General features: G+C 40.9%; 3 protein-coding genes, 3 long non-coding RNA genes, 3 other non-coding genes and 1 pseudogene across 20 annotated transcripts; 6 read left to right on the forward strand and 4 right to left on the reverse strand.

The window, feature by feature from the left end:
* The first annotated feature begins 14,993 nt into the window (after nt 1-14,993).
* Nucleotides 14,994-15,591, forward strand: Rpl13-ps12 (ribosomal protein L13, pseudogene 12; annotated as a pseudogene).
* A 22,911-nt stretch (nt 15,592-38,502) lies between these two features.
* Dnajc5b (DnaJ heat shock protein family (Hsp40) member C5 beta) lies at nt 38,503-131,540 on the forward strand. Of its 4 annotated transcripts, none has more exons than XM_087630569.1 (6): nt 38,512-38,599; nt 60,644-60,861; nt 74,297-74,423; nt 106,872-107,085; nt 110,399-110,570; nt 131,224-131,539. In XM_087630569.1, the coding sequence occupies exons 3-6, from the start codon at nt 74,305-74,307 to the stop codon at nt 131,316-131,318; spliced, it is 600 nt and encodes a 199-aa protein (XP_087486695.1). In that variant the 5' UTR covers nt 38,512-38,599; nt 60,644-60,861; nt 74,297-74,304; the 3' UTR covers nt 131,319-131,539.
* Nucleotides 131,541-144,885: 13,345 nt separating this feature from the next.
* LOC147996189 (uncharacterized) lies at nt 144,886-147,599 on the forward strand. Its single transcript, XR_015671403.1, has 2 exons — nt 144,886-144,968; nt 147,334-147,599. It is a non-coding gene; the product is annotated as an uncharacterized LOC147996189 (long non-coding RNA).
* Nucleotides 147,600-149,106: 1,507 nt separating this feature from the next.
* RGD1562890 lies at nt 149,107-152,788 on the reverse strand. The gene is given in 2 exon segments (NR_037704.1): nt 149,107-149,198; nt 152,365-152,788. It is a non-coding gene; the product is annotated as an RGD1562890 (long non-coding RNA).
* On the reverse strand, nt 152,560-152,632 carry Trnar-acg1 (transfer RNA arginine (anticodon ACG) 1). The gene has a single exon. It is a non-coding gene; the product is annotated as a tRNA-Arg (tRNA).
* A 182-nt stretch (nt 152,789-152,970) lies between the features above and the next one.
* On the forward strand, nt 152,971-153,064 carry Trnay-gua8 (transfer RNA tyrosine (anticodon GUA) 8). Its single transcript has 2 exons — nt 152,971-153,007; nt 153,029-153,064. It is a non-coding gene; the product is annotated as a tRNA-Tyr (tRNA).
* Nucleotides 153,065-153,386: 322 nt separating this feature from the next.
* On the forward strand, nt 153,387-153,476 carry Trnay-gua2 (transfer RNA tyrosine (anticodon GUA) 2). Its single transcript is given in 2 exon segments — nt 153,387-153,423; nt 153,441-153,476. It is a non-coding gene; the product is annotated as a tRNA-Tyr (tRNA).
* A 12,009-nt stretch (nt 153,477-165,485) lies between these two features.
* Trim55 (tripartite motif-containing 55) lies at nt 165,486-214,258 on the forward strand. Of its 3 annotated transcripts, XM_087628466.1 has the most exons (11): nt 165,486-165,804; nt 166,277-166,449; nt 173,753-173,918; nt 176,040-176,135; nt 193,601-193,834; nt 194,091-194,113; nt 194,213-194,337; nt 195,534-195,775; nt 197,008-197,295; nt 198,484-198,571; nt 213,239-214,258. In XM_087628466.1, exons 1-11 carry the CDS (start codon nt 165,637-165,639, stop codon nt 213,247-213,249), a joined length of 1,614 nt encoding a protein of 537 aa, XP_087484592.1. In that variant the 5' UTR covers nt 165,486-165,636; the 3' UTR covers nt 213,250-214,258.
* Nucleotides 175,321-199,763, reverse strand: LOC120100781 (uncharacterized). 7 transcript variants are annotated; one of them, XR_015671417.1, is made up of 7 exons: nt 199,723-199,763; nt 197,604-197,658; nt 197,144-197,349; nt 196,362-196,494; nt 177,594-177,741; nt 176,292-176,366; nt 175,321-176,119 (listed from the first exon to the last, which is right to left on the reverse strand). It is a non-coding gene; the product is annotated as an uncharacterized LOC120100781 (long non-coding RNA). The 7 variants fall into 7 exon arrangements; XR_015671404.1 differs by lacking the exon at nt 199,723-199,763 and adding an exon at nt 197,883-198,142 and having other exon boundaries at nt 176,292-176,448; XR_015671406.1 differs by lacking the exon at nt 199,723-199,763 and adding an exon at nt 197,883-198,142 and having other exon boundaries at nt 175,321-176,127; nt 176,292-176,448.
* Nucleotides 214,259-215,139: 881 nt separating the features above from the next.
* Crh (corticotropin releasing hormone) lies at nt 215,140-217,026 on the reverse strand. The gene is made up of 2 exons (NM_031019.2): nt 216,867-217,026; nt 215,140-216,175 (listed from the first exon to the last, which is right to left on the reverse strand). The coding sequence occupies exon 2, from the start codon at nt 216,159-216,161 to the stop codon at nt 215,598-215,600; it is 564 nt and encodes a 187-aa protein (NP_112281.1). The 5' UTR covers nt 216,162-216,175; nt 216,867-217,026; the 3' UTR covers nt 215,140-215,597.
* Between the last annotated feature and the right edge of the window lie 71,332 nt (nt 217,027-288,358).

Below are 288,358 nucleotides of genomic sequence, written 5' to 3' on the forward strand. Positions count from 1 at the left end.
TGGGTTAGCTCACTCAGGATGATATTTTCCAGTTCCAACCATTTGCCTACAAATTTCATAAAGTCATTGTTTTTGATAGCTGAGTAATATTCCATGTGTAGATGTACCACATTTTCTGTATCCATTCCTCTGTTGAAGGGCATCTGGGTTCTTTCCAGCTTCTGGCTATTATAAATAAGGCTGCGATTAACATAGTGGAGCACGTGTCTTTTTTATATCTTGGGGCATCTTTTGGGTATATGCCGAAGAGAGGTATAGCTGGATCCTCAGGCAGTTCAATGTCCAATTTTCTGAGGAACCTCCAGACTGATTTCCAGAATGGTTGTACCAGTCTGCAACCCCACCAACAATGGAGGAGTGTTCCTCTTTCTCCGCATCCTCGCCAGCATTTGCTGTCTCCTGAGTTTTTGGTCTTAGCCATTCTCACTGGCGTGAGGTGAAATCTCAGGGTTGTTTTGATTTGCATTTCCCTTATGACTAAAGATGTTGAACATTTCTTTAGGTGTTTCTCAGCCATTCGGCATTCCTCAGCTGTGAATTCTTTGTTTAGCTCTGAACCCCATTTTTTAATAGGGTTATTTGTCTCCCTGCGGTCTAACTTCTTGAGTTCTTTGTATATTTTGGATATAAGGCGTCTATCTGTTGTAGGATTGGTAAAGATCTTTTCCCAATCTGTTGGTTGCCGTTTTGTCCTAACCACGGTGTCCTTTGCCTTACAGAAGCTTTGCAGTTTTATGAGATCCCATTTGTCGATTCTTGATCTTAGAGCATAAGCCATTGGTGTTTTGTTCAGGAAATTTTTTCCAGTGCCCATGTGTTCCAGATGCTTCCCTAGTTTTTCTTCTATTAGTTTGAGTGTGTCTGGTTTGATGTGGAGGTCCTTGATCCACTTGGATTTAAGCTTTGTACAGGGTGATAAGCATGGATCGATCTGCATTTTTCTACATGTTGACCTCCAGTTGAACCAGCACCATTTGCTGAAAATGCTATCTTTTTTCCATTGGATGGTTTTGGCTCCTTTGTCAAAAATCAAGTGACCTTAGGTGTGTGGGTTCATTTCTGGGTCTTCAATTCTATTCCATTGGTCTATCTGTCTGTCTCTGTACCAATACCATGCAGTTTTTATCACTATTGCTCTGTAATACTGCTTGAGTTCAGGGATAGTGATTCCCCCTGAAGTCTTTTTATTGTTGAGGATAGTTTTAGCTATCCTGGGTTTTTTGTTATTCCAGATGAATTTGCAAATTGTTCTGTCTAACTCTTTGAAGAATTGGATTGGTATTTTGATGGGGATTGCATTGAATCTGTAGATCGCTTTTGGTAAAATGGCCATTTTTACTATATTAATCCTGCCAATCCATGAGCATGGGAGATCTTTCCATCTTCTGAGGTCTTCTTCAATTTCTTTCTTCAGTGTCTTGAAGTTCTTATTGTACAGATCTTTTACTTGCTTGGTTAAAGTCACACCGAGGTACTTTATATTATTTGGGTCTATTATGAAGAGTGTCATTTCCCTAATTTCTTTCTCGGCTTGTTTCTCTTTTGTGTAGAGGAAGGCTACTGATTTATTTGAGTAATTTTATACCCAACCACTTTGCTGAAGTTGTTTATCAGCTTTAGTAGTTCTCTGGTGGAACTTTTGGGATCACTTAAATATACTATCATATCATCTGCAAATAGTGATACTTTGACTTCTTCTTTTCCGATCTGTATCCCCTTGACCTCCTTTTGTTGTCTGATTGCTCTGGCTAGAACTTCAAGAACTATATTGAATAAGTAGGGAGAGAGTGGGCAGCCTTGTCTAGTCCCTGATTTTAGTGGGATTGCTTCAAGTTTCTCTCCATTTAGTTTAATGTTAGCAACTGGTTTGCTGTATATGGCTTTTACTATGTTTAGGTATGGGCCTTGAATTCCTATTCTTTCCAGGACTTTTATCATGAAGGAGTGTTGAATTTTGTCAAATGCTTTCTCAGCATCTAATGAAATGATCATGTGGTTCTGTTCTTTCAGTTTGTTTATATAATGGATCACGTTGATGGTTTTCTGTATATTAAACCATCCCTGCATGCCTGGGATGAAGCCTACTTGATCATGGTGGATGATTGTTTTGATATGCTCTTGGATTCAGTTTGCCAGAATTTTATTGAGTATTTTTGCGTCGATATTCATAAGGGAAATTGGTCTGAAGTTCTCTTTCTTTGTTGGGTCTTTGTGTGGTTTAGGTATAAGAGTAATTGTGGCTTCATAGAAGGAATTCGGGAGTGATCCATCTGTTTCAATTTTGTGGAATAGTTTGGATAATATTGGTATGAGGTCTTCTATGAAGGTTTGATAGAATTCTGCACTAAACCCGTCTGGACCTGGGCTCTTTTTGGTTGGGAGACCTTTAATGACTGCTTCTATTTCCTTAGGAGTTATGGGGTTGTTTAACTGGTTTATCTGTTCCTGATTTAACTTCGGTACCTGGTATCTGTCTAGGAAATTGTCCATTTCCTGCAGATTTTCAAGTTTTGTTGAATATAGGCTTTTATAGTAAGATCTGATGATTTTTTGAATTTCTTCTGAATCTGTAGTTATGTCTCCCTTTTCATTTCTGATTTTGTTAATTTGGACGCACTCTCTGTGTCCTCTCGTTAGTCTGGCTAAGGGTTTATCTATCTTGTTGATTTTCTCAAAGAACCAACTTTTGGTTCTGTTGATTCTTTCTATGGTCCTTTTTGTTTCTACTTGGTTGATTTCAGCTCTGAGTTTGATTATTTCCTGCCTTCTACTCCTCCTGGGTGTATTTGCTTCTTTTTGTTCTCGAGCTTTTAGGTGTGCTGTCAAGCTGCTGACATATGCTCTTTCCTGTTTCTTTCTGCAGACACTCAGCGCTATGAGTTTTCCTCTTAGCACAGCTCTCATTGTGTCCCATAAGTTTGGGTATGTTGTACCTTCATTTTCATTAAATTCTAAAAAGTTTTTAATTTCTTTCTTTATTTCTTCCTTGACCAGGTTATCATTGAGTAGAGCATTGTTCAATTTCCACGTATATGTGGGCATTCTTCCCTTATTGTTATTGAAGACCAGTTTTAGGCCGTGGCGGTCCGATAGCACGCATGGGATTATTTCTTTCTGTATCTGTGGAGGCCCATTTTTTGACCAATTATATGGTCAATTTTGGAGAAAGTACCATGAGGAGCTGAGAAGAAGGTATATCCTTTTGCTTTAGGGTAGAATGTTCTATAAATATCTGTTAAGTCAATTTGGCTCATGACTTCTCTTAGTCTATCTACGTGTCTGTTTAATTTCTGTTTCCATGATCTGTCCATTGATGAGAGTGGGGTGTTGAAATCTCCTACTATTATTGTGTGAGGTGCAATGTGTGTTTTGAGCTTTAGTAAGGTTTCTTTTACGTATGTAGGTGCCCTTGTATTTGGGGCATAGATATTTAGGATTGAGAGTTCATCTTGGTGGAGTTTTCCTTTGATGAATATGAAGTGTCCTTCCTTATCTTTTTTGATGACTTTTATTTGAAAATTGATTTTATCTGATATTAGAATGGCTACTCCAGCTTGCTTCTTCTGACCATTTGCTTGGAAAGTTGTTTTCCAGCCTTTCACTCTGAGGTAGTGTCTGTCTTTGTCTCTGAGGTGTGTTTCCTGTAGGCAGCAGAATGCAGGGTCCTCGTTGCGTATCCAGTTTGTTAATCTATGTCTTTTTATTGGGGAGTTGAGGCTATTGATGTTGAGAGATATTAAGGAATAGTGATTATTGCTTCCTGTTATATTCATATTTGGATGTGAGGTTATGTTTGTGTGCTTTTCTTCTCATTGTTTTGTTGCCAAGACGATTAGTTTCTTGCTTCTTCTAGGGTATAGCTTGCCTCCTTATATTGGGCTTTACCATTTACTATCCTTTGTAGTGCTGGATTTGTAGAAAGATATTGTGTAAATTTGGTTTTGTCATGGAATATCTTGGTTTCTCCATCTATGTTAATTGAGAGTTTTGCAGGATACAGTAACCTGGGCTGGCATTTGTGTTCTCTTAGGGTCTGTATGACGTCAGTCCAGGATCTTCTGGCCTTCATAGTTTCTGGCGAAAAGTCTGGTGTGATTCTGATAGGTCTGCCTTTATATGTTACTTGACCTTTTTCCCTTACTGCTTTTAATATTCTTTCTTCATTTTGTGCGTTTGGTGTTTTGACTATTATGTGATGGGAGGTGTTTCTTTTTGGTCCAATCTATTTGGAGTTCTGTAGGCTTCTTGTATGCCTATGGGTATCTCTTTTTTTAGGTTAGGGAAGTTTTCTTCTAGGATTTTGTTGAAGATATTTACTGGTCCTTTGAGCTGGGAGTCTTCACTCTCTTCTATACCTATTATCCTTAGGTTTGATCTTCTCATTGAGTCCTGGATTTCCTGTATGTTTTGGACCAGTAGCTTTTTCTGCTTTACATTATCTTTGACAATTGAGTCAATGATTTCTATGGAATCTTCTGCTCCTGAGATTCTCTCTTCCATCTCTTGTATTCTGTTGGTGAAGCTTGTATCTACAGCTCCTTGTCTCTTCTTTTGGTTTTCTATATCCAGGGTTGTTTCCATGTGTTCTTTCTTGATTGCTTCTATTTCCATTTTTAATTCCTTCAACTGTTTGATTGTGTTTTCCTGGAATTCTATCAGGGATTTTTGTGACTCCTCTCTATGGGCTTCTACTTGTTTCTTTATGATTTCCTGTAATCTTTCAGGGATTTTTGCGATTCCTCTCTGTAAGCTTCTACTTGTTCTCTAAGGGAGTTCTTCACGTCTTTCTTGAAGTCCTCCAGCATCATGATCAAATATGATTTTGAAACTAGATCTTGCTTTTCTGGTGTGTTTGGATATTCCATGTTTGTTTTGATGGGAGAATTGGGCTCCGATGGTGCCATGTAGTCTTGGTTTCTGTTGCTTGGGTTCCTGCGCTTGCCTCTCGCCATCAGATTATCTCTAGTGTTACTTTGTTCTGCTATTTCTGACAGTGGCTAGACTGTCCTATAAGCCTGTGTGACAGGAGTGCTGTAGACCTGTTTTCCTCTCTTTCAGTCAGTTATGGGGACAGAGTGTTCTGCTTTCGGGCGTGTAGTTTTTCCTCTCTACAGGTCTTCAGCTGTTCCTGTGGGTCTGTGTCTTGAGTTCACCAGGCAGGTCACTTGCAGCATAAAAGTTGGTCTTACCTGTGGTCCCAAGGCTCAAGTTTGCTCGAGGGGTCCTGCCCATGAGCTCTCTGCGGCGGCAGCAACCAGGAAGATCAAGTTTGGGGGCCTTTAAGACAGTCACTAGTTTTAGAGATTGGAGGTTTTCCAGGAGACATCCCAGTGTGGAGCCTGGAAATATAGTCAAAGACAAGGCACTCTGGGCAAGTAGAAGCTAGCGATTTGCCCGTTCCTGTGTTCTGAGGACAAATGTGGTAGCTAGAAAACTGCCAGGCCATCATGTGGTGAACTAGGGGGCTGAGCACAGGCCAGTACCTGAGTGGCAACAAGGAGAATAGATTATCCAGGCCTGGGATTTTTCAGTAGTGAAAAAGGAACCACCTCAGGAAAGAGAGAAAAACCTTACCTAAGGGAAAACATCCTAGAATGAAGAGTGAGTGCAAAGGCCAGTCATAAAGATCGCGGATAACTCAGTCAGAGTGGCTAGCCCTCCCTTGGGACCAGGGGCCCTCTATGACATCTAGGGCAGAAAGCTTAGCACATTGCATGTGTTTGGATGGGTAGGTCTAGTGAGTGATCTACAGTCTGGAAAGTCCATGTGGGAATGTGTTTGTAAATCTCAGTCAAGGGAAATGTGAACTGATAAGTTTGTAAATCCAGGTCTTGTGGCATCAATGTTGCATTTTTTTAAAAGATCACTTGATGTGTTCTGTAGAATGCATTCTGGTGGGGTGGGAGGGGTGCCTCAGTGGGCCCATGATGAGGCATCACTCCCCCCACTGAGGTACCAGCCATATGACCGGTATAGAATAGAACAGTTTATTTAGGGCTTGGGGAGGGGAGTTGAGAAGGGAGTAGAGGCAGGGAAGACAGACAGACAGACAGACAGACAGACAGACAGACACACATACACACACACACAGAGACAGAGACAGAGAGACAGAGACAGAGACAGAGAGACAGAGAGAGACAGAGAGAGTTGTCTAACATGCATAAGGCATAAGGCACTGGGTTCCATCCCCAGCATTGAGGAAACTAAAGAATAGTATACATGTTCAAAAGTGAAAGGAAATCAACAACACAATAATCAATAGCCGGTTTCCATGACTTACGGAAATGCACAGCTAGCTTCAGGTGAATTGTGAGGCAAAACACTGCATCCAACATCACTCTTTGGCATCACATGATTTTCTTCAGAATTAACTCTTTTGCCTACCTCTGCTCCAGAAGGACCTTTGGCATTGAAAACTAATCCATTAACCACATTGGGTAGATATGGAAGCTTTGAAGTTTGCTCTACTTTTTGCTGATGTTAGCATATAGGGTTTGCCAAATAAATGTTGAAGGAAAGAAGTTGAATAATGTGGAAAAACTTCAAAGATGAGCATAATTACCACACTGGGGATTGAACCATTGAAATGCATCCTATGTCCTTGAGATGTGCTTGAGGAGATGTTCTAAAATTGTCATCATTAAGAGAGAGATTATGCTAAAAAATTTATGAAAAACAGTTTCAACATAAACTTCTAAAATACTTGAAGAGCTGTGAGTAGCCATGAGACAATGAGGCTGCTGTAACAAACAGATATAGACTTAGGGCTACTGACATGGCTCAGCAGCTATAGAGTCGTGCCACGAAGCCTGATGACTTGAATTTGATCCCTGGAACTCACATGGCAAGACAACTGACTCCTGCAAGTTTTCCTTTGATTTCCACATATGTGTCCTGGCATGCCCTCCCTTCACATAAATAATAAATGTTTTTCAAAAAAGAGCTTATTGGTTTCTTTCCACATCTGATGGTAAGGCTCTAGGACTGAAGGAAACATGTCCATATCATATTGACTGTGGAGACGTCAAGCTGGTTCCTAACTAAACCATCACCTCTACTGGTGATCATCAACACAGAAGGAAGGCGATCTAGATTTTTGGTTTTCATCTCATATAGGTTTGTTCGAGCACTTTTTATCTCATTGGTCTTTCGTTTGTATACTAGTCACCAATTTTGTATTTTTATTGTTTTTGTGTCTTTCTTGTGAACTTTTGTCAATTTTTTAAATTAAAAATTTATTTTATAAAATTTTCCTGTTTGTTTTCTAAAGAGAGAGTAAAAGAGAAAAAGGTTAGGATTGGATGGGTGGAAAGGTGGGGGAGGATCTGGGAGAGAGTGGGGAAGGGAAACTGTGATTAGAATATATTGTAAAGATTTTCTATTTAAAAAAAGTAGGAGCTTAAAAATTATACATGAGCATAGTAACAAAAGACCGGCTTCAACTCCTGCTTCTTCACTGAGTAAGTACATAACTTGGACCAAATTATGTTTCTTAATTTAAATTTGGACTCCTAACTACCTCCTTAATTTAGTATCCATTCATTCAATAATATCAAATGTTTCTTTACTGAGTGTTCATTAGAAAACCAGACACCCTGTTGGGTGCTATATTCCCCCTCAAGGATTTCATTGTATTGGCACAAAGCTTATTGATTAAAAAAATGTAATAATGTAAAAATAATGCAACGCACAGTAAAACTACCTTGATACTAGTAAGATTAATAAGATGTCACCATACCTGAAATCATTTCTATTTATTCGATTTGGGAAGAGACATTTTACTCTTACTCCATATGAAATTTGCTTAAACTTAAAAGATATTTCAGCCAAAACTTGAAACTTGTCTTTTAATAAGACAGAAAGGGGGGGGGCACATGACGAATAAGTTGGCATTCAGTCTATCAAGGAAGGCTTTGAGGAAAAGAAATTAAACACCATCTAATGCTTAACAGGTGAGTAGAATGGAGACAATCTCAAAGCTCCAAACCCAGAAAGTGTTGGGAATTGAAGGGAAATGCAAATCAGAACAACCCTGAGATTTTACCTCAACCAGTCAGAATGTCTAAGATCAAAAACTCTGGTGACAGCAGATGCTAGCGAGGAGGTGGAGAAAGGAGAACACTCCTCCATTGTTGGTGGGAGTGCAGACTGGTACAACCATTCTGGAAATCAGTCTGGAGGTTCCTCAGAAAATTGGACATTGAACTACCTGTGGATCCAGCTATAACTCTCTTGGGCATATACTCAAAAGATGCCCCAAAATATAACAAAGACATATGCTCCACTATGTTCATAGCAGCCTTATTTATAATAGCCAGAAGCTGGAAAGAACCCAGATGCCCTTCAACAGAGGAATGGATACAGAATATGTGGTACATCTACACAATGGAATACTACTCAGCTATCAAAAACAATGACTTTATGAAATTCATAGGCAAATGGATGGAACTGGAAAATATCATCCTGAGTGAGCTAACCCAATCACAGAAAAACACAGATGGTATGCATTCACTGATAAGTGGATATTAGCCCAAATGCTTGAATTACCCTAAATGCACAAAACACATGAAACTCAAGAAGGACAACCAAAATACGAATGCTTCATTCCTTCTTTAAAAGGGGAGGGAACAAGAATACCCTTGGCAGGGAATAGGGAGGCAAAGTTTAGAACAGAGACTGAAAGAACGCCCATTCAGAGCCTGCCCCACATGTGGCCCATACATATACAGCCACCAAACTAGATAAGAAGGATGAAGCAAAGAAGTGCAGGCTGACAGGAACTGGATGTAGATCTCTCCTGAGAAACACACCCAGAGAACAGCAGATACATAGGCGAATGCCAGCAGCAAACCACTGAACTGAGAACGGGACCCCTGTTGAAGGATTCAGAAAAAGGAGTGAAAGAGCTTGAAGGTACTTGAGACCCCACATGAACAACAATGCCAACCAACCAGAGCTTCCAGGGACTAAGCCACTACCCAAAGACTATACATGGACTGACCCTGGGCTCCAACCTCATAGGTAGCAATGAATAGCCTAGTAAGAGCACCAGTGGAAGGGGGAGCCCTTGGTCCTGCCAAGACTGAACCCCCAGTGAGCATGGTTGTTGGGGGAGGGTGGTAATGGGGGGAGGATGGGGAGGGGAAGCCCATATAGAAGGGGAGGTGGAGGGGCTAGGGGGATGTTGGCCTGGAAATCGGGAAAGGTATTAACAATTGAAATGTAAATAAGAAATACTCAAGTTAATAAAGATGGAGGAAAAAACAAACAAACAAACAAACAAAGCCCAAAAAACAAAAACAAAAACAAAAACAAGAAAGAAAGAAAGGAAGAAAGAAAGAGAGAGAGAGAGAGAGAGAAAGAAAGAAAGAGAGAAAGAAAGAAAGAAAGAAAGAAAGAAAGAAAGAGAATGAGGACTGAAAGAGCTGAAGGGGCTTGAGACCCCATAAGAACAAAAATGCCAACCAACCAGAGCTTCCAGGGACTAAATCAGGGGAAGCCCTTGATCCTGCCCTTGGGCTGGTCCCCCAGTGTACGGGATTGTTGGCGGTGCAGTAACGGGGGGATGGATGGGGAGGGGAGCACCCATATAGAAGGAGAGGGGGAGGGGTTGGGAGCTGATGGACTGGAAACCGGGAAAGGGAATAACATTTGAAATGTAAATAAGAAATACCCAATTTAATAAAAATGGAAGAAAAAAGAAGAAAGAAAGAGAATGAGGAGGTTGTGGTGTCTTATAGTTTAGAAAACATTTTAAAAGGAGATAGCATCAGACATCTCATACCAGCAAAGCCTATGGAAGAAGTTTTCATTGGTCCTGACGGTCTTTGGTGGATCCAGTGGGGCACACGTTTGACCAATGTGTTTACAAGTACAGATGAGAGACTGCAGGCTCAGGAGCCCACCTGTGAGAAAACATGTGCAGAGAGGAGTGGGGCCAGACAGCAGCAAGGGGTTTTCCCCTTCTTTTCTCCCTCCCTCCTTCCTTACTGACAGACAAGAGTAAAACACCTTTAAAGGATGTGAAGTGGATCTAGGGGTGAAGATTCCCTCTGTGGAGAGGCCACAGATGAAGGCTTGGCCTGAAGTAAGAACAAATTCCTGTTCTGAGAATTTAATGAATGAAACAAAGAGAGTGATGGAGACAGGAAGCTTTGGTGGGAAAGTAGAACAAATAGCCCAGGAAAATGAGGGGACTTCTGTCTGAAAACCTCTAAGTTCTCTGGGAAGGGTTTGGTTTGGAGGGACATAGAAAAATGTTTGGAATAATTACGGTAGAGAATGGGAGGGGCAATATAAATGTTCCATAGGGATCATACAGATGGGGATATTTGAAACTCGGAGTATCTTTGAAATTCAGCCATATTGGCTGTTGTATGCTATCATTAGGTGAACTTGGGATCAGCAGGCAGAAGCAAGTGAGGTATTCAGTAATAACAATCTACCCATTAGGAGGCAAAGATCTGTAGCATGGCAATGTGCAGATATGACTTTCCAGTGTGAAATGCTTTCATAGGGCAGTTAATGTCATTTGGTTATTGGACCCAAGGTGGGAATGGTTTTCATTCTGAGAAGCTGTTAGGTGTAATCGACTTCCTAACCTATTCAAGTCCATAGACACATAAAAACTCTCAACAGACCCACGACCCTCGGTGTTCTAAAAAGTCGTAGATTAGTAATTTCTGGACATATTCTCATGGGCTATCCAACAGCAGAAACATTGTTCTACACTTGCTATACAAGGGCAGCAACAGTTTCTCTCTCTCTCTCTCCCTCCCCCTTCTTTCTTTCTCATTCTTTCTTTCTTTCTCTCTCCCTCCCCCTTCTCTCTCTCTCTCTCTCTCTCTCTCTCTCTCTCTCTCTCTCTCTCTCTCCCTCAGAAAAGAGACACAGCAGAAGCACAAGGACAGGATAAGAGCTAAATGAACTGATTTGTCCTCTCACCAGGCTAATCAAACTTCTAGCCATGGAGGTGAGAGAGTGGGGGTGGGGGCAAGGCAGGAAAGGGATGTGTAATACAACATAAAGGCTGTCCAATCGTATGTGGAGAAAGTACCAATGTGCTACTCCTTGCAGTTGTAATGGTTGTGGAATGTTTCAGAGGTCAGCCCAGAGGTGAGCCCAGATGCTTGAGGCAATCCCACAGATCCTATGTGTCTTTGTGAGTGTGAGGTAGACCCAAAAGGAAGGGAGGTTCCTAGTATGGACCAACAGCTCACCCTTTCTCATTTGCATTCAAATATCAGCATGGTATCTTACATGCAGGGCTCACAGCAGCATAAGAACATGACAAAGTTTTACATATAGAGATCATACTATGTAGCTCACGTGTGTTGCAGAAACAAACATTCCAGTCTGGATATCCAGCTCTGTCACTTACCAGCCTGAGGCTTGGAGAACTAGTTTAGAGTAGTGTTATTTTGAATGCTGTCTTCGGTATTGTAAACGTTTTTTGTAGATGCTATTCTAGATTTAAAAAAAAAAACTGGGTAAAAAGCAGGCCTGAAGTTTGGCTAAAGAAGAAATTCCAACCAGTGTCCAGGGACTAAGCCACTACCTAAAGACTATACATGGACTGACCCTGGACTCTGACCTCATAGGTAGCAATGAATATCCTAGTAAGAGCACCAGTGTAAGGGGAAGCCCTGGGTCCTGCTTAGACTGAACCCCCAGTGAGCATGGTTGTTGGGGGAGGGCGGCAATGGGGGGAGGATGGGGAGGGGAACACCCATAAAGAAGGGGAGGGGGAGGGGTTAGGGGGATGTTGGCCCGGAAACCGGGAAAGGGAATAACATTCGAAATGTAAATAAGAAATACTCAAGTTAATAACCCCCCCCAAAGAAATTCCATGTGTGATCAACACATGAGCCCCAAATCCTCATGTGTCATTCCTGATAACCTTGGTTGTAGGGCTCAGACTTTCTTAGCCAAGCTTTATATCACATAAACCTACTGACTAAAAACAACAGCACACACACACACACACACACACACACACACACACACACACACACACACGTAAAATAGTATCATATGCTGCTTCTCAGGTGGAGGTTGAATTGAATTCCGTGCTGTGCACTGTGGAGACTAAATGAAATAACACAGGAATCAGCCCACTCAGTGCTGAAAGGTCAGGAAAGCATCTTAACCCCCAGTGTTTCTTCTTATGAGGACTTAGCAAACACCGGGTTGAACTGTTGCCTAGTTGGCTTCTAAACTCAACCCTTTACCCATCAGAGGCTTGGTTAATAGCTGAAGTTCCCAGCCTGAGGTCCCAACTCTTATCACTAATTCAGTGTCACCTAGAATAAACTTCGACACAAGTTTACGGCTAGCTAAACAAGGGGGCTGTGCACAAAGGGCTTTTGCATATACTTCCAACTCTGATTCTAGGTTAGTTTTGATATAATTTATCAGATTTTTATTAGGTCTTTTCTACTTCCTCCAGCCAGCAGACAAGCTCTATTCCATTACTTCTACGAGCAGGGCTGCTCTTACTAAATGGCCCTCTAATTACTGGGTGGTTTATGGCCTGAGAATGCAAACTAAGCTTAATATTAACCTGGGCAAAGCAACTGTGCCAATTTAGTCAGTGGTTATAAAGCTCCTGTCTGCCCCAGATAATGGGCCAGGGAGCATCTAAAGAAACATTAACTGAAGTCCCTTCCCTCAGGAAGCATAAGGAGACATACAAAAATCTGACACTGCTGTGATGGAATATGTAATTAACTTCAAGTGCAACAAGAGTTGGGACCAAGGAAACAGTAAGACCTTTCTGAACTGGAATAACCGGAAAGGCTAATACAAGAGTCAGGAGTTCAGATACAGAGGATGCTTGTTTAAGAGGTAAGAGACATTCAACACTCTGCTCCCAGGGTGCATCATGTATTCTGAGAGCCAAGGGTGAGATCTGAGGAGCTCTTTACATTGATTATTGTCTTTGCTGATGCACATGCCTGGGACCTGGTGATTCTAGGCAATCTCTCTTCCTTTCCCGGAAGTTCTCACTGTTACTGCTTTGTGCAAGAAGGAGCACACACCGTGAGTTACTGCATTTACACACACATGCCTCCATTTACATACGCGTGCCTGCAGATGATGACAGTGCATTTGGGGCTATGTTAGATTACATTTCACGATGTCGGAGTCCTCTATTTCTCTCCTCTAGAGAGTGTGTAAAGTGTCTCCTTCTACGGGAAAACAGATGAAAGCATCTATACTCCCACACATATGAGCTATATATTGCAGATTTCCTTATTTGAAGCTTTCAATGACACCAAAACTGTAGCAATGATGATTCTTCTACTTTTGAATTTCGTTTTATTTAAATATTAGACCACTCCAACCTCTTGCCCAAACTCTGAAAAATGTTGTCAAAGTGCCACTGGCAGGATTTCTCATTCAAAACCATTGATAGAGCGACTGCCAAAACTTGCTGGAGCTGAACAAAAAGCCAGCGGGTATGGGTAGAGGAAAAGCTATGCTTGGGTGATAAGCAAATACCAGAAGGATTAACTTCTCAAAATCAACTTTGAGATCAGATAGAGGCACTTTGACTTTTAAGAGACAATATTCATTTTATCAGTTTAGCAAACACCTCTTAGCAACGTTGATAGTCATCTTTTAATGAGCAGAGAATTTTTTTTTGTTTTTTTGGGTTTTTTTTTTGCCTTATTGGAAGTTAAATGTAAATCATTCTCTCATCTTACTTTAGCTTGTTGCCTCTTCCATAGTATTTTGCTAAATTGGTCTAAAAATACTTGGTGATGTGTACAAACAAGCCAGAAATACTTAACTGTGGTACAATGAAAGCAAATAGGCAGAGTTTACAAAATAATTCAGAACTCTGAAAGAGGCAGTATTCGAGGTATAAATATAGATCTCTACAAACAAGAAGCTAATAATCATAAGTCATCACTCATAAGAATCACAGTGAAGAATGGACAAGGGGAAAGTGTCTTCCAGATTCAGAAAACCTTGTTAGCTAATTGCAAAAATAATTCTGCCCGCAGAGTTCCAGTGTGATGATTACTAACATCTGAATTCTGTCAAACGTGTACTAGCATGTATTGAGCACTAACTCTATGTAATGAATATTTCTCAAACACATTGCAATTCTAGATGAGCTTCTTATGTTGTGCTCAGTTTCAATATGAGAAAAATGAAGGACATAGCCAGCATTTGACAAGTCCAGCCACTTGGTCTCCAGGGTGAGTGGCATTAGTAATTACATGAAAGCATCAATACCAACTATGCTGGTTTGAATGTGAAATGGTCACTACAGATCCATCTGTGTGAGCTCTTGGTGCCCAGTTTGTGCTGGTTTGGAATGGTATGGAGGTGAAACCTCTGCAGAAAGTGGGTCACTGGGAATGGGCCTTGCGACTTTGTAACCTAGTTCTACTTCTCTTCTGGTCTCAGCTTCTTGAGTATAGACAGAATGTGCCCAGCACATGATGGTCCTGCTATGCTTTCCATGCTATAATGGACTGTATCCCATCAAATATGACACAAGGGACTGGATAGATGACCCAGTAGTTAAGAACACTGGCTTCTCTTCCAGAAGACCTAGATTCAATTTCTACTACCTAGTTGACAGCTACAAAATATGAACTAAAATAAACCCTTCTTATGCATAAATTGATTTTTGGCAAATATTTTGCTACAGAATCAAGAAAATCACCAGTACACCAATACATTATGCATACATTTGGCTGCAATTTTATTACGGGGCCAATTCCTCTCTCTACTTGTTCATAGACCTAATTTACTATTCATTCTTAAACAAAATTTGGAGCTTATTAAGAAAAAATTTAACATTTAAGCAAGGGTATAAAGGTATGTGGAGACAGTAGTACATGAGCAGTAGTACATGCCCTACAGTTGGCAGGAGTGTTTCAAGAGAGTCACCATAAGGCTCACTTTCTTGCTCTTGACTTTTATGAGATATTCTAGAAACCTTAAGATAGTCGTTCAGAGTAAAGGAGGCAGTCATGGCGCCCAGCAGGAATGGCACGATCCTGACACTTGACAAGGACTGGCAGCAGCGAGCAGACACTTGGTTCAACCAGCCAGCACGCGAGATCCTTAGACTCTAGGCCCAGCAGGCGAAAGTGCGCCGCATCGCCCCTCGCCCCGCGTCCGGTCCCATCAGGCCCATCGTGAGGTACCCTACAGTTAGATACCACACCAAGGTCCGGGCTGGCAGGGGCTTCAGCCTGGAGGAACTCAGGGTGGCTGGTATCCACAAGAAAATGGCACGCACCATCGGCATCTCTGTGGACCCAAGGAGGCGAAACAAATCCACTGAGTCACTGCAGGCCAACATGCAGCGCCTGAACGAGTACCGCTCCAAGCTCATACTTTTCCCCAGGAAGCCTTCTGCTCCGAAGAAGGGAGACAGTTCTGCTGAAGAACTTAAATTGGCCACGCAGCTAACAGGACCTGTGATGCCCATCCGGAATGTGTACAAAAAGGAAAAGGCCAGAGCCATTACAGAAGAGGATGGCCCGAGCCAATGCCCGGCTCTTCGGCATCCGAGCAAAGAGGGCGAAAGAAGCTGCAGAGCAAGACGTTGAGAAGAAAAAGTAATGTGCGGCTGGAGAGTTGTAATAAATTTTCCATAAAGCAAAAAAAAAAAAGGTAATCACTCAGATATTCTTGCATTAGTTTGATATTAATTTTTATTACTTGGAGAAAAGCCAAGGAATTTATTAAAATGGTTTATGCAACTTCATTACAGAAGAGGACTCTAATTTGTTCATGAGTAAAGATCATTTGCAGGAAGAAGCAGAGCTGTATTTTATTGTTTATTACTATTTCAAAAACATCAGGGCAGAATTCCTATTGAAGTTACAACACAATTCTTCACAGAAACCGGAAGGACAATTTTAAACTTCATATGGAAACACAGACAGGCAGACAGACAGACAGACAGACAGACACAGACACACGCGCGCACACACACACACACACCAAACAAAACAAAACCCCCGGATAGCTAAAATAATCCTGAATAATAAAATAACTGCCAGAAGTATCAGTACCCCCAGTTTGAAAATGTACTACAGAGCTATAGTAATAAAAACAGCATAGTATTGTCATAAAAATGGGCATATTGATCAATGAAACTAAGTTGAAGACCCAGACACAAGCCTTTGCACCTACAGAAATCTGATTTTTTATGACAAAGAAATATAAACTGAAAAAGGGCAGCATCTTCAACAAATAGCGCTGGCAAAACTGGATGTCTACACATAGAGGAATGCAAATAGATCCACGTTTCTGACCTGAACAAAACTCAATTCCAAATGAATCAAAGACCTCAACTTAAAACCAGATACACTGGACTTAATAAAAGAGAAAGTAAGAAATAATCTTTAGCTCATTGGCATGGGAAAGGACTTTCTGAACAGAGCACCAAAACACAGACACCAAGAATAGTAATTGATAAATGGAATCTCATGAAACCGAAACGCTTCTGTAAGACAAAGGATACTGTCAAAAGGACAAAATGGCAGCCTACAGAATGGGAAAAGATCTTTATCAATTATATATCCATTAGAGAGTTAACATCTAAAATATAAAAAGAACCAAAGCAACCCAGTTATCAAGAGAACAAATAACCCAGTTTTAAAATGATGCAGAGATCTAAACATAGAATTCTTAGAAGATGAAATACAAATGGTCAAGAAACACTTAATGAAATGTTTTATTTTCTCAACTTTCAGGGAAGCACAAATCAAAATTACTTTGATGTTTATTTTACACCAGTTAGAATGGCCAAGAACAATAAAGCAAATGACAGCTTGTGCTGGTGAATACATAGAATAAGGGGAATACTCATCCATGGCTGGTATGTGTGCAAACGTGTAAAACCCCTATGAAAATTAGTGTGGCAGTTCCTCCAGAAGCTGGGAATAGATACACCTCAAGACCCAGCTATACCACTCTTAGGAATATATCCACAGGACTCTATGTCTTACTATAGAGACACTTGCTTATCCATGTTCATTGCTTCTCTATTCATAATATTCAGAAATTGAAAAGGCCCAGATGTACATCAGCAGGTTTTTAAAAATAAAATACACAGGTAAATGAATGGAACTAGAAAAAATTCATTCAAGTGAAGCAACCCAGACCCCAAAAGTTAAATATAATATGTATTTGCTTATATGTGGATGTTAGCTTTTAAACTTTCAATAGAGATGCTAAAGTCTGAATAACCACAGAGGTCAGGTATAGAGTAAGAGACAGGGAAGAAGAGGAAGATCTCCCAAGAAAAGGTAAAAGGAATATATAGTTATAGAGGGAGAGGGGATTGAAATGGAGAGGGGAAGGAATAAGAAGGATAAAAGAGGGGATATAGGAGGGAAAATTAAAATCAATGGCAATTTGAGGGGTCATATGGAAACCTACTACAGTAGAAGCTTTTAAAAATATATACATATATGAAAGAAACCTAAATGGAGTTACCAAATAATGGAAGAGACAAAGCTCCAGCTAGATATCTCTCACCATCAAATGAAATTTGCAGTATCAGGAATAGGTTACACCTAATTGAATTATTGACCAAAGGGACTTCATGCAAGCCTCCAAACAACTCAGGCTGTTTGCCAAAGCTATTGGTTGCTCTCCACAATCTGCCAGTAAGACTCTATTACTGAAGACACCATCTCATTAAACACAGGGGAATGAGCTGGTGCTTACCTAGAATCTTCACCCCTACTGACTAGTATTCATGGTTCTGGAAGGTACTGTGTATGCTACCAGGCAATAAAAGTAAACACCAACCCACCTATAAACCTAGCAGTCATATAAAGGTGACCCGCATGCATGATATATGCTGCTGCAATAGTAGCACAGATGTTTTTGAAGTAACTACACGATATTTAATTGCATTCAAGGCCCACTCCATGACATGAAACCCTGGACGGACACGGCTCAGATGGCCAGAAACCTGAGACTACATAAGACCATGAGCTTAGGGGAAAACAATACTATCATTCTGCTAAAGGAATTTAGCAATTAAGTAACTCCTAATGGCATTCTACTGTACCCATAGAGCAGTATCTTACTCAGTCATTATCAGAGAAATTTCCACTGAGTAATTGGAAAATAATACAGAGACTTACAACTGAACACTATACAGAGAGCAAAAGATCTTGTAACACCTAGTCCAAAATGGTATGTCTTCATTAATTCCTCCCCTCAGGATTAAGTAGACTACGCAGAGAGGAGGCAGAGAGACTATAAAACTAGAGGGATTGGAAGATAACAAGGAAACAGTGTTTTTCTCAATACAACAGGACTAACACACATATGAACTCAGAGTCTGTGACAGTGTGCACAGGGCCTGAACAGGTTTGTTTACTGTTCTAGAGGTGATGGGACTGAGAGAGCAGAACTCAAAATGAGGTAGACTATGGGGTCATGCAAAAGCCAACTTTATTCAGAGCATTATACAATTCATACTCTGAGGATGGGAGGAAAAACCCTTGGCCCCAGTGTAGGGGAATGTCAGGGTGGAGAGGAGGGGAGGAGTGGGTGAGTGGGTTGGGAAACACCCTCATAGAAGCAGGGAAAGGGGGGGGAGGATAGAGGGTTTATGGACAGGAAATTGGGAAAGAGGATAACATTTGAAATGTAAATAAAAAAATCCAATAAAAAATCATAAAAAAAGACTCACATGAGTGAAGCATATAATCACATAGACAAGTCCCAAATGGCAAAATCATATTTTTCTATTGAGGCATTTAAACAAATAATAATAGCCAGTTGTAATGAATAATTTAAAATGAACTCATCCCTATCCACTACACCTGGGAGGAGCACTCTGAGTACAATTCTATGTTCTGAAGAAATGGAGGTCATAAGACTCTTGTTTTCTTGTTTACTCACAAGCACTCTGAATTCTCATATGACTTCGTTTTTGGGTGATGTTCTAAAATAGGTTCAAGCCAGGTCGGGGCTTGTAGCATGTAGTTTTTAAAAACAATCCAAGCTACATCTGGCTGTACGCAGACATCAGTGGTCTCTGTCTGTTCCTAGCCCAATACATAGCCTGAGCCCGAGACTGCGTGTTTCTCCTAGCTAACGTCTCTCTCATAAATGCCAGCTCTGCCTCTCCAGAGCTCTGAGATCACTATCCTGGTCCCTGCAGTCAGCTGCAGGCATGCTCTTCCCAGCCAGCACTCTGCTGTGGTTACCTCACCCCTGGAGCTCCATCCTTTGCCCAGTCTTCCCATTCCAAAGCCTGGACGAATTCTGCCCCAGCTATGTTCTTTCCCTCTGGCCCACCTGAGTCACTGCAAACAGAAAACAACAATCTTAGTTTAAAATCAACACATGACACACCACTGGACACAGAATCTATCATCCTAAACTTATCAATTACTCTATATTGGGAACTTTCTGGTGGTTGAAGCTGCCACCAGGTCTAACAGATCCCAGTCTATAGTCTTGCTTCCTCACTCCCTGCCTCACCATAAAAAGAGCCTTTTCTTCCTCCCGTATCCCCTTTCCTCTCTTGGACCAGTAAGGCCCATCTCCTCCTTTTCACCCAGCAATTAGCTTCCTGTTGTCTTTACTAGTCAATCAATTAATTACGGGAAAATTCTTCTACACCTCAACTTTTTGGTTCAAGAAAAAAGCAAAACAAAAACAAACAAACAAAAAACCTCTTCTCACAGATATAATTGAGAAAAACATAAGTAAATTGCATAGTATAAGGTACAAATGATATCTAGTCCATCAATCTGTCAATTTAGATAAACCACTCTACCATCTAACTTTGAAAGGCTTATAATTCTACACCTATTATGTCCTGGTTTAGCTTGTATACTATGTGAAAACCATCTTCATATATGCATATATACATACATATATACATGTGTACACATATATGTACACATGTACATATATACATATATACATGTATACATCATATATACATATATAAATATACACACATATACACATATAGATATATACACACATATATACATATATACATACATATACATATATACATATACATCATATATACACATACACATATACACATATACGTATATACATATATACATATATACATCATATATACATATATACACTTATACACTTATACATATATACATATATACATATATACATATACATATATAGATAAATGTATATATGTATGCTAAATAGCCTGGGTTGGCTAAGAGACTATGGTTAGTCTTCAATCCTATCAGAATTCTGAGAGTGACATAAAATTTACTTGAAAATATAAGAAGCACTAACATACTAAAACTGAAACAAATTGCAGAGATAGCTGCTTACGTACACAATCCCATTTTTCAACACATTGGAATATCAGTCTGTGGCCATTTGGCCTAGGATCTTCTGACACACCTTTGCAATGCAGAATTATGAAGGACTGAGTACCCTGTCTTGGCAGAGATTATCAGTAGACTATTCTGCATAGTGTCTCCTTTTTTCTGGACAGTATTTTGTCTGTAGATGAATAGGCAATTTCTGCTTAGTGGCTACCTTGTACCAATGTACAACCTTGCCTGGAGGTAAAGCTGTTCAGTTTCTTCTTTGAATCCAAGAATGGGGTGCTGTCAGGAGCAGATATGTCTCAGCAACAAATGATTAAATGACATTAAATGTCATATTCTGTATATTTCTGACATTTTTGAAAACTACCTATCTATGCAAAGTAATCTGGACTGTTGCCTTTTAACTACTGTCAGCTATATCTTGAAGGAACCCTTACAATTAACTCTGAGCCATGAGTTTTTTTAATCTGGCCCTTAACTTGTATGCTTAATCACCTAAAAATAGTTTGTAATGGCATTTATAGAATTGTTGGGATGGCAACAATTGTTACTGTTCTCTGATATCTAAGTTATGACTGGATCTGTCTGAAAGGTTGAATGAGGCAAGACAACCTGGAATCCATGATATTGGGAATTTGTTTTTCTCTAAACTACAAGCTACAGATGACATCCAACATGGTAGGTAAGACTCGACTAGTAATTTAAGATTCTTGGCTTAACAGTGGGAGACTTAATTTATCAGAGAGCAGAAAGGAGTCACGTGATTCCAGCATGTACAGTTCTAAATGAAGAAAACAGTCTGAGTTACCCTGCTGTGAATAGAAACAGTATAAGTAAAAGCTACCTGCTTCCTGTAAGCAGGTATTAAGAGAAGTTTGGTTTAATTGTGCTTAAACTTAGAAGAGGATACAGACTTTGCCTGAGTCACATGGGGAATCTTACTGTGGTTTGGAATTAGTGCAGGAAAAGGGCCTAGACTTGCTGGGAACCCCTTCAGTACAGGGACAGGCCAAACTAGCAGAAAAATCTATAGCCTCCAAGAAAGATAATAGAAATATGCTATAAAGATAAAAGACTCAAGTAAAGTTTTATAGGTTACTTATGTTCTCTATAACATGGGTTCCATGAATTTGGGTTAAAAATCTCGGTTTGACAAATTACAAAGCCTGAGTAACAGGTTCATACTGTGTTTAATTTTCTTTACTTGTTTTGAATTGTTTAATTATCTCGATGGGTGGATTTTGAGTTGTGTGGTTATTTTATTATTCCTCTGGGAGAGAGGTCAAGCTAAAAGTATCCCTAGTTACTGGCTAAAGAACATACTAATTTGAGAGAAAGGCTTTGTTTGCATTTTTTAAAAAGGTGATTAGACTCTGGACACCTTCCAGAGTAAAATGGATCAGATATGACAGAGGGAGACCCCCTGAAGAACTAGATTCAAGAAAATCAAACAAAAAGGTAAAGATTGTTTGTGACATCCTTCACATCTCCAGAACAAAGACTTATGATTGGTTATTATTAAAATTGACTCATAAAAAAGATTGTCTTTCATGTCCTCAAACGAGGAGCAAAATTTCATTCTGAACTAGTTTGTACACACTACACAGACTAAAATAATTTATACAGATATCTTAAGGGTACTGAAGTTCTGTTTGTGAGATTTATATATTGCAGAGGTACATCTTTGATGAGACTCATCTTCAGACATGTTGAACTGGCCTGTTTGAATTCTGATGTCATGGATTTTCAGATGGATCTAGTTAGAACTTAGCCATCAGAGACTAATAAAATAGTTGGCATGGCCCTTTTTTTTATTGGGTATTTTATGTATTTCCATTTCAAATGTTATCCCCATTCCTGGTTTCCTTCTGTATCCTCCCATCCCATCCCCTCGCCCCATGCTTCTATGAGGGTGCTCCCCCTCCAAACCACCCTCTCACACCTCACCTCCCTGGCATTCCCCTACACTGGGGAATCAAGCCTTCATAGTACCAAGGGTCTCTCCTCCTATTGATACCAGATGTGAATTGTTTATTGGGTATTCTAAGCTTTTGGTCTAATATCCAATGGTACATACCATATGTGTTCTTTTGTGACCTCACTCAGGATGATATTTTCTAGTTAGATTCATTTGCCTATGAATTTCATGAAGTTATTGTTTTTAATAGCTGAGTAGGACTCCATTGTGTAAATGTACCACATTTTCTTTATCCATTCCTCTGTTGAGGGGCATTTTGGTTCTTTCCAGCTTCTGGGTATTATAAATAAGGCTGCTATGAACATATTGGAGCATGTATCTTTGTTATATGTTGGAGCATCATTTGGGTATATGCCCAAGAGAGGTATAGCTGGGTCCACAAGTAGTACTATCCCCAATTTTCTGAGGAACCTCCAGACTGATTTCCACAGTAGTAGTACCAGCTTGCAATTCCACCAACAATGGTAGAGTGTTCTCTTTCTCCACATTGTCGCCAGCATCTGCTGTCACTTGAGTTTTTGATCTTAGACATTCTAACTGGTGTGAGGTGGAATCTCAGGCTTTGATTTGCATTTCCCTTATGACTAAGGATGTTGAACATTTTAGGTGCTTTTCAGCCATTCAATATTCCTCAGTTGAGAATTCTTTGTTTAGCTCTGTACCCCATTTTTAATAGGGTTATTTCATTCTCTGGAGTCTAACTTTTTGAGTTCTTTGTACATATTGGATATTAGCTCTTGTTGTAGTTAAGGTTTTATTGCTGTGAACAGACACCATGATCAGTGTAAGTTTTATAAAGGACAACATTTAATTGGGGCTGGCTTGCAGATTCAGAGGTTTAATCCATTATCATCAAGGTGGGAGAATGGCAGTATCTAGGCAGGCATGATGCAGGAGGAGCTGAGTTCTACACCTTCACCCAAAGGAAGCCAGGAACAGATTAAGTATCCTCAGACAGCTAGGAAGAGGGTCTCCAAGCCCACCTCCACAGTGACACACTTCCTCTAACAAGGCCATACCTTCTAATCATGGGCCAAGTATATACAAACCATCACAGCCCTCTATCAGATGTAGGATTGGTAAAGATCTTGTCCTAATCTGTTGTTTGCTATATTGACTGATTGACAGTGTCCTTTGCCTTACAGAAGCTTTGCAATTTTGTGAGGTCCCATTAATCAATTCTTGATCTTAAAGCATAAGCCATTGGTGAGGAAATTGTTCCTGCCCATGTGTTCAAGGTTCTTCTGCACTTTCTCTTCTATCAGTTTCAGTGTATTTGTTTTTATGTGGAGATCCTTGATCCACTTGGACTTGAGCTTTGTATAAGGAGATAAGAATGGATTGATTTCCATTCTTCTACATGCTGATCGCTAGTTGAACCAGCACTATTTGTTGAAAAAAAAAAAGCTGTCTTTTATCCACTGGATGGTTTTAGCTCCTTTGTCAAAGATCAAATGACCATAGGTGTTTGGGTTCATTTCTGGGTCTTCATTTCTATTCCCTAGATCTACCTGCCTGTCTCTGTATCAATACCATGCACTTGTTGTTTTTTTTAAATCATTATTGCCCTGTAATACAAATTGAGTTCAGGGATGGTGATTCCCACAGCAACATGGCCTTCTTATGGCCTAACCAAGTTCTCCATTTTCCCTTCCATTCCTTCTTCTTCAAAGATATTTCAACACCCATATTGAGCAGGAAGAAGGTATAAATCATTATCCTGGTTCCCAAGGATTGGGAGTCTAGAGGTATTTATTCTAGGCTGTATTTCTAGGGAATTTAGAAATGGTCAAAATTTCAACAGGGGGAATAACTAGAATTTATTGTGTAGCCATAATCTCATTTGGAAGAAATCTTTATAATTGCTACTAAGTTGAAGTTATAATTTCTTACATTGGCACAACATTTACTTTTGACATATATTTAAGGTTTTCATTGGTATGAATTTCTTCTATTGATACAAAAATTTAAGTATACAAAGCTTAGACCCATCCTCTAACTGCCATTACAAACTGATTTTAGATGATTAAGCATTTGAGTTAAGGGCCAGACAGCAAATTCATGGCTCTGAGTTAGTTGTAAGGATGCTTTCAAGATATTTCATTTAGAAATAGCTGAGAGTTACTTTGTCTAGATAGATAGTTTTCAAGAACATCAGAAATCCATAGAATGTGACATTTAATGTTATTTAATCATTTGTTGTTGAGACATATCTGCTCCTGACAGCACCCTATTCTTGGATTCAAAGAAGAAACTGAGCATCTTTATCTCCAGGCAAGGTTGTACATTGTAACAAGGTAACCACTGAGCAGAAATTGCCTATTCATATACAGACAAAAATACTGTCCAGAAAAAGGACACACCATGAGAAATAGTCGACTGATAATTTCTGGCAAGACAGGGTAATCAGTCCTTTATAATTCTGCATTGCAAAGGTGTGTCAGATGATCCTAGGCCAAATGGCCACAGGCTGATATGCCAACATGTTGAGAAACAAGGTACTGTGTAGGTAGGCAGCTATTCTTGTGATTTCTTTCAGTTTCAGAAGCCATGTTAGTGCTTCATACATTTTCTGGTAAATTTTATGTCGCTCTCAGAATTCTGGCAGGATTGAAGTCTAACCATGGTCTCTTAGCTAACCCAAGCTATTTAACATTGAGAAAGATGATATTGACTAGAAAGGATGGTTTTCAGATGGTATACAATCTAAAACCAGGACATAACAGTTGTAGCCTTATAAGTCCTTTTAAGTTAGATAGATAGTAGAATGCTTTATTTATTTGACAAAAATGATGAACTTGCTCTTAGGTGTATTTTTTACTTTATAAATTACAGGATGGTAATAATTATGCTCAATTTATATTTGAGAGAAAAGAGCCTTTCAGATGAGCAAAAAGGGGGAAATATTGTGGATTCCTGTTTGTATGTTTTGCTCCCTCAAGTGTGCCTGTACTTAGGTGTGATCAGGTGAAATCCTTAATTGGTCAGATAAGCCTCTGTTTGGGCAGTGTAAGGAGGGGGCAGAACTGAAAGTTTTAGAGAGGGGAAAGAGAAAGGAGACATATGGAACCCGAAGGAGAGAATGATGAACCAGAACCACATGGTCCTAGGAGCCATAAGTAACTGGGGATTTCATATATGGATGGTTGAGAAATGTAGGATATATTTGTCCAATCTAGGTATACAGTTCATATTCATATCAATTGAGCTTTATGCTCTTTCTGTAGGCATGTTGGGGTTGAATATTAACTGTTATAAATCTGGTTGGGTATGACACGTCTCTGGAGTTATCATATTTTATGAGGCTAAGGAGATCAGAGAGAGTGGCAGCCAATTTCTGCAAACTAGTCACAGGAGGCAGATGGCTTGGGAAGTGCGAGCTCCTCAGCTGGTAACCAGGGCAGAATGCTGCTTGGGGCTCTCCATGAGGGTGAGTTGAGTGCTGTTGCCAGTGCCTAACCACTTATAGTGGGAAATTAAAAAAACAAAACAAAACAAAACTACATGCTACAGGGTCCCAGCACACAGAGAAAAGTAGACGTGAACTAATCCTAACCCACAAGCTATTTTTAACTGACAGCTTCTTGCAAAGGAAAACTTAGTTTTCTCCAATAGAGTCTCACTGGGTATACAAACCACATTTATGGACAGGGCCCATTCTAGCAGGAGTGAAATCATTGGTTTTTATTTTATTTTGTCTCATATTCTTTGAGTACTATTTATTTGACTGTCTTTTGACTGCACATTAAGGTTTTGGATTTAGTGGGTTGGTGGTGGTGGTGGTGGTGATGGTGTGTGTATTTCTTGTGTTTTTCTGGATTATTTATTTATTTCCTGTTTTTTAAAGAGAAAGAAAAAATGATATGAGTTTGGATTGATGGTAAGGTAGTGAGAATCTGGAGGATGTGCTCTGTTGATTTAGAGTACTTGGAGCAAATGTTCAGATATAGTGTAGCTGAGCCAAACTATAAATCTACGCTTGGTTTTTGAGGAGCCTCCATTCCAGTTTTTGTAGTGATTGGACTAGTTGATACTTCTAATAGGTATGAGGGTTTCTTTCTGTTCATATAATTCCCAGCATTCATTGTTATGTTTTCTCAATGAGTGCCATTCTGACATGTATGATCTTCATTCTCAATTTAATTTTAAGTTGCATTTTTTGATGACTTGTTGGTGATTGGTTTTAATGCTTTGAATTAATCCAGCCCCCAAAATAGGGAATCTGCATGTCCAAATGTTGAAGGTTCTTGTCCCCAATTGATTTTTGATTGATTAATAAAAAGCCAATGGCCAAGGGCTGGGCAGGGAGACTAAGGCAGGACTTTTAGATTTGTGTGGGTTAGGAACTGGGAGAAAGGAAGGAGAGAGAATTGCCATGACTCAGGGAAGAAGGATGGGACGTAAGAGCTACAGGAAAGAAAGCCAACCGGCCATGTAAGAATTCGGATAAATGGCTACTGGCCACTTCCACAATTGGGTCTGAGGTAGCAGGGGAATGTTTAGGAGTCTCAGGAGTACCAGAGGGGAAGATTTAGGAGTGCCCAACCTTTGAGCTAGTCACGACATGTCAAATATTAACTGACACACGTGAATGTGTGTGTGTGTGTGTGTGTGTGTGTGTGTGTGTGTGTTTCAGTTTGTTTCATTCTTGAAGCTGTTCCAAATAGCTCTTGGATGGGTGACTAGGAACACGATGCACCAGGAGCCAAAGCAGTGTAGCTAAACTTACTACTACAACTTGTGAAATTTTTAAATGTTTATTGATTTCTTCTTTTGAGAATTCTTTTTATTTCATTACCTCATTTATTTTTTTTTTCTTTTCTTTTTTTCGGAGCTGGAGACTGAACCCAGGGCCTTACACTTGCTAGGCAAGCGCTCTACCACTGAGCTAAATCCCCAACCCACATTACCTCATTTATTGATGTGGCTATGTTATAGTTTGTATATTCTCAGCACAGGGAGGGGCACTATTTGGAGGTGTGGCTTTGTTGGAGTAGGTGTGTCACTGTGGGTGTGGGCTATCAGACCCACTTCCTAGGTGCCTGGAAGTTAGTTTTCTACTAGCAGTCTTCAGATGAAGAGGTAGAATTCTTAGCTTTTCCTGTACCATGCCGGCCTGGATATTGCCATGTCCCCACCTTGATGATAATGGACTGAATCTCTGTACTCGTAAACCAGATCCAATTAAATGTTGTCCTTATTAAGAGTTGCCTTGATCATGGTGTTTGTTCACAGCAGGAAAACCCTCACTAAGACAGGCTACTCGGTTTCTTAATTTTTTAGTTCTTTGAATATTGTAGAAATCAATCCTTGTTTAGATGTACATTTAGCAAAGAACCTCTCTCATGTTGTTGGTTGTCTCTTCACTTGATTAACTGCTTCCTTCGCTGTTCAGGTTTTAATTGTATGAGGTCCCAGTTTTCAATCGTTGGCAATAATCTCCAGAGTAACTGAATTTCTATTTAGAAAGTGCTTTGCTTATTTCTTAAATCATTCCCCCCACTTTTCCCTCCAAAAGTTTCATATCTTATATTAAGGTCTCTGATACACTTCAAATTGAATTTTTATGCAGGATGAGAGGTAGAGATGTAGTTTCATTTGTCTATTATACATGTAGGTATCTAGTTCCCAAACACCATTTGCTGAAGAGGCTATCTTTTCTCCAGTGTATTTTTGCCATCTTTGTTAAAGAATCAGACCACGTTACATTTATTCTATTCTATCAATTTGCGTGTCTTTTTATGATAGTACCATATTGGTTTTGTTACTATGGCTCTGTAGTACAAGTTGCAATCAGATATGGTGATATACACCACAGGCACAATACTGAGAGGAAACTCTCAGTATTGCTTTGACTATCAGGGATATTTGATTTCTATATAAATTAAGATTTTTTTCTATATCTGTGAAGAATGGCAATGGGCTTTTGATGGGGATTGAATTAACAACCTGTAGATTTTTTTAATTAGCAAGATTGTTCTCACAATATTAGCTCTTCCAACTCTTGAACATTAAGAGGATTTTCCATCCTCTGATGTCTCCCTTTAATTTCTTTTTTCAGAATTTTAAAATTTTTATTGTAGATGTCTTTCATTTTTGTGATCAGCTTTATTCCAGTACTTTAAAATTCAATTGAGAAGATGTGACTTGTGTGGCTTATTTCTGGGCACCATCAATGATGACTATATTCAGTTCCTCATATGCAATGTGTGAAACATCAATGACATCTGTGTTCAACTCATTATATACCATGCATAAAACAGAAGACTGAAGAGCAATGTCTTCTACCTCCTATTGATACAGCTACACAGTCTTAAAAATGCTATCTCATAAGGTCAGCTCCTCCTATCCCAGGAAAAATTATACATAGATTTCTTTTTTTTAGTTTCTTGGACTCTAAAAACTAGAATCTGACCTCAAATTTCTTGAATTTGTTCATTAAAAAAACTATTCTACTAGTTTGTGGTACCTTTTTTAAAACTCAAAATTCTGGTTCAGCAAAGATAAAAGGATAAATGGGTACAGGAGTCAAGTTCCATCATTTGTGGAGTGGATACTATGCATAGAGTGGTTCCTTCATCTCTATTAGTGATTCCCTATTTGGAGAGCTGGAGGTGATGCATGGAAGTCAGCAATGACTGTAAGAAGAGGCTTTGCATATCTTTGCTCTACTGGACTTGACATCCTGGCCTTTAGTGATTCCCTTTTCCTGCCATTAAGGAGAACTAGCATTTGGTTACCTTGCAAGTGAGAGATCTGGTTCCAAGGTGAGAGTGTCATGGGACAGTTCTCATCCTATACCATGCTGCAAAGCCTCATGACTGCCGCTTATGAGTAGGATGTAAATGTTTTATTAATGAAGATTATCGACAATTTGTTTCATACAATTGCCACAGCAAGAGATGATAAGACAGCTAAGAAATGGTTTCAAAGAACTGAAATTGAAGGGACAGGCATGGGACAAAGTCAAGGGTCTTCTGGATAATGATTTGCTTTATCTACAAGTGAAATTAGAGTACTTCAAATGACACTCCCATGACTACAGTCTGACATCCTTTATGCTATATTTGATATCTAGTTTTAACATTTAGTGGCAGTATTAGAACATAGGCAGTAATTATAGTCTAGACAAGGCCCAGTAATGAAGAAACTCCTTGGGAATAGACTGTGATATATAAAGCAGAGGGTTAGAATGTTTAATGTTCTAGAGACATATATTTATGAAGAATGCACATTTTAATGACACACTCATAACTGTGTCTTTCTGATAAAAACTTGAAAGCAATGACTAAAGTTGACATCCGAGACAAAGACTAATCTCTATCCTTACAGAACAAGATTGAAAAGTTACTTGTTCCTCTTTGCAGCAATAAGACTGAGCCTGTTTACACAACTAGATAGAGGTAAATCTGCTTTTATAGCAAAATTGTTTGAATTTGCCAGCAATGGCTTAACCAAGCTTCATGTTTAATACAAGCTTTATATTTAATTTCATGCATATATATGATACAATAAAATATTAAGATAACAAAATGATTCAGACTTATCCATGGAGTTAGTTTAAATGGGACTTAATCTGTATTCAGTGACTGAAAACCACTTTAAACAGGTTTAACTTGTTTGAGACATTTTTGTAAAAAGATATTTATTTCTCATTTTTCTAGCATTTACTGGGGGCAATCCTGCCACAGTTCTACTTTACAAAACTATCAGGAAGGAACACTTAATTTGACATTCATGTGAAATATAATTACCTACTTTTCTTCCTGTACAACATGTACCTCAGAGACAGGATGACAGGCTAAGAAGTACATGATATACCACCTGTCATTAATAGCAAGCACATGCTTTTGAAAGCATTTCACAATAACATTTACTCAAAAATATCACTTTTGATTCTTCAACTATTTTATAACACCTCAGAAAGGGTTGCCTATTTTATAGCAAAGGTGTGACAGAAATTAATTGGGTAAATGAATTCAAAATTCAAGTAAGTAGTCTACATTTAGCATGTACAAAGCCTCATTTCTTCCCATGATTCCCAAAGTTGTCCCTCTGACAGTGTCATGCTTATTCTCATGAAGAAGATTTAAATGAAAGATTCTTTATCATGTCCTAAAAAACGTCTCTAATCCTTCAAGACTCATCACAAGACTGAATGAAAGTTTTCTTGAGTATCCCATATGTGATTCTTTCCTCCTTTCCATTCAGTTAATTTCATTAACCTAATAAAGCAAATAGTTCTAAAACTCACACTGAATAATCAATGAGAATTTCTTGATGTGCTCGAAGTCATGCTAATGGTACAGTCAGCATCTCTTTTCTTCTCAGCAGAACACCTGCAGAGTCAATATAATTTCCACAATCCACAAAGAAACCAAGCATGGATTTGAATGATAGTTTTAAATCCAAAAATGATAGCGTTAGCCACACAGCTTCAATATTTGGTTTACTTTTGCAAAGAGTGTAGAATTTGGCTCCCTACATACTTGGCATGTTCCTTGGGGTAAGTATCATTATGTATATATGTCCATACTCCTTGTAAGTAGTCAACCAGATAACTATTTTCTGTGATCCAGAGAAGAACTTTTTCTACAGCTAAGAGTGTTTTAAACTGAAACTTTGTCAAAATGATGCCTTGGTGTATATGGTAGTGTTTCTTTCTTTTCCTAAAGAGTGTTATTAATCTTCAGATGTTTTTGAGAGAATCCCATGTTAGAATCAAGTCCTTACAGAGGCAAACAAGTGCAATTCAATCTAAATTGCTTTGAGAAGAGTCGACTCTAAAGGTAGAGTCCTTAATGTTTCTCCACTTCTCAGCTGAGGAGAAATTCAGAGGTGAACACTGAGAGGGAAGATCAGACAAGAAGTCCTGAGGTCCAGAGTGGCCAGGGAGTCTCTGGTCCAGAGCTGTTGGATAGTTGTGATCTGAACCCTGAGGTGGGAGCACAGTCAGAAGGAGCACCAGGCTGGCTCTGGTAGCTTGTCTTTTAGTGGTAGCTTGAAAGAAGTCCTAGAAGACTGGTAGAAATATCATGGAGTAAGTGACTGTAGTGCTCCTCTGCCCTCCTTGACTTGCTTGGAGTGTTGTAGTTCAAAAGGAACCATAGTAAACAGTTCTTTTCATGAGGAAAGCTTATCCAAGGAAACAGGCTGTGAGAGGGGTTTGAATAAGGGAAGGTTTTCATATGTTTTTATAAAAACAACAACAACAACAAAATCCTGAATGCTTGTTTTGTTTGTTTTCTCCTGAGAAAAGAGATAATAGAGGCTGTGGTTGAAATTGGTCAAAAGGGTAACTGAAAGAGTGATATCTCTGAAGTACCAGCCATGAAGGAGGGTGCATCTTGAGGAGGGATGCCTTTTCTACTGGGCTAAAGGAAAGAGGTGCCTGTCCATGTGGGGAATTCAAAATAGTGTGCAATGGGGCAGAGAGAGTATGCTGGGTGGCTTTTAAGTTCTCTGCTAGGAATGAGGATGGAGTAGGTGGGATAGATTAGGGGAGCAGCTGCATGAGACTGCAGGAGACAGTGGAGAGTTGCCTTGTGTGGAAGGCAGAGCTGAAACAGGAGATTATCCTCGTCTGCTTATGCACCTCTGCATGATTCCCAAAGCAGAGTAATTTATAAGTAATGGAGATATTTTTCAGATCTCTGGAGGCTTGGGAGTCTCAGATTAAGATGCCAGCAAGTCTGGTGACTGGTCTGAGAGCTACTTACTGCTTCTGTGTCACTCTGTCCTCCAGTGAGGTCAGAATCATCACATGGCAGAGCAGCAGAAGAGAAAAGGAACCAAAGGCAGTTCCCTGCAGCCACTATGAAGGATGTAATTACTTTTCCAAAGGTGCTTGTCAATGGCTTTACAGTGGGGATTCTGGTTTCACACATGAATTTTTGGGGAGCCCTCAGACCACAGCAGAGATCACTTGTAATTGGAGTGGTCTATGCAGTGTCCTGAGTTTCTTATATAGTAGTAACTCTTTGGAATTATCAGGAAAAAGGAGAAGAGTCCTCTCATGGGATAACAAGTAGGGGGTTTGGAGAAGATGGATTTGGTGGAAGAGTTAGGCCCATGAGAATTCCAGTTTGGGGGAATGTAGAAGTTCACAGCATATGTCTCTTGTTTTGTTTAAGGCATTTCCAAAAGACCACCACAATCTTGTGGGCAATAGAGTGAAATATAAATCTCTCTCCATTCCTAAAGTGTCTGAGTTCTCTATTTCATATATTGCCTTCTGTTTTGTAGAGGCTGACCAGGCCCTGTATAGTCATCTTACAGAATATAGAAGTCATTTATTCCCTACTGATGACCTAGCAAAAATATCTTGGTAATAACTTGAACATTGTATTTCTGCGACCACTTAGAATTGTAACCTTTCAAATCAATACTTTGATTGCTTTCAAAATGTTTTATTGCAGCATGGCTGTATACATAATATTATTTTTAATAATATCATTACACTGTTAAAAATGAATTCTAGGGTATACACCCGCCACCCCAACTGATCTGCCTGGGACAGCCAGCAGAAACAGGAGCCTAGCATAGCAGCTCCATGGCGTAGAGGCTCTCACCAGCAGCTGACTGAGACAGATGCAGATACCCAAAGACAAACATTGGACAGACATGAGGGACTCCTCATATGGAAGAGTTCAGTGAATTATTGAAGGCCTTCGAGGATATGGCAACCCCACAGGAGGACCAACAGTGTCAACTAACCTGGTGAGTTAGCTTCCAGAGATCCAGAGACTGAGCCACCAACTGAAGAGCATACAAGGGCTGGTCCGAGGTCCCTGGCACGTATGTAACAAGATGGCTGCCATGTCTGGGCTCACTGGAGAGGATACACCTAATCCTGAAGAGACTTGATGCACCAAGGTGAGGGATACAGGGGCTGGGGGTTGGGGCCTGCCCTCTCAGAGGCGAAGGGGAAGGGGAATGGGAGGAGGAACTCTACAAGGAGGATCGGGAAGGGGGGCAACATTTGGGATATAATTAAGTAATTAATTAAATTCTAGGAATGAAGAGATGGATCAGTGGGCTAAAACACTTGTTGGGCAGGTATCAAGAATCTCTAGCACCAGTGTTCAAAACAACAATAACAAAAAGAGACCCAGGCATGACTGGGTATAGATAGAACCCCAGCCCTGCGGGCCAGGGACAGGTAGATTCTGAGAGTTCACTGATTAGCCAGCCTAGTGGAAATAGTGCACTTCAGGTTCATTGTGAGGCCCTGTCTCAAGGGAATAGTAGCCTCTGGCCTCCATATGCAAGTGTACCTTCAACCAACCCCAACCTGCAACATACATACACACTGAGTTCGGAGTATGCGACGGTACACTTTTGTTGAGGAAATAGTATGATTTCTGTGAGTATATGAGGCAGGTCTCACACACTGACCAATATCTGTTTGGCCTGGCTTACAATGCTCTTCTCAGGATGTTGAATTTTCATAAAGTGATTTAAAAGAGACTTAGTTTTAGCATCCCCAATGCTTGATTAAAATCTCGGCCACACAGTTTGTTCATAGCCACAACCTTTTTCATAGGCTGAGCCCTGGCAACTGTTGCTATGCTGTTCAGTGGAACATTGAAGTAAAATTAATGCAAGCACCTAGAAATTCATACATCAATTGTGTACATTTATTAAGTTTTTAAGGGATCATGCCAGGACAAGCCTAAAGTATGGAAGTAAAAGTATTTACCAGACTAATATTGATATGAAAGTTATACTAAAGAGAACACACCATTGGCAGAAACACTGGAAAAATTTTCAGAGAATCTCCTGTCTGGGAGGGAATGGGGTCCTTTTCCTGCAGTTCAGAACAGTTTCCTGACCTTGTCTCCTAATTCTACTTATGTGGGTAAGAGGTGGGCTGTTCACTATCTTGTTAGGTAATAAAGTTGTAACACTCTTGTCCTTCAAAATGGCCTACAAATGATTGTCCATTCAATGATTTTGAATGGCCATTTGGTAAGGCAGCAGGACTTAGGACATAATATAAAGCATTGTGTCACTTGTTTAGGTTTCAAGCAGTTAGAGTCTGATAGCTAGAATGTGAGGACTTTGCTTCTTAATTTATTTTTACCATTTATTTGTTTGTTTCTTTCTTTATTTGTTTCTACATAATATCATAAACAGTACAAAATAAATGACAAATATTGTGTTTAACTTTAGAAAATCCTGAGTGGATAGACATAGACTCAAGCATTTTATCAGGAAAATAAAACATAATTTGCAAGAAAAAATATGAGTGTGCTGGAGATATAGCCCAGCATATCAGAATCTATGTAAAAATAAAGTTAATTAAAGAAAAATTGTTTTGTTTTTAGTCTCTAGTAAGTAAAGACTTAGTTTCCCACACTATATCTCATGGGCCTTCGAAAAGGCCCTTAGGATATTTAGTAGCTTGGGCCAAGCATAATACTGGTGTACAAAGTGTGGAGTCTTCCACCAAACAGCATTTTTCTTAAAAGTTGTCCCAGCTTGGGCAAGGATCTTCTGAGTCCTCAACTTTAGCTGAGGATCTGTTGGTATTTGATGGTTACTGGGGAAGGGAGGATTACTTTTCTTTGGACACATTGATGCTGGTAGGCCGTCAAAACCACAGTAGATGGTCCCACATCCATTCCCACATGGCCAGCACTAACTAGACACAGGGGCTTATTCATCATCATCATCATCACCACCACCACCACCACCACCACCACCACCACTACCACCACCACCACCACCACCATCATCATCATCATACTGGATGTCAAGTCCAGAGAGGTAAGGTTGGTGGGACTCATGGAGAGTTAGCGGCAGATTGTGGCCTGAACCAGAACAAAATATGTTATATACACATGTAAAAATTTCAAGGGATTAATAAAAATATTATTTAAAAATAGATGTCCCAGATCTGGGGAGATGGCTCAGATGTTAAGAGCAGAGAACTTACTGCCTATGTAGAGAACTGAGTTCAATTCCCAGCACCACATCAGTGAGTCAGTAAGCAGAACTCCAGGGGCACCGTGTACACACTTATTCTGTGTGTGAGAATCTCTGATATCTCTCAGTATATTCAAATTTTATATTTTCAAAAATTTTAATTGACACAATCAGTATACATAAACTGTTTAAAGACAAAGACTTAGGAGAAAAAAAACCTGTGGATATTTTGATCTTGGACTTCTGATCTGCTGAAGTGTGAGGAGATAAATCTCTTGTTGCTTAAGAACACAAACAAAGAAACAAAACCAAAACAACAACAGAAAACAAAACAAAAAAAATCCTATCACAAAGTGTTCCCTCTAAAACTAGAAACATCGATGACCTGTTTTAAGTGTTTCAGCCCTCTTGAAGTTTTGCTCAAATTCTTGGGAACCTCTGGCTAGTTCTTTAGCATTAATGTGATCATAATCCCCTGGAGAGCTTGCCACTTATACAGTTACCCTTCGCATCTGCAAGGGATTGGTTCCAATATTCCCAAATTCTTAGTGTCTCTAGTTCTTTACGTTCACGCAATGCCACACACACACACACACACACACACACACACACACACATGGTAGGTGGGTGTCATCTTGGTGGTCTGTAGACCAAAATGAGAAATCTTTGCTTGAATTAGCATTTAAGTGTTGGCAAAATTGATATTTTCCCCACAAAATCCACCTTCAATATGAGCAAAGCCCTTCGCTGTTGTACCTCATTTACCATAAAAGAGAGTCAGCTGACAGGGGGTGTAAGTGCTTCAGCTTCCCTCTCCCAGGGACTGAGGGCTACACATGCTCCAGGTGAGGCTATTACCAACTCTGAGACAATATTTGAGTTGCATTACAGAGACACGTGCTAAAGAGAAACAGCAAGGTCCACTCTCCCTAGACTATAATTTGCTGGGTGCTCAGTCAAGATGGGACACAGTTGAGGATCATGTTTTACCTAGAGGTAACAGCTGGCTCGAATTCCTTTGGGAAAAGTGGCCTTGATCTTTTTACACATTGCTATGAGTACACCTATCTAAGTAAGGTGATTATTAAAACAAGTTTTGGCAGATTATTGATTTAGTGCTAGGTGTATAGAAACATATCTAGCTACAATATGAGATTAGACACATACTTCACTACTGCAAGAAACCTTTTATAGATGAGTGATGAAAAGCTGTTTTGTGTTTTCATACAGAAAGGTCAATTTTTGTTTCAGATGAAAGGTAGTAATTGGGATTTGATTAAGTCAGTTGTATATTTTCAGTATGATGTCAGAACAAAACTAAGGCATTAACACCAACCATCCCCTTGATGTCGTCATCAGACATGATCTTTGACCTGTTATACTTCAACCTGTTACATACAGTACTGTTAATCATTGTTTTCTTACTGAAATATATGAGTTAATTTAAAGGAAAATATCAAGTAAATACTGTTCCTGGGAAGATTCCAAAGATGGCAAACAAATGGCCAACAATGGAGTCCACGGTCCAGGAAACTTTATTCAAAAACAACATTCATGAGTTTAACATACTAATTTGTTTTTACTACTTTTCTACTGTTGAGCTTCTAATGTTTCTCCTGTTATAAACAATGTTACAAAGAACTCTTACATTTAAATATTGTTCATTCCTTTGATTCCTAAGGAAATTCACAGATGTGAAATTGAGTGGATCAGATTAAAGTTTGAAATGAAGTGTCCACCAACCATTTCGTTCAGTTTTTTATGCAGGCATTTAGGAAGTTAGTAAAATAGCAGTTATAACCCATGGGGATGATTTCTTCTTTATTACTTAAAGAGTCACTTAATGCAGTTGCCTTTAAATATTTTCTGGGACCAAATGGCAATTCTGACCCAGGGCAAGCTCTATGTTGCAGAAAATGCTTGGCTGGAAGATCTGGTTTACAATTAATGGTAACCTTTCCACTTAATTAGCTTCGTGATCTTGTGTAAGTCATAACCACTTTAAGCTATAATTTTCTCATCCATAAAATAGTACTAAACATACTATACCTCACCGAGATATGACTAAATCAAATGATATATGTGAAAATGGCTTGTAAATGTTGAAGCATGATATAAAATGCTATTTGTTGGTATTACAATGTGTGATATGTATTCCCTCAACCCCGGGATACTCTGAAAGATACAAGTCACCTCATGCAGTGAAGATAATCCCTTTACATCATGGGGAAATGTCTACAAAAAAGACATGAGGACATGAAGTACAATCTGTTTCTTTGCTGATATTCCTTTTGCAGTGACTATTAGAAAGTGATGTGTCATTGCAGTAAATATGATTAGTAGCTTTGACTTTACTACTCATCACCAAATCTGTGAAAACATCAATTACTCAGAAATCACATTACTTGCTATTCTAGAATTGGTTTGGTAGGCCAGGATTTCTGAGCCCAGGTTAGGACAAGCTTTTCCTGGCATCTATAGGTTGTTAGAAAAACCAGTGGTTTCTACTGAGAATGCTCAGTTGCTGCATGCTCTTTATTTTTATTTGGATGGCTTCTTGTCATGAATGGGTGCAGGTAGTCTCTTGAGCTACCTGGCAGAACCCCCTGTTGTTGATGAACAGGATAGCAGGGTATAAATACAATGTGTCCAGAAAGGTTGGAGCTCAACATGGAGTGCCTCTGGACTCTAGTTAGCTCAGACACTTTACCATCCAGGGTCTCAATGTCATTATGTGTAAAGCAGGTGAGGATAGCCTTTGTCTTAGAGTTTACTGCTGTGAATGGACACCATGATCAAGGCAACTCTTATAAAGAATATTTAATTGAGGATGGCTTACAGGTTCTGAGGTTCAGTCCATTATCATCAAAGTGGGAACCGTGGCAGTGTCCAAGCAGGCATGGTTAGAGAGGAGCTGGAGGAACTGAGAGTTCTACATCTTGTTCACAAAGGCAAACAGGAGAAGACTAGCATCCTCTGGCGGGTAAGAGGAAGCTCCCTCAAAGCCCATCCCCATAGTTACACACTTCCTTCAACAAGGCCACACCTTCTAATAGTGTCACTCCCCGAGCCAAGCATACTTAAACATCCACAGTCTTCAATGTTTCTTCCCTCAGATTTCCAAAGATTCTGAGTGCTAAAGTGAATGAAAATTGAGAGACTGTCAGTGATGTGGCCATGTGGGAAGGTCTCAGCTAGGTAGTGGGGATGGGGGAATTCTACTCTATGACATCACAATACCCAGCATTGACTGGAGCTTAGCATCTGAGAAAGAAAAGTAACAGAAGTTCAGTTATTGACAGAGCAGAGGAAGAACACTACTGGAAGGACCCAGAAGGATCAGCCAGCCATGCCTTCAGTTCAGGTACAAGGTACATGACTTTTGCTAAGCTAATCACAGAACTTGCTAGAGTCTAAAGGAAACAAGACACCCACAGGCACCTACCATTTTTAAGGGGTGGCAGGAATCCAGAGGAGCTCCCAGCAGAAGTAGAGCTGGGTACATGCAGGAGGCCATGAAGCCACAACACACAGGCAGTTATAAAGTTCTCAGATACCCACTGGCCTCTCCTCAATTACTGGGAAAATGCAGAAACACTGGTATCTCCAGTGGTCAGTTCATGGTTATTTTCTAAAGTTATTTACTCATTTTATGATATTGTTCTGCATATGAGTTTTGGCTTTTAATGACTTCTCCCAAAATGACAGAGAAAAGTAAATATTTTAAATATTTAAGTGAAAGAATAATTTTAATAGAGATGGTTTTAAAAATACAACAAAAATTATTATAAGGAGGATAAAGGTGTATTATGGGTTAACAATAGAGATTAACTCCAAAGTATGGCTTTGAAATTCCAAGACTTCAGAGGCAAAAGGCCACCCCTAGGGACAATGGAAGAGAGAGGCCTTGTGGTTGAGAAGTCAAGTTCTACAGCTCAGCTGAAGCCATCTACATCTACCCCTACTCTACCCATGTCCAGTGCAATAGTTGGATGTGTGAACCGTTGTTTTCTTTTCTTTGCTTTGGGGTTTTGGCTTCCAAAGTATTTGTTTCTTCCTGGAGGCCTAGAGAGACTCCAAGTGACAGCAAATAGCTGTTCTGTTTAGCAGCAGGACGGAGCTTAGGGTTGGTGCCAGGCCCTGACTCATCTCTGTTTGGACTTCCTTGGGTCTTAACACACAGCAGCTCCACAATCAGAGCCCAGGACTGCTCAATCAGGCTTTTCTGAACACGGTGTGCAAGAGCCATGTTAGGACACTGTGGAAGGAGCAGCCTGGGGCTCTGATTCAGATCAGTCACCTCCAAGGCACACCAGGCACCATAGACAAGAAAAGGAGACCAAACCCACTCGGGCTGCAGTTGTAACACTCCTTAGCTTCCAACAATTATGCATATATATCATAGCAGTAAGACCGGAGCCCTGATGTTCTATGAAAGCAGCAGTAACCCACATCATGCAAGACACTGAGGGATCCAGAGAAAAGAAATGCTTGCCCGTTAACTATACAGCACACATTCAACTTCCACCTGGAAAGTTACTGTTTTTCACAATTGAATTATGGTCCAATTTCTTAAGACTCGAAAAATTAAACGTTCGTGGGTCAGTTTTTAGACTTCCTTCATTGTATAGACATGGAAAAGCCAGGCTAGGCTCTCCCTAAGCTAATAAACACAAAGCATCATCTCCTAATTCATCTGTATTTACATTTATTGACTAATATTTTATGAACTTCGTCCCATGGCACAGGATTTTAGAGTTGTAGGGAGACCATTTAGGAAACCATCCCAGGTCCTCATCTCCTGAGGAGAGCAGTGCAGGGAGGTGTGTTGGCTTGGTTGTCAGCCAGGTGGCTGCTCCAGTACACTCTGTCCTTGACTCATGTTGAATTAGTTTATATTTGAACTAACTCTTTGCATTTCCGAGTTAAGATATTCTAAACATGAGAATATCTCATTTCCCCCACCGGTTATTGGTAACCGCAGTCTGTCTCTAGAGGTAACATTGTTCATCCTTCAGCTTCTGCACTGCCTCCAGACTAACAGATGTGTGGTCAAGACCCCAAACCCATCCAAAAGTTCGAGATAATGATGAAAAAACCCACAGGGAAGTTAGTAAGTTGCCTTGCCTTGAAAATTGATTAGATACAGCCCATTACAAAGAAAACAAACAAAAAATGGGCTAGGGAAATGGCTCTGTCTTAACATGTTTACCCGAAGACATGAGGGCCAGAGTTCTGACCCTCAGCACTCATGGGAAAAACTGGGTATGTTGGTACATACATGCCTGTAAGCACAGATGTGGAGACCGGAGGATCTGTGCTGTTTACTAGCTAGCTAGCCTTCTTTAACCAGTAGTCTTGAGGTTTCTTAAGAGATGCTACACCAATAACGATACTATTACTACTACTACTACTACTACTACTACTACTACTACTACTACTAGTGATGATGATGATGACGACGATGATGATGGTGTACGAGAGAGAGAGAGTCAGATTTGACTTCTGGCCTCCACATGTTCATGCATACAGAATTACATACATGCACAAACATATACACAGGTACATGCTGCATGTACATACAGTATTAAGCATTTACCCAAGCCTTTTACTTTGTAATAAATATAGTCTTCGTGTGGGTTTGCCTTTTACAGTGTAGGCAGTTCATGTTTGTTTATGAATGTGTATGTGTATACGCATTGTATAGTGACTGACACAACTTGACACCTAAGTGGTGAGTAACCTACCCTTATTATCCAATATATTTGCTAAGTGAGTATTCTGGAACTTTTCCTATGACTTCAGATTCCGTTGGAAATTATATTGGTAGTTTAGGTGCTTCTTCATCCTTGCCAGGGTTTTTCTGTAGCACTGTGTATGTCTTACATCTCCAATCAGATTGTAAGTTTATTCCTGGGTACTCTGTGGACACAGGTATGCCAAGTTTATGACCAAATTCCTTGTCAATGTCTATCCAAGGATCTAAATTCTAAAAGAAGTTGAGTGACACCAATAATCGTCTAAGAGAAATAAATCCTAATTGTCATGGTTGTCAGCTTACTCCCTCATTGGAAATGGGTGGTGAATGCCTTTGCTGCTGCTGGTAAATGCAGAGGTTCTTCTATATTATAGATTCATATCGGTTTAAAGCCAACTGAAACATCCAACTCCTAAAAGACTCTTCCATATAGTCCTGGCTTTCCATGCAGAATTGTCTGTGGTAAAGAGAATTATGAACATTCCTTAGAAAAGCCAGTCTACTGTGACATAGGCTTTGAACAGAGCTGTGACCTGTCTATCTTTCCGCTTCCATATTACTTTCAAAAGCTGTGTAATGTAGTGAGTAATTTGTATACACCATGGCAGGAGGGAGCTGATTGCAGAGGAAGAAAGGGAATTTAGATTTAGCTTCTGCATCGTGGTTTTGAAGTCCCAGCTCTCTCCAGTAAGCTGAAATGCAGGTATGCCTAGTAATCTTTTGGAATATTTCCCTTAAAATTACTGCAAAACTTGCAGCTTAACAAGTGATACTTAGCATCCTCAGGAGGAGATAAAGAAAGAAGGAAAACTCTCCAAGATCATGAGATGTTGGATGGAGAATCTTGCTGCCAACACCTGGGTACCTTGGCATCTGACACACATAGCTTCCTGACACAGGCATGGCACACCCCTTCAACCCAACCCAGCCCCCATCATACTGCTCCTCTATGGATTGTGCAACAAGGCCTTTGTAACCTGAGGCCTGTGAAGTCTGGAAAGGAATGTGACCCAGAGTCAATGGGTGTGGGTGCCACCAAGGGCACAAGGAGTTCTCCTGCTGTTTACCCTCTGCCTCCTGAGGACCTCAGGAGGGAAAAGGTATGCTCCAAAAGAAGCCTTCAGCCGAGCTCTGAGGCACCTGTGGTAGTGCCCCCCACTCCCCTCTGTTCTTGTCCTTGCCACTTCTGGAGGCATGCCTCTCTCTCATTGCTCCCTAGTAAACCTGACCCAACCTCCTTAGTGCACACTCTTCCTAGTCTCAGTTGTGCTTCTGTTACAAGCTATGTGTTGGAGTTCTCATGTGGCCCACAGAGGGAGAAGGATGTTCCCAGGGGAGAGTTTATATGAATTAGTGGCATCAATGATAGAGTACCAGAAGCTAACGTCTCGATGGCCAGGGCACACAAGACAAACCGTATGTCTGTCCCCCATCCCCAGATAGCTTTTTCCATCTTGACAGCACATCTGGCCACCACAGGGATGCTGCCCTTCCTCTTCTGCCTGAGGAACGGCATTACAAGCTGAGCCATGAATATCCTTTCTTTAAGTTGCCCAAATATCCCAATGGACACGCTAACAGAGCTGTGACCAAAAGGAAGCCATCTACCCCAAATCTTGTCATTTGTGTTATTTTTTATAAATGACAAGTTCTGCATTTTGTGAGCCAGTATTGTTCACAAGCTAAGGACAATCCCCAAAAATGAACTTTTAATTGGTTGACTAATTTTTGCAGAACTGAGAGTTGAACTCAAGGCCTCAAACATACAAGGCAAGATCACGAAGCTGTACCTCACATCAAGCATTCTCCTTTTGAAGAAGGAAAAGCCATCATTTTTAAGAGGCTTCTTGTTATATTGGGTTATGTGTTAGGATCTGATATGGTTTCACATTCCTAACTAGTACAGCATCTCCCACTTTAACACATCCTTTCAGGGTGACTATTTTTACCCTAAAGAATTCAAATTGGTTTCAATCCAAGTCATATTTTTGAACTTGTATGTGCCTGGAACTGTATTAAGCACAGGGGCAATGAGAAAAGGAAATACTGAGTAAGTTGGACCTTTTCAAAGTTCAAGGATTTAGTTAGTATGATATGTACACCTGCAAAGAGTTCAAAGGCAAAGAAGAAACTCTAACTATGTGAAAAATGTGCCTCCTTCAGACTTCAAAGGGCCATGGGGCTCAGCAAAGAAGTGAAGTGGTCTGGAGTGTTTAGGGAGCATTGGGCCATGGGAGGAACCTTGAGGAAGAGAAACAGTAAGATTGACCCATATTTGGGGAAGAAAAACATTTTCTAATGAAAACGTTGACCCTGGCAAGACTGGTCTCACTGTCAGTCGTTCTCTTTGCTTCCACAACTCCAAAAGCACAGGAAACAATTTGCTTCCCTTGACTGGGACACAGAAAACAGGAGTTGTAGAAACACAGACACACAGAAGGATGGGAAAGGTATGAGAAGGTATCTGTAAGGTGCCACACACTCTAGCTATGGCTAAGTCTGAACTAAACCTTGTACGCTGGCTGCCTTTCGAGCAAATACCCTAAAGTCTGCATAATCCAGATCTAAATCATTGCTTTCCACCAACTTGCACCCCTTGCAGATTCCTAACTCAACCGGAGACCATATTGGAAGTTCTAGTGGGTATCTGGAGTATTCTTAGATACCCAGGTCTACTGGTCTCTCTGCCTTTGTCCATCTCACCCGTAAACTTACCATTTTATGTCTTCAAATTGATCATTGATCATTTTGATCATTTCTAGTCATCTCTACCTGCTGGTCATCTTTTTCTAAGTCAGCTCATCTCCTTACTGCAGTTCTCTGCAACCCATTGGGTACCTTTTCCAAAACAGAGATGGTTACTCCTCTGTTTAAAAATAGATGCTTGCAAAACAAAGACTCCATTTGCTTGGTCTTCAAGGCCCTTTATGCTTCTAGCTTTGTTCAGACATCCATTCCCTCACTTCTTTTCTGCATCCCTCAAACCCAGATGGATCTGTCTGCTTTCAACTTGTATATCAGCACTCATCTCTGTGGGCCTCACACAATTTTTTTTTTTGTAGCATTTCTGAGGCTGAATTCCTAAGCCATATCCTCTACCAAGGCTTTGACATTCTTTTTGTAGACAACTCTCTGAAGGCTGAGCCGAGTAGTTTGGAAGACACAGGGTACAGAGAGAAGAATGTTTTAGACAGGGAATGACATGTGCATAGGGATAAGCATGCATTTAGGAAACTAAACAAAGTCTGAATGCACAGGAAGGAGTTGGCAAGAGGTTACCATGAAGAAAAAGGCAGGAGCCAAGTCTGAGTGCTGGGCAGTGCTAAGGGCTGGTGTTTGCTTAAGTTTAATGGGAAGGTTTGAAGGGTTATGAGCAGAATGAGGACAGAGTGATGTCTATGTTTTGAAAGAATGGTGTTGACAGCACAGAAAAGATAAGAATGGAGAAAAGACTGGAAAGGGCTCCAGTTAAGAGTCCAGAAGGGTGGGGTTGGGGATTTAGCTCAGTGGTAGAGCGCTTGCTAGGCCCTGGGTTCGGTCCTCAGCTCCCGGGGGAGGGGTGGGCGGGGAAGAAGTGTAGTGGAAGAGTCTGGATAGTGACAGTGGGATGGCATTGGGTGTACAGACCATCAGAACAAATGATCAGGCCTGGCTGAGTGATCAAGTATGGACCCAAATGAAGATCAGACCAACAAGTGGCCAAAATGTGGTAATGTAAAGGCCTGGTATCTCTTCCTCTAATACCTGCTATGGAGACTGGCCTTTACATTATGTTACAGAAATCAACAAGAATTTATTTATTTATTTATTTATTTATTTATTTATTTATTTATTTATTTATTTATTTATTTATTTGCTTAGGCATACCTACACTTTTGTGAAAAAACATTTTTTTAAATTATTGGTTATTTTTTATTTACATTTCAAATTTATTCCCTTTCCTAGTTTCCTGGCTATAAGCCCCCTATCCCAACCCCCTCCTCTTCTATAAGGGTGTTCCCCCTCCCCAACAACCCCCCTTCCTGCCTCCCCGTGAAAAAACACTTCTTTCTGAGACACAACCTTGCTGTGTAGCAAAGGTTGACCTCTAAATCATAGCCATCCTCCTGTCTCAGGTTTCCTAGTACTAGAATTTGAGGTCTGTGCCATCACACTGTGCTACACAACTTCAATTTTTAAAGAAGCGGGGGGGGGGTGGCAACTGGAGAAACTGGTCATGGCTGTTGAGGTGGGATGCTAACTGCTGACAATGCGCAGGGTTTAAAGAGGTAGACCCATCATAGCTGTCCTGGCACATAAAAAAAAATTATGTGATTTTGTTGAAAAGTATACGTGCACATATTTTTTAATGCAATATTACTCTAATGAAAATCAAATCAGCCCCTTCCTACCCATGTCCCAATCCACCTCTGTGGAACTTCCCATTTTATATATGCTCCAGAAATGTCTACACATACACAAACATGCCTGAGCATGTAGTTACACTAGTGTTCTCCATTTGCTATTCTTATGTATATATAGAAATCAGTTTTCTTTTCATGTGAGACAATAATATACACTCTTCTGTGATTGGGTTTTAAGAAATTAATTCCTCCATATGTTCATTTTTATTGAAGTACAATCATGTAAAATAAAAGCATTTATTTTAGATGTTTTCTGATGCATGCCTTAATTTTTGTATTTTGGTAGCTGCTCTCCTAATTGAGACATAAAACATTTCTATAACCCCAGTAAATTTATTCTGTGCATTCTTCTATTTGATTATCTTGGCTTTTAATGATCAATTATGATTTTACTGGTCTAGGTTAGTTTTCCCCACCCAAGGTGTGTGTGTGTGTGTGTGTGTGTGTGTGTGTGTGTGTGTGTGTGTGTCTCCATATAGGTGGAATAAAATGTTTTCTTTCCATCACACATGGCGTTTTTGCAATCTTTGTTGCTGCTGGTTTCTTGTTCAAGGAAAGCATACTTTGTGTAGAAACAATTAGGCACCGTTATGCTATGTGATTCTTTGTGTGTAGCTTCTCTTTCTACAGTATAAAGACGAAAAACAGAAGAATTAAAATTAAAACTTGAGCAAACTGGAGATGCCAAAATGGAATAGCAGTGATACGTAGTAAGATAATTGACAGCATGGGACTGAAGAAATGGCTCAATGGTTATGAGCACTTGCTGCTATTTCAGAAGACCCAGGTTCAGCTACTAGCATGCATGTGCTGGTTCACAACCATCCTTAACTGAGGTTCCAGGGAATCCAATGACCTATTCTGATCTCAGTGAGGACACACACACACACACACACACACACACACACACACACACACACGGTGCATATACATGCAGGAATACACATATACACATTAAAATATATCAGTGGGCATACTCATATGGAAGGAGGAAAGACGGCAGGGCCTCAAGCCTAGAGAAACAGCTACAGGTAATGGGAAAATGTTGATAGTGGGAAAGATAGTCTTCCCCACGGAAGAGCCTCCAATGGTTATCCAATACCAGTGGTAAGCCCTGAGTTATACTATCAGGTAATGCTATATGAACTGAGCAGGCTATATGGATGCATTTGTGTGTGTGTGTGTGTGTGTGTGTGTGTGTGTGTGTGTGTGTGTGTGTGTGTGTATGTAAAAGAAATAGAAGCCATGAATTAACGAGAAAGCAAGGAGAGGTACATGGGAAGGCTTGAAGGAAGGAAAAAGATGGGGGAAAGTTATGTAATTATAATTTCAAAAAAAATCGAAAATAAGATAAACATGTTTAAAAAGATATTGACATCAATAAAAAAGGGATTATTTTGTGAGCAACAATGTGGTATATTCTGAATTGGAGTGAGGGCTCCAGGCCATCTATACTAACTATAGCTATAGGCTCCATGCACTAGTTCTGTAAATGGCATTTGCACATTTCCCAAGGACTGGGTGATGCCTCCACAATCACTGCTGTGACCATGCTCCTTATTTTTCTCAGTTTGTTTGCAGGGATGCTGTGCTCTGTGGTCCTTGACAAGCACAGTACCATAGGATATGTGTCCATCTTTGAAGTTCTTCCTTTGTGAAGGTTGGGTATGGTTCTCCATGAATATGACCTTCAGACCTTCCAGTTGTTCTGAGGGAGTCCAGCTCTTGACCTTGAGGATGCTTCTGGTACTTGCCTTTAGTAAGGCTCTTGAAGTCTGGCACCTTCTGGTCTGGACATGTTTCTATGTTTAGGCCCAATGATCTGTTTTGTTTTTTTTTAAACCATGAATATGTGTCTCTTGTACTTATTTTTAAATTAGCTAATATAGATCTGCTTTATGCTTAATGTCTACAATGGACATATCTACATTTATTCTGCAGATCCCTTATTTATGAACATGTAAGTAAATATGGTTTTTATAAGTCCTTAATCTTGTATAGCTCTCAGCTGCTGAAGGGACCACAGCTTCAAACCACTCACTGGTCTTGCTGTTACTAGTAGTCTCTTTCCACCATTTTCACATTGTCAATCACAAGAAGGGGTCCCTCTGCGCTCACGTGAGCTCAAAGCTCTTCTTGAATCACCTATCACTATAATATCAACTTGTCTTATTAGATCCACGAACTTCTTACAAGAAATCTAGGTTTTTCTCCAAATATGTGATAACCTCCAAAAATTCCTGTATGTATCCAGTTACATCAAGGGCTTAATTATAAGCTAAAAACTGTCACAGCTCACTCACCCTGCCCCCACCCCCACCCCTGCAATCAGGCATTCAGTGACTAGTTCTTTGTAAGTCAGAATCAAATTCCAGAAAAACAAAGATTTTACTTCCTTTTCAGAGATAAAAAATTTAACAATGCTGATGAAGATCTAAGATACTTTGATTTTTAGAAGCTCCATTTGATACAGAGTCTAAACATCTATCAGCCTCCAGGACACCTTGAATCTGATACACCTTGGTGGATAAATGACTATTTGAATTGAATTATTTTTAACAGCCTTGATGTTTTTTCCTGTGAAGTATTGATACTTGGCTTTGTTGTCTTTCATAATAAGCTGTTAATGGACTGCTTTCTTTCTCCTCCAACTCATATTTCAGTCGAAAGTCTTCATTGGGAAATGAATCTTTGGCTGTCCCAGTAATCTGATAGTCTTTGTAGACTTCTTAATGCTCCTTGCAGGGGTCTGTGTCCTGGGAGCTAAAGTCCACACTAGGAAATCAGTGATGTTCTTTAACCTCATTGACAGTGAATTGTCCATTTCCTTCATCATCCTTTCTTGTCAGAGTCATGCCTGGACAGACAGGAAGAGATACCAGCTGGAGTCCCAAGTCCTACATTTCCTTCTATTCCTTCCTTACAAAGTATTTAATGCACCCTCTATCCTCAAGATACAGAGCATCTCCTACTGATGTCAAGGATGCAGTTGCCTCTCCTTCCACTGCTACCACTTGTTGGCTCATGCTGTTCTGTGGATGAACCCTGCAGATGGGGAGGTAGGGACTGTCTGCACGTCCTCCCTCCTCCCTGTTTCCCACCCTCCTCCCCTTCTATGCCTCTGGGATTTTGTGACTGCCTTCTGGGGCCCATGCTTGTGAGCCCCTCACTATCTGTACACTGTGGCAAGAGGCAGCCAGAGTAGTTTCTTGACTCTAGTACAACCAGGTTTGCTTTTCAGTGATTTCTTTAGAGCAAATGGACTTTAAAAGCCATAGCAAAATAATACAATTTCTTAAAATTCAGAGCACAATACAAAGAGGAGGAAATGAACAATAGAAATCTAAAATGTCTTACTCAGAGAGTCAGTCTCCCTTCCTCAACCCTTGCTCTACATTTTGGGTTTAGAAGACCAGAGTGACCCACTGAATAGCACATTACAGTCATTTTTCTGCTTCTTAAAAAACAAAACAATTTCAAATAGCTTTACAAGCAAATGTTACTTTCTTTTACTACTGTTAACTTTTTAAGAAAATACTGTTTAGTATGTACAATATTTGGTTTTCTCAGAGAAACTGAACCAATAGGATATATTTTTAAAATAAGGCATTGATTTTTATGATTTGGAAGCTGACAAATCCTAGGATCCAGAGTGAGAAGTCCTGAGACCTGGGGAAAGCAGGAAAACAGAGGTCTCTGCAGTGAGCTGTCTTTGAGGAGATCAGGGGGATATGAGCTCTAATCTTATGGAGGGTAAGTGTTTGTTCTCTTCAGGTCTCTAACAGAAGATGAGTGGCAGCTACTATTTTGGGAGTCTCCTGATTGAAATACTAACTTTATCCTGAATACATTCACACAAAAAGAGTAATATGTTGGAACAAATATCTAGGTACCAATCTCCATCTGATAAACACTGTTTGTCTGCACCACATTTGTATATTTTAGAAATGCAGAAAGAGGTCCAGAGAGTTGAGTTAAGTTTATCTAAGCAGCTTAGCTCGTTAAAGGGAGAGCTGGGATCCCAACCGGCTTACATGCCTTAGCTGGGTGTGGGCAGTTTCCCAAGTGTCTTGGAGCTCCTCCCTCCCTAAGAAGAAAGCGCACTGAAGGCCTTAGCTATTGCTCAAAGCTCAGGGAAAGCAGTGTCCTGTCTTCATGTGTGAACACGCCGGACTCGTGAGGCATGCAGCTGCCAGAGGGCCCCACTCGGCTTTGCTTTGAAAGGGCTCCACGGAACATTAGCAGTCACTGTTTACTGAAAGCCACACCCTTGTGCTTTGCTCAGATGTCCACTCTTCAGGGTTTACCACAGCTCTGTGCTCCTCTATTACTCGCTCGGCTGTAGAGGGGTAACACGCCAGGCCTGCCACAGGATGGAATGGGTAAAGAATCTGAGATATCTCTTCAAAACTGTCCCCATGGGCCAGTCCAATCCTGTTCCATTCCTTCCCTCCATTTTTTTTATAAACAGCTTAAAATGTTCATGCATCAATCATGCTGTAGGTACATGCTGCCTGCTGACTCACCCAATTTGGGATGGGCCTTCCTGTATGGAGATGGTGCCTGCTCATGGCCTGACCTTGTGCTGTGGTTCCCCACTGTTCACCCCCTCCTACTCTGCACTTTAAGAAAACACCGTTTAGAAGCAATCTTAACTATAAGTGCCTACATCGATCTTTTATACAGACTCCTCGGTCCTGGTTCCTTACAGCCCTCTCTGGTTGTTCCTGGAGGTTCATTCATCATGATAATATAATTAATCCCCACAGTGCTGTTGAGTTGATTTTGACAACAGCAAGCACCTGATTTTTTTTTTTTAAAAGAGGGAAACACTGAGAGTGAAGAGAGTGAAGCCACACCTCCTGGGCCAGATCTTCTAGTGTAGCCTATAGGTATCAGCTCTGATGGCATGGAGTGAGGGAATCCTCCTGGCCCCATCTAGTGTGGACAGATCACAGAGCAGGTCACCTCTGGGGCAGCATTTGTGGGAAGGCTTGTGTTGAAGGTCAGCATCATGCACAGCAATGTAGGCACTGTGCAAAGAAAGATGTATTAGAAGAAAAATGGGGCTAGGGATAGGGGACCCACAGTTTATTGAATGAAGCAGTGCTCCATGGTCTTTATGCTTCAATGAAAGGCCCAAGAAAATGCTGAGGGTCCTATCAGGTGGCATTGTGTGGGGTGACTCAGTTAGGTCCTCTCTTCTCAAAAGAAGTGGCCTTAGCTACTTCTGTAAATATCATGTATTTACAGAAAACCAGCTAATGGTTTAAGTACATGGCACTTAGGTTTAAGTGTATGGCATGTGAGTTCTCCGCGGCACTGTTACAACCTGTACTCATGCGCCTTGGTCCTGTGGAGTTTCCCTTTTAGGAGAACTTGGTCTGACTTTCCACAGGGTACCTGTTCCAAAGCTGTGACCTATGCTATTGAGAGTGGACAGTCTCGGGCAAGGTTTCTGAAAATGGCAAACTAATGGGCATACAAGGGAGTAATCCTTAGTACTAACAATATTCCAATGAGAAGATGATAAGCATCTTGCTTTCAAGGCTGTTCCACTTTTTCTTTTAGGCTGGAATAAATGAACTGAAGGTGCTTTGCCAACAGTGGAGGCTCTGTAGAGAAGTAGCACTCTCTAGAGGTGGATAAAACTTCAGGCAGTAGCTGCTCTGTGGTGACCAAGGTCTCCCTAGAGCCCGTGGACAGAGAGCCTACTTCATACATGATGGGGATTCTCAGAGTTAGAGGCATGTTCCTACCCGGCATCTGCTAACAACTGTGATTTCTGTATGTATGAAAGTGTTGTGGGCCTGGTTTGTTGGCGCGTAAGACTTTCTTTCAGTTATTGCATGGCTCATTTATATCCATGAGAAAGTGCTTTGTTGATGGCAGAACACCATTTCCCCTTAAGATAAGAGCGGTGTCTTTTGCTAGAAGCAAGGTAGAGATAAGGAGGAGACTGGGGCTGGCTGGTGCAAGCCTTCATTGGATCAATGGGAACGTGTGAGCTCTTCCTAGGAAAGAGCCCAATGGTTCTTGTGGGTAACACTATACTTCAATGGGAGACACACGGCTAAATGGCTAAGGGTGAGGAGCTTTGAAGAGTTAGGGGTATAAATGAAGGCATAGCTAGCTAGACTTGGTCTGAGAGTCTTCGCTGAACAGGAAGATGGTTGGAGAAAGAGGCACAGCTGACAGATTTGGGGAGCCCAGACGTGTCAGTGAGTCATAAATGCAATGGCATGTTCAGAAGGGAGTTGGCTGGCAAGACAAGTCACGGTGAGTGTGTGCGAGGCTGGAGCTTGCTGATGAGACTGAAGACATTAAGGACCATTGTAGGATAAGGGACTGTAGGTGGATGAAAGTGATGACTGGGAGGGACATGAGGTCAGGAAGGCCCCCAGCCTGATGCATGAATGGGATGGAGAGAGTGAGATCTATGCCAAGGTTACACGAGGAGATGAAGAATCAGACAGGCTGTACCAGGATGAGAGCCTGTAGGTAGCAGGAATACCAAGGGTCAGGGCAATGTATCTGGAAGAGCTAGAGAGGAAGGGTAGGGATGCCCAGAAACACACACAAGATTTAAAATCTGATATGAATTACATATAACTTAGTCAGTACACATAGAATCACCATTGTGGCTTCAGGATACTGGAAACAACGGTGATATGGCGTGAGAAATATTTTGAAGTTGAAAATGACTGTTTACAGTTACTCTTTTTGAACACTAGAGGGCAGCACAGACATATGGAATAGCATGTCAGTTTTGTGTTAGGACTGAACTGTGTATTTGAATATCCTTGTTGAGTTTTTAAGAAAGTTACAGAAAAGCCCTTTTAAATGGCATGCATGGGGCCTCAGGAGCCTGGAGCAGAGAGACAGCTAGATAAATACTTGGTACTCACCTCCTATAACCTGTATTAGTCATGATCACTAGACAGCTAGATAAGTACTTGGTACGAACCTTCCTATATCTGTCTTAGGGTTACTACTGCTGTAATAAAACACCATGGCCAAAGAAACTTGGGAAGAGAGGGTTTATTCGGTTTACACTTCCACGGTTTGCCACCGAAGGAAGTTAGGGCAGGAACTCAGAACAGGATCCTGGAGGCAAACAACGATGCAGAAGCCATGGAGGGGTGCTGCTTACTGTCTTGCTTCCCGTGATTTGCTCAGCCTGCTTTCATATAGAATCCAGGACCACCAGCCTAGGAATGGCACTGCCGACCATGGGCTGGGCCCGTTCATCCCTATCACTTACTAACTAAGAAAATGCTTTACAGCTGGCTCTCATGGAGGTGTTTCCTCAATTTCAGACGACTCTGTGTATGACATGGAACTAGCCATTATACTTGTCAATTCCTAGTCTAGAAAACTTTGTAACATTTCCATAAGAGTCCGGAAGAAGGAGAAGTAGGACTGTAAGTGGGTAGCACGTGGTTTGATGGTGATGAGGGTCAGTGGGCTTGTTCTCCAGGAGATGGAGAGCTATAAGGAGAACTTGTGGAAGGGAGGCAGAGCGGGTGGTAGGAAGAGATACCACCAGCATAGGAACCCATCTGATCCTGCATGTCTGGAACCCAGGGTGTGGGTGTCAGTGTTGAAGAATCTGTAAAATACTGCCTACCCTGTTCTGAAAGGGGCCTTTCTACTCCTGTCACTGGGAGAGGCTGCTCAGCTGTGGGCGTACAGTTCTAGGCACCTTCAGCTGACATTTAGTAAGGCTAAAATCCACAGGCCAGGACTGGAAGATTACAGCCACAGGCTGCTTGCAATTCATTGAGTTCCGACTACTCATTCCATGAGCTGTTGCAGCAAAGATCCACTGGGGGCACTAGAGGTTTACACAGTCCCTTGTGTACTAGCATAGTGGACCAGGAGATAGAGAGCCACTAAGCCTCCCTGGCAGTGACCGTAGACACGGGGGACTCAGATGTATACCCAAAGAAGGGACACACTTTGTCACTTAGAGCTCTCTTGTCTTCTTTAAATTTAACAAGAATATATAAATGCAATTTGCAATTTGGTAGCTGAGTACTCAGATGCCAGCCTCAGCTTTTCATCTTTGATGATGGATGTTTTACTTTGGGAAAAATCACATGACCAGCTAACCAGATCTCTTTGTTAAGTGGACAGGGAATCCTAAAATGTACGTGGCTTGTGAAAAAAAGCACTTAGGGAATTGCCAAGTGTGGCATACATCTTTAGCGTCTCCTTCTCTTTTCAGGACACGTCTGTTATCTAGAAAAAGCTGCATCAGAAAGGGGACTAAGATGAGCTTCAGGGTCATCCTCTGAAGCCATCACCACACATACTCTATCTCTCTTTCTATGCGCTCTTTCTTTTTAGGCTGCCTAACTACATTCAGACAAGAATTTGCAGAACAATGTTTATAACTGATGTCCTATTGAAAGGGACTTTTGCTCTGGGCAGGGAGTCCTTTCCTTGTTTTGTTTTGTTTTGTTTTATTTTAAGTTGACTAACACAGAGTCACTTGAGCTTTTCTGAACAGGAGACAAGGGCTGCCTGTGGAGTCACTGGCCAAGGCTCTGTTTACAGGTACTTTGTCAAAGAAGGACATCTATTGGACTCAAACCTCCTTGGTTTATTATAGCAATTTCGTATCATACATAAGCAACATGGTGTATAAATTTTACACATGTGAAATACATATTGCATTTCCCAGCAGGTGATAAGACTGTCAATATTTTCTCAGTCATATAGTTCTCAGATTAGAGTTTTACTTAAGTAAATGGATACTATCCTTGACACTAGACTGTGAGGTGGGCCTCATTAGTAGTTCCATATTTAAAACAATTACTTCTAGCCTTCTTAAGTTTACCTCATTCATTACCCACCACAGTCATGGGTTGATAAGAAAGGAACCAGCAAGCCCCAATTCCCCCTCCAATTATAAGCTCTTGAAGCAAAGGTCTTTAATGAGTTAGAACTATGTCTCAGAGCTAGCCAGGCTGTTTTGAAAGGCAAGGTCCACTGTCTCCTACCTGGAGTCCTTGGGTAATTTTCTTAATTGATCCCATCTTAGTCTTCTTTTATCAAACTATAATATGGAATGGCTCAATGGATACTTTCTTTTAGGAGTCTCATGTATGGAACTGGGCTCCAGTCTGAGGCAGTCAAGATTCATAGTCCAGGGGCAAAGTTTGGACCAGCAGATGGAAAAATACTAGGATGGAAATGTTAGGAATGGAAAGGATGATGGTGAAGTAGACCTTACTGTTCTTACTAAAAGTAGCTCAGGGTACCAAGTGCAAGGAATGGGGATATTGAGAAATATTAGACATTGAAATGGGAGAATCTCTTGTAAGCTTATGGCTGGCAAGATGGCTCAGTAGGAGGTAAAGACACACCTTGAGTCTAGCCATCAAACACACACACACACACACACACACACACACACACACACACACACACACGGTGAAAAAAAGAGAACCTATTCCCCCAAATTGTCCTCTGACCTTCAAATTCACACCATGCACATAACTGTTCTGCCACAAAGTAAACAAATAAATGTAATAATAAGAAAAAAAACCCTGAGTTCTCATGACTCATTCTGCAACTGTGTGCAGGCCAGACACAGGGACCCACTAGGCTTGAGCTCTAAAGGGAAAAACCTAACTGAAGGTCAAAGAGAGTCTTGTCAGTATGATCATGAAGGCAATAACGCCAATTTACCGAGTTTTAAAACCAAGGAACTCTTGTTTTACTACTTTACATGGTTTTAGGACTTAAATGACATAGTTTCATTAGAGTCAGCTATACCAAGCCCCAGCACTGACGTCACTGATGTCACCATGTCTTATCGCCACCACCAGCCTCATAGCTGTGTCTTTGACTCACCAAGCTTTGGGTAAGGCGGCTCACATGACCACAGGAAGCAGCTTCCATTTGTATAAATCACTCAATTTAGTCACAAGTTAGAGGCTTGAGATAAAATCTTTCAGGATTGTATGTCTAAACCCTTAAAGCACCTCCAGTGCACTAGGGTTTGATTTAGGGAGGGAGGAAAATGATAACCTCCCTTCCTCCTGATGCTCCGCCTCCCTCTCTTGTTCCTCCTCCCCTTGCTCCTCTTCCTTCTCCTATTTTCGCCACTTCTTTTGAGGCAGGATCTCTCTACATAGCAGCCTTGGTTGTCCCTGGAATTTAGACCAGGCTGGTCCTTAGACTAATAAGAGGTCCTCCTGCCTCTGCTTCCTGAGTGCTGGGATTCAAGCGTGTGCCACCACACCTGACATTATTGTTACTTTTGAAAAACTTTTACACAAAATATTCTGATCATAGTTCCCTCTCCCAGCTCCTCCTAGCTCCTCCAACTTCCTCACCCACCCAACCCCATGCCCTTCTCTCTCTCTTTTTCTTTAGAAAACAAACTGGAATAAAAAATAAGAAACACAAGAGGCAACACACACACACACACACACACACACACACACACACACACACACACACAAAATACCACGCCACACACCTTCTTAATTAGCCTAAAGTATCCCCAGAAAGCAATAGGCTATAAAAGTCTGTACTCTGTATATTGGTATAACAGTTATGGGAAGTATTACAGAGCCCATGTGCTATTCTGTGTTTTGCAGAGGAGTCATGGAAGGAGAGCAGCTTATGTAAATCCAAGAAAATGGGCATACTACTTTTTAGTTACGGAGCTTGAGCTGAATTCTGTGAAACCGAGTTTGACTTTGTTTTTAATCACATGGATGTCCTTATCTTCAGCAAATGTTTCCTTAGGAAACTGGAGCTGTGGAACATTCTTCCAGAGGGCAGGCACCCAGCTGGCAAGTGTTTTCCACATTACTTAGCTGAAGAGCTCTCTGCTTCTGCTCTCTGATGTGGGGTCAGCAGCAGCTCTCAACTGGGCAGCTCCCTAGAACCACTTGGAGCTCTTTAGCCCAACCACACTGCAGGCTCTTGCTTTGGGTTAGTTCGTGTGACCCTAGGCCGGAGCACGCATAGGATCATTGCCAGCCATTCTTGAGCATTTTGACCTACTTTTTTGCCTTTAGCCTCCTAAGGTTCTATACTTCCTATATTTGTATGTTTGCCCAAATTAAAATCTCATCCCCCTTGTAACTTTAAAATTATATAAAAATATTATTCAACATCTCCAGGTGGGAGACAATGAGCCTTTGGGAGACTTTGAAACCAGGCTGGTGAGCTTTGTAAATAACTTTACCATGAAAAAACGTTTTAAAAACTTATAAACTCATAAAATTTATGAAAAAATAACTAAGCATACCAGGAACTAGCCTGTCTTCTCTCCTGTGGCACACAGTGTTTGATTCTGTAGAGTCATTCTGCAGTTATGGTTGAGAAACTGTCACAGTGGTGGCTGACACCATCTTCATTTCACAGAATCAAAGAAATGACCTGTATTTTCCTTTCCAAATTCACTTAACATCATAGAGTCTGACCAGATTGTTGATCCCCATGAAACTGCCAAGTTATGACATGTGGCTGGATTTATAGCCCAATGATAAAGAATTTACCTGGCATGTTTGAGATACTGGATTCCATCCCCTGTATCATAGACAAAACCGAATGAAACCCAAAATCCAAATCAACAAAACAGCAACAGAAAGAGAGAAAACAATGGTGGCCTGAGTTCTACCAATGGTGGTGGTTTTGAATATGATGGTGGTGATGATTGTAATGATAATAATAATGATAACAGTGACAATGATGAAGAGGATGGTGATGACAATGATATAGAAACAGTTGTTGTTTGTGGGACTTGTCATCTCTGTGACAAAATACCTGACAAAAGAACTTAGAGGGAAGGATTTATTCCGGCTCATGGTCTTCGGGGTGGGGAGGTTTCCATTCATGCTTTTCTGACTCCACGTACTTTGGCAGAGCACTGTGGAAGTAATAATATGTGGAGGAGGAGGCTGTTCATCTCACAGAGAGGGAAAGGGCCTGGGGATTATGCATGACCTTCCAAGCCACATCTCCAGTGATCTGCTTCTTCTAGCTTGGTCACCTCTCAAAATATCAGAACCACCTGGAGATGAAGGGTTCAACATATGGGACTGTGAGGGACATTTCATATTCACACTACAGTAGTGATGTTTAGAGGTAATAGAAATTGTAACAGGAACAGCAACATTGCCTTTATTCATGCTGCTAGGAAGCCTTTGTATGAAGATGTTTACTAAAGCGGTGTGTCACTGCACCATGTTTACCATGAGTGCCATTTGAGCCTTGTGGGATATGACATTTGAATGAAATTCATATGACATATGAATTTGTGTGAATTGTTTTAGTTGCATATTGAAGGGCTTTGTTTGATGGATGATATGGCAGATTCTGTGCTAATATATTAGTTATTTCTTCAAATAATCCTAACCACATGTTTAAGAATGATGTAATAATTGTTCTGAAGAGCCTCTAAGAGAAGGGTGAAGACTCAATGGTACAAAGGAGAAAGATCAGTGTATTAGTTCATTTTGTATTACAGTGACCAAAATACCTAGCAGAGGCAACTTGGGAAAAGGTTCATTCTGGTTCATGGTCTCAGTCCATCAACGGGGAGGGCAGGACAGCAACATAGAGTATAGCAGCAAGAAAGTATGACAGTGTGGGATGATGTCACAGGTGAGGCAGGTACAAGATAGAAGGAGGCCTGTCATTGGATGAAAATGAAGGATGGGTGGGAGAAAAGTTTGAAGGAAGAGGAGGAGACTGGAACAAAGAGAAAAGAAGAGACGGGAGGGAGAGAGAAGGAGAGAAGCCATGACAGGACAATGGAGGCTGACATAAAGATCTCGTTCTGTGTATTTACAGGTTGTTACTAATGTTCTCAAGGGATGGATGGTACCGGGTTTTGTACGTTTAAGTGGGCAATTATATCTTATCAATTGGGTCAAAGATTATTGTGTTGTGTGTTCTTTTATGTGACAGTTTGAGTGTAGGAAAGTGTGTGGCAGCAAGAGACACTGGGCCGCCACGAAGTTGGGATGTGTTTCCTCCAAGATATCTAGCAGATATCTTGGGACACGGCGGTGCTGTACTTAGCGGGGTAAAAGACCACAGTACTTTTTTTATTTTTTATATTTTTACAACAACATAACAGAGCCTGTTCACAGCATGGCAGAACAGGTTCAGGGTAGGAACCAGGGATTGAATGTAGAGAGAATCTCTTATGCACTGTGTGGAAGCATCACCTGCCAATAAAAAGTTGATTGCCCAATAGCTGGAGTAGGAAATAGAAGGTGGAACACTCAGCATTGAGAGAGATAGGAATTCTGGGAAAGAGTCAAGAGTGGGAGGGGTCACCATCAGGACTCAGAGGAGACGGATGTATGAGACTGAGGTGAGGTTACCAGCCATGTGGCACACATAGACTAAAATAAATGGGTTATATAAGTTATGAGCTAAGTCTCAGATTGGTTATTTCTGGTGACAGGGGTGTGAGTGGGAAACCCCGAGCCTACATCTGGGTATAATTTTCAGACTTTTGTCTGAAGTGGCCTACTTCCACCATTTACCCCTACCTCCTGAAGTTTCCAGATTCTCCCAACGACATCAAGAGCTGGGGAACAAGTATTCAAAACATATCAAACCATGACTCATCTCACATCCCTCCCATCAGCATGGCTCTCATTTCGATCATCGTCTCGAGAAAGGTCCCTTTACTTGCACCTTGGCTTCTTCAGGGTGAACCACTCACATCACAGAGTCTAGCCTTTTTAGATCAGTTGCTTCTGAGCCGTCCATCAGTTCTCCTTTTACTAATACCATCTGAAACTCTTTCCTTCCAGAAAGTCACATATGCTCTGGATAGATCCTTTGGCCATGTGTATTCAGAAACCCTCTCTGTATAGGTATGTGATAGACAGCATCTTATGTATACCAGTATACACCAGGTGCCCCTTTTACTCCCCCAGGGTAAGCACCCAGGGCCTTTCTGCGTTCTTACCCACCTGTTTGACACATACCAGCAGCAGCAGCTCCATGTGGTCCCTTTCTGATCTGCTTGGTTGTTCTGTTTGCTGTGTTAGATGAACTTGGAGCATCTGCCAACAATCTCACTTTTGTTTTACCCCGAATGGCTTTTGACTTCTGTCTCTTCTGTAACTGACACCCACAACCCCAAACACTGTACTCTTTTTCTCCTTCTTCTTTTAAACTAGCACTTTTCTGCACTCAGTCCTATGACCAGTATGAAAGAACAGGTCTATAAGAACCTGTGGTTTCTATTTTGTTCTATTATTTTTTGTTGTTGTTCTTTTTTAAAAAAAAATGCTTTTTTCCAAGAGTTTTACAATACATTTTTAAAGCTAATGAGTTATGCAACACTAACATATTAGTGACTTAAGAAGAATAAGTGTGAAAAATACTAAATTTTACTGAAATGTTTGTTACTAAGTTGAATTTGGAACACATGCTGTAATTCTTTTTTAAAGATATCCATACCTTGTTAACACAACAACTATTTTCATTTCTTTGAAAGGGCTGAAGTGATGCTGGAGTTTGAATATTTAGCTCTAACGTCGCTTTAGGGTTGTGCCGGCACTCCTATTTTTCCGTGTGACAGTTGCTTTCTAAACTCTGACTGGAAATGTGGATGAAGATTTTCATTCTTTGGTAGCTAAAATACAAACGCCCTCTAGAGGCGGAAGGTGTTCTTACCCACCTTCTGTAGTGAGCTTACAGAATGGCTTTGGGTTTCCTTGGGCTAGGGAGGCGACTCCATCTTTAAGCCTCAGGAGCCAATCGGGAACAGCATAGGCTACCTGAGACTGTCATCAGTATGCTGACTTTTTTATTTTATTTTGTTTTGTTTTGTTTTTGTTTTTGTTTTTGTTTTTCATGTAACTTTTTTGTGTGAGCGTTTGGAACTGCTTAGACTAGAGAATAAACGATTGTTAAGTGGGCGAATTGGGTGCCTGTTGACAAAAGGTTTATGTGACGCTATGGAGAGTTGTATCAATACAGTAAACCATTAAAATGCCCCTTTATCATTTCCCAGTAATTTTAACTCAACCTTAGACCAAAAAGACAATGAACTCTGAGAGCAGTCACTCAGCAGATAAGGCGAGCGGAGAAATCCTGCTAGAAGCACAGGGTTATTCTACAGTCGAGTCCGCTGAGCCAAGCACCAGCTAATGAAGAGTGGATACTGCGTAGTTTCGGTGTCATGATGCTCTGTAATAGCAGACTGTATGGTCATGTATGTTTTATTCGGCCTTTGTTGTGTTTTCCAAAGGGATAACCAATTGACTGATAAAGTAACAAATGAAAAGTAACCCGACTCCACTGACCTGTGCAACCCAGCAGGAAGGATGGAAAAGAGGGGCCTTTAGCCTTGCCACAGTAGGACGGGTATGGAGTAGAGCTCTGTTCCTCGCTGCCTCCGTCTTCTGTCTCTCTGCACATCAGTTTCCAGGTTTGGTGAAAACAGCAGAATTGGAGTCATAGGAACAGGTACTGTGGGATACTGGAAATGTGGCAGAATTGCTACATCTTCAGGTTGCTGTCTATAAATACGAATGCGTTTAAGAAGCATTTATGTCCAAATAGCAAATCGATGGTTATGCTAGGGACAGTGGTTATTTTTCAAACATGGTGTATTATTTAGTTTGTGGGAGTTTTGCTCCACCAAATTGAATTCCAACGAAGAAATAGAAGTCACAACAAATGACAGGACCTGCTCGTTTCCCCCGTGAAAACCACTGTAGGGTGTTCTCTGTGTTGTACCAGCTAATCTCCCAGCCCACACTAACTCCTTCTAGTTATGAAAGAACCCTGCTGTGAAGGCATAAAGGCATAGTTTGATTGTTTTTTTTTATTTTTCATAATTCACGTACTAGTGATAGTTGAAGCTTCTGCTTTAAGAAGAAAAATCTTATTTTGATGTGGAAGAATACTCTTAGATTCCCGGAATTAGAGCATTTAGAATATTAGTTTCATTGTGATGCATTGCCCATTTCCAGTATAGTTGAACCTTCTTTCATTTCTAACTATGGTCCAGAAGCAGGTGAGCAGCATGCAGTTTGCTGACAGTAGTCACTGCGTTAAGATGACATGATGCTAGTAGAATTATAATGTAGCCAGAAAGTAATTTTCAGTTCAGAAGGTTAAGTATTATGTAGTGCATGACCAAATAAATGTCAACTACATGACTTCGCAAGGCAACATTTCCCCGCATTGGATGGCTTAGAGATGAAGGATTATGAGTAAACTGTAAGGATGTGAATTTTGCATAGGAATATTATAATTATAATTTAGAAGTATTGAAAAATACTTTATGAAGATTAAATTTACATGCAGGATTAAATACTGTTATGGGCCCATTATTTACTTAAGGCCGTTTAGGAAGAGGTCTTAGAGGCAGTCTTGGTCACTGCTCTCTAGTTTGTATTTCTTCATTTTCTACAAGGGTTTCTCTGTATTACTGTGAGACAGAATGACACCTGAATAAATAATATATGATCGGTCTGGATTTGAGCCCAGCAAGAGATGTCGTGCCTGCTTATGCATGGAGAGTTTGCAGTTTGCCTGCACCTCTCAGAGCATTGGCCAACTAACAACCACATTGGCCAAGTTTTCATTATGCTCAATAGAGTGCAAATGCCTCAGGGCATTTTTAAGTACCTTAATTGAGAGACATTATATGCCTAAAGAGAAATATTTAGGACATTTGGCAAAGAAGGCATAAAATGCAGCAAACTCCACACATTCCATTGTGAATACAGATCAACTGATACGATCAGGCAATAGCTCACTGTTGGATTTAACTTAGCAAGAATAAAGTATAACACAAATTTCTACAGAAAATGGTGATTTGAGAAACCTCATAAACTGAAGGATCACCATGCCTACCTGGATATAGGTTTCCATGTAGGAAACTGAACAGTGAAACCTGTCTTTGTTTTTCTACTGGGAAGAGGAATTGTGGGAAAGCACGGGCTGGGGACAGGCAAATATCCCAGGATGATGTTTCCAGGACGTCTCTGTAAGACTTAGGAATAGCCCAATCTCTCTGTTTCGCACCAGGGACAATTTGGGAGGCAGCAAGCAGCCTTAGGAGAAAATGATATTACAGTAGTGTCTGAAGATATTGCCAGGATGGCTTGTCTGCCTTACCCTTAGTGGAAATTATACTGAAACAGTGTGCAAGCACTTTCCATCTCTTAGAACCTTAGTAAACGTGTGTAAAATGTGTGAATGCTAATGGCTAGGACGCTTTGCTCACAGATGTAGATGCTGGTATGCCTGGTAAAGTGATACTGGTTACACTCACCTCCCGTCACAGACTGGCCAGCAGAGGGAAGCATTGAGAACCAGGAGCTTTGGGATGGAAGGTGAAGACCGCGCTTTCATAACCGGCAGGGGCAAGTTTAGCAAAGACCAAAAGGTCTCCGGGATGGGAGAGAGATGTCTTCCAGGGTCCTGAGAGCAACCATTGAACTATTTGGAAATGCCTCAGGGAGTTTTGACATACAGAGAATCTTCTTTCCTACTTACTAGGCTTGCAAACGGACTGAGACAGAAGTTCCTAAAATTTTATGTGACTCATGAGTTTCTACTTTTTAATATCTCTTATCTTCCTTTGTGAACTCCCTCTTAGTCCAAAAACAGGCTCACTGTATTTGCTGAGCAGTGAACCTATCATGCTGGCCCTTAGTTCCTACTGTCTCCTCCTGGAGCCTCTCACCCTGGGCACAGCTGCTGGACACTCATGTCCCCGGTCAGGTACACAGTGTAAGGCTGCAATGGGCCGATGTCCTCACATTCAGAGTTCTTATGAGGAATGAATTAAATACTGGCTATGGAAGTCTTTTATGAATTGGGAAGCACCTTACCCAGCACAGCACACAAAAGAACACTGGATTTAGAACCAGGTTGATCCAAAGTCAACAATCACTAGTTTAGTTCCACTGGACTCAATTTTATTCACTCAAAAAAAGAAAAAAAAAACCCTGGGACAATGACATGGAGATTCACACTTGTGACCACTTGGGAGCTAACAACTCATTCTAGGCTTTGTAAACTGATATACAATATACAAATTATTGACTTACTATGATTAAAGCAGTAAAAGACTGCCACATCCTCATCACTGTGAGTTTAACCCTCAAATTTGGATAGTGTCCAGAGAGCAGATATTGCTGAAGGTCATACTTTCTGTAATTCCATTTTCCATGGTGATGCATGAACTCTCGGTGTTTATTATTTTAAAGAGGGAGATAGTTATCCTGTGAATCAGGTAACTTACATTGGCATAACCAATCTATGCCCTCCTTATGGGAAGACTTCAGAGAATGTCAATTTCTCACTGGGATGCTAATGTGTTTACTGTGGATTCTGTTCCTCCAAGAAGACCCACACCAGAATCAGAAGGTGTGTAAGTAGCAAGAAGGGAGAGGAGCCAAATGTTTCAGAGCCTCAGACCATCCTGTGGCCAATGAGACTGGGATTCCTTGGCTCTTTCTCAGACCATCCTGTGGCCAATGAGACCGGGATTTCTTGGATCTTCCACTTGGTAATATGTGGATGGTACAGCAAGCCTTCACCTCTGTATCTGCCTTTCTGTACATGTCCTTGTCTGTTGTGGTTTGAATGAGAAATGTCCCCACATTAACCATTAGTCACATTAACACTTGGTCCCCAGCTGGCAGTGCTGTTAGGGAAGGTTGTGGCACCTTGAGGGTTTGTAGACTGGTCCTGCTTCCTGTTCACTTTCTACTTTCTGTGTATGACCATAGTGAAACCAATCAGTTTCCTGCTCCTGCCAACTTTCCCTGCCTGTTGCCTTCCTTGCCACAAGAGACTGTATCCCTAAAAACTGTAAGACAAAACAAATCCTTTCTCCATTAGGTTGCTTTTGTCTGGGTATTTTAAAGCAATAAAACGTAAAACTAAAACAACAACTTATTACTCTTACAAACAATGCAAAGGGAACCGGTTCCGTCAGTTTTATTATTCAGTTATCTGTGGGTTTCCATCTGGTCTTAAAAGCCCAGGAGACATCTATCTATTTAAGATAACTTAAGTACAAGGCAGTTCTTCCCACATCCATCAAGCCTTGACCTCCCAGTTTGAATTCCTGAAGTCTCCCTCTTGGACATTCTTCAGTGCTGATACCACAGGATCAAGTGACATGACACGAGCAGAGACGTCCTGACACACAGACGATAGTCTGCAAATGCGGATTCCCTGTTCTCTGTCCCCTTCATGCCACACACTTCAACAGCCTTATTGGTGTTGTGTAACTTCTCTGCCAATCCCCTACCTCTGCTTGCCCTGGAGAAAAACTCCAGTCTATGTCTGCTGGAGGCTTCTTCCAGTAAGGCGGTTTCTAGGTTCAGGACCTTTGTCCTCTTTCAATCTTTAACAAGCATCTGGGGACACCTCTCTTTGATTTCTAGCTTCTCTCTGTATAGGAGCTCAGAAATACTTCCTCAGGTTAGGTAGGGGATTAGTGACCATTGTTTGTTCTAGACTCCATCCTCTCTGGGCTAGGTCCCATTTGGAAGTAGCCCTTCCCTTATATTTTAGCCTTCAAACCCAGAAGTCCCCTTCAACAGATAATCAGGAGTGTCTTTAGGTGGGGAGATGGTTCAGCAGTTAAAGCACTTGTGCACAAGCATGAGGCCTGAGGTGGATCTGCAGAAGCCATCTAATCCGGGTGGGCATGGCCGCCAGCCTGTAAATCCAGCACTCAGAAGGTGGATGGAGATGGCTGTCCTGAGCAAGGTGCTTATGGAGACTAGCTATGTGGATGAGCTCTGAGTTTCACTGAAACCTCCCTCAATCAACAGGACAGAGAGTGATCGAAGACTCTTAAGTTCGTCTAAGTCGTATAGAAAGAGGGCAGATTGTCAGAGCTCAGGCTTCACCTTCACTGTGATGGTGTCCTGAAAATTTCTACCAATGCTTTTCTTGGGTCATCAAGTCACTCTTCATAAAGGGCCTGTGTTTTGGTTGTACTGCTCAGGCCCAGACAGCACATCTCCCAGGCAGAATCACTTCTCTAGAATCTTCCTGGTACTTCTCTAATCCAAAATTCCGGTTTTATTATTGGCTTTTTCCCTTCATGTTTGAAATTTGCCAGCAACGTCTGTAGACACTTTGCTCACGTTTCAGGCTTGAATAACTAATTGAGTTGTCTTTTATGGGTACTACCATAAACTATTTAGCAGATTACTGTCAGCAACCTTTAATCCTTTCCCCGTGCCTCCTTTGGATCAGTGACAGAAGTACCCAAGCAGGAAGCACTCACAACTGGTGAAGGAGACAGTACTCAGAAATAAGCAACTCTAAGCCTTGATAAGTCATCCATTAGAAGCCAAGCCTGGTGATGCATGTTTGTAATCCTAGCCCTTAGGAGGCTTAGTAAGAGAGTTGCTAGTTCAAGACCAGCCTAACCTGTTCAGTGAGAGTGGATTTGTTTTGTTTTAAGCATTCTAGCACTATCCATTCACTTATGGGACCTGTGATGTTCTAATTCACTTTAATTGTTGACTTGACTCATCCTAAAGTCATTTGAGAAGGAAACCTCAACTGAGGAATTGCCTAAATCAGATTGGCCTGCGGGCATGCCTGGGGGTGGTTTTCTTGATTGTTAATTGATGCAGGAAGGTCTGCTCACTGTAGGCAGCACCATTCCCTTGGTGGTTGGTGCTAGGATATATTAAAAAAAAACTAGCTAAAATAGATACAAATAACATTATACAGACTGAGCAGATTCTATTTATGTATTTAGAAATGTATGTGTATATACATATACAAATGTAACAAGAAAGAACAGATATTTAAGAAAAGTCCACAATGTATTAACCTGGTTGGGAGGAGAGGAATCACCTTAGGTGTTTGAGAGTGTAAGGTACTTTCGAGTGTGATGGTTTGAATGAAAATGACCTCCATAGGCTCATAGAAAGTAGCACTATTAGGAGGTGCTGTCTTGTTGGAGTAGGTGCGGCCTTGTTGGAGAAAGGGTGTCACTGTGGGGTGGCCTTTGGGGTTTTGGAGTTTCAGAAGCCTAAACAAGCCAGACCCAATGGCTCTCTCTCTTCCTGAGGTCTGCTGATCCAGTTGCAGACCCACAGCTACTTCTCCATTATCATGTTTGCTTGCATGACACCATGCTTCCTATTATGACTACAATGAACTAAACCTCTAAACTGTGAACCAGCTCCAGTTAAATTTTTCCCGTTATAAGAATGGTCATGGTTATGATGTCTCTTCACAGTAATAAAACGACAGAAAAACAAAAAACAAAAACAAAAACAAAACAAAAACAAAAAACAAACAAACAAAACAAAAACAAAAGAGCAAAAAAGAAAAAAAGAAAAGAAAAGAAAAACAACAGGAGCCTTAGTTGACAGTGACCAACCCCAGCTAAAACATGCTCAGAGGGGTGGGAGAGTGTGTAATGTGTTTATTGGTATTTATTGGTTCAAGCTAGGACAAGGTCGAGTGGCCCAGTATTGGGGGTAAGAGTTACAAATAGACCTGGGAAAATCTAGAGCCGGAAGAGTGGGCGCCACTGTGACCCTGCCCACCTCCTGAGGGCACAGCTCTGCTCTTAAGTTCAGACCATTTCAGCCAACAATATTCAATCTGTCCACTTTATAGCCCACACAGAATCATCATCCTGTATAAAATAATCTAGGGGTGAATGCTAATTTGTCTGTCTTGAGCCAGGTAGCAACTTTTCATCTTATCAGGTGAAACTTGAGACTGAAGCAGGTCTTCAGAGAAAGCTTTGTTACCACGGAGACATATGAATGCCTCAGAAAAAGAGAATCTAATTGCTATTAGGAAGATTGCTAGTTATAAAGATTTTTTTTCCCAAATGACCTAAACTGTAATGATAATAGGCCCAGTTGACCTTTTTCTAGATTCTAGGATCTGGATGATTATGTTTAGCCATTAACCAATTACCTTACTTGGCAAAGTGCTCTGCAACGCGATGTTTTGAATTATGCATACATTGTAGAGTGTCTAAAGCAAGGTCATTAACATGGGTTGTTACATGTTTATTTATTCTTTTTGTGGTAAGAACACCCAAATTCTACTGGGAAACTCATTATATCCTATAGGTACCATGCGGTATATTGTGGTGGACCGTCAGAATGTTTTCAACTTTTCTTGTGTATTTCTCTGTAAATTATGCCCCTTTTGGTATCCAGGAACCCCACTTTCAAGGGAGAAGGAAATGTATCAGGTTACATGACAAGCCCTTGACCCGTATTCTTTTTTTTTTTTTTTTGACTGTTTATAAGTCAGTTTTTTTTATCTGATACAAGTAAATATAATTATAGTGGTTTTATTTTTTCATCTTTATTAACTTGGGTATTTCTTATTTACATTTCTTTTTTTTTTTTTTTACTACTATGAAAGGTCAGTGGCATTTTCTTTTTCTTTTTTTTTTTTTTTTATTAACTTGAGTATTTCTTATATACATTTCGAGTGTTATTCCCTTTCCCGGTTTCCGGGCAAACATCCCCCTCCCCCCTCCCCTTCCTTATGGGTGTTCCCCTCCCAACCCTCCCCCCATTGCCGCCCTCCCCCCATAGACTAGTTCACTGTGGGTTCAGTCTTAGCAGGACCCAGGGCTTCCCCTTCCACTGGTGCTCTTACTAGGATATTCATTGCTACCTATGGGGTCAGAGTCCAGGGTCAGTCCATGTATAGTCTTTAGGTAGTGGCTTAGTCCCTGGAAGCTCTGGTTGCTTGGCATTGTTGTACTTTTGGGGTCTCGAGCCCCTTCAAGCTCTTCCAGTTCTTTCTCTGATTCCTTCAATAGGGGACCTATTCTCAGTTCAGTGGTTTGCTGCTGGCATTCGCCTCTATATTTGCTGTATTCTGGCTGTGTCTCTCAGGAGCGATCTACATCCGGCTCCTGTCGGTCTGCACTTCTTTGCTTCATCCATCTTGTCTAATTGGGTGGCTGTATATGTATGGGCCACATGTGGGGCAGGCTCTGAATGGGTGTTCCTTCAGTCTCTGTTTTAATCTTTGCCTCTCCCTTCCCTGCCAAGGGTATTCTTTTTCCTCATTTAAAGAAGGAGTGAAGCATTCACATTTTGATCATCCGTCTTGAGTTTCGTTTGTTCTAGGGATCTAGGGTAATTCAAGCATTTGGGCTAATAGCCACTTATCAATGAGTGCATACCATGTATGTCTTTCTGTGATTGGGTTAGCTCACTCAGGATGATATTTTCCAGTTCCAACCATTTGCCTACGAATTTCATAAAGTCGTTGTTTTTGATAGCTGAGTAATATTCCATTGTGTAGATGTACCACATTTTCTGTATCCATTCCTCTGTTGAAGGGCATCTGGGTTCTTTCCAGCTTCTGGCTATTATAAATAAGGCTGCGATGAACATAGTGGAGCACATTTGACCCGTATTCTTGAGTAGGCTGCTTTTGAGCTTAGAGTCTTCCGGGCACTATGAGTTTTGCAGAATCATGTCACGTTTCCTCTCTAAAGAAGGTGAAAGTCCACAAAAATATTTGAACTTAAGTTGTTGTTGTTTTTATTGAATTCCTTAGGACCACCAGCTTAAAGTGTAAGATCACTGCGACTAACCAGATAACAATCTGTAGCCTTCGCCTTTATCCGAGGTGGTCCAGGCATAAACCCTGTTGGAGGAGAGCAAGGAGTTGTGCTCCAACTGTGCCTGCCTGCCACTGCCATATGTAATGTTGCTCTTTGATGCCTGTCTTAGTCTTGCATTGCTTCAGTAACTTGGACTGACAGACAGACAGATCCAGATACTCAGAAAAGCTAGGATCCAGTGTGCTGCACTCTGGGATGGAGAAACCACAGCACCCCAGAAGCTTGGTATGTTTACTATATACAGCTGAACAGAGAGGCAGCATTACTGAGTGCAGCTAAACAAGGAAGCAGGATTTATTGACTATAGCTGAACAAGGAGGTAGGTTAATCTTTGCAGGAGCATCTTTGTGGGGATCAATCTTCAGGCTGTAAATGTCCAGGAGGAGGAAGCTCAGTGAACATTTTCTTCACACACTATTGACATTCATACACAGACCAAAAGGAAGGCTTTTCCATCTTCCTGAGCTTCACCAGGAGCTGAAAAGTTTTGGCATTCCTATGGGTTTGAGGCTAGGGTCCTTGATATGGCTAACCCGTGTCAACAGCACACATATTCACCCAGAGCATGACATACTCAAGGCTTCCTCAACTTCCCACAGATGGCACCATTGTCACTGGGGATTCTTTAGACTGTCTGAAAAGTCCTGAAATGATCATTTTTTACCCTAGTACATTCATTGATTCACATTGGTTCACTGGTGTGTGTGTGTGTGTGTGTGTGTGTGTGTGTGTGTGTGTGTGTTAAAGAAAGATGGAAACCTTTCATTTATCATGAACATATTGTTATTATCATTTTTCCTGATTCTCTATAATGGTTTTTAGTTAGTATTTATTTAGTATAGACATGAGGCAGTTTCATTATGTCATTTCCTTGCATACATATCACTTTTTGTACTTTGTTCTCTATTACTTCCCTCAGATGTTTCTCGCTGTTTTCTTTCCTCCTCTAAATAGTGCCTCATCTACTTTCATGCCATATAAATGTATGTGTAAATAATTAAACATAGATTCTATTTGAAAGAAAAATTGAAACATTTGGTCTTTTTTTCCCTTCCTAATCCTTGTTTCTTTCCCCTTGCTCTAGACTGATTCCTCTTCCGTCACAGGCCCCCTACCTACATTGAAACCTTAATTGCACATACAATTGAATGCAGGCAATCACTGTCTCTGTGCATGCAGCAATTTTGTGAAAATGGATGGTCTCTAGTTCCAGCCATTCCCTTGCCCATGAAATCTCCATTTTTCTGCACTACATTTTCTTTATCAATTTATCTGTTGAGGACCATCTAGGTTCCAGATCTCAGCTGCTATATAGACAGCGTCATAAAAACATCCACATGTGTCCATGCTTAGATTCCTCTGGGTCTGTATCCAGGCATGATGGAACTGGATCCTATGGAACTTCTGCTTTTAGTGTTTTCAGGAGATCCTATATTGCTTTCCATAGTGGCTGTATCACTTTATAGACCCAGTATCCCTTATGAGAGCCCCTCTTTCCATACATTATAGTCAACAATTTTTTTCATGTCATTTGTTTCTTGATGATACATATTTTGACTAGGGTGCTCAGAGTAGTTTTAGTTTTGATTTATGTCTTAGGGCTTTACTGCTGTGAACAGACACCATGACCAAGGCAACACTTCTAAAGGACATTTAATTAGGGCTGGATTACAGGTTCAGAGGTTCAGTCCCTTACCATCAAAGTTGGAAGAATGGCCGTGTCCAGGCAGACATGGTGCTGGAGAAGGAGCTGAGATTTCTGCCTCTTGTTCTGAAGGCAGCTAAGAGAAGACTGGCTTCCAAGCATTGAGGAGGAGGTCTCAAAGCCTCCTCCACAATGACAAACTTCCTCCAACAAAGTCACACCTCCTAACAGTGCCATCACAAGAGTCAAGATCATGAAAATTGAAGTTTTTGTTGACAGAGGTGTTCTAATTCTTGTAATTAAAAGATGGGTAAATGGTTGTTCTTTTTCTCCCCTATTTACACTGAAGTTTAGCTGACTTTCTGTTGTAAACACGATTCGTTGCCTGCTTTCTTTCTCCAGACATTCCTCTCAATAATTATTCTGCTTTCTCGAGACTATTTTTCTTTCTTGTGTGTATTTAGAATTCCTTTACGGAATTTTACACAGTGCTTCATTTTGTGTTCATGTTGAAATACTCTTAGTTCTTTATCAAATTTAAAAAGAAAATTTTCATAGCCATCTCAGTTGGAAATTATTGGCCTTTGGAGCTTGAAATCTATATTTGCTTGAAATATATATTTTTCTAATATCTTGGCTTGGGATGATTTATTTTTTCTGAGAAGTCTGATTTTTTTTGTGAGTTAGCATTTTCTCTTAGCTTTTAGTGTTATTTCTTTGTTTTGATGGCATTTTGACTACAGTGTACCATGGAGAGGTTCTCTAGTCATGCCTATTTTTAAAGTTTGCTTTGATATTCATTTCTTTCCCTAGACTTGACGAAATTTCTGTGATTCCTTAAATTTCCTAGGCCACTAGTTTTAAAAAAAATATCCCAGCCTCCTCTATACCATTACTAGGGTAGATATGGTCTCCTATTTATATTCAATAGAATCTGAAATTTGCAGCCATGCTAATTTTTATTGATATTTGAATGTAGTGTTCCCTCTATCTTTACCATCCCTGGTATGCTTTCTTCTGTTTGATCAGGTCTATTGGTGACGAATTGCCCTTTGTTTTCTATTTGATTTATTGTTTCCCTTGTCCACATTTTCTTTCTTTTCACCCCTTGCCCCACCTCGATTGTCTAGTTTGCATGTCTTATCCATTTTGCTGATGCTCTCATCTGTGTTTCTGGTTCTCTTCCTCAGGACTGGAATTTTCTTCCTTCATTGTTTGTGTCTTCTTTTGTGTTATTGATTATTTTTATAAGTAAGCACATACATTATTCATCTGGTATTTTGGGACTCACACTGCCTTGCCTTGTCATACTTCTTGCATTTTTGTGTTGTAGTTTGGGTATCTGTTGGTTTGGATGTCTCCTCCGGTTTAATTGGAGCACCGTAGTGAGTGCTTAATTCCTAGTACCAACCACAGGGAGAAAAGCTGCTATTACAGCAACAACATCAAGCTAAACAAAATATAGAAATATACTTAAAATTGATTAAAGACTGGTCATATACCAGTAAAACAGCAAATACAAAACTTGAGTAGAGCGTGTGGCAGAGAACATTAGGGTAAATGCAGACATCTTAGCTGAATGAGTTTAGGGGACAGGAAAGGGGAAATAAAAGGAAAAAAAGAGTAAAGAACATTGTAGAGAGGAAGAGGAAAGTTCAAGAACTTAAAAATTTCCCAATAGTGGAGAAATGCATAAGCAAAATTAATGTAAGAATGCAAGTTATATATAAAACCTTTAAAAGATAAATCCAAGGAATCACTAAAGGTATGGTAAAAGGGAAAGGGGTGGGCACGAAAGGGAAATAAAAGGATTATGCCATGTGATGATGATCTTTATGACCAACTAGAGAGGATAAAGAATCATCTAAGAAACATGTCTCTGGGAGTGTACGTACAGGACTTCATACCCACCCTAAGCATGGACAGTACTTCTCTGTGGTCAGGGTTCCTAGGCTAAATAAAAAGGAGAAAGTAAGCTAATATTAGCAGTTATGGTTCCCTGCTCCCTGACTGTGTGTGCCAAGGACTGGCTGCTTCATACTCCTGCTGTGGTAAATTCATCGCTATGATAGATTGTAACTTCTGTGACCTCAAATGGGTCTTCCTCCCTTAAGTGATTTTATCATTCATTTGTTACACAATAAGAAAATTAACCAATAGACATGCTTCAACAAAATCAGAAGGAATGACAAAAATTTGAAAGTCTATTTACAAGGTAGAAACACTGCTAAAACCCCACTGAAAGTAAAGGAGAAACTGCAGTGAAGGGGGTTTTGTGGCGGCTTCCTTTAGGGTCCTCTAAGGTTGGATTCTGCCAGGTAGATGCAAGCAAGGGATGATCTACTGGATATGGGCAGACTTGTCTGTTGTACGGATTAAGCTTGTGCAAAGCCTGCTCCAGTGTCAGGTGTCTTCAGAGCTGTGTTCATTGCATGTCTTTCCTTCTCTGTGTACCAAGAGATTCTGCCAGTCACATTAACTCTGCAACTTTGACCCAGCTATGTTCTCACACCTTTCCACAGATGGGTCGGTTTAATTCCAAAGCTCTCAGATATTCAGGTTGGGTCCTGCTATTGGCACAGCATCCTCTTGTTCTCTTACTTCCTGAGCCAAGCCTCCTGCCACCTGCTTTTCAGTGTCTGACCTTACTGCTTTCTGTAACTGCCTCCTCTATGTGTCTTCCATTGGGGCTGCATGGTTTACCTCAGGCTCTCTGACTTATGATTATCCCCATGTTCACATCTTCAAGATTGTGCCTAAGCATAGAGCTCTGAGCCCAGGGTAGGGTATGACATGAATTTTCCCTCCACTGCTGGAGGGAGCCACTGGAGGAGTCAGTCTCAAAGAAAACTACAGCAGGCTTTGAGTTATGTGAGCACTGTGGGCTTGACTGTGGGCAGGGCTGTGAGCCTCTTATCATTAGAGCCACCAGGCTCTATCTAATGATAAAGTTTCAGCTTCCCCAACTCCACATCGCAGAACTACTGTCCTGGAGCTGTGTCAGCACCTTTCAACTATCCTATCTCCCAATGCCTTCCTGAAATGTCTTATCTCGTTGCTTTAGAATCTAGTATTTTCTTTCTTTTTAACATTTATTTATTTATTTATTTATTTATTTATTTATTTATTTATTTATTTATTTATTGTGTGTGTGTATGTATGTATGTATGTATGTATGTTCCAGAAAACACATACATGTACAACAATAACAACTTGTTGGGATGGGTTCACTCTTTTCATCATGTAGGACCCTGGCAAGCATGGTTACCTGCTGATCTAGTTCACCAACCAGTAGAGAAGGAATCACATGAATGATTCTTCCCATCACTTGGCAAATATACAAAAATGAAAGACACACAAATTGTACACAAACAAACACTTATAGGTTTTAACCTATGAGAGTTGATTCACAATACTTTTGAAACAGTCCTGTAAAGCTATGTTCATTTGTGTGGCTTCCTGCATGCTTTGACTGGAAACTACTTTTAGCTCTTGGCATTTTCTCTCCTCATATTGTATCTAGCACAACAAGGCACAACGCTGGTCTTTTAACTAAGTGTTAAACGTGAACTTTCTTCCCTTCTAGGGGGTAGGATCCAGAGTATAGAATCTTCATGGCTCTTTTTCCACCTTTGGTTTTGCAGATTGAGAAATGGCATGTAACATACCTAATCAAAGACAGCGGGCTATGTCAACATCAGGAGAAAGTCTGTATGAAATCCTTGGTCTGCATAAGGGAGCATCATGTGAAGAAATTAAGAAAACCTACAGGTATCATGGACGTTCAGTGGGGACAGTTCCTGCTACTGCTGGTGGTTTCTGGTGACTGGCAAGCGGTACCAAATTAAAAACATAAGCTTCTTGCCAAGACCAGCTGATCTGAACTGGACTCCTGTTTCCTCCCCTGTAATGTTGACTGTTCAGAGCAGTTAGGGATAACAGCGATTTTTGAAAGAATTGCTGTATGGTGCCTGGCCTAAGGAAAGGGCAGTTAGTGATCTAGACTGGGGAGAGGGAGTCGTTAGGAAGGAGGAGGGCAGAAACCTAAGCAAATTAATAGCTGAACTTTAACCCATGTGGCATGCCATCACTAGATCTGGCATAAAGGTTTGTCACACGCTGTACTGTCAACTACACTGGCCTTTAGTTTTGCTCTTTTTATAGCTGACTTGCTTCTAAGAGTCACTGTAAGGGAAAACTGAAGTATTTTATTTAAAATTCTAAAAATACATATCAAGTATAAAATACTTTGCTAATTTTAAACCATCAAAATGAAGATAATATGCATCTTTAACTTTAACCTTTAAATAATTTTTATGGAGAGTTTGTCTCCTTCATCCTTTGCTGTGTAGATAAGACAGTAAAGGATTAAACTGCCTTTAGTTTCCACCCATCTTTCTTTCTCCTAAATACTGTAATGAAAATATCTCCATGTTACTAAATATCCCATTTTCATGGTTGTAGACTATGGTTATTCTCACTGTGTTTAGTCATTTTACAAGCATTGATTATTTAACGTGAAAGTTACTTTAGTTTCTTTCTAAAGAACTAAATCACAGTATGTGTTTCCAATTGTTTCCTAATAGAAGAGTAAGCAAAATTATAAGCCAAAATGAATCAAAACATGATAATTTTAATTAGTATATACTTGGTTCTGTCTTGAACTGTTTTTTGTTTGTGTGTTTGTTTGTTTGTTTTTTCCCGGAGCTGAGGACTGAACCCAGGGCCTTGTGCTTGTTAGGTCAAGTGCTCTAGCACTGAGCTAAATCCCCAAGTGAACTGAGTTTTTTTTAAAAGCTTATAATTCTTTTTTTTTAATGTATGGAATTTAACATTTTTCAAAATAGACAAATTGTTAGTAATTGTTGTAACGTCTTTGTCCTATTTGTCAAGGCTAAAATGCCTCCCTCAATTACAGTATTGTAAATGTATCAACTTCCTTCTCCTTTTAGTACATTAGTGATTTGCTTTGACATTCACTCTTTGATCCTTCAGGTATTTTGGTATAAGGGATTGAGGAAGGATTTCAGACTCGGTTTTGTGAAATCAGCAGCCTACCAATATTTATTGATATCTCCAATTTTATTAAATGAGACCTCCTTTGGCCTTGAGCTTTACCATGTGATAAACTATGGGAGCTTATGCAAGTGACAGTCCTTCAGGCTGCCATTTGTTTGCCATTCGGTCCATTGTTTGAAAGTGGTGGACGCTGTGTAAGGCGATGTAGATCTTGTAACACATGTTTCACCTGGAGTGCTGGGGGCAGAGAAGGATTTATTTGGCACTAGAGCTTCATAAATGTGCCCAGGAGTGGCCCGAACCACATCTGATGAGCAGCCTAGTCGGAACATTTTTGAACTTTGCTTAAGGCTTCAGACCACTGTTGTGAGGTCCTTGGGGATGGGAATGAGAACAGTTGCACTTTAGGCTTAGTAACAATAAAAATGTCCTCCAAAATGAGGAGTAAAGAGGCTATACCAAACTTCCTTGCCATTCTTAAAGCTCAATTTACAAATGTGACTTTTAATTGCCTTTATTAATTTTGGAAGCTGAGATTTCAGGTCATATCCTAATTACAGCATTAATTATGCCGTGCTGCTTGCAAGTTTAATAATCACAACATAAAATCTTTTCATGTAATCAGTGTCTTGCCATTAATTTTGTTTTAATGTCATACAAATATTATTTTTCAGCTGATTAGGGCACTAGCATGCAACCCAGAGCATCTTCTTCTACCTAAATTAGACATTTGTATTCTGCAAGTTATTCAAAATGCAGGAGCAGGCTGAAAATCCACTGAGAATATTATTCCTATATTCAGAGGTCTGCATTGAAACAGTGACAACATAGCGAGCTTAAAGCCAGTGAGATGTAATAAAATTACCAACTGTTGATCCATATGTTGTTTGACCTCAGGTCACTGAGAAATGATAAAATTACCAACTGTTAAATGATCTCTCAGGATCTTTTGCTTGTCCTCTTGAAAACAAGATCAACTTAGAAAATTTCTTCTTTTATCTTTATTCAAAATTTCTGATAGATATTAAATAATATATTCATTTGGATAAATACATGTTCCAGTTCATCTCCTCATGGGAAATAATGTTATTAATTTCTTGTATACTTTTCTAAAGAAAGCTCATGAGCAGGTAGAACTTCCAGACCGGGCAGGATGGAGTAGACTTATCTCTCACTGTACCTCTTGATAGGTTTGGCTGAAATTCTTGAAAATGATACAAGAGGCAACTAAGAGAAATCTGAGAGCTAGAACGAGGTGAATGGGCTAGTGACCTCAGAATTAAAGGAGTGGCAGCCATAAAACATCGTATGACCCTTCCATGCCTCAGCCATCAGAACAAGTCCTGTGTACTAGAAAGATTGTCAGTTGACAATCTTACCAATCACTCTACCATGCTAACAGGTTGAGTTCAGTAACTGTGGGAAGGGCTTAGAAAAGAAGTTCAGGATGAACCAGTAAAATTTACCCAGTATGAACAACAGAGAGACAATACATTAAAAATAGTCAAATTTGACTAAGCACTTAGTCAAAATGGAGTCCCTCTCAGTTTTCTGGGTACTATAAAGAATGCTGAAAGGCTCGTGGAAGGGTGGAGCAATGGCAGTTAAGATCATTGTCTGCTCTTCCAGAAGACAAAGGTCCAGTTTCCATGATCCACATGAAAACTCACAACTGGCTATAACTCTAGTTGCGTGGATTCAATGCCCTTTTCTCACCTCAGTGCCCCCAGCAGGCATACATCTGGTACACAGACATACATGCATGCAGAACACCCATACACATAAAATAAAAATAAAAACTTTAAATGTTATAGAAGAAAGACTCATAGGGAGAAAAAACTAATACATCATCAAAATAGCACCATAGAGGCTATGAAAATCAGATGCTTATTGTAATCACCTGCAAACATAAGCTGAGCCCTACATGTTAAACCTAAGCAGGTGACTATTATAATAGATAGAGCCCAAATATCTCCAGTCAAGATATCCAGATATGTTTTAATCACCTATCATAAAAAGAACTAAGAGAGTCACAACTTGAATGAGAAAGGTCATCAGCTGACTCCCATACTGACTGGAGACAGATATTGGAATTATCTGCTGAGTATTGAAAGTAAAACCATAGGGGTGTAGGAAAGAACTCAACACAAACAAATGAAGCTGCAAAAAAACAATCACAGGAAAGAAAGCTCATAGCAAAAGAACCAAGTGGATGTACAATGGAGAAGTACCAGAAACCGTGCTAACAGGCTGAGTTCAGTAACTGTGGGAAGGGCTTAGAAAAGAGTCACTGAAGTTCAGGAAGAACCAGTAAAATTTACCCAGTATGAACAACAGAGAGACAATACATTGAAAATAATCAAACTTTAGACATCCATGGCTTACTAACAGATTGTTGCATGGCATAGGAGTCTCCTCGGAAAGAAGAGACAGAGTACAGACTGAGAAAGTACTTGGGGAATTAATGACTGAATTAAATCTACCCAAATTTAGCCAAAACCCACAAACTATAGTTATAAGAACACAAGTGAATCTGAATAGGCTAGCAAAAGAAATCTAACCCAAACACAACATCATTAAACTTTTAAAAACTAAAACAAAGAAAAAGACTTGAAAATAGAGAAAACCCATCATCCTATCTACTGGGCAACAGCCACTTGAGTGACAGGCCTGAAGCAACAGATCTGCAAGAAATTGGACACAGCATTTCTCAAGGAGGGAGGGAGAATTGCAAATATGGCATCTCAAAAATTTGTATTTCAGCTATCAGGGGGACGTTAAGGAAGTTAAGAAATACACAGACAAAAGACATCCAGAGGAATTTGGCACTGGTAGATCTATTCTTTAGAGTATGACATAAATTTGTGTGTGCCCACACAAATGTGCACACACACATACATACAATCTATGCTACATATGCAAGCACACACAAAAAATTAAAAGAGTAAGTACTTGAAGAAGCTTTTCAAAATACAGGAAATTACAAAGTGAATGTCATGCAATGAAGAAAGAACAGTGGAGAAAGTTGAGGTCTAGGTAAAATAAGACTACCCTCTCAGTGGGCTTCCTACCGTATGGACTGCTGGACCCAAAGTTATATCACCACGTGGTACTTGAACATCCTGGATGGCAGGAAAATTTACATACTTTACTAAAATCAGAAAACACTGATACCAATATATTCACAGACCAATAGAAGGCACCCACCACAAATGACTAAGATAACTATGTAATAACACTACAAAATAGAACAACATGTAATCCTAAAAAATGCTCAGATATCTCACAGGAAGACAAAAAAATAGAAAATGGGGGAAGAAGTAGCAAACAGAAACAAAACAAAACAAAAGAAAGAAAATTAGAAAAAGACTTAATCCTTAACATAAGATGGACTGTCGGTAGCAAGGACATATGTTTCTTTCCTTGAATAGTTTGAATACACTATCCATCTCATTTCATTCATTACATTTTAGCAACAAATCCCAACAATAACCAGCTCCCAAAGGCTCTTACTCTTTACTGCCAAGGTACAGATGTGCCATGAGTTCATCAAGTTTCTGTTGGCAGTCATGGTTTTAGTGTGAAATGTGCCCAATAGTTTTTATGTTTGAAAAAGTTGGTCCACATCTAGTGGCATTGTTTTGGAAGGTCATAGACCTTTTAAGAAGTGGAGCAGAGGTGGAGGGAGTGTGTCATTAGAGGTGGTCCTTGAGGTTATATAGTCCTGCACTACTTTCTGTCCACTCACTGACTTCTGGGTGCAGGTCAATGGAACCAACCACCTCATACTTCTGCCATCATGTATTCCCTGCCAGGATTGATGGAATCCTACCAAGTGGTAAGCCAAAACGAGCTCTTCCTCTCAAGTTACTATTTGTCAGGTATTTTTTTCCTCACATCAGCAAAAAGGGTAACTACTTAGGGGTCACTCCTCAAGGCTGTCTTTTTGAACAGTATTTGAGCTTCTCATGGAGGGAAACTTCATTGCCACAGAAAGTTAGGGAAAAGTGGAAGAAGTAAAATAGTCTTGGTTTCCATTCTTTTCCCAATTGTGTGTTCTGACTCCAAATTCCTGACACAAAGATCCACATTATGCAAATAAACCACTTGTTTATTCAATTTTGGTTGTTTCTGATTAGGGATCTGAAATTACAGATAGCCAGTGCCAATAAACAAGGGCAAGTGTGTATAGGAAAAGGAGATGTTTTAAGGGTGGTATACAAAATTGAGAAGAAGATTTTTGGCACCTTCAGTCCTTTATGCCTTTAGAGAATTACCATAAGTAGCTGCTTCAAAGACCACATAAATCTCTCTGGTGTCTATGGATAAATCCATCATAGGGCCTGTGAAATGTCTTTTCTTTTCAATTTCTGAAATTCAACTATGCTTCATTAAGTAACTGTTCTAGTAGCATTCCCTACTACCTCAAAGGACAGTAGGGGAAAGTGACAATAGGAAGGCTTTTAGTGTGTCAGTCTGTAAACTACTTAAGCTCATGCCTTGTTGGGAGTTCGTAGAAAGAATGAAGCCATTTTCTCAAAGTACATTAACCCCTTTGTGAAAAAGCACAATGGGAACTGAGCGAATGTCCTCATCATTCTTCTCATTCTAAAATTAGCCTGCCACTTGGTTCTACTGTTCAAAGACCATTTATCCAGCTCACACAAGGTGAATTTTAGGTTGTATCTAAAGTGACTTATCATAGAATGAAACTCATAGGATCTCTCCTGGCACTCTCAGTAAGGAATAAACTGTCTTTAGTACTGCAGTGCTCATTCTAAAGACATCAGCATCCAAGGTCATTTAATCTACTCTTCCTACTGATGGGCAAAGTCATTTCATCCTTACCAGTGTTCGCATGAGATGAGAAATGTCTTTTCTTGTTATTTCAAGCTTAGAAGTCTTACCACCTACTTAATGTATTGTTGGAAGAAGGCTCTAGTAAAATGCTCAGGTTCCAGAAGGTCAAAGGCTGATCTATTTTCCTATCAATTGTTCTAACTTTACATTAGCAGGTTTTGCCTTCCTGACTTAGTTTCTCTGAGTCAACAAAGGTCTTAGGAAGCTCCTGAATGAAGCTGGTGAAGAAAGAGGGAAAGATGTAGTGAAATGTGGGGTGGTAGACAACTGAGGAGTAAATAAGGACTTGAAATGAGGAGTTGGGGATTTTCAACTGACCCTTTCAACTAAATCAAGAGCTTGAGTATCTTAGATAGGCCTTTACTGCTGTGAACAGACACTATGACCAAGGCAATTCTTAAAAGAACAACATTAATTGGGGCTGCTTACAGGCTCAGAGGTTCAGTCCATTATCATCAAGTCAGGATGACATCCAAGCATGCATGGTGCAGGAGCAACTGAGAATTCTTCATCTTCATCTATAGGCTACTAGCAGAATACTGGCTTTCAGGAAGTTAGGATGAGGGTCTTAAAGTCCACACCCATAGCGATGCACCTACTCCAACCGGGTCACACATCTAATAGTGCCACTCCCTGGGCCAACCATATACAAATCATTACATTGAGTTAGTTTCTATCACCTGAGGTATTCCCAGAGTCTCTGCTGAGAAAGTCTATGGAACCAAAGAACTAGATTCTTCCCATCGAGTGGTTTCTCCAAGTCAAGTTCTCACCCTACCAGTGATATCAATGGCTCAGTATGTCCATGGCTACTGCGATATCCAACCCTGGCTCTGGTCTGCCACTTCAGCTCCCCTGCCGCTCATTTGGATACAGCTACCCTGCATCTGTTCTGCATCACCCATGCATGACAGGCAGGTGCAGCAGCTCCTTAATAACCACACTGGCCTTCAAGTTCTCTGACTACTCTGGTCCAGAAGTCTCATGTACTGTTGAGGGTTGAGCCATTAATCCCTGGTAGTGGACACCAGGAGGTATGAAGGTTGAAATCCTCCTCTTCTCATATTCTGTTGAGCCCCCTTAAGGGCCAGCTCTAATTTTTCTATGGGACTGTTAGCAGAATCCTAATCCTCTCTGACAGATGAGTCTTGACCTAGGCCAAGGTCATCATTCCTTGTTCTTTCATTTAGATTGATCCTTTTCCAGATTTTAGTTAAATACATTCAGGTAGGCATCTTCAAGTCTCTCCCAATCATTCAACATGTTCTCATTTGATAGAAATCCGTGTGGGTGGCAGATTAGATTCCTTTGTCGAGGCTGTTGCATTGACTTTCCAAAAGTGCCCTCACAGGTTACATTTCTAGCAGTGAGTAACGAGAATGTGCGCAAAGACTCAAAGATGTCATCCAACCACACAGTTCTACAGCAAGGCAACCTGAATAACTCGAATTGGGTAAATTTGCCATCTACTGCTGCTCAAAACACATTGCATACATGATTAGAGTCTCTCTTTACATTGATACAATTAGCATATGAGCTTAGTTAGTGAATGAATGAATTAATGAATAAGTGAGCATTCCAACTGTTTATTTTAGCACACTAGTGCTCATAGTATTGTGAAAATCATATACTTTGCATATTTCATAGCTTTTTCATACAAAGTTAAAAATAATAATTTTCTCAAATTTATTTTAAGGAATTACCAAGCAAAAGGAGTTAGAATGCAACTGAAGGGGTTAGAAAAAGAATGGAAAGAGAGAAAAGGAGCAGACTAGACCTCCCTACCTATGAGGTGCTCAGCAGCTTCCTTTCCTATGAAACAGAGGAGTTCATAAATGCTCCATGCCTTGCTGTCCTGTCCCATCAGGCACCTCATCCACCTTTTTCCTTTCTGCACCTCCCACTCCATCAGTGTTCTTGAGGGGGGTACTGCCTCTCCCACTGTGCTCCCACCCCCACCCCCGTGCTAACATTTGCAGAAAGAAAAAGTGAAGTGATCAGCAAGTATATTCTGATTGTGTGGTTCTGGCTGCTCTTTCCTTGATTGTGTTTTTATTTTCAGCTTTTCAAAACCATTTCTCAAATGATATATTTAATCATCTTGCTGAATGAGAAGTAGTCAACTGGCCCAGCAAATGCAGATGGACAAGGAAAGGCCTTGGCTTCTGTTTGGGACACAGTACATTTTCTGTGACTCCAGACTTTCAAGTGAGATGCAAACAAAGGATGAGGGAAAGGACACAGAGCCAAGTTAGACCCTGTAAGTTTCAGGTGTGCAAGGTCTCACATGCTGCTGTGGTGTGCCTCACACCTGTAGTCCTATTTGGCGATAGGAGGTAGAAAGAATGCTGTGAACTCAAGAGGAGCCCAAATCACATAGTGATTTCTAGATCCTGTCTCAAACAAAAAAGCAACAAAATCTTATTGGTTACATAAATAGGTTGCATCACTTTTATAGGTTACATAAAATGTTTAGTTTGTGTACATGTGCATGGCTGAGTGTATGTAAGTGCACTATGTGCATGCCCTCAGAAGAGGACACTGGATCTCTTGGAACTCAAGTTATAGGTGGTTATGAGCCATGTGGCTGCTGGGAAGCCAACCCAGGTCTTCTACAAGAGCAGTAAGTGCTCTTAACTGCTGAGCCAGTTCTGCGGCCATAAATATTATTTTTGATTTACACCAATGTTTATACTTTAAAAAATATACAGAAATAAGGTTAAGAAATTAAAAACAATACATGTCTATGGCATGTCTGGACAAGCGCCTAACAAAATATTGGTCCACTGATTTGAAATTACACATAGATCTAGCTCTTTCTTAGTTCCTCGGAGGACCACCAAATTAGAGAAAATTGGTTTTATACACCCTACGTATCATCACTTAAATCCCTGTGCTTTGTGGACAAGTTTAACCTCTTGTTGACAAAGCAGCAGGTACTTCTATTTCATTCATGGCTGCATGGAACTTTCTGGAAAAATTACCCAGAATTTGAAATAACGAGTCTCCTGAGTGAACCAAAATGAGGAAATTGCTAGTTTCACAAGGAGCAGGAAGAGTATCATTTCTGTGGCAACCCCAATCTGTGATGTTTTTGCTCATCTTTATTAGCAATTACAGGTAAAAAGAGAGGCTGCTTATGAATAAAGAGTTACTGTCAGGGGAATGCATAGCTAATGGAAGATTTGTAAATATTTACAAGGCAGAGGGATGATTCAAGCTCACAAGATTAATTGAAATTAATCTGTATCAGGCACTAATTTGTTTCCTGAGTTCTAAAACCTTCCACTGAGAAGTGTGTAAGGCCATGTTGGAGATGTTTTCCAGGTGGCTGTGTGACCTCCCTTCTCTTGAATATCTTCATCTATTTCATCCTCTTGACTCTTCATGGAGCACCAACCTTTCTTTCCTCAGCACTGAGATCATTACAATCAATGACATTTCTACTCACTCAGTATTTATTCCTTATCACATGTTTGTTTATGTTTTACTGGGGGGCATATTTTATTTTTCACCAGTGTGAACCTCGTTTCCTCTCATCATGGTCTCACTGATTTTATGCCCGATTTTGCTCATTATGGAATAAGTGCCTTGCTAAATTTGTTTTGCATGGTGAGCTTCTTTAAACAAAAGGAACTCTATAATCTGCACACTCAATGACAGACAAATGGGAGGCTCTGGTGATTAGTAGAGAAGAGCAGAGATTATATTAATTAAAACCAAATACTTCCCATCATTCGTTGCTATTCTACATACCTTGCTAGATGATAGAGAAAAAATTGCAGAAAATATAATTGATAGCCATAAAAGTGGATTTTTACTATTGAGTCAAGAGCTTTGAAGGAGAGAAAGTAGGAATCTATGCTAGAGATTAGAGATAGTTTCCCCTATAAAAATGAATACAGTCTTTATTTCAATACAGTAAAGGCCAGTTTATATTGAGGGTGGTCAAATAAAAGCCAGAAGATATATCCACAGCCAGTCAGTCACTAATATCAGCATTTGTGGAAAGCACATTGTATGCCAAGCACTGTGTTCTGTGACTTCCATTCACCATTCTATTTTGTCTTTATATCTTCTTATCGTACATGCTAATAAGAACAAACTGAGAAAGGCAGACTAAGTAGCTGTCTAGCCTCAAGGCTGTGGAACAGATCCTTGTACATGGCTAGTCTCCCTCAAGTCTATTATTCCCCCACTGTGCGTGTGTGTGTGTGTGTGTGTGTGTGTGTGTGTATGAGGGCATTTTGTGTGATGTATATGTTTATATGGAATGCCCTTGCCCATGCAGGTTAGTGGAGGATGCCAGTTGTCCTGGTCTGTCACCTATTGTTTTAGTTCCTTGAGGTAGAGTTGATCAGGTAGAGTTGATCGGTGAGACTGGAGCTAAGCTGGTGGTCATCATGCCACACATAGAGCTGAGACTCCAGCAGCCATTCTTAGCTTTCTATGTGGGTGCTGGTGATCCACACTTGGGTCTTCATGCTTGATTATTTATTCACTGACCCATCTCTACTGTCCCTTCTTTTAACTGCTGTGCTGACATTAGTGCCCCTCCCCCCCCATGATTCTGAAGAGCACAGTCTGAGAGATGAGCTACAGTAGAGGACAGAGTAAGCTTGGTGTCTGGGAAGGAAAGTTAGGAATGAAATAAAGGGTTCTTAAATGAATCTAGAGTGAGCCGAGAGCCTCACATTGAGGAGGGGGAGGGGAAATGGACCCACTGTTAGTGCCTCAAGGCTTACCTCAGTTACTAGGATCTGTTTCTTCACTGGGTTTTAAGTAGCTTCTAATGTTCATGGGATGGGCTGTGCATCCAATCATTATAGCAGTAGATCTAGAAGGGAGCATTTTGTATGATCTAAGGATAAATACAAGCACAAAATTGTAAACAAATAAGTCAGTGAAAAAAAAATTCTTGTCTTTGTAAGAACTCATGCATCAGGCATCCAGCCAAATGGTTTAATGCTTGATGGGAAGAATCAGATGGGCACCAGCAGAGGAGGGAACAAAAATGTTTGACCCACTGAAGACTGTGCAAGACTTGTAAGGTTGTTTTGTGTCTGTCAGTCAGTTTGTTTCTGTTGTTGTTGAGACAGAATCTTGATGGATAGCTTATGAATGCTTGAATTTACAATCACCTTGCCTCAGCCTCTCAAGGGCTGGCATACACTACCACTCCTGGCCTTTCTGTTGTTACTGTTATTCTTGAAACAAAAGGGGAAACAATAAAATTATACATTCACTGATATATTTTCTATAGAATCTCCTGTATTTTATTACTTGTATAAATTTTAAAACTAACAATAAATGGAAATGTTTATGAAAAATAGCCCAGTTCCTCATGAAAGGAGCTGAAATATGTCAAGAATTATCAGGATCAAATTTTATAGAGTCTGGAAATTAATGGAGTTCTTGTCAAAATCAAGAGGCATTTATTTGCATGTGAGAATGGAGATGCCCGAATATCTCCTATTTTATGAGTTAGTCTCTCACCAACCTACAAGTTAGCAAGTAAACTAGTGAGTGAGTTCCAGGTGTCTCTTTTCCTTGGGGCTAGGATTATGAGTAGGAAGATTACTAGTAAGATTAGTAATAGGAGGATTATTAATAGGAGGATTATTAATAGGAGGATTAGTAAGTAGTAGGCACCAATGAGACCCAGGGTTTGTTCTTGTTTTCTGTTGTTTCTGGAGGTAAACCTAGATTCTTGTGATTGGAAGGGACAAACTTTGCCAACAGAGCTACCACCCCAGCCCTTGCTCCTCTGGTCAGCAGTAACCTTGAAAGAACTTCACATCATTCTAATTACCACTATCAAATTGGGTACCAGAATGATCAGAAAAAATATTGTTGGCAAAGAAGTGTTCTTGGTTGATTTGTTTAGTGACTGAAGGCTTAACCAAATCTGGTTAAAACAGTTAAGGGGATGAAACATGAAGGCTGTGGGGATATTTGTAGGCAGCTGATGTCACTGCCTCCCTGGGCAATAGAGGCAGCAGGAACAAAAAGTGGATTCACTAAGAATCGTGGAAGGAAATGTTGAGAATGAGGCTGTCAAGGGAATAAGACTCTGGAAAGTTGTATCATGTCATGCATGGTCTTTATTAACCAGAAGCCACTCTCAAGCCTAAAGTTGTGCTCACACTTTTAAAAGATCCATGAAGGCCTTGCCTCTCACTTGTAACTGATTTCAAGTTCTGAGCAAGCAGGATAGGCAGAGATGTAAACTGTCTAGATGAGGGTCAAAGGTATGTCTAACACACACAAGACCATCTGCAAGGATTGAGAAAAGTCTAGTTCTAGGTATATAAAGAATTCCATGTCTAATCTTTTACCTGATTAGTATGTCTGTGCATACAAACTTACAAATTTGGTCAGAAAACTGACTTTAACCAATAATAGTAACAACCAAAACCCCAGGGAAGGAGAGAGTATGGTTTGTTGAGTTGCTGACAATATCCAATTTCAAAGGAAATTGGACACAGGGAAAATTCAGTCAGAGGATGGGGAGGAGAGCTGTGACTTGGGAGAGCTGTGATATAGGAGAGCTGTGATATAGGAGAGCTGTGACATAGGGGAGCTGTGACATAGGGGAGCTGTGACTTGGGAGAGCTGTGACATAGGGGAACTGTGATTTGGGAGAGCTGTGACTTGGGAGACCTGTGACAGAGGAACGCTGTAACATAGGAGAGCTGTGATATAGGGGATCTATAACATAGGAGAGCTGTGATATAGGGGATCTATAACATAGGAGAGCTGTGACTTAGGAGAGTTGTGACATAGGGGAGCTGTGACTTAGGAGATCTCTGACTTAGGAGAGCTGTGACTTAGGAGAGCTGTGACATAAGGGAGTTGTGATATAGGAGAGCTGTGACTTAGGAGAGCTGTGACTTACTGTCTTCTAGATGTGCCACGCCTGCTGCTCACATAAACTCATGTAAGGCATAGTTACTTACACAAGATTTGAACAAAGTTAAGCCAGTCAACACTTTAGTGTGGATGGGAGAAAGTTTTCTTAATCTCCATCCCAAGCCCAGGAGCTGTTGCTAGTTGATGGCTGCTGAGGTAGGAAGCACTTTTCTTTGTGGCTACTAGGAGGTTGCCCCTGCCCCACTGGATGCTCTCACACCAGGCTCATATCTCAGCACTAAGTAGACTCAGTATAAAATAATAGCAATGACAACAACAATGACAACGACAACAGAGGACATGACATTGGGAGAGAGATGGATTGAAGTGGAGGGTCCTGGGGGAGTTCATGGGAGGTAGTCCGTGTGTCTATGTTCAAAATACATTGTGTATATGCATGAAATTTTCAAAGACTAAATCAGAATGATTTTAGATCTTAGGAAGCTCTGACTGTGGACCTAACAGCCCAATGAAAACCCTAAATCAGCTCGTTGAAATTCACTAAGGCTCAGGAAAATGGTGTCTAAAGAATGAAAGGAAAGGGTGGGAATAATGAATCATCAAATAAAGAATGTCAATAAAGAAAACAAAACCACAAAATGAGTCAAACAAATCCTGGGATGGAAAATTCAATACTTCATTGAAAAATTTAGTAGAATGGCTCAATGTGAGATCTGAGGATGCAGAAGAAACACTTCATGGACCTCAAATGTAGGCTAAGATGATCCAAAATGGAACAGATAAGAAAATGAAGAGAGTCAAGGAGACACCAGGTCTCACACCAGCAAACAGATGCCATGTGCAGGGACCTGCTTTCTGTTTCACCCTCCCATAGAGAGCTGGGCTCACTCTGTTTCTCTATGTGGCCTAGGTTCTCCTTCAGGATTAAGTCCTTGAGCTGGCCACTTACAAATTAGGGTGGACAGCTGAACTGACTACAGAGCATACAAGTTATAGAGAGACTGCAGGAAGTGAGGATAGGTGAGTAGGACGTGGGGGTCCTACTAAGCAAACATGGGACTCAAAAGTCATGGGTGTGTTTGTGTTACTGTGGTCACATTAGAGGCGATATGTGTGCACTCTGAGTAAAGAGATGAGGCTGTAGGAGCAGTCCAGGATCTGACGTGGGAGTCTGAAGTGGGAATGTAGGTGGAGCAATGGCTTTCAGATTGAATGTCATTAGATCCTTTATAAGAGAAAACAAGACATCAATTCCTATATCAGGTTAAACTAACTGCTAACTTTACACTACAAATATAAAACATAAAAATTCTATTAAATCTTATACATTCTTATAAAATTGTAAGATTAATATAACCAACTGAATTTCCCAAACTACAAAAGCAATGATTCTGACTTCAGCATACAGCTGAATCAGATGTGCAACTTCTACCACCATATAGAAACTCCAGACCTACAGAACCAGAAACTCAGATCAGGGTCACTGTGTGAGTCTCCTATACAGTACCTCTTCTCATATGGTTTTTAGCCATAGGTGTGGAAAACTATCAGGGCCATGGGAAAATGATAGGCACAGAGTACTATAGTGACAAAAGATTGCCAGCCTGAGACAGCCCTAATCTGGTTAATACAAACTGTTTTGGATATGTCCACTCCAAAATCACTGTTTCTGAAGCCTGGGTTATTTGATGGTTCATCTCATTCTCTATTTCACTCATAGTGCATTGGCCACTTGGCAAGAAACACTGCTTCTGCTAAGCTTGTCTGCAAGAGCTCCTCATATGTCTTGTGCCTGCCTTTCCTGTTCTAGGCCCTCAAGCCAAGACCAGAAAAGAACTGAAAAGACATTTAGGATGCCTAGAAAAGAATGGAGCAGTCATCAAATATTACAAAAGGGTCAAGTCTAAGACAGATAAAAATAAACCTGTGGGATTTCATCCAGAGTGTCATAGAAGGGAGAGGAAGTTCGAGAGAGAACTGAAAATAGAAATCAGGTTATAGCGAGTTAAAAAGGGAATGGGCATTGGAGAGTGACCTTTTTGCATGAATGAAGAAGTGTTAAAATGCAAGGGAGGAGATGAGCATTTATAAACAAGGGAGGCAGTGAGGAAGCCAGGCCTGATGGCATGGGTCTATAAATTATAGCTACCTGGAAAGCTGAGGCAGGAAGACCACAAGTTCAAGGCCAGCCTGGGATAGATACATAGTGAAGTCAAGGCTAACTTGAGTAACTTAGTGAGACCATACTTCAAAAGAATGAAAGGACAATTCTTGGGCCACAGTTTTGGCAATACCCACATGCCTAGAGCTTAAAACACAAGCTAAGTGATTCCCAAGGAGAAGGGATTAGTAGAAACGTTGAAAACGCTAGAGTTGGGAGTAGGGCCAATAATGCTTTAGGGTCCGTTCAGGTGAGTAAACAGAAGGGACATGAATGGGAGGAGGATGGAGACAGTGGTTTTACCTCTCAGAAGTGTTGAGACAGAAGACTGTGTATTTCTTTTTGACTATCTTCTTACTGTTTTCAAGTCAGCAGTGGGGATATCTGTTGAGGAAATTAGAAATAGCAATCAAAGAGAGAATAAGAGGTTTGGAAATCTTTCTTGAGGACATGAAAAGGAGTTTACTGAAGTTGAACAGAGACAGGCAAGCTTCATAGAGACAGTCAAGGGGGAACTGTATATTTTTATAGTTTGTTGTTCACAGAGTTGTAAAATCTTGTCTGATGCTGCTGCTAAGTCTAGAAATAGGAGTGGTGACCATGGTCATCTTTTTGTGGGTGTGACAGGAAATCTTTTGAGGAATTTGGTAGGGGTTGAGAATGATTCAGGTACATGACTATGATTTAAGTTAAACCAGCAAGACCTCCAGCCTGTAAGAAAAGGCCCTGTTAGGTTTCAAAAGTGAGTTTATCATGGAAAAGTTTTAAATGAGAGCTGAACCCAAAGATATATGGGAAAACAGTACCATATGTTTTTGCACCGAGAGGATTTGAAGAGGAGAGACTGAGAGTTTGCAAGTGTGCCGGCTAGGTTCCTAGGACGTGCAAGGAGCTGATGCGCAGCTCACTGTCATTGAAGCTTGACCCAGAAGGGAGCAGCAGTCCTGGCCTGCTAAGAACTCATCAGCACCAGCAGAGGTGGGAGCTGCAATTGGCTATTGAGCTGGGAGGAGGTGTGGCCATTTCTCTACCATCACAGCTCAGGAGAGGCAGTTGACCCGAGAAAAGAATGTACTTTCCTTCTGGAAACAGTGAAGTTAGAGGCGCAGAAATTGTTGTTGAGAGTTTGTCCCATATAGAGAGGTAAATAAGGATATGCAGCCTCCCGACTCCGAGAGCGAGCTGGGGCAGGGGGCCACACCCAGACCTTGGTGCTGTCGGAACTTCAGGTGTTGTTTTTCAGACTAGCACTTGTATTACCAGCACAAAAAGAAGCTTACAGAATTGACCTTGTATCTATCTAACACACTGGCAGACATTCCAATGTATTCTATCAGAGAAAGTAAAGATGTGGATCTGAGAAAGCCATAGAAGACATGGAAGCAAACAGAAAATTGGATCTCGGTACCACCAACAGGCATCTGGGCTTTCATAAATGAGTGTTGATGTATTTTTTAAACTCTTATAAAAAGAAAAAAATCGAAATATAATGCCTCTTGATCTCTGGTATCTCTGGTACATTGGCAACACCAGCCACTAGAGGGCAGCACTTGACTCTTGATGCAGTTCTGCAGGCAAGAAGAGACCAACCAGCCTCAGAGGCAGCAGATGACCTGTGTGGTTCTTTCCTGTCCTTGCCTCACACCACACAGCTTGAATCACAGATGTGATGTGGATCCCCAAAACTAGGACAACTCCTTTAACACTAGAGGGTGAACTGCTCAGCTATACTGTCTACAAATGCGGGGAAGTCACAGAGCTATATGATGTGGTCTTTAGTCTTTTCCTGTGGCATCTTGATGGTCAAAGCATGTGAATCACGCGTTATTGTAGCAGGTGCTCTAGAAATAGTCACACAGCAGGGGTGGGTTTGGCATCTGTATCTGCAACTATGCCAAACCGTATCCTGGCCTTTCTATCTTGTCCTTATGGTGGACTTTATTCTGTTCTCATTCTAGCCTCCGCTCAACCCAGTAGCCCACAACATTAAATCTTCTTGTGTTGAGGGCCACTGTCCAAGGTCCAGCATCTGATGTGGTTGTACTTGGTTCTGGAAGCTTGAGAACCAAACAGGGGACCGTATCACCATGATAATCATCAACAGCAGTTATTTGGACAAGGTTAAATCAGAAACAGTCCTTACTGCATGAGGTCCACGTGCTGACAGCTAGGGGGCACCGTACTGAATGACAAGGGTCAGGGAATCCCCAGGGTAGATAGAGGGTCAGAAAGAGAGCCATGTACCCAGGCAGGCAATACACAAAGTCACAGCAGTCTTTAGTCTGAGATCTCCACAGGGTCTTGCATGCAGCTCAGGGACTGAGACACAGAGCCCTATGGTTTGTGTCAATGGCCAGCAGGTGCTGAGTTCTTGCAGGCTGTGTAAAATAGGAAGGCGCCAAGTGACTAAAAGCTGCTAGTTTGGGCTATTTTTATGATAATTGGATGTGTAAAAATTTGCCTTTGGTTTTGGCAGGCTTTGAGCTAATGGGCCTCAGCTGCAGTGAAGGAGGGAAGGACCTGGGGCCAATAGGCAGATTCATTTGTTGCCCAAGCCAGGAAGCTCCCAGAGATTAGCAGGCTCCTGGTTAAGTAGTGGTTAAGTACTTCTTACTAGTTCTTCCCGCCAGTGAGAGAAACAGCAAGAAGAAATGAGTGTCTCAATAGGATTTGAGAGTGAAAAACTACTGAATGCCATTACCTGAAGAGTGTGAGGCTTCAAGGCTGCAGGCTTCAAACTACTCCAGAGAGAGGAGAGGAGGGGAGAGGGGAGAAGGGGAGAGAGGAGGAGGGGAGAGGGGGGAGGGGATAGGGGAGGAGGGGAGAGGGAGAGGAGAGGGAGGAGAGGAGGAGGAGGCAGAAAACAAACAAACAAACAAACACCAACCTCAAAAATGTCCCAAAGACGGGCATTCTGAAAATGTATTGAGCCTCTGGAGTACCGCAGCACAGAACCAAAGGTAGTAGACGCAAGCCATCTGTAGTGGAAAATTCCATTGGTGGGCATTGGCTTTATGATGACTTCTTGAATCAGGGCTTAGTTTCAGCTTTTTCACCAGTGTCTCAGAAGTGATTGTGGTACAGGTGTCTATAATCTCAGAACTTGGGAGGCAGAGGCAGGAGGATCAGGAGTTCAAGGCCAGTCTTGACCTTGAAGCTATTGAGTTCAAGGTCAGCCTGGACTAAGACAGTCTATCTGAAAATAAATAATGTATAATGCTATTTCAAAACTTGAAATGGCCTACCTGCTTCTGCTTTCCAGTCTGTTTTAAATTAACAGTGTTTATGAAATTTGACTTCTCCAAGCATATTCTTTTTTTTGAATGCAAAACATTTTTTAATGCAGAGATACAGCAACATACGAAGAATATGGTTTATAGGCACATGCCTTTGTTTACGAATACAGCTCAATACATTTAAAAAGGCTTGGGATTTGTTTTTCTTTTTTTTTTTTTACATTTTCTTTTTTTTTTTATTAACTTGAGTATTTCTTATATACATTTCGAGTGTTATTCCCTTTCCCGGTATCCGGGCAAACATCCCCCTCCCCCCTCCCCTTCCTTATGGGTGTTCCCCTCCCAACCCCCCCATTGCCGCCCTCCCCCCAACAGTCTAGTTCACTGGGGGTTCAGTCTTAGCAGGACCCAGGGCTTCCCCTTCCACTGGTGCTCTTACTAGGATATTCATTGTTACCTATGGGGTCAGAGTCCAGGGTCAGTCCATGTATAGTCTTTAGGTAGTGGCTTAGTCCCTGGAAGCTCTGGTTGCTTGGCATTGTTGTACATATGGGGTCTCGAGCCCCTTCAAGCTCTTCCAGTTCTTTCTCTGATTCCTTCAACGGGGGTCCTATTCTCAGTTCAGTGGTTTGCTGCTGGCATTCGCCTCTGTATTTGCTGTATTCTGGCTGTGTCTCTCAGGAGCGATCTACATCCGGCTCCTGTTGGTCTGCACTTCTTTGCTTCATCCATCTTGTCTATTTGGGTGGCTGTATATGTATGGGCCACATGTGGGGCAGGCTCTGAATGGGTGTTCCTTCAGTCTCTGTTTCAGTCTTTGCCTCTCTCTTCCCTGCCAAGGGTATTCTTGTTCCCCTTTTAAAGAAGGAGTGAAGCATTCACATTTTGATCATCCGTCTTGAGTTTCATTTGTTCTAGGCATCTAGGGTAATTCAAGCATTTGGGCTAATAGCCACTTATCAATGAGTGCATACCATGTATGTCTTTCTGTGATTGGGTTAGCTCACTCAGGATGATATTTTCCAGTTCCAAACATTTCCCTACGAATTTCATAAAGTCGTTGTTTTTGATAGCTGAGTAATATTCCATTGTGTAGATGTATTTTCTGTATCCATTCCTCTGTTGAAGGGCATCTGGGTTCTTTCCAGCTTCTGGCTATTATAAATAAGGCTGCAATGAACATAGTGGAGCACGTGTCTTTTTTATATGTTGGGGCATCTTTTGGGTATATGCCCAAGAGAGGTATAGCTGGATCCTCAGGCAGTTCCATGTCCAATTTTCTGAGGATCCTCCAGACTGATTTCCAGAATGGTTGTACCAGTCTGCAATCCCACCAACAATGGAGGAGTGTTCCTCTTTCTCCACATCCTCGCCAGCATCTGTTGTCCCCTGAGTTTTTGATCTTAGCCATTCTCACTGGTGTGAGGTGAAATCTCAGGGTTGTTTTGATTTGCATTTCCCTTATGACTAAAGATGTTGAACATTTCTTTAGGTGTTTCTCAGCCATTCGGCATTCCTCAGCTGTGAATTCTTTGTTTAGCTCTGAACCCCATTTTTTAATAGGGTTATTTGTTTCCCTGCGGTCTAACTTCTTGAGTTCTTTGTATATTTTGGATATAAGGCCTCTATCTGTTGTAGGATTGGTAAAGATCTTTTCCCAATCTGTTGGTTGCCGTTTTGTCCTAACCACAGTGTCCTTTGCCTTACAGAAGCTATGCAGTTTTATGAGATCCCATTTGTCGATTCTTGATCTTAGAGCATAAGCCATTGGTGTTTTGTTCAGGAAATTTTTTCCAGTGCCCATGTGTTCCAGATGCTTCCCTAGTTTTTCTTCTATTAGTTTGAGTGTGTCTGGTTTGATGTGGAGGTCCTTGATCCACTTGGACTTAAGCTTTGTACAGGGTGATAAGCATGGATCGATCTGCATTCTTCTACATGTTGACCTCCAGTTGAACCAGCACCATTTGCTGAAAATGCTATCTTTTTTCCATTGGATGGTTTTGGCTCCTTTGTCAAAAATCAAGTGACCATAGGTGTGTGGGTTCATTTCTGGGTCTTCAATTCTATTCCATTGGTCTATCTGTCTGTCTCTGTACCAATACCATGCAGTTTTTTTATCACTATTGCTCTGTAATACTGCTTGAGTTCAGGGATAGTGATTCCCCCTGAAGTCCTTTTATTGTTGAGGATAGCTTTAGCTATCCTGGGTTTTTTGTTATTCCAGATGAATTTGCAAATTGTTCTGTCTAACTCTTTGAAGAATTGGATTGGTATTTTGATGGGGATTGCATTGAATCTGTAGATTGCTTTTGGTAAAATGGCCATTTTTACTATATTAATCCTGCCAATCCATGAGCATGGGAGATCTTTCCATCTTCTGAGGTCTTCAATTTCCTTCTTCAGTGTCTTGAAGTTCTTATTGTACAGATCTTTTACTTGCTTTGTTAAAGTCACACCGAGGTACTTTATATTATTTGGGTCTATTATGAAGGGTGTCGTTTCCCTAATTTCTTTCTCGGCTTGTTTCTCTTTTGTATAGATTAAGGCAACTGATTTATTTGAGTTAATTTTATACCCAGCCACTTTGCTGAAGTTGTTTATCAGCTTTAGTAGTTCTCTGGTGGAACTTTTGGGATCACTGAAATATACTATCATATCATCTGCAAATAGTGATATTTTGACTTCTTCTTTTCCGATCTGTATCCCCTTGACCTCCTTTTGTTGTCTGATTGCTCTGGCTAGAACTTCAAGAACTATATTGAATAAGTAGGGAGAGAGTGGGCAGCCTTGTCTAGTCCCTGATTTTAGTGGGATTGCTTCAAGTTTCTCTCCATTTAGTTTAATGTTAGCAACTGGTTTGCTGTATATGGCTTTTACTATGTTTAGGTATGGGCCTTGAATTCCTATTCTTTCCAGGACTTTTATCATGAAGGGGTGTTGAATTTTGTCAAATGCTTTCTCAGCGTCTAATGAAATGATCATGTGGTTTTGTTCTTTCAGTTTTTTTATATAATGGATCACGTTGATGGTTTTCCGTATATTAAACCATCCCTGCATGCCTGGGATGAAGCCTACTTGGTCATGGTGGATGATTGTTTTGATGTGCCCTTGGATTCGGTTTGCCAGAATTTTGTTGAGTATTTTTGCGTCGATATTCATAAGGGAAATTGGTCTGATGTTCTCTTTGTTTGTTGTGTCTTTGTGAAACATATTCTTTATAGTCATGTGGGGAAATCATGTGCAGGGGAAGCTGAGCACTTAAGTGAATGTCCCCAGAAAAGGCAAATAGAAGTGAGAAAAACTGTTCCTACCTATCTGGGTCTGGCTATAATATTGTAAGTTAATAAATAAAATGCTATGATTTTAAGGGCCTTAAACTTTAAGTCCTTTCATAGACTGTTAGAAGTGGGTAATTGAAGTAGCATTCACCTGTTACCACTATATTCTTAGTTACCTGTTTTAATGAAGAAAATCTTGGCTCATTATATTGTGTTAAGATGGTCCCCCAGACATCTAAAAGTCACAAGTAAAACGCTCCATTTGAAGTTATGTCATATTGCTTCTGGGAAAGTTTGAAAATACAGTATTAATCACACAGAGGTCATGAAAGCCAAGACAGCTGGGTTAGAAATGAGGTCATAGAACAATGGGAACTTGAGTTGTTAGAATTATCGGATAATTCAAATATGATTAAAAAGATGAAAACCAAGATTGAGAATTTGCACAGAAAGTCTTGGCATCTTATGTTCATCTGTGTCTATAAGTTGTCAAGCTGTGTCTGTCACAGTTATGCCCAGAACTTTTTGTTCGCTGTGCTATACGCTGAGCTGGGAACTCAGACTTGCCTGTCACCACTCCACCACTCTAGATCAAAACCTTTACAGAGCTATGTGAAAGAATTTGCTTCTTCTGGTGCAGAGGGATAACTAAGTTAACCAATGGGATATAATGGACTCTAAATATCCAGAGGAGAGACTTTAAAATAAACAATAGTATTCCCCAGTAGATACCAGCAAATAACAATGCAATAAAGGGAAATGTATTAAAAAAATGAAAGATTCACATACAGCATATACAGAATTTTTTCTTACATCATACAAAAGTTATAAAAGGCAGAAATATACTATTTCCAAAAGTTTTTCTATATGTAACTATATAAAATATATAACTAGCGGTATTATAAATCATAGCATTACATATATAGAGATATATGTATACATGTAAAACATAAACATGTACAGATAGAGACTGGTTTATATAGGCATGTACAGAATCAGACTGGCACATCAAGGTGCTCGCTCACCCCAAATGTTACGGTACTCGTTTTCTGTATCTTCACTTGTGCCTCACCCGAGTCCATGAGGGCACAGGGGCCTTGATTCCCCACTGTCACACGGAGCCCCAGATGTTCCATGACCATGCTGCTGGCAGGTTTCTAATCCTGCAAGCTGTGACTATGGCGGCTCACCTTCTTATCTGGCATGGTCTCCTCCTCACCGCAGGCAATCTTCTCTAGAAAAAGGTCTGTTTTCTGGGATCTAATGTGATCCGGGTTTTTCTGTCTTTATTACAGACTGTGGCTATATTTTTCTAGTTAATTTTCCACACACCATGAGAGGCGTATGAAAGAACGGGTTCTATTGAAATGGGGTCTGGGTTTCTCCCAGTTTGCTCTCCCAATCCTCTCCTCATTCCTCCCCACTCAACTTCCTTTTTGTGTCCTATCCCTTCCCCCACACACACCATGCAATGTTTTCTCTCTCTCAAAAATGAAGTAAACAAAATATAAGGATATTTAAAATAAACAAAAAACCACTACGATGAAAAATGCCAAACAAAACAAAAGGAAACAAAAAGCCCAGTTGGCACTGGCTCTGCCATAGGGATCTCTAACATAGGAGATAGCAGTGAGTGCTGTTTCTTCGTTTTAGCACCCTGCAGACAGATTTCCTCTGAAGTCAGAGAGGACACAAGTTTTATGGCTGAATAGAGGAAGAAATGGAGATATCTTCACAATAGTAACCAACCTTAAAAACTGAGTTCAGAGGCAGAAATGTACAGGGTCTTTGATCACAGCACTAGGAAGGGAGAGGTAGGCAGATGTTAGATCTCTTAAGTTCAAGGCCAGCATGGTCTACAAAGAGTTCCAGGACAGCCAGTGCTCCACAGAGAAACCCTGTCTTGAAAAATCAAAATAAATAAATGAATAAATAAATAAAATAATAACTAAAAGGAGACAGAAATGTGTTTAGCAGGAGGAAGGCAGCTAGAGACACAACCATGCCACGGTAGTGTGTGGTTGAGTACATCCCAAAAGTTCTCCTCTGATATCCCAACGCATGAAGGGACAACTGGGTGAGCCTGTCAGAATCTGCCCCAGGTGACTCAGAGGCTGGCGGATGGTAGGAGGGGTTGGTCTCATCTGACAGTGTTGGCTATGACCTCCTGGTTTTCTCCCATATGAGCCACTTTTGGAAAGCAGAGAGATGTTTAGAGATGAACTCGCACATTCTAGTTGAATATCACGTCACTTTTACATGTAAAATTAGAAATGGCAAGAAATACCTTTAACACAAACAGGTGGTTGTTCTATTTAAATGGAGTCTGAGCACTTCCTCATCCAGAGAACCTTTCATGTCTTGTTTGCTCTGTAGACAACCCCCAAGCAGGTGGGGTGTTCATTGAGTTCACCTGCTTGAGCAGTTGTGTAATTTTGGCAGCTGCCACTGCTTTGCCATCTGTGCCAAGGAAACTCAGAGCCAAGAGTGTCTGCCAGGAGGAGTCAAAACACTGCTGACAACGAGGACTTGGATTTGCTACAGATGGAGGCGTTCCAGCCCTCCAAATCAGCCAACTCCATTGTTAGGGGAGTGTGATAAACGGCTGAGTGCATCTGCCCTTGTGAGCTGTCAAAGATCCAACAGGGTAACGAATGACAGGAAGCCAGGCTTCTGCCGTAAGTCTGGGTAGGATATATGAGTGTTCCTCTGAAGCCTGAAAACAAGGCGAAGTTTACAAGAACCATTTTTTCAGGGAATTTTTCCTTTCTGGGCAGAGGTCATAGTCCTTCCATTGGGTTGGATAACACAGGTATGTGGAGACCTACCAGGGAGAAAGGCCGCGCTGTGAGATTCCAGGAAGGGTACACCACAAGGCCAGCTGCTTGAAGCATGCTTGAGGGATCGAGACGAAGAGCACTATATATATATTTTAAAACATTTCTTTTATCTTCTCTGAACTATATAAAATATATAGCTAGCCTTATTATAAATCATAACATTACATATATAGTAATGGGTCATTTAAGGCAACAAAACCTGAATTTCCTGATGTTTCAGAAAAAGACATTTTATCACCAGAGTTTCAAGATGCTTTGACAAAAACATATAAGAAGTATTTATATACAAGCAAAAATAAAGCAAAGAATTGCCTGTAATCCTAACGTACAGCCATAGACACTTAATTTTGGTTATTACTTTTCCTTTTCCTATTTCCCGTTTTTCTGCTTTCCTTTCCTTTTTCTTTTTTAATTATTACTTCCCCACTTCAGAGCGTGCTTTAGCACATGTGTATGGTTGGGATCAGTGTGAAGGATTTCCAGGGCATTAACTCTGTCGTCTTTTCCGAGTCCATGGCTTTTACAGCCTTTCTGTGTTAGTGGTTTGAGGGACTGCTCTTCTGAAATACCTTCTTCCCCTCAGTCCTAAAACTTTGCACTGTCTAGATTTTTCCTTTTTTTCATTGATCCTTGCTTTTTATTGTTTAAAGAGGGATTTTTGTTTGTTTTTGTTTTTTGGGTTTTTTTTTTTTTGTTTTTGTTTCTGTTTTTGGAAATAGTTTGGCTTTAGGTGCATGGCTGGGCTTTCTTTTCTTTTCTTTTTTTTAAAATTTATTTTACTGGTTATTTTATTTATTTACATTTTAAATGTTATCCCCCTTCCTGGTTTCCCCTCTGCAAACCCCCTATTCCCTCTGCCCTGCTTCTATGAGGTGCTCCCGCCTCACCACCGTAGCATTCTCCTATGCTGGGGCATGGAGCCTCCACAGGACCAAGGTCCTCCCCTCCCATTGATGCCAGATAAGTTCATCCTCTGCTACATATGCAGCTGGAGCCATGAGTCCCTCCATGTGTACTCTTTGGTTGATGGTTTAGTACCTGAGAGTTGGGAGGGGAAAGGGTCTGGTTGGTTGATATTGTTGCACTTCCTATGGGGTTGCAAACCCCTTCAAACTTCTTTCAGTCCTTTCCTTAACTCCTCCATTGGGGTTCCTGTGCTCAGTCTGATGGTTAGCTGGGCTTTCTTAAATCCTACCCCAAAGTCCAGTCTTTAGACTTCTTGGACCACTTTGAACTCTCTTGTAGTTTTGTGATTGTACATATCAGCCGCCTATGGACAACTTCCAAATGTGGGTCTCTTACAGTATTTTCCTTCCGAATTCTGGACTCACAGCTCTCTAGATTCACTTAATATTTTTGGCATCTCACGTATCCAAAATAGAACCTGTAGACCCCATCAAAACTTTCTCAGTATAAGAAAGTACCTTGCTATCTTATCAAACACAGTAACCAACTCTGCTTGCTAAGCCCCGGACTTTGCTCTTACTCTCACCTTTCTTTCACCCCCCACATCTAAATCATCACCTGTCTCTCAAAATATATCCAGACTATCTCTATTCTGTCTCCCACGACCACATGAACTTCTGCCTAGATCACAAGAGGCCCTGGAAGCACCTGCCCACTTTTGCCTTGGGCATCTTTCAGATTGCATTCACCTTCTAAAGGTAACGTTGGATGGACTGTTCATCTCAGAATACTCAGGCAGTCTCTCATATCACACAGACTGAAGCACATGGCCTGAGAGTCTGATTGTCGAGTCTCAGTTCTGCTTCTGACTATAGCTGTGTGATCTGGGCAAGATCCTTAACTTTCAGTATCTGTACATTCTCATAGGTGAATTGGGAAAAAAAAACTAAAAAGGATTGTAATGGCTTTATCATACTTGCTGTAAGAATATTTATATCAAGCTTACAAGTAATTGCATATAGTAAACACTGAAAAGATTATAAAATGACAAGATAAGCATTTCAGGCTAGGAACAAAGACTTTCTCATCAATTCTGCATTTCAAAACCATGACACCAGAAGTGTTGGCTATAAGAACTTATAGGTACTCCAAATATCTCTGAAAGCAAAAGACACACACACACACACACACACACACACACACACACACATACTACACACACACACACACACACACACACACACACACACACATGCACAACACAACTTTTTTGATAAACCAAACTTAAACCAATAAACTCTGGTTATTCTGTATTCTGTTTATTCTGAGTTAAGTGTTGGAATGGATTTTATACCTGGATTTACATTCTCAAGCATTGTGGCACTCCCTAAGAATCCATGATCCTTAGATGCATGTAGGTATAAATCCACTTTTTTAATCGGCAAATTTTAATGTATAAAATAGATGTGATTTTTTTTGAAATAAAAATATTTACTATATAGAGTTCATGGGGGAACGGCTGGCTGAGGACAGATTGTTGACAATAATTTGAAGGATACACTTTACACGCAGTTTTAATTTTTTTAACTGTATTAGTTCCTTATCTCTTGTGTAACAAATCACCACAAGCATGGCTTTAATAACATACTCAGCATCAACAAGACAGGTTAGCAAGTAAAAGCATTTGACACCAAACCTAACAACACAAGTTCAATTCTTGGGATCCATATAATGGAGCGGGGAGAACTCACTCCAGGAAGTTGTCCTCTGCCCTTCACCATGGTGCATGCACATGTGCACACACTAAATCAGTGTGAAGGATCAGCATGCCCTAGGTGCAGTCCTCAGTTTCAGAGGTCAGAATCCTGAAATGGGTTTAGCAAAGGACATGTTCTCTTGTGCTAAGTTGGGTGTTTGCTCCCTGTCCCTCCCCTCTCCTTCTGCTCTCCCCTGCCCCCCATGTCCCACCACTACTCCTCCTCCATTACCCTTAAAAATAGGGTAGGCCTCCCATGGGTGGCAACCAGCCCTGGCATATCACATTGCAGTAAGACTAGTTATCCTCTCTCTCTTATGGTCAGACAAGGCTACTCAACAGAAGGAAAGGGTCCTAAAAGCTGTCAAAGACAGCTCCTTCCCCCACTGTTAAAAGTCCTACAAGAAGACCAAGCTACACAACTGTAATATATGTGCAGAGGCCCTAGGTCATATACAGGCTCCCTGATTGGTGGTTCAGTCTCTCTGAGCCACATATGAGCCCAGGTTAGATGATTCTGTGGGTTTTCTTGTGGAGTCCTTGACCCCTTGGGCTTCTACAATCTTTCCTCCTCATCTTCCATAGGATTCTCCAAGCTCTGTTTGGTTGTGGGTCTCTTCATCTGTTTTTAAGAGTTGCTGGCTGACACCTCTCTGATAACAATTGGGCTAGGTACCAAACTATGAATATAGCAGAACATCATTGGGAATCATTTCATTGATTATTTTTTCAATAGTGATTAGTTCTATCCAAGGTCTCTGGGCTTCCAGACTCTGGTTCCTGGCCATCCAGCCAGTGTCAGGTGTGGGCTCCCTCACCTGGGCATAGGTCTCAAGATGGACCAGTTATTGGTTGGCCACTCCCACAGTCTCTGCTCTACATTTACCCCAGCAAGTTGTAGGCCAAAGGTTTTGTGACTAGGCTGGTGACCCAATATCTCTGTAAGACCCCCAGCCCTCAGTTAGGGGAAGTTACTTTGAGAAGCCCCCAAGTGAGACGCTGAGACACAGACTGATGGAAAAGCAAGAGGTTTATTTTCTGGTGCATCGGGATTGACCCTCAATTAGTCCCTTGAATCAAGTGACTAGAACGTGACCCCAAATGGCTATTACAAGCAGTTTTTACACTTTTTAGGGGCAGAGGTTATATCAGCAAGGTTACAGTTCAAACTTATTGGCTAAGCATATTGATCTTTTTTTCTCTCCCCCCACCCCAGCATACTGATCTTTAAATCTATTGGCTAGCAAGCATGGGCAGATCATGACATGCATTTGAACTCTATCTGGGACTTTCCAGAGGGTCAGGTGACTATCAGCCAGTACATTCCGAGAACTGTGGGTGGAGAATGGAACTTGGCCTAGCCTTGACCTGAGGCAGGTGGGTTAAGACTGGTGAAAGCCTCTAAGGTCCTTCATCTCCACTGGAAGTCTTGCCTGGTTACAAGAGATGGCCAGTTCAGGCTCCATATCCCCCACTGCTAGGAGTCTTAGCTAGGGTCACCGTCATTGATTCCTGGGGGTTACCATTGTATTAGATTTCTAGCTTATCACCACCACCCCAATTCCAGTTGTTTAACCCCCTCATCCTTCCCCCACCTGATCCTTCGTGTTCCCATCTCTACCCCACTCCATGTAGACCCCTCCTGCCAGCCACCTCCTGAGATGTCTATTCTATTTCTCCACAGTGATATTCATGTGTGCTCCCTTGAGCCCTCTCTTTTACTCAGTTTCTCTGGTTTTGGGATTGTAAAATGGTTGTCCTTTACTTTTCACTAATATCCACTTACGAGTACAAACCATGTTTGTCTGTCTGGGTCTAGGTTACCTTACTCAGGATGATTTTTTTTCTAGTTCTATCCATTGTTCTATCTCATTGTTTTTAACAGCTGTAAATTAACATGTAAATATAATTAACATTGTGTAAATGTACCACATTTTCTTTATTCATTCTTCTATTGAGGGATGTCTAAGTCATTTCCAGTTTTTGGCTATTACGTAAAAAGCTGCTACAAGAATAGCTGAGCAAGCGTCCTTGTGGTATGATGAAGTGTCATTTGACTATATGCCCAGGTATCACTGGGTCCTGAGGTAGAACTATTCCCAGTTTTGTTTTGTTTTTTTTTTTTTTTTTTTTTTTTTTTTTTTTTTTTTTTTTGCAAAACTACTGTATAGATTTCCAAAGTGACTGTACAAGTTTTCAGTCTCAGCAGTAATGGAGGAGAATTGCTCTTGCTCCACATCCCATGCTCGATAGCATCATCTGTCACTTCTGTTTTGATTTTAGCCATGTGACAGTTATATGATGGAACCTGAGTTGTTTTGATTTGTAGTTCCCTGATGACGACAACATGATGATGTTGAACATTTCTTCAAATGCTTCCTGGCCATCTCAGATTTCACTGTTGACAGTCCTCTGTCTATCTCTGTACCCCACTTTTTAGTAGGGTCATTTGGGTTTTTTTTTTGTTTGTTTGTTTTTGGTTTTTTGAAGTCTAGATTCTTAAGTTCTTCATATATTTTGGATATCAGCCCTCTGTCAGATGTGGGGCGGATGAAGATCTTTTCCTAATCTGTCAGCCGCTGTTTTGTCTCTTTGAAGGTGTTCTTTGCTTTACAGAAGCTTTTCAGTTTCATGAGGTCTCATTCATTAGATTTGAATCTTAGCGCCTACATGATTTGTGTTCTGTGTAGGAAATTGTCTCCTGTGCTGTACTCAAGGTCGTTTTCCACTTTCTTGTCTCTCAGGTTTAGTGTATCTGGTTTTATGTTGAGGTTTGTTATCCACTTGGACTTGAATTTTGTGCAGTGATGAATATGGATCTTATGCAGACATCCAGTTAGACCAGCACCATTTGTTGAAGATGCTTTCTTCTTTAATTGTATATTTTTTGCTTTTTGTTTTTGGTAAAAAATCAATGTCCATAGACATGTGGATTTATTTCTGTTTCTTTAATTTGATTCCATTGATCAACTTGCTTATTGTTATGTCAGTATCATGCAGTTTTTATTACTGTTACTCTGTAGTGAAGCTTACGCTTGGGGAGGGTGATACTTCCAGAAGTACTTTTAAAGTACAGAATTGTTTTAGTTGAGTTTCTTGTTTTTCCATGTGAAGTTGCGTATTGTTCTTTCAAGGTCTGTAAAGAAGTGTGTTGGAATTTTGATGGGGAAGTACTGAATCTGTAGATTGCTTTTGGTAAGATGACCATTTTCACTATTTAATCCTGCCTATCCATGAGCAAGAGAGATCTTTCCATCTTCTGATATCTTTTTTCAATTTCTTTCTTCAAAAGACTTGAAGTTCTTGTCATACATGTTTTTCACTTGTTTGGTTAGAGTTATACCAAGATATGTTACATGAAGTTATTCTGAAAGGTGTTGTTTTTCTGGTTTCTTTCTGAGCCTATTTATCTTTTGTGTATAGAGGGGCTACTGAGAGTGTTTATCAGTTGCAGGAGCTCCTTGATAGAATGTCTGGGGTTGATTATGTATACTATCATATCATCTGCAAATAGTGAAACTTTGATTTTTTTCTCTCCAATTTGTATCTCTGACATCTCCTTTAGTTCTTTTTTATTGTTCTGGCTAAAACTTAAACATATTATATTGAAGAGATTTGGATAGAGTGGACAGTCTTGTCCCTAGTTTTAGTGGATTTTTTTTGTTTTTTTTTTTTAATTTAATATAATGTTGGATGTCAGCTTGCTGTATCCTGCCATTATTATATTTAGGTACGTCCTTTTTATCCCTGAGCTCTCCCCAACTTTTATCATAAAGGACTGTTAGATTTTTGTCTTAGTTAGGTTTACTGCTGTGAACAGAGACCATGACCAAGGCAAGTCTTATAAGGACAACATTTAATTGAGGCTGGCTTACAGGTTTAGAGGTTCATTATAGTCAAGGTGGGATCAGGGCAGCATCCAGGAAGGTGTGGTACAGAAGGAGTGAGAGTTCTACATACTAGCTTCCAGGCATCTAGGATGAGGGTCTTGAAGCCCACACCCACAGTGACACGCCTACTCCAACAGGGTCACACCTTCAAATAATGCCAATCCCTGGGCTCAGCATATACACACCATCACAATTCTGTTCAAGGCTTTTTCTGTATCTGAGATTATCATTTTTTTCTTTCAGTTTCTTTACAAGGTGGATTACATTGACAGGTTTTCATATGTTAATCTATTTCTGAATCTCTGGAATGAAGGCTACTTGGTCATGATGGTTTTGATGTGTATTTAGCTTCAATTTGCAACTATTTTATTGAGTACTTTAATAGGTATGATTTTTTTTCAGTTAGCTTTACAAGTTGGCTTTAAAGATATATGATGCTCTTCTGTTTTGCATATAGGCTTTTATTACAACAATGTAGTGACACATTCTGTTTGAATCAGTACAGTGCCTATGCACATCCAGAATGGCCTCAGAAGGGAGAACAGTAATGTGGGATTTTAACTGAGAGTCATACAATTGACTTTTTTTAAGTAAAAGAAAGTGAAGGCTCAATTTTGAACATGGCTTTATTCATTTGAATTGTTTCTTGAGGGAAGTGAGAGAAATGGTTACTGGCTAGGAGGCTGCATGGCTGACTCATGAAATCCACTACACAGGTTGCTTTTTATAGCTGAGTACACTTAAGAGCAATCCAAGACATCTCACCCAACACAGAACACAGATGATACCCTCAGGATGAGCTTTACACTCCCCATGGAAAGGAAGGCATGCCTTATATCCACAATTGTAGATTGCAGACTATTGGAAGTAGAAAGAGCCCTGTGGAAAGAAGTCAAATGCATACTTGGAAGCAAATGAAATGTGAATTCATTTGGAAACATAAAGGACATGCAGGGGACTATGAAGTAACCCTAATGTTTGCTCATGATAGGATAAATTTAAGAGTATTTTTTATACTTTAACTTTGAGAACATGTAACAAGAAGTTCTGCCATTCTAGGTAGCTTTAGAGGTTCTAAATGGAATTTTAGTGTAAACTAGATTTCATAAATAGCTCCATGTCTTGGGAAAGACTACAATCATATTCATGTGCCAATAGTAGGATATGTCAGTTACAACCTGTATTCCCTTAGTGAGAATTCCTTTGAGGATGTGGAGGAAGAAACAATATAATTCTTCACATTGGGACCAAATGGCATCATTTAATGAGAACTTATATTTTTAGGAAACGTACCATCCATTGAATGTATACAAATAAAGGATGTACAAGTGAATACTGACTTTATAAAATATTGTTGTAATTTTTGATAGACTTTTCTCCTTGCTTTTAATTTGTAAAAGAAAATTAGCCCTGCGACACCATCCGGACAAGAATCCAGATGATCCATCTGCTGCTGAGAAGTTTAAAGAAATCAACAATGCCCACACAATCCTCACTGACAACTCAAAGAGAAACATATACGACAAGTATGGATCATTGGGACTCTACGTGGCCGAGCAATTTGGAGATGAAAACGTTAACACATACTTCATGCTGTCAAGCTGGTGGGCAAAGGTAAATCACTTTTTTTTCCTCAAAAGCAATTTCCTGGAAAATCATGGTATTATTCATCCTGTTAGACCTTATCTCAAAGACCAACTTTCCTTCTATTAAACTCTTGTAAATAAAATGAGACATCACTTCCACTGAAAGCTGTTATTTGAAGACCATTTTCCTTTAGCCCATTAATTTATTATGAAATTCAACATGACTTAACAGACTTCTAGACATTAATAATATTTGAGTATGGAGCTTCAGGTTAATTCTGACTGCTCCCTTCTTCCCCCCGTGGTGACTAATTAAGAACTGACTCATTTCTCAAAACCAAAAATAATTTATTAGTGTGACAACTATTTAATAAATTATTATAAGACAAATTTAGCCATGTACTTTACTATCTATAGCATAGGCTACCTCAGCAAAGGCAATACCTGGGAGAATGAGTGGTAATTATGTTACAGGCTCAGCTGGAGCCTGCCTTGTGGTGACAGAGAAGAAAATGAGGGAAAGGTGAGAATTAAGCAGTTCTGACAAGACAAGAGATTGATAGCTACCTGGTTAAGAAAAAGACAATATGTTTAAAGACTTAGCAAATCAGAATTGTAATGGTAATTCTGTTTCTTTTCCTAGAAATCCATAATATATGTACATTTCGTGGTGGTTTTATATTTTTATAAATTTTAATGTTCTTTCTGATAAAAGCAATAGTTTTACATATAGTACATTGTTCTATACTATTGTAACATAGAATTCTATGCATATTACAATATGTATATTGTATGTATATGCATATGTAATAGTACATATGCATAGTATATATGTAATATACACATTTGTATGTAATGTATATTACATATTGAACAGATGTGTATTCCATTAATATATTTTGTGGGCAGTTGACAATCATGTAAGTTGTGGTAAATACTAAGTTAAGAGAAATACATCCTCTTTAGAAAAGGCAAGATTCATATTGAGTAGAACTTTGATTGCTGTTTTTTCCCACTTAACCTCCCTTTATTGAAGAATTTGATAGGCAAGAGGATATACTTTCATAGCTAAGCATAGAGAGACAGTCTGAATCACAAATCCCCACTTGTCTTCTTCTAACTATCTTAGATACCCACTCACCTTTCTTTGTGGAAAACTTGGGAGAAAGAGATGGTGCTGAGTGAATTTTGACTATGTGGCAAGAAGGTACATTCTGACCATGGAATCAATGAGGGAAAACTAGCATTCACACAACAAAGTGGGCTTTTGTGGAGTTGCATGGGAATCTGCCTTCCAGATATGACACTATTCCCTTGAGAAGAAACATCTGCCGTCCAGATAATCATACCTGTTTAACTGATATTGTAGTTTGTCTAAAGATGAGAATACATTTTCTTGTTCAGGAAGCTGAAGAAACTGATCAAAATTCCTGTAGACAAGCCTCATTCACACAGTAGCAAAGAGATACAACACATAGCAATTACAGGCATATTCCTTACAAAGAAGTATATGTTCCTTTTCTGCTGTAGGAACGCTCAGGTGCATAGTGCTCACCTAAGTGGCATTAAATATGTTCTGTATAAATGAAACAATGTACCATCAAAAAGTACATTAAAAATACAAGTACCTGCTTGGAACTAATAGTTACTAATATTACTGTAGCATATATGGTAAGGACAAAGTAAGTTTTTTTTTTTCAAAAAGGGATTTCTTTGGAGAAAGAAACAAAAATGGGGATGAAAAGGAGATTTTCAGAAAACAATATGGCAGTTGTACAGTTCAAAGAAAGTAGGTAAATATAGACGAAGAAGAGCTGAGGTCTTTGAGGGCCACGGCTGGGAAATGTGCGCAGGGAAGGCTTAGAGGCAAGTGGGAGTTTTAAATTTTCCTAAAATGATGAAATCATACAACACACATATAGCAAAGAGACCATAAGTGGGTGTAACCAAAGGTCCTCCACTGTAAGTCATCCTGAAACTCCATCCCCATTCCTGGAGTCAGAATGAGTAGATGACATCTTGACAAGGAGGGGAGGCAAGGGGAGGGTGTCAAGCCTGACTTCTTCTTAGGTCACTGAAAAAGTGTATACATACACATGTGATCTTTATCCATTGTCCCACACCTAGTCACTGACTATATAAAGTCTGCATTAAATTTTAAGATGTACAAACTTCATTTATTATAATAAATTTGATTTTGTTCAGTTGCCAAAATATTGATTTCTTGGAATTTCAGATTGGGGAAGTCAAGAGAAAATGTTTTCTGTTTAATGAACGAGTCATTTGTGCTTATAGGGTAATCTTGGTACCATTTCCTGGGAGGAACAAACCATTTGTTTGCCTATTATTTTGTACACTCATAAATTCAGTAGGAACTAGATGTCTGCAACATGTCAGGTACTAATCCCCCAGGGACATGGGGTAGAGGATGACTAATGATTGTAGCCTATAAGAGACCCTGTCAAGCAATCTGTGCTCTATACTGTCAGCAAGAAGGGATTAGAGATCTTAGTTGGTATGGCATACAGTTAGGATACAAAGGATAGGCAGCCATTTTGGAATGGGAACAGGAAAGACGACATAAAGGTGTTTTTTGAGGTGATCTTAGACAACAGGTGGGTATAAACTGAACAATCGTCAGGGATGTTTGTCCATGCAAATCCACATGAAGAGTCAAGCTGTATGGCAGGAACAGGGTTGTGCTAGTGCTGAGAAAGTTGGCAGTAGGCGTGCTGCATATGCTCAGGGAAACAAGGGTTGCATATAGTTCACACCAGCAGGATCAGAGGCAGAATGGCCAAGAGGAGGGCCAATGAAGGGTCCACACCAGAGATAGGAACAGGATCTGCAAAGCTCTCTGACTCAGATAGAGAAGAGAGGGAAGATATAGGGATCTTTTGGAGAGATTGCACAATACCAGATTACTAACAGGTACTTACATGTGGCAGGGAAGGCAGCTCTTCTGTGGGGTGAGAATTTACTTTCATTGAACAAGTAGGCATGGTGAGCTCACTTGACTAGCAAACATCCTATCCAGTGCTGGTCTGGTTCTTTGTTTGTAGCACTCAAAATAGCCTAAGAAAAAGAATATTCCAAATTGTGTTACTCGTTATTTCATCTAGATCTAGATTTGTAAATAATTTACAAATATTTATGAGAAAAAGTTATTTCAAAAAATTTTAAGAGACAATTTACATGGGGGTAAGGATAGGAGTGAGCATGTGGCATGCGGGGGCATACTCCTCTGAAGTATGTAGTTACAACTTTATGTCTGGGGCCATTTTGCCCTCCCAACCCACATGCCAGTGACTCAGACTTCACTTGGCCTCTGTTTATCCTAGACCCTGTTCATCATCATTGGCCTCTTGACCGGCTGCTATTTTTGCTGCTGCCTATGCTGCTGCTGCAACTGTTGTTGTGGACATTGTCGGCCCAAGACATCGACACCAGAAGAGGAGTTCTATGTGTCACCAGAGGACCTTGAGGAGCAGATCAGAACTGATATGGAGAAAGGTAGGGTGAGATGAGGGTAAAGGTACTAGGCATCATTACCTCTGGCTAGGTACCAGGTCTTACCAAAGTAAAATGATAACCACACAGAGCCAGCCTCTCCTCCAGACTACCAGCTTTGGTGGGCAGTTTGGGAGAAGGCAAAGGGCACTTATCTTGACTAAACATAAAGTCGAGATTTAACATTAATAGAGAGAAATTATGAAATGCCCATGATAATGTTAAATATCATTATGACAGAGTTTGCTATCTCTTTATAAGAGAAATGGGCTCTGGCTTCAGGGAAGTTAAGAGTGCCGAGGGACAGAGAGCCAAGGTAGAAGTTTCTCCCAGAAGATACACTCCAGTCTTAGAGATCTCCATTGAATTACAAGAGGCTGACAGCCAACTGTGGCTTTTCTTCCTTTGTATTATTGTGTGATGATTGGGAGTGGAGCAGGGAGTGGAGCCTTCCTCTGTAGCTTCTTGGCCCACATGCACACTTAAAGACAGCCATAAAGCAGCATGGAGGACAAATTGCTCGTCCAGCCACTTCTGCCTGTCCATCTGGGTGCACACATCTCTGTGTTACATTGCTTCATTCTTCAAGCTTATTCTACCCAGAAATAAAAAAGAAAAAATGTAAAACCAAAATTCTCAGAGTTCAAACTACCAGAGATAGTTTATGATCTTTAGACAATGTCTTTGTTTAAACAAACCGGGATCACACCTGCCATTATCCTGGTATTAGAAACAATTCTCACTGTCCTTTTCTCCTGTGGAGTACATTATTACCTTGGGTTTCAGACTTTATCACTAATCCCACTCCCAACTCCCCATCAAACAGCTAAAAGACTATGGGAATCAGGGCGGTGTTATTCTCTTGTTCTCTGGTCATACTCAAACAGCACCAAGAATTATGTAAAGGCTTCTGTATGCCTTTTATTTCTATCAGATGTGAACCTAATAATATCTCGTGTGAATGAACCATTCAGATTCCAGCAAAAGGGTGTGTTTAATCATGTGACTAGTACTGAATTCCAGATTCTCAGAATTGGGAGATCAGAGAAGGCAGATGTTTTACTTTGTTTTGTTTTATTGTTTTCCCCCCTTTCTACAAACTGTAATGTCTTGCTATGGGCATGGTTACCTAGCAACTAGAAGTATTTCTGGACATACCTTATTACTGATATTGGAACCAAACTGCAGGATAATGGTGAAATTATTGTACCTTGAAAGTATTGTGCATTTCCTTTGCATTATTTTGTATAGAAAGTAATAAATATCGAATATTTTAATGAAGGCATACAGAAGGAACAGGCAAATAATATCATTAACACACGAGTTAAGCAGCACTAATTATAAGGAAAGGCCTTCTCATTAGGCAAAGGTGGATGTCTGCACCATAACTTGCTCACGAGTAACCATTCCTGGGCACAGTCTCATAAGATTTGTGAAGGAGGTGCTTAAGAATAAAGAAGAAAATGGCACACTTCATTCTGTGACTACCACTCATATTTCTCTGTGTGTAACTTACCCGAAAAACCAGAACACTGGCCTTAAGTAAGACAGAAACGTCAGTTCATATGAGGAGAGAGATGGAACCCAGGTCTCCTAGGTCCTGCATCCACACTTAATGTGAAGAGCCTCGCTGCCCTTCTTCCTTTAAGTTGGATAAAAGTTGCACCAGGTCATTACAGTAGACCTTGGTGGAAGATCTCTTTTCTGGAACAGAAACTTAGACTAAGTGCCAGATTCTCCCCAGAGCTACTCCCTGCTGGGTGATTGGTGATGGGTCTGTGCTCCTCTGGCTGTTCTGACGTCCAGAACTACCAACTCCATTGCAGAGGTCAGATCGGTAATCTTATACCACTGTTAAAGAATCTGTAACACAAAGAAACAGCTTTTTCTTATTTATAAACATTTTAAAGATTTTATGCTAAGGTGACCCAGGTTTTATGATCCTTGAAATTTATGCAATCTGGGCTAGCCTCTTTACAAGAACAACACATAGTTCTGAACCCCAGTATTTGCTTGAAATAAAAGTAATCATAGCAAATTAATGAGTTAAAAGTGGACAAATATGTCATAGGTATATCACAAAACTTGGGGATGGGGGTGAATCAATCATTTGACCACCTAGTTTGTCTGGGGTGTTATCCTTTGGTTGCATATTCCTTGGTTGCATATCCATGTAACATAAATTTACTATATCATTTTCTGTAGAAAATATAAAACTCCTCCTTGCCTCTACTGTATTCAACAAAAACTTTTATTATTAGTAGTAGTATTATTAGTATTAGTATTAATGAGAATAGTTTCTTCTAACTTTACAGCTCATGTTGACAGTATTGTATGTGACTAGAGATTATTGTCAAATTTGGGAAACCTATGTAAGTTATTTAATACATGTAAGGTGTAAGATTTGGCAGAATTTTCCACAGGCAACTATTTTACTCTGTACATGTCAGGCCATGTTGATGTCACAACACCTGATCCTCCTGGGCTTAGAGCCCAGAGGACACATTTAGATGATGTGTCACAGTCTCTGACATGGATTTTAATGTCCTCCCAGCACATGGCCTGGCATAGGGAGCTGTAGGAGTATGTTTTTTGTAGGAGTATTCTTTAATCCATTCCTATACCTGTATGGTAGCTAGCCACCAACTTGCTGCAAACCAAAAAATTAAGTTCCATTGAACTTAAACAAAACTTATCTTCAATGGCGTTTCTCTTTAACCAAATCTCTTAATAAAATTTTTTGGATCCATTGTCAGAAAGAGATATCATGAAAAAGGTCAATGTGGAAAGAGACAGTGCTTTTTCTGGTTCTGATAAAAATGACTTTTGTTTCAGGTCTATGCAAATGAACTCTTAGAAGGTTCTGTATTGGTAAGGGTCTCTATGACCTAAGTCTCATTAACAGTGCACTGGAACCACCATTGCTCACATACTATCTGATTGTGAGACTCTATGCTTCATTTGTGGTCAGTTGCAATAGTTAGGCTGACATTTATATTCCACTAATTCAGAGACACATGTAACTTACTGACAATTGTAATGCAAATAAGACTGGTAAGGAGGAAAGAACAGACTCTGGGGACTGCACTTTCAGTTTGTGGTCTGAATGAGGGTGGTACTGAATAAATTTCCTAGGAAGGGGAAAGAAGGGAGAGCTAATTGAGGTGTAATAGAACAGTGTGTGGATTAATATGGGAACTGGCGGTTTATAGTAACTACTCATCTAAGTACATATATTTCTGATTATCTTGTGCTTGAAAATTTGACCCATAAATGAAAATTATAGCTGGAAATTTATTCTTTTGTTCATAAATAGTAATTTTAATGAAAGGCGGCATTTCTTTCTCCTGTTACTTCTTTATTCAGAAATGATGAAATATGAAATATAATAAATCTAATATGAGGATATTTTCCATCCAGAATGAAAGCTAACAACTGGTGAACTTTTCCCTCTTATATCTTACTATACCAACCAAAGAGACAACAGAAGTTAACAAGAGTTGGGACTTTATTTCCGCATTCCCCATGGTTGGCTCAGTCATGGTCTTATAAATACACTGTGGCTTCCTGAACTCAGATAGGTCTGTCATGTCTGGAAAATATTGTTTCCCTACAAACTCCACTACTGCTGACTGTCAGAATCTTTCCAACCTCTTTTCAATGATCCGTGGGCCTTGGGGAGGTTGGATCATACTCTAGAACAGTCGTTCCCAAGCTTTTCAATGTTGTAACTCTTTACAGTTCATGTTGGGTCACCCAACAATAAAATTTTTCATGCTGCTGCTTCCTAACTCTAATTTTGCTACTGTTATAAATCATAAAATAAATATCTGTGTTTTCTGATGGTCTTAGGCAACCCCTGTGAAAGGGTTGTTCAGTTCCAAGTAGGTAAAGACCAACAGGTTGAGACTCACTGCTCCAGAAGGTGTGCTTATATCCATATCCACGTAAGAGTCTCACATGCCCTCCATGGGTTGAGAGAAAGAGAGGCACACGTGAAGTCAGGAGGGAAAGGCGGATTGGGGAGAGATTGGAGGGAAGGGAATGCTGGATCTGATTAAAACACATTATATGCATGTATGAAATGCTCAAACAGTTAAAAGCAACTGCAGAAAAGGAAAAGAATAGGAGTTAACTAGAAAAGTATACTTCCCATTGAATTCAGTAATCAACCATTTCAAATTTCAATTTAAAAACAAATTATAAAATGCTATATTTCTTAATTTTTAAAAATCTATATTTGAAACATCAAATTCTTTTTACTAATTGACTCATCTTTTAAACAACAAGTTTGCTGACTTTGACTAGTGTAGAGGGGGTTCTGATGCTTTGCCCCGGAATCCGTGTTTACTGACACTGAAGGTCATTGCCCCCAATTATATTTTTGCTCTATGAATAAAGATGCCAGTAGCAAATGGCTGAGCATGGGGCAGAACACTGAGAGTTGTGTGGGTGGGACACACAGAGAGAATCAGAAGGCTGGGGAAGAGAAGAAGGGACCACAGTAGTGGAGGAGAAAAGCCAACCAGCAATGTGAGTTTCTGGTAAGTGGCCTCTGGCTAAGTCCCTGACTGGACCTGGAGTAGCAGGGGAAGAATTGGGAGGGCCCAGTCAATGAGTAGTCAAAGCATTTCAAGATTAACTGGTGTGTGTGTGTGTGTGTGTGTCTGTGTGTGTGTTAATAGCGGATGTGAGAAAGCTTCGCAGGTGTGCGCATGCTACTTGCCAGGAATTCAAATTGGTGTAGACAAAACTGCACACTACAAACTAGCAGCATCACAAGTCTGATTTCTTTGTGAAGCTCTGTCTTTGCCCATGTTTACTGTGCATGTACTTCAACTTCTTCTGCTGTTTGCTGCTGTTGCATTGATATAGTCTCTGGAGTTGTAAACATGATACAAGTCTGTTCACATGTGGTGGTACTGGGTGGGATTTGCTAGCAGAAGGGAGAGAGTTGCTTGGGTTATTTTTATTTCTTTTTTTTTATTTCTTTTTTTTATTAACTTGAGTATTTCTTATATACATTTCGAGTGTTATTCCCTTTCCCGGTTTCCGGGCAAACATCCCCCTCCCCCCTCCCCTTCCTTATGGGTGTTCCCCTCCCAACCCTCCCCCCATTGCCGCCCTCCCCCCATAGACTAGTTCACTGGGGGTTCAGTCTTAGCAGGACCCAGGGCTTCCCCTTCCACTGGTGCTCTTACTAGGATATTCATTGCTACCTATGAGGTCAGAGTCCAGGGTCAGTCCATGTATAGTCTTTAGGTAGTGGCTTAGTCCCTGGAAGCTCTGGTTGCTTGGCATTGTTGTACTTTTGGGGTCTCGAGCCCCTTCAAGCTCTTCCAGTTCTTTCTCTGATTCCTTCAACAGGGGACCTATTCTCAGTTCAGTGGTTTGCTGCTGGCATTCGCCTCTGTATTTGCTGTATTCTGGCTGTGTCTCTCAGGAGCGATCTACATCCGGCTCCTGTCGGTCTGCACTTCTTTGCTTCATCCATCTTGTCTATTGGGTGGCTGTATATGTATGGGCCACATGTGGGGCAGGCTCTGAATGGGTGTTCCTTCAGTCTCTGTTTTAATCTTTGCCTCTCCCTTCCCTGCCAAGGGTATTCTTTTTCCTCATTTAAAGAAGGAGTGAAGCATTCACATTTTGATCATCCGTCTTGAGTTTCGTTTGTTCTAGGGATCTAGGGTAATTCAAGCATTTGGGCTAATAGCCACTTATCAATGAGTGCATACCATGTATGTCTTTCTGTGATTGGGTTAGCTCACTCAGGATGATATTTTCCAGTTCCAACCATTTTCCTACGAATTTCATAAAGTCGTTGTTTTTGATAGCTGAGTAATATTCCATTGTGTAGATGTATCACATTTTCTGTATCCATTCCTCTGTTGAAGGGCATCTGGGTTCTTTCCAGCTTCTGGCTATTATAAATAAGGCTGCGATGAACATAGTGGAACACGTGTCTCTTTTATATGTTGAGGCATCTTTTGGGTATATGCCCAAGAGAGGTATAGCTGGATCCTCAGGCAGTTCAATGTCCAATTTTCTGAGGAACCTCCAGACTGATTTCCAGAATGGTTTTACCAGTCTGCAATCCCACCAACAATGGAGGAGTGTTCCTCTTTCTCCACATCCTCGCCAGCATCTGCTGTCACCTGAGTTTTTGATCTTAGCCATTCTCACTGGTGTGAGGTGAAATCTCAGCGTTGTTTTGATTTGCATTTCCCTTATGACTAAAGATGTTGAACATTTCTTTAGGTATTTCTCAGCCATTCGGCATTCTTCAGCTGTGAATTCTTTGTTTACCTCTGAACCCCATTTTTTAATAGGGTTATTTGTCTCCCTGCGGTCTAACTTCTTGAGTTCTTTGTATATTTTGGATATAAGGCCTCTATCTGTTGTAGGATTGGTAAAGATCTTTTCCCAATCTGTTGGTTGCCGTTTTGTCCTAACCACAGTGTCCTTTGCCTTACAGAAGCTATGCAGTTTTATGAGATCCCATTTGTCGATTCTTGATCTTAGAGCATAAGCCATTGGTGTTTTGTTCAGGAAATTTTTTCCAGTGCCCATGTGTTCCAGATGCTTCCCTAGTTTTTCTTCTATTAGTTTGAGTGTGTCTGGTTTGATGTGGAGGTCCTTGATCCACTTGGACTTAAGCTTTGTACAGGGTGATAAGCATGGATCGATCTGCATTCTTCTACATGTTGACCTCCAGTTGAACCAGCACCATTTGCTGAAAATGCTATCTTTTTTCCATTGGATGGTTTTGGCTCCTTTGTCAAAAATCAAGTGACCATAGGTGTGTGGGTTCATTTCTGGGTCTTCAATTCTATTCCATTGGTCTATCTGTCTGTCTCTGTACCAATACCATGCAGTTTTTTTATCACTATTGCTCTGTAATACTGCTTGAGTTCAGGGATAGTGATTCCCCCTGAAGTCCTTTTATTGTTGAGGATAGCTTTAGATATCCTGGGTTTTTTGTTATTCCAGATGAATTTGCAAATTGTTCTGTCTAACTCTTTGAAGAATTGGATTGGTATTTTGATGGGGATTGCATTGAATCTGTAGATTGCTTTTGGTAAAATGGCCATTTTTACTATATTAATCCTGCCAATCCATGAGCATGGGAGATCTTTCCATCTTCTGAGGTCTTCTTCAATTTCTTTCCTCAGTGTCTTGAAGTTCTTATTGTACAGATCTTTTACTTGCTTGGTTAAAGTCACACCGAGGTACTTTATATTATTTGGGTCTATTATGAAGGGTGTCGTTTCCCTAATTTCTTTCTCGGCTTGTTTCTCTTTTGTATAGATTAAGGCAACTGATTTATTTGAGCTAATTTTATACCCAGCCACTTTGCTGAAGTTGTTTATCAGCTTCAGTAGTTCTCTGGTGGAACTTTTGGGATCACTTAAATATACTATCATGTCATCTGCAAATAGTGATATTTTGACCTCTTCTTTTCCGATCTGTATCCCCTTGATCTCCTTTTGTTGTCTGATTGCTCTGGCTAGAACTTCAAGAACTATATTGAATAAGTAGGGAGAGAGTGGGCAGCCTTGTCTAGTCCCTGATTTTAGTGGGATTGCTTCAAGTTTCTCTCCATTTAGTTTAATGTTAGCAACTGGTTTGCTGTATATGGCTTTTACTATGTTTAGGTATGGGCCTTGATTCCTATTCTTTCCAGGACTTTTATCATGAAGGGGTGTTGAATTTGTCAAATGCTTTCTCAGCATCTAATGAAATGATCATGTGGTTCTGTTCTTTCAGTTTGTTTATATAATGGATCACGTTGATGGTTTTCCGTATATTAAACCATCCCTGCATGCCTGGGATGAAGCCTACTTGATCATGGTGGATGATTGTTTTGATGTGCTCTTGAATTCGGTTTGCCAGAATTTTATTGAGTATTTTTGCGTCGATATTCATAAGGGAAATTGGTCTGAAGTTCTCTTTCTTTGTTGTGTCTTTGTGTGGTTTAGGTATAAGAGTAATTGTGGCTTCGTAGAAGGAATTCGGTAGGGCTCCATCTGTTTCAATTTTGTGGAATAGTTTGGATAATATTGGTATGAGGTCTTCTATGAAGGTTTGATAGAATTCTGCACTAAACCCGTCTGGACCTGGGCTCTTTTTGGTTGGGAGACCTTTAATGACTGCTTCTATTTCCTTAGGAGTTATGGGGTTGTTTAACTGGTTTATCTATTCCTGATTTAACTTCGATACCTGGTATCTGTCTAGGAGATTGTCCATTTCCTGAAGATTTTCAAATTTTGTTGAATATAGGTTTTTATAGTAAGATCTGATGATTTTTTGAATTTCCTCTGAATCTGTAGTTATGTCTTTCTTTTCATTTCTGATTTTGTTAATTTGGACGCACTCTCTGTGTCCTCTCGTTAGTCTGGCTAAGGGTTTATCTATCTTGTTGATTTTCTCCAAGAACCAACTTTTGGTTCTGTTGATTCTTCCTATGGTCCTTTTTGTTTCTACTTGGTTGATTTCAGCTCTGAGTTTGTTTATTTCCTGCCTTCTACTCCTCCTGTGTGTATTTGCTTCTTTTTGTTCTAGAGCTTTTAGGTGTGCTGTCAAGCTGCTGACATATGCTCTTTCCTGTTTCTTTCTGCAGGCACTCAGCGCTATGAGTTTTCCTCTTAGCACAGCTTTCATTGTGTCCCATAAGTTTGGGTATGTTGTATCTTCATTTTCATTGAATTCTAAAAAGTTTTTAATTTCTTTCTTTATTTCTTCCTTGACCAGGTTATCATTGAGTAGAGCATTGTTCAATTTCCACCTATATGTGGGCATTCTTCCCTTACTGTTATTGAAGACCAGTTTTAGGCCGTGGTGGTCCGATAGCACGCATGGGATTATTTCTATCTTTCTGTACCTGTTGAGGCCCGTTTTTTGACCAAGTATATGGTCAATTTTGGAGAAAGTACCATGAGGAGCTGAGAAGAAGGTATATCCTTTTGCTTTAGGATAGAATGTTCTATAAATATCCGTTAAGTCCATTTGGCTCATGACTTCTCTTAGTCTGTCGACATCACTGTTTAATTTCTGTTTCCATGATCTGTCCATTGATGAGAGTCGGGTGTTGAAATCTCCCACTATTATTGTGTGAGGTGCAATGTGTGTTTTGAGCTTTAGTAAGGTTTCTTTTATGTATGTAGGTGCCCTTGTATTTGGGGCATAGATATTTAGGATTGAGAGTTCATCTTGGTGGATTTTTCCTTTGATGAATATGAAGTGTCCTTCCTTATCTTTTTTGATGACTTTTAGTTGGAAATTGACTTTATTTGATATTAGAATGGCTACTCCAGCTTGCTTCTTCTGACCATTTGCTTGGAAAGTTGTTTTCCAGCCTTTCACTCTGAGGTAGTGTCTGTCTTTGTCTCTGAGGTGTGTTTCCTGTAGGCAGCAGAATGCAGGGTCCTCGTTGCGTATCCAGTTTGTTAATCTATGTCTTTTTATTGGGGAGTTGAGGCCATTGATATTGAGAGATATTAAGGAATAGTGATTATTGTTTCCTGCTATATTCATATTTGGATGTGAGGTTATGTTTGTGTGCTTTCATTCTCTTTGTTTTGTTGCCAAGACGATTAGTTTCTTGCTTCTTCTAGGGTATAGCTTGCCTCCTTATGTTGGGCTTTACCATTTATTATCTTTGTAGTGCTGGATTTGTGGAAAGATATTGTGTAAATTTGGTTTTGTCATGGAATATCTTGGTTTCTCCATCAATGTTAATTGAGAGTTTTGCTGGATACAGTAACCTGGGCTGGCATTTGTGTTCTCTAGGGTCTGTATGACATCAGTCCAGGATCTTCTGGCCTTCATAGTTTCTGGCGAGAAGTCTGGTGTGATTCTGATAGGTCTCCCTTTATATGTTACTTGACCTTTTTCCCTTACTGCTTTTAATATTCTTTCTTTATTTTGTGCGTTTGGTGTTTTGACAATTATGTGACGGGAGGTGTTTCTTTTCTGGTCCAATCTATTTGGAGTTCTGTAGGCTTCTTGTATGTCTATGGGTATTCCTTTTTTTAGGTTAGGGAAGTTTTCTTCTATGATTTTGTTGAAGATATTTACTGGTCCTTTGAGCTGGGAGTCTTCACTCTCTTCTATGCCTATTATCCTTAGGTTTGATCTTCTCATTGAGTCCTGGATTTCCTGTATGTTTTGGACCAGTAGCTTTTTCCCCTTTACATTATCTTTGACAGTTGAGTCAATGATTTCTATGGAATCTTCTGCTCCTGAGATTCTCTCTTCCATCTCTTGTATTCTGTTGGTGAAGCTTGTATCTACAGCTCCTTGTCTCTTCTTTTGGTTTTCTATATCCAGGGTTGTTTCCATGTGTTCTTTCTTGATTGCTTCTATTTCCATTTTTAATTCCTTCAACTGTTTGATTGTGTTTTCCTGGAATTCTTTCAGGGATTTTTGTGTCTCCTCTCTATGGGCTTCTACTTGTTTATTTATGTTTTCCTGGAATTCTTTCAGGGATTTTTGCGATTCTTTCAGGCATTTTTGCGATTCCTCTCTGTAGGCTTCTACTTGTTCTCTAAGGGAGTTCTTCACGTCTTTCTTGAAGTCCTCCAGCATCATGATCAAAAATGATTTTGGAACTAGATCTTGCTTTTCTGGTGTGTTTGGATATTCCATGTTTGTTTTGATGGGAGAATTGGGCTCCGATGGTGCCATGTAGTCTTGGTTTCTGTTGCTTGGGTTCCTGCGCTTGCCTCTCGCCATCAGATTATCTCTAGTGTTACTTTGTTCTGCTATTTCTGACAGTGGCTAGACTGTCCTATAAGCCTGTGTGTCAGGAGTGCTGTAGACCTGTTTTCCTCTCTTTCAGTCAGTTATGGGGACAGAGTGTTCTGCTTTCGGGCATGTAGTTTTTCCTCTCTACAGGTCTTCAGCTGTTCCTGTGGGCCTGTGTTTGAGTTCACCAGGCAGCTTTCTTGCAGCAGAAAATTTGGTCTTACCTGTGGTCCTGAGGCTCAAGTTCACTCGTGGGGTGCTGCCCACGGGCTCTCTGCAGCAGCAGCAACCAGGAAGACCTGTGCCGCCCCTTCCGGGAGCTTCAGTGCACCAGGGTTCCAGATGGTCTTTGGCTTTTTCCTCTGGCGTCCGAGATGTGTGTGCAGGGAGCAGTCTCTTCTGGTTTCCCAGGCTTGTCTGCCTCTCTGAAGGTTTAGCTCTCCCTCCCACGGGATTTGGGTGCAGAGAACTGTTTATCCGGTCTGTTTCTATCAGGTTCCGGCGGTGTCTCAGGCAGGGGTCCTGCCGCTCCTGGGCCCTCCCCCATGGGAGCCCAGAGGCCTTATACAGTTTCCTCTTGGGCCAGGGATATGGGCAGGGGTGAGCAGTGTTGGTGGTCTCTTCCGCTCTGCAGCCTCAGGAGTGCCCACCTGACCAGGCGGTTGGGTCTCTCTCTCACCGGGTCTGGGAGCAGAGAGCTGCTGCTCTATTTTTATTTCTTTAAACAATGTTGACATGCTTAAATAAATTGCTCAAAAAACTGAAGGCCGACAGTTCAAACAGTTGCTACCTTCAGTCTTTGCTGCCAGCTATAGAACTCACAAATGGGCTCTCCTGTCTTTCTCAAAAGTACCCTCACAGTTTGGAATGGGGAGGATTGTATAATCTCTCGGAAATCAGTCAACATTAAAGAGTTTATCCTTGAGACGGTTTGGCACTTTTGTGAATCTTAGCATTTGAAACAATAAAACCACACCAGTGAAACACTATGAAACATTATTTTCTCTATCCTCCCATGTTCCCATTACAAACTCCACTGTGTGGAATTTTGAATAAAAGTGAAAACTGCAGCGAGTCATTTCTGAACACTCTGGGAAAGCAGATCAAAAGACTAGTGCTAAATTCAGTTTGGTTTTCCTTCTCTTCTATGCCGAAGCCAATAGAATAAATCCAAACAAAACCGTTGAGGTAAACACTAACAATCTCTTGTGGATTAATGGCTTCCTTTTTATGGAAAGAGGTGGAGCAGAGTATTTAAAGAGAGAGAAGGTTTTATAGTGTTGACCTTGGATCGAAAATATGATTCAGAGCACAGAAAAATGTTGATTGCTTAGTTGTTATTGCCAGTCACCTGGACAGAATTCCAATAGACTCACAACCATATGGCTCTGTCTTCCGCCAAGACCTAGAGACATGTATTATACTTGCTGCTCAATGCACATCTGCCACCCAGGAAAAGGGGACCAAGAGAGATGGGAATCCATCCTCCCTCTTTTTGCACCCTACAAGGAGGAACCAATGTCTAAGAACATTGGAAGGAAAATATCACTAAGACCTGTGATGCTTCATACAAAGACATCACGGAGCATCAAGACACCAGGCCAGGGTAGTGGGACGGATGAGCGCCCCAGAACAATTCCTAACAAGCGAGGTAGCTCAAAGTCCACCTTAATGTTTAGCTGCCGAGATTCAATAAGAAGTGTGTGTGTGTGTGTGTGTGTGTGTGTGTGTGTGTGTGTGTGTGTACTGAGATTATCTTTCTATATCTAATATTTAAAGTACTAAGTACAGAAACACACAGAGAGCTAGGCAATTTGCAGGGACAGTAAATCTATCAAAGAAGAAACAAAGAGCCTGGGGACATGAACAGGGGGTATTGACAGGGTTTCAGGTTTTTACAGCTTCCCCAGCAAAGCCATATTTAATTCAGAAACATATAAGAGCAAGAAGTAGAAACAGGACATATTTGAAGGGATGAAAATTGATACAAGAAATATTTGGTAAATCTGTCTGTCTGTCCTGCAGATAAGATAGCGAATGGTGCTCCACATGCCAGGCAAGGCAGTTGGAGTCATAGTATGTATGAACCTCTACAAAACAATTTTACCACTGACTTAGTGAAGCAGCTTCATGAAGGCAGAATTTGCAAAGAGCCTGGAACCAAGATGTATATACAAGGAAGGGCTCGACCCATCAGAATGAAATATGATCAGCAGGGGTGATGGAGTGCCCTGACATTCTTCCTGAGAAGCACCAGTGCCAGGAATTGCGCTGATTGAGTGAAAGGAGCCAAGAGAGAACCCCAGGGACTTGGAGGGAAACACAAGTATACTTTGTAGGGTGGAAACGTGGGGATGTGATGCTAAGTAAAAAAAGTTAGGTATAAAAAAACAAGTGTGCTGTGATTCCAGTCAGGTAATACAGGTAATACAATTCAGGACAACTGAAATCAAGAAGGAGAAAACAGGTTGGTGGTCGCCAGGACATAGGGGAAAGGGTGAGCAATGAACATTCCACTGGCTCCTGTTTTAATACAGGGAGATAATTGTCAACTAAATAAGAGACAAAAGCACAGCTTTTTTTCTTTTTTGAATCACTATTGTTCTGCTGTAGTCAGGGATGGTGATTCCCCCAAAGTTCTCTTATTGCTGAGAATAGTTTTCAATATCCTGGGATTTTTGTTATTCTAGATGAATTCGAGAATTGCTCTTTCTATCTCTGTGAAGAATTGAGTCAGAATTTTGATGGGGAATCTGTAGATTGCTTTTGCTAAGATGGCCGTCTTTACTATGTTAATCCTGCCAATCCATGAGCATGGGAGCTCCTTCCATCTTCTGAGGTCTTCTTTGATTTCTTTCTTCAGAGACTTGAAGTTCTGGTCATACAGATCTTTTACTTGCTTGGTTAGAGTCACCCAACATATTTTATATCATCTGTGACTATTGTGAAGGATGTCATTTCCCTAATTTCTCTATCATCCTGTTTATCCTTTGAGTAGAGGAAGGCTACTGATTTGAGTTAATTTTATACCCAGCCACTTTGCTGAAGTTATCAGCTGTAGGAGTTCTCTGGTAGAATTTTGGGGTTAACTTATGTATACTATCATATCATCCACAAATAGTGATAACTTCAATTTTTCCTTTCCAATTTTTATTCCCATGATCTCCTTTTGTTGTCAAATTGCTCTACCTAGAACTTCAAGTACTAAGTTGAATAGATAGGAAGAGAGTGGGCAGCCTTGTATTGTCCCTGATTTTAGTATGATTGCTTCTATTTTTCTCTTTATATAATTTGATGTTGGCCATTGGTTGGTTGTATATTGCTTTTATTATGTTTAGGTATGTGCCATGAATTTCTGATCTCTTTAATACTTTTAATATCAAGGGATGTTGGATTTTATCAAAGGCTTTTTCAGCATTTAGTGAAATGAACATGTGACTTTTTTCTTTGAGTTTGTTTATATAGTGGATTATGTTGATAGATTTTCATATGTTGAACCATCCCTGCATCCCTGCGATGAAGCCTACTTGATTGTGGTGAATAATATTTTTGATGTGTTCTGGGATTCTGTTTGCAAGAAATTTATTGAGTACTTTTGCATCAATATTCATAAACAAAATTGGTCTGAGGTTCACTTTCTCTGTTGGTTCTTTGTGTGATTTAAATATCAGAGTAACTGTGGCTTCATAGAATGAACTAGGTAGCATTACCTAGTTTATATTTTGTGGAATAGTTTGAGGAATGTTAGTATTAGCTCTTCTTTGAAGGTCTGGTAGAATTCTGTACTAAATCCATCTAGCCCTGGGCTATTTTTGGGAAGTTGGAAGGTTTTTAATGACTGCTTATATTTTCTTAGGGGTTATGTGACTGTTTATGTAGTTTACCTAATCTTGGTTTAATGTTGGTTCATAGTATCAGTCTAGAAAATCATTGATTTCATCTAGATTTTTCAGTTTTGTTGAATATATGCTTTTATAATAAAATCTGATGATTGTTTTTAATTCCTTAGTTTCTGTTATGTCTCCCTTTTCATTTCTGGTTTTGTTAATTTGGGTACTGTATCTGTGTCTTTTAGTTCACTTGGCTCAGGGATTATCTATCTTGTTGATAGATAATCTCAAAGAACCAGCTCTTAGTTTTGTAAATTATTTTATTGCTCCCTTTGTTTCTAATTGGTTTATTTCAACCTTGAGTTAGACTTTATTTCCTGCTATGTACTCCTCTTAGATATGTTTGCTTTTTTTCTCTAAAGATTTCAGGTGTGCTGTTAAATTGATGGTATAGGATCTCTCCCTTTTCTTTAAGAATGCACTTAGTGCTAAGAGTTTTCCTTTTAACAATGTTTTCATTGTGTCTCATTACTTTTAGTATGCTATGCCTTCATTTTCTTTGAATTCTAGAAAGTCTTTAATTTGTTTATTTCCTCCCTGATCAAGTTATCATTGAGTAGAGACTGGTTCAGTTTCCATAAGTATGTGAGCTTTCTGTTTCGGTTGTTATTGAAGTCCAACCTTAGTCCTGGTGATCTGATAGACTGTATTGGAATATTTCAATTTTATATCTATTAAGGCCTTTTTTGTGCCTTATTATATGGTCAATATTGGAGAAAGTTCAATGGTGTTGAGAAGAAGGTATATTCTTTTGTTTTGGGGTGAAATGGTCTGTAATATCTGTTAAATCCATTTGGTTCATAACTTCTGTTAGTTGTTCACTGTGTCTCTGTTTAGTTTTTGTTTCAATGACCTGTCCATTGGCGAGAGTTGGGTGTTGAAGTCTCCCACTATTATTGTGTGAGGGTCAATGTATGTTTTGCACTTTAGTAATGTTTTTTACAAATGTGGGTGCCCTTGCATTTGTGGCATAGATTTTCATAATCAAGACTTCATCCTGCTGGATTTATCCTTTGATGAGTATCAAGTATACCTCCTCATCTTTGTTCATTACTTTTGGTTCAAAGTCTATTTTATTGGGTATTAGAGTGACTACTCCAGCTTGTTTCTTAGGACCATTTGCTTGGGAAACTTTTTCTAGCCCTTTTCTCTAAGGTAGTGCCTGTCTTTTTTCTGAGGTATGTTTCCTGTACGCAGCAAAATGATGGATCCTGTTTATTTATCCAGTCTTTTAGCTTGTGTCTTTTTAATGGGGAATTGAATCCATTGATGTTGAGAGATATTAAAAACCAATGATTGTTGCTTCCTGTTATTTTTGTTGTTAGAGGTGGTATTGTGTGTGTGTGTGTGTGTGTGTGTGTGTGTGTGTGTGTTTCTCTCCATTTGGGTTTGTTATGAGATGATTAACTTTTTGTGTTTTCTTGGGTGTAGTTACCTTCCTTCTGTTGGAGTTGTTCTTCTAATATCCTCTGTAGGATTGGATTAGTAGAAAGATAATGTTTAACTTAGTTTTGTCATGGAATATCTTGTTTTCTCTATCTATGGTGGTTGAGAGTTTTGTGGGTATTCTGGGCTGGTATTGGTGCTTTTTTAAGGTCTGGATGATATATGCCCAGGATCTTCTGGCTTTTAGAGTCTCTGTTGAGAAGTCTGGTGTAATTCTGATAGGTCTGCCTTAATATGTTACCTGGCCTTTTCCCTTATAGTTTTTAATATTTTTCTTTGTTCTGTGCATTTAGTATTTGGATTATTGTGTGGTGAGAGAATTTCCTTTTCCAGTCCATTCTATTTGATGTTGTATAGGCTTCTTGTATATTCATGGCCATCTCTTTCTTTAGATTAGGGAAGTTTTCTTCTATGATTTTGTTGAAGATATTTTCTGGCTCTTTGAACTGAGAATCTTCACTGTCTTCTCTTCCTAGTATTCTTAGGTTAGGTCTTTTCATTGTGTCATAAATTTTCTGAATGTTTTGGTTAGGAACTTTTTCCACTTTGCATTTTCTTTGAGCAATATGTCAATACCTTCTATGGTATCTTCTTTTCCTAAGATTCTCTCTTTCATCTCTTGTGTTCTGTTGGTGATACTTACATTTGTAGCCCCTGTTTTCTTTTTCTTTTTTTTCTTTCCATCTTTATTAACTTGGGTATTTCTTATTTACATTTTTTTTATTATGAACTTGAGTATTTCTTATATACATTTCGAGTGTTATTCCCTTTCCCGGTTTCCGGGCAAACATCCCCCTAACCCCTCCCCCTCCCCTTCTTTATGGGTGTTCCCCTCCCCATCCTCCCCCCATTGCCACCCTCCCCCCAACAGTCTAGTTCACTGGGGGTTCAGTCTTAGCAGGACCCAGGGCTTCCCCTTCCACTGGTGCTCTTACTAGGATATTCATTGCTACCTATGAGGTCAGAGTCCAGGGTCAGTCCATGTATAGTCTTTAGGTAGTGGCTTAGTCCCTGGAAGCTCTGGTTGCTTGGCATTGTTGTACATATGGGGTCTCGAGCCCCTTCAAGCTCTTCCAGTTCTTTCTCTGATTCCTTCAACGGGGGTCCTATTCTCAGTTCAGTGGTTTGCTGCTGGCATTCGCCTCTGTATTGGCTGTATTCTGGCTGTGTCTCTCAGGAGCGATCTACATCCGGCTCCTGTCGGTCTGCACTTCTTTGCTTCATCCATCTTGTCTAATTGGGTGGCTGTATATGTATGGGCCACATGTGGGGCAGGCTCTGAATGGGTGTTCCTTCAGTCTCTGTTTTAATATTTGCCTCTCTCTTCCCTGCCAAGGGTATTCTTGTTCCCCTTTTAAAGAAGGAGTGAAGCATTCACATTTTGATCATCCGTCTTGAGTTTCGTTTGTTCTAGGGATCTAGGGTAATTCAAGCATTTGGGCTAATAGCCACTTATCAATGAGTGCATACCATGTATGTCTTTCTGTGATTGGGTTAGCTCACTCAGGATGATATTTTCCAGTTCCAACCATTTGCCTATGAATTTCATAAACTCGTTGTTTTTGATAGCTGAGTAATATTCCATTGTGTAGATGTACCACATTTTCTGTATCCATTCCTCTGTTGAAGGGCATCTGGGTTCTTTCCATTTTCTGACTATTATAAATAAGGCTGCGATGAACATAGTGGAGCACGTGTCTCTTTTATATGTTGAGGCATCTTTTGGGTATATGCCCAAGAGAGGTATAGCTGGATCCTCAGGCAGTTCAATGTCCAATTTTTTGAGGAACCTCCAGACTGATTTCCAGAATGGTTGTACCAGTCTGCAATCCCACCAACAATGGAGGAGTGTTCCTCTTTCTCCACATCCTTGCCAGCATCTGCTGTCATCTGAGTTTTTGATCTTAGCCATTCTCACTGGTGTGAGGTGAAATCTCAGGGTTGTTTTGATTTGCATTTCCCTTATGACTAAAGATGTTGAACATTTCTTTAGGTGTTTCTCAGCCATTCGGCATTCCTCAGCTGTGAATTCTTTGTTTAGCTCTGAACCCCATTTTTTACGGTCTAACTTCTTGAGTTCTTTGTATATTTTGGATATAAGGCCTCTATCTGTTGTAGGATTGGTAAAGATCTTTTCCCAATCTGTTGGTTGCCATTTTGTCCTAACCACAGTGTCCTTTGCCTTACAGAAGCTTTGCAGTTTTATGAGATCCCATTTGTCGATTCTTGATCTTAGAGCATAAGCCATTGGTGTTTTGTTCAGGAAATTTTTTCCAGTGCCCATGTGTTCCAGATGCTTCCCTAGTTTTTCTTCTATTAGTTTGAGTGTATCTGGTTTGATGTGGAGGTCCTTGATCCACTTGGATTTAAGCTTTTTACAGGGTGATAAGCATGGATCGATCTGCATTCTTCTACATGTTGACCTCCAGTTGAACCAGCACCATTTGCTGAAAATGCTATCTTTTTTCCATTGGATGGTTTTGGCTCCTTTGTCAAAAATCAAGTGCCCATAGGTATGTGGGTTCATTTCTGGGTCTTCAATTCTGTTCCATTAGTCTATCTGTTTGTTCCTTCTGTTCTTAGACTTGCTTTTGCCATCTGGTTATCTCTGGTGTTAACTGCTCTGGGTGTCTCAGATATTTCTGAGTGCTCTGGGATAGAACATGCCTCCTGGGAGGCAGACAGTGCAAACCTCTTAGGAAATAGGCAGGCTGTGGGGTCCAGGAGCAGGCACATCACTCTGTCACAAGTACAGGAGAGAGTGCAGACTAGAAAAGCAATCACATTTCTATTTTCAATCAGTCTCACTGCTTCACATTTGGATCATCCTAAAATTCAATGTCTAAGCCACAGATTCTAGTTTGTCTGGATTTCACTTTGTGGATTTTATTCATTTATCCTCATCATTATAATATTCTGAAAAAGCATCTCATAATTTAGTATTCATTCTACTCTGCTGATTGAGTAGACTCCAATTTGTGATTACAAACAGCTGATAGGAATTTTCTTGTACTTATATATCTTGGTGCATGAGTGCTAAGAGGTGTTTTTATTTATACACAGGAATATAATTCCATATACACAGAGTATTCACATCTACAGTGTATTAATTAGCACCAAGTAGTTCTAAAAAACTGAGGGGTTAATTTATATTTCCCAGTAAGTAAGTACAGAAACTCACATTCTTGCCAATGCTTGACATTGACTGACTGAAAATATGTGTCAGTCTAGTGTGGGGGATATGGCATAGTGCCACAGCTCTACTTTTTGTCTCTTTATTTTCGGGTAAGGTTAAACACTTATATGCAAGTGTGGTATGTATACATGTGTGTATTGGTTCACTACATGCCTATGTACACGTGTGTGGAGACCAAAAGCTGACCTAGGCAAATGGCTCCCGAGTAACACCACCTAACTTTGTCTTCTGTCCTCCACATACACTAGCCCACACAAACAAATACCTGCACATAAATGTACAACACCACCAAAGATAGAAGCAAGCAAACGAAGAAAGAAATATTAGTTTGCAAAGGAATCAGTTGGTTCTTGGACCTTGGGGATCTGAATATTACTTTCCTTCTTTTTAAAATATATCTTCCTGCAAAGTATATAATTAGACACAGGCTGTTTTATCACTCTGTTCTGCATACTTTTTAATCTCTTTTCATATTTTCTTTCTGTGTCTGTGTTACATTCTGAATAATTTTTTCAAATAGGTCTTCTACTTCATGAATTCCCTTTTTAGCTTTTTAAAGCTCTTTAGTTTTTTAAATATAATTTCAGATACTTTTATCACTAGGATTTTTATTAATTTTATTAATTTCAAAATCTGATAATTTTAAATATGTAATTATCTTATACTCTTGTGTTTGATAAATGCAAAAATGGAAGTCCCTCTGAATCATTTTATATTTTGTTGTTACTCTAGGGCTTTCACTCAGTGTAGATTGTTTCTTGTCTCTCTTTCTGTGAGTGTGTGCATGTGCATGTGCATGTGTGTTTCTTGCAATTTTTTTAGGGGCTCCTTGGTGCTAAGTTGAATGCAAAGTCATTAATTTCTGCTAGGTTCCTGAGAGTATACCTTGCACTGAACAACTGTATGATGAATGATTTTCTTGGTATCTCACAGAAGACATGGGTACTGAAAAGTCATAGGCTGACAATTTGTGGGCTTATTGGTTTGTCTTCAAACATTTTTAAGGAAGGTTCTTCAGCTCAGCAGCAGATAGGGAGTGTGGCTACCTTGGACACTTGTTATGTGTTAAACTTCTCTTTTAAGTTCTCCACCAAAGCAAGCCTTGGGCTTTAACTTCTGCTCCAACAAGAGCCATATATGCAGACTCATCCTCCATTATAAATGATATTTTTCATACATGTAGTTTTTATGGAAAGTAGAACTCCAGGAAAGAGCAATGTTCAATGTTCTAATCCTGTAATTCTCAGAATTTGAAAGATTCAGGCAATGTCTCATAAGCATGCTTGTTATTTAACCAAAACACTCATTGTTTGTTCCATTATCAAAGGAACTTGGTAAAAACAGGTTTGATTATTGTTTCTCTGTGTTTTCTCCCCAGATATGGACTTTCCAGTTGTTCTCCAGCCTACAAATACAAATGAGAAAACACAGCTAATCAGAGAAGGATCTCGAAGTTACTGCACAGACTCTTGATGATGGGCTCATGGAGGGTCCACAGCTCCTCTTTTTGGTTCAGCCGTGTCTCTGGGTTGTCATGAGGGAGGTGCAAACATGAAATGCTGTGAACATATTCACATTTGTATTTTATTTTTAGGTTAAGGGGAAGATGATTGCTACATAATTTTCTCAGACTTTCTCTTTGAGTAGAATCCTAATGAAAAGCATTCAGTTTATGAATAAAGGCCTGAAGAGTTGTTTTATGCTGATTTCATGAGGTAAGATGGTGGCAGTGGACAGTCATTATGAGTCTGATCTTAAGATGAGCCAGATGTTATTCCTCATGTCTAAAGTTGTACTATTTTAGAAGAAAAGACACTTTTTCTATCTTAACACAATTGTCATTCTTGCCACAAATGTCATAAGCAAAACTTTCAGAGCAGTTGAGAAGGAATTAGTGTTTGTGGAGTTCTTTGTGGATATTTAAAATATATATAGTATAGAAATATGATCTATACTAGTAAAAGACATGATTTTTGCTGAAAAGTGATGAGTAAAGACAGGAGTGGCTAGGTTTAGTGCATGCTGTTAGATCGGCTTTAAAAATGACAAAAAATACTTAACCTTAGTTAAATCTTAGAACTGAGCCAGAGAGTCAGCCGGAACCTGACCTAGCTAGCCCCAAACAGTACACTGACCATTTTCTTTATAAAATTATCTTTATATAATCTGCCTGCATAAGTCAGTTAGGGAAGAGAAACACAGGAAGTAAGGGATGCATATCTAACAGCTGTAAAGTAACACTGAAAAGTACAGCACCCATTTTGATAGAATTCATTATGGAACAGCTCTGCATGCTAGGCCTCTTGAGCCCCCAAATCACTTCTGTATCTGCTTGTTTGATTCTTTTATCTTATCATGCTGAAGGAACCACACACTATTTCTAAAATGGCAGAGCAGTGAGGACTTGTTGCTTTTTCCCTGAGCCTGCCTTACTTCTTTATGTAATATTTCATTTTAAAGTTCTTGTTATATTTTTGTATAACATTGCATAAAAGGCTCTCTTCTTTTTCTTTTGCTACTTTTCCCCACCCCACTAAATTATAGTCAATTGCTGCTAAATATATACTGTAAGTGAAAACCAGTGTCACATCTCTGACAGTTCTAGAGTCACTAAAGCTCTGCTCAAACTGTGCAGTCGCTGGGATTTCTCCCCTTACATACTGAAGCACAGAAAGACTTGATTTGGAAGCTAAGAAAACTAGTTCTAGCCTATGTTATGACTGATTCTTGTGTTGCCGGCACACAGATCCATACCAAACTGGCAGCTTCCTGAAGAAGCTTTTCTGAAACTTCCAACCAGACAGAATAGGACCTATGGTTAAGACAATGAATTTCACGGTGAGGCAAATGTAAAGCTTGTCAGACTGGTTGAAAATAGAAAGGGGATCCAGAACAAGTCAAACACACCATCTGGGACACCTTGGGCTTCTCTGAGGAAGAGCTGCAATTAGGCTTCTTTACAATGGCTCTATATGGGGTTTTGGCAGCTCTCCCATTACATCTCTAAAGTTTGTTCAGAAGCCACTCTCTCTCCAACATTGCCTAAAGACATTAATTTGTAACAAGGTTAACGATTGAAGTTTTTTTTTTTTAAATTAGTGTCTTAGAGTTTCTATTGCTATGAAGAGAGACCATGATCACTGCACCTCTTATAAAGGAAATCATTCAACTGTGCCTGACTTATAGGATCAGAGGTTTAGTCCATTATCATCATAGTGGAAGCATGGTGGTATGACATATAGACATGGTGCTGGAGAAGGGGAGCCGGGAGTTCTACATCTGGATCAGCAGGGAGCAGAGAGAGAGAGAGAGAGAGAGAGAGAGAGAGAGAGAGAGAGAGAGAGAGAGAGAGAGAGAGAGAGAGAGGAGAGAGAGAGAGAGAGATTGGGCCTGGTTAAAGTACCAAAAAACTCTAAAACCCACCTCCAGTCATACCCTTCCTCCAACAAGGCTACACCTATTCCAAAAAGCCACATTTCCTAATAGTGGCACTATTAGCCTATAGGGGCCATTTTCATTTAAACCTTCACATTCCACTCCCTGGCCTCATAGGCTTGTAACTGTGTCATAATGTAGAAATGCATTCAGTCCAACTCCAGAAGTCCTCATAGTCTGTCTGAACCATGTTTAAAAGTCCAAAATATCTTTGCAGACTCATGGCACTCTCTTAACTGTAACCTCTGTAAAATCAAAATCAAAATAATAATAAAATGATTATTAATAATAAAACAATATACATTACTACTCCAAAGAGGAGGAAATGGGGCATAAGAGGAAATATTGGATCAAAGAAAGACCAAATATCAATGGGGCAAACTCTAAACTCTGCATCTCCATGTCTAATGTCAAAGTGCTTTTCAGATCTCCAACTCCTTTCAGCTTTGTTGACTGAAACGCACTTCTTAATCTTGGGTTGTTTCCACTCTGTTAACAACTCTCCTTGGTAGGTTTCCCATGGCTCTGGCATTTCCAACATCTTGGGGTCTCTAAGGCAATCCAAGCTTCACCTTCACAGCTTCCTGCAATGGCTTCTTCAGGCCTCAACACAGGAACACCCCTGACACATGCCTGGCCTCAGTGGCCTTCCTTGGTCACAGAGGGAGATTTGATAACCCCTTTCTTCTATCCTTGATTGTAAAGCCAGAACCAAGTGGTTGAAGCTGCCCAGTTCTGTTGTTGGCTGGGTTTGCAATACGGCCTACTCATTCAATTACATCTTCATCAGCTTTCTGGTTCCGGTGGTTTCCTTCATCACCCGAGCTTAGCTGTCCTGGAACTTGCTTTGTAGACCAGGGTGGCCTTGATCTCAGTCTCTGCTTCTGATTGCTTAGATTAAAGACATGTACCACCATGCCAGCCCTAAACTTTAATTCCTTTTCACAAGTTGTACGCTTAGCTGTTAGGGGTATGGCTGTGAGGTTAACACTCCCGTTATTCCACTTAGTATCAGGCTTTTCTTTAATCTGTTGACACTTCCTGGTGCCACTTTTCTCCTAAAACTGTACATTTTATGGTCCTTCTTGTTCAGTTTTCTCCTTTTCATTATAGATCTGCATTAGTGTGGCCACTAAAATCCAAGCACCGTCATCAATACTAGGCTGTCGGGTAATCTCCTCTGCTGAAGCTGTTAATCTGTCACTCCTGTTTATCCTTAGGCAGATGTTTTGGACAAAAGTAGAAAGCAACCACATTCTTTACCAAACTATCCTAGGAATGTTCTCCAGGCTACATATTAATGTCTGTCCATTCTGGAACCTCTTGAATCAGGCCCCCAGAGTTTAAATCAGCGTCTTCCATGATCCTGCCAGAAATGGCCCGTTAATCTCTGCTTAAAGCATTCAACTGCTTTCCTAATCCAAAATCCCCAAATCTATATTCCTCCAAACAAAAGCAAGGTCAGGCATATCACAGCAATACCTCAGATACTGGCACCAACTTTTTAGTTAAGGTTTTAATTGCTGTTCAGAAATAATATGACCATGGCAACTCTTATAAAGGAAAACATTTAATTGATGCTGACTTATAGGCAGAGGCTGGCTTGGTTGATTATCATCATGGCAGGAAACATGGCAGTGTGCAGGCAGACCTGGTACTTGAGAAGGCACTGAGAATTTTACCTCGGGACCAGCAGGCCTGGCTTGAGTATCTGAAACCTCAAAACACATCCTCAGTGACACACTTCTTCCAACAAGGCCAAAAAGTGCCACTTTCTATGAGCCTATATGGGCCATTTTCATTCAAACTACCACCATCAGTAAACAAAGCTATGCAGCACATTTGTGATGGGACTTATCTAAGTTTAAAGAGGAGTGTGCTAGGAGCATACCATTTGTGATGCTATTCTTGATTCTCGAATTGATTACCTCTGGAATTAACCAAAACTCAAAAATGGAGGGCACTGAGGGATCTTTGCTAAATTTTAAATAGAAAAACCAATTTTTAATCTGTATCTTAGAAGTAGAAAGACGTACCTTTAATCCAGATCTTTTGATCTGGGAACATCTACCTCTAAATCTACCTCTGGAAGCATATGTGAGGACATGGGAGAAAGAAGCTTTTGCTCTTTGCCTGCTTGCCCTCACCTTACTAGATATCCATTCCTTCACTGGTATTAGCACCTACTTTGGGTTTCTAGCATACACTGAAGACCAGCGGAGACATCTAGCCCTTGGGGACTGAGCAACTACTGGATTCTTGGACTTTCCATTCACAACTAGTCATTTAGTCATTGTTGGATTACCTGGACCACAGCCTATAGTCATTCCAATAAATCCCTAAATCCCACTATATATATATATATATATATATATATATATATATATATATATATATATATATATATATAATGTGTGAGGGAACTATTCATTAAGTCTTATGACTCTAGAGAACCCTGACACCAGTCTACATCATTTCACCCTATGTAACATGACCTAATCACTGTCATCAACATCCTTGGTTGAGAAGTCTTTGGGAACATACCACCTGGCTTTAAGTGAGCACGATTTAGTTACTGCTTTTGTTATCAGATACCTTTTAGAAAGCAAGAAGGTCTTCATGGGACCACTCAACACCCTATCAGTGGCCTCTGAAGTATGAAATCTCCTGCCTTCCTGAGCAGCAAAAATAGATGGAGAATCAGGACCACAGCCTCCTCCCTTTTCCAATGTTTTCTCCCTATGTTACCACAATTCCCTGTCCTTTTATCCTGCTTCACCTGGGACCAAGAAGCTTGCTTGAGAATGCAATAATAATCTCTCTCTCTCTCTCTCTCTCTCTCTCTCTCTCTCTCTCTCTCTCTCTCTCTGACTTCATGTCTCCTCTGACCTCTAAGTTGCTGGGGACTAGAGGAAGCTCTTGTCATGGAGCAGCTTCTGGGACATCAATCATTTAGCGAATGGGGGCTGGTTTTACAGAAACTATATTGTGCCAAAGCAGACAAATGCAATGTGACTTCTTATGCATATAAACTCTCTCACCCAACAAGACCCAGGAAGACACCCAGTATTAATAGCCTCAATAACCAGCAAGTGCTTGGAACACTGTTGCCAACAAATAAATACTACTTTGTATTTGGAGGAAACAAAAGGCTAAATAGCCCAATCTGTGGGTAATTTGAGCTTGACATTTCCTTCCTGTGTTCTGGCTACAGGAAGGCCAGGCTTATTCTGGATAGCAAGTTATGATCGTAAAGCTCATCTTCCCTTTTTCTCTCACATACCCTTTTTCTTTCACATGTGGAATTTTTAACTTCCATTTCCAGCTTGCTCTGGCATTTGGTCCAGAAGTGCTAAAGGTAAGAGCCAGACATTTGGAACCAAAGTCAAAGGGCAGAATCAAATTCTCAGAGGGCTTCTGGTCAATATTTTCAACCCAGCTTGTTTCTGGCTACTGTGATATGAGGCAAATGCCTTAGAAACAGAGAAGTAAGGATGGCTCTTCACCTGAGAGAGAGGGACTGTCCACGGAAAGTGAGCTGCTAGCCATCAGCTCTTTGCAGTGGTCATTCATAGTCATGCTACCAGAATGGGAAATTTCAAAGTCATTCATATTTATTTCCTTTCCATTTTATATTAGGATATAATCTTTAAAAATATTTGTTGTTTGAGAATTTTATATAACATTTTGATCATAGTCTTTTCCCTCCCTCTAACTTCGCATGATCCTCCCCATCCATTCCCCATTCAACTTTCCATTCTTTCTCTCTCTTTTTTTTTTTTTTTTTTTTTTTTTTTCGGAGCTGGGGACCGAACCCAGGGCCTTGCGCTTCCTAGGCAAGTGCTCTACCACTGAGCTAAATCCCCAACCCCCTCTTTCTCTCTTTTAAAACAAAGCAAAACAAAAAATCATAACCAAATATTGGGGTCTGATTTGTATTGGCCAAGTATTCCTAAGCATGGAGCCTCATAGTTACTCATTTATGATCACTGCTGCTCTTTTCATGATATCCAGAAACTAACATATATGTCCATTAGCTGATGAATAGATACTGAAAATGTGATACGTTTATGTAGTGGGATGTTATTCAGCTAAGAATCATAAAATGTAGAAACAATCATCCAGTTAGGTAACCCAGAGACAGAAAGATAAAGATGGATATGTATGTTCATGTTTACAAAAATATATATCATTATTTAGAGTAATTGATATGCTCTTTCCACATTACAAATGATATGTAGTTTAAAACCCATTAGGGATGACTAGTCTGGGAATCTACATAATAAAAGAGCTCCTTTGGGGTCCCTGACTTACAGAGATGGCTCCAATTAAGAATGTATGATATCTGTGACATGCATAAGATGTCCCCTACCCTTCCGCATATCCTAATTTCTGGCATTTGTGAACATAGGACATTTTATACCAAAAGGTTAGGGCAGATGTAATTGTATGAGTGTTGAGATAAGATTGTCATGTATTTTCCAGACAGATGAGTATAATCACAGAGATCCTTAAGCTGTAGAAGAATGCTCTGAGAGATGCAGTAGGCCTCAGTGAGTGACCAAAGGCAAGCTTTGAAGATGGCGGCAAGAAGTCATGAGTCAAGAAACACAGTCCAGAATTAGAAAAGCTTAAGAGAAACAGATTTTCCCTTAAAGAGCCCAGAGTGAAACGCTGTTGGATAAAAGCTGGAGATTCTGTAGGTCGCATAGGCACCCAGACAGGTTTCAGCAAAGGGTCTTTTAATGAAGGGCCACAGCAGAAAGGATTCTGAGGTAGAGATCGCAGCAAGCAGCCCATGGGACAAAGAATAGCTCTTGCACTTACAGACTTCTAAAGGGATACAGGGCTCGATGACAATACCTACTCTAAGGGGTATCTGGGGTACCAGACACAGGAATAGGATTATAATTTGAGTTTCACCTGGCTGAGCAAATGCAGCCAGAAGCTGGGCTTCCTTTCCCTGGCCTATCTGAGACTTGAATGCTCTAACAGCAGCAGCAAGACATCTGACAGTTCTTTACATCTTAATCTGAACCAAGAACCAAGAGAGATTTAGGGAGTCCTGGCTAGAACTCCTGAAAGACAACATTTGGAGACCCATGTTGATATATCAGACCAACTTGTCCTGGTTACTCCTCCTCTCTTGAACAGAGTATACCTTTAACACGGCTGGGGCACTGTGTTTGTTTCTTCATTGTCTCTCTACACTTCCCTCCTGCTTTATTTAATCCCTGGTATCTAACTTCATCTCCTTTGTCCTTTTCCCATTCTCATTTCAGCTCTTGGCCTGTTCTCTTCCCTCCCATATTCTATCTTTGACCCTCAATGTCCACTCTGTACCTACACACTTCCTAGTTACCCTGATACACCAAACTGTTGTGAGTCAACCCTATCCACAGTGGGAATATTCAGCTAAGGATAACCTGAACTCCTTAATTTGACCTTGCCATTCTCCTGCTCTAGATCGCAAGTGCTTGAATTATAGGTACGCATACACACCACAGTTCTAGGGATTGTTAAACCCAGGGAGTCATGTATATTACCAAGCACTCTACCAATCCCACCACAGCTATCTTGTGGTGCCTGACCTGTGCCTGCTTACTACACTAGTATGAAGCCAGTGCCACACAGGCTGTTTAGAAGTTCGAGCCATTAGAAAGTGGCTGCTGAAGTCTGAGAAGGGGCTGGGTCATGATGGTCCTAAATACTCAATTTGTATATGAGGTATTTGGAGGGAGTTACTAGGACAAGTCCAGACTTGTGAGCCTATAGGAACAGGTCCAGTGTTCAGATGGCACTGGGATCCCTGATTGACAAGATTTTAAGTCATAACTTCATAGCCTTGCCAAAAGACCCTCATAGAATCACACAGACTTAGACACTGTGTGATGACACAGTATCCAGGCTAAAGTAAGAAAGCACTGTAAAGTCACCAAGGGACAAAGATACAAACTGACTACACACCCTAATTGGTAGAGAATGAACACACACCCTAGTGGGAAAAACACAGCTTCAGTTAGTGAAAGGCCATGCTCTCAGAGCTGTGAGCTGCAATTAGATTCAGGACATTTCGCTGCTGGATTTAGACGATGAACCTTCCAGAGCAGTGGAAGGTTCCACTTCTAACTTCCTAACTATTTAATACAGTTCCCCATATTGTGATGACCCCCCCAACCATAAAATTATTTTTGTTGCTATTTCATAACTGTAAATTTGCTACTGTTATGAATCTTAATGTAAATATCTCTGTTTTCTGATAGTCTTAAGAGAACCCCTGTGAAAGGGTCAAGGTTGAAAGCCACTGTACTAAGTACCTTTTCTTAAATGACTTTTCTGTGAGCCATCCTCAGAGATTATTGTGGGGGCTTCCCCTATTTCTCCTTAGTATCTTGCACTAATGTATTATCTCTATACTTTGAAGATAAGGAATTGTGTCTTTTTTGTGCCCGACACGTGGTAACTATTCAGGGAATATTTGTGAACTAAGGATTGAACCTGCATTGTAGAATGGAAATTATCTATCTACTAGAAATAAGACTGCTGCAGCCTTTGCACTGAAGGAAGCTTGACATGCTATCTTTACAATATTAATGTTTTGTGATAGATTTCTGAAATGAAACAGGATAGAAATGTCTACTGTCCCTTGACTCCTGGTCACCTGGTTTATAGAGTTATGTTTTTCAAACATTTGAACAGTATGTCTTCCCTTACTATTCCTCTTTACTAAGATTTATGTCCCTTTCAAGAACAACATTCTCTAAGCAGAGAAAAACCATTGAGAAAACTATATCTTCCTGTGCAATATCCCCCTTTCCAGGCTGTACAAAGATACGAGCATCAAAATAAAACAAAACACAAAAACATTTCATCTTTCCCTTCCCGGGGGGTTTTCAACCATAGTTACACGAACTGAGACTCAATCCTAAATAACCAGACTCTGCTACACCTGCTCAGCCTGGTTATTGTCAAGTTGCACTTGACTCAAAGTACCTGTGACTAATAACTAAGTGGGAAACTAATGCACACCGGTCTGTTGGTTATTTATTTCAGCACATTCCATTTGTGAGAAAAGCCTTTCTCTAAAAGAAAACGTAGCTAGGATGGTGTCCAGTGAAAGGGGAAGCAAGATATGAGTTTCTGGAATTGTCATGCTGGTCAGGGCTGCACTCAAGAAGCTAAATTGTGTTCTGAGAATGAAACCAGCAGTTATACTGCAGCTGTCAACACTGGCTGCTCACCACTGCCTGCCAGCAGAGCTTCTGAATAGCATAGCCAAAAGTCTAGCCATGAGCTGCCCCTGGGCTGAAAACCCACCAGGCACAGGCTCATCCCCTTTCGCATTGTCTGCTTGGATACAGCATCCTTACTCCTGACGTGTCTGGATGCTATGATGTCTGCTTGGATACAGCATCCTTACTCCTGACGTGTCTGGATGCTATGATGTCTGCTTGGATACAGCATCCTTACTCCTGACGTGTCTGGATGCTGAGTTTCATTTTCTCAGTGTTTATTTAATCAACACATTTTGGGTTTGGTGAAGAGTAATTATTGGTTTTTCTTGATGCACATTTTCATTCCAGGGATGAAGTTGTAACAGTTTCTTAGATTAAAAAGTGATCTGCTTGGGTATGAATTCACTAATAGGAACTATTATTTTAGAAGCAAGCCCTCGATGCCAACCTAAGTTTATAAGCAGTACACAAAAATATCTGACAATGAGGAACATACTGTCTATACACTGATTAATTTACTAGCATAACTTCACATTAAAAAGCTGAGGATTTGAGCAAAATGATTCATTAGGAAAAGATGCAGGCCTTACAACCTGAATTTGATCCCCCGAACCTATGTGGTTGTGAGAACCAATTCCTGCATGTCCTTTGACCCCTACACATGAGTAGGCATACTCATGAGCCTTATACACATGCTTCTTCCCTTCTTCTCTCTTTCCCTCTCCTTCCTGCCTCCCCTCCTCCTCTCCTTCATTTTCTCTATTCTTCCTTCCCTCCTCTTTTCCCCTCTCCTCCCCTCCCCTCTCTCCCCTGCTTTTCTTTTCTCTTCCATACAACAAACAATATAATAAATTTAAATGGAATTTGAAAGTGTTGGCATTATAGGTACATTTATTTTATATTTGAAAATGATGACTATATATTTGGGTTCTCTAAAGGAAAAAAAACCAATGGAATGAATATATGGTTTGGTTATTCCAACAGTAGCTGCCTTCTGAGAAAAGTCCAAGACTCCAATATTTGTTCCATCCATGAGGCTGGATGTCTCAGCTAGTCTTCAGTCTATGTCAGATCCTGAGGAAATAGGCTGTAATGCCATGAGAGAGGCCTCAGCAACAGGATTATGAGCTGGCCACTGAGAATGAAAGGAAGCAGGCAGAAAGCAAAAGCTGCTTTCTTCTGAGTTCGTTATCTAGGCTGCCATGAGGTGAAGCCCTCATTTAGGGTGGATCTTCCCACCTCAAATGATCCAATCAAGAAAAATCCATGACAGACATGTCCAACTACTGGAATTTTTAGTTAACTCCAGATGCAGGCAACAAGAATAACCATCACAATTGATGTAATTCATATATCAAAATATATCTTCAGTGTAATAGCGAATAGATATAATGCTTGCTATCTGACACTGACATTTTGAATGGATCTAACTGAATACTCCCAAGACACTAGGAGACAAGGTGGTAGCACCGTCATCAGTTTTGTTCCTTCACAGTAAACACAGGAGGATCAGGAAACTTGGCCCTATCAAGCTAGCACGGGTTAGAACAGGCTGGCTGACCTGGTCATGACGTGCTGTTTTGAATCCTTTCTCCAGCATGCTCTCTTCTGCATCTCTATTGACCTCCATGAGAACAAGTTCTGCACTCATGGCCACTCCTCCTCAGGGTCCCCTATTTTCCTTTCACTGTCTCCAGCATTTACCATTCTCTCCAACTTCCCCCTGCAGCTCAGGGAGACAGCTGTTTGGGATCCCCTTATTTAATTTTCTGAGACTTCTTCAGGAGGCAGTGTGAGGATCCCTCACCCCTTTCCTCCCACTCCTTGCAGCACCTCCTTCTTGGGAAGTTTTTTGTGACTCATAGTTAGGTCTTTTTTACATTCTCTGATCAACCAATAGGTGTAACAATCTATGAATGATTTTTTTTTATTTCAAAAGCAACTTTGGGGCCTGCCATGTAGTGTATGCCTTTAGTCCCAGCACTCAAGAGGTAGAAGTAAGCCAGATATCTAGGAGCTTGAAGCTAGCCTGGTCTACATACCTCAAGTTTGCCAAGACTACATAGTGAGACCCTGTCTCAAAATAGAAACGTTTGGAGTGACTGGTTATATACAAATATGGCGTTGGCAGTTTGGTTCAGTGCATGCCTGTTTTACACAATCCTGCTTGTCCCATTCCCAGCACCAAAAAAAAAATTTTTTTTTAATTCTACTATATCCTTCCATCATTTCCAAGAAGGTTTAGAGGATGCTAAGAAAACCTGTGACCATTTTCAGGTCTCAAACACATACTTGTCAGTTATTACTCTAAGGGTGATTGTAAGTTGACTCATGCAATCCTTGTGACAACTCTCTGAGTTCAGTACTGAAATTATTTATCATCCCACAGATGAAAAAAATAGAGCCATGAATACTAATAACAGGAAAGACAGGATTTGGACAAAGGTAATTGGGCTTTAAGGTTTATCTGCTAAATTACAATATTCTCGGATAGTGAATTTATAAGTCAGACACAACTTCCTAATGTGAGAAGGGTACTTACATTCAATACATCCTGATTTATCCCTCCCCAACTTGAAGCGATTACATTAGGTCTATAAATCTAACTTAATATATTCTGTTTTATTATCCTGAGTCCGTAAAATTGAGATAAGAACATTGCTATGACATCAAAAAGTAAGACATTTTAATACCACTAATAAAATGAGATGCAAAAATCTTTTCATGACTTTAAATGTTATCTATTCATAATAAAACCAAAATTACACCCAATTTCTCCATTGTACGAAATAAGGTACAAATTGTGAAATTTCCATTAGTAAAAATATATCATCCTCCTGTCAAACTTCCAAATTAGTAATCTTCTATTAGATTTTCATAATACAAAGGGAATAGAGCTTGGCAAACTTTTACTTAATGTTGTGCTCACCGTACTTTAAAGAAGGAATGCATGTGAGTCTCTGGGTATCTCACAGCAACTGTCTTTGCTTCTGCTTATCTGTGTTTACACATTGTGATGGCTTATATGTACTCAGCCCAGGGAGTGGCATTTTCAGAAAGTGTGGCCCTTTTGGAGTAGGCGTGTCACTGTGGATGCTATAAGACCCTCATCCTAGCTGCCTGGAAGCCAGTATTCTGTTAGCAGCCTTCAGATGAAGATGTAGAACTCTTAGTTCTGCCTGTATAGTTCTTGCCTGGAGGCTGCCATATTGCCACCTTGATGATAATGGACTGAGCCTCTGAACCTGTAAGCCAGCCCCAATTAAATGTTGTCCTTTATAAGAGTTGCCTTGGTCAGGTTGTCTGTTCACAGCAGTAAAACCCTAAAACACACATCAATATGATAGGCAAATTCCTCTCCACGCTCCAGGTCTCTGTGCTCCATTTCTCTCTTTGGCACTTGGCACTGTTGTGTGTATTGTATATATTATTGTTTACCTGCTTCACTGAGTGCTCCATCGTTAGGTATTTGTGTTAGGGATTTCATTGTTCTGGAATAGCCCAGCAGCTGACAATAAGTTTGTGGACAAAGTGTTCCTGAAGAAAAGATTCCTGCAGTAGGCCTCTCTTCACCCCCAGTCAGACTGAGGAAGATGTAGGGGGAGGAAACAAAGGCAAGAGCCTCACTCTTCCTGAATGAAGACTGCAAGTGAGTGCATGGGGCTATTTGGTACCCAGGGAACTGGGCAGGGTCAGTAGGTCTTGCCATCTGCCAGTAGCACAAAGGACTCCTGTTAATCTTCTTGAAGGGGAGCTGGGAGTTGTCACTGGGATCTTTGGATGTTATGATTTTACATAGAATTCAGAGTTTAGTCTGTTATAATAGTCCTCATTATTCACAGATTCCACATTTGTGGAGACAACAAACTTCCTTCTATGTTGACTATGTTATCAGAGGAATATCTTCTAACTGCTTAGGTTCTATGGGTAGACCTTGGAGTTAGTTCACAGCAGTAACAGAAGAAATGAAGTTTTATCTAGTACATTCTGCAACATGTGTGTCTTCATAAGAAAAATAAAGACCCGAAAAAGTCATTACGTCCAACATCGAATGTATTTCCTTAAAGAAAACTGGTAAATGGTGGACATGCGACATATTGAAGAAACTTGTCCTAGGGGCAGTGAATTGGGTGCCAGTGGTCAGAAACTAGCCAGAGGTGGGAAACGAATGGAAAGGAAGAGTTATTTTTGTACGTTTATTCTGATGCCGACTTCAAGTCTCTGGTGTTAAGAATGTTCTCTCCCGGCAAAGATTGAAACAGAGACTGAGGGAACACCCATTCAGAGCCTGCCCCACGTGTGGCCCATACATATACAGCCACCCAATTGGACAGGATGGATGAAGCAGGGAGGTGCAGACCGACAGGAGCCGGATGTGGATCGCTCCTGAGAGACGCAGCCAGAGTGCAGCAAGTGCAGAGGCGAGTGCCAGCGGCAGGCCACTGAACTGAGGGTAGGTCCCCCGTTGAAGGAATCAGGGGGGGGGAACTGGAGGAGCTTGGGGGTGCTCGAGACCCCAGGGGTACAGCAATGTCAAGCAACCAGAGCTTCCAGGGACTAAGCCACTACCTAAAGACTGTGCATGGACTGACCCTGGACTCTGACCCCGTGGGTAGCAGTGAATGTCCTGGTGGGAGCACCGGCGGAGGGGGAGGCCCTGGGTCCTGCTGGGACTGAGCCCCCAGTGAACTGGACTGTGGGGGGAGGGTGGCAATGGGGGGAGGTTTGGGAGGGGAACACCCATGGGGAGGGGGAGGGGGAGGGTGATGTTTGTCCGGAGGCCGGGAGGGGGAGTAGCACTTGAGGTGTGTGTGGGAAATGCTCAAGTTAATAAAAAATAAATAAATAAATGAAAAAACACACAAAAAAATTTATATCAAGAGCAAACTCAAAAAAAAAAAAAAAAAAAGAATGTTCTCTCCCTGTTCAGTGAGATCATCTTTCCCTTAGGAAACGTTTTGCTTACTCTCATCACCATTAGCAGGTTCTCAGAGCAATGCAGAATAGCGTAGACAGTGTGCAAGTTCCCAGTGATGTCGAGCAAGGCAACACTGTCTTTTTCCTGTAGCTCTCTAACTGTAAACAGCCATCCTTTGCATTCTATTGAGCGCTGTGGATTTCGCAGTTTGTGCTGTTTGTTCATTTGGTGTTTAAATGTTCTGCCGGAGGCACTGCCCAATGCCCTAAGCATAAGAGGTTTTCATACGAGAGTCAATACATATTAAACAAGGTTCCCTTTGACAGAAACACAAGAAACAGTTTCTGTGTTATCAGCTGATGAAAAGGGAACCAAGAGACTTGCAGGTGTTTCATCCCCGTATTTGCCCTGGAAGACAATGTTTCTGCTTTCAGTAAATCACTGTTTGCAGTGACTTCAAGAATGAGACATGGCTGGCAGCCGCTCGAGTGCTCCACCAGACTTTTCTTTCTCGTCTTAGAGACATGATCTCTGTGGTTTCTCATTAGTGTCTTCCTGGGGATAAGTACATGTAAAGAAAAAGCCACAAATGTTTAGATAAACATCCTGAACAAATTATCCAGCCTTTCTGGGAACAGAGTCCTGGTCTGTAGAATTGCTTTCTCAACCAACAGAACTGAAAAGCCCTTGAATGTGCACACACGTAAGGTTTACTTTTTCAAACTGAACAAGAGATTGGGGGGAGGGGAGATTATGGAGTCTTGACATATCTCCCTAGAGAACCATTGTTAACAAATTTGGGGAATTTGCCACTTAGTTTTTCAAGGTAATAATGGTATTCTGTTAACAAATGGAACACATTGTTACTCCAAGAGTGCCTTGGTTGTTTTCTGAGGTAGCAGCAGAATTTTCCTGTCAATGTCCTGTTCTCTGGGGAGATGTCCATAGTTTCCCTAACCCAGGTGTACAAATGGAACCACTAAACAGAAATACCAAAGAAGGGATTTCAGCTGTCACTGTTCAGACTTGAGATCTTGTATGCAGCTTCTCAACTCTCTTCTCTTAGGTAACATTACAGCAGTTCACATCTTAGCACACTATGTTTCATTTTCTCTACAGGATGATAATTGTGGACATTTCTACTCCATATATGTCATGAAATAATTGGCAGGTGTCAAAGCAAAAATGCAACAATGTCAAGGAATAAAAAGCAAATTTCTCCAATTTCACCTCTCCACCTCTGTAGTAATTTCAAGGGCTGCCATTAAAATATCTGAGTAGACAGCTTAAAAAACAGAATATTTTTCTTATTGTTGTGGAGGCCCAGAGTCCTCGAATAAAGTGTAGTAAGTTTGAGTTCTTTATCTTATGGATGGCTGTGTTTTTTTTCTCTCTCTCCCTCTTCCCGTCCCCCCTCTGTGTGTGTATCTTCTAATGTTCTATAAGGATACCACTCAAATTAAGGCCCACCCTAATGCCAATGCCTATATTTTAACATAAATACCTCTTTTTCCCCTCCATCTTTATTAAATTGGGTATTTCTTATTTACATTACAATTGTTATTCCCTTTCCCGGTTTCCAGGCCAACATTCCCCTAATCCCTCCCCCTCCCCTTCTATATGGGCCTCCCCTCCCCATCCTCCCCCCATTACCACCCTCCCCCTAACAATCACATTCACTGGGGGTTCAGTCTTAGCAGGACCCAGGGCTTCCCCTTCCACTGGTGCTCTTACTAGGATATTCATTGCTACCTATGAGGTCAGAGTCCAGGGTCAGTCCATGTATAGTCTTTAGGTAGTGGCTTAGTCCCTGGAAGCTCTGGTTGGTTGGCATTGTTGTTCATATGGGGTCTCGAGCCCCTTCAAGCTCTTTCAGTCCTTTCTCTGATTCCTTCAACAGGGGACCTATTCTCAATTCAGTGGTTTGCTGCTGGCTTTCGCCTCTGTATTTGCCGTATTCTGGCTGTGTGTCTCAAGAGAGATCGACATCCAGTTCCTGTCAGCCTGCACTTCTCTGCTTCATCCATGTTATCTAGTTTGGTGGCTGTATATGTATGGGCCACATGTGGGGCGGCCTCTGTTCTAAACTTTGCCTCCCTATTCCCTCCCAAGGGTATTCTTGTTCCCCTTTTAAAGAAGGAATAAAGCATTTGCATTTTGGTCATCCTTCTTGAGTCTCATGTGTTCTGTGCAATAAATACCTGTCCCCAAATGTGATATTATAAGGTACCGAAAGTCAAGTCTTCAATAGATGAACTTGTCCGAAGGTGATTGACACATTGATTTGTCAAAACTGTGCCACATTTCAGTTTATTTGTATTTGGGCCATTTTTTTTTACAAAGTTTTTTTTTATTTATTAGAAATTCTTAACTATCTTTTGTTTTACTTTTTAAAGAAAAGTAACATATGTAATCATATTTTTAGATCTTTAGTCACATGACTTGTAAAAGTATCTGCTTTCTTCTTGGAACATAAATCTTCCTAGAGCTCCCAGTGTACCTCCTGATTATACTTCATCCTGCTTGTAGCACATATATTAGAATTTTGCCACTGTAACAAAATTCCTGAGACAAGATAACTTTATAAAGAGCTTGATTTGGCTCACAGTTTCTGTGGTTGAAAACCCAAATAGCTAAAATGTCTTCCCTGGAGAGACATCACCAAGGTCTACCTGTTATCCCAAGGTTTTAGCAACAAATGGGGGTGCAATTCTGTCAAGTTCACTGTACAGAAAATAATTCGTTTATTGGGCTTCCTTACAGAGCATAGGTGGAGAGTTACAAGAGTGTGGTTGCTTCTTTCCTTTACCCAACATCGGCTAAGGATTCCCTATAGACCCATAGATGGAGTCCTAAGCCCTTGTCCTTTTACCATCTATATCATCTAGTCCTTCCCAGAGACCCCAAGGTCATGTGTAATTAAGGCAGAATTATATACAACTGATTGGAGGGGGGAGTGTTCCATTGAAAAGGTGGCATGAACCCCATTTGTCTCCATTTAATTAAGGACCAGGCCTCATTCAGAAAAGAAAGCCAGAAGGCACCAGCTTCAGGAACCGACCATAAAATCCAGAAACAGGGTCATAAAACCCCCTCTCAAATAGCATCCTGGGGATAGCCACAAAAGTGGGGGAAATAACTTCTTTCAGAATGACCATCTGTTCTGGGCAGTCCTATCTCATCTTATGGTTAAACATTCATGATATAGGAAAGCAGACCACCTGTGACCCCCAGCACCCACCAATGAAACTTTAGATTACCTATTCCTTCTAGAGAGTTCCTCCAATTCCCTATAAGAAGGCCTGAGTGCCGTTATCTGGGGTGCCATTTTGGAAAATAGTTGACCTCCATATATTGGTTATTTCTGCAGACTAAATGCTCAGTCTTTGCATACTATCTGAGTCTAGGGTCTTCCTTCAGTGATTTTCAGACCCTTACACCATGACTTTCCTCACCCACCAATCCTTCTGAGAGGGAACCTCAGTTCTTGTGATCTTTAGTGAGCAAGCTCAGCTAGACTTCTGAAGATGGTGTCAGTTTGGCCCGAAAGATAGTCCTGTACAACATATGGTCTCTGGCCATAGTGATTATAGTAAATGACAGAGCAATGCTGTCTTGGTGGGATGTTATAGTTTTATTTCTCTTGTTGTAGTAAAACACATAGACAAAGGGCAACTTTGAGAAGAAAGGGTTTATTTGACTTAAGAATTCCAGGGTCTAGTCCATCACTGAGGCAGGACCTTGAGGCAGCTGGTCACATCACACCTACAGTCAGAACAGAGAGAAACAAACTTGCTTGCTTGCTTGTACTCAGCTCAGTTACATTTCCCACTTGTAGACTGTTCAGGACAGCTTGCCTAGGGAATGATGCCATCCATGATGGGCTAGATTTCCCCACACTCTTCTATAGACATGGCCGACCTGATCTAGGCAATTCTTCAACTGAAACGCTCTTTGCAGAATATTCTAGGTTATGTCAAGTAAACAGTTAAAACTACCGAGCATATATGTAAAACAGAAAGTCATGCAGAGACAGACCTACAATCCTGAGGACATGCTTCAAGATCCTAGTAGCTTCCTACTAGATAAAACCCTCTTAAAGACCCACTACTATCTGCCAATATTACTTTGGGGACCAAGACATCTGAACTCTTAAGTGGAAAAAAATTAACACCCAAAAACCAGCAGCAGTCAGCCTGAGTCATATTATCTAACATCCAGCTGTTGGGTTGCTTCTCCTTTATTCTAAAATACTGTGTGCTCTTGTTTGCTGGATGTTTTGTTTTGCAGAAGTACTTCTGTGGCAGATGTAGAATTGTGTTGCTAGTCCCTGTCCATCTGTAAGTACAACAGTTAACAGAATGTTCTGGATCCTCCAGACGTTACCAGCCTATGGCCAGCAACTGAACCAGGAAGTGGTACAAGGGCCCAACCATTTCTGCCCTACTTGGGTCTCTTCTAAAGGGCAATCCTTGCTTTGGAACTACCAAGGGTGCTGTCAGAAGCTGTCAGCTCAGCATCACTACATGATGTTTTCCCTACCAGCCCCCCCTCCATTTCCCCATTAAAGATGTGTACATTAAAAATGTATACTCTAATTCTTTCTCAGATTCATCTCCCTGGAGAACTTATCAGTTTGACTTTATCTTCAAATAATATTTATTTTCTCTCAGAAAGATATTTTGAGACTGTATTAATTTTCTATTGCTGTAGTAAGACACAATGAACAATGAAATTTATAAAAGAAAGCATTTAATTTGGGGCTCACAGTTTCAGAGGGTTAGTCCATGGCCATGATGGTAGAAAGAAATGGTGGCACAGCCACCAGGATGGGAGATGGGGTGTAGGGGGAAGGAGGGAAGTGGGAGGGAGAGAGTGATAAGAGATCTACCTGGAATGGCAAGGGCTTTTGAAACCTCAAAGTTGATGCCATGGGAAACACTTCCTAATCCTTTCCAAATAGTTGCACTAACTGTGGACCAAATATTCAAATATATGAGCTTATGGGGGTCACTCTCATTCAAACAAGTACAGAACCTCTTGAAAGTATGACCTTCAGGTGTAGCTGCTATTTTGAATGGGTAGGCAATTCTTTTGTTTTGCTGGGCCCTCCTCTGTGACAGCTTCCAAGGGTTTCACATTTCACCAGATTGTACCCAGGCTTGGATGTTTTTAGCCAGTCCTTCTGGATGGCCCCTTTGCTCCTGATTGCCTCTGCTTTATCTTTCTAGAGCATGGACTTGGCAGTTGTGTTCTCTGGATCTCTTTTCATGCCATTTTAGAATGTTTTTGCTTTCCAGGGTCTGGTGTCCTGGGAGGTATTTGCTCTCTTATTTCCATGTTCCCATGTGGTTGCCAGCTATGACTGATAGATTTTTTTTACCTGAGCAGACATGGTTTTAGGGTTTAAGAACTCAGTTGCTCTCTGATGCTTTTACTATCTGTGTTCTGGTTTTCACTGTTGCAATAACTTCTTGGATTCCTAGAGAAGAACCATTAGCATTTTGAAACTTTTGTTCTGTTTCTCATGTTATTTTTAATCTCTTGGGCCATTTGCTTAATTTGTTAACTTGAACTTTTTTTAAGGTGTTGTTTCCTGACAAACACCCTCTCCCCATTTTAGGAGGCCAGTGGGCTTTCTCATTCATGGCTAAAGACTAAAGAACATGTTGTACCTGATCAAGAGCTCCTACAGTGCCCCACTGTGAGAGTGGAGTAGGGTTGGGGACTCTTCCTTTCCTTTCCATCTCTGTTGCACTCTGCTCTGCCCACCCTCAGCCCCATCTCCATTCCATAGGCTCTCCTAGGCAAACGTTCTGTCTTTGTGAGGTGCATGCTGATGCAGCCCTCCCTTTGCCCTCCTCATTCTGTGATTGAGTCTCTACAATCTCACTTGCTTTTGAACTCCCAAGTATTATATAAAGCCTCTGGGCTGACTGATAGCTTCGGATGTGGTAAAGATTCTTTGTCTTTCTCTTCTTCCTGCTCCTCTTTCCACTCCGCCCTTCTTGTTATATCTATCTTAATTATCTTTTTCAAAGAGGTATGAGGGAAAGCACATTTACATATGCATCCGCACAACCACACATATTCTCCCAACATATTATGAAAAAAGAAATATAACCAGCCAGAAAAGGGGGGAATTTTGCAATCTGGCCTGAGAAGGGAAAGGATTCTCACAGTGATAGACTGGGCTATCCATAAAGCTCAGGGATTTTTATGGGAGCACTATGGCCTTAGAGAAAAAGGAGATGAAGGCACTGAGGGAGGAGCCTTCCTGGCAGTATATCCTTCATTTCCTAGGGCTTACCTGAATGTGTCTGTAGCTCACATTAAATTTTGTTGTAAGAGACAGAAATAAAACAAAAACCAAACAACCCCCCTAACTTCCTGGTCCCCTATGCTTCCTGTTAAGTTGCTTAAGGGTGACTGTTTCTATCACAGTGCAAAGGTGTTGTGACAATGACCTGAAGATAATCACCTTGTTTCCCTCCCTTGCAAAATAAGAAAATGAAGGAAGAACAAGATAATGGCTCTTTGCTCTTCAGTGATTTGGAAGTGGAGGAAAGCAACACTCCCCCAACCTCCATAAAAGTAGTTTTGTTGTTTTAAAAGTCTGAGAAACACTAAATCAACTTTAAAGTTACTAATCCCTTGCATGTAAAACCTGACGTTTTAGGAGGGAACAAAAAGAAAACCTCCCATCATTTTCAAATAAGTGTATGTCCAACCCGTCTTAGGCCAGACTTTAGAGCGCTGCTATTTCAGTCAGCATGGTAACTTCAACATAGCTCATTTTGCTCAAACACCCGGCTTGGTGAAAAGACGCAAGTCGATGAGTGGATTATAAAAATTCTATCTTTAACTACTTAAGTAGGCACAGTATCAGAAAGTGGAGATAAGTACTTAACATTTTACTGTCTTGACTTACCAAGAAGTGGCCCACTTAGGTAAAGTAAATGCGGAAACTTTTGAACTGTACACAAAGTCTTGATGAGTTGGCCGGCTTGAAGGGGGGTATGGGGGTGGGAGAATGTGTGATGGGGGAGGTTCAGTTTCCAGGAAGTTCACAACAGTAACATCAGGGGCCAATTGCTGACCTAGCTTAAAGTCAGCTCCAAAAGCTCGAGCCAGGCAGGAGTCGAACCTACAATCTTCTGATCCGTAGTCAGACGCGTTATCCATTGCGCCACTGGCCCATTCATGAGAACTCTTCTCGGGACTTTCAGGATGACAGCATGAGTTAGTTCTCTATACTCACCGGGACGACAACAAATAGTGATAAAAGAAAAGGGACTACAGGCAGGCCAGGCGACGAAGGAGAACCAGAGCCTAGGCCTCCCGGGGACACTGCTTGGGACCTTTCTAGGCCGCTCGGGATTGCCGGGGGCAGAACGGTGGTCGTGCACATGCGTAAAACGACCCGCGTCCCTGACGTCGCAAGGTCTGAGAAATGCGCATGCGCAACTCCGTCTGCCTGAGGAACTCCCTGATTCAGTTGTGTTTAGTGTCAAGGGGCAAAAAAGTAACTCATGTCCCTTCGATAGCTCAGTTGGTAGAGCGGAGGACTGTAGCTAACTTCCTTGTGAGAAGACATCCTTAGGTCGCTGGTTCGACTCCGGCTCGAAGGAGACAGTAATGTTTTATCCAGGTTTACTGGCCTTCTCCAGAGCCCCTCTCTCAGGCATTGAGCTCCCCAAGTTACGTCTCTGCAGTTCTAGGACTTTACAACTCGGGCCTGTATTCTTCCGTATCCAACCTTTTGCGATCCCCCTAGTGCGAGCGCGCTCAGACAAGTCCCAGACTGCGGCTGCACCACCGCCCGGTCGGTTCCTCACGTACTCCTAGTTTCGCGCACCAGGGCGACCCTTTTCGCGGCCGGATCATTGGGAAACGCCGCGCAAAGGAGTGACGTAGTGTTATGGAGCTCATCTGCCAAACAGCTTGTCGCTCCCTTCGATAGCTCAGCTGGTAGAGCGGAGGACTGTAGGCGTGTGTCTGTCGGACATCCTTAGGTCGCTGGTTCGATTCCGGCTCGAAGGAAAGAGCTTGCCTTTTATTTTAGCCTTTTAATCTCATCTATGAAACATATTCAAATTTCTTTGCCGAGCAGTGCTCTTGTCCTCCTCTAGGGGAGCACAAGATGAGGCGGCACTCGTGGAGGGGGATTAGCTCAAATGGTAGAGCGCTCGCTTAGCATGCGAGAGGTAGCGGGATCGATGCCCGCATCCTCCAATTTTTTGCATTTCGGTAAATTTTGCATTTTACTTTTGTAATCCACTTCAGTTCGAGCCGAAAGACAGTAAGTAAAACCCAGTGTGCTGAATTTCAACTTTGTATTTTGTGTGGTGTCCTAAACTCCCAGGCATGCTACGGATATGTAGAAACACAAGAAGGGGCAAAAACCGGAAACCGACCCAGCTCTAAACCCTTGGCTAAGCTGAGGGTCCGGGGCTGTGTGGCGTCACCTGGGGAGCCGAGGCCTAAGGGCGCAGGAACGATTTCCTTCAGAAGACTTTGGGAGTCTAGTTCCCTCCTGGAACAAACTGTGGGGCACTGCGTAGACTAGGGACCAGCACGGAGGGCAAACTGAAAATTAAAAACAAACGAACGAACGAAGCAAACCAAACCAAACCAAACCGAACCGAACCAAACCGAACCGAACCGGTTCCCCCCACCCCAAAAGTTCGATTTAGGTTCACTCCCCTTGTTAAAACACACACACGCATGTGCACACATATACACTTCAGTCCAGGGCAGAATTATTAGCCTTTTGAGGATTATAATAAGTTACAATTCTTGTACATTTTAGAGTTTTGGGCAACTCGTGTGCTTTTGTATCCAGTGTATACAATCTGCTGCATTTCTTGCTGTCTTCCACTTTCTATCTTTCCATTTTTAATCCCATTTTGTTATTTTCAATAAAGTTTTTAGCTGAATCTTTACGCCATTTAAATTTATCCCCCTTCATATAAATGATGTATTTTTCTTATTTTAGTGTCTTGAAACATGGCTTCAGTGGTTGGGTTTGAGCTGCCTGTGCCTCCCAAGGGCTGTGTGGGATGTGTGTGTGTGTGTGTGTGTGTGTGTGTGTGTGTGTGTGTGTGTGTGTGTGTGTGTCTGTGCCACATGATAGAGCAGTGGGTGCCACCCCATTGTGCAGGCCTCTAGCTCTTCATTGTCTACCTCAGCTTTTCCAGAACTGGGGTTCCTGGTGTTCACCACAGTGCTCTGCCACTGAAATCTTATTTGTGAACAGTAACAATAACCTCTGTAACTGTACGCGGTGAAAGAGAAAGGAGTGGCAAGTCAGATAGTAGGAATGGTGTCTACGCCAGAGTCCAGTCACTTCCTGAGGTCAGTCAGACAGGGAAGCACAGATGTTCACCCGTGGTAATCAGGAGGCTGAGTCACAGAGTGCTTAGTCATGAGGGCAGTGAAAGCCAATGGCCTGTCTGGCCTCTGTAGGACCTTGGAGGGGTTGCTCAGCATCTGGATTATTTCCCTTTCATCTTCTGTAAATCAGGGTGGCTGTAATGTTAATTAAGCTTCGTCTCAATTAAGACAGACTTTGGAATCTCTTAGCAGAGAACCTGGAACACAGTAGACATGCTGCTGTTATCAGTAGGAAGTGGGGGGAAGGGCAGAAGAAAGGAGAAAAAGAAAGAGGAGGTGATTTGGGGGGCATAAACAGGCCCTGGCATTTTGCTGGCACGATGCAGAGCTTGGGGCAGGTTTTAAAACCAAGAGGCCTGATGAACATCCCACACCTGCAGGGCCAGAGGACTTACTTGGATCTTTGTATATGTGCTGTCTAAATACATCAGACAGTGCAGCAAAGGGGTGCTAGGCTCTCCCAAGAAAGGGAAATAGACCAAGACTGAAAGTTCAGAATGGGGTTAAACACTTTCTGGGATGGCCATCTAATAGCATATGTACAACCACTGGCATTTTACTAAGAACTTGTAAGAACATGCCGGCAGGGGTGTGTGGTTTCAGTGGCACTAAGGAAGGTCTAGAGCCCAGGTGACAGCATCAGATGTGACCACTTGTTGGACTGTCACTGGATATTTCTAGCACATAAACGGTGTCAAGAAATGTCCAGAAGAAAGTACAGTATGTTAGATTTTACACGTTTCCTCAGAGATCTTCATGGTGAACTGAAATCTATACAGAACAGCTTTGAAGCTGAAGAAGTTATCAAGGTAAATACAGCTTCCAACAAGGAGTTTACAATTGACTCAATAAAAGAAATGCCAGAGTGTCTGAGCACTTTTGAAATTAGCCACTTCCTTGTGATTTTTATTCTCAATGAAATGCTGTTTCTCATCCAAAATTTAAAATCATGTGTTCAAACTCCTTGTTGCCAGGTAGCAAGAAAAAATGGTAACAGGCCAGCTGAGCAGAGGCAGCAGGGGAAGATCTGTAGAGTTTCTGAGTATAGGTAATGACAGGAATCCTACTGTAGAAAGGAGGGCTAGGGGCTGGAGTCTTACTTTTCAGGTACTGTTAAGGTTGATACATGAAGGCACATTCCTAAGATTAGGGGCCCTGCTTCTGTTGTTGCTGTAGGTGGTGGTGCTTTTGTGTAGTCCAGACTGGCCTTGGACTCTACCTCCCACATGCTGGGAAGACAAGCACCCACAAGTCACTCGTGCTTTTCAGGAAGTGTTTTTTAAAATCATAGCTTTGGCTATAGGAAACCAAAGGAAGCCTCCCTGTATCTGGGTGATCTACTGAAACTTGTGTGGAGAAGATGAAGTCCCAGTATATTGTCAACAAGGAGTCGGTGTCAAGGACCCCAGTACCTCAGATCTGTGGAGTGACAAAGCAGCTGTGGCTCATTGGGATGGCAAAGCACTCCTCTGTTCCCAGAACTAGTAAGGAACGATTGGCCTTTCGTTAAAACCAGTGCATGCAGAAACTATCAACCACAGCTTCTTTCTTCTGGATGTTTGCAGCCTGAGAGTGCTGTCCCTCAGAGGCCTCCCCTGGAGCAGTTAGCCCCTTCCCTTTGTGATGTACACAATGAACTTTCTGAGTGTCGACTGTACCATAGGTGCTCCCACACAGCATTTCTACACGTGTCTGTGGTTTTTTTTCATTCTTGTGTCCCCTGAGTCATGTTTCCGGGGCCAAGTTGTGCAGAATTGCAGCAGAGCCTGTTCAAACAACAGTACATCCAAATTTTAAGTAAAGTGCGGCCTTCTTTATGGAATGTGTAGTGTATTGTGCTTACAATAGTTGCGGGGAGAAGGAAGGGATGGATAGATGTGTATTGCAGGAAACTACTAACATTTTGTTCTCTTAAGTAAAGAGAATTTAATTTTGTAGCCCAGGGCTTGGCTTAAGTACCCACATAAAAACACTTGTAACCCTAATGCTGGGAGACGAAGACAAAAGACTCCCAGGTGCTCTCTGGCCAGCCAGCCTGTGTGATTGCCCTGTCTTCAAAAGATTGAGAGCATGATAGATCAAGACAGCTGCTGTCACACACACACACACACACACACACACACACACACACACACACCCAAGAACACTAGATTAATTATACACTGCTTTGCTTTGGTCTGGGGAAATTTAACCAATGCTAGAGTTAATCTGCAAGTCATGGCCTGTTTGTGTGTCCTCGATGTCCACTCTGCCTAAGCCCCCTCAGGGCTTATCAGTGCCTCCAACATTCACATCATCCAGTGTCCTTATCGTGTCTTATTTGTATTTTTCTCTGTTTTAATGATGGACTCAGTCACAAATTCCTTGATTCTTCTGGGTACAAGAGATTAAGCCAGAAGCAAGACTGGCCTTACAATTCCTGTTTTGCTTTCACTCGGTGTTGATCTTGATTGCCAAAGGCCTGGTTTTAGAATCTCCGAGGACGCCTTTGGACATGTCTGTGAAGGCATTTCCTGATGGATTTAACTAAGATGGGAGACCAACCCTGGATATGCGGAGCTCTGTTTCCCATCCCCTAGGGTGGAGTCTCACATCCTGTAAAAGTGTGAGCACCAGCATTTAGATACCCACTGCTTCCTCACCATGACTCAATGACCAGCTGTCCCAGGTTCCTAATCCCTTGCTAGGGCTCCTCCAGCCTCCACACCGTCTCTCCATGATAGATCATCCTCTCAGACTGTCAGTGCAGTAAACCCTTTCCTTCTTAAACTGTTCTCATCAGGTATTTTATCCCAGCAATAAGAAAAGTAACTAGTACAAACTGTATCTAATATTCCCTGTTGGTGTCACCTTGTGTCTGACCATAAAGCCTATTTTGTATGATCCTATTTTGTTGAAGCTAAGCCTCCATATTTCAAGGACCTGTGCAGATGAGACAGAAGGGGCTGGGAATGACGAAATGCCCCGAGGTACTCTGGTGTGCTGAGAAAGGTTACCGCTTTTGACTCATGCCTCAAATTCCTCCTGTCCCCAGAGTGTTCTGACCTATTCTGAAAGCTGGAGTAAATATCTGATATTGTTTTTCTAACCACCTGGAGCCAATGGTCATTCACATCCCAGCTATAAGGTACAATCCACCCAATGGTGCTCTCCAAGCTCCTTTTGGAGAATCCTTTATGTAAACACTTCAGTTTCCCCAAGATTTTTTTTTTTTTAAATTTCACATTCAAGAGCTGTTTGTCCAATAAGAAACCACTCACCACATGTGGCCATTTAATCATAAATGTAAATTAAATGATGCTTAAAAGTCCATTTAAGACTTTGTAGGAAAGTAGAACTAGAGAGTCTCCTACTGAATGAGACCATAATGGTTCAGAAGACGAATACCACATGGTCTCTCACACACGTGGGTCTTAGCTTCTCACTGTTACACATGAGTGTACCTGTGGGGATGCATGTGGGTGGATATGAGTCATGAAACTAGGAATCAGGCCCACAAGACGAGAGAACAGGGACTTAGGAAGGAGGCAGGGTGATAAAGCACAGGCTGCACAGAAGTGGAGATGGGAGTGCTTGGGAAGAAGAGGAGATGGGGAGATGAGGAAAAGAGTTGGGAGGACCAAGCAAAACAAAGCCTGGACTAACCCGTTACCCTTGTGCACTAATTGAAAGGAAGAATGAGGTGGCTCCCCTAGAGCCAGGCCAGAAGAAAAGACCATCAAGAGCTTCGGCCTGAGGCCTCACACACTTCTAGATTCTTCTTAGGACCTATGGACTCACTGTCACCAAAGATAAAACATCAGGCCCAGCTTGTGTCTCCTGATGCTTCAGTATTTTCTATCTCACTGGGAGAAGAGACTTTCAGGGAGAGCTGCCTTCAGACCTTTCTGGTACAGGCTCAATTCCATCTTTATTAGTGACAAAGCTCTCTTAAGGTCTTTCACAATCGTCAGACAAGAAATTCACCAGGTTGTTTTTAGATAATCAGAAGTGTTTTGAGGGTGTGAAATATACCCTAAAACACTCAGGCATAAAACACATCAGTGGACAAAATGGCTTCCTGTCGCAAAAATTTAAGTTTATTTAATATATTTAAAACATTAAATGCCAGTCTAGTTCTATACACATTCTCATCACTCAGTAGAAAGGTTGGATAGTGCAGATCTTCATCACCACAGAAAGTCCTGCTGGGACTTTCGTAGAAAGAGATCCTGGACTCTATAATGAAAATCAACTCTCTGCACAGCCTAGCAACTATACCCCTGGACAACTGTTTCCAGCCACAGCTGGCCACAGTGATAATAACAGCTATTATGGGATATGTGTTTATTTGATGTGCTGAAACAGAAGTAAAAATAATTTTAGAGTCTCCCTTTCCCAGCCCTGACGATCACACTGAGGTTTTAGTGAATGACAAAGAATTTGGCACTGGTCCCAACTTCTCTAAACTCTTAGAATTTCCCGAGTGATGTCATTGATAATTTATGCTAATAAGATGTCTCAGGACAGACTGATCAGGATGGCAAGAGCCACCCTATGATTAGAATGTTGGAGTTCTGAGGCTCATAGTATCATCCAGGCCCCCGTGAAGCAAGGAGTGCTACAGCTAGTCACAGCCAACAAGCAACTTCAGCATGCCTCTGTGATAAGTCTGTACTCAGAAGCATGGGTGAGCCTCCCTGGATAACATTTCTTTGTATGGTCTTGCATCTATGTGCTGGGAGGATGGTGGATCTTGACTCCACCTAGAGAGGACATGCAAGTTCAAATCTGGGGACCGTCATTCAATCCCTCCTGATGTGTCTTGTCTTCTGGCTGGTCTTAATTTTTATCTTTCCCTTTCTCCTCTCTAAAAAAAATTGTAATATTATATTAATTATAAAATATGATAAATATATTTTCATATACATTATATATTCATATATGTATATTCATATATATGAAACTTGCATCAGTTACTTTTCTTATCTCTGTGACAAAATTCCTGCCAAAACCTCGCTGTTGTACAAGGCACCACTTATTATGGAGGGGAAGACAAGGCAGAAGCATGTAGTCAACTGGGACTCCTTGTATCTGGAAGCAGAGAGCAAACCGGAAGTGGGGCAGGCCTGCAACCAGTGTCCTGCTTTGCCCAGTGAGTCTCCATCTCCTAGACTTAAAGATTTCACAACTTTCCAAAGACTCACCACCAGGTCGGAGCCAAGGGGTCAAACACATGGGCAGGGAATGGAGGGGTGCAGGGAGTTCCGGGGGTGGGGGATGGGGGATGGGGGATGGGGGATGGGGGATGGGGGATGGGGGATGGGGGATGGGGTGGAGGGCTTTTACATTTAGCCTGCATCACAGCTGGAATGTAAACACAATGCTTTTCTGAATTATGTGTCACTAACAATGTTTCAAACTGAAGATATAGTGAGAATCCTTGAGTATGTAGCCAGTGGGGGATAAAGTAATGCGGCCTTTGTCCTATCTCAGCAGAATCTGCAAGGCTCTAACTTTCAGCCTGTTAGTAGAAGAGAGAAAAAGGGACTCTTTAAAAAGTGATTATAGTATTTATTACTAAGTTGTAAAAAATTCCCTATGAAAGCTGCCTAAGAAAAAAGGGGAAATGGAATGAATGAAAAAGAGAGATAAGGAAAAATTCTTCTCCTCTTTGACTAAGAAATGTTCTGTCCAAAAAAGTTTTCCTCAGCTCAGCTGTGAGTTCCTCAGCTCTTTGTCCTCAGCACTTATACATCTTTCGGAATACATGATCACATGGTGAAAGTTCACCACAAGTCCATACACAAAACGCAAATCATAAATCGAATAAGAAGTTTGCAAGAGTGAATGTTTACGTGCATATCCATCAGGAGTAATTATCTGACTAAACATCCATCACCTGTCACAGCTCCACAGGTTCACTGAGAGTTAAAAACCATAACTAAGTTATTAGTAAAGTTTTGTATAGATAAACTCAGTCAAGATTTTATCTTCTACCCAAGCACCTATAATAAATCACTAGTTCCCTTTTTATGACCTTTGGTTAATGGATTTACAACCTCTTGGAATGTACTCTGAGCTTAGTCTGGTTTCTATCTAGATGCAATTTACTGGTGACACAATGGGAGACTGGCAGAGTTTTCACTGCAGTTTTAACTATCAGAAGAGACCTAATAGCAGCCCCACTCTAAAAGAGCTTAATAAATACTGGTATAATTGTAGGAATTCCTATAGGATCATCATAAATAATAAATAAGAAGTCATCTATTTGTTTATAGAGCATCACTACAAGACAGTACATCTTCGTAGATCTGCAGAGATCTGCTCAAAGGAGTGGGCTAATTGTGATTGTCCTATATGTTTAATAATAGCAGGAAAAGGAGGTTAACAGCAGGAATCTTTCCTAAAATGATTTTCTCCTGGGCCTTGCATACTGTAGTTCAGTTGTAGATTTTAACCGTAATGGTAGAAGATCACTGCAGTTATTAGCTTGTTCTCTGATGGCTCCTGACAAAAAAATTGCTAAGTTATGAACCCTAATCAGTTGTAGATGACAGAACCTAAATCCAGCTTGGTGAAGGTACTTTCCTCCTGCCACAAGGTGAGGCAGCTGCAGAACCCAGAGAGTCTGCCTGCTGACTCACTGTAGCATCCCTTGTAACAGCAGCACGGGTGGGTCATGCTAGGCTAGTCTCCATCGGGTCAAACTGTCATAACCCCAGTGTCCATTTCCTACTGTCCTTTCCAGTGCTACTGCCCTGTATAAGGGCTTGCTGACCCTTGTTTGGATTATTGGAGGCTTCCATTTTGCCTTTAGCAAGTCCCCTATATCACCATTTGACCCAATCATGGCAGGAAGGTCACTCCACCAACACATGAGCTCATGGAAACAATCCCATGAGAAATTTTTGATGACTTTCTAGTGCCTGGTTTGAGTAAGTTTTTAGGACACAACCCTTTAGTGTAGAATTCACGGGGTGGCAATGCGTTCTTCATTCTAGGCCAGACTTCCGAAGCTCTGAGGCTCCCTGTATGCCTGTGCCTCCATGTCTCTGCAAGTGTGTCTTTGTGGAGTTGATTCATTCCAAAGCCATCCCACCACAAAGCTTTCCTGGCACTCCGAATTAGCGCCTTCTCACTGTGTGGTTCTTACATGTGTAAGATCCATCACATTCAGTCCTCGCTCTTTAGTCTTTCAATGCCCAGAGCTGTGTTCTATAGGAACAGATGGTGAATGCTCAGTGAATTGTTTTAGAAGGAATGGGTTACTTCCACCAGAGGCCCTGCCTCAGTGTGCAACTCATGTACCACCTAACAACTTTTCAGTCAGTGACGGAACATTGGCATGTATACTCATAGCCGCATATGATTACATCACTTGGTATTCTCTGCGGTTATGAGGACATTGATAGTGCATTGTGGACATGTTTGTAGAGATGCTGCTGGGGAGGAGTCTAGGTCGATGTTGTATACTTGTGTCTTCATTTTCTATGAAAGAAACAAAATAAACACAAAAGAGGCTTACATAATGAAGATAGGAAGAAAGTAGTTTACAGCTGTATAAAATAAATGTTTATCAAGCAAAAGTACAAAACTGAAAGATTACAAGGTAAAAATGTATACAATCAGAAGTGGAGAGATGGTCATCAGTTAAGAGCACTGGCTGCTCTTTCAGAGGATCCAGGTTTGATTCCAAGCATTCACATTGTGGCAAACAACTATCTGAACTCCTGTTCCAGGTCTTCTATTGGCCTCTGAGAGTACCACATGCACACGACACAAAAATGTATATGGAAGCAAAAATGCCTGTACACATAAAATAAAAATAGACCTCAAAAAATAAAATTACAGTAAGCCAATGTCAAATAGGTTTTGATGTAACATTTATTTTTTCTTTCTTTCTTTCTTTCATTCATTCATTCATTCATTCATTCATTCATTCATCTATAAATGCAGTAGTCTGCATTTCTGTCCCAGGCTTCATACTAACCCATTGTCTCAGCCAGAGCAGCTTCCAACCTTTTCATCCTTTATTTCCATTTTCTTGCTGTACTTCAGGTAGGCAATGCTTACCACTAGGCTATAATTGCCTCAAGCATTTGGTCCCAGACCATGCTCTTCCAGTTGTAGTCTAGGAGCAGTAAGATATCCCAGAGAACCCAAGTGCATAGTGACCTCTGCCAGCCAAGCCTGTGTAACTCCAACCTGATGGTCACATACTGATAGACTCGCCTAGGGATTCAGTTCTCAGGATGCAGCCCACTGACAGATGGGTCACGGCAGAACTATTAGTTTAAAGACCGTAGTGGTTGATCTTGGTTGTTAACCTGATTAAAGACTCCCACTAAATCACATGCTCTGCGTGTGCTGTGAAGCTGTCTCTACAACCAAATCTCATGTCAATCTTCAAACTGATAGGCAAGACCTATCCAGAATTAAGGGCAGTTGGAATTTCAGAACCAAAAGAGGAAGAGGGGGGCATCCAAAGTTGATGGCATGCAGGGATCTGTTTGAGTGGTTTGGTGTTTGCTGCTGCTGTCATCGCCAGATATTGGACTTCAGTTGACATGAACTTGTATTAGTGACTCTTCAGGTCATTCCTGACCTTATGCCTTGGGCTAAGACTACATCATTGTTCTCTCTTATTCTGAGACTTCCAACTTCTTGCCTTAAGAAGCTATCGGTTTCTGCAGATCTCTAGTCTTCAGAAGGGCATTATGTGTCTATAAAGCCTTTAATGATGTGATGTGATCTGGTCAAACCTTCTTACAGTACTACACACAAGCACATGCACACACACACACACACACACACAAACACTCACACACACACACACACACACACACACACACACACACCTACTGATTCTATTCCTCTGGAACCCTGACTAATAAGTGCATTTCTTTAGTTTTGCTTCTGTACTAGAACCCCCCCCCCCCCACCTTGGAAATCTCATATGTAGAGCTGAGAACTCCACAACCAGATATAAGCAGAATCTAACTGGTGAAGTGAGGAGACGGTGTAATTCATCAGGAAAGGCGTGGATTCCCTTCCTCACTGCAATTGCTATATAAATATTTGAGAGACTCCTCTAAAATTTCCCCCTGATGCTTATCCATTCATGTAACTTCTTATTAGACAACAGGGCTTACAAATACACTATCTACTCACATAGAACAAGATAGCACAGCCAGTCACAATGACCTTCCCTTTATTGCAATTAACAGTATATTGGGGAATTTTTTGTGTGCTATGTTTTGGATTTTTGAAATCATAGAGAAATAAGATAAAAAATTCACACAAAAACTGACATAAAATTTCTTTTGCTTTTTATCTGATTTCAAGTTTTACATACAACACATATTGATTAAAATTTTTACAAATTCCTGGCAAATGTCAGAATTTGTGTTTTGATACAAGAGCAGACCAAGAGTATTAGAAATTACTAGGGATATTATCATTTTAAAAAATTGACCTTGGATGAAGACTAAAATGCACAGACATTTAGGAGCGGATTGGGACGGTATCCAGGACACCGTCTTCACCTCAGCTACTGAAGGCACTTGCATCTTCCTCCAACACATGACGAAATGCAACTATAGTGTGTGATCTGCATGCCGGCTGCTAACCCATTGGGTACTACTGCTGCAAAGTCAGCTTAAGTTTAAAAAGTCTCTCATACATTTTCTTTGTGTCTTAGGATGTATGTGGAGTGGGAGGTAGAGGATGAACGAGGGCTACGTGAGGAGAGCAACGTACTCAACATTTTGGTGCTTAAAGTTTTTAAAACAGAGGTCTGGGGAGATGGCTCTGTGGATAAATCATTTGCTGCATAAGTGTGATGACTCCAGTTCAGATCCGCAGAACTCATGTAAATGCCCTCTGGGTGTGGTAATTCCAGGGCAAACAGAGGAATCCCCTGAGCAAGGTGCTAGCCAGACTAGTCCTACTGGCTAATGTTGGCTTCAACTGAGAGATCCTGACTCCGAATAAGATGAAGAGTGATGGAGGGAGACTCTTGTTACCAACCACATGCTCTCCCCACATGCATATGCACAACATGTTCACACACACATAAGTAAACATGCATACACACTCATAAACATGAGTAAAAAGAAAACGCTCGTGTACACACTTTTATGGTGAAAGCATTTTTAGGTTGGAATTTCCCTATACTCTAACCTTGGCAAAGGTGGAATACTTAATATCACTCATTGCTTTTCACACTATTGCCCTGGACAGATCAGGATGGAGATCTGCAGAACAAGCTCTGCTTACTTGCACCTAAGAAGTTGCTACCGTGTTCCTTTGGATGGGTTGTTTCCTGAAACCTGAAGAAACAATACTTCTTAGACAGTTACACTGTAGGGCTGTGTTCTGCAGGAGCCTGTCACTAAGTTCTTCCCAAGTGCTCAAGAGGGCATGGCTCAGAGACTAAGCATGCATTTTGCATTTGTTGTTGACAACTGTGGGCTTCACATTGCCCTCCCTTCCTAACCCCTGCTAAATGGGGCTTGTAATCCCCTTCCCACCCACTCTCTTACTCCCCAGGGCAAGAATGTTGACTCCTGTTCTCTGTCACCTGTCAGAATCCATCCTCCTGTCACTGGCTTATATGGACAAGTCAGTCCAGGGTCATGTGACCTTGGGTTGCTAAAAACAGCTCCATCACCCATTCTGAGCCAGGCCTGGAACATGTCCTCCACAGAGAGGGACGTAAAGGACACTTGATCATTACAGTCCTTGGAATTACTTCCAGGAAACACTTCCAGAAGCCGTTCAGGAGCACCCTTCCCCTGGCGGCACACCCAGGGACGGCTAGGAAATGAGCACTTCTCTGAATTACAAGTCTTTCTCCAAAGAGCAGCAGACCATGGATAACTTAGAAAAGCAACTGATCTGTCCCATCTGCCTAGAGATGTTCACCAAGCCCGTGGTCATTCTCCCGTGCCAGCATAACCTGTGCAGGAAGTGCGCCAGTGACATCTTCCAGGTAGGTTTGTTTGGGATTTGGAAGCTATAGAGTGTCCAGATCAAAGCCAGTTAGTTCCCTTAGGGAGCTGTCTGAGGCTGTAGTCAGTGTATTTGAATCATTTCCCCAGGTTTGGTCATCAACCTGCGTCCCACAGATCCTGTTATATTTTAATTCTAAGAACCATATTTGACTGTAGTTAAACAAAACTGATTCACTGAATCTGTTTAAGAATTGAAAATGAGTTTCTGCTCACGTCAGCATTGGTGCTTCTGGTTGAAACTCTGGGTTAGGAAATACAGGGGGAAAATACCCCTTGCTGGCCAGGATGAACTGCATAAGGCTGTGGACCAAGGAGGGCCCTGTGTCTAAGGACCTCGTACAGTAAGCCCTGAGGAGTCGGTATTGTGTGTAGGGCCAGAGAGTGAAAATAAGTCTCCAAAAAGCTTTCTGTGGGATTACTCAGTTCCTTTTTCTTGCTTGGCAAGAACAGGCCTCTAACCCGTACTTACCCACAAGAGGAGGCACCACCGTGGCGTCGGGGGGCCGCTTCCGCTGCCCCTCTTGCAGACATGAAGTGGTGTTAGACAGGCATGGGGTCTATGGACTACAGAGGAACCTGCTTGTCGAGAACATCATTGATATCTACAAGCAGGAATCCACCAGGTAAGAGCTGCTCCGAGGGTGAGTCTCAGTGGGCTGATGCACTGCGTGTTTGTTATGGGTCTTGTGTTAACTGTTCACTAAAAGGCTTTTCCACCTCACTCCTTCTCAGTGAGACAGAGTTGCGTGTGGAGGGAAGAAAGGAGCCGATGCGCATGCATCTGTGCCATTAAAAAGAGTCATGTTGGCAGAGGTGGGATCTACCCCACATCCTTGGATTACATTCATTATTGACTTTAGCGTTTCTTGTAGGCTGTGCCCAACTCATTATTAAAGGGGCTGCTTGTCCCCTCCTCTCTCTTTTGGTCTCTTGCTCCTGTTTTCCTGCTTTCTTACCCTTTCCCCACTCTGTCCTTTCTCCCCCCATTCCCCTCCCCCATCTCTCTCCATGTGCTCCTGGTCAGCCCCATTCTTCCTCATCTTCTTCTCTCTCTCTCCCCCTCCACCCCCCCTCTCTCTCTGTCTCTCTCTCTCTGTCTGTCTGTCTGTCTCTCTGTTTCTGTCTCTGTCTCCGTCTCTGTCTCTGTCTCTCTCTCTCCCTCCCCCACCCCCTCAACTACCCTTCCCATGCAGTAAATAAACTATATTATACTGTCATGTAGCTGGTACCTCAGAGGGCAGGGATGCCTCATCATGGACCTGCAGGAGCATCGTCTTCCCCACAACATACCGTGCCTCCACCAAACATATCTCTATCTTCTTTTTCTTTTTTATAAAACACAACAATAGGCAAGTTGATATATGGACAGTTCATAAACTCCAGATCCTTTGATATAGAGAAACTCTGGAACAAAAATGTATATAAGTTAAGAAACACTTTTCAAAAATATCCCAGTTCCTCATTGTCTTGCCTTAAAGTAGTCTAAAGAACAGTCATATTTATACTTTTAAAACACTCTGACCTCATCATCTGTCAAATATTGGCGTTTTGGAACATTCAAGGCAAGATATACTGCTGGTCTTTAGAAACGTCATTTACAAAAATGGGAAGGGAAATCAGGCTTCCCCCTGCTACTAAATACTCTTAGTAGCACCCACTTGCTGATTGGTTGGTGTGTCACAGGAATCCATTCATTAGAACACGTAAAAAGGTTTCTTATTTATCATACCACATAAGCTTTCCATTCCTAGAGAGGAGTTTCTTCCTAAAAGGCATGGTGTGAAGACCCTATCTCTATTCTGCATACGTCATTTGAGTCTAAAACCTTGGTAGCCATATGGAAATTGTGTAGAACTAGACCTGTTGTGATCCTTATTACAAGAGGTCTGTGCTTACAGAACACCTGCAGAGCTATAAACGCCCTGTGCTCTTTGCAGGAAAGTTGTTCAATTAATATAACATGTAATTATTGTGACTATTATGGCCATTAGTTTCTGCTCAAGATTCAGAACTAAATTAGATAGCAGCAGGCTATAGATGGAACTGAGGAAGAATTGTTGACGACACACCGCAGACACCTGTTCCCCTTGCTTCCTAATCTCTCCACTAGGAGGAAAGTGTTACCGTGTTACAGATCAGATTGCACTCCATTTTGTTGTGTTTAACAGTTATCCCAATGGATTCATTTACAAATCATTCCCACACCAAAGGCTCAGGGAACATTGCAGAAGAAGGGGTGGAAAGATCCTAAGAGACATCAGATCAGGGAGTTTGCTGTGAGACTGTGTTTCCTATTAATGTCAGAAGCTACACCTCTTACTGCCCCCACAGCATGACTGCTTAAACACGAGCGGAACAAGGAAAACTACAATAGCCATACCAAAGTGGATGGGGAGAGACCACAAGGTTTCAGCACACAAAGAACTACAGGCAGCTAAGGAGTGCGGAGAGCAGGGAAAGGCACACCAACAGGTTATCCAACACCAAACAGACATACCTGAAAACATAATGAGAGTAAAATTGTATAGACTGAGCAGGTCTTATTTAGAAATGTGTACAGGTATAGATATACGTATGTGATATCAATGTAAAAGGAGCCCATGAGTTTGAAGGAGCAAGAGGCATAGATGGGAGGGTTTGGAGGGAGGAAAGAGAAGGGGTAGATGATGTGTCCTTAAGAGATTACAACTAGTAAGCAACCAATTATTAAAAGGCATTTCTGTGACAATGGTTTCAGTGTCAGATCCAGTGCCTTTTACAGAGCAGGGGCTCCACAATGTTAGCTCTGTAACAATATCACAGAGGCTCCACAGTGTTAGCAGCGTGGACAAGCACACCACAGTTTGCTGTGTTTTGTTTATTACAATGATTTTTCTGTCTCTCCACTCACCTGGTGAGAACTTCATACATGAACATGATAGCATTTTGAAATCTAGAAGACAGGAAATGTTAAAATGTGTGTTAATAGGGGTTGGGGATTTAGCTCAGTGGTAGAGCGCTTGCCTAGCAAGCACAAGGCTCTGGGTTCGGTCCCCAGCTCCGGAAAAAAAAAAAGACTTAATTCATCAAAATGTGTGTTAATAAAACTAAAACTACTTTACAAATGAAGTCAGCCTGATGCTCCTTTAAGGGCTGAGGAACAAATTGTAGAAAAACAGGGAGCCAAATCCCTACCACTAAACCAAAAGCCGACTGAAACAGGTATACTTTTGTGATTACAAAATTCTTGCATTGTTTATTAAACTCAAGTTGATTTTGGAGTTGTCTAAAAGGGGCTTAATAACATAAAACTAGCTGTTCCTAGAGTTAGGAAGTCATGACAGACCCGAACCCAAAGCCTTGAGATATGTTAGGTGATCTTAAGAGTAACTCAAAAAAAAAAAAAAAAAAAAAAAAAAAGAGAGTAACTCTGGGTATACAGAATTAACTAACCCTAGGCATAGACTTTAGCACTGTCAACAGAAAGGGGAAATGCTGCCATGATGGGCTTTTGAAGTATCATCCAACTCTGGCCTCATACAGGACAGCTGGACTCTTGACAAATCCTGGCCTTATGTAGTGTATTTAGTGCATTCTGTATGGTGGCGCACTATCCACGGTTTGGGCTGGGCAAGAGAAGGTACTAATTTGGTTAATATTATTATTTAACATAGTGATTAATTTGCTAATACAATAAACAAAATGACTGTGTTGTGTGTCACACTCTGTTTAGAAGCTTTACCTGTGAATCTGGTGTGATTCTTTGATTTTCCCAAAGAATCTCTGAGGTGGGTTCTATTATCATCCTACTAAATTGTGTGTGTGTGTGTGTGTGTGTGTGTGTGTGTGTGTGTGTGTGTGTGTGTGTGTGATGCATGCATGACTGCATGTTCACGTGTGGGCAGGTGTTTGGGCATGTATATGTGGAGACCAGTGGTGGGTCAGATGTCTCTGTTGCCACCCACCCTCCCCTTTATCTTTTAAGTCAGGGTCTGTCACTTAAACGGGCACAACTGGCTAGCAAGCTCTAGGGACTCTCCTGCGCCTCAGCAGGTTAGAGTCACAGGCACAAGCAACCACACTGTTTTCTGTCCTTTCTAAAGGACGCTTAGAACTAAATTCAGGTCCTAACACTTGGATGGCAAGCACTTTACTGATCAAGACATTTCCCCAGCCCATTCAAAAGCTCAAATGGGAATGAAATTTTTAAATATTTTAATTTTAAAAGAGTCTTAAACAAGACTTCAAGGCCTTTAGTGAGAACGGTTGTTCCCATCATTCTCTCTCACACTTTTTAAAAATTTTATTTATTTTTTGCGTATTCACTTTACATCTTGATCTCTGCCCCCTCAAGTCACCCCCTTCCACAGTCCTTTCCTCATCCTCACCTCCCCCTCTCTCTGAGCAGGTGGGGACTCCATGGGTATCCCCCCAACCCTGGTACTTCAAGTCTATGTGAGGCTCAGCATAACCTCCCCCACTAAGGCCAGAAAAGGCAGCCCAGCTAGAAGAACACATCCCACATATAGGCAACAGCTTTTGGGATAGCCTCTGCTCTAGTTGTTCTGGACCCACTTGAAGGCCAAGCTGCACATCTGTTACATGTGTGTGGGACCTCTCACACTGTTAGCTCTCACTTCCCAAATGCAATAATTTAATTGTCTTGGCTGTATCCTGCTGTTTATCACCAATGAGAGTTGTGCTATTGGTTTGTCTTTTTGTAACAAAACAGAAAATGTTTCGACTTATTCATTTCATATGTATGAATATTTTGCCTGAATGCATGTATGTATACCATGTACGTACCAGATGCCTGTAAAGGTCAAAAGAGAGTGGCAGATTCCCTAGAACTGGAGTTATGCTTGGTGATGAGCTTACCACATGGGCTGGAAACCAAACTTCGGTCCTCGGCCAGAGCAATATGTGCTTTTAACCACAGAGCCAACTCTCCCACCCCATGCGTATCTTACTGTTATGTTTCTATTTGCTGTTTTGTTTTTCTGTGTTCGCCATTGACTATCAGCTTTCTGCTGCAGAGAGAGCACTTTCAGTGCTGGGCCCTACTCTGATGGAGAATTGTTTTTATTTACTCCCGTTTCAACCCATGTCTTCCCTTTTGGCTTACAGTGTGCTTTTATGAAGTACAATTCCATATGGAATCTCTTAAAATGTCCTCCGAGTTAAATGTCCTGCCCTCACACCCACACCCTCACAATATTCCATAGAGGGTCTGCTCAAGATTCTGGCTGCCATTCTTGAAATTTCCCAGGACTCCCAGCTTCTTGTAGGTGTCTGTCTAGTGGGCAACCAGCAGAAATTGTCTAGACGTTCCCAGTTTTCAGCATTTGGTAGACGCCATCTTACCTTATGTTTGTTTGTTTTTTTAATGTGTTTTTATTCCCCCCTCCTCTTTAGGGAGGTTTCCACAGGAAACACAAATAATTGCCTCTGCTCATTCGGCCACATTTAGTTAGAAGACCCTCAGTCTGTTTTCTAGATGAGAGAAACTGATGTCAAAGGTTTAGTCCTGTGTTTCAGGCCACGCATTAACACATGCAGAAATTGAGCTGGAATTAAACTTTCAGCTCACTTTAACTACAACAGCATTAACTGAACTCCCTCACCAGGACTTCCTGATCACTCTTCAGTATAAGCTATGCTAACCCTAGAGACTTAGGAGACCAGAGAGAGCAATTTATAGGTTTCCACAGTATTGAACAGTGAGAGGCACTTCCAACATTCAGCCCTGAGCCTGGAACTATGACTGTGTGCTCAGCTACTCTAATAGACAGTGTTTACATCTTTAATTCTCTATGCCAAACTTATTTCAGCTCTGTTGTTTGGTTTAAGTTCTACACAGGATTTTCTTATGTACTTATTTAGAAGAGATTGCTCCTAAACAAAGCAAAAACAAAAAGTCCAACCAAACCAACAGCAAAACTACTAATGAATAAGGGAATCGATTGTCGATGTATTATGAAAAAAGAGTAAATTAAATCATAAACAAAAATAAAATATAAGTCTGTCTCTTTCCACATGCTCAATATGTGTGTGTGTGTGTGTGTGTGTGTGTGTGTGTGTTTCCTGCATTCCATCTCTGTAACACTGTCTCAGCTCATTTCTGCTGACATCATAACAGCACAAGGACATTAACAATATGTGCTAAACTGGACCTGCCTAGGAAAGAAAAGGGCCTTCGAATGCCTGTGCTGTGGTTTTCCAGCAAATGTGCTCCAGAGTCCAGCAAAGCCCAAGTTAGCATGATGTACAGAGGGCTTTGACCAGGCAGAGGTCGGCTTGTGGGTCCTAGTCTCCAGATGATCTCAAAGCCTCAACCAATTCCCGTCTCCTCTCAATGTTTCAGCAGGGCTCCTGTGAGGCTCTGCTCTAGGCACAGGCTATACAGAAAATAAGAAGATTGCCTCAAATTCCAGGTCAGACCTGAGCAGGGAAACAGTCTTTCCATGCATGGCCTTGCTTCATTGCTTGAGTCCCGGATACATGGGCGAATCCAGAGGCCATAGATTTCATGAATGTATGTAGTTATGGGGCCAGATAAAAATTCCTCTTGCAAAATCTTGGACCTAGAACCTCATGAAGCTTCCTTAGCAGACCTAGATATTTCCCAGCCTTTATTGATACCAATGTCAAATACTACCCAGTACAGTAGCGATAAATCAAAATGTCCTCTACCTTCTGAGACTGGGACTGCAGCTACATGATCAATCCCACACACCAACACCAGGGAGTTCAAACACTTGGATTCATGACTCACAGTAGACAGTATGTTTGTATGTTTTACATTGTAATACATCTACACATTTACATTGTACACATCTGAATGATATAGAATATATATATATATGTTTTGATGTACATATGTATTATGCAGTGTGCATATGTAATCCACACACATACTTGACACAAAACTTTCACATGTCAGTACTTTTAATCCTCACTAAAAGTAACTCACAGTTCAGTGTTCTATTCTATTATGACTTTAGTAATCCTGTCCATTAACTGTTAAATTGATTTCTCATCCATGAATCCTATTGTTTTTAAGAAACATATTTCAACAGCAACTGAAAAGAAGTAGTGGCTGCAGTGGGATGCTTCTACATAGCTACATTGGGAATATAAGGAAACTTTTGAATTTGGATTTATTTTCAATTTCTAACAATCTGAGTCTTAACTTTTAAAAAATACAGGTATTTATTTATGATGTGTGTGTGTGTGTGTGTGTGTGTGTGTGTGTGTGTGTGTGTGTGTGTAGTTGATACTTATAGAGAGGACAACTTATAAGAATCAGTTCTTTCCTTCTACCATGTAGGTCAGGCTTGGTAGCAAGTGCCCTTCCTTACCCACCAAGCCATCTTGCTCAGTCTTTATATGGGATACATCAAATATTAAGGGTTTTATGTAAAGAGGTAACACCCACAGCTACCTAGTCCTGTGTCTCCTTGGCCCCTTAATTCTCAGACTTGTAGGTGGGAAATATTTCTGGGGCTAGAGGCTGGAGGGGCAGCACTGAGCAATTCCACTAGCCTAAAATGGAGATGCAGCTTATCAGTAGCTTCCTCTTCTTCATGAGAAACCTATAAGCTCATCTGTGGGCACAGAGCTGGAGGAGTTCCAAATGGCTGGCCAGAGACCAGTGTTGAACTTTCAGGAATTCCACGAGGTCGTTTTTAAATCTTGAACTGAAGCAAACACAGTTTAAAATTTAAATGCTAATTGAAGAATGTTATACATCAGTGTCTCTGGTCCCAAGTGCTCAAGCAGATGGAGATTTGTCAGCACCTCCCACCCAACTGAACGTGAAAGGGCTTTGGGAGTCTTCAGGATAGGGTTGGAAGGTCAGGGACCAATAAGGTTTGCAAAGCTTGCCACCCCTCTGCTCTGCCCTGGTGGATGTTGGTAGTTATTTATCTCCTTCCCTCTTCCCAGGCCAGAAAAAAAGTTGGACCAGCCCATGTGTGAGGAGCATGAAGAGGAACGCATCAACATCTACTGTCTGAACTGTGAAGTGCCCACCTGCTCCCTGTGCAAGGTTTTTGGCGCTCATAAGGACTGCCAGGTGGCTCCCCTGACCCATGTGTTCCAGAGGCAGAAGGTAGGAAGTTCAATTCCTCTCCTCAACCCCTTCTAAGCATTAGTGAGTTAGCTTCATGTGACCAAAGAGGGGAGCACGACAAAGGGGAGGAGGGCTGTAGAAGGCCTCACAGGAAGTAGAAGACCCAAAGGAAGTAGAAGGTCCCAGAGGAAGTGGAAGGCCACACAGGAAGTGGAAGGCCACACAGGAAGTGGAAGGCCACACAGGAAGTGGAAGGCCTTACCGGAAGTAGTCTCAAATTCCATTCCCTTCAAAGTTACAGAGTTGCCCAGAGAGATGGCCAGAGAAAAAAAGAGAAAAAAGTGCAGAAGGACTCTGTGACCTTTGGAGGTAGCTAAAGATACATAGCATTAGGAGGTTGATCAAATGCCAGCTGATAAAGATGACTCGGAGTTAAAACTACAGATAAGAATGAGATGGTCTTCACTCTCTCTTTCCAGTCCTAGAATTATTTTTATTGTTCATCTATAAACTGTCCTCTTGCCTTCCTCAAAGCCTTTTCTCACCAACTCCTTGTATGACCCATAGTCATGGCACACAGCTACAAAACAACTTAAAGTCTGTGCCTCCTGCTGGCCTTCAAAGCACTCTCTGAATGTAGTATATGTCTCTCACTTTCACTCCAACTCAATATAGTCTTTATAGCATCTCATCAGCTCTGCACCATGTAGCAGGAGCCTGGAATTTATGTTTCTATGCAAGTAAAGGTGTGTGTATGTCAGTAGATCAGTCATATTTCAGTTTCTTTGACTTAGAATCATTGATTTCAATTTTATATCAGAGACCGGAGTTGAAATCAATCTGAAAGGCAAACTCTGTGGTACCTGCTACGACCAGTAACAATGACTTGCATTTGTTGCTGTTATTTATTTTCAACTTAATTTTTATTTTCTTTGCTCGGACCCCTTAGCTGCAAGGCCTAGCATAGTAGAACTGTATGGTATCTGCTTTTGACTACTTCCCTCAGAGGCCTGGAAGTCCATGGGATGGTCAGAGGGATGGGAAGTAGGACTCCCAGCTGTTTCTTCTTTGGTCAGAGTAGCTTCTTATTTACTAATAGGTTTCCATGTTACCTTTCACATGTAGAGAAGACTGTAGGTTTTAAATGCCTTATGCCCAGGTTTATTAGACCTCTCCTTTCAAATGTGGGAAAATTCAGGTTTATATTGGTTATATATCTTTCTCAATAACCTTGAGAAGTTTAGGTCAGATTAGGAGGAGGGTAAATAGGAATGAAAAAATATTTTGGGTCAGAAGAGCACAGGGATTTTAAAGTTGTATTGTCACTGCTAAAGCCAGTAACAAGGTACAGATTTAAGCTTGTGTGACAGTCTAGTGAGCATTTGCATGTATCTGCACTGTATTCGAATCGTAGGATTGAAATATACATACACACACTAGGTGAATATTTACTGCATTTATTGCTCAAGTAAAACTAGTCCTGAACTGCATTAGACAAACAATTCATTTTGAGTTCCAAATGACATATTTGTGTCTGTCACATTGTTCTACTTATGTAATGTTTAGAAACCTCCAGCTTCAATACACTATTATCGAAAGCTTATAATTAGGTTTTCTTTGTGTTTTTTAACAGATTCCAGTTCTCCATCAATAATGTGAAAATTATGGAGCCTCATCCCAAAGCCAAGTATATATCAAAGTTTGCTTGAAATATCAAGAGGCTCACAGGTTTCCCATGACTGGCCCCAGCCTCAGTCTTTAGATGGGATTAATTATATTTTCTGGGTTTTGTATAAAGAGTCATACCCCACACCTACCTCTTACAGGTACTTAATTAACACCTTAATTAATAATGACAGAAAATTCTGGCCTTCCTTGGCCACCTTCATCCTCAGAGTTCTTTTCTGGGGTCAGAGGCTGGAGGGGCAGTACTGAGCAATCCTACTAGCCTAAACTGGAAATGCAGCTTTATGAGCAGCCTCCTCTTCTTCATCCATGATAAGAATATGTCTCAGGAGAAATTCATGAGCTTGGAGCTTGTTTGTAGGCTTGCTTACTCCTTAGGGATTAACCCCCCTTGAGGGCGATGCTGTGAGCAGGCCATAACCATCCATGGTTGGGAAAGCCCTAATATCTTGAGTCTTGTTTTCTCTTCATTAGTCAGAGCTCAGTGATGGTATTGCTGTACTTGTGGGAAGCAACGACAGAGTCCAGGGTGTGATCAGCCAGCTGGAGGACACCTGTAAAACTATTGAGGTAAGTCAGCTGACTCGAAGGGAATCAAAACCAATCCTGAGACTCCGAGGAAATAGTGAGTGTCTCAGTGACACACTAGAAACCCCCTCCCAATGTTCCATTCTTTCCTCCTTCCTGATATATCTCTGACACTTTCTGGTGCTTTGGAGAACTCACCTGAGCTTGATGAGGTGGATTTTTATCACAGTTGGTCAGAGAGTTATTGTGTGCACGCTCTTCCTCAGGCAACTCCTTATTGGAAATTAGCAACAAGCCAAATCAGTGGCCAGCAATGGAAATGAGTATTGTTGTTATTATTTAACAAGATTTCTCCCTGGAAATGGAACAGTCTTCAGATATGCTGATCGGTGCTTCAGGAAGTCTTGTAAAGGTGTGAACTACACACCTGTGCTCTCCTGGCAATCATCAGGTTTCCCCTGATTGGGGAAAAATCTCCCCAGTAGTGGCTAACAGGCTGAGACGCTAACCACTCACTTTTGCCACACCCTCTTCATTGTTGTGTGCAGGCCTCTCTTATTATCTCTCGTTTCCCTTTGTCCTCATTTCCCAAAGGTAACAGTTCTTTGTGTGTGTGCACTCTTATAAAACACAGATTGTTTTATACATGTATGTCTTAGTTACTTTCTGTTGCTATGAAGAGACATCATGACCAAGGCAACTTAAAAGACAGCATTAACTGGGGATTTGCTTACAGTTTCAGAGGTTCAGTCCATCACAGTTATCAAGGGGAGCATGGCAACAGGCAGGTATGGCACTACAGCAGTAGCTGAGAACCTACATCCCTACATCGTATCTTCAAGTCTGAGGCAGAGAGACTGAGCCTCGTGGGTTTGAAACTTCAAAGCCTACTCCCTATGACACTCCTCCCCCAATAAGGCCAGACCTCCTAATCCTTCCAGAGAAAGTTCCACCAACTAGGGACCAAAGATTCAAATATGTGAGCCTTAGGGGACTATTCTCACTCAAATCACCATGGTATGCATGCCTTTTAATTTTACAAATGCTATTGCATTGTATTTTCTTTGTATTTTGAATCTAGAATCTAGAATCATGATTTTAAGTCCATACATATTACTATAAGCATGTCCAGTGCCTTGGTTTCCTTTTCTGTGAAAAGGGGACAACCACGCTTACTCTGTAGAGACTACAGGCTCAATGAAGACGCCCAGCACAGTACCTGGCATGAAGTGTGTGATCTTATTACTTTTCTATTATCAAGACAAAGTCTATTATAAGTCTAAGACCATTTCCAGAGGATGGCTTCAGGACTTCAATTGGTTGTAATTATCGCATCTTAGATTTACACATCACCAAAATCAATTTCCTTTCTTCTTCACACTCATATTACTAAAAAGATCTTTGATACACGGAGATTTACTTACGGAAGAATTATTTTCTTTTGGCGAAGAGCCTAAGAGATTCAGAAATGGAGAATATAAACTGTTTCCTCATATTTACCGTGGAGCTCAGTCAGGCGCTGGCCGTGAATCAGCAGTCCACTGTGGGCTGGGTTCAGTCTGCTGTGTTATAAATAGCCTGTTACTTGTGTTGAGCGAGGCAATCTCTAGCCACCTCCTGGGACTCTCTGTAGCGTCTGGCTTCCTGTCTGGGATAAAGACATCAGAAGATGGGTGGAAAGAGCTGTGGTCCACTGAGGTCTTGAGTGAGGGTAACAACTTGATTCAGGCTATGCTAGAAAGGACAACAGGCATCTCTCACAGAGGCCAGCCAGGGTCTCAGCAGGAAGCAGCTGTCTCTAGTTACACTTGAGAGCAAGCCAAGAAAGTACAGGTTTAAAGCTATATCAGCAGAAGGGGTTTAGTTAGGGACAGTATGGAGAGCAGCCAAGGTCAGAATCATCGCCCTTTCTTACTGGTAATGACTCCACCCAACATGGCACACTTTTGTACAGATTTCCACAGATTTCTAAAGCGGGTATATTATCATTACTTCCAAGTCATTAAGATGTTGGTGGTCTTTAAAGTGCTCATTTTCATACCAGGTTTGGTGTTGCACACCTCTAATCCCAGCTACTCAGAAAGGTGTGTCAGGGGGATTAGAAGTTCTAGAGTGGAGCCACGGCCGGAACCTGAAAGAAACAGACCGGATAAACAGTTCTCTGCACCCAAATCCCGTGGGAGGGAGAGCTAAACCTTCAGAGAGGCAGACAAGCCTGGGAAACCAGAAGAGACTGCTCCCTGCACACACATCTCGGACGCCAGAGGAAAAAGCCAAAGACCATCTGGAACCCTGGTGCACTGAAGCTCCCGGAAGGGGCGGCACAGGTCTTCCTGGTTGCTGCCGCTGCAGAGAGCCCCTGGGCAGCACCCCACGAGCGAACCTGAGCCTCGGGACCACAGGTAAGACCAAATTTTCTGCTGCAAGAAAGCTGCCTGGTGAGCTTGGGACACGGAAGCAGAATTTCTCTAGGAGGCACGGTCTGTGTTTACCGGAAGTCCCACACCCGCGGATCCCGGCCCGCAGCAGCTCTCTGCTCCCAGACCCGGTGAGAGAGAGACCCAACCGCCTGGTCAGGTGGGCACTCCTGAGGCTGCAGAGCGGAAGAGACCACCAACACTGCTCACCCCTGCCCACATCCCTGGCCCAAGAGGAAACTGTATAAGGCCTCTGGGCTCCCGTGGGGGAGGGCCCAGGAGCGGCAGGACTTCTGCGCCTGAGCCACGGCCGGAACCTGAAAGAAACAGACCGGATAAACAGTTCTCTGCACCCAAATCCCGTGGGAGGGAGAGCTAAACCTTCAGAGAGGCAGACAAGCCTGGGAAACCAGAAGAGACTGCTCCCTGCACACACATCTCGGACGCCAGAGGAAAAAGCCAAAGACCATCTGGAACCCTGGTGCACTGAAGCTCCCGGAAGGGGCGGCACAGGTCTTCCTGGTTGCTGCCGCTGCAGAGAGCCCCTGGGCAGCACCCCACGAGCGAACCTGAGCCTCGGGACCACAGGTAAGACCAAATTTTCTGCTGCAAGAAAGCTGCCTGGTGAACTCAAGACACAGGCCCACAAGAACAGCTGAAGACCTGTAGAGAGGAAAAACTACACGCCGGAAAGCAGAACACACTGTCCCCATAACTGACTGAAAGAGAGGAAAACAGGTCTACAGCACTCCTGACACACAGGCTTATAGGTCAGTCTAGCCACTGTCAGAAATAGCAGAACAAAGTAACACTAGAGATAATCTGATGGCGAGAGGCAAGCGCAGGAACCCAAGCAACAGAAACCAAGACTGCATGCCATCATCGGAGCCCAATTCTCCCGCCAAAACAAACATGGAATATCCAAACACACCAGAAAAGCAAGATCTAGTTTCAAAATCATATTTGATCATGATGCTGGAGGACTTCAAGAAAGACATGAACACACTTAGGGAAACACAGGAAATCATTAATAAACAAGTAGAGGCCTACAGAGAGGAATGGCAAAAATCCCTGAAAGAATTCCAGGAAAACACAAGCAAACAGATGAAGGAATTAAAAATGGAAATAGAAGCAATCAAGAAAGAACACATGGAAACAACCCTGGATATAGAAAACCAAAAGAAGAGACAAGGAGCTGTAGATACAAGCTTCACCAACAGAATACAAGAGATGGAAGAGAGAATCTCAGGAGCAGAAGATTCCATAGAAATCATTGACTCAACTGTCAAAGATAATGTAAAGCGGAAAAAGCTACTGGTCCAAAACATACAGGAAATCCAGGACTCAATGAGAAGATCAAACCTAAGGATAATAGGTATAGAAGAGAGTGAAGACTCCCAGCTCAAAGGACCAGTAAATATCTTCAACAAAATCATAGAAGAAAACTTCCCTAACCTAAAAAAAGAGATACCCATAGGCATACAAGAAGCCTACAGAACTCCAAATAGATTGGACCAGAAAAGAAACACCTCCCGTCACATAATTGTCAAAACACCAAACGCACAAAATAAAGAAAGAATATTAAAAGCAGTAAGGGAAAAAGGTCAAGTAACATATAAAGGGAGACCTATCAGAATCACACCAGACTTCTCGCCAGAAACTATGAAGGCCAGAAGATCCTGGACTGATGTCATACAGACCCTAAGAGAACACAAATGCCAGCCCAGGTTACTGTATCCAGCAAAACTCTCAATTAACATTGATGGAGAAACCAAGATATTCCATGACAAAACCAAATTTACACAATATCTTTCTACAAATCCAGCACTACAAAGGATAATAAATGGTAAAGCCCAACATAAGGAGGCAAGCTATACCCTAGAAGAAGCAAGAAACTAATCGTCTTGGCAACAAAACAAAGAGAATGAAAGCACACAAACATAACCTCACATCCAAATATGAATATAAAGGGAAACAATAATCACTATTCCTTAATATCTCTCAATATCAATGGCCTCAACTCCCCAATAAAAAGACATAGATTAACAAACTGGATACGCAACGAGGAACCTGCATTCTGCTGCCTACAGGAAACACACCTCAGAGACAAAGACAGACACTACCTCAGAGTGAAAGGCTGGAAAACAACTTTCCAAGCAAATGGTCAGAAGAAGCAAGCTGGAGTAGCCATTCTAATATCAAATAAAATCAATTTCCAACTAAAAGTCATCAAAAAAGATAAGGAAGGACACTTCATATTCATCAAAGGAAAAATCCACCAAGATGAACTCTCAATCCTAAATATCTATGCCCCAAATACAAGGGCACCTACATACGTAAAAGAAACCTTACTAAAGCTCAAAACACACATTGCACCTCACACAATAATAGTGGGAGATTTCAACACCCCACTCTCATCAATGGACAGATCATGGAAACAGAAATTAAACAGTGATGTCGACAGACTAAGAGAAGTCATGAGCCAAATGGACTTAACGGATATTTATAGAACATTCTATCCTAAAGCAAAAGGATATACCTTCTTCTCAGCTCCTCATGGTACTTTCTCCAAAATTGACCATATAATTGGTCAAAAAACGGGCCTCAACAGGTACAGAAAGATAGAAATAATCCCATGCGTGCTATCGGACCACCACGGCCTAAAACTGGTCTTCAATAACAATAAGGGAAGAATGCCCACATATACGTGGAAATTGAACAATGCTCTACTCAATGATAACCTGGTCAAGGAAGAAATAAAGAAAGAAATTAAAAACTTTTTAGAATTTAATGAAAATGAAGATACAACATACTCAAACTTATGGGACACAATGAAAGCTGTGCTAAGAGGAAAACTCATAGCGCTGAGTGCCTGCAGAAAGAAACAGGAAAGAGCATATGTCAGCAGCTTGACAGCACACCTAAAAGCTCTAGAACAAAAAGAAGCAAATACACCCAGGAGGAGTAGAAGGCAGGAAATAATCAAACTCAGAGCTGAAATCAACCAAGTAGAAACAAAAAGGACCATAGAAAGAATCAACAGGACCAAAAGTTGGTTCTTTGAGAAAATCAACAAGATAGATAAACCCTTAGCCAGACTAACGAGAGGACACAGAGAGTGCGTCCAAATTAACAAAATCAGAAATGAAAAGGGAGACATAACTACAGATTCAGAGGAAATTCAAAAAATCATCAGATCTTACTATAAAAACCTATATTCAACAAAATTTGAAAATCTTCAGGAAATGGACTATTTCCTAGACAGATACCAGGTATCAAAGTTAAATCAGGAACAGATAAACCAGTTAAACAACCCCATAACTCCTAAGGAAATAGAAGCAGTCATTAAAGGTCTCCCAACCAAAAAGAGCCCAGGTCCAGATGGGTTTAGTGCAGAATTCTATCAAACCTTCATAGAAGACCTCATACCAATATTATCCAAACTATTCCACAAAATTGAAACAGATGGAGCCCTACCGAATTCCTTCTACGAATCTACAATTACTCTTATACCTAAACCACACAAAGACACAACAAAGAAAGAGAACTTCAGACCAATTTCCCTTATGAATATCGACGCAAAAATACTCAATAAAATTCTGGCAAACCGAATTCAAGAGCACATCAAAACAATCATCCACCACGATCAAGTAGGCTTCATCCCAGGCATGCAGGGATGGTTTAATATACGGAAAACCATCAACGTGATCCATTATATAAACAAACTGAAAGAACAGAACCACATGATCATTTCATTAGATGCTGAGAAAGCATTTGACAAAATTCAACACCCCTTCATGATAAAAGTCCTGGAAAGAATAGGAATTCAAGGCCCATACCTAAACATAGTAAAAGCCATATACAGCAAACCAGTTGCTAACATTAAACTAAATGGAGAGAAACTTGAAGCAATCCCACTAAAATCAGGGACTAGACAAGGCTGCCCACTCTCTCCCTACTTATTCAATATAGTTCTTGAAGTTCTAGCCAGAGCAATCAGACAACAAAAGGAGATCAAAGGGATACAGATCGGAAAAGAAGAGGTCAAAATATCACTATTTGCAGATGATATGATAGTATATTTAAGTGATCCCAAAAGTTCCACCAGAGAACTACTAAAGCTGATAAACAACTTCAGCAAAGTGGCTGGGTATAAAATTAACTCAAATAAATCAGTTGCCTTCCTCTATACAAAAGAGAAACAAGCCGAGAAAGAAATTAGGGAAACGACACCCTTCATAATAGACCCAAATAATATAAAGTACCTCGGTGTGACTTTAACCAAGCAAGTAAAAGATCTGTACAATAAGAACTTCAAGACACTGAAGAAAGAAATTGAAGAAGACCTCAGAAGATGGAAAGATCTCCCATGCTCATGGATTGGCAGGATTAATATAGTAAAAATGGCCACTTTACCAAAAGCGATCTACAGATTCAATGCAATCCCCATCAAAATACCAATCCAATTCTTCAAAGAGTTAGACAGAACAATTTGCAAATTCATCTGGAATAACAAAAAACCCAGGATAGCTAAAGCTATCCTCAACAATAAAAGGACTTCAGGGGGAATCACTATCCCTGAACTCAAGCAGTATTACAGAGCAATAGTGATAAAAACTGCATGGTATTGGTACAGAGACAGACAGATAGACCAATGGAATAGAATTGAAGACCCAGAAATGAACCCACACACCTATGGTCACTTGATTTTTGACAAAGGAGCCAAAACCATCCAATGGAAAAAAGATAGCATTTTCAGCAAATGGTGCTGGTTCAACTGGAGGGCAACATGTAGAAGAATGCAGATCGATCCATGCTTATCACCCTGTACAAAGCTTAAGTCGAAGTGGATCAAGGACCTCCACATCAAACCAGACACACTCAAACTAATAGAAGAAAAACTAGGGAAGCATCTGGAACACATGGGCACTGGAAAAAATTTCCTGAACAAAACACCAAAGGCTTATGCTCTAAGATCAAGAATTGACAAATGGGATCTCATAAAACTGCAAAGCTTCTGTAAGGCAAAGGACACTGTGGTTAGGACAAAACGGCAACCAACAGATTGGGAAAAGATCTTTACCAACCCTACAACAGATAGAGGCCTTATATCCAAAATATACAAAGAACTCAAGAAGTTAGACCGCAGGGAAACAAATAACCCTATTAAAAAATGGGGTTCAGAGCTAAACAAAGAATTCACAGCTGAGGAATGCCGAATGGCTGAGAAACACCTAAAGAAATGTTCAACATCTTTAGTCATAAGGGAAATGCAAATCAAAACAACCCTGAGATTTCACCTCACACCAGTGCGATTGGCTAAGATCAAAAACTCAGGTGACAGCAGATGCTGGCGAGGTTGTGGAGAAAGAGGAACACTCCTCCATTGTTGGTGGGATTGCAGACTGGTAAAACCATTCTGGAAATCAGTCTGGAGGTTCCTCAGAAAATTGGACATTGAACTGCCTGAGGATCCAGCTATACCTCTCTTGGGCATATACCCAAAAGATGCCTCAACATATAAAAGAGACACGTGCTCCACTATGTTCATCGCAGCCTTATTTATAATAGCCAGAAAATGGAAAGAACCCAGATGCCCTTCAACAGAGGAATGGATACAGAAAATGTGGTACATCTACACAATGGAATACTACTCAGCTATCAAAAACAACGAGTTTATGAAATTCGTAGGCAAATGGTTGGAACTGGAAAATATCATCCTGAGTGAACTAACCCAATCACAGAAAGACATACATGGTATGCACTCATTGATAAGTGGCTATTAGCCCAAATGCTTGAATTACCCTAGATCCCTAGAACAAACGAAACTCAAGACGGATGATCAAAATGTGAAGGCTTCACTCCTTCTTTAAATGAGGAAAAAGAATACCCTTGGCAGGGAAGGGAGAGGCAAAGATTAAAACAGAGACTGAAGGAACACCCATTCAGAGCCTGTCCCACATTTGGCCCATACATATACAGCCACCCAATTGGACTAGATGGATGAAGCAAAGAAGTGCAGACCGACAGGAGCCGGATGTAGATCGCTCCTGAGAGACACAGCCAGAATACAGCAAATATAGAGGCGAATGCCAGCAGCAAACCACTGAACTGAGAATAGGTCCCCTATTGAAGGAATCAGAGAAAGAACTGGAAGAGCTTGAAGGGGCTCGAGACCCCAAAAGTACAACAATGCCAAGCAACCAGAGCTTCCAGGGACTAAGCCACTACCTAAAGACTATACATGGACTGACCCTGGACTCTGACCCCATAGGTAGCAATGAATATCCTAGTAAGAGCACCAGTGGAAGGGGAAGCCCTGGGTCCTGCTAAGACTGGACCCCCAGTGAACTAGTCTATGGGGGGAGGGCGGCAATGGTGGGAGGGTTGGGAGGGGAACACCCATAAGGAAGGGGAGGGGGGAGGGGGATGTTTGCCCGGAAACCGGGAAAGGGAATAACACTCGAAATGTATATAAGAAATACTCAAGTTAATAAAAAAAAAAAAAAAAAAAAAAAAAGAAGTTCTAGAGTAACCTGTATAAAAATAAAATAAAAATAAAAACTGGCTGAGGATAAAGAGCAATTTTCTGGTACACAAAGTCACCTAGTCCAGTTCCTCAGTGCTTTGAAGAAAGGTAAAATCTATCCATGTTCATGTGTTTATTTCAGTTGTTGGACTTCTAAAGAAAATAAGATAAAAACAAACATCAGCAGTATTGGGTTATGCATATTGTGTAGGATATACTGGTTCGTAATGACCGTTTTGAATGTCTGCACTTATGTCTAACCAGTACTTTCATGGGAGGAAAGGTCAAGAGGACAATACTAAAGGGCCAGCACTTTTAAAAGCAGGACTGGACTTGGAGGTTTCGTTTGTTGTTTGTTTGTTATGACAGATTATCAGCTGTAGCCCATGTTGCCCTTGAACTCATGGTAATGTCCTTTCTCAGCCTTCTGAATACTGGGAATAGAGACATAAGCCATCATGCCTGGCAATTTTCAATGTCTTACTTACGTATTTCTATGTTTTGCACCTTTGTCAAGTGAGCCCAATATTTTTAATAGATAGTAACACTGATGTGAATGAGCAGATGTGTGACTAAGTATGGCTTTCTCATTGTTTATGTGTTACATCTGGAGATGTAGGGGTCGTTAACTATGACTCCTATGCTCTGTTTCAAAAGGGTTGAGATGAGGCAAGCATCCACTTTTCACACCTATAAACCCCATAGGATGGTAGGAGATGGAACAACTTATGTTATTTGTTCAACTTCCCTGCTTTACAGTGGCACGATAATACTGCTTCACACTGTTGTGATGAGAGAATTGGGGTAAAAGGGACATTTAAGGAGATTAGTGGTATATCATGCCACCTTGAATCATCATGGACTATGTACACTTGTCTGGATGATAATCAATTGATTTACTAGAGCCCTGTTGTAAATGTTGTAAGAAGATCATCAGGGTCCTGCTTAGTCAAAATGGCCAAGTTGAGCAGCTCACTCCAGGGAGAAAACTGCAAATGAATGGGAAGTTGGCATTTGCTCTATTCTTGTGAGAATACTGGTAGCAAAGAAGGAAGAACATTTCCTGGATTCATGCTATTTGCAGAGTGCAGTGACTTAATTTCTCATCAAGCTACATGGCTTTCCTGAGTCTGTTCTCTTGCTCTTAGGCTTTACAGGGTTTACCTGGGGGCAGGAGGTTCCATGGTCTGGACTAGCCCAGAAAAGCCATGATGCCAATGATATAAACAGCAAGTATTATATAAATGTCACGTAACTATCCTCCTCACAAGAAGGAACAATGTAATTTAACAGAGTGAGCATCAGTTGGGAGATCTCAGACCTCCGGCCAATACAGAATTATATTGCTGAGCTTGGGAGCAGAGTGAGAGGGCAGGGGCTGAAGTTCAGCCTGTACCTAAAGCTTCAATTTGTTCCTTTATTAGAAAGATTCTAGTCTGTGTTCCTGGGACTCCTTTAAGTGTTTATAACTGGAGCCTTGCAAACGAATGCTTGGGCTTGCTATCTTTGTTTCACTTAAGATGGTTCTTTGTTCGGTATTATTAACTTGATGTCTGTTTTTTTCTCCGGGAGAGGGGTGTGTGTGTGTGTGTGTGTGTGTGTGTGTGTGTGTGTGTGTGTGTGTGTGGAATGGGACTGTTGAAGTGCTGTATCTCACATGCAGCTGCATTTCTGCACAAGTGTGTCCCGATGAATGCTGGAGGAATGTGGTGGAGACATAAATGGGTGGTGGAACGGCAGTTGCTCAGTGACAAGTGGCCAGGCTCAGGCTCTATCTTCAGGCTATTTTAGACACAGAGCTGTACTCCTTACATGGTGAAAGCAGCGCTCAGAATCACTTTAGAATTTTTCTGCCATGCCTATGGCACATACCTAAACTGGGTCTGATGGTTATGTCTCCTGTTGGTGACATTCTAAAACTGTCTGGGAATGGAGAAGCGAGTGCTGTAGCCTGAAGAACATCAGAAACATCTCCACATTTCTAAGTTACAGACTCTTGGAGCAGTAGAGTCAGAGAGACATCATCAATTATCCAGTCTGATCTGTCAGAAGTATACGCGGCATCTTTTAACAATTGTCCTGAGGTTAAGTGGTTTCCCTAACTTTGGTGTTTTAAGGAGTGAACACTGTAGCACGTAAGGTTTACTAATGGGTAAGACTGCTGATGGCTTTTCTCTCCCAGCAGCCTGGACAGCCCTATGAATCTACCCAGCAGGGAGGGAGCTTCCAGCTTAGTTCCAGATTGATTATATCCTGCAACCAATGCGATCTTAATTCACTAGCTAAGCACACCCATGCAGATGCAAAGTGCACACACACACACACACACACACACACACACACACACACACAAACACACACACACACAGTGTAGAAACCAAAGATATCAAAAAGAAAATGGAAGCTATATGAAAAAAAAACCTTACAAGTTCATAAACTGTGTATCTTATTTACATTACTATCTATCAAAGTAGGGAAGGAAGGATGGGAAATTGACATTAATCTATGATAAAGTACTATAATATAGAACTATGATTAAAAAAAGCAGGGGGAAATCCTGGAAGAGAATAAGGTTTTGTGGAGAAGAGGGAGATATGGTTGTACTCACATTTTTTTTTTTCGGGCAATGACCATCCTTCAAAGTTTCCTATCTGCAGACACATATATACAAAGAAATCTGCATTTTCCCATAAAGGCAACATTTTCCCCATTCTACTATTCATGTTACTACACAGTGGCCATTGAGAGGAGCACAGGTTACTACATAGTGACCATTGAGAGGAGTGTAGTTACTACACAGTGACCATTGAAAGGAGTGCAGTTACTACATGGTGGCCATTGAGAGGAGCACAGGTTACTACACAGTGACCATTGAGAGAAGCACAGGTTACTACACAGTGACCATTGAGAGGAGCACAGGTTACTACACAGTGACCATTGAGAGGAGCACAGGTTACTACACAGTGACCATTGAGAGGAGCACAGATTACTACACAGTGACCATTGAGAGGAGTGCGGGTTACTACATACTGACCATTGAGAGGAGCACAGGTTACTACACAGTGACCATTGAGAGGAGCATAGGTTACTATACAGTGACCATCGAGAGGAGTGCAGGTTACTACACAGTGACCATCGTGAGGAGTGCAGGTTTATATTTACAGAGTCACAGGAAGGATGTAATTCAGACTGACATTTTATTAAGTAGCACAGGCCTGATCCTTAATTAACCTAAGAAAACTGACAGCCAGGGTGTTTATTGTTTGCTGATGGCATTCTAGTGGTCCTGCCCCCAAAATAGAGGGGCAGCAAGTCAGCCACAGAGGGAACAGAACGAATAAGTGAGACTTGCCATTCTAGAGCTTTTCCTGTGTGAATCACATTAGGTTACCTGAAAATCATATTTTATCAGAGCTTCAGCTTTCTAATCTTAGGATTCCAGGGGTGAAAGCTGAAGTTTCATATTCCAGGGGGAGACTTTTGTTTTTTGTTTTTGTCCCAGTCTGCAGAGAATTATGTTAAAGGCCAAATAGACAAGAGAGAACATGCCTCTTTTCTGCTATAAATTAGAAAAATATATTCATTTTGTTTTGCATTTATCATTTACAATTAATTTTATAATTGCCCTTTCGAAAAACTGGAAAATCATGGCAAAGTTTTGGACTGTGTAATGCCTGGTAGATAGCAAGCAGTTAATTAATTTGTTGACACAATAAACTACAGAATATAAATCTAAAATATTTTGAGAGTTCTTGCTTTAAGAGCCCACTTTCAACAGAGTAGATCTAATAAGTAGTCTTTGCTCAGTTCACAAACATTTTATGTAATTTTATAATTTTTATTGTTTGGGCTGAACTTGGTGGTACACATGTTTAATCCCAGCATTCCAGAGGCAGATGGATCTCTGTGAATTTGAATCCAGCCTGGTCTAAATAGTGAGTTCCAGAACAGCCAGGACTACATAAAGAAACCTTGTCTTGAAAACAACAACAACAACAACAAAAACAACAACAAACAAAAACAAAACACAAAAAAACCCAACTAATTTTTTTATTCTTTGACAATTTCATGTGCATAATGTATTTTGATCTTATCTTCCTCCCAATACCACTGTCTGAATATTTTCTTCTTCCCAAAACTTTCTCCTACTTTCTGTTGTTATATGACTGTATTTACTTAGGTTGTTTTCATGAACCTACATGTGGGACTATTTACTGCAACATGAACAAGTTAGCAGTGGCAATAATTCAGAAAAGAATCCGCCCTTTCTCCCAGAAGCCATTAACTGACAATAGTTCCTAAGCCAGGATAAAAACTCATAAGCCCTCCTCCCCATAAGCAATGTCAGGAGCTCAATCTTGTTCAGGTCTTGATAAGTAACTATAGCTTCTATGAGTTCAGGAGTGCCACCGCCAGGTCATATTCAGAAGATGGCATTTTATAGCATTCTTCCCTGTCTCTGGCTCTTATATTTAGTCCCCTCCCATCCCCCTTCCTCACTTCTGTGATGTTCTTTGAGCTTTGAGGAAGGGAGTGACATAGATGTATCTATCATGTAGGGCCAGGAATCAACCACCACTTGTTCTGAACACTTTGACCAGTTATAAGTATCTTCATGAACCATGCCCAGTACAATGTAATCTCTAAGTATGAATGTACATATTAGATGGCAGTTTGAGAACATGCCCATTATGTAAACAATAATAGAATAGTAGGTTTCCACCTAAGGTCTATGACCTCCCCAGACATGATCCGTAGACCAGGATTATAGTAGAAGTCATTAGTTCCCTAAACTTCAGAAAAGTACATAGTTCTTCCCATAGCATTTTGCCACCCATATGATGGTCCATTAATGGCTAAGACTATTCATGGATTTTCTCCCCTAGCAGCATGAACCAACAGCACCTATGAAAACTACCCAGCTGGGAAAGGTATCCAGCTCAGCTTCACATTGATTATGTCCTCCAACCAATGTGTATGATACCTTTGGTAATAAAGTCTTACCATCTAGTTTTGGTGGCCAATCAGAAGCCATGACATTACCTTGTACTGTTTTAGGAGCCTCTGAGGCCTCCCTGACAACACAGAAGAGAATGTACCACACAGGACATACTCCCGAGAGCAGTGTTATCCACCCATTAGGATATCTCTGGTCAAAGTCAGTTTTGATTATATTTTAAAATTAACTGACAAAGCAGTGGGATTTTTCATACACCCCGAATTTCTGTTAATTTCTCTTCTCGAATCCCACCCCATGCCCATCTCTACTTAAACCTTTCCATTCAGTTTCCCCTCCTCTACCTTTATACAATGCACTATTCTCCTCTCTTCTAAGGCTTCTTCTTCTCTGCTCTGTCATGGGCCTTTGTGCTGTTGTTGCTTCCCAGCCTCTACAGACACTAAATTAAGTTACAAACTAAAATTCAAACTAGGATCCAGGTCCGAGAGAGAATGTGGTGGTTATCCCTACAGACCAGGCTTACCTCACTTTATATAAAAATGTTGAGGCTACTTTCAAGGATGGGCACAGTTGGAGACTTGGGAGTAGCCATGATGAAGGAGTTCAGACTTGTTGACTTCAGGCCAGGTACCAAGAATGGATGTAGAACATCCTTTAACACAACATCTCTGTTGAATTTTACTTTACACAGGAGTGAGCTCATTTATAACATTATAGCATTCTAATGGCCACAGACTTTCAAGATCATATAACTGAAGGAGTCAAGTTAAGGACTTTGAGTCTAAATTGGAAGAATGATGACATCATTGGTTGTGTGGTTCTGGTAAAATTATAAGAGGTTTTCAAAGTATCAATGATATAATGCCTACATTTAGGGCATCAACCAAGCCTGTGTTAGTACTTCCCACACCATTAGGTATAAATGGATGAACATTGCTGTCAAAATGATAAAAACTGGATCAACATCAAATCTGTGGAAATGACTTAAAATCCTAATTAGAAACAAAATAATACTTATAGCTGAAAATAGCAGAAATATAGTTGTTTTATTTAAACCACTGAGTACATTTATTACTCATTAAGAAAATGTACTAGACTCTGTGGTTTCACATCAGTCTCATTACAAATGATTTAAATTTCACTGTCATAGACTTGAATTGCCTCCCATATATTAAGTAACAGAAAAGAAAACCAAAGGTAAATGGTAGGCGTTTTATCAGATCACATCTTAGTATATCATGAGCCATACATGTTGCTAGGATACAATTTATAGAGGAAAAAATATTCTACATTCCTGCTTAGCAGTGGCACTTCTTTTTTTCTTTTCTTTTTCTTTTTTTCCCCCTCCATCTTTATTAAATTGGGTATATTTTTTTTGTTTTTTCTCCATCTTTACTAAATTGGGTATTTCTTATTTATATTACAATTGTTATTCCCTTTCCCGGTTTCCAGGCCAACATCCCCCTTCCCCTTCCCCTTCCCCTTCCCCTTCCCCTTCCCCTTCCCCTTCCACATGGCTGTTCCCCTCCCCATCCTCCCCCCATTACCGGCCATCCCTCAACAATCATGCTTACTGGGGGTTCAGTCTTGGCAGGACCAAGGGCTTCCCCTTCCACTGGTGCTCTTACTAGGCTATTCATTGCTACCTATGAGGTCAGAGTCCAGGGTCAGTCCATGTATAGTCTTTGGGTAGGGGCTTAGTCCCTGGAAGTTCTGGTTGGTTGGCATTGTTGTTCACATGGAGTCTCAAGCCAGCAGTGGCACTTCTAAACATCAGAAAGACAAGTTTCAGGACTGCAGTTTCAGGACTACAGTGGGCACATGGTTGCTGATAAACTTTGGACAAAGTGACTATAATAAAAGATGGCTCTCTTGGAAAGCTACTAGCAGACTTCAGTTCTAATGCATCTTTGGCAAGCCCAACAGTGTCTGATCTAACAGGCCTTTGGTCATTTTGACACTTGCCATCACTCTAATCCTTGTCACATCCTTTCCTGTTTTCATTTCTACTTATTCTTAGGAGACACTTCTAGGAAGTTTTTCCTGAGCCCACACTTGTATTTCCCTTGTCTACACTAAGGGTTGAAATAATCCTCCACATCTTGCTGCTCAGAGATATGGTATGAGCCACTTCCTTTATGCAGCCTCTTATGATACATCATACTATTAGCCCCCAGATCCCCCCAGTAAACTGTGAACAACTGAAGAACAGGAACCACAGTCCTGTTCATTTTTGTATCTCTTGACTCTTGTGGGACACAAACAGCGTACTGAAGAGTTGTTTGCTGAATGAACCAAGAGGTAGATGGTAGCCATGCCATTTAAATAGTTCCACCTGCAGGATCTGCTACATGCATTACAAGGTGTTTAGAAAGTGAAAATAATGTTCAGGAATGATGATGGTGGTGCATACCTGTGGTCTCAGGAACTGAGAGATAGAGGCAAGAGAATCAGAAGTTTGAGGCCAGTGTTGGCTTCATAGGGCACTGAAGGCCAGGATGGGTTACATGAAACTCTGTGTCACTATGCCCATAAAAAGTGGAACATATACCTTTAATACGAATATGTGGGAGACTGAGGCAGTGTTTTGAAGCCAGCCTGGGCTACATAGTGAGTTTCACGATAGCTTGAGCTTTAATGTGAGACCCTAACGAAAAACAAACCAAAACCAAACACAAACTTCAAACAAACAAACAAAAGACAAAACCAACACACACACCATTAAACAACTAGGGAAGAACTAGAGAGATGGCTTGTTAGTTAAGGGTACTGGTTACTCTTACACAAGACCTAGATTCAATTCCTGTCACCCACATAGTAGTTCACAGCCCCAGTTCTAGGGCATCCAAATGTCCTCTTCTAACTTCTGTGGAGACAGACAAAGCATTCAAACATAAAATAAAGGGAAAGCTAGAGTACAAAGACCTTTTTGGTGTGTTTGTGGAGCAGGCTTCCACTTGTAGGCAGACCCAGAGCCTATTTCCAAGGAAATATTCAAAACATAAGAAGAAGGCAAGACCTGGCCACAAAGGGTTTACTAAGCTGAAAGAGAGTGAGACAAAGGTCCCTACGAGATCACTGGTGTTAGACATGAATTACTTGGGTTGTCATGGCAGGAAAGTGAAGTGAGATAACTGTTTATCTCAACCTGCTTCCAGCCCTGAGGCTCTGGATAAAGAGACAGTCACATCTTGAGACACTGGCACACACACACTGAGCCTCCTAGAGATGTAAAAACCAAAGGCAGATGAATGGGAGTGCTGGAGGGTTAATGGTGATTTAACATGGATTCATGAGGCATCAGCCTCACAGTAAATGTGAGCGTTAGATTTGCAGAAGTTGGGGGGAGGGCTTTCTTTCAACATTTCCCTCTCTTGAGCAGATGTAGGTATGTATCATAGGTGGTGACTATTATGGGATTTCAGAAAGTTAAACAATGATGCTCAGCTTTTAAAACGTTACCACAGTGTTTATACCTACAGATACAGCTGAGGGGGAAAGAAATGTCCATATCTTCCATAGGTAAATGCTCTTGTCTCCTAAAATGTCCAGGTGATTTTCCTTACAACCCATTTGTAACCTTAGTTAACCCAACTAACAGGAGTGCTGCAGAAAGCAGAAACAGGACCTGTGTGAGAAGTTTGATCACCTGTATAGCATCCTGGAGGAGAGGAAGACCGAAATGACCCAAGCCATCACCCGAACACAGGAAGAGAAACTGGAGCATGTCCGAACTCTTATCAGAAAGTATTCTGATCACCTGGAGAATGTATCAAAGTTGGTGGAGTCAGGAATCCAGTTCATGGATGAGCCAGAAATGGCAGTGTTTCTGCAGGTAACACTTTTTGGCACCAGAGACACAAACCCAAAGGGTGGGTGCTGAGAATTAACTGTGATCACATTTTCAGTATTTTATTCATATCTCATTTAAAAGTCTATTTCATTAACTAAAAGCTTCATCCATTCAATATTAAGAGAGAGGGTGCCACTTAAGACCTGAGCTAGGAGATTTAGACTCACAAGTAGAGGAATTAAATCTCGCCAACTTCATGAAAAGAGATCAAGTAAGCTCATCTCTGTTGCTTTCACAGAATGCCAAGACCCTGTTGCAAAAGTGAGTACTTTCTCTTTGATCGAACACCACACTTTCATTTTTACCCAAGGTCACTGGACTTTAAATAGTAACAGAAAATAACAAGTGTCTTTACTGCAGGATCACAGAAGCATCGAAGGCGTTTCAGATGGAGAAAATAGAACAAGGTTATGAGATCATGAACAACTTCACAGTCAACCTCAATAGAGAAGAAAAAATTATCCGTGAAATTGATTTTTCTAGAGGTCTGTTACTTCTTTGATTATCTGTCTTGAATTGTGCATGTGTGAAAGCTGCTGGGTGAGCAGAATGGGGGAGATGTGCAAAACCCTCCAGAATGGACATCCAGATCTCCACAGCATCACAAACCAATGTGATCCTCAGTTTTACTACAGGATCACACGGTCTTTGACTGTTTGTTTTTAATAGTATTTAAATGTCATTATCAAGAGTTTGACTCTGGTTAGTGAAATCCTTAGTAATTGACATAAATGATGATAACTCAACTTCAACTCTACCCTGTAGTATGAATCTAGTAGTGTAAAGGAGAAAGATTAAAGATCAGTTGAAAAGAAAACACAGGATGAGCTCAGATGAGCTAGGTATAATAGTCCCTCAACTTGAGGATGAGATAGTGACAAGTCACAAAGTCAGTCATAGTGTGGAATTAGGATAGGGTCTGTGAGCTATAGCTGTGACTTTCACTTTTGGCTAAGAATTCCCATTCTTAGAAATAGCCTGATGAATTATAGCCTGATGAATTGGTCAAGAGGGAGACAATAACTCTGCATCTGATGCCAACTGTCACTGCCTTTATTCATAGCAATATAAAGAGAAATGCAAACAGTTCTGGGCTAGGCCTCTATTCCATGAAATTGCACCAGCCGCACAGACACAAGTTTAGAGCCAAATCATCATAATAGATTATGATTTGTGCTTAATAAGATAAGAAGATAAGGTCTGTCATTGATGTACTTGAGTGAATTTTAAGGTCAGTAGATTTTAAAACGTCATGATATTTATTACGATGAAAAGTGAATGCATTCACTGAATTAAAATAAGCCATTGTTTTCTGATAGGAAAGAGGGTTGCATTTCCATTTAACAAGGCAGAAATAAGTACCTGACAACCTCCTCTCTCCTCTCTCCAACTTACAGAGATGCTGGCTATGACAGAAATGTGAACAGGCTCTGTGAGTGAGGTTGTATGAGGGGCAGGGCATACAGCTTTATACTGGGCATAAAACCAAAGCAATGGTTCTTTCATATTTGCCCTGCCACGGCACATGTAAGAAGCACAAGGTTTCAGGATGGTAGACTGGACCATTGTCAAGTATCAGCTGAAGTGACTTCTCTATCCCTGGGCTTATAGGTGCTAGTTATTAACTGTTTCCATGGCTACCATAGTAGTTAAAAAGTTTAAAAATACCTTATCTCACTAGAAGAGGAAGATGAAGACGATGAAGGAGAAGTAGATGAAGAAGGAGAAGGAGAGGATGCAGTAGAAGTAGAAGAGGCAGAAAATGTTCAAGTAGCATCATCAGGAGAAGAGGAGACTCTGGAAAAAGCTGCAGAGCCCTCTGAGCTGGCTGCAGAGATCCAGGCTGCCTCAGGGCCACTACTTGCTTCCTCTCCAGATTCAGTTTCATCCCTGCCACCTGCTGCAGATGTCCTGGTGACACAGGTAACCATTCACTAGTTCCTTCCTGCGCTAAGTACTTTAAACAACTTATTCTGCTCTAAGAAAAAGGTAGTCGTGTGCCATATGTGTAGGCGACAGACAGAACATATCAGGACAGTTACAATGCCAGGGAGAATCTAGATGATTCAGAAGGTTCATTACCATTATTGTGGTTAGCAAGATTTAATTTAATGCCACTTTTCTCCCAACAACACTTTCAGATCTGAGGCAATCTCTGTCAAGAAAGTGTGATTGTGTGTGTGTGTGTGTGTGTGTGTGTGTGTGTGTGTGTGTGTGTGTGTGTAGTAAGAGTTGTTCATGGGAATGTAGTCTACCTTTTGTTCCTTAGTCAATGGAAGCATGGGGTACGATGTAGATTTATATGAGGTGAGAAATGACAGTGATTCTACTTCAGCACCATGACTCTCATGTACATAATAAAGGAAGTAAAAAGAGAAACCACAGTAGTTCAGGTAATTGACCCTAAAACACAACTTTGCCTTCTGCTTGGAGGGCAAGTGAATGGAGCTTGTTTTTCCATTTGTTTGTCATTTGAAGAAAGTGTGGTTCAAAGTATTTGGAGACATACCTGCTCATGGCTTCTAGAAGGCCACTGTGCAGACTCGGACTTTATGTGGATTTCCAGTTCACTTCAGTGCACAGAAGTCCAGTCATTGCATGTGCTAGGAACAGCAGGCTCATCAAAGATTCTGGTTCTTGTCCTGTGGGTTTAGATTATTGACAGAGGGGGGAAAAGCACCCAGAGAACCCAGACAAGGAATTGTAATTGGTACTCTGTCTCTATAGGCATATATCCAGATATAACACTTTTTAATTCCCAGAACCTTGAACTTCTGAGTATCCTAGTTACACTGGCATTGAAAGAAAGCACGATATTAATAAGGGTTGGGTTTGATCAATTAGGTCAGTGTTGGCTTTTAAAAATCAGTTTTGTGGACACATGCATAAAGCCAGAGTTAGTTCTGGTCAATAATTCACCATATATGGTATTTCATAAGCAACATTTCACTCAAGGCTTGTGCATTGCTCCTGTCTGGGCTACCACCTAGTGGAAGGCAAGAACAGAAACACAGTCATGTGATGAGCATTTTGCCCCAGCACCCAAAGAGCTCAGGGTGTTCAAACCCAAAGGGAAATAACACCAACTGCTCTTTCCTCTTTTTCTTCTTCTTTTTTTTTTTTTTAAACTTGCCAACCCATCTGTTCTGATTAAGGGGGAGGTGGTGCCCACTGACTCTCAGCAGACCACACAATCTGAAACTTCAGGCCCTTCAGCAGCGGAAACTGCGGATCCCTTGTTTTACCCTAGTTGGTATAAAGGCCAAAGCCGGAAAATGATCTCCAACCCACCTCACACTCCTGGGGGTGAAGGTCTGAGTCAAATAGGGCCTTCGGCTGCTGAGGATTCCAGTGTGCAGTCCGCAGAAGTAGCAGAAGCCGCAGCCAATGAGCAGGCAGCAGTGAGTGGTAAGGAGTCTAGTTCAACTGCAGCTACCTCTCAGGTTAGTGTTGATGCTCTCATGTCTGTATGCTTTCCCACACCTGCCGCAGTCCTGCTGGAATAGCCACATCCAGAGAGCAGAGTGCAGCATTAGCTTATTCTCCATCGCTGGCTTGCACTTAAGCATTCTACCCAAGAATAAACAAAGAACCAAATAATGTGGATTCCCTTTGTCCATGGTGACCCCATCCAAGGCTTTCCAGGGGATGGGGTGCAAACAAGCCTAGCCCTTAGGCATGCTGTGCAAAGCTGTTTTATCTGCAACAACTGGCTGGCTGGTGTGGCTGGTTCTTTGTGAAGTTCACTTACCTTTATGATCTCCCCTTGGGCTTCCGAAGACTAATCACCTGCTTTGGAGTCATTCCTAGCAATCACCAAGAAACACATTTGAATTAGTTTAAATTCGCTTTGTAAAATAATCTTGGATCTGTGTCTTCCAGAAATGTGCTTGCAATGGTTAGAGACTCAGGTAAACCACTGCTTCCTAAGCTTGTGTTCCTCTAGGCAGGAATACACAGGCTTTCCTGTATTTTTATAGAAACACTTGATAAAAATTTTTTTTGATATCGTAGCCTGATAAACTCTTACTTTCATAATGAAAATTTGAAGTCCAAGTCTTCCTTCTAATGCTTCGTTAGATGTTTGAGTGTCTCCAAGAGCCGACAGAGCCCATTTACAGTTTCTTCCTGAGGAAGAATATGAATCAGGAAGACTCCTAATAATGTGTGTAAGGAGGACAAGCTGTCACTCAACGTGTGCGGGTCTGTACTCCTCCACCATCAGGTGACATTGAACAGTGACTATCTTACAGCTGCTCAAGTGGCCCCAATCTCCCTAAGTGTCAAAGGAACATCAGTTTGGAGAATTAGAGAGTCATGCTTTTGTATCTGATTTCCATTCACAGATACAAAAATGACAAAACTAAACTTTGTAAAGTAACCTTTCAAGGGCTACTTGTAGGTTAAAAACAAGAAACAAAACAGATAGGATAGACTGATTATTTCTAGACACTTAAGGGGGAATTCTGTATTTGATGAGGAAGAGTTATTTTCTTTAACAGTAGTACAGTGTTTCCACAAGTAACACATAGTAGGTCTCTGGTCTGAAGCAAAAAGTTTGTATAAATGATATGTCTAAAAGAAATGATTTGTGATGATGTCAGTGAAGATTTCTTCTTGTTTTCTCACAGGAGTTAGCAATCTGCCTAGCACTTCTGGCTTTTCTTATTCTCCACTACATCTGGAGTCAGATTCAGTGCTTGATTTTTGCTTTAATGGGTAGGAAATATTTTATTTTCAATTTACTAATGTCTTATGTATTTTCTTTCATAGTGTTCCCCTTTTGTAGGCTCAGAGATGCATTTCTCACAAACCTTGAGGTTTAGCCATCTAAAACTGTTTCACTTAAGGCCTTGAGCTCCCTCCCTATAGGACAGGAGCCCATGTACCATCTCAAGAGACTCATTCCATTATCCCTGCATGGAGAGCCTTGACCCAAAACAGTGGCTTCATAGACAATTATTCAGTAATCCAGTAGGGATGAACCTTCCAGGTGGCCATTAGCTAGGTCCAGCTCAGCAGAGGGGAAAGAAGCAAAGAACCCATTCAGGAGCATGTAGGCCTGATGTAGGTTTAGGAGCAGCATTCCCCGTCTTCCCGGAGACGTTCAGGAGGTGCCCTGTCAAGAATGCTGTTCAGGTCAGTCTCTGGCACTAGCCTAGGACTAAGTGATTTCTCAGTTCTCTTGGAACCTTTATTCTCTTCAGAGTCTTCCCTTGGAGAGGAGGTCTCTGAGACAAAGATACTACAAGTATAGTGGTCATTAGGTACATTGAGGGAAGAGCCGGGCATTAATATGCACATAATAGCCATAATTATCTAAATGAAAGAAAAGCCACTATTTATTGTTCAACAATTCCTTCCTTTTGTTTCAAGTTACACTTCTCATAGTCAAGCTATGATGTTTGCTTTGAGAGTGACATCCTACATTCTGATTTTAATCCTTTGAAAGGTACCCATTTAGTTAGCAATATTCGAAGAGCTCAAGTGCACACACTTGTGAGTGAAGCACTCTACTGGCCAAAGCCCTTGCTCCATGTACCCTTAGCCAAGTCCAGGATCCTTGGAGCTAAAAGGCACCAGCTATTTTTGATTCCCTAACCTGTCATAATAGGCCCCTCTTCTGTCTCATTAGCCATCTGCTCTGCAGTGGCTATAGAATCTGTGTGTACCAGCTGTGTCTGTAACTCTGTGCGCAAAACCCCCACCCACCTTATGCCCAACAGTCAACTGTGAACTTGTGCACATGTAAATGTCCTGAGCATGCATATCATCTATTCATCAGCCTGACTCCTGCTCTTCACATTATCTGTGGTAAAATGGAAGCATAGGCAATGGTCTTGGGCACAAAAACAGGGAGAGGAAGCTACCTGGTTTCTGGGAGCAGGAGCTAACTGTGGATCTGAATAATTGTCTGAAGAGTTCCAGCTACATTCCAAGAATGTAAGTTTGGAACTCTGTCACCATGTATCCTTACGATATCCTCTGAGGCTGTAAGGGGGTTGTCATGCTTCATGGCTGTATGCATTCATCTGCCTGTGTGGTGAGATGGGAGTGAGGCAGGAGGGATGGGGTTTGATTCAGTGGTTTGATATTTGTTGTTACAAAGCCATCTTGATTATGTAGTTTTGTATTTGAGAAAAGGCATTTTTATGTAACAAAGCTAACCTGATCATCATGGGAATCACTCTTGGACCCAGGAAATCAGACATGAACAGGATTGTATAGACCTCACAATGGTACCAAAGTTCGGTGCAACTTCAATACACAGAACCACTAGATAACTATTTGTCCAGTGTACATTTAGCTTGTAATGTCACCCTGTACTTAACATCTTGGATGTGATACCAGTGCTGTCCCAACTCATTGATGGTCATTACTAAATAGTTCTAGGTCAGGAGGTATTGCCTCAGAAACCCAAGCATCACAAGCTAAATTGCTCACCTTGAAGCACACCTCGGCCCCAATGGCTGAGCTGTAAATCCTTTAAGATGGTCCTATTCCCAGATACTTTCCACATATTCCCTGAAAATCCCACCATTGATTCTAGAACATAAGCAGATAATTCTTACATAATCTGGTCATGGAAAAACAGAAATCAACCCCCTCTACACTGGTGGAGGGGTGTGAAGGTGCTACTTTTTAATAGATTGAGGGTGGATTCTTAACAATCTTGTCTTTGTTTTCTATGAAAAATCACTGTTTTCAATATTTGGATTTATCCCACTTGTCAATTCATGTTTTAAAAGGTGCTAGTTCTCACTCGTTGCAGGAAGAACCTTGAACTTTCTCACCTTATTTCTGCTAGAAAACTGGGCAGAGACCTGGTTTGACCAGACTGCTGAGGAAGACTTGTCCCTGTGCACGCTGCCCTTCTGGTTCATGTTCACTATGTGTTTAGCTGAAGCAAAGAGAGTTTGGTAGAAATAACATTGGATGCTTTTCATGTGTTTATTTTTTTAATTGATTTTTTTGGGAAAACTTTATGAGGATATTTTCGAGTTTCATGCAATGTGTTTTGCTCATATTCATCCCTCTGTCAACTACTTTAGAAAGTGAGGATTTAGTGCTGAGAAGTTTAGAATCCATTTCTGGATGTTTTCATGAGAGGAGTCACAGACTTGGGCCTGACGGGAGTCATTCAGAGTCAACAATAATCACACGAGATGCCCAATGAACAGATAATTCTTTGCATTTCTCAAATTGTGTTTACTGTTGCTACATTCTCACGGAAACACCATGCTTTCATGCTGACTTGCAAATATCTCCCTGGGTGCTTATTTATAGCTCAGTGGTTGCACAGGTGTTTCATGAAGCTCATGAAGCTGCAAAGTCCATGCAATCTGTGTTGTCTGCCCTAATGTCCATGTAAGGATTCTTAAGATCCTGTGGCTCATTAGAGGAAGTCTGATGCGAGATGGGAGAAAATGTGTAGTTTTTAAAGCCAGCTTTATTGAACTATACATATATTAAAGCTCACCCATTATAAGTGTACAGTTTAATGAGCTGTGACAAATTTGTGTCATTTTGTAGCTATCAATATGGTTATTTAAAATGCTTCTGTCATCTTTCAAATTTACCTAGTCTTTTAACAGTATTGATTTGAAAAGAAATGTATGTTTAGCTTTTATTAACTTTGCCACTTTACATTTATGTGTTTTGGCTTATATTCTATTTTCTTAATTTAAAATCACAAAGATTTACTCCTATGTGTTATAGTGTTTTATAATTTTAGCTTTTAAGCGCCAATGTGATTTTGTTAGTCTGAATATGTAAGGTGAGGCTGAAGGGGTTTTCCTTTCTTGGTTGTCATGTACCTGCCCATTTGTTCCACTGACACAGTCTCTCTTCTTTGTTGAAAGACTCCCCCTTCCTTCTAGAAATGTAGTTGACTGGACCTGCATGGGCCTCTTCTCTTAATTCTCTTTTATGCCATTTTTTTTTCTGTGTTCTCTCCACCAACTGATTGTTTTAGTTTTATAAAAAAGATTCAAGTGAATTAATTTGTCACCTTTGATCTAATTGTAAAATTAATTTTTACTATTTATTAGTTTCACTAATTTTTTTTGAAGAATTAACTTTCAGTTTTATTGGTTTTTCTTGATCTCTGGTCCCTTTTCTATTATGTATAGTTTGCCTTCTTGTGTTTACTTTTTCTTATCTCTATTTTTCTCTTTTTAATGATAAAAGCTTCATTGGTTGATTTATTGTTTTTCTTGTTTTTCAATATGAATGTTCAGTGCCATAGCGTTCATTGCTTTATTTGGATCCCAGGAGTTTTTGCATGTGTCTTTTTTAAATTTTCTTTAAAGCATTTGTTGACTGATGTAATGATTTCTTCACTGATGCAGGAGTTTAGACAAGGGTTGCTGAAGTTTGAGAATTGGGGATTTTTTCCAGATTTTTTTTATTTGATTCCATTTGTTTATATTATGAAAACAGAATTAATCTATATGCTTTTATCCTTCTAAATTTATTATGATTTACCTACCATTCAGAATGTGACTTGGTTTGGTGAACATACACTTGGTTTGGGAAATACAAGAGTTTCGTGTTGTGATTGCCTTTCATGTTTATAAATATCTTAAGTCAGTTGATTGATGATGTAGTTCAAGTCTACAATACTCATTCTGATTTTCTGTAATCAGTTCTATTAATGGCTGAGAAAGGAATTTTGAGATATCTTATTATACTTATGAATTTACTTAGATAGATCTTGCAGATCTATGTGGGATTGTTTCTCAGATATTTTGAAATTCTATTTTGGTACTTTCATATTTAACATTGTTATGTTTTCTTCAACAATTGATCCCAAGATGAAATATTTCTTAATAACAAAACTTATCTCTTTTCTGCTCATACTTGTCTGCTCTGGAACACCCCAGAGTGTATATAGATGGTCCTTGTTCACATACCGGTTGTAGCTACCATGATATGTTTAAACCTTGCATACTGATAAAAAGGGAGGAGAATAGTGTTGAAAATCATTAGGTCTTATTCCAAAAGCAGAGTGCAGGAAAAGTTTCATGATCTGGATCCAATATGCCTGGTTTCCATTCTCCTGTAACCATACACAGGGCCAAGGGCGGTACCTAAGCTAACTATGATCTGGTGACCTGTTTGTTTTGTGGGGCTCTGTTTTTGGTTTTGATTTCAGCTGATGTATCAGCTAATATCTCTGATATTATGCCATTTTCATAACATACCTATGCCCAAGAATTTCCCTTAATTAATTTTGAGTTAATTTGCCAGGAATGGAACTATTAGGTTGTAGAGGTGTATAAATAACTTCACTAGAAACTGTCGATCTGTTTTCACACAGCCTATTGTGTGCACCCACTAAGAAAGGAGGAGACCCAGCTACTCTCCATCTTAGCCTACGTGTGCATCGTCCTGTACACTTAGCCATTGTAATGCACGTGTGCACGCCTGTGTGCCTTTTTTTATTTATTATATATAAGTACACTGTAGCTGTCTTCAGAAACACCAGAAGAGGGCATCAGATCTCATTACAGATGGCTGTGAGCTACCATGTGGTTGCATGGGATTTGAACTCAGGACCTCTGGAAGAGCAGTCAGTGCTCTTAACCACTAAGCCATCTTTGCAGCCTCTGTGTGTGTGTGTGTGTGTGTGTGTGTGTGTGTGTGTGTGTGTGTGTGTGCGCGTGCGCGCGCGCACGCACGCTTTCTTATGGTTCTAATCCACAATTTCTTGTCAATTAGTTCTGTTTAGCATCATTTCATTTACATTTGCAGAAGTTTCCACAGAACTGCCAGTGCAGCTCTTCCATGAGTAGGTGACTGTAAGCACTCAGTGGTCCGTTGGCTCAGGACTGATGTGTAAGAAGATATAGTACCTTGCCCTGTTCCTTCCTATGTAGCATATCATCTCAGAGACAGAGCCTCAGTAGCAATGTGGGTGGCCTGTGCCTAAGGATCATCATCTTAACATAGAGGAGGGTATGTGCAGGCGAAATGCAGTGGCTCATTTCAAACAGAGGCGAAGGGGACGAGTCATCAAGGAAATGCAACTCATGACTGTCTTAGTTTTCACCCAGGATCTAAAAATGCACATGTTATAAAGATGCCCTCAGAGGAACAATGATGATGAAGCTGATGAGAGGAAGGGAAAGAATGTGAAAGGGGACTGGAAGGAGGAAGAGAGAGTATGTGTAGTGATCAGAAAGATGAGTGTGTGTGTGTGTGTATGTATGTATGTATGTATTATGTATGTATGTATGTATGTATGTGGGGGCACATGCAGTAATCAGAAAGTCCAGTTCAGGCAGGGGATAGCTATTGCCTATTCTTTATTTCTAGACTTTCGGAGCACTACCTATATCCAGTCAGACATGAACCCTTATCAGATATCATACAATCCAAGATTTAGACCCCTGAAAGCATTCTCATTTTTGTAGCCAGTATGATCAATGGGCCAAAGATCCAGAGCTATAGCCAGTGTGGAACTTTGTATCTCCATCCAGTTCTAAAAGAAAAATGGAAAGAGAAAGAAAAGAGAAAGAAAGAAATAAGAAAGCAAGAAAGCAAGCAATACGATCATTTTTAATGACCTTTGAGATTGGCCCATCCACTACTGTTTCAAGCATGCAAATATCCCTCTAACTGCCACCAGAGATTGAGAGGTAAATGCAGGAAGTAAGAGGGCCAGGAAGCATCTACATGTGAGATTAATTTCACAAGGTATTCGTTGCATTAAGAAATAAATAAAGCTAACAGACACAGGAGACAGGACATGATTTCCCTTGAGTGTAACTATATGTCCTGTGTTCTTTGAAATGATCTATTTAATTCTCCAAAACAGTCTAAAGTGAATGAAAATTTAGCTATGTTCCCTAAATTTAATTGAAGTATTCAGGGTATCAAATTAATTTCAAACAGAGCCCCCACTGAGATGGATTATACAGAGTTTCAGGAGATTCAAGCTTACACTCACTGTCCAGTAGGGTACCTTGTGCTGGAATTCTCACTGCAAGGAAGAAAGTGAAAAGTGATAGCGCCCAGGAATGGCCTCTGTTTACTGGATAAGATTGTCAGCACTTAATAATGCTAGAAATGAAAAGTATTAGTGATACTGAGATGCAGTCACTTTATAAGAGGGAATATAGTTTTCCTTAGCAAGTGTGTTTTGATGAGATCATTCTATTAACATTGCTTTTGCATCTATGTCTTACAACACTGACACTTTATTTATTTTTGCATTTTTATTCCTCTGCTGTTGCTGAGAAAGTGACATTCTAATAATGATCAATTTAGCCATTTTACTGAAAGGTCAAATAGACAAACCAACTTTGAAATTACAGGCTCTGTCTCTCAGGAGCAAGTAGTAACTGTCACTTTAACAGGGAGGTAAAATTGATGTGTCCATTATACAAAGTATACTATGTAAACTGTTTGCAGTCCTGTCATGAATTCATTTCCCAAAGTTTTGTGAGTGAGCACTGGAGAGGGAGCTCTGGGGAAGCTGGGCACTAGAGATGACTCTCTTGGGGAGCTGGGCACTGGGAATGGTGCTGGGGGTAGCTGTTAAGACAGAGATAATCCAGTTTGCTCTGTACTTTTAAGTAGTTTACTGTTCTGCTTTAACTCAGACCTTTGCTAGTGTAGCCCATCTTGCTTGTTACTTTGTCTTCATTTGTGTATCTTAGTGATTTTCATGAAGCACCGTTTTTCTTACACTGCTGATGAAGTGGGACATTTTGTAAATGTTCCCCAAATTCCCTGGTTTGTGGTGGCGGCTGTGATGTGTGTGTATGTAGCTTCATTTCATGTGTAGAATCATCTACAGAGATTCTTTTGGTTAATCCCCACATCAGCTCCACACAGAAGTAAGAACCTAGGGGCTTGCACAGGATCACAGAGCAGCTGGGGGCTCAGAACTTTTGTCTATATCCTTAAGCCCAGAGTGAGGTGAACAGTCTAATGAAGGTCACATTGGCATTGGAAAAGAGTGGGTTAATCTCTGCCCCGCACCTCCCTAGGGATCTCTGTGACCAAGAGGCCCTCTACCTTGATTCACCACTCAAGATGGGTTGCAAAGCTTTGCAAAGAACCAGGGGTTGGTTTCTAGGCCTCCACATATGTCCATTTCAAATAAGAGTTTTATTTAAACCGACTTCCTGTCTTCCATTGTTGAGTCAGCCCATCTTGAATTTCATATTTGATTGTTTACTTATTACAATGCAGAGAAGCTCTTGTGTGAAAAAAATTTGGCTCACCCTCAGAAAGAGAGAAAATGTACATAGAGAATAGACCCAGCTGTTAGAGCCATACCTGAGAAGAAGGTTGACTTTCTATCCACGTCAATAATCCACAGCAGGGCACGTCCCAGCACTCTCCTCAGGGTTAGGAAAATGTGAATGCATTAATTCCAGTTGACAGGCCCAAGACTATTGCTCTGGCTCTACTCCTCACTTCCCAAGAAGGATTTTCCCATAGCAGTGCATCTCCCAGGTCATCCCTGGGATCATCTCACCACTCAGGGTGTAAGAATGTAGACCCTCTCACGAAGAGATGATCTTTACTGTTCCTTCCTGGCTTGTCTAGAGACTCACGATTGTTTTGCCCCTAGCATTCATGAAGACTAGATACATTTTTTTCCAGGCCTGTGCTTCATGATATCATATGCTGCTTGATTTGTTCTAAGGAGAAATGCCTGCATTCTTATGAATGGAGTGCCTATGGTATTTCCAAGGCTTAGAGCCACAGAACAGACTTCTGTTGCCTTCACAACTGGTAACTAGCCAAGGATCTGAGCTGTTCTTACTTTCTCATTCAAGAGTGTATAATGTATAAGCTATCAAGACTCAGAAATAGTTCTTTCTGAATAAGTATTCTAAATACTCAGGATTTCTGCTCACACCTGTTTTAAACATCTGGCTTTGATTCTCTGATCCAGACCAGCAGATAAAGAATGGATGCTGGATGGCTGCCCATTTGGAAAACTCAAGTCTAGCCTTATCCTCATTCCTCGAGGCAAGAAGACTTTGTTATAGTTGGGCAAGGGTTCTTTTCAACTGACCTGAAAAGAATGGCATTTAACAAGCAGCAGTAACCAGACTCTTTCAGGTTGAATTTCCCATTGGCATCCACTTAAACTCTTAGGCACTGGATGTCGCAGCCTGAGTGTGTACACTTGGATCTCATCACCCTTCCCCCACTCCACCATTCCTTCAGTGGCCTGATATCATTGATCTCTCAACATTCCTAAGTAATATGCTATCAGGAGGGTGTAGATTAAGTCATCACCATCCATTAATGTCCTCATGGCATTGCGTTTGATCACCCAAAGAGTAGAACACAGGTATAGTAAACTGATGGGCTGTGGTCATGAGCGGCACAGAGATCATTTGGAAAGGGGAAATGACTAGAATTCACACCCTGGGAAGCTGACAGGCAGCTGGAGACATTGACGTTCCCTCTTCTACTTTGGGCCAGCCTCAAAGAATGTCCCACCCAAGTGTGGCTTCAGAGAGTCATGTCCAAGTGGAGGCCAGGACAGCATCTGTTCAATGCTATTTATGCAGGGGACCATGTGAGGCAGATGCATTTAGGTAAAGGGTGCTGCTGATTTAATGCCTCATGCATTGTCACTGCACTCAATTAGATTCCCATGGTCAGCACCCAGGGAATAATTTGCTCTCAAGTGAGTCTGACAAGAGTTCCACGTTTCCTTGATTGTCAAGAATTTTGCCATAGATTCACTTTAGCTCTCTCTGGCCTTAATTAATCCATTGAACATAGAAATCAAACAAAATCTGCACTGAGCATTTTTACTTCTCTGCTTTGTTTTTGTTGTTGTTGTTGTTGTTGTTGTTGTACAGTTTCCTACCAACAAACAAACAAAAACAAAACAAAACAAACACTTGTTAAGTGCTATGAGCTATGACTACGGGTAGAGATCTATGACAGAACTGGTAGTTAGAGTGTACAATGAGGCCCTGGGGGCCAACTTCAGCCTCATGGAAAACAAAATCCAATCAACAAAATGGTATTAGTGACAAAGCAGGTCCAGGTGACAGACATATTGACACGGACATATATACAAAGTGGAGACCCCTGGCCACTCAGTTCCACTCCAAGCATAGCTGCTGTGCAAACTCAGAGTGGGCAGTCACCCACTCTGCAGGAGGGAGGCAAGGTGCTTCAGGTTTGCAGGATGAGGGGAGTGGCAGGCACTGGGTAGGCAGGGACACATCCTGTCCAGAACCAAGGACTGCTTCATTCATCACGCATTCCACACAAGTTCATTTCTGCATTGTTTGCAGAACTTCAAAGACCATATTTTCTTATTAAGTCACTTTTGTAAAAAGGTTGTGCCGGGGAGACAGGATGGAGAAAAACATTTCCCATCTTCACCAGTTTTTTTATCGTATGTGTCAGCAATGTTAACTGTATTTTGTAACCAACCCCCAGACAGTTTTAATCTTGCAGAAATGCAACTCTAGACCTATTAAACAAAACCTTTCAACCCTGCTTCCTCCAGCCTCAGGCCCTGGCAGCCACTCTCTGTTTCTGTGCATATGTCTGTACTAGGAACATGAATGGGAGCATACATTGTTTTACTTGGTGTATCTGATTTATTTCACTTGGCAGAAGGTTCCTTCAGAGTTTGCACATGTCTTGGTGTATATCTGAGTACATTTTAAATGATATTCCATTGTAGGTTCATGCCAAAGCTTATTTATTCCCTCCTTTGGAAACTGCTCCTGCTTCTTGGCTGCTGTGAATAATATTGCTATGACATGGTGTGAAAACCTGCTCGAATTCTTTCTTTCAGGTTTTTTTTTTTTTTGAGCACATACACAGATGTGGAGTTGTTGTACCATATGGTGTCTGTCTAATTTTCAAAAATATTTTTATTATACTTACTTCAGGGGAGGGCAAGAATAATGAATGGTATGTGTGTAGGTCAAGACAGCTTGTGAGTCAGTTCTCTTTTTCTACCCTGTGGGTCCTGGGGAGTCAAACCCAGGTAGTTGGGCTTGATACAAGAATGTTTACCCACTGAGCCATTCCAGTGGCCCATGTGTCTCCCCTGTGCAATGTTCCACACTGATTATCTAGTTCACATTCCCACCGACATTGAACAGTGGCTATCTCTGTATTTTCAGCCCTGAATTTTTGATGTTTATAACTGATTCATATTTTAAAACTACTATATACTGTCCTTACTCTGAAGCTGACCTGCTCCTGCGTCTGCCGCCCAGCAGTCTCTGGCAAGAGTGATTCTAGGTGACATGGGGGTCAAGGGTGATGTCTGCACAGTGCATGTCCCTGTGTGGAAGCACCGCATTTTACCCCGCTCTCCAGAGAGGCAAAGCAATGAGCTAGTGTCACAAGCTGACATTCATGTATCCCTTCTCAAAGCACTTTTAATAACACTGGCAAAAAAATATCAAAGGACGGGGAAATGTTCTGTGTCCCCCGAGGAACTTGTTTTATGAATATCCAGCATACTCTGTCACACTAAGGGGAATAGCAGAGGGAAAGTACGTTATATCCTTCTGCTGCGAATTTTGACCAGATTCCAACAAGACTTGAGACAAAGGTGAACTTCTTCCTCTTTATTCTATTTCTGGTTTTCTTTTTACGAAGAACTTTGAATTTGTCAAATTCGTATCACTGTGACCAGATTCTTGACAAAGGGCGGACAGGTAAGCAAGCAGGGAAGGAGGAAGAGAGGCAGGGAAGGAAGGAAAGAAGGAAGGAGGGAGAGACAGAGGAAGGGAGACATATGGTGGCTGGCTCACAATTTGAGGACATGGCCCATCATTGCAAGGAAAGCATGGAGTAGGAACACGAGGCAGCTGCTCACATTGTATCCTCAGTCAGGAAGCAGAGAGGTGAATGCTGGCACGTAGCAAGTTCCTCCTTTCTCCATAAATGCTGCTGTCCACATTCAGAGTTCATCTTCAATCCTCAGTGAAAGCTCTCTGGAAAGGCCCTCACAGATATGCACTAGCACATCTCCTAGGCAACTCCAGATTCAGTCAGGTTGACTGTAACTGTTGTACATCGCAGCCACCTAAGGAAAAATTTAAAACTTAGAAATAATTTGTACTGGAGGTCCCTTGTCCTCTTCTTCACACAGAGTGGAGGGAGCCACAACCAACACACCGTTCTGCTCTGTGATATACATCTTGCCAAAAGTAATGTACTTTCCACAATGAAAGACAGCCCACTGTTGGAAAGCAAAGCAAAGGACTCCATTTAGGAAGACTACAGGAAGAAAGCATGCTTTTGGTTTTCTGAGTGGTGGTTTCTATGCCTCCGGAGATAATCCTAAGAGAGTTAAACCATTTGGGATAAATGGAAGAGCATCACAGATGACCATGATTTGATCACATGCCCCAAGAGTCATGTGATATAACTCCTCTCCAGTTCTGGGAAGGTGAGGTAGTAAATACAACTACCATACATTCTTTCCTCACTGGAGATTATTGACACGTATACCTTCACCAGAAATACCCCCCAAGTCATTCTGTGTGACAGAGGAGTCTCTTCACTGTAGTTAGGGATAAGAGGAGGACAGAGGGAGGTAGAGAGAGAAAGGAAACAGAGTGAGGAAGCACTGCATATGAAGCAGGCATGTGCAAAGTGTTTTGTGCATATTACATTATTCAATCCTTTACAGCAGCCTCATGACATAGGGTCCAATGTCCATTTCACAGACGAGAAAGCCAAGCTCAGAATGGTTAATCACTTGCCCATGTCAAAGGGTTAGTAAGCAGTTGGTCTGGGGTCCTGGTGTGTTTCTTTGTCGCTGCGATAAAACACTGACAAACTTGAGGAGAAAGGGTTTTATTTGGTTTAGTTATGCTTCACCCTCCCAGGAAGCCAAGGCTGGAAATCAAGGCTGGAACTTAAAGCAGAAACCTTAGGAGATGTTGCTTACTGGTTGGCTTAGCTACATTTCTTACCCAGCACAGACCCAGCTGCCTAGGAATAGTACCACCCACAGTGGGCTAGGTCCTCACACATCAATGAGCAGCTATGCCCACAATCAGATGCAGGCAATTCCTTAATCCCTTTTCCTGATTGAGGTTCCCTCTTCCTGGGTGTGTCAAGTTAACAACTGAAGCTTAACAATGGCATCTGAGAGTCCCTGCCAAGTGGCCAGGGGAGCTTTCTTGTTGAAACGGTTAGTAAGTTTGCAGCCCAAGAAGATAGCATGAACACTGAAGATACTCCAGATAATCTCTGCTCCTGATCCTTTCTGTCACTATCTTCTCTGAAAGGGACAATATCAATCCTACATTACATTGCTTACATTGCTTGAACAACAACAAAAAAACATGCCTGGAACCATTGGATATAAGAACAGCAAATTCAAATGATTGAACCTGGTTTTGACAGCTATCAGTATCAGCAGGTGAAAATTTAAACAGCAGTTTTAAATATTAAAATATTTCAACAAATATTAAATTATTAAATATTTAATATTAAATCATTAAAACAAATATTAAAATGGGTAGGTTTTAATATTTGGTTTAGGAAAGCTTTTATAAGCCAGCAACTTCCAAAAGCACACCAAACATCACGCCAGCCACCCACCCACCCTTGCCTGTTTTGTCTTCTGGTGCTGAGCTGAGCTGTTTAGTTTAGGGTTAAGGGTAGATGACTCTGCTAGGCAGTCAGAGGGCTCTGAGGATTATCTGCCTCGATTTCTCTTTTTTTGAGACAGAAATCATAAGTAGCCCAGGCTAGCCTCAACTTATTATGTAGTTGAACCTTCAACTCCTCCACACGTGGCTCCACCTCAGGGGACATCTAACCCATTACCAAGAAAACCTACTTTACTTGACATTCCAGGTCTTTAAATGTTTTTTTTTTCTTCTGAAAATAGAATGTTCCACTTTTAATCTAATATAACCTCACAGTCCTTATTAACTTGCTACCCGTAAGCAGTTTAATATATATAAAAAAGAGAGAATCCTAAAACCAAATAACTCACTATATTCGTGTTGGTTTTTCTGAATGGCATCTCAGGCCTATGTTTATAGTGAGATCTGGGAATGTGTTTGGCAAGCATTCATTTTCCTCTAGAAACTACTTTGCACAGCAGCAATATGCTTATTCTTACCAAAGTTCTGCTTGGCCTGGCATCAGATCCCCACCCCTAGCCCAGGGCTTCTGCACTGGGTACACAATGCCTCCTCACTGCTTCAGAGCCTTTGGCATTCTGTATTGCTGAGTTTACCAGGGAAGTGTGAGAACATGCTCAATCCTTCCCTTGGGACGAACCAGAACTATCGTGGTCTCTCTACACTTGGAGTGAATACGATCAAACTGCAAGTCTTTTTTTTAAAGGAATTTTTGTTGTTGTTGTTGTTGTTTCATTGAGCTGTTTCTTTAAAAACTCAAAACTACATGAGGTTCATTTATAAGATTGAGTTGATCAGTTGAATTAAATTTACAACCCGTATCAGTCAGATATTTACTGAAAGTATCTTCTAGAAGTTTTGACATTAGACTTGATTTTGTATGAATGTTATAAGATTTTCCTGCCTAGAGATATTCACTTCAGGGTTTGCTCAGTACTTTGACTTTGTAAAATTGAGGGGTTTTGCCAAGTTGAAGTGATTTATAAACATATAAATGTATGCATTACCACACTTTGTCAGCAATATCCTCCAATATGATTCTTTAGATAGCATGGCTTAGTGCCATTGTCCCTGTCTGAGTCTGCGTGCATGAACACCGGTGCCCCCACAGTAGTGAAATAACCTAATGCTGAGGTTGGGGACGCATACCCCTACTGGCGGCACATAAGTATAACCTGGTAGAAACTTCTAATGTCAGCAGTGGAGAGCTGATATGGATATGACTATAAACTGCGATGTCATGATATAGCAACATCATTTTAGTTTGGGCTCCCCACCCCTTCCTTCCCTTCTCTCTTTTCTCCCTCACCTTTCTCTGTCTTATAAGACATTGGGGATGAAACTCAGGCCTAAGATGTGCTGGGAAAGCACTCTGTCACTGAGCTATGAGGATTAGCAGGATTTTAATAGTTTTGCAGATTTTTGTAAGCCTAGATATCTGCGTGTATGAATGAGACTGTCACATCAGTAGATCATGAACAACCTAATTTGGGAAAATGAAGCAGGGAAACCTGGCCCCTCCCCACTAGAGCTCCCTTCCATGGCATGTGCTATTGCTTTTTCTTTTGAATCATGAGTGTGACTCACTTTAATGGCTCTTGACCATAACTAAGATGACCTGAGCTTGCTTTCTGTCCCTAATAATAATTATGCTTCCTGTAATTATGATTATCAACCTCTCTCCTCAGTAGAACAGTGACTGGACCAATTCTCCAAAGGTCTACTCTCTCCTTCCTCTCATCCACATTTTCTTCTTTTGCAGATTGGATTTGAGGCCTCTTCTTCCCAGGGACAGGCTGCAGCCTTGGGGAGTGGGGGTGGGGCTGATTCTGAGCCAGCTCGCCACGTCTTCTCCTTCTCCTGGTTGAATTCCCTAAATGAATGATATTTATTCTCCTTGCTGCCCCCTGTCTGCCTGGCTGAGAAGCACATAGGGAAACCTGGTGGAAATTCACCGTGATGCATACGAAGGGGACCTCTGGACAGGATTTCTAAAACCAAAACAAAACAAGAACAACACCCTTTAATTCCAGATGACTTATCTAACTTGTTGAGAAAATGATTATGCTCAGAACAAAAATTACAGAAAATACTCTGATGAAGAAACTTGATCTTATGCTTTTATTGGGTGAGAAACATTCTGAAGGGTGTGTAGGTGTGGTGCGTGTACACATCAGCTGTGAGTGGCGAGCGGTTACAAACTGGCAGAACACTCTCCTCTCTCTGGGCTTCTTGTTATTTTCGGACACTCGTGCCTTTTGCTTTTCTCCTTAGCATTGCAGGTGGTAGGTGACATTCAGTGTCAGTTCAGAACTGACCCATTTATCAAAATATGGAGATTGGTCACTGACCAAAGCTATGTAGAATGCTATAGAGGTTCCTCTTCCCTACAGATGTCACAGGATGTACAGCCAGAAGTTTTCTTTACATGTGGCCACACTTCCATAGTCCAGAAGGCCAAAGGTCTAGGGCAATTCTTTAGACATTTTTCTAATACTATTTACATATCTCATAATCTTATATCCATGTAACAGCCACTTTAATTGAAGACTTTCTGGGAGGAACTGTCTACTTTCTTATGTGTCTGCCATAGCAGCAATTCAGCAAACTGTGGAACAACTGCATGTATTTAAATATACACACAGTCTCCCCCTGTGCGCTCTCTCTCTCCCTCTCCCTCTCCTCTCTCTCCCCTCTCTCCCTTCTCTCTCTCCATGCTTTCATCACATACGTGTAACGTTACTTTAAATGAACTCCTAAATAAATGTTTTTAAGAACTTTAGTCTCCTAGCAATTTATTCAGTGATTCATGTTTTATTATTAAGCCATTAATCAAGCACATTTCAAGGGCCTCAAGAGAAGTGCCATCTTCATACATACAAATTAATTTTAAAGTATTAATTATGGAACTAAAAATTTTATAGCTGTAACCAAACTACTAAAGCAAATATATTGTCCGACTAATTAGATACGCTGTTTAATTTTAGAAGCAAATAACAGTCCTACAAGTTGCAGTTATTAGGACTGGGATAGAGAGAAATATGAAAGGTATTTGTGGAGCTATTATTCTTTTTTAAGAAAAAATTTCCCAAGTGCCCTTTTACCACAAATATGTTTATTTATTTGAAATGTTTGCATTATTAAGTTTCTCCTAACTAAGGCTGGTGAGATAGTACAGTGGGTACAACCACTTGCCTTTGGACCTGAAGAACCAAGTTCAATTCTTAGGACTCACATGGTAGGAGTCCTCTGACATCCATCAGTTGTCCTCTGACGTCCACCCATTTGCCAGGATGCCCACACTTCCTGGTCCTCAACTAATTAGGCTTGCAAGCTATTTCCACTGTGACTGATCTTCTAGTTGTAAAATTATCAAGTTTTAAGGGTGGGAGGAACCTCTAAAATTATTTAATTCAATCTCAGAAGGGAAATCTGAGATACAGAGGAAAGCCCAGGACAAATTGCAGGGCTAGTGTAAGCTATGTGACAACGTTCATATTTTTAGGAGAAAATAAAATGTAGGGTTTGTTTTTTGGGGAGGGGATTGTTGTATTGTTTTTATTTTCTTGTGCTGGGTCCATTTCTGAAGAGGAAAAATAAAGCCACAACAACCTTTCAGATTTTATTAAAAATATAGTCAACGTTCTCTGACACAACCAAATTGACCAAGGATCAGAAAGATGTTTTATTATTGAAACATTTACAAGAAAAAGTTGATTCAAAGAGCTTACACATTTTGTCCTAGCCACCCCTCAAGAATGAATTCTCTTACACTGTGTCTCCAAATAAAAACAACTGGGTGACTTCCATCTGCTTTTTTAAAGGTTTCCTCCTTGGATCCACATTTTCTTTAAGATATCGCTATAAAGACACTTATTTGCACATAGAAACTAAGCGTGGGCAATACAAATAACGCTGTTTTGTTACTACAAAGAAACACACTTTGTGCATGCTAATTAAGGGGTATATAGGCTCTCTCCCTGTACATCTTCTATGCTTCAAGCTATATAAAAATAAACAAATGATATCAGAGCTGCAGTATGGTACAGAATACTGTGTTTTAAATTTTTTATTTTTACTTGTGTGCTAAATGCAGAATCGTTTTGGCCAAGCGCAACATTTCATTTCCCGATAATCTCCATCAGTTTCCTGTTGCTGTGAGCTTGCTGAGCTAACTGCTCTGCCCTGGCCATTTCCAAGACTTCCCTCAGAAGGTGGAAGGTGAGATCCAGAGAGATGGGCGGCTCCTCGGACCGCCTCTCCCTCTCCAGCGCCCCCTGGTGGCCACCGAGGGCATCCTCGGCGCCGCGTTCCGCCAGCTCCGTGCTGCTGTCGAGCGGGCGCTGAGGCATCTGCAGCTGCTGCAGCAACACGCGGAAAAAGTTAGCCGCAGCCTGGTCGTGCGAGGGGCGGCTGCCGCGACCCGCGGTGAGGGGCGTGGAGTTGGGGGACAGCCGAGCAGCGGGACTTCTGTTGAGGTTCCCCAGGCGGAGGAAGTATTCTTCACCCATGCGGATCAGAATCGGCTGAGGTTGCTGGGGCTGCTCCGGTTGCAAGAAATTCAACGGCTGCGGGGCCCGCGGCGCTCCAGAGACGGATCCCCTGCTCAGCAGGGCCCTGCAAGGCAGACAGGGCGACAGAGCCACCAGCAGCATGCCCGCGGACACCAGCAGCCGCAGCCGCATGTTAGGGGCGCTCTCTGCAGCCGAGGTTGGGGTAGAGGGAGAGACAAGGTGGAGGAAAGAGAAGGTGGGGGAGAGAGGTAAGACTGGTTAGAGTTTAGCTCAGCTGGAAGGTGTAGCGGGACTTCCTATCCGACAGACACAGACAAGACAGGCTCTGGGCTTCTGTGACGCTGTCCGCGGTGCTGAAGCTATGTACCTGCAAAGCTCATATGGTGCGAGCCTGCAGGTGACCCTTCCTTGGAGACCTAAAAGGGACACCCCCTGACTCCTCTTCCTAAGTCTTCCCCAAACTGACTTTCTTGAGCCCGGAGAAGTGCCACAGGTTTAAGCTATTCGCCCGCTCTAATCGCCCCTTTCGGACATCATTTTCTTCCAAATTAAGAACTACCTCCTCCTCTCTGTCTCCATTCCTGCCCTTGCTCCCTTTGCTTGCGGGTATGGGACACAATAAGGGAGCCATTCTTTACACAGACTATGAGCAATGAGTGGCAGATTGGATTGAGTGCATAAAGATGAGCAGCCGCAGCCGCCGTCTAACTTAGCTTTTTGCCACATCGCGGCTGTCATCGGAATTTTAAGGCACAGTTAGCGACACACATACATGCATAGGCACAGGCATTCCAGCACTTGGGCAGCTGGCTCCGGGGCGCACCACAGCAGCTCAGGCAGCACAAAGTTGGTGGCGCCCATCTAGGCGCTGCCTACCTTCTCCTCCCTTGGCAGGTGAGCCCGCACTGTTGTTCTGCGAGGTACCTCTCTCAGGATGCCTCCTGCAGGTTTTCTTCCTCTTCTCCTTTCTCTTCTCCTTTTCTTTGCCTTTCCCCTTTCTCTTCAGTTTCTCAACGTACTTGGGCTCTGAGTTTCTCCACACCAGAGCCCGGAGTGAGATTTTATAACGTCGACCCTCTTCAGAAAGCACGCAGCATTTGCCTAATAAGCTGACGCTCTCTTGACAGCTCGATTGCGTGCTGCCTCTGCTCCTGCATAAATAATAGGGCCCTGCCAAGGAGCGAGGGACAGGGTTCTGCTATTTCAACACTGAATCTCACATCCAATTATATCAACAGATATTTATCGCCTCCTTGGTGACGTCAACGAGCCCTAAAATGGAAGGGCTTCTTATGACTTGTCCATTGACAAAAATTCTTGAATGAGATTATCCAAGTGTGGAAAACATACTGACCTCTTACTATGATAGGCCAGATACAGACCAGAAAAGAGGCAGAGTGGGAGAGAGAAAGAGGTGGGGAGTGCAGAGCTGCCAAGAAGGTAGCCACCATTAAGGGGGTGGATTTGGACATTTCCTGGTGTCTCACCACTCCCACCTAACTTTTCTGTCATGTTGTACTCTCAGGAAAGATCTTAGTATCTGAAATATGTCTTTACTATGGCCTGCCATCTTTCTGCCTGGAGGAGAATGAAGAACTAGGGGACAGAGACAACCAAGTCTTAGCTTTTAGCTCCTTAGTCTTCCCAAGAGCAGATAAAAGAATTGTGGATCTGAAGACAAGACCAATAAGGTTTTTGAAACCAGCTGCGTGTTTTTCTTCATGAGAAAAGAGCTATTCTAATAATGAAGGCTGTAAACAAAGACTCTTAACAAAAACCTCAGGTTCAAGTGAATCTCGGGTCTCCTATGGGTCTCCTCTCAGAATCTAAAGTTAATCAGGACTTTTCTGCTCTCCTAAGAAGACCACGGTGAGCTGTGTGCATTAAAAAGTCTATTCCCAGTCTACAGTGCAAACCCAAGGAGGGAGGCATTGTTCTAATTCTTGTGTTGAACAAACATAAGCTGCTTGATAACCTGAAAAAAATCAGTCCTTGAGCCTGTAAATGAGAATCTTTCATTTTACCTCCATATACTATTAAATCATGACAGTATGTATAGCAAGGCACTCAAGTTATTTATTATGTGTTCTGTTCCTTTCTCCAAATTCAAATGTGTACCACAGTGTCTTTAGTAATTGCTCTCTGACACTATTATAGAATACAATGCCATGTCTACAAATCCACTCTCAATTTTGAGTTAAATGGATATTATGTCTAAGTGGGAAGCAGTTACCTTTAATCCTGCAATTCAAGATGCTGTTACAAACTCTAGTGTCTGTGATTCATTTCAGTTGCCTCATAACCACCACTACTGTTTATCCAAATTTTCCTGTTCCCTGTTTCTGGTTATGTCTGCCATTTTCTCTGTCTCTAAAGTAACAGATAATGCAATGCAGACTTCAACCCCTGTTTGGGACCTGTATTAATCGACAACTCTTCTAGAAACAAAAGGAAAGTGGGGGGAAACACTGGGAGTTTGCAGAAAAGTCAGCTCATAGATGAATAATGCACTGTGGGATGCATTTTTGATAGACAAGAAGACAAGAACATTTTCCCTGTCCACTGGGAAAATGTCATTTGTTAATAAATACTGATTAAAGGGGGTTTGCATCGATAAGGAGGCCTCCAGAACCTTCATTATTGTTACTGTGGGCATTTTAGAAGTTGAAATTCATCTCAGTGCCTGGGTTTTTTGTTGGTTGGTTTCTGTTTTGTTTTAACTTTAATTCTAACCCCTTCTCTGCCCATTCATAAAGTTCAGCTTAAATGCCAGTCTGGAGAGGGAAAGCAGCCAATGAGTCCTGAAGAGGAAGTAAGAAAGGGAAGTGCCTGGGAGCAGTCCAGAAGTCAGGGAGGTTCCTTGGGAGAAGAAGTAGCAAGTGTGAGTCCCTTGCTAACCTCCTGACCCTTAAAATCCCTTCCCATGGGGCCGTCTGAGGATGCATTTTTACTGTCTCTCCCTTGCTGTTGCCATGGGGTTTCACTGGAATATAAATTGTGAAGTATCATAATTTACTGAAGTAAATCAGAGAATACTTGTCTTAGAAATAGTCACTTGGTTTAAATGAAAACTGGTGGTAATCTGAAGTTACTTGGCTAGTGATAAAGTCAGAACAAGAACCCAGTTCTTTTGACTGCCAGCCTTACTATTGACACAGCACTGCAGTATCCTTTGTGCTTCCCTTCCCAGCAAAGGTACATGAATGAGCCTAGATGAGTTGAATTTAGGTGGCACAGCATACACATCAGTTCTTGATGTACCTTTTCTCCGGTTTATTGCCAAGGCATGAGAATACAGAAAGTCTTTGTGCAGTGCCCCTTGCCTTTAAATGTCAGTGTGTGCACGCTGCTATTTTCATGTTAGCTGAATCTTGTGATTATGATGTGATGTGCACTGATGCACCTAAAAATGAAAATGCAAAAATACACAAATAAAAATCACACAAAATAAAAGCATTACTTTTTACCTTTTTATAGAATACAGAGAGTAGGGATTCTTGAAATTATGATATAGATGTGTGATTGGAGAAGTAACAATGTTCTATACAAGACACTAAGAAATCTAGGCTTATAAATCTCACACCAAGATATACCACCTCACTTATTTTAAGGAGTCATAAAAGGACCAGCACAAATGCTTTTAGATCCTGGAAATATGTCCAAGAAATATGGGCACCAAATAGTGATTAATTTCTGTTCAAAATACTTTTTCAAAAGCAATGTAACATAGGAGTGAGTTAAATAATATAGAGTACAAATTAATTAAATAAAAGAAAAACAATAGAGTTGTGTATGGGACTAAGTGCAGAACACTTGCCTTGTGTTCAAGCTGTAGTTCCACAGACACACACAGGCACACATGCACACAGGTACACATGCACACATGTACACAGGCAGACAGGTACACATGCACACAGGTACACACACACACACACATACACACAGAGAGAGAGAGAGAGAGAGAGACAGACAGACAGACAGACAGACAGACAGACAGACAGAAAGCAGGTAGCTCCTTAGCGCCGGCATCTTCTGCACTTTTATATACTTCTATTGGCAAAATCCAGGCAAGCAAATACACTCTTCAAGTTTGCTAACTAAAAAAGTTGTTGCAATCAGTCTGTCATCTTTCCTCACATTCACGTTGCTTAATTATTGTGGTCACTGAACTTTAGATAGATTTGATAGCCATCTTCATAAAATGAAAGAGAAAGGATTTCAAAAACATAAATACCTTACTGCTTCCATGGGAACAGTATTGTCATTTTTAACAGTTTCTTCTGGTGTCACAGCCATACATCCTTTTTATAAAGAGCATGGAAGACTCTGAAACACAGAGTAAAGAATGTAAGCCAGGTGTGGTGCCATACACCTCTAATCCCAGCACCTTCAGTGGACAGCAGGATTGGAAACTGGAAGCCTGGCATACATAGTAAGACTCAGCCAAATAGCAATGGCAAAACACTATACAAAATTCTTCAAAATTTTGAATGTCAAAGCTAATCACGTTTACCATTTTGTTACCTGTCCCCAAGCATTTGTGACGATATCAGATATTTTTCTTTATTGGACTAATACTGTGGTCTTAATTGAGATCCCTACTTTAAAATAAAACCTATATTTTAAAACCTAAATGTAAAAAAGGGAGGAGGGAGTGATTTTAAATATTCTTACCACAGGGAGTGGTATGTAAGATGACATACAGGTTAGTTCCTCTTAGCTGTTCTATCATATATACAAAAATACCAAAATATGTTGTATGCTGTGTGTGTGTGTGTGTGTGTGTGTGTGTGTGTGTCTGAGTGATTTTCATTGGCAATGCACATTAATTGTTTGATTAACAAGTGTTTTGTTGTGGGAATTTCTCAGATTAAATTTAGGACCTGTATCTTTATGTTCTGCTAAAATCATGGATGCCCTTTGGCATAAATCTCACGTTTCACTAGTCACGGTCACAGCATGGACGGTACACATAAATTCCTTCTCAAAGAACAATGGATGCTCCCTGACATGTTAAATAAATTCAGACTCTCTGGTCCATTGAATCCATTCAGTATCCTACTTTCTAGCCTATTGAAAGAATGTAGTGGACACTCTCTTCTGTTTAATGAATGCAGTGAACACTCTCTTCTGTTTAATGAATGCAGTGGACACCCTGTATCCTGCTGAATAAATGCAGTGGATATTCTCAAGTCTGTTGAATGTGTGCAGTGGCTACTCCCCAGACTTTTGAATAAGTGTAGTAGACACTGTTGAATGACTACAGCACATACTTCTTGCCTGTTGAATGAATGCATTGGCCAGACAGTAAGCTAAGTAAGTGCAGTGGATACTCCATAGTCCACTGAAAAAATGCAGGACAGAAAATTCATCTACAAGTATATAATCTTCAAATAACTAAATAGCACAACTGTATTCTATTATTTCCTGTTGCAGTAGGCCAATTAATCCTGCTCAAATTGCCCCACTGTGCTCCTTGCTATCTGCCCCAATGTTCTGGGTTCCTGAATGACACACACACACACACACACACACACACACACGCATACACACACACAGCCTTCTGTTTTAATATGCCTTAAACAGCTCAATGACTGGGCACTTCTAAACCTCCATGCAGGTAGCACACTCTCTGCTCTGATGCTCCTGAATTCTTATTTACTAAAACCTGTATTCCACCCTGGCCACCCTGGGCCCAGGCCTGAAACACTCCTGGACCATGACCCCTGCTCTTACGTGTTGCCAATACTCTCTGTGTCCTACACTTCTTAGGCCTGATCTTTCTCCTTTTCTGGCATGGTAGTTCTCTCCTCCTTCCTCTCTGTCCCCTTGCCCTCGAATCCTAAAATCCTGTTGTACTGGCTGGTTTTGTGTGTCAACCTGACAAAAGTTGGAATTATCACAGAGAAAGGAGCCTTCCTTGAGGAAATGTCTCCATGAGATCCAGCTGTAAGGCATTTTCTCAATTAGTGTTCAAGGGTGGGAGGGCCCATTGTAGGTGGTGCCATCCCTGGCCTGGTAGTCCTGGGTTCTGTAAGAACGCAAGCTGAGCAAGCCAAGAGAAGCAAGGTAGTAAGTAACATTCCTCCATGGCCTCTGCATCAGCTTCTGGTTCCTGACCTGCTTGAGTTCCAGTCCTGACGTCCTTTGGTGATGAACAGGAATGTGGAAGTGTAAGCTGAATAAATCCTAAGACACCTGCCTCTGTCTCCCCACCCAGCTATTGACCACCAGCAACTTTATTTACCAATCAGAACCAACTAGGGGCAGGGACTCTCTCAGCTTCTTACGTTCGGATTCTCATTTTTTGGATCCCAATTAACATGATACAAGTGCTAGAGCAAATCCACAACAATTTCCCCCAAACACTTAAAATGTGGCACAAACGTTTGCCTTTGACCTAATTTTACTGAATTTTACCCCTGGAAAGGCCATTTCTCAAAAATTCAGTTCATTCTAAGATCCTGGGCATTAGAATTTCAATACATGAATGCAGGGAAGATACAGGTCAGCTTCTAACAACAGCTTTTATAAAATTGTACTGTTTGGTTTTGGCATAATGGGCAGACATCTCAATGCCTTGCCTTTGCAGAAGATGAGAGAGTTTGAATCTTGCATACCTGGAATTTCAAGTGTCTGTCCTTGGCCTTGCCCCTATTTCCCAGAAAGCCTTCACTTCTGCCTGCCTGCCATAACCTTTTCCTCTGGATTCACTCCACCTTCTCTATTTTATTGCCCCTGAGCAATAGCTTACATCTGTTTTCTTCATTTTGCTTCCTTAGACATTACTTCTTTTTTTCTCTGATATTATTTCAGAAGTGTGTCAAGCTCTCTCCCATACATATGGTTCCTTTTCTATTCTCTGTCTTACTAGGGATTATAGCTCACCAGGATAATACTGCCATTTTAGTGAGTTCAAAGAGGGAAATATAAATGTAAATGCCTTCCAAATGCAATGTAGAGAGCAGGCTGGAGGGGCAGAAAGCATTAATTCTCTCTCTCTCTCTCTCTCTCTCTCTCTCTCTCTCTCATATACACAGACACACACACACAGACACACACACACACACACAGACACACACACTCATATTAGAATTATTCACCTTCAGAGTGGATATCTCGTACCTAATGGTGATTGGAGCAGCACAAAGCAAAAAGAGGACCCAGAGAGCTCGGGACCCTTCACCTGTGGACATCCTGTGAGGACGGGGCTTCATCTCACTTCCCACTAGTCAGTCATTCTCTCAGACCCAGGAGTCATCCCTGGATGCCTTGTCCTCTTTGCCCAGAACATGGCAAGGAAGTTATCACCTCTTTTTCCAGAAGTTAGGAAGTAACTGTGCCTGATGCAATGACTCAGAACATCAGCAAAGGAGCATGTCCGGTTCTCTGACAAGCCCCAGCCCTCTGGTCATGATAGACATGACTGACCTTTCTATTCACATCATAATACATCGAATTTTCTGTTCTAGTCTCAGATAATGGATGGAGGGCAGTGGGAGGATGTGTGTGAACTCTCTGTCAAGAAAGGCAATTTGCAGGAACGAATCATCTTACAACCAAGTATCCTGAATAGACATTTATGTTCATAAACATTACTAGGCTCTGAAGAAAGGTTCCTAAATAAGGCTCTTAAGGATGTTAATAGTTTTACAAAGAGGGAAGGAGCAGAGTTAAAACAAGTTTGAACATAGATTTTACTGGAGGATTTTTAGGGTTTTTGCACTTTCATTCAGTAGTGTCCTAAATACCCAAGGATTCAGCCTGAGACTAACTGGGAACAGTGACCCCAGCAGCACTCCTTAGAATCTCGCCATGTTCTCTTCCTTTGACACCTCCCATTTAAGGCAATACTTAGACCTGCTAGTTATTTTTACCATTTCTGGGAGGAAAATGGCATATTTTGCTGTAGAAGAGCAACTTGGAGTCTGATGACCCTGTATGTTGTCAGGGTGCTCGGGATTTTCTTGCCCTTGAAAGGGTCACCTTTCAGCAAGATGTGTACTGATGAGAACATGGGCCTCTCTCTATTGGTCAGATGATGGTACTGTTTTCCCTCGGTGCAAGGTTTCTGAGTCTGGCTCTTAGGGGAAGTGACCTAGACAGAACACAGAACTGAGTTTGGCAAGAAAATATAATTTTGGTTTTCTGGAAATTTGGTTACCCAAGTGGCAGTAAGAATGAGGCAGCCAGCATTCAGGAGCAGTGGATTTCAAAGATGTTATTCTTAGCCCTGTGTTCATCACTGTTGTGAACTTTAGAAAAGCTATTTTTCTTCTCCAAGGCTTCTTTGATCCACAGGTAGAACGTGGGACATTAGCTTCCATCACAAAAACTACAACTGTGCCACCATCTGTGCACTCCTTTGCCTCTCTCTTAGTTTGATGGTGAACTCCCCTTGCCCCCTCCCACACACATGCTTCTTCATAGATGGAGACTTAATACACAGCTTACACCTACTGAGTATTGGTTATTGGAGGTTTACTGTGAGTCCTATTTAACAGAGAGGCCACATCAATTCTCGATGGCTCTGTATTTCTGATAGCCAGTGAATACTTGGGGGCTTGTGGGGAAACTCACGTCTGGAGTAAGGATTGTTTGATTTGCCACATTTGCCCTCCTTTTGCATAAGTTTTAGGAGTGATCTAAGCAATATCTCCAGGATAATAGAAAAAGGCTTAATGGCCCCAAGCAGCAGTGAGACTTAATAGTCTTATTCATAGGAAGTTAAATATAGAGGTGCCTTTGAGTTCCGTCTAACTTCCTAACTTGTTGTCTTTGTGCTCTAATTCTTAATAGCTCTAAAATTCTGCTGTGTGCTAATGTACTCTTAGCGTCCCAGAGACAACAGTAATTGCAAAGGTGGGATTTTTTTTTATTATTTGAATGGAGAACTATAATTACATAACTTCAAAGGTTTCTTCTGTAAAAAGTGTTGCTCAGCTTTTGAAGAATTGCACTGTGTAATAAACGTTTCGTGAGTGTGATCTCCAAATTCCGAGGTCAAAGTCTCTTTCCCACTAAGATGAGATTTGAAGATGAGACCTTTGTGAGATAAGTAGAATATGACTGCAGAGACACTCTGAGAGAGCTTGGCACTCTCATAAAAGAGACCCCTCTCTCATAAAAGATGATTTCTCTTTCCCTCTAACCCTTTGCCATCAGAAAGCAAGATGACCCACAGCAGACACTATACCCACCAGAACCTGGTCTTGAACTTCCTGTCCTCCAGAACTGTGAAAAATCAGGGTGTTTTTTCCCCATTCTTTAAGCCACCTAGTTCATGACCACACTAAAGTAAATGACATTTTTATGGAAGTTGTCAATAGTATCTTTTCTTAAAGATTTTAAGAACAAAATTCTTCAAATAGCTTTGCAAACATCCCTAATGGGATACAGACCTCTGGCATGTAACTTGCCAACTGGTGTACTGTACACCTGACTTTGTTTCTTTTTAGCTGGGTGACCTGGACCAAATGGGAACCTGCATTCCACATCACCTCTCTCCAACACGGAGAACTTTCCTGGGTAAAGGACTAGGCTATGAGCCAAGACTAAGACCGTGAACAAACATGAGCCATAGCTGAGCATTAATGTTCAGGGGTCTTATGAAATATCAGGCCATCACCTTAGCATCCCCTAGAACATTATCAGGAATCCTCTACAGGGATTTTCCAGGGCTGAGGAGCTTCTCAGAAGTCAGACCCAGACTTTTCTGCTAAGAAATTTGGGGCACTGCAGCTCCCTCTTTTTGGGCCAAGAAAAGTACAATAATAGCTTCCTTTGTTTGTGCTTCTTCCTGAAGCTTTGCATTTTTGCCTCTAATCCTTTATCCCTGAACCCTGCTGGGAAGTAAGAATTATTATCTACATTACAGAGATGAATAAGCAGAGCGCTGGAATGGGTACGTTGCTTCACATCTTCCAGCAGGTATGTGGAAGGAGCTAGAATGCTCTCATCTCCCCCTCTCCTTATCACTCAGGCCTCCCAGGGGCAATATTGTGGTTTAAAAGGAACAGACCCAATAGATGTGCCAGGCTTCCAGGATGTCTCCTTCCTCATCATTAACCACAAGGTGTGACGATGAAAAATGCCACACCATTTATGCTTGTTCTACAAGACTCCAGCAGCTGGCTTAGCATAGAATACTAATCATTCTGCTGCCCACAACCACATTCCTTCTTTAATTTTGAATTCTCTTCCTCTTCTGTATAAACCATGCTGGGCATCCCATTCTGTCCTGCAACTACTGGAAGGGACAGTGGTTACACTAACAAATGTGCTTTATAGAGACCCTCAGAACAGATTCCAATCTCCCCAATCCACATCTCTCTCCTTCAAAAGACTTGCAGTGCCTCCTTCCTTTGTAGGTATAGGCTGCTGTTTGTGTCTCACACTGGCTTCTAAATTAATATTTTCTGTATAGAAAGATGATAATTAGCGTGTACCTTCGCTAAGATTTCAAATCAACTATTTGAAATGGAAGGGAAGCAGAAAGCAACGTGTAAATTCTGTGCATAATGAAGTAAAAAAAAAAAAAGACAAGCACACAACAAGGAAGCCGAATGATTACACAGCATAGTGTGATTCTTTTATCTCAGAAGACAAAACAGAGGGAGCTAATTAGTCCTCAGCTTGGGTGAAAGGCTGGTTCATCTTTCTTCCCTCTGCTTTTTGTTAAGGTCTTTGCAGCCACGTTGCAGGTCACAACGTTTTGCAATTTTGTGTTTTGTTTTTCTCCTAGCCCAACACAGGTATTCCTGTTATGATTTTCTTTAGGAAATATACTTCAACTGTTACATATGAGTCCAACAGAATATCCTACACCAGGCTCTAACCACTGGACTCCAACAGACAGAGAGTACTAAGAACCAAATACTTACTATGCTCTGGTCCCTGTGCTTGATGCTGGAGGTTAAAACAGAAAAGAGAAAGGTCTACTACTCATGGAGTAAGACATGTGAGAAAAGAGCTCTTGGGATGTACGATCTGTGTATAGGCAAAGAGGAAGACCTCTGCCAGAGGAAGGAGGAGGATAAGAGTATGGAAAGATCTCTTTGGAGCAAAAGGTGATACCTAAGATGAGACCAGAAATGGAAAAGAGAAGCACTGGGTGGGGGGGGGGGAGTATTCCAGAGAAACAACCTCAGATTGGAAGATGAAGACTATGGGAAGTCAGCCAGGGTTTCAGGAAGTGCAGTTTCCTGCAGCACATGAAGATGGCAAGGAGTTCAGAGGAGGACAACCGGAGAGGTAAAGCATGAACAGTCATCAAAGGCCAACTCTAAAGGGCCTGGCCAGTGAGGACTTTAAGTGGGAATGGCTGATTCCGACCTCAGAAAGTATACTCGAGCTGTCTGTCCGCACTAGATAATGGATGGCAGGTGAAGTGGTGATAGTCGTAAACAAACCTCGTGCTGAGTGCAGGAGGCACGAGGCTGAGGATCTGAAGATCAGCACCGCTCGCTCGGTAGGTAGAGATCTTCAAGTGGATTCAGGCAATCTAGAAGCAACCAAGGTGCTTGAGAACCTGTCAATCAAAAGGTTGTGATCTGCTACCCTAGATCCAAATTCAAGCTCTGTGAGTCATTACGGATATAACTAGGCAGGCCAGGTGACACTCTGAATGTTGGTTTATTCACAAAAGATAGGATCCTCTTCTTAGTTATTGCTGTGAGGATTGAATGAGTTGATACATAAAGCCTTTAGCACCTTTGGAACATGTCAATACCTCTGTTTGGTAAATGGTAATTCTCATTGTATGAACTATGGTACGGGTAGGACTTAGTGGGGCAGAGCAAGGTGCCCGAAGGAATCTCACTGTTTTGCCTTGGGCAGTGAGGCACATGATAAACACAGGAGGGAACAGTGAACAAGGAAGACAATAAGATTTATGTGGGAGCTACGGAGAGTGGAAAGCCTAAGGAACACAGTGATGGGATTATCTTTCTTGCCACTGTCACAAGTGTGAGTTCTGAAGACCAGTCTGAAAATTTGAGAGCTCGAATTCTCAATAAGCAACTAAAGCTGACTGACTGGGGAAGAGAGAGTAAAAGGCAGGAATGGCTAGGGAGACAGTTTGGGAAAGACCTAGACTTAATGAGTGGCTGAAGGAAGAGGTCAGCACTGGGGAGACTGAGCTAGGACAGCTGGAAAATAGTTGGGGAAACAAGAAAGAACAGAGTCTTGACTCCATGGGAGAGTAATCAGAAATGTACTAGGAGGCAGAGGAAGGCTGATGAGACGTGGGAATGGCAGCCACTGGGTTGGGCGGTAAGCAAAGACTGGACAACAGCGGAGGCAAAACTTAGTTCACAGGGAAACTTTGATATAGGAAGTGGGAAAACAGGATTTGGAGAACTGAAAAAGAAAGAAAGAAGGCCAGAGAACGTAGTTGCAGAAATAACTCCCTCCCTGGGGCGTCAGGAAGCAAAGAGGAGAAGCTCAGCCTCTGAGTGCTGGGTGCCTCTCACATGATCCTGATACCTGAAGTACAGAGAAAGGGCCCTAAGGGAGCGGAAGGTCCGTGAGGGAAACTGCTTAAGTGGAGCTGCTATTGCCCTGGAAGCTTGGAAGATGAGCTCTAAAGAACAAGGTTGAACCTCTTCGAGAACCTGAGGGCAGTTCGAGGTTGGGGGTGGTGCAGGAAGTGAGAGATTGACATGCAGAATTGTTACTGAGTCATGCTAACACCCACAGTAAGCAAACAGGAAACAGAAGCCTATTCTCACCCTTCTTGCTTTCCAGTCTCCCCGGAGTGTCCTTTATCATCAAAACAATGGAAACCAGGTGATGTCAGAGAAATGTAGCCTGCACACTCCAGGCTCCAGAGGCCTGCCGTGGACTCTGGAACGGTGTCTTGAGGCAGTGTGATTTGTCAATCTGGTTTTAATGTTTTGGAGGAAAGCAATGGACTGAGAAGCAGAAATGTAGACAGCGAATCTGGACTGTTTTCTTTTTAAAAAGCTATGGCTCCTCGCAGCAGCCTTGAAAACCTCCTGAGAGATTTTGTTTTGTTTTTTGATGGGCACTTGGCACCAGGCTGCCAGTGCTGTCAGCTCAACTAGGACAAGGGTACTTGGGTCAAGTCCCCATTGTCAAGGTGTTAGAAGACACTTCTGAGTGCTCTGTTGATGCAAAGGATGGAAGTTTACTAACTTCGGATGTGTGTATGCAGGATTACAGGAGGTACCCTGTAGACTTTCCAGGGTTAGTCTATTTGTTTTAGAGCAAATTCATTCAGTGAACCCAGAAATGCTCAGGCGTCAGATTCCCCAACAACACAAATAGGAGTCTGTGCAGACACAGAAGGACACATGCATACTAGAGAAAACTCAATGAGTGGGATCACTTATGTAGTGAATTGTTGCAAAGGAGATATTTGCCTCCAACTGTCTGACTTTTAAAGTATTATTTATAAATAGTGGAGGTTTTTATGAATTGAGAAATTTTCTTAAAGGAGTCATTTCCCAAACTCGAGTTGCAAGAATCAGTAATTAAAAAAAAAACCAAAATAAAACAACAAAAACCTCAGTATTTAGGTGGCTTTTGTTCTAAAGAAGGGTAATTCTGATGAGAATAGCAATGTGTTCACTGAAACAGCAGCAGCCTAAAGCAGAGGACGTGAGCTACTGGTAAGGACACTAGATTAGAAGGTAACTGGGCTAGATTGTTTTAAATTTCATAACATCTTATTAAGAAGGAACCTGTATCAGCATTTCTATGTAAACAGTGACAGATAATCAAGGTAAACACATCAGGGGTTATGTAGACAGTAACTTACATTATCCCTCATATAATCAATGTACAATATTTTAAAAAAAGTTTGATCCTTATTAAGTAATTTTTTTTGCATGCTGCTGCCTTCTCTTTATCTTTCTGTGCCTTTATTATTTGACTTTAAGAAATTCTGCCTGGATAGCTTTATCTCCTGAGGCTATCTCCTGCGGCCTTCTTAAGATTGGCCACTGCTTGATCAACCATTTTAATTCTTGCCACCCTTGCAATTTTAGGTATAGTACTTTGGTGTTTGACAGGTCCATTTCTAGAACCTCCAAATGACTGTCAATTTGACTCCTTCAATTTATAAGCACCAACATTCAGCACACAACTTAAGCTTACAGGTTGCAGTCAGAATGTATGTGCTTCCTCAGTAACAGCCTTTGAACTATCTGTGTACCTTAAAACCTTGACAAATTTTCAATTATTATTTATTTAATTATCTAATAATTTTTTTAGCCACATCCCAGTTCTGAGACTTGAAAAAAGTATTTCCAATTTTTTTAAGTCTTCAGCTACTAATAAAATTGTATCTACATATTTTAAATCTATATCTGCATCCCCAGTGAAATCTGAATGACCATCATCAGACCCATCTTTGGGGAACATTCCCCAGTCACCTCCTTCTTTCTCTTCTCCACATTCTGCAATAACACACAGTTTGGCAGGTTTTTCACCACTTCTTTGCTTTTAAACATCCTTGCCACACCCAGCCTTTTAATTACTTGAGCAAATAGAATATGTTTCCCATCCAAATAAGGAGTTGGAACTGTTGTGATGAAGAACTGAGAATCATTTGCATTCGGGTCTGCGTTTGCCAGGCTCAGCAAAACCCTCCTGATCATGCTTATACTGAAATTTTTTATCTTCAAAATTTTCACCAGAAATACTTTTTCCACATGTCCTATTCTGATTTGAGAAGTCTCATCCTGAATCATACATTTCTTAATAATTCAGTGGAAAGAGCATTCTTTAAAATGGAGATGTTTTACAGTTCTGGATTCGGTGCCCTTTTCTTCTGTATACAATGCACAATATTTTTCTGCAGTTTTGAGAACATGTGCAAACCATTATAAAATAATTTGGCTAGCATCCCCCCCTCCACAATGTCCACATCAAAGAAGACCAGTGGGTTCTTGGGATTGGAAGGCTTGGCTGCTGGGGATGGGTTCAACATCTTCACTGTAGGCCGTAGAAAGAAACGAGTGGGAACCTCATTGGCAAGAGGGGCTCAAAGCCACAGCACCTCTCCTGGGCTGGATTTCTGCTTCTCTCTCTGTGTGTGAGTGTGCACGAATGTGTGTATGCTTATGTTAGTGTGTGTGTGTGTGTGTGTGTGTGTGTGTTTATGTGTTCATGAAGATTGTGTGCATTTGTCCACACGTATAGAAATCAGAGATCAACAATGAATTCTTTTTTGATTGGTCTATAACTTATTGTTTTGGAAACAAATTTAAAAGACAATTTTATTAGTGTTTGAGAGGAAAACAGTATAAAACTGAAAATAAAACAGAAGACAACAACAACAAAAACCATGACACTGAAATTCAAAAAGGTAGTAGGAACAGGAACACTAAATAGTAGAACAAAGGAAAGGAGATGTGATATATGAAAGGAAAGATAAGATACACAAGAAATTCTAGGCAGCCTCACATCTGATTAACTTGACTGAAGGAGAAAGAATACAGAGGAGAAATATCACAAGGGTTTTCTTTTTAGAGGCAAAAGACATGAGTCTCAAAATTAAGAAGCCAGCTGAATGCTCGAATCAGCCAATACCAGTAATCAGAAATAAAGAAAAGATATTGAGACTATTTTTAATAGAAAGAGAAATTTAGAATAGTAGTATATAAAACAAGAACTTTGACTAACAGAACTCTCACTATCTGTTATACTAGACAAACCCTTCCTCCTGCTCCCACTATGCACAAAGTAGACCAGATATTCTCAGCAATTTGAGGACTCACCCCACAGTGTTAGCTTTAGATCTTTGGTCACTCCCTGGTTCCAGGAGGGTTCCTACTGATGAATGCTATATTTCTTTCACAGAACCACATGAGCTGCCAGGCTGCATGTTGAATTTTAGTCAGCCCTCTCTGTCAGTCAGCTCTGCACAATTACAATACGGTACCCAAGGAAGTATTACCTGTAAAAAAATGATTTATTTCAACCATAATTGTAGAGGTTCAGTTTCTAAATAGGTAGGCTGTTGATTTGTCCTCTCATGAGTGCAGCAGAGGGTACACATCATGGTAGAAATGCAATGTAAAAAAATTTTGTTTTGTTTTATAAAAGAAAGCATTAACACATTTAATTGGTGGCTTGCTTACAGTTTTAGAGTGAATTCATGACCATCATGGTGGGGGTTGTGGTGGCAGTAGGAAGGAAAGCAGAAAGGCACAGAGGCAGTAGCTAACAGGTTGCATCTTATCTACAACTTGGAGGCATACACACACATGCACACACACACACACACACACACACACACACAGACACGGACAGAAGGGGAGGGTCTTTGGAAGCTCAAAGCCCACCCCATGTGACACACCTCCTTTAACAAGGACATACCTGCTAATCTTTCCCAAATAGTTCCACCAAATAGGGACTAAACATTTGAGTCTATGCTAACATTCTCATTCAAACTGCCACACATACATATATCACATAAAAGTTTAGAGCTGGCCTTGCTTGGGTCCATAAGTCAGTTCTCTTCCAGCTTTATTTTGTCATATTTCCTTTGATCTCCAACACCCAAGTGCAGAACCCAAAGGCAGATGAAGAGACAACAGGCATTCTTTATTCATTTGGCCCCTCAGCCCCAGGATAGCTACCACATAGACAGTCTTTGTGGTAGCTGTGCCATTTTCTTCAAGGTGCTTGCCACCTTTGCTCTGCAACATCAACGAGTTCTTCTCACTGATGTCTCCTATCTGCCTCCATGGATGGGCTGATGTCATATATTCCCAGATTAGCCAAAGCTCTGCCTATTGTGAGACATTCCTTTTACCAGTATAGCTACCCTTCTCATTCCCACTACAGTCCTCTCTGCTGGTGACAGTGAGTGGAAGGGAAGCATCCAGTTAATATTAAAAGAACTTTTCTCTGGGAACATATCAACTATACCATTAAGAATGCTATGTCTGTGATACATGTTGTAAAATTCTAGGTGGTAAATATGATATAATAAGAACATAAATTCTTTCTTATATTCTCCTGCAAGCTCTGGCTAGGACTTGTAGGATTTCATACAGGTGAAGGCAGGTACAGTATAGAACGAGGTCTGTCATTGGACGAGAAGGAAGAATGGGTGGGAGAAAAGGGAAGAGGAGGAGACTGGAATGGAAAGGATGGGAGACTGGAGGAGACAGCAGGAAAGCTGCCAAGAGAACATGGAGGCTGATGTTAAGATTCCATGCTGTACCTTTACAGGTTGTTATGAATGTTATTAAAGGATGGTTGTGTATAGGGCTTTGTATGCTTAGCTGGGCAATTATATCTTATCAATTGGATTAGAGGTTATTGGACTGTGTGTTCTTTCTTGTGGCGATTTGAGTTGGAAGAGTATGTGGAGGTAGAGACACTGGACTGCCATGGAACTGGGATGTGTGCTTCTGCCAAGATATGTAGCAGATATCTTGGGGCACTACAGTGCCAGAATTAGTGGGGGTAAAAGACAAACCTTTAATATAATTTTACAACAACAAGGACTTACATGAATAGCCATCATGAGTAAAGCAAACACAACATCTGAAGAACTCATTACATGCTGATATTTAGAGTCATGAATCTAATAAGTGGTATTAAAAAAAACAATACAGCCACATAGATATGTGTGTCTTCAGTGACCACATGTTCCCAAGAACTTGCCATTATTAACATATATTTTTTCTTTTGTGGTAAAAGTATAAAATTATCTAAAAAATGGTGCAGTTACCAATCATGATTGTGGTCAGACACTATGAAGAATTTTTATATACTCACAAACAATAAATATTATGATCTCATCTTTATTCATTATTTTAAATTGTTTTTTTTAGCAAAATACTATATCCCAATATTGGGATCATGAGTTCCATAATGCTTTTATATTTGTAATTTAAAAAATAATTTATTCTTCAAGACAAGATTTTGCTATGTACCCTAAGATTGCTCCAAATTCATCATATCCAAACCTTCTGATGATCACTCTGGGTCATGCCTGGTGCCTCCTAATACTATTCTAATCAAATAATTTGTTAGAAAGAAACCTTAAAACTTGTCTAAGTTTCCATGCACATTGGAACAGCCCTGTTTATGGGAAATGGACAATGTACCCCAGTTTATCAAATAATTCCAGAGAAAGAACTCTTAACATTCAGAAAACATGATATTTAACACAGAAAATTAAGAGTCAAATCCAAGGGTAACGAAATCAGCACAAATATAGAAGTTAACTGATATAGGTCAAAAAAGAATGGAGAATTCCTGGCAGAGAGATCCCTTAATAAATAGCATGTGTAGTTTTAAACCTTTGAAAGGAGCAAATGACAATAGCAAAATTATAATAAAACACAGGCAGTTATAAATGTACGGAAAAACAGAAGTTCATTTAAGAAAAGCAATGCAATCATTCTCTTCCATTTGTCTCATACCTTGCATGTATGCAACTACCTTGGGTAAATACTTGTTATTAATTTTAAGCTCTTATATGCAACTTATAAATAAATCATTCAATAATTAAGATCATATAGAAGAGTATTATAGCATTGACTTTAAAAACACAGAGGTAAAGATTTAAATGACAGGAATAGGGGATAGGGAAATGTAAGGAAGATTTTGAGGCCTCATAGAAGAGGGATTCAAGAGATCCATTTTACTGATGGATAGGGTGAAGTATAAAGAGAAAGAAAGGGGCTGGGAATTTAGCTCAGTGGTAGAGCGCTTACCTAGGAAGTGCAAGGCCCTGGGTTCGGTCCCCAGCTCCGAAAAAAAGAACCAAAAAAAAAAAAAAAGAAAGAGAAAGAAAGAATGCTGTAGCCTTGTGTTTCAAAGTGTGGAGAGGATTATGAACTAACAATAAATTTCAAATATATGTTAGCCCATAAAGGTACTAAACATAGCGGTGACATTTGGGAGGGTATAAGACAATAGGTTCAATGAACAAAATGTCTGAATCTACTGAATGGTAGATGCCAAATAACAAATAAGATTGAATTCATCAAGACATCATCTTTTGTTGGAGTTGAGGGGCAATTGGGTGAGAAACTTGCTTTTCATTAGAAATATTTTATTTTTAACCTATATTTTCTACTGGCATTTCTTTATTAAAATTAAATTATAAATTTTAGAAAGTTGTAAACTATGTTTGGGCAGGATGATTTTGAAGGTTCTCTTTGTGTATGAAACCCACACAAACTGCTCCTGAAGTTCATCTCACTCTACCCTGGAACCCTGGAACTTTGTCTTCTAGGTGTCTATTCAAGCTATTATGTGATCAGAAAGCATCAGTTTAGGCACTGGGAACTTTTTGAACATTATTTTAATATATGTCAAGTTTCCACTCTTGACCTTATTTTATCTCCTCAACATCTCTATTAAGTAATTATTTCAATCACCAGAATCATATAGATGAGAGTAATTGTCCTGAATGGCATGGGCTTCAGATTATTTGGGCATATGAGCTTATTCAATCCTTTCCCTTTCACAAAGGTGTGGGACACCTAGAGAAAAGCGAGAAAGAAATCTGAAGAGCTGAGATGTCTGGAAATTCACTGCCCTCTGTTACAGGCTAGCACTTTGGGGAATCTGATGGAGGTTGGAAACTGGTAGCTTCCCTGTCCACTTGAGCCCATGAATACCAGTGGTATGAGAAAACTTAGCTTTAATGGTCTGGGCTTCCATTAAAAGACCTAGAAGTCTTACTCGACTGATTGGCACTGACTTTGTATACAACAATTTGGAGCCCCACAGTATTTGTCTTCTTTCTGGACATCTTTTTCAACTTCCACATCATGGTGAGTTACACTTGCATTTCTCATTTTTACTATAGAGAGGGGAATGCTCCCAGTAAAATAGCCTTGGGGAGTGGAAAACCCAAGGAGCGTTCTTGATGGGAAGCCACTTAGGCCTGCCTGAGAGAAAGACGTGAGTCTTTCTAGGGAGTGCTAGCTCACACAGGCTACCTACAGTGAATTCCATTTTGGTGCATAGGGCTGCAGAACTTTTAATGAAAGTGTCCCCCAATAATAAAACTCTTGCCTTGTAGAAACTCCACAAGACTCTGGAAAAAGCAAATTCCTCATGAAAATATTGCCTATTTCAAGTGACTCTGCCATACTGGACATTGCAACCTCATAAAACCTTCTTTTGGCCTTCTTGGTCCCCATTTTCTTCTTTCTTTCATTTTAAGTGTCCTCAGTTCCCCTCCCCCATGTTACCCATCCAGGCATTGGCTCCGTGACCTTTACTCTACTTGGCGAGAATAGCATGGCCTCTTTAGGTGTCATTTTCCTTCCTCACCCTCTCCAAGACACACTTAAGAGATAAGGTGAGTGGACACCATTTACTGTGCATTGATTCATTTTTCCTTCATTATTGCACTTGTGCTTTTCAAGAGACTTTCCTGATAGGATCTATACAGCAGGCAGATGAAGAACTCTGTGGATCCTGTGGCAGGTAAACTGATGTCACGGCGACTTTGGGACAAATGAACCAGAAGTCCTCAAATCTTCTTGTGGCGGTTACACTCCACATCTTTCACACAAGTGAGACCTACATGGCAAACTATAGTCCTGTGGTTCTACTGTGTAAATCTGGGATGTTTTTCCTTAGCTCCCTCCCTATTTCTCAGTGTCATATTTTATTATTGCTTCAGTTTTATAGTCAGGTCTCACTGATCTCAGTAATGTTCACTTTATCACAATTATAGTATCCACTGAAAAAAGTCAATATTGCTAGAAATCACTCCTCATGCCATCCCCCAAAAGTACATAAAATCTCTTTGATATGTGAATTTATATTTTTAATTCACATTTTTTAAATACTCAAATGAGACATAATCAGAATACTTTAAAGACTGAAATTCAGGCAGGGAAAACAAGAAGTAAAAAGACAGCAAAATAAATATTAAAAGATCAACTATGATAAATCTCTGAGAATACATTTCACTTCGATTGTGTTTTGAATGAAAAGCAAACTGTCAATTATGGGCTTTTTCCTCATCCGCCTTTCCATAATTAGATTCATAAATGTAGCCCAAATTCCTTTAATAGATACACAATAAACTATTTATAACATCATTTTGTCCTATTTAACTTATGACTAATCTTAAATAATTAAGAGACTCTGGTAGCTGAATACATAAAGAAGCAAACTTCTCAAATAAACAGTCATTTCTGTATGAAACCCAAAGCCTGAATCCCACAGAAATGTGGCTTCCATATTATAATAGCTACTTATGGAAGATATAAAAGAATCCTTTAGAATTCTGTGGTCTATAGTGGAGTTAAGAACAGGGTCTTTCAGATCTGGATAGCATGGTCACCATGCAGGGGAGTGAAAGACCTTCTTGTGCACAACTAAATGCTTAAATGGCAACTTTCAGCTACCAATATCTCACACAATTCTTCCACATGGACTCTTATCTTGAAAATTTGGGAGACAAAACCCAGAAACCACTTTCTGCTGCTTCTGTGTAACACCCACATTGGAAACATTTCTCATCCCCTCAAGACAAATCTTTTATACAGCAGGGCTGCCCCCAAAGCCTATCATTTTACCAACACTTAAAAATATTTTCTCAACATTCTCAGCCAGTGCTCAAAATTGGCCTGATATATTTAGAGCCTCCTTTGTGGAATAACAAGATTATTTTTATCATTTTCCGATTCTCAAAAGCCCAACCTGTCACCAAAGAACTTCTAAAAATACCAGGATGATAATGATCTCCTTCGTCATTCCCCTCTGTGCTTATGGCTTCCTTAGGAGAGTTGGGGTTTTATTTATTTTCTGGGAGGTCTCTCCAATTATGACATACTTTTCATTGCCTCAAGAACATCTAGGGTAGATGTTATCACCATCCTGGGAAGGTGGTTGGTTTTGTTTCCACCTTTACAGCAAGTATTTTTTATGAAGCATTGAATTTGATTCATTCTCTGCTTATTTTTTTTTGAATCACACCTTTGAGTTGCAAGTATGTTGGGATGAAGCCTGGAAAACAAATGCTCACTGAGGAGAATAATTTTGTTTTTTTGCTAAATAATTCAGCAGCAGCAGCAGCAGCAGCAGTGAGTACTTACTATGTGCTAGGAGTAGAAGGATGAGTGCAGTGCTCTTTGCCTTCGGGTATTGTATTGCATACTAATATTTTATGAAGGGAAAGCAATCACACACTGTCATTGGGGTTGTAAAATATTGCTATTTGTACAAGAACTAGTACATTCATATAGGGGCACTTGTACTAGCAAACGATTCTGCAGGTAAAGGCATTTGCAGCCAAGCTTGACTACCTGAGTTCAACTTCAAGAAGTCACATGGTGGTAGGAGAGAATCGATTCCTCAAAGGCATTTTCTAATCCAAGCTGGATCTGATATAAATGTCTCCTCCCTGAGGACTAGGTTTCATGAAACCAGAAAATGACATTGAAACTTCCAAATTAGGAAGCCACCAATAGTGTTACCCAAGTAGGACTGTTGTCTCTGTGTCTGTGAACCAAAACAACCAGTATGGTACAACTACCATAGTGTCATGAATAACTTGACACTGACTAACAGCTCTCTAATTAGATATAGACCTGGTGAATGAGAAATAAAGTGGTTCCAGGTACTGGAAATCCAGCCAACTACTCAGGGTCATGGAAGTCGTATATCTTGGAAAAGAACTTACAGCTGTCACTTACTAATCCAACATAATCCCTAAACTACATTCATAGTATCTGTCATTATACACACAAGTATATAGTTACCACTTCTCATCAGGGAAACCTATCTTTGCAACAGATGGAGACAATTACAAAAACCACAGGCAATCAAACCACAGAGCTGCAGAGCCCAGCTCCAACAGATACATCTACAACACAGCTCCTGCACCTAAGGTTCAGGGATCAGACAGAAGGGGCAAGGAGCCAGAGGATCAGGTAGATTGCTGGGAGATCGTGTCCCCTAGAAATGCGAGAAGCTACATCTATGAAGTCTCACCAACATGGCTGCCGAAACATGAGCTGAACAAGAACAACACCAATAAATGGACTAACATGGATGAGGGGGAAAGCTCAGAAGGCCTCAGCCCTAAACAATGAGCTACGGGTAAGGACAGAATGCTGAGAGCAGGAGAAATCGCCTTCCCCAGGGAAGAGTACACCAATTGATTATCCAATTCAAAATAATCAGTCTTGAAAACATATATATATATATATATATATATATATATATATATGCTTTATATGGGCTGAGCAGATTATATTTATGTATTTAAGAATACACACACACACACACACACACACACACACACACACACACACAATGCAACCATAATTTTTAAAAAAAGAGGCCATGAATTTGAATGAGAGCAGAAGGGGCAAATGGGAAGAGGAAAGAAAAGGGGGTAATCATGTAATTATATTATAATCTCAAAATATTATATACAATTGTCCTCTAACTTCCATATGTGTGCCATGGAACACATATATGTACATTCACACACATATTAAACAAATAAATGTAATGAAAACTATAAGGGAAGGAGCTGGAGAGATGGTGCAGCAGACCCAAGTTTGGTTCCAAGTACCTACTGGATACTTACAACTGTCTCCAGTTCCAAGGGAACCAACACCCTCTTTGACCTCTGGAGGCACTAGGCACACATAGGATGCATATACATGTATGCAGACAAATCAATCATAGACATAAAATTTTAAAACAAATAAATTGTTAAACATGAGGCCACCAAATACTGCTTAACTAAATTGGAAAGGAAATATAGTGGGAAAATAAATGATATTTTAGATAGATTCTGACACTTCCCTGTTGTTCAGAGATGAAATAGTGTGTCACTCTTTGTGTGTCTTAGGGGGAAAGGGAGGCTTATTTTAGAGAGTTGTTGGAAGCATCTGCTCCTTGAGTAGAATTTAGAATATATTCTTGAGAGTAGGTTCTTCAACATTTATTCTTGGCTGTTGGTTTTGGTGAGTCTTTTTCAGTCATGCATATATAGAAATTCCTACTTATTCACCCTGCTGGAACCCTGAATAAAAAGTGTCCTGACTATAGATGCATCAAATGGAGACTCTCCATTACTCTAACAATGGCATTCTGTCTTCTCATAGTGCAATAATTATACAGCCAACTCTCAATTTGTCCATTGCTTTGACAATCATTTTCCTTTATTTTGAATATCCACTTTGTAAAAGAAAAGATGGCGTGCACTCGAAAGGGGGTGACAGCTGATGGTCTGCTGGCAGAAGAGGGGCTGGAGAGATAAGTAGAAACGGATCACATCACAGAGCAGGACAGTGGGCTCCTGAACTACTGATATATGATATGTGTGTGTGTGTGTATATATATATATATATATGTATGTATCTAGGGGACATGGAAGCACTCTTTGAGCATCCCCACAAATATAGAGAGAGATCCCCTGGGCACTCTGCAGATATTACACTCATACCTGAAAGAAAGACTGAACTAATAGTAAAGTGCAATTTGTCTAAGCCAAACAGAAGATAAATTGTAGGGAAGTCCTTCAATTGACTGATGCAAATTTAATTTGCTTAATATTTTGAAGCTATGACATCAATTTCAATGTGCATTATCAGCATAAGCAGATATGTTAGATATTACCCGGAATCCCACACCAGATGATGTAGCATTGAGTCTTAACTCTGCATGGCTGTGTTTTTCAGGACACAAATTTAGCTTCTCTGAGCAGCAACTTTAGAGTCTGAAGAAAGAAACACAACATACAAGCATAGTTTGACCATAACTGAGACACTTCCTCCAGTTGTTTGGTCTGGAGGAAGGACATAATAAAAAGTCATTATCTGTTTCCCTAATCTGAAGTACATTTGAAGAAATAGTGAATACCCAAGAGGATAGGATGCAGACATTGAGAGTTTGTGTAAGCAATCAAAACATGTTAGATGTCTGAAGTCTTCCATCCCAGGGTTCCCAGGCTTGGCCCCTCAACAGCTGGTCATGGGAGAAGAGTGTGACTTTCCAAATCACCAAATGACTTTGCTCAGTCTGAATTGCTAGGATGTTCATGGATTGCCTATAATTGCCTGCACTCCCACGATGCTAGATATAAATCAGTGAGGCTCTGAGTGTCTATAGTTTAGAAGACATGGAAATCTTGAACTTGCTCTAGAAGACTCCTGAGGATAAACAATGCCATAAGAGGAGTCTTTTGCATGTCTGTTAGCTACTCTTTCCTAACATCCTAAGTTTGTGAAAAGCCAACATGTTTCTGAAGCATGTACACAGTGGGTGTTCAAGTCCTAGTCATATACAATGGATCCAAACATCCTAATCCCTGGAGTTTAGATAGCAAAGACTCATTTTATTTCCTCATCATTGTCATGTAAATTGTCCTTTTCCCCATGTCAAATGCATCTCAGGAAAGAAGGCATACCGGCTTTTGAAGCCATTAAAGTGGCCCTGGAGAAAGGATCCTTGAAAGGTTGGGAGGTATAGAATTTAGCTCCAGTTCAGTCCCATTGTAACAGAAACTTTTAGATAACTTTGTAGTTGTTTGTTTTTAAGACCAGAAAATCTTGACAAGGTATTGGGTTATCTTTCTGGGATGTTTAAAGCACCCTGATGACTCTATTAATCTTATAATAATGAACTGAGCTGCTAGAATCATCTGACTAATAGGGAAGAGTCATAGTATCCCTGGGATGAAGCCTACTTGATCATGGTGGATGACATTTTGATGTGTTCTTGGATTCAGTTTTTAAGTATTTTATTGAGTATTTTGTATCTATGTTTATGAGGGATATTGTAATTATCTTTCTTTGTTGGAACTTTACAGGATAACTATAGCCTTGTAAGATAAGATGACTTCTGTTTCTATTTTGTGGAATAATTTGAGACGTATTGGCATCTTCTTTGAAAATCTGATAGAATTGTGTGCTAAAGCCATTTGGTCCCAAATTTTCCAGTTTGAGTACAGTTTTTAAAATATGTCCTTCTCATTCTCTGAATTTCCTCAGTGTTTGTTGTTATATCCTGTGTTGTTAGAGATTAATTTTGTTAATTTGGATCTTCTCTCTGCTTCTTAGTTAATTTGACTAAGGATCTGTCAATTATACTGATTTTCTCAAAGAACCAACTTTATTTCATTAATTCTTTGTATTGTTTTTTATTGTATCTAATTTTTTATTTTAGCCCCAAGTTTGATTATTTCTTGGCATCTACTCCTTTTGGTTGTTATTTCTTTCTTTGGTCTAACTCTCTCAAGTGTGCTGTTAAGTTGCTAATATAAAATCTCTCGTTTTTTATGTAGGCACTAAATGTTATGAACTCACCTCTTAGAACTCCCTTCATTGCATTTCATTCAATTCTAGGACATGTTTGATTTCTTTCTTAATTTGTCTTGAACCATTTTTAATTAAGTAATGAAATACTCAGTACCTATGAGTTTGTAAGCTTTCTGTTGTTTCTGTTTTTGTTGATAACCAGCTTTAATTTGTGATGGTCAGATAGGATTCAGAGTGTCATGTCAACATGAGACTTGTTTTGAGTCCAAGTATGTGTTCAACTTTAGAGCCAGTTCTATGGGGTGCTGAGAAGAAGGTATATTCTTTTGTGTTTGGGTGAAATGTAATGTAAATATCTGTTAGGTCCATTTGACTTAGGCCATCATTTAGGTCCAGGGGTTCTGTTTAGTTTTTTTTTTTCTGGATGACCTGTCTATTTGTGAGGTATTCAAATCACATATTACCATTGTGTGTGGGTCAATATGTGATTTTATCTGTCATAGCATTTCTTTTATGAACTTGGGTGCCTTTGTTTTTGGTGCACAGTTGTTTAAAATTGTGATATCCTCATGGGTGATCTTTTCTTTGATGAGCATGAAGTATTCTTTCCTATCTCTTCTGGTTAGTTTTGGTTTGAAGCCTATATTGTCAGATGTTAAAACAGCTACTTACACTGGCTTGCTTCTTGGGTACATTTGCTTGTAATATCTTTTTTTTTTTATCCTTTTACCCTGAGGTAATGTATACCTTTAATGTAAGGTATATTTTTTTGGATGCAACAGAAGGATAGATCCTGGTTTTGTTGTGGTTGTTGTTTTTGATTTTTGTTTTGTTTTGTTTTTTATCTGATTTTTAACTTGTCAGTCTGTGTCTTTTTACTGGGGACTTGAGGCCACTGATGTTGAGAGTAATCACTGAGCAGTGTCTGTTGACTACTCTTGTTTTATTATTCTATGTAGGTTTTTATACCCTTTTGATTTTATAATCTGAGATTATTTATTCCTTGCGTGTCTCCTATTCAGGACAATGTTTTCCATTTAGCACCTTCTGTAGATCTAGGTTTATAGATAGATACTACTTACATGTGTTTTCTTCCTCTTGGGATGACTTCCTTTCTATATCTATTTATTGGATATACTAATCTGGTTGGCATCTGTTTTCTGTTAGAGCTTGTAAAACATCTATTCAGGTCCTTGTGACTTTTAGAGTCGTCATTGAAAATTCAGGTGATTTTCTGATAGATCTGCCTTTATATATTGCTTGGTCTTTTTCCCTTGTAACTTTTAATACTTGCTTTTGGTTCTGTATACTTAGTGTTTGGTTAGTATGTGCTGAGGGGACTTTCTTTTCTTCTTTTCCAATGTATTTGGTGTTCTGTGCACTTTTTATACTTTTATTATAGGTATTTACTTATGTTAGAAATTTTTTCTTCTATGATTTTGTTGAAAATATTTTCTGTTCCTTACCTGGGTTTCTTTTCTTTCCTCTATCCCTATTATTTATAGATTTGATTTATTCATAAAGTCCCTGATTTTCTGTAAGTTTTTTTTTGTTGTTTTGTTTTCTAGATCTAACATTTTATTTGACTGGGGTATTCATTTAATCTGTCTTGTCTTTAGTGCCTAAGATTCTTTCTTCCATTTCATGTGTTCTGTTGGTGAGGTTTACCTCTAAGGCTTTTGTTTGACTTCCTAAAATTTTCATTGCTTTAGTGGTTTCATGTTTACTTTCATATCTTGAACTATATTCTTTATTTCATTCCACTGTGTTTTCATAGATATTATTCATGGATTTATTCATATTCTCTTTAAGGTCTTTGATCACATTCATAATAGTTACTTTGCTTTCAAGACCAGATTTCTCTGTGTAACAGTCATTCCTGGCAGTCCTGGAACTTGATCTGTAGAGGAGGCTGGCTTCAATTTTAGAGATCTGCTTGACCCTGCCTCTAAGTGCTGAGGTTAAAGGAGTAGATGAGCTACCAGTGCCTGAATTCATAATAGCAATTTTGAAGACCTTGTCTTGTGCTTCAGTTACATTGCACTTCTCAGGGCCTACTGTTATAAAGTTGGTGGGTTCTGGTGGAAACATTTTGTTCTAGTTGCTATTGATTGTATTTTTATGGTGGTGCCCAGACATCTGGAACTTGAATGGTAGGTATTGATATCTTGTTTTATCTTTCTTCAGTGGGTTTCCATTTCTTGATTTCTGTCAGAGAGTGTGGTGGTTGTGGATTACTTGGCAGGTTGTACTTTTAAGGCCTGTTAGGAGGGGCTGCTGGGGTCCCAAGTAGAGTGGGTTTTTAAATATTGAGAGCTGACATGAAGAAGGACAGAGGGATGGCTAAGAAGACCACAGGACAGAAGAGACCTGGGATTCCAGCAAGGATCTGCAGAGTCTCCAGGTAATGGAGATAGAGAAAGAAGACAGGGCCCTGCAGCTAGCCCACCACAGGGCTGTGGATAAGGCCAGAGAAATGGGGAGCAAAAAGTAATATAGCCCACTTGACTCCAGGCTAGTGTGGCTTGCAGGTTGCCAGTAGAGAGTGTCTCAGGGTGTTAGCAGCTGAGACAAAGGAATTTGGGAGGAAGGAAGGCTGTTAGATAAGATGTGTGGAGTCCCTTGGGAATGGGAGCAGAGAGGAAAGACCCAGAAGATGGTCTACTGGACCATCTACTACTGGGGGATAGTACTGGAGATTTGGAATTGGAGGACAGGAGGGAGGGTGAAGTATGCTTACTTGTTTTCCAAGTCAGTGTGGCCAGTAGGTTCCTACATAGTGTGTGCCTCCAGGGTTAGCAGGTGAGACAGAGGGATTCATGGAGTAATTTCTTGTCTCCCATCAGAGTGCAAAGCTGTTGATGCCAGTTTCCTTGTTAGGAACCAGTCTGCTTGTTCAGGTGGTGCCTCACAGTTTGTGTCACTGGAGAACACTGTACTTTGAGAACAGAGAAGCAAACACAGATGTGAAACTGTGGAACAGAGGCTGAGAGTTTAGAGATGGGTCCAGGGGCTTACATTAAATGTGCTACTCATGCACCTAGTCAGGGGAAGCAAGGCTATTACAACTGTGGAACATTTCTTCAGCATCTGGAGAACATCCTCTGTGACTGCAATCAAAGAATCCCTCAGTTCAATGCCTGACTTCTCTTTCCCTATATGGTATGCACCTGGGATACAGTTTTCTCCAAGGTAACTGATGTCATCTTAATAAGATAATGAAGTCTTCTGTTGCTTTCCTGTCATGGTGTGGAAAATCTGCCCTGTTCCCTATACACCCCAACCTGTATCTCCTTCTTGCTGAAAAGATTTGGAGGCCATCTAAAAACTTGGTTGGTTGCTGTGGCCTTTAGTCCATGGGCCCTAGGTGCTCCAAGCAAAGCATCAATGCAACATAGCACAAATCCATAACCTTACTTAAAATATAATGGTATTTGTTTGTAGGAACTGGAATGTGCATTGTGACATCATGTCTTAATGTCAAAGGTTGGATGTGCCTTAGTAATGCTTCTGCGAAGATGAGCCTCAGTGAAACTTGCCAAACAGCTATTTGTTTTTTCTAGCACAGAACACAAACCGTCAGAACTCAAAATAAGAAAAGGTTTCACAGAACTATATATCTAGAGAGCAATAAGTGGGCAGTGGAAGGTGCAATAACAAACAAAACAAGCAAACAGCAGACAGACAAACAACATCTGGAATCCTGGATAATCCCAGCCAAAATATTCCAGGTCAGAAAGGCAGAGATGGGGGAGGGGTGTTGTAGAGCTTGTCTTTCACATCACTGTCCTAGTGACTTCCTGTCTTCCTGCTTCCCAGGTGATAGACAGAGTTCTCTAGTTCTGACATCATGGTTCCCTTAAACAAGAACAAAAGTTGTGACCCATCTCCAACAAAGCCATTACTATTCTCTCTCCCTTTAGGCAAAGTGCAACACTGAATTACCTGTTTGAAGATATAAGTGATGGTACCTGCTTCACTGTTTACAATAAAATTGATTTGCTTTATTAAACCTGGAAAGACTAGGGGTTGGGGATTTAGCTCAGTGGTAGAGCGCTTGCCTAGGAAGCGCAAGGCCCTGGGTTCAGTCCCCAGCTCCGGAAAAAAAAGAACCAAAAAAAAAAAAAAAAACCTGGAAAGACTAGAATAATCAGTTATTTAGATACAAGCTCTATTAGTTCAAGATGAGAAGAGTTCTTATATTTTTCTCTGAATCATCTACTTTTTTTGTCATACCATGTTGATTATTTAAGCATAAATATGTTGTCTTTAATATTTTAAAATATTTTATTATTTATTTATTTAATTAATTAATGTATATGAGTACACTGTAGCTGTCTTCAGACACACCAGAAGAGGGCATCAGATCCCATTACAGATGGTTGTGAGCCACCATGTGGTTGCTGGGAATTGAACTCAGAACCTCTAGAAGAGCAGTGAGTACTTTTAACCACTGAGTCATCTCTGCAGCCCTGTTTTTTTTTTTTTAATTTTTAAAGGAAGAAAAATAAGTTAGCATTCTGTCTAAGCTCCACCCCACAATTACCTGGTAACAACCAGGTATGCCTGACACTATAAAAGGGGCTGCTTGCCCACCCCCTTGCCTTCCTGCTCCTGCTCTCTCCCAATTCCCTTTTCCCCTTTCTCTTCATATGGTCATGGCCAGCCTCTACTTGTCTCCTCTCTCTCTCTCTCTCTCTCTCTCTCTCTCTCTCTCTCTCTCTCTCTCTGCCTCTGTTCCTCTGTCTCTGTCTCTCTCTTCCTTTCTCTACCTCCACTACTCTCTTAACTACCCTCCCATCCCCTGAATAAACTCTATTCTATACTATACCTAGTGTGACTGGTCCCTGGAGGAAGGGATGCCTTAGCGTGGGCCTGCAGAGGCACTCCCTTCTCCCACACCTCCATAGAACACATTCCCCCTCTCTTTATCTTTTTATAAACACATCAAAATATACATGAGAAAAAAATGCTCTAGTCAAGTGTCTTATATGCCAAAAAATGCCCATGCAAATAGCACTTAGCCTCAAAACAGAAAGTCACCAAAAGTCCCCCTTCTGTCACTTCCCTGAGTCATTCTTCCTCTGGGGTAACTATTTTCTAGTCTTTTGATACTGCAAATACATTTTGCTGTATGTATCTTATGTCACTGAAATAATACAGCCTTATACCTGTTTTCTTTCAACACTATTCATGCATAGTGTGGCATGTAACTTCAGATCTTTCTCTCACTATACAGTTCGCATCAAGAACAACATACCATTTTCATGTATAGAGTACCCTATAACTTCCAGGTCAAAGGAGCTACTTCAAATGTCCACAAAGTACATTTTCATTCATGACTTTGGTAGATGTGAAACACACCATAATTTAAAGAACACTTGACCTGAGTGAATATTTCCTTTTCCTAGGTCCCACCTTAGGAAGCTCATGAAGAAAGTGTGTTTTGAGGGAATTTAGGAATCCATTGAAAAAATAAAGAAGTAAAAGGGAAAATAAGATGACTTGATATTCATATAATCTCATCACAATATATTGGTAGTTTGCTCCCTAAAACCAAGAGGCAACAACCAGCTTCTATACAACTCTGCTTCTCATAGCTGGGAGGTTGCATGCACCCTCCTGCTGCCTCCTGACAAAGACTTGCAATCACCCCAGACATGTATCTTCTCAGCTCATATAGAATTCCCCTTTTCCCTTCAAAAGTACTTCTTCCAAGTCTATTTCACCCTTTAAAGTTCTCTGGCAATTTGAAAACTAAACTATTCAGATAATTCTGTCCAGTTGCCGTCTTCAAAATCACCACAGAAAACGGCGATGGAAGAAGAGTGAGCTTCGAGTTCTTCACAGATCTTCTGACTGTGGTTTGATGGCAGGAGGTGAGAGGAGTAATTGAAACATGGTCTTGGGCCTCCACAACATGGCTGTCTGACAGATTGTGTGTGGCAGGCTAGACTGGGTTGGGGATGGCTGAGGCTCTCCTGTCTGCTGCCTTTGGAATATATTTTCTAGGGTGAACCTGTACATCAGATGAGAGATGTACTGGTAGTGCGGACACCAGCCAACTGAGCTTTCCCTTCCTGGCCCCAGATGTGGTTCAGGAGATACTTGCCCTGACTGGTTCCTGTGAGACAGAACAAAATATGGCGGTGGTGGTGACTGTGCCCCACGTGCGCACTGTGGCAATGCATGGACACACAGGTGCACAGACACAACTAACCAACCAATCAAATAAACAAATGTAATAAAAGAGAACAGGGTCTCTTTGGATGCCCTTCAGGAAAGAACGCGTCTGAAAGGAGCCCCAGATTCTCAAGACCCTCTGTCATGTTCTGTACCGTGATCCTGAGAAATAGACATATTAAAACCGCTAATAGCCAGATTTCCTAGTTTCTTCTCACCAGGAACCAATTCCTTATCTACTGGCTTCAGACAGAGAGACTCATTTCTAGAAGAACACATGTAGTTTCCTTTGAGAACCCTTTTCCCACCTCCGTTAATTCACTATAGTCAATAGGCCTTGAGCTTGGACCACAACCTGAGCAGATTCAACGTGGTTTGAGAACTCAATCCCAAGTGTTAGAGATGGGCTCTAACACTTTTAGTGATGTTTGTTCTTTCTAGAGCTAGAGAAGGACAGAAATAGAAAGCTATCAAGAAGAAAGCCTCCTCCAGTCTCCTATCACACACAACCCTGGGAGATTAAGAGCCGAGCCACAGTCCTTACCACCTCACTTTTCCATCAAGTTTCCTTTGGCATGAAAGGCAATGTGTTTAGCAATTGGGGCAGACTCCAGCCCAAACCCTGTGGTGGTTTAGAATTCAGGCACTGCCATTTACTAGCTGATATTTTGTATAACTACTAAATCTCTTTGAGACTGCTTTCTTCATTTATAAGATGAGGATAATAATAGCATTTACCTCCTGGAGGGGCTGTACTAATGAACACATTAATATAGGAAAGACCCTTTAATAACTGTGTCCATAATGTATCTGCTATGTTAGTGGAGGAAAGGAGCTGAGGATTGGGATAAAGAAAGGCAGTGAGGTTGTTTTCAGAGTCCCTGAAAACCAGACGCTAATTCCAGATATTGAGGCTACTACTTATACCACTTAACCATCAACACCCATGATGTTCCCCTCTGCATGCAAAGCACATTCAGCAGCATGGAAGGACCCTTCATATTATTCTTTGTCAAAAGCTGGCTTTAGTATCACAGGGTAAACCAAAGTAGGCACCAAATTGGTAAGGTGTCAGCCGTCGCAGGGCCAAAAGCTGCTGACTTTTGGCAATTTAACTCTTTCTTACAATTGTGGAGACAAAAGTTGCTGGCTTCTGGTAATTTAACTTTTTCTTTCTCTGGGGCCAGAAGCTGGTGGCTTCTGATAATTTAATTTCTGCTGATAGAAGCAGGGGATTAAGAAACAAAAAGCTTAGTTTCTCAGCTCTTTTCTCTTTGGTTCAAGGGCTCCTCAATGGCCAGGTGAGAAGCTCAGAGTTTTTCATGAGCTAGAGAGAAAAGAAAAGGAAGAAAGAAGAAAGTCAGGCTTACACACACACACACACACACACACACACACACACACACACACTGGCTGTGCCCGACCATCTGTTTCATCATATTCATAAGTGCACATGCATACACACATTTATATACATATACCTACATATGTATATATGTACATCATGTATATACATACACATAGACAGACAGGCATATATACATTTTGTGGATGGAGCAGAGCCCCCAACAGGAACACTTTATTTTTTCTCTCAGTCTTCTTATACCTTCTTAGACAAAAGTTCTTTATAAAATTACCTCAGAGATAAAATGTTACAAAAAAGGGGAGTTTCAGATGGATGTTAATATTAAGTTCAAAGTGGTGTTTCACTCTGTAAACCATTATAAGTTTAAATTCACAGTTTCACATGGCCTTGCTTTACCACAGTGCACACCTGTGGCTTCATCCTTTAACTTGACTTAGGATGAATGTTTGTCTTTGATCACAGATCTGTCCCAAGCCTATGTCTCTCCTTAGTGTAATTTATGAAAGTTCATTGTATTCCTTATCATGCAGCCTTTATTTATTATTCTATGATGAGGGGGGTACACTCTATTCTTGATTCTAACTTTATTACATTTTTGTGGCAAAGCAACTAAAACCATCTCCTCCTTAAACTTTCTTCCTAAAATTATTTGAATCAAATCAGGAATGCTATAAAGTCATTAATTCATCTAAACAGAATTCATCTTCTTGTTGATCTGCAGGGAATCTGCCCAATAGGTTAGGTTAATGCCCAGGAATCATTTGATTATGTCATAATGGCAGAGAAGGCGTATTAGCAATGAGAAGCAATCCTGGGACAAAGTCTCTGGGGCTGTGTCTCTCCAGAGTGTACATATTGTGGCTATGCAAAATGGTGGGCCATCTCCAGGAAATTCAGTGCTTGCCATAGTCTTTCCTAGATGGCTTCTGTCAGTTCTTGCATCACCAGGAACTATAAGAAGGCACAGAGTACTACTATCTCCATTCCTGTGTAAGTTCTCTGCCCGGTTGACAAGCTGCCCCGTGATCATTTTGAGGTCATAATCGAGGATTATTTTTTAAAATATTGGAAAGAAAACCATATCAAGAAGAAATTAAGGTGGACTGACTTCTCTTACCTATCAAATTAGTTAAAAAGTAAGTGTGCAATAAGCAGGAAGTGAGTATGAGGAGGCAATCTGTCAGGGCTTTTTCCAATTATGAGCCAAGCCTGCCTTTATTCCATAAGTGTTTTTCATGGTGAAGTGACTAAGTTCTGTGTCCTTCCTTACAGCACAATATTTACATACATATCACCCTTGCTTAAAACATGACAAATAGATGAATAGATGATACATTATATGTGCATATATATGTTTGTACATATACAGATATACTATAGATGATATCTAAACATTTCTATTAACACATAAGTACAAACATACCAGAAACATACATACAAGAGGTAACAACAGATTCGAAGTTGCTGTGATACGCAATCCATTTGCTGGATGAGTATCTAGTTCTTCACAAATCCTTAAGTTCTTAATTATGAAAATTTCTGGATTTTACCCAAATCAGTTTTCTGTGCAGCCATAGACTTCCTGTGCATATCATTATAACACAATTGTCATTCCAATTTCCACTAAAATTTTATCTCTCATTTGATGAGCAATTTTGATGCTAGCTGAGACATCAGCTCAGACTGTTTCATAAAGCATTTTTATTTCAGTGGAGAGGATATGATGAGCTGTTCATGCTCACGAAACCAGATCACTGCTGAGTTTCCATTCCTTGGTTCACCTAAAATTCTAATTTGTAGCTAAGATGTTTAGCTCCCTTTACCCTCAACTCTTCAATTATCCCAGTTAGCAGCACTGGGTCACTTCCTTTTTCATCTCTTTTAATTTCAGAAATAATTTTCATGAATGGTACCATTAGTTGTGGAGTGCTGGAAAGTCTGCTGGGGGAACCCACTAACATATAGATCTCTGGAAAAACTCTCTTACTCATCTCTAGTTCCCATGACATATATAATGCTCAGTTTGACTTGACTTACACTTAAGACAATCCAATTCCACATGAATATTCACTAAAGAATGATATCAGTGATGTCAACATTTCAGAGTGATGTCTATAAAGTAAGTCCAAGTTTGGTTCTCTAAGTGTTTTTGCTAGTCAGCTTTCATTTTCCTTGGTAACAATTGTTTCTATGAGTGATGATGATATTAATTTAGAAGTGAGGTGAGGGAATATTTTTTAATAAGGAGTACTATCAAATGTTCCATGCCATGAACATGTTTGCAACTCAAAAGTGCGTGACCTTGTTCTTTGAATTTCTTTTCAGGTCTTTTCCCTAGAGTTCATTGTACAGCTCATTTTTGAGCTTGATTTAAAGGACTGAGCTTTTCTTTACTTTTCAGGGGTCAAGCCTTGCAAAGTACCCTAAATGTGGTCTTCTGGTGCGAATTTGCCTGAATATTTAGACAGAGCTCCGGAAATTGATTAAGCTTGCATTGTGAGTCTTGTAGCAAAACTGCAAAGGCTTTCATGTGATAATCTTAAATCAATCCCTTAAAGCAGAAGCTACTCCCGGGTCAAGATTCCTTTTGCTCTCTATGTAGATTCTGGGTCTATTTTCATCATGATCTCAGCCCAGCCTCATTAAAAAGCATCTCTCCACAGACTGATGACTAGAAAGAAAAGGAAGGCATGGGAACCACAACACCATAGTGATGCCTGGCTTTGGAGTAATGCTTTGCCTTTCCGGGCTCTAAGCTCCACAGATAGTGACTCTCTTCTTGGAATGCTCCAAGGGAGATGGCTGGCACAGTGAAATGCTTACAATTACTTCTTAGGGCTTCAGGCCCGATGTGAGACAATCCTGAGAGGTTCATTCAGGGCAAAAGTTGTAACTAGATTTCTAAAGAGCGTGCTAGGAGACTATGAAATAAATTAAAAATTTGTGTTGCACTTGACAAAGAATAAGTGACTTGGACCTATGTGGAGAAGCAGTTCCCAGTGTAGCGGCTGTGATAAAGCTCTAGCTAGACAAAGGTGCAACTGATCGACAGGGGTACATGTTCACTTTAAAGAAGCAATTTCAACGGTTCCTACTTCCAAAATATTTATCAAATTTTGTATTTTTCACAGCTGTGTGTGTGTGCAGTGGGGGCATTCATACGTGGCAATTTGAATGCCACAATATACAAGTGGAGGCTAGAGGACCACCTTCAGGTGTTAGTTTTGCCTCCCACATTGGTCTTGAGTCAAATTCTCTCTGCCACTATTCAGTGTGCTCTAGGCTATCTATACCCTAAACTTCTGGATCATTCTCCAAGCGTGCTATGATTATTGATAAGAGCCACTGCATCTGGCTGTTTTTGTGGGCTCTGTGGATCAAACTCAGCTCTCCAGACTTGCATAGCAAGTGCTTTGACCAATAAGCCATCTTTCTGGTCCCTCTTCCAAGACTTTGAAACACTTAGAAAGTAAGAAATAATAGAACAAAACTTCAAAACTAGATTTCCATTCTTTTAGAGAAATATTTTTAAATTTATTTTTTAAAAGATTGCTAAAGAGATTAACTTTGATGGAACAATCTCCTTCCTACTCCAAACCCTGGTATCTACATAGTGCCTCCAGTATGGAGGACTCTTCATCACTCAACCCAGGTTGATAACCTTCTGATCTCTTCCCTGGTGGCTCAAGGCTTCTCTTCCACATTGGAATTTCACTCCTAAACATGATAGGTCTGTTGCTAAAGACATTGTGAATAGACTCAGGGTCAACAAAAACAAAACTGTGTAATTTCTATTATTAATGTGCATCTTACCTTCTATTATTTTTTAAAGATTATATTAATTCATTTTATATATGATGAGTACATTGTCACTGTCTTCAGATACACCAGAAGAGGGAATCGGATCTCATTACAGATGGTTGTGAGCCACCATGTGGTTGCTGGGAATTGAACTCAGGACCTCTGGAAGAGCAGTCGGGTGCTCTTAACCACTGAGCCATCTCTCCAGCCCCCTTACCTTCTATTATTAATGTACATCTTACCTTCTATTATTAATGTGCATCTTTCCTCATTTGAAGGCACCAGTAGAGAATTGGAGACTGTCATTATATCTCTCAGTTCTTCTGGGTTCTATATCAACTTGCTTTGCAGCTTTATAGGCTAACCTATTTGTTCATTTCTCTCTGTGACTCTTTCTCTCTCTGCCTTGGTTACTGGTCACCAACCATGTTAAGGGGCCACTTCACAGACCTATCCAGATCTTGGCCTGTATAGGTCTCACTGTAGAATTCTCAGGAACAATAACGAGAAAGAGAGACAGAGACAGAGAGACAGACAGAGACAGAGAGACAGACAGAGAGCCAGCCAGCCAGACAGCCAGACAGCCAGACAGTCAGACAGAGACAGACAGATACAGACAGAGACAAACAGAGAGAGAGACAGAGTCACAGATGACCCAAACTAACACACACAATAAAAGAGAGACAGACTTCTTCATTCAGTCTTAGATTCAGTTTTTATTTCTGCCTTCATTAACTAGTGATCTAAACTTTCCTATATTTTTTCATCAACTAAAATACATTTTTTCTCTTAAAGCTACAATGAATGTTTAATGAGTTCCACTTGAGGAGTATCTGCCACGTGCCTCCTGTAATAGGTATGTAGTAGATTCATTCCTTGATTGTCCTGCAGCACGGAAGTAAGGTAATGCGGGTCCTATAGGCCTGCAAACTATCCATTAGTTTATTGGTTAATAAACTCTACTGCCCTGTAGATACTGCCTCTCTCCTAGAAATTTTAAAAATCTTTAGTTCCAGGCTTTCTGGGTGCAAGTTTTAGTATTTGGGCCTTCGCCTTGGGCCAGGGATCTCCCGTGTCCTCTGTATCATCAGGAAGGTGTCTGCTTAGCCTTCTGGCCTATGAGTAGGCCTACTGCACATTCCTAGCTTACCATTGCTTTCTCCACACACTCTCAAAACTACTCACGTTAGTTTGAGTCCTTCAGTGTTAGGTGCATGGGGGAATTAGGTGGAGAAATGCCTGTAAGGACAAAGAAGAGGAAGCAAGAAGATCCCAGTGCAAGTATCTGAGATGGTAGATTAGCCTCTAGGACTACTAAGTTCACAGATGGAAATCCTCATCTAAGAGTCCCATCTGTTGGAGGAGTCCGTGCATCATTCAGGAATCAACTTCTATTAGTATGCCTTGGCTAGTGGTGGCTTCCAGTAAATGGGGGCTGGTTGCACATATTGTGGAGTCTCCAGATTGCTAATAGCTAGAGGTGTCAGCCAGTGGTGCTACCTGCAGCAAAGCTCAACCTTGTGCTCTCATGAGCACCACAATGCTAACTTCCAAACTTGATCTGTCCAAGATAAGTGGTGCTCATAATAGCTTAGTGTTAGTGATCTGTATCTCATTCTTGTTTTTATAGGTCCAGACACAAGAAAGACTATGACAGAGGATTTTTAAGACATGTAGCAAGACTGATGGGGAAAATGATTTCCTGCAATTGAGTTTCCTTTGCCTTATTCACATCAACCAAGAGATATGATATTATATATAAGAGATACATACAAGAGATGTGATAGCTGAATGATATTATTTTCTGAATAAAGACATGTCCCTACTCTACAGAAAATGGAATGATACCACTTTAGAATTTAAAAAAAAATCCCATTTGGGAATTGGAAGAAAAATGCTCAATAAAAGTCTATTTCTGCCCCTCTGACATAGATAGATAGAGATGTGAGCAGTTGCACATGAATGAAGCAATTTTTCCACTTGCAATTTTAATAACCAGGGCAAGGATGGCAATACCTGTCTGTACAGATTCTTCACAATGGAGGGAGACCTATCGGTCATGTTCATTGTGTACCAGTCTACTTGGCAGTTAAATAGACTTGTGAAAGATTCTCAACCCCAGTTCTTGAGGTCAGTATATTTTAATAGAATGCCTCTGTTCTGAGGTAGTCTCATTGTGTGACTAGACAGCTCTAGTCTAATGATATTTTAAAAGTGTCTGAATCAAGGGATTGGGGAGATAGATAAATTAATAAATGTCTTCTCAAGCCAACAAGTACCTGAGTTTGATCTTCAAAATCCATAGAAAAGACAGATTCAGTAGCTCACTTCTAATTCTGCTAATGGGGAGGTAGAGGCAATAGGATCCCTGAGGCTCTCTGGCTAACTAGCCAAGCCTAATAGGCAAGGTCCAGTTCCCAGTGACAGATCCTGTCTCAATGAAACAAAGTGGTGGCTCCTAAGCACCAATACTGGAGATTTACTTGTGTCACACACACACACACACACACACACACACACGAGTTAAAAGCAAGGGCTTGCATATGAGATAAAAAAAATGTCTTATTTGTCTGTCTTTCTGAGTCTAGGTTACATCACTGAATAATTCCAGGTCTGTATGTTTTCCTTAAATGCTATGATTTCAATTTTTGTTATTGCTGTATATGTATATATGTAACCATTTTTAGTTATCCACCCATCTAGACTGCTTCTACCTCCTCATTGTTGTGAATAAAGCAGCAGTAGATAGGTATTGGTGAGCAATTATCTCTGTGGTACAGATGGAGTCGCTTTAACTCTTGTCCCTAGCCTACTTGTCACACACTTTCTCTCTTCCCTCCCAGCGCAGCCCAAGGAAGGCAGCATCACTTTTGCCTGGCAGTGTCTTGTAAGACAGACTACATATCTCAGGTCACTGCAACAAAACCAGAATCTGTTCCTTAATGAGATTCCTAGTGAAACTTTGTGCATCTTAAACTTTGGATGCTCTATTCCTACAGCACAGCGAGCAATCATTTAATGCCCGCCTCAGTTTCCTCTATAAAATGAGGAAAAGAAAGGAGCTCCCTGGGAGCCCTACAGAGCCTCAGCTCTTCCAGACTTTTTCCAGTTACCTTGAATGTTCTCAGGAGTGGTTCCATAGCAAGTGTGACAGCAGGGGAAATTGATGACTGATTTAAAGATGCATTTCCTTTCAATATTAATAGTCATAAATGAGACTCTTTACCACAGGAGGGATAATGCACTAGCTCTGTAGCATGGTCACTTGATCTATCTCTGTCCTAATCGAGTCCTAGACTTTAACCGAGTTCCAGAAATATAATGCAGTACAAGGCCCATGTTACAAAAGGCTCAGAGGTATCTTGTCCACAAGGGGTGGGGATAAGAAAACACATTTTTATGGGAGCAAAAGTTCAGGTTTCTTTAGAATCAGCTGAGCAGAGTTTACGGTTTTGGCTAGCCATTCATTGGGGGTGTTCCTTAGGTTGTAAGCAGGAGTTAATGGTACCACCTCCAACAGGAGTTGCTAGGGAGCACATATGAGATAAATGCTGTGAGATGCTTAACCCAGAACAGTATGAATAAAGCCTGGATGCTGTTTTCCTCATTACTCTTTCATTTCTAAAACAATTATTCTAGAAGGTTGCAATAGCTAATGCATATAAATATATTATATCCATATCTAACAAATTGCCTAAAACCTCCATATTTTCTTGGTTTTATTTATTTTTTTTTTTGGTTCTTTTTTTTCGGAGCTGGAGACCGAACCCAGGGCCTTGCGCTTCCTAGGTAAGCGCTCTACCACTGAGCTAAATCCCCAGCCCCTTTTCTTGGTTTTATTAACCATGCATAACATAGAGGTCAAATACTAAGCAAAGATATTAAGTATCTGACCCTTAAAAATATTAAAATAAATAAAGTGAAAAAGAAGAAAAGTAGGGACAGAGGAGATGGTTCATTTGACAGAGCAATGATGGTACTACTGTGAGATTGAGTTGTGATCCCCAGCGTCCCATGAAAGCTGTATGTTCCTGTCACTCCAGTGCTGGAGAAGTAGACACGAGAGATTTCCTGGTGCTTCTGCCTTACACAGAGAGCTCCTCCATTCAGTGAGACTTTCTTTAAGATAAGGTTTAAAAAATGAAGAAGAAATTCAAGGTTCTCTTTCCTCTGGCCTCAACATACATATGTATGCATACTAACAATGGCGTACATACCTGTACCCACACATACATGGCACGGGGGGAGAAGGGTTGGAGGAAGAGGGAGAGAGAGAGAGAGAGAGAGAGAGAGAGAGAGAGAGAGAGAGAGTCTGTGTGTGTGTAGATAAGAAATGAGCCAAAAGAAGCAAGGCTTCAACCAAACTGAATCCCTTTGTATAAACACAAGGGATTCATACAAATTTATATTCATCATTGCCCAAAATATTTATCAGTGTTAATCAGTATTACCTATTTTCAACCTGTTTCTCATCACCACTGAGCTGTAGGAGGTTATTCTGAAGTTGCTGCTGCATAAAAGACGCATCACAGTTGGTGGCAAAGGTACTGCCCTCTGCTCAGTGGCTGCTTGATGGGACTGACATTTAAGAGGACAGCTCAGCGTCTCCTGCTTTACTGTGCACAGCGTCAAAATACGAGAAACGAGTTGATTCACTGCACTGTGTGGACTTTATTTGACACATTAAATTCTAGCAGAGACATCAGTTGTCAAGGACACTGGCTAAAGTCATAAAAAAAGTTGGTCTAAGTGTAGTAGATGTTTTATATTTAGTATATACTTATACTAAATTGTTTATATTTATATATTATCATATAGCATATACCATGTATCATATATGTTTTCCCTGGAAACACTTGGGGACTTGGGAATCTCATCTTTACCCTGCACACTTGAACAACGAGGGGTTATATCTTTTTTTAAAATGTTTTGTCAATCTACTAAACTTGGACCAAACTATTATCGTGTGTGAAAAGTAGCTTCATTTTCATATAGTCGTTGCCTCCTCTTCCTGTCCCCACTCCCACAGTTCCTTATCCCAGTCCTCCTCTCTTCCACTCCACCAGACCTCCCCGCTTCCCTGGGGTCTCAAGTCTCTCAAGGATTAAGTCCATCTTCTCCCACTGAGGCCAGTCAGATGGACCTCTGTATTTTCATGGTGGGTGGCTCAGTCTCTGGGAGCTCCCAGGGGTCCAGGTTAGTTGAGACTGCTGGTCTTCCTATTAGGTTGCCCCCTTCAGCTTCTTCAATCCTTCCCCTAATTCAACCAAGTACTCCCCCACCGCTCCCCAACTTCAGACCAATGGTTGGGTATAAACATCTCTGTCTCAGTCAGCTCCTGGTAGGGCCTCCCAGAGGACAACCATGCCAAACTCCCATCTGTAAGCACATCATAGCTTCAGTAATAGTGTCAGGGCTTGGTGTCCCTCCCCCCTATAAAATAGATCACTGGATTCACTTTCCTTCAGTCTTGTCTCCATTTTTGTCCCTGCAGTTCTTTTAGACAGGAACAATTCTGGGTCAGAAATGTGACTGTGGTTTGGTAACCCCGTCCCTCCACATGAGGCCTTGTCTATCTACTGGAGGTGTATTCTTTGAGTTTCCTCTCCCCAATGTTGGGCATTTTGGCTAAGGTCACTCCCATTGAATCCTGAGAGTCTCTCACCTCCCTGTCTCTGGTACTTTCTAGAAGGTCCCCCGAGCTCATACTTTCTGAGGCTGTTTATTTCCATTTATTCTCCTGTCTCTCTAGGTTTTTCTCCTGTCCTCCCTCCCCATACCTGATCCTATTCCATTTTCCCTTCCCTGTCCCCTCTCCACCCAGGTCCCTCCCTTCCTCTGCCTCCTGTGATTATTTTCTTCTGCCTTCTAAGTGGGAGTGAAGCATCCTTACTTGGACCTTTCTGCTTATTACACTTCTTATGTGGATCAACCTTTTAAAAAATGACTTTAGCCAGGAACATTCTTAACAATTGATGTCTCTTAAGAGACTTCATTCAGCAGAGGATGGAAACAGATGCAAAAACCCACAGCCAAACAGCTGCAGAGCTCAGGGAGTCTTGTGGAAGAGTCAGGGATATAATTGAGCAAGCCGGAGGGGTCAGGGACAGCACAAGACGCATAGTGTAAATTAGCCTGGGTCCATGTGGGCTCAGAGAGACTAACCACCAACCAAAGAGCATGCAGGGACTGGACCTAGGCCCCCTACACATTTGTAGTAGATGTGCAGCTTGGTCTTCACGTGGGTCCCTTAACAATTGGAATTGAGGCTGTCTCTGATTTTGTTGCCTGTCTTTCGATTCCCTTCTCCTAATTAAATTACTTCATTAATTCACCTGGTTGGGCCTCAGTGGAAGAGGATGTGCTTAGTCCTGCTAGGACTAGAAGCCCCAGAGCAGGGTGTTACCCAAGGTGATATAAGGGGATAATGGGGGGAGGGATTTGTAAGTGTGAGATTGGGAGGAGGGTGGGTATGATCAGGATGTAAAGTGAATAAATAAATAAATTAATGAAGAAAGAATTAAATAAAGAATATCATCGAAACGGCAGTTCAGAAGTCAAACAATATTATCCTAAGGTTTGCCCCTCCACCCATGGCCAACATTCTTAAAACCGTGTACAAAACTTCTGGATTTGTAGTGGGTTACAGAGGGCTGCGAAGAGAGAGCCCATGTGAGGCAGCTCAAGGGCTGCCGCATCAAATTGAGTTGTGAGGCTATAAGGAGTTGTTCTAAGCCATTAGTGGTAATAATGATAACAACACCACCAACAACAGCATTATGCTGTCCTCAACCAGACAGAACTGCCATGCTATTCTTGTCTGTAGAAAATACCTCAAAATTGTCCTAGGAAAAGATGATAAAAATTTACAGCTAAAAGGTAGGAAGATAATACTCTAACAAAGGGTCAGGTACATATTTTTGGATAGTTGTTGTTGTTGTTTTAATTAGCTTTTGAAAAGTCTATATTTTTTCTGTGATTCCTTAAAATAATCCAGTAAGCATTTTGATAGTTTTCATTTAACACTCTTTGTCTTTGAAGGAAACATAAAAACTGTAATTGCGTTTGATTTAGTTTCCTACTAGCCTACAGATGCTCAGGTAGAAGACGTTGTGATGTTTTTGAAGTAAACAAGACTTGAGACTTGACTCCTAATGAAGTTTCTTTTGCAGAGTGATTATTCCTTTTATACCCAGAAGAATATAAATTTACTCTAATTTGAGGAATATGAGGTAATTTTTATACAAGAGATGTCATAAAATAAGAAAGTCTGTCACACAATAATTTCAATAAAATAATCACTAAATATTAATTAGGTAAATGCTTATAATACATGCTGTGGTCGATTCCAGCTCTTTTCCTATAAATAATAATGAGAACATATATTTTATTTGGGCTAATTTGACCATTTCATAAACTAAATGGAAGACAGCAGATAATCAAAATTAACAATTGAAACTGAAATATGGAAATGTAATATCCATAATAAATATAAATAAAAATAAAACAAAACCAATAATGGAAGGAAGGAAAACAGGGAGGCTATAGAATAATGAAGTCACTCTCCCTCAACTCTTTATGAACTGGTTATAACAAGAGTACAGAAATAAAATAAAAAAGATTATTTTAATTACAATACTCTGCGGCTTTAGACCCAAGTAACTTTTTTTGAAAATTATAAAGGGAAACTGTCAAAGAATATGCAATTTAGGTAAAGACGAAAAGACAAATATTGCAAACTATCTTAATCACAGTACATTGTATGCTTGAAAATTGCTGAAAGAATACATTTTAAATGTTCTTAACACACAAAAAAGTAATGGTACATCACAACATAGCATGGTAACATGCTATAGTTAGATGTGGAGCCCCCAAAGAGCCCAAGTATCAAAGGCTGGAGATCCAAGTCCTTCTGCCCCCCTTTAAGAGGCAGAGTAAGGTGGAGAAAATTAGGTCAATGAGAGTTTGCCTTGGGAGGTAGTACTGGGATGACAGCTTCTTCCTCTCACACTCTTCGCTTCTCTGATGCCATAAGGTAATGTTCTCATTGGTGTTCTTTCTGGTTGTCTCCAGGTTTGAGATTTTCTTGTTTAAAGAATTGAAGATGCACATACAAATAATAATGTGGCAAGAAGTTTTGCTCAAAAGCCAAGCAAAGGTACAAGTCAGATAGGCTACCAGAGAGGGTAGGAGGTGACTTGAGTGGGAGTACTCAACAAGGCTTGCCAATGCTTGGGGCTTCACTTAACAGGGTCCGGGAGAAGCTGATTGCTGTGGGTGAGGCTTGAGTGGTTCTCTGCTTTGACTGACAGACAAGGACTACTCAAAGCTTGACTACTGTAATGTTCTTTTCCATCATTAATCTGGTTTAGTCTTATGCACCTTCAAGCATGCATATGCAAAAGATGTTAAATAGGGGTACATGCACTCAAAACCAGTCCAGGCTTGACTGTACCATTTCCCTTGCTTTCGAATGTGCTCTGGGACATGTTTGAATAGAAATAGAGTGTCACTAAGGAGTTGTAAGAGGAATAACTTATTTTCATTGTTCAAAGTGTGTATATCTGCAACCTGAGGCAGGTGGGAGTTCCCAGGGTATCAGTAGGTGACATTATGTTGGTTCAGGCAGGAGTGTTTAATGACCTTATCAAGTGCTGTACCAGATTACTGTGCTGTTCTTTATGCCTGTCGACCTCAAGCTGACCTCCTCCAGTATTTGTTTTTACTGTGATTTGTTTTAACTCCAAAACAACAGGGTCAAGGAACATAGACTAAGACTTTTGAAACCATAAGGCAAAATAGATTTCTCTTTTTCTTTTAATGTTTTTCTGACACAGGGCCTCCCTATGTAACCCAGGTGTTAAACAGAATCTTGCAATCCTTCTCCTGCCTTCCCAGTGCTGGTGTTAGGTGGTTATAGGCTCATACCATAAGTCTAAGCTCTTTCTTCTTTATAGCTTGATTGTTTGAAGATGACGAACACTGCACAATCATACACATGGTAATTAGTTTAATTTACAATTATTCTTTAGTGCACACAGGTATTGAAACATTCTATATATAATAAATAATGCAATTTTTTGCTTGACAGTTTAAAGAATTTAGAAAAACAGTTTCCATTAATGGTGCCTTTCCTTTTCTTTTTGCTTTTGACCTCAGTTCTCCATTAAGACAGATGGAAGTTGAAGAGAACTGAACTAACACTATCAAGCCAAGCGACCCATAAGTCTAAAATAGTTTACTGTAAACACTGAGTATAATAGAAAGAAAACATTATATATCAATACTGGCTCTTTTGTGAGGCACATGTATAGATTTAAGACAGGGTCTCACTGTATTATCTAGGCTGGCCTCAAATCAATGATCATCTTGCCTCAGTCTTTGGGATGCATGAATCACAGCCATCAGGCCTGGCTTAAATCCCTTGCTTGAGATATAACAATATATGTAGAAATGACAGAACTAGTTGGAATACAAAATAAGGCACTTAGAGGAAGAAAACAAATAGAGAAAATTTAGCTGCTGTTTAACATGTTTTCTTTGTGATTAAAAACACAACTTAGTCTAGCTGGGACAAGTCCCTTTGAAACTAGCAAACCCTGTCATTGTAGATTTAGTATCAAGCCATTGATTGAGTTTAATGGCTCTGTTAGGAATACAGATCTACCTACTTAATGGCAGTTGATCTTCAGTTCTATTGCTTTAAGTAAACATTTGCTACTTTTAATATGATGTTTTCAAAATTAAATGTAAGTTAATTAACTTGAAAGTGTCCCTAATTTCTTCATCAGTATTAATGATGCTTTCCCACAGAGATACCCTGAAGAGAAAATGCTTACCCTGTGCATGGTCCCATGTTCCCCCACTGCATTCAGTTTTAATATATGTAACAACTCTTTGTGCTCAAAGTGCTTCCTCCTGTGGAGTTTTCCTAAGTGCACATTGAAGTATGTTTATACATTAATTTCTCCTAGAATCACAGGATTCTCCTCCCTTTATATCTCCTCCCTGAAGGACCAAAATGGCCTCTTAAGTGACTATCAGTGTCTCATTATAAACACTTAATTAGATACTGTGTCACCAGTGGAGTGAATCAGGTCTGCACTTTCATGCCAACAAGCGAAAGCTTTCAAACTGTCCAATATCTGCTGTACGCTTTCCAGTGCGATTTTAGAATATCAATCACTTCCTTAAGAAATGCAATGTTCTTTTCCCTCTGGCCTAGCAGTTGCCACTGGGAAATACTTATGTATAATCCCTTCCTGGCTATGCATGTGCTGTAGCAATAATCAAAGCTTGACAGCCAAAGGAGATATTGTAGAACTTGCTATAAGGGGCCATATAACTTCCAGCCTTCCACTTGACTCAGATGTGTATCTGTGGAATGTACCTCTGTCCATATGTAGGCAGTCCACTGGGTTACTTTTCATCTGTTAATTCAACTCTGTTTTCACTATGCAGCTGGGTCCCCACCTATAACTCCTTCTCCCTTTAACTAACCCCATTCTCGCTTGGGTGCTTTGTGGCCCTTCAGGCCTAGCCCATACAGCCCTTAGATATTTTCAACTGCATTTCTTTCATTCCTACTTCTTGGCATGGCTCTGTTCTGCTCACAGCATCGCTAGCAGTTCCAAACAGGTCACGGTGCTAATGTGTGCTCCCGCCTTTCACCTATATCCCTTTTTCCCACGGTGTCTGTGGAGTCCTTGACATCTCTCTATCAGCCTTCAAAACTCGAGTTCAAAGCTTTATCTCATGGGAATATTCTCTGGTGTCCTCAGCCACCATGTGTAATTCTCTTCTCTAGTTCCCATAGTAATGTAGGTCCTTGTCTTTCCTAACAATCAGTAAGTTCTCCACATTCAAGAGTTTGGCTTCCATTAATGTCACATGCACAACCAACTATAGATCTGAAATATTCTGGAGGAATGGGTCACGTAGAACGTGTGGAATCTTTCGTTTTTTTAAATTTTTCTTCCTAAACAAGATACTAGAACATTCATTCATATAGTATTTATATTTTGTATTACATAGAATCCAGGTGTTTTTGGAAGTGTACAGGAGGGTGTACATAGATGCTGCAGACCTCCTCCATCATGCTCTCTTGTCTTCTGTCAACTTGACAGAGGCCACAGTCATTTGGGAAGAGAAAACCTCAATTGAAAAAATGCCCCTCCAAACTGGCCTGTGTGAAAGTCTGACTTGAATATACAATGCCCCCAGGCTCAACATTGAAGCCATGCTGCCCAGGCAGTGGCATTATTTTGTTATTTTGTCTTTTTTTTTTTTTCGGAGTTGAGGACCGAACCCAAGGCCTTTCACTTGCTAGGCAAGCGCTCTACCACTGAGCTAAATCCCCAACCCCCCAGTGGCATTATTTTGGAGAAGTTCTGAAACATTAGGATGCAGAGCTGGCCTGAATGTCACCGTGGCTTTATCTACCTTTCTCAGCCTTTTCTTACTTTTTCTGTGCATTTGTTACAGCATACATCTATTATACATGTGTTGTGTTGTACATCTGTTATATATTTTCTGCACATGTGTTACACAGTACATGTGTTGTACATCTGTTATATATGTTTTGTACATGTATTATATAATATATATTTTGTATATCTGTTATATCATACATGCTTTATACACCTTACTTCATGTTAGGAATAAGGAGAGAGTAGCAAAAGTAACCTGACAAACATCCACAGTGATTTCTATCATATATCTCAGGAAAACCAAACCTCACTGAAGAATAAGTTGTTGTCCTTCACTCAAATTCTAACCTCCCTGCTCAGTGGCAGGTGAGTGAAATAGTAAAGTGACACACTTCAAACTGTCTTACAAAGCCCCAAACAGTGAATGAGTTGTGGGCTATCATGAAAGCCCTAGATGGTTGAACAGAGGTTTAGAAACCCAACCTCTAGAAGCAGCATGGCCCCAGAAAGAAGTCAAAAATCAGTGCTTACAGGCTATAAGGAGCTGGAAAGAAGGTTCAGGGGCTTGTCTACAGGGTCTCCACCTACCTGATGGCTGCCAGAACTCCTCAGGAGACGGAGGGGTGGGAGCAGGGGCATTTTGCAACTCATACCCTGTCTGGATGAGATTTGGGCATTGGTTCTAAGAAGGAAGAGTAAACCTTTGCTGAAGGTCTCAGGCTCACAGAAGTACTAGGCCAAATCTGAAATGTGTGAAGCCCATCTAGCCCCATAACCCACTAGTTTTGACTTAGTGCTCGTGGTATGTTAATCGCAGATAGGGGAATATTTTCAAAAAGTTAATTTAATATTATCTTTATACCTAACTTCCTCCAATGATAACCATTTTATTGTTTTTAAAAAATTCCAACTGTTTACTATTGCCTCCAAGACACCAAAAAGTCTAGTTTCTGCCTGATTCTTAGGGTGAACCCCCTCCCTCTCCCCTAGCTGACTACACACTTTCTTCACTATGTATCTCCATAGTGGCTATCAATCATTTCTAAGACCAAGCCAACACCATGTTGACAAAGTCACATGAAAGGACAGATGCTGAAATGTGTCTCTTTGCTAAACTTATCAAGCTATAGATGGTGGAAAGAACTGACTACATTGGGAGGCTTTTCTGAACTCTCCATCCCTGATTAAATATGGGTCTTCAGAAAGATTTTCTGTGGTTTGTAGTGCCCTCTCTGAGCATTTCACCCACTATGGATGATTAAATCCCATCACAGTAAAGGGTCACACACAGACAACCCTGTCACATGCCGTCATGTCTACCATAACACCTATGATTCATAGACTCACTCCTCTTTTCTAAAGATCCTTTCCCTTCCTCTAAATGGCCAACATTCCCTCTCCTTCCATATTAAAATAGTGTATAAACTCATAAATCTCTATGCTTTCCTGAGCATTTATTCTTTTACTTGCAATGCCCCATATAAATAATGTTAACATTAGTGAGTCTTTTAAATATTCCTGTTTTATACTCATCTTGTGGATCAAGCTGTGGAAGCCAAGAGGGTGGAGGAACTGTCTTTCTGCCCCTGGACCCTACCTAGCCCTAAACTTTGCTGTCCTTCTCATTACTTGGCTTTACTTTTTCAAGACACAATCACCAGCCAAGCTTTTCTTGATCTCCTTGACATCTTCCTGCAAGAATGGGATGCAACCCAGCCTCACGGTGTTCCCTTCCTCCACAAACACTTGTCAGAAAGGCAAGAGTGGGAGTGAGGAGCTGCACATTTCCCCAGTGTCTGCAGGTTCCCCTTTCAAATCTCCAGTTCTGCTTCTTGTACAAAGCTCTAGGCCTTCTCTCATCCAGCAAAGAGCCCCTGTTGGATCTCAGAAGAGAAGTTAATCTGAGTTCTGTCTTCTCATTGACTTGCTACAGGTCTTATGGACCATGCAGCCCAACATCTAGTTCAGTGATGGCTCTTAAGAAAACTTTTGTTGAAAGAATGTGTGAACCTGGAGTAGGATTATAATGAACAAGTTGCTCACAGCTCTGAGAGTATGTCTATAATACAGTTGCTCAGGACTATACATCAAGGCCTGAAACACATGCTGAATATCTCCTAAAGAGGTTTTTAACAGTACAGAATCTGTGGCATGGGTATATGTCTTTCTCAGCACTAAGAAGGCAGAGGCAGGTGGATCTCCATGAGTTCAAAACCAAGCTTGTCTACATAAGGAGTTCCAGGTCACACACATTTATATAGTGAGACCCTGTCTCAAGCAGCAGCAGCAGCAGCAACACCACCACCACCAACAATAACAATAACAACAACCACATAGCACAGTCTCCTGGCTCCACCTTGCAGACTCTGAGCTCTCAGGATTAAGAAGCAGATGAACACACAGGTTTCAGAATACTGGCAACTAGACTTAAGGGGTCATTGTTTAAGTGCTACATTCTTCTTCTTCCCCTATTTGGCCCATTCTCTAGAATTTTCAGGTCACCACATGACTGTAGAGCTCTCTTGGCCATATGGGACCTTGTGCTCTATTAACTACTTGGTAGCTATCAATTAGTCTCAGTAGCAATAAAGCTTCACCTTCTAACAAGAGGACCTAACAAGAATCCAGTCCTTACCTCTCACTGCAGACAGTCAGACTCCATGGCTTAAACAAATATTAAAGTCTTCCACACAGTTTTGGGATACAATATGAGTAAGTCCTTTCTGGAGAAGTTGTTGCAAGAAACATGGGTGTTAGCTTAGCCTGGCAGAAGAGTGACTGCATTGTCTCAAAGAGATATAACAAATGCCACAAGAGTCACTGGAGAAGAATTGACAGAAAATCACTGACAGAAAAATGACATAACATTAGGTGTAAATAAAAGAGTAAATGAACGACTTCTGATAGATGACTAAAAAAGTAAATGTAGTCTCATTTTGAAAAAGGTGAAAGGTGAGAGGAAAGAGATCTAGTACGAAGCATGACCTCCCAGCTTTTAATACTAGTGCTAATAGCATAAAAAATGGCAGCTAGGTAGCTCTTCATAGAAGACAAAGTACCTCTCCTTGCCATCTGCTTTACCCATCTGGTGTCTGCTCGGTGCTGAGCAAGATTAGGATGGAGATGGGGACACAGAAACACATACAACTGAGAGTCATGCTGTCAATTGAGGTGTCAGATCCAGTGGGCTTTCTGAGTCCAGTGGTTGCTCCATGACACTGGCAGTATACAGTGGCAGTCCTGAAGTCCAGTAAAGATGAGCAGAATCAGGAAAATGGGTCCTTTGATGAGGGGTTGTTTGGGCACACTGGCAAACCAGCTCATCTTTACTGCAGGTGTATGGATAAGCACACACATGTCATCTCAGCTCTGGGCAGCAGTGGTCCATTAAATGTGGCCAAGGGATTCACGTTTAAATCCTGTCCATCCAGTTTGCAGTGTGGCCCCTCTGAGCACAGTAGATGACCTTTAATCCTCTCCACATATTTCATAGGTGACTCTGTCCATATCTGGGAGCTATTGAGACAAGCCCCTTCAGTTCTTATGTGGAACCGAAGCTCCTGCCATAACTCTGCTAACATCTTCCCTGTTCCTCAAACTTAGCAGGCCTTGAATACCACACATCTTCCCAGACCTGCAGCTCCTCCTCTTCCCTTCTTCCTCAGAATCCTCTCAAATTGCCTTCTCCCTGTGTTTTAGTAGTCCCAAGACTTCACCTCCTCACACACTGGTTGGGTCAGGCCATAACTCCTGAATAACTTCACTGCCTTCTTCACCAGGGGTCTATGAAGCCTGTGAGTCCATCTCCGCAGTCCTGCCCAACAAGAAAGTCAACTGTCAAAGATCCTTCATAGTCTCTGTGTCACTTACAACAAAATGCACTTTTGGATATGACATCAGGTTTATATCTTGTGGGATTAAGCAACAGACTCCTTTCCAGCCTTTCTGATAACAGGAACCAGGGAGGCAGGGAATAGCCCAGAAATTATCCTGGAGAAGAAAATGGATATCTTTAAATTTTATTTATGTGTATGTATCAATGTGGCACATGTCAGAGGACTGGGGGAGTGCCCATCCCATTGAGGCAAAATGATGTTAGATCTTGGAATTGTGGTTACAGGCTACTATGAGCTGCCTAACATGCATGCTATTCAGGTCCTCTGGATAAGCAAGGTCTATGTAACAGCTGAGCCATCTACCACATCCAAATTTTCTGATCATAGAACAGAACACTTGAGACTTGGTAATTTGTAGCAAAAATTTCTCTCCCTTTCCCCTTTTATTGAAAAATAGACTTTCCCCCCTTACACAAAATATCCTTCAGCTTCCCCACCCTCCACTCCTCCCAGTTCCTACCATCCTCTCCCACCTAAATTCACCCCCTTTATGTTTTTCATTAGGAACAAAACAGGATTCTAAAGGATATTAATAAAACAAAATATAATAATGTAAAACAAACTAGCATGTTGCAGTTTGTACAAGACAAACAAATAGAAGAAAAGGAGTCAAAGAGAAGGCACAAGAATCAGAGACCCACTCAGTCTCACACTCAGGGATCCCAGAAAAACACTAAAGTGGAAGCCCTGATATATATGTACACAGAGGACTTGGTGCAGAGTAGGCAGGATCTGAGCTTTCTGCTTCAGTCTCTGTGAGTTCATATGAACTTTGCTCAGTTAATATAGAGGGCCTTGCTCTCCTGGTGTCCTCTGTCCCCTCTGGTTCTTACATTCTTTCTGTCTCATCTTCCATGAGGAAAACAGAAATCTCTTATTTATCATAGTGATGGGGGTCTGAGAAGGTGCCATATCTGGAGAAGGATGCTGCCCGATTCTAAGTTGGCATCCATTTCTTTGAAGGGGACAGATGCTATCTTCCAGGTTAGGGACACTGAAATGATGAGCTCACTGATGTGGCCTTTTAATAAATTACTAATCCTCTCATGGCCTAGACATCTCCTCAAGGTCTGACTTTTATCACTGGCCTATTAAAGATCATATCTCATGTGAATTCTTATAAAAATACAAACATTTGGGCCAGGCAGAGGAAAGGGGACTCTGACCCGCATCAGACTCTCTATCTTAAACTATTACCTCAACATCACCTGTACATTCCAGCATTTCATATATCAGCAGAAGGCCTCAGTTTTTACAGTGGGTTTGGGGAGGGTGTATTTTCGTGGTTTCTTGGCTGAAGTCATATTACACATTTTCAAAATAGATCACTTTTAAGATCCCAGTAATGGTGTCTTAAATGCCTAACCTGGTAATTTCCTCAGTAAAAACTTTAATTCCAAATAGAAGTGTGGATCTTTTATTTTGGGTGCTATCAGCTCATAATGGTTCTGAAACTTACAATTTGAGCATAACTTCTTGGTCGAGCTTGGCTGGGTGCCCTTGCTTCTTGAGTGTTCTGCCATGTCCTTCGCATGCTACACTGTGGAGTCCACTTTCTATTTATTCCCTTCTGACTGTAAGTTGGGTAGGGGAAAAGGAATCTATCTTTTCTATATCCCCAGAGCCTTTTCAGCTCACTGCCAGGTACACCTTGAGCATCAGGAGTTTGTTGATGAATGGGTGCAGATGGTGATGCATCCCGCCAGCTGTGGAGCTGGCTCCATTACCTGCCCTCACCACAGGATTAGAAGGGAACACATGGACAGTGGGCTCTGTCCAGACTCCGGCCCTCAGGACTAGATGAGCTAGCACTTTGGGACCATTTGTCTTATGCCAGCCTGCTCTTGACAACTGGAAACTTTTGGAGAAAGAACCCATGAGTAAAGCTTCTGGAATACCAAACTCTTGTCTTGAATGTCATCTTTTAAGCTCTGGTCATGGATGGTTGACAAAATTGAGAGGGTTCCTTTTCTGTTTTTCTTATTCAGTGATCATTCTTGGTGCTGTCTGGGAACTGTCTCAATGATGGTCTTTGAGGGGGCATCATGGAAGAGGATTGAGAGCCAGTGCGAAAGTGTACAGCTTGCTTCTCTCCCAGAATACAAAAACCTGTAAGACTGAGTTGGCACCTATGTCTATAAGCCACTCAGGAATGTCTGGAAAATCAGGACATGAGTTTGTGCCAGGCCTAACTTCTATATGTAGCAACTGCCCTGCCTAAAGTAAGGTTTAAAATTTAAAGCACTGTTTTAAAAATTCAAATACTTAAAAACTACTTTTGAAGTATAGGCAATAGCTGTCATTTAATTGCTGGCTTTCTGTGTTCATCTTTTTACCATTGTCTCTGTCCATTCCTCTCCTGTTAGACTGGGATATTTAGAAAGAGCAAACACTTATTGTTCACAGTTCTGGTGATTAGATAGAAGACCCAAGGTTTAAAAAACAGCACTTTCTATGTGTCTTCACATAGTAGGACCAACCCCTCAGGTCCTTTTGTAAGGTACTAACCCCATTAACAAGGGTTCTTCTTGCTACTGTATTGACACTAGGTTTCGGTATATAAATCCAGGTGAGGTGTATACTCTCTAACGTAAGCTGTGACAGAACCCTGTTTTTGTTGAAGAGGAGTTCACACTCAGCACACATTTGCCCCCAATGTGCTCTGAAGTGACAGCAGTGGAGTGCACTGTTGTGGCAGCAGAACTGCAATTTGCCCCATGTGTCCTTTGGATGTTCTAAGATCCTTCATGGTGGAAGCAAAACAGGTGAGCATGTTGTGAGAACTGTCATCCATGCGGGAAGGAGTCCATCACTTCTACCAAGTACTCTTCAGTGCTGAGTCTTTAGAGCCCTTCCTGGCCACCATTGGTCATTGCTTACTGATGGCTTCTTTTATGTTAAATGTGAATCTATTAATATAGCGATCACTTCTAGAATACTAACACAGCAACTTTCTGAACTAGACACTGTTCTCTTCCTTAATTTATTGGAGAATCTCTAAGAGCATTGATGTGGTCAGAAAGTGACAGATCTGTGTAAGATTATAGCCTAAATCAGTTCAATTCTGGCCTAAGCTGTCTTGGCTAAATTATTACCATCATCAAATTTTGAGAAATCAAGTCAGAACTAACCTTTAAGCTAAGTAGAATTTCACATCTGCATATTCTATAGAGCACTTAAACTGATTATGCTGACATACTAGCATCTTCCTCTGGTTTTTCCTATCCTCCTTCATCCCCTAGTCATTGCTACAAATGATGGCCTGAGGGCAGAAGGCTACAGCCTGGAAGTGTAAAGTATACACATATATATACACAAGTATATCATCCTTGCATAGCCTCATTGTAGCAGCTAGGCTCTTGGGTGCCTATCATGTACCACCTACGGGCACATCTATAGACTACAGAAATTACAGTGCCCCCCACATACTCATGGAGGAAGAAAGTTGATTTATACAATGCAGAAAGAGATGAAATTATATCACATGTTTTTAAGCAAGTCATTTATATACCAAGGCAAAAGACTAGGTTAGATGAGTCCCGGCCTATGTCACACTGTCTTTCAGAAATGTGTGTATGAAAAAAGGAAGCTAAGAAAGACTTCGTCTAACCCCAATAGAAAGGACTAGATACATACACAGATTTCTTCCTTTTTGTCCTAGTGAGGTTTTATCAAATTAATACAAGCTAGAGTCACCTGGGAAGAGGCACTTTCAAGTGTGTTAATGTCTCCATCAGATTAGCCTATAGGGCAAATCTGTGTAGCATTTCTTGATTAATGAGTGATATAAAAGGGTACAGTCCACTGTGAGCAGTGCCAACTCTGGGCAGCTGTTCCTGAGTTGTATTTAAAAAGCAAGTGGAGGAGCCACGGAGAATAAGCTGGTAAGCAATGTCCTTCCATGCTCTGTTTCAGTTCCAGTTTCCAGGTTCCTTCCTTAACTTCCTCTCTGGCTTCCTTTAGAATAGGTGATGGTCCCTACTTTTATGCCACTCTTTCTTCACCGAGTGAGTTTTGGCTGTGGCGTTTATCACAGCAACAGTTAGCAAACTATATAGACATTTTAATCTGTGTTTAACTTATGTACTCCACATCCTGGACATGTTAAGACAACTGGACTTATCACTCCTGTGAGGTTGATATTAAGCTTTGGTGACCCTGCAGAAGCACCATGGTGGTGAATATTACCCTTAACAAGCAGAAAGGTCCCTGAAAGTAGGGCTCCAATTATTGTATTCTTTCTATGCATAACATTGTTTCAATATCATGTTAACATATGTCCTGATGAGTGAACGAGGTAAATAAATGAGCACAGAAGCTTGACACATTGCCACTGCCCTCAAGAGGCATCTTTCACTTGCTATTATTGTTTTCTCAGGTCTGTACCATCAGAGGAGAATCAAGCTAAAGGTCCACTTTAGCATTTAGATTTCTACTGTGTCCCATTGAAATTAGAATCCATAAACTTGCACCAAGGCTTCATCCATCAGATACCAAAGGCCAAACCTGCCATCATCAATAACCAGGATGATCTTAACACTGGCATTGGAAATGAGCAGAGTGATTTAGGCCCAGCAGCTCAAGGACACCAGTAACTACATGGGCTTTGAAAGATCTCCTCTGGGTTCTATAATATTGTGTCTATGAAATAAAGCGGTCTCCCATGCAATGAAATGAGAACTCCACAGACATCCAGCATTGTGTGGTACTTCGTCACTAAGATGTATATTAATTTTTGATTTAGTTTTAAAGATATGTCAAATTGCCTTTACAGATAAAAGCATGCTGTTAATTACCACTGGCCTGCTCAGGAACGCCTCTCCTCTCAGGAACTGAAGTCAGACTGTTTATTCTTTTTTTCTTTTTGGTTCTTTTTTTCGGAGCTGGGGACCGAACCCAGGGCCTTGCGCTTCCTAGGTAAGCGCTCTACCACTGAGCTAAATCCCCAGCCTCCAGACTGTTTATTCTTAAGATTGTCTTCGCTGGGCCAGAAGGTTTGGCAGTTTGGTCTGAATGGCTATTCATTTTGTCAGTGAATCCAAATTCAAGCACCTCCCATACGAACTCCACGCAGGGACTTATGTCTTTGACATAATCCCAGCTCTGAAAAAGTGGCTCTGGAAAGGCAACTATTAGGCTGGCCACCCCTCTGGAAAGCACCCTTTGTTAACCTAAGTGTCCTAAGTATAGTTTATCTGTTACCTGTACCTTGGCCAAGGGTGAGTTAGTGTGTGTGATACTTGTACATTTAGGTTCACTTCTATGAATGACAACAGACTGAGATTTGGGATGGTACTTTGAAGACAACTGCACACACACACACACACACACACACACACACACACACACAGAGAGAGAGAGAGAGACAGAGACAGAGACAGAGACAGAGACACAGAGAGACAGAGACAGAGAGACAGAGAAGAGAGAAGAGAGAGACAGAGAGACATAGACAGAGAAACAGAGACAGAGAGAGAAGCTTGGAGGGCAAGCATATTTTACGATATGAACTAAACAGTAAAGAAAGTCAGTGTGAAAAACAAACGGGTATCACAAAGGCCAGAATCAAGAAAGGAAAATGACATCTTAGGTTTCCTTACTATGACCTTCAATGCTTCCTCTCTGCCATTACTCCCCTTCTAACCCCAACCCTTCTCCACTGTAAGCTAACTATATCGTAAAGCTCCAGAATGATCTGTTTGCCCCTCACTGATATACCTTGGCTTGATTGACAGCTGGCTCATAAGGGTACAACTTAGGCTCTATACTGTGCTTATCTTCCAGGACACTGCCTAGAAATATTGCTTCCTAGCCTGAGGCCTAACATGGTGCATCAGAGGTAATAGTTAAAATCTACAGGGTGGGTGTCCATATCACCATTCCTACAGGCTGTCGAAGAGGGCTGCTCATCTGTTTGCTCCCCACATACCAGCAAGCCAGTTTGTGCACATTCTTACAATCTCCCATCACTGCTTCTGAACATCATTCTACCCTTACAAAAGCAAAGCTAATAAGAAGCCAACCACAGCTACTCTCCTCTGAGGCTGTCATTTCAGTCACCCACTCATCAAAACTGCATCCCTTAAATCAAGTTCTCACCTTCCAACATGTTGGCCATCAGCTCATGGATCTTTCTTTCAAATCAAGTTCTCAACTCCTAACATGTTGACCATCAGCTTGTAGACTGATTCCTTCCTCTAAATATCCTTCCTCAAGGTTTCCTAAAACCCATTGCAGGAAACAATTGGAATTGGCCTGGTGAGAAAAAATAGCTCTGGGCTCAGGATAACTAACCAATTTTGACCGTATATGACAGCATGTGAGCAGCTAAAGTTTTAAAAAACATTAGCTTAAGAAAAGGTTCTTTTCCTTCCTAATGAGCACATTGATCTGGTTGTTGTCTTACACCCCATTAAAATTAACCTGAAAGACATTACAGATTATAACACTTCATTCAACACCACAAATAATATTACAGACTCTTTAGATTGCATCTGCAACAGGACTGGACAGCTCACTTCCAGAGCTTGGGTAGAGAAGATGCCTTTGAAACAAGACTAGGTGCACTGATAGATCGATGAAGTTTCTTGTTGTAAGCCACATACAGTGAAAGCTAGCAATATAGTGTGTAATTGGCACCAGAGAGCTTCCCCGAGCTGCAGGGTCAGAGAGACATCAGTGATATGATACTTATTTACAGCAGCAGCTCTAGAAAGGAAGCCTCCCATATCCTGCTAAGCAGAGCAAATGTGTCTTTCCCTCCTCCAAAATGTACCCCATTTTTATATCACAAAATTGCAATAGCCCTGATGCCTATCAAACTCAACAATTCAAATCTAAGTGTGTCTAGGAAACTTCTGGGAGTTAGATCAGATAGCTGCCAGAGTCCACACTTCAGGGACAGAAACGTATAACATTTCCAGAAAGTGACAGTAACATTTCCAGAAAGACAATCTGGCCATTTATATTTTTAATTGATAAGGCTAGGGTAGGGAACTGGCCAAGTTACTAGGAAGTAAAGACTTAGAGAAACAAGATTACCCTGAAACAGAACAGTGAACTGGTCAGTGGTATCATCCACTGATTAGAAAATTATCAGAAACAGAAGGGCTGAGGAGATGGCTCAGTGGGTAACATGCTACATGTGTAAGGATGGAGAACTGAGTATGTATGCCCAGTACCCATGAAAACATCCAGGGGTGGTAGTGTGCACCTGCAACTGCAGGTCTGTGACAGTAGAAACAGAGACTCCCTGGGACTCTCATGGCACAGCCAGTATAGCAATCTGTGAGCTACAAATAATGTGAGAGCCACTGCATATAATAATAACAACAACAACAACAATAATAATAGTGATAATAATAATAATAATAATAATAATAATAATAATAATAAAATGGAGAGTGATAGAAGATGATGCCTAATACTTTTATATCTGACCTCCACACATACATGTACACATGCACACAAGCATATACACACATCTACTACCTTCACTACACATAAAGTTTCAGGAATGTTAATACCTTTAACATTATGAGGGGTTATTCTATTTTTAATTGAAAAAATATAATTTTAATATGTTCATGGGACACAATGTGATATTGTAATACATGCACATAGCATAATATAATGAAAATAATCTAATACACCCATTTTGCTTACACTTTTACATTTAGAGGTGAGAATATGTAAGGCAAACTTATCATGGTATGGCACAGATTTCCTCATCCCTGCTTTCTTTTTTTTTTAAGATTTATTTATTCATTTATTATATACAAGTACACTGTAGCTGTCTTCAGACACACCAGAAGAGGGCATCGGATCTCTTTACAGATGGTTGTGAGCCACCATGTGGTTGCTGGGAATTGAACTCAGGACCTCTGGAAGAGCAGTCGGGTGCTCTTAACCACTGAGCCATCTCTCTAGCCCTCATCCCTGCTTTCTAACTGAAACTTTCTATCTTTTACTCATCATCTCTCTATGGACATAGATTTAAAAAATAATAATAACCTTCATAAAACACTGACTCATTAGTTACTTTTCTTACCACCTTAATCAAATGATTAACAGAAGCAACTTAAGGGAATAATAAGTTATTTTAAGGGTTGGGGATTTAGCTCAGTGGTAGAGCGCTTGCCTAGGAAGCGCAAGGCCCTGGGTTCGGTCCCCAGCTCCAAAAAAAAAAAAAGTGTGAACAATAAGTTATTTTAGCTCTTGACATACAGCTCAAGGACATACAGTTCACATCGGCTGGGGAAACAAGGCGGCTCTGCTCAGAACAGTAGGAACTTGCAGCAGGGCTGTTCCTCACATCTCGGTGATTTAAAAATTCTAAACAAAGAATTCTCAGCTGAGGAATATCAATTGGCTGAGAAGCACCTAAAGAAATGTTCACTTTTCATAGTCATCAGTGAAATGAACATCAAAACAATCCTGAGATTCCACCTCACACCAGACAGAATGGCTAAGATAAAAAAACTCAGGTGACAGCAGAAGCTGGGGAGGATGTGGAGAAAGAGAACCACTTCTCCATTGTTGATGGGATTGCAAACTGGTACAACCACTCTGCAAATCAGTCTGGAGTTTCCTCAGAAAATTGGACATTGTACTACCTGAGGACCCAGCTATATCACTCCTTGGAATATACCCAAAAGATGCTTCAACATATAACAAGGACACATTCTCCTCTATGTTCATAGCAGCCTTATTTATAATAGCCAGAAGCTACAAAGAACACAAATGCCCTTTAACAGAGGAAAGGATACAGGAAATGTGGTACATCTACACAATGGGGTATACTCAGCTATTAAAAACAACAACTTTATGAAATTCATAGGCAAATGGATAGAACTAGAAAATATCATCCTGAGTAAGGTAACACGACCATCAAAAAACATACATGGTATGCACTCACAGATAAGTGGTTAGCCCAAAAGCTCGGATTATCCAAGATACAATCTACAGACCACATGAAGCTCAAGAAGAAGGACGACCAAAGTGAGGATGCTTCAGTCCTTCTTAAAAGGGGAAACAAAAATATTCATAGGAGGGGATATGGAGACAAAGTTTGGAGCAGAGACTAAAGGAATGGCCATTCAGAGCCTGTCTCACCTGGAGATCCAGCCCATATACATACAGCCACCAAACCCAGACAATATTGCTGATGCCAAGAAGTGCATGCTGACAGGAGCCTGATATAGCTGTCTCCTGAGAGGCTCTGCCAGAGCATGACAAATACAGAGGTGAATGTTCGCAGCCAACCATTGAACTGAGAATGGGGTCCCCATTGGAGGAGTTAGAGAAAGGATTGAAGGAGCTGAAGGGGTTTGCAACCCCTTAAGAACAACAGTACCAACCAACCAGAGCTCCCAGGGACTAAACCACCATCCAAAGCATATACATGGACAGACCTATGACTCCAGCTGCATATGTAGCAGAGGGTGACCTTGGTCCTGCCAAGACTTGACCCCCCCAGTGCAGGGAATGTCAGGGCAGGGAGGTGGGAAGGGGTGGGTGGTTAGGTGGGGGAACACCCTCATGGAAGAAGGGGGAGAAGGGGTGGGATAGGGGATTTATGGACAGGAAATGGGGATAACATTTGAAATATAAATAAAAAGTTCCAATAAAAAAATAATTTGAGACCTTCTACCAGAACTGAGGCCAGGTATCAGCCTCAAGGCCCACCCTCCAGAAGACCACTTCCCTCAGCTAGACCCCACCTATTAAAGGTTCCACAACCTCCCAAATGGTACCACCAGCTGAGGATCAAACTCATGAACCGGTGGGGTCAGTCCTCACTATGAAATAGAATTCAACAGCACATTAAAAGAGTCAACTACTGTGATCAACTGTGATTTATTCCAGGATACAAGGATGATTGAATTCAAAGCATATTTTAAATCCCTATGATAGGCCTTGTTAATTAATCAGATAGAAATGGGTGCATTCCTAGTTTGAGCTGCACAGTTTGAATTCATCTTGCTTGTAATATAATGGAAGTCTACGCGTAAGAGAATAGAGTTAAATAAGTTACTACATTAAATAGAATATTATGACACATTTTTTAAAAAGAATCTAAAGGGTGTGCAGCACTGTGCATATCTTTAAGATTTAAATAAAAGGGCATAGAGAACGAATGTGTGCAGTAAATATGAATTTGAATTTTAAAATGATACAGGTAAAGAAATTATACATATATTACATATTTAGAAGATGGGATTTCGGGGGTTGGGGATTTAGCTCAGTGGTAGAGCGCTTGCCTAGGAAGCCCAAGGCCCTGGGTTCGGTCCCCAGCTCCGAAAAAAAAAAAAGAACCAAAAAAAAAAAGAAGATGGGATTTCAGTTTTTTCTTTCTAATCTCTTTTTAAATTTAATTATAATGCACAATTTTAATAAATGTGTTTTAATAAATGATAATTTGAAATATATGGAGATGAATGACCACATTATTAAGAAGTCATATCAGATAGACATTGAGGAGCCAACACATGAAGTTAAATTCTTCATGTAATGCAAAGGGAGGAAAATAAACTGATTTGTAAACCACTAAGCAATTGTTCACTGGAAAATAGATAAATAAATAGATTAAATAATTAACTAATTATTAATATGAGACCCTGTAGGGATGATGCCATTATACAGGCAGAGGCAAGTACAAGATAGAACGAGTCCTGTCATTGGATGAGAAGGAAGGATGGGCAGGAGAAAAGTTTTCGAGAGGAGAGGACACTGGAACAAGGGAGAGAGAAGCAGCAGAGAGAACATGGAGGTGGATGTTCCGATTCCTCTCTGCACATTTTCAGGCTGTTATGATATTCTTAAGGGATGGATGTGTACAGGGCTTTGTACGTCTAGGTGGGCAATTATATCTTATCAATTGGATCAGAGGTTATTGTGTTATGTGTTGTTTCATATAGCGAGTACGTGGTGGAGAGACACTAGGCTGCCATGAAATTGAGGTGTGTGTCTCTGGCATAGTTGCAACCTTCCTTGGGAACTAGATGGGTAGAGAGATTGTCGCCAGGATCAGAGAGTAGCCATTGACAATGTTATATGGGATGGAGCAAAGTGGGTGAGACACTTTGCTAACTGAAATGAAAATAACTACCAGATATTCTGGTGCACTATGGTGCTGGATCTAGCATGGGATAAAATACAGCATTTTTTTATAATTTTACAGCAGTGGGACCCATATCGTAGACAAGACTTTCTTCTGTTTTACCATAAGGAAAGAAAAGGAACAAATGGTGCTTTCCTCTAATGAACTAGAAGCAGGCTCCCAAAAAGCTGTCTTGTACTTGAACTACTTTAAATAATGGTTTCCTGTTATCTTCTAGGGTTGAAGCACCCTTTCTACTCTAAAATGCAGAAACTAGAAGCATATGTCAGGCATTGTGTGATCCTGAAAGAAGCACCGAAGGGCTCTTGTAGGCACGAGGGAAGTATGAAAACACAGTCTGAGCAAGGCACACAGCACCGGCAGGTTTTGCCTTTTATCCTTCTACCATTTGGTGGAAAAACATCAGATTATAGTCCTAAAGCTAGTCTCCAAGGTCTATTCCCTTATTTGACCTCTTCCTTCTTCTAAAGATGATCACCAAGGTCCAGCTATCAAAGTATTGAAGTACAGCAATCAAAATCTCACTTTTGGCTACTCTAGTTAGCCTGCCCAATCAAAACAAACGAACTCATTCTAACTCAGGGTTTCCCTTTTCCCCTTTATAAGTGCCATTTGCTTATGGGTCATGTCTGTCTCCTTTCTATTCAAAGGCAATCCTTTGTCCCTTTGGGGTTAATATACCTTCCTCCTATCCCGTGTTCTTTTTCCCTTCTCTCTCAGCCTGTCTCCAGTCTTTGTCTCTAATTCCTTGGCCTTTTTCCCTCTGAAGCAAATAAATCTTTGGGCTGAGGACTTGGTTTTCATATGCCCTGTGATGACTCTTGTCCTTTCAACTATAATTTCCAAAGACATGTACAACTCATCAGAAGACTTGTTCCTGTGGATAGAAGTTCTCACTGAACTAGAGTCAACTCTGATTCATCACAAAGAACCCAGTGTCTAGCATGTGCTAGAGGATGTTCTGTGCTGAACTGGGCAAAAAAAGATGCCTCAAGATTTGTCAAGTGAAGTGTTTTTCTTTTAATCATGGTTAGCCAGAGGACAGAATTGGAAGTGCGTTGAAGTTTAATGAAAAGTCTATCCCATTTGGCTGCTAGCATTAATTAATTAATTAGTCTTATTGGAGCCGCCCTGAGGTTTCAAAAGACTTGTGGGATTCCCAGTGCTTGTCCCCCATCTCTCTGCATCATGGCTGTGGCTCAAGACTTGAACTTCTTCAGTCTGTCATTGTGGACGGACTCTCTGAAATTGTAAGCCAAATTAAATGTCTTCTGTATAAGTTTCTTTGGTTATGGTGTTTTATTACAGCAATAGAAAAGTAATCAAGATGCTACCGTTGAAATATTAGGAACTCAGGAAGTTCTTCTTCAGAATAGGAGGATGGCTTGGAGGAACCAGAGGGATCAAGGACACTCTAACAACACAGCCCACTCAAATTGGCTCAAAGAGATAAGGGAGCCTCTATAGATCTGTCCTAGTTCTTCTGCATATATGTTATGGTTGTGTAGCTTCGTATCCTTGTAGGACTCCTAATACTGGGAGTGGGGGCTGTCTCTGACCTTTTTGCTTGCTTTTGGGATCCTTTTCCTCCTACTGAATTGCCTGGTCAGCCTTAATATGAGAATATGTTTCTGATCTTATTGTAGCTTGCTATACCATATTTAGTTTGTCCCTGGAAGGCATGCTTTTTCCTTAGGGAGGTGAAGGGATAGCAGGTCAAAGTGAAAGCAGAGGTTGAATGTAGTGAGGTAGGGAGAGGAAACTGCAATTAGATGTAATATCTGAAAGAATAATAAATAAAAAGGAAAAAAATTAAAAAGATGTTATGGCCGCAATATACTTAAATGTCGTATTTTTAAATGAGCTTAAAACTTCATCAGGTTAAAACACATAATATAATGTTAATTTCAATAAAGTTAATTCATTCTATAGTTTTGACACAAATATCCCACACAGTACTGTGTGTTTTAACATTTACAGTTGTGGGAGATTGTGGATCCCTTAGGAATAGAAGCCTCTCTGTAAGGACTGGATCACTGTCGGACAGCATTGAAAATTAGAGTCTACTCTTGTTTCTGGGTACATTGTATCTGCTTCCTGATCTGCCCATTTGTGAGCAAGCTCACACTATCACATGTGTGATCCCCAACTGACAACACCATGCTTCTACCAAGATAGACTCCACACTCAAACCATGAGCCAAAATGAAGCCTTTCTCCCTTAAGTTACATCTTGTCAGGTTATTTGGTCTCAGTAACTAAAAATATCTAAAGTGGTAGATTAATGGGCTATTATGTAGATAGATCTAATCACATAGTTTATAGGTTTTGGAATGGCTCTGAGGCAAGGGAATGATGATAGGGAGGTGGATAGTAGAGACCAGATTCTGAGGCTTAAGTGGGAGTCCAGGACTGTATGAGTTCAGCTAGAGACTATTCTTTTTTGAGATGTTAATAATTATCATAATTAACTAGTAATTAAATAATCATTAAGTTATTTAAAATATTAAATTCCTCTAAATTTTTTAAATAAAATTAAAATATTACATTAAAATAATTATTAAACTAATAAATAGTAATTGATTGGTTAATTTTTCTTGGTTCCTTCTGAATTTCTCATCATGCACCCCAATCCCACTCATATGTTGAAGCAGTAGTGTGTCACAGTGTGTACTACAGTCCACACTTCTGTTTTCATTTCAATGAGTCATTGGTCTGGTATGAGGCCTTTGGATTCTGCTACACTATCAATAATGGAACCTTATTGGGACTCCTCTCTGATACCTGTTGTTGCCCTTTGTCATGGAGATATTGTTGTTTTGGTCCCTTGATGCAGTTCATTGATGGAGTAGATGCAGGGGTGGGGCAATTCAAAGCCCTGGATCTGGGCCTGAGAAATAATCTGAACTGGTCAGCTTACAAGCTCTCCCTCAGTCATCTGGGCAAGCTTTCCTGCCCTGTTCCAGCTGGCCCATCCAATACTACAGCTGGCTAGGGGTAGAGCCAGCTCTCATGCTCTCCTGCCCTTGTGGTTGACTCATCAGGGCCAGCTCTACTCTGCTGCCCAGGTGAGGTGGAGAGCCTCACCTGCACCGTCACACAGTAGATAAGAGGCAGTGCGGGCTCTTCCTTCCTCATTCTCTTGGGGCTGGCTTACCCACAACTTCCTCAACCAGGGCTGGTTCTACTATGGTTCTTGGATGATATTCAGGGCTTGCTATTTTGTGTACTGCAGCTGGCTAGGGTCAGGGTCAGCTCTCTTGCTCTCATATCCTCAGGGCCAGCTCTTCCACAGTTTCCTGTGTGAGGGGTTGGGCCAGTTCTGCCCAGTCTTCAGACACCATCAGGTTTCTGGGCAGCAGCCCAGACCAGGGACATCTGCCTGAGGCCACTCAATGTATTTTGAGAAGCATGTATAGTCCTGTTCTTCCTGACTGTAAAGATCTAAGTGAGACTGAATTCAAAACTAATAGATAAAGTTGTTTGGCAGAAGAAATCTTAGCATAGGAAGAGATTCAAACCGTAGTATGATTGTGGCTTAATGCCTTTACCCAGATTCTCAATGAGAATAGAAATATGTGGAAAATGTGGAGTCCCGTGACAAAAGGAGTGTGATCTTGGTAAAAATTACTGCTAACATCAAGGGCAGTGTAAAACAGGCATCAGGATTATTTAAAAATTAGCACCACCAAGAAAAAAATTAAAAACAAAGACCATCTACTTTGCAATAGATACCTTGAAGCCAAGATCTTACCCACTGATAGCCCCGGGGTGCAGCAATGTAAAGACACTTGACAAACTTTCATCAGAGGCAGGAGATATAACTTCATGGTCCAAAGCATACTCTGCTCTTGCATGGAGCCTGAGTTAAGTCCCTAGAACCCATGTCAGGTAGCTTGCCACTGCTACTCCTCCAGACCCAAGAGATCTAATGGAAACCACTATCCTTGCAAACCAAACCCATGCTGTGATGACAGTTCTTCCATTAATTCCCACCACTCCTTGGAACTGTGTTTGTAAGACTGCCATAGTTGTCATGGCACCATGGATGTCACGAAAGTGGAAACAGTCTAAACCTCAGAGCTGGATAAAATAACAGGTGCTAGCCAGTATCTCCTGTAATGTTATACTCAGAGACACTTATGACAGGTGGCACCAGGAAACTCCATTCAGTCAAAACTAATTTTGTTCTACTTTTCCTATCATCAGTTTATAACTTGTCACTGGTTCTTGTCCTACATAGGTAAATTTTAGGACTTAGTTGACATTTCTTTCTATCATGTCAGCACATCAGCTCTCTGCCATCTCCTCTGTCAATTCCCAGAATGAATCCAACAGTAAAATCTTTAAATAACCAGAGTCCTGGCAAGCTGCAAGTCCTTTTCAGTATCAAAGCTTCAGGTGATCCTTTGCAAAGCTGAAGCTGAGATAGAAGACTTTAAAAACCTGTAAGAAACTGGAATGCTAGGAAAAGAGTCTTGTAACAAGGTCTTTCAGGTATAGGAATGACTTTCACACAATGAAAAGTTACTTCTCTCCTCTAAGTAAAAATAACAAGAACTCTATTTAATTGAAACCTGGTACAAGTTAGGTACATGCAGATTGTCTGCTGCCTATGACATTCATTCCCTGAAATTATGTTATCATATGGAATACATTTCATTTCTCTAAGTTAGCTTTAAACAATTCAGTGTGAATATAGGAACTGAAACAGATGGTCTTGGTCTTTAAGTACCCTCCATTTAAAATTTATTTGTTTTAATTGATATGTCCCTGTATATGTGTGTGTACATGTGTGCCAGTGTCACAGAGGACAGAAGAGGGTGACAGATCATGTGGAGCCAGAGTAACAAGCAGTTGTAAGCCTGTCCATGTACCTGCTGGGGATCTAACTCTTGTCCCTTGCAAGAATATCAAGCACTCCTAACACTCCAAGCCATCTCATCAGTTCCAGGGACTCTCCATCCTTATAAGCAGGATTCAGGAGCTCAAGAGGGTTCTAGAAGGATGGTTCAGTAGTTAAAGTCTTTGCCAGGCAATTATGAGGATCTTAGTTCAAACCCAGGACCCATGTAGAAATCAAGTCCACAGAAAAAGCCAGTGGCAGAGGCAGAGAAAGGAGGATTCCTGGGGCCTGTTGGTCAGCTAATCATGTTCAGTACAAGACCCTGTCTCAAAACTACGTTAGAGCATCGTTAAGAAACATACCCAATGGCAACCTCTGTCTTTCATATGTATACATACATACATACATACATACATACATACATACATATAAATACATACATACATACACACATCAACACAAACGTACACATAACACTCACATACGAGAGAGAGAGACAGAGAGAGAGAGAGAGACAGAGAGAGAGAGACAGAGAGAGAGAGAGAGAGAAACAGAAGGGGTGGATAGAAAGAGAGACATCTTTAAAAAAAGAAAACACACCATGCCCTTTGATGGCTGATTGAACTCTAACAAAGATTTCTAAGCACTGGTAAGCATTTTCATACAGTTTTCACATCTTTTTGAACCTTTGGTTTCCTCTCTTTGTTTTTATTAGCTCTGTCCACCCTTTCCTGAACCAGGGTAGTGACCCTTTTATACTATATGACTCACCATAAGCATATACTTTCTTTTGCAATAGAAAAAAAAAAAACGCTTTCCCCTTAAACCAGACAGTCTTTTGAAAAAGAATTATTAATCCTTATAACTTAGTCAAATTCCAGCTAGAGAAATTATATTTTATTTCTCTACAATTTTTCTTGCTATTCAAATTAAAAATTCTATTTCATATTTTACTCAAAATAAAGCCTATTTCGGAAAGTGGGCTGCCTAGAGGGGCTTGCCTTTTCTGACACAGTAGAGGTAACATTTTAAGGCGTGTGACTAATCCCCCTGGGGCAGGAGCTGAGTACATTCAGCTCTTTTGGGAGTAAAGGTACCTCCAATGCATCAAATTGGTTTTCATTTTATGCCTACAGAAGACAATCTTGTTAGACAGATTTTCCCCTCCAGAATTTTACAGAATCTTCTGAGATTCATAATAAAGGCAGAAGCTGCTTGGTAATGATGCATGGATGACGCATTATCGAGAGCTGACACTGACATCATGTTGTCTTGTTCTCAGTGAGAACAACCCTATGTGCCTTTGCTGCACACCCCTGTTCCTCTCTGAGTCACTGAATGATAGCTCGTCCAGGAAATGAGAGGGATGCTCTCATGCCTGACAACTAAGACTTCCGGTCTGGGAATGAGAGGGAACAGTAAATCCTGTACACAGCAGGTCTTCACTATTGCTTTGTTTCCATTTGTCTCTTGACTACTGGTTTTTCCCATTGTTCAAGTCAAGGTTTCTCATGGGACTGTGGTTTATAAATAAACATTGTAAGTTTTTACTGTGTTGAATGATTTATTTGCCTCAAATGTGAAATTTGTTTTTCATAACTAAATTTTCTCTTAGGACAAATTTTATCATCCCATGACAGGGAAAGACAATGCAGAGGATCCTGCAGAGGTTCCTCCAACCTATATTCTTGCCAAAGCCATTTCATGTTTAACTAGAATTTGATTTCCTTGATGGAGAATACCATGGAAAATTGCCAAACTTTGTTCTAGGAAACTGAGGTTAAGATGCCCCTACTACTTTAGCTTCTGTTAAACAGCCTGTTTGTGAATACCTCTGGCTCCAGCAAACTGCTTATTTTAGCTTCTGTTAAACTGCTTGCTTGAGCCAAACCCCCTCCTGCTCCTGAGCAAAGTAAAAGGACATGGGGTTTATCTTTAGAGATCCTTTTACTCTAAATGCTTGTGGCTATACTAGGGGCCCAAATACCTGAATGTAGTCCCAGCTATCTAAAATAAAGACATTCAATTGTCCATAAACTATATCTGAATGTTTATATCTTGGAACAGACCATACCTTAAAAGAGTTTATCACCAAAAAATGATAACATAAATATGTGCATATTATATATTGTGAATGCTAAATACACTTCCTAACATGAACCTAAATTAACTCTTCCTTCCCCAACTGGTTTGTCAGGTAGTCTGTGGCCACAGTGAGGTAGATAATGTGCACAAGGACAGCTAGGATGCTAGCCTGCACTTTTTACTCTTCTTAATCCTGGAAGCCTGTGCAAAGTCTCCCTACTGTTAAGTGTTACAAAGTAAGCACCACTCATGTCTGAAGATTCTTGTAAAACAAAATCATTTAACACACACAAACTTATAGCAAATTTGAATAGTAGAATATGAAAAATATGAAGGAAACTTACTAAAGGAAAGATAAAATTTTCCTTTTAATTTTCCTAAAAGTGTAGGCTAGTAACACAGCTGACCTTGTGCACATTATCTACCTCACTGTGATGACAAGCCAGTTGGGAAAGAAAGTGTTAATTTATGCTCATGCTAGGAAATTAATTCATCACCACAGCAGGAAGGAATGGCCATAGGAGTGTGAGGAAACTGGTCATGTGGTGTCCATGGTCTGTGACGCAGGGAGAAATAAATGTTGGGGCTCCTTTCCCTTCCTTTCTTCTTTTTATCCTATAATCTCTCATCCAGGAATGGTGCCACCCACATTTAGGTTGGGTCTTCTCTTCTCAACTAACCCAAGCTAGAAGTATTCTCACATGAGTATTGTCTGCCAAGTGATTCTAGATCAAATTGACAATATTAGCCAGTACAGTTCCAAACCACTATTCTTCCCAGTAGTAGAGAAGAACTAAAAGGGGCAAAAATGTAGGTATTTGAATGCTATAGCCTAGATTTGGACTAAAATTTGGTTAAATTCAAGTATTTGCCCCATTAAGTTGCTTCAGGGTGATATAGAAAGAGCATCTCTTATGTAAACTCTTTAACAGACCGAGAAATCCCTAGAAGCATTGAATTTGGAGGTGAACAGAAGAGACAGAAGACAAAGGACTGGGACTCTAAAACATCCCAGTGAAGTTTTGTTTCCTATGCTTCCTCCTCCATTTATTTAACAAAATGGAGACTAAAAGTGACTCTGATTCTTTTTACTGATTCTGGGGTAGAGTGCTGGAAGGCCCTCAAGCACACATGACACAACAGTGCATTTTCTCAGACTTAGTGGTGAAAGTTCAGTGCTGTGCAGCTTATAATGGGCACCTAAGGACCAGTATACTGCTTCTGCCTGACTTCTAGGGTACTTGAGGAAAACATCACTGATAGCCAAAATGGTTTACATTCTGGAGTAGGTAGTAACCATTACATTTCTAAAAGCTCTCTCAAACTTGGGAGTTCAAACAATGTTCTTTATTCAAGAGCTTGGATATTATAGCAATACCATGGTTAACTTCAATTCTCAAAAGTGAAAAC

The sequence above is a fragment of the Rattus norvegicus genome, chromosome 2, assembly GCF_021556685.1.
Source record: "Rattus norvegicus strain SHRSP/BbbUtx chromosome 2, alternate assembly SHRSP_T2T, whole genome shotgun sequence".
NCBI classification, from domain to species: domain Eukaryota; kingdom Metazoa; phylum Chordata; class Mammalia; order Rodentia; family Muridae; genus Rattus; species Rattus norvegicus.

What these genes read in the sequence shown, in the direction of transcription:
- Dnajc5b (XM_087630553.1), top strand. Translation starts at nt 74,305, where the DNA reads ATGGCATGTAACATACCTAATCAAAGACAGCGGGCTATGTCAACATCA. An exon ending in GAAATTAAGAAAACCTACAG is followed by an intron (nt 74,424 to 106,871) that starts GTATCATGGACG and finishes AATTTGTAAAAG; the next exon opens with AAAATTAGCCCTGCGACACC. An exon ending in TGTCAAGCTGGTGGGCAAAG is followed by an intron (nt 107,086 to 110,398) that starts GTAAATCACTTT and finishes TGTTTATCCTAG; the next exon opens with ACCCTGTTCATCATCATTGG.
- Trim55 (XM_087628466.1), top strand. Translation starts at nt 165,637, where the DNA reads ATGAGCACTTCTCTGAATTACAAGTCTTTCTCCAAAGAGCAGCAGACC. An exon ending in ATGTGTTCCAGAGGCAGAAG is followed by an intron (nt 173,919 to 176,039) that starts GTAGGAAGTTCA and finishes TCTCTTCATTAG; the next exon opens with TCAGAGCTCAGTGATGGTAT. An exon ending in TGAAATTGATTTTTCTAGAG is followed by an intron (nt 194,338 to 195,533) that starts GTCTGTTACTTC and finishes TTATCTCACTAG; the next exon opens with AAGAGGAAGATGAAGACGAT.
- Crh (NM_031019.2), bottom strand. Translation starts at nt 216,161, where the DNA reads ATGCGGCTGCGGCTGCTGGTGTCCGCGGGCATGCTGCTGGTGGCTCTG.